The 277,739-nt window shown below is 44.1% G+C and overlaps 2 protein-coding genes across 4 annotated transcripts; one reads left to right on the forward strand and one right to left on the reverse strand.

Moving 5' to 3' along the window:
• Window positions 1-37,017: 37,017 nt before the first annotated feature.
• PRKAB1 (protein kinase AMP-activated non-catalytic subunit beta 1) lies at window positions 37,018-58,242 on the forward strand. The gene is made up of 7 exons (XM_044289094.1): window positions 37,018-37,276; window positions 45,015-45,181; window positions 47,309-47,402; window positions 52,823-52,937; window positions 54,570-54,703; window positions 57,120-57,188; window positions 57,264-58,242. The coding sequence occupies exons 1-7, from the start codon at window positions 37,133-37,135 to the stop codon at window positions 57,339-57,341; spliced, it is 801 nt and encodes a 266-aa protein (XP_044145029.1). The 5' UTR covers window positions 37,018-37,132; the 3' UTR covers window positions 57,342-58,242.
• Window positions 58,243-69,662: 11,420 nt separating this feature from the next.
• Window positions 69,663-223,061, reverse strand: CIT (citron rho-interacting serine/threonine kinase). Of its 3 annotated transcripts, none has more exons than XM_044275410.1 (48): window positions 222,877-223,061; window positions 211,072-211,169; window positions 207,520-207,667; window positions 198,781-198,956; window positions 196,062-196,163; window positions 193,019-193,161; window positions 186,701-186,794; window positions 186,421-186,624; window positions 186,170-186,323; window positions 171,273-171,456; window positions 168,863-168,971; window positions 167,967-168,110; window positions 152,628-152,747; window positions 151,842-152,012; window positions 151,384-151,437; window positions 149,916-149,969; window positions 147,641-147,781; window positions 139,612-139,737; window positions 139,415-139,510; window positions 136,047-136,163; window positions 135,544-135,653; window positions 135,276-135,450; window positions 133,191-133,388; window positions 133,059-133,112; window positions 126,365-126,562; window positions 124,246-124,439; window positions 117,371-117,506; window positions 113,579-113,683; window positions 112,902-113,042; window positions 112,716-112,823; window positions 112,462-112,624; window positions 111,516-111,680; window positions 111,235-111,372; window positions 110,931-111,111; window positions 108,350-108,441; window positions 106,547-106,651; window positions 105,714-105,883; window positions 84,299-84,379; window positions 83,716-83,851; window positions 79,462-79,601; window positions 76,892-76,984; window positions 76,695-76,803; window positions 72,758-72,886; window positions 72,587-72,667; window positions 72,326-72,404; window positions 72,067-72,246; window positions 71,657-71,957; window positions 69,663-70,931 (listed from the first exon to the last, which is right to left on the reverse strand). In XM_044275410.1, exons 1-48 carry the CDS (start codon window positions 222,953-222,955, stop codon window positions 70,908-70,910), a joined length of 6,300 nt encoding a protein of 2,099 aa, XP_044131345.1. In that variant the 5' UTR covers window positions 222,956-223,061; the 3' UTR covers window positions 69,663-70,907. The 3 variants fall into 3 exon arrangements, with proteins under 3 accessions (XP_044131345.1, XP_044131343.1, XP_044131346.1); XM_044275408.1 differs by having other exon boundaries at window positions 151,384-151,440; XM_044275411.1 differs by lacking the exon at window positions 222,877-223,061 and adding an exon at window positions 222,793-222,840 and having other exon boundaries at window positions 151,384-151,440.
• Window positions 223,062-277,739: the final 54,678 nt, after the last annotated feature.

Genomic DNA, 277,739 nt, shown 5'->3' on the forward strand with positions numbered 1-277,739 from the left:
TGTAGGACACCCATGCCAAATCTGTTAATACGCGATATGTAAAAGACATTATGTCATATGGAAAGCTGGTGACATACCCAAGAAGAAATGAGACACTACGGTACCAGCACACGCTGATGGTTACAGTACAGTAATACAGTACCAGCCAGGGGCATACATAGAAATCATTGGGCCCCATAGCAAGAATCTTAATTGGGCCCCTATACCCCATCCATAGCCCCTCTCACTACCCTTTCCTGGCCCCTCCCATTGCTCCATGAATTGTGCTTGCTGCCATATAGTGTGCCATTAGGGCCAGACTAGGATTACAAAACAGCTCCGGCACACAAACCCCAACAGCTCACATATGATATTGCATAAAAATAATGGTACACAATGCACACTGTGGAGGTGTATTTTGCCTTACTTCGCCATGGTCCTATGTAAACCATTAAAACAAGAAAGGAAATAAAAATGCCTAATGACATGGTCAGGGACATACAATACTCTCCCCAACAGCAACACATACCATAATAAAGCTCAAAATACCGCTGATCAGCATCTGATACCAGTGTGCAGCAAAAAATACCTCCCCAACTTCACCGTATAAATACAACATTGCAGAACAAAAAATCTCACCAACAGTGCCAAATAAATGCCGCCAAGAAGTACAAAATACCCAGCCTTATTGTCCCCTAACAACCCCTCTCCCACTGGCAGCATTGTTCCCATTTAAATTACCTCTGTTTGGGACTTGCAAGACAGGCGCAGTGAGACTGGAGTTGGAGGGAGAATGGAGTGGATAAGAGGAAGTGTGATAGTCACATGTTGACAGCGGTCAGCGAGTAAGAGATACAATAGATGCACTGTGTACATATATATAATATATACAGCAAGTACTGATATGTGAGCTACAAGGTATAATAAATATGGTGGACACAGGTATGTAGTATATACAGCAGTGTACTGATATGTGAGGTACGAGGTATAATAGATAAGGTGGACACAGGTATATAATACATATACAGCAGTGTACAGATATGAGGTACGAGGTATAATAGATACGGTGGACACAGGTATGTAGTATATACAGCAGTGTACTGATATGTGAGGTACGAGGTATAATAGATGCAGTGTGTACAGCTATGTTAGGTACGAGGTATAATAGATATGGTGGACACAGGTATGTAGTATATACAGCAGTGTACTGATATGTGAGGTACGAGGTATAATAGATATGGTGGACACAGGTATGTAGTATATACAGCAGTGTACTGATATGTGAGGTACAAGGTATAATAGATAAGGTGGACACAGGTATGTAGTAAATACAGCAGTGTACTGATATGTGAGGTACAAGGTATAATAGATATGGTGGACATAGGTATGTAGTATATACAGCAGTGTACTGATATGTGAGGTACGAGGTATGATAGATATGGTGGACACAGGTATGTAGTATATACAGCAGTGTACTGATATGTGAGTTACAAGGTATAATAGATATGTATATGGTTATGATTAGTGTCTAAGTCAGATAGACCTGCTCATAGAATATCTCAGTGGTCTCAAGATTTATATAGTATGTACTGAGGTTGCCTTATTATATTTAAATTAAGATTTAACTTTTAATTTATATCTATTTAAAAGATGTTTGAGACTTTGTGGAATAAAGTAAATTCCTGCGCTTTATAGGGAGGGTGGCATAGGTGCTGAATAATTAGAGTGTATTCCTATTGGAATGCCTGCAGGGGATATAGTACATAGAGGGAATGGGTCTGAGTGGACCAGTAACTTTCCCTATATATTAACCCTACTTGGCCTGGTCTAATGAGTGGAGGGACCTCACTGACTGTAGTCGGGGCACTCGTCCTTAAAAGGACGACCCCCAGCCTCCGGAACCTCGGACCTACACTTAAAGTCCCTATGCTCTTACCTCCCTGATGATAGGCATGCTCTGTGTCCTCCTCCGACGCGTTTCACCAGGTAAGGGCCTGGCTCTTCAGGGAGAAGTGAGGATTGTTTGGGCGCCTGGAGCAGTGGCTGTGCGCCTGTTAGGATCAAGCGGCAGTGGCAACCTAATGAATCGTTTCTGTCTCTTTATGTGTGCCTAGCTCCACCTGTAGTTCGACTGACCAATCCGTCAGCATGTGGGATGTGCACTCAAACTTTTCCCCCCTCCCCTAGTTACCTGTCAGATCCAGGCGGAGAAGTGTTCAGCCAGATGCCGCTTTCTTACTTGAGCGGTCTCGCTACTCTCCGCCGCTACAACATGTTCGAATGGAGTAAAGATCTAGCTCTCTTTACACGTAAATTACTCTGGCACAAACATTTTCGCCTTCAGGATCGTAAGAAACTAGAAGAGCTCAATATGAACCCCAGAGAGTTGGAAGCCACTCGTATCCTTGTAGAACTTATGGAAGAAGGTGAGAAAGATAGGGCAGAGGGTCCATTTACTGAGCTAAAACTAAAAAGTACCCAGATGCCACCACCATTACCAGACTCGAGTGTGTCCATTTTTCACAAATTAGTGTCAAGAGACCTGGAATCAATAAACATTAGCAGGGGGTCATCGAATATGAGCAAGGAAGAAGACCAAACTCTAATTAGTCTGGAAAAAGACAGAAACATAATAATTAAGCCAGCAGATAAGGGGGGAAATCTAGTTATAATGGACCAAGATAAATACAAAAATATGTGCCTTGACATTCTGAAGGATAGGAACACATATGTAATATTACCACAAGATCCAGGACCCCTCTTTCTCTCAGAACTCAGGGAAATTCTGAACCGGGGACTGAGAGAAAAAATTATTGACCAGACAGAACTAGACTTTCTTCTTCCTAAATATCCGATTACAGCAACCTTCTACTCCACACCTAAAATTCACAAGGGCACTACACCCCTAAAAGGACGTCCGATAGTGTCAGGGGTAGGAAGTCTAGGGCAAAATATAGGTGTCTATGTAGACAAAATTTTAAAACCATTTGTGGAGACACTTCCATCATATATACGGGACACTTCTGATCTCCTGCTGAGACTGAGTGGTGTCTGTATAGACGACGAGACTATGCTTGTATCTATAGACGTTGAAGCGTTATACAGCTCTATCAAGCACAACCTAGGCCTCAAGGCAGTGGAGAGTTATCTATCTATGAGAGACAAAAGACTATCCGGTCATAACCAATTCGTACTTGAACTATTGAACTTCAGCCTCACTAAGAACTGTTTTGTCTTTGACAATCGCCACTACCACCAGCTCAGGGGGACGGCGATGGGAAGTTCCTGTGCGCCGTCCTATGCAAATTTGCTCCTGGGCTGGTGGGAAGCCAATGTGATAGGTTCAGATCAGATGGAAATGTGGCAAGACAGGATAGTTCTGTGGCTGAGGTTCATAGATGATGTCTTTGTTCTATGGAGAGGGACTGTAGACTCCTTTACGGATTTCATGGAGGTAATCAATGATAATACGTTGGGTCTAAGATTCACTTCTGAATTTAGTCGTGACTCTTTACCATTCTTAGATGTACTTATAGAACGAGGCCCAAGTAACAACATTGTTACCTCGGTGTATCGTAAAAAGACAGCTACCAACAGTTTACTCCGCTGGGAGAGCTCTCATCCCTATGCCCTACGTAAGGGCATACCCAAAGGGCAGTACCTGAGACTCCGGCGCAATTGTTCCACTATGAGAAATTTTAAGAGTGCAGCAAAGGATCTCAGGTACAGATTCAGAGAGAGGGGATACCCAGACGGAGTACGCAGGGTAGCTTATGAGGGAGCATGCTCAGAAAATCGAGACATGCTCCTCATACCAAAGAGAAAGAGGCTGGAACCTATCATATCAGCAAACAACACTCGCATCATTGGGACCTTTGATGATGCTCATCAGGAGGTCAGAAAGGTACTCTCCAAATATTGGGATATCCTCAGAACGGACCCAGATTTGGAGGATATGATAGGACCGTACCCCATGATCACCTATAGGAAGGGAAGAAGTCTCAAAGACAGATTGGTTAACAGCCATTACCAGCCTCCCACCAATCCTGGTAATTGGCTGTCAAAGAGACCTACTGGTACCTATAAATGCGGTAGGTGCGTAGCGTGTAGCCAGGTATCCAAGACCAAGACCTTTACATGTTCATATACCGGTATAAACTACGTCATTCGTGATTATGTGAACTGCTTAACAATGGGAATAGTATACCTGGCACAATGCTCCTGCCCCCTTGACTATATAGGGAAAACAAAAAGAGAATTCAGACGACGTATCAGAGACCATTTTAATGACATTCAAAACAATAAAGACACATCAGTGGCACGGCATGTTAACCTTTGCCATGGCGGCAACACCGCCTGTCTCAAATTCATAGGCATCCAACAGGTGCCTAGACCCAGGAGGGGAGGTGACTGGGATAAAATGATTCTGAGGGCTGAAACTCGTTGGATCTATAAAATGAAATCAGTAACACCAAACGGTCTTAACGAATACCTGTCTTATAAACCCTTCCTGTAAAATCCGCACTATAGGCTACTATGTAAATGGGAGCGTGGAGTGCGTGTGTGCCTGCATGCACGCATGTACGTATGCATATAGGGGTTTACATGTATGTATGTTTGCATGTGGAGGCCTCTTTATATGCATGCGCTCACAATTACATATATGTATGCATGCACAATACAAAAAATGGACCCGACATATCACCATATCAGTTCCTACCAGGACTACCAAAAATAGTAAAATAGTGAACCATACCAATAATAAAGTATAGAAGGATCTCTATTAGAATATCCTATGTATATTTTTTACAATAATCATGTAGTATGATTTGCAATGCCAGATGCATTCAGCCTGGCTATTCCGTTGAATGTAGATATAAAAAATGTTTTTAAACATCGATACTAGTTAGGGGTGACATAAGATGCAAATATACATCTACTAACTCCTCTTTTTGAATCTTATCTAGTATTAGATGATATTAGAGCCACTGCGGACCAGAACCTTACTATGCAGAGAGCCTGCCGGGGACGCGGTGTGAGATCCCCTTGACAACTAGCCACTCCCCAGTACCATGTCACTTCTGGTTTAGCGGCGGAGAGTAGCGAGACCGCTCAAGTAAGAAAGCGGCATCTGGCTGAACACTTCTCCGCCTGGATCTGACAGGTAACTAGGGGAGGGGGGAAAAGTTTGAGTGCACATCCCACATGCTGACGGATTGGTCAGTCGAACTACAGGTGGAGCTAGGCACACATAAAGAGACAGAAACGATTCATTAGGTTGCCACTGCCGCTTGATCCTAACAGGCGCACAGCCACTGCTCCAGGCGCCCAAACAATCCTCACTTCTCCCTGAAGAGCCAGGCCCTTACCTGGTGAAACGCGTCGGAGGAGGACACAGAGCATGCCTATCATCAGGGAGGTAAGAGCATAGGGACTTTAAGTGTAGGTCCGAGGTTCCGGAGGCTGGGGGTCGTCCTTTTAAGGACGAGTGCCCCGACTACAGTCAGTGAGGTCCCTCCACTCATTAGACCAGGCCAAGTCCACTCAGACCCATTCCCTCTATGTACTATATCCCCTGCAGGCATTCCAATAGGAATACACTCTAATTATTCAGCACCTATGCCACCCTCCCTATAAAGCGCAGGAATTTACTTTATTCCACAAAGTCTCAAACATCTTTTAAATAGATATAAATTAAAAGTTAAATCTTAATTTAAATATAATAAGGCAACCTCAGTACATACTATATAAGTATAATAGATATGGTGGACACAGGTATGTAGTATACACAGCAGTGTACTGATATGTAAGGTCTGAGGTATAATAGATAAGGTGGACACAGGTAAGTAGTATATACAGCAGTGTACTGATATGTGAAGTATGAGGTAGAATAGATGCAGTGTGCATATATAGATATGTAGTATATACAGGGAGTGCAGAATTATTAGGCAAGTTGTATTTTTGAGGATTAATTTTATTACTGAACAACAACCATGTTCTCAATGAACCCAAAAAACTAATTAATATCAAAGCTGAATATTTTTGGAAGTAGTTTTTAGTTTGTTTTTAGTTTTAGCTATTTTAGGGGGATATCTGTGTGTGCAGGTGACTATTACTGTACATAATTATTAGGCAACTTAACAAAAAACAAATATATACCCATTTCAATTTTTTTTTTTTACCAGTGAAACCAATATAACATCTCAACATTCACAAATATACATTTCTGACATTCAAAAACAAAACAAAAACAAATCAGTGACCAATATAGCCACCTTTCTTTGCAAGGACACTCAAAAGCCTGCCATCCATGGATTCTGTCAGTGTTTTGATCTGTTCACCATCAACATTGCGTGCAGCAGCAACCACAGCCTCCCAGACACTGTTCAGAGAGGTGTACTGTTTTCCCTCCTTGTAAATCTCACATTTGATGATGGACCACAGGTTCTCAATGGGGTTCACATCAGGTGAACAAGGAGGCCATGTCATTAGATTTTCTTCTTTTATACCCTTTCTTGCCAGCCACGTTGTGGAGTACTTGGACGCGTGTGATGGAGCATTGTCCTGCATGAAAATCATGTTTTTCTTACCTTGCAGACTTCTTCCTGTACCACTGCTTGAAGAAGGTGTCTTCCAGAAACTGGCAGTAGGACTGGGAGTTGAGCTTGACTCCATCCTCAACCCAAAAAGGCCCCACAAGCTCATCTTTGATGATACCAGCCCAAACCAGTACTCCACCTCCACCTTGCTGACGTCTGAGTCGGACTGGAGCTCTCTGCCCTTTACCAATCCAGCCATCTGGCCCATCAAGACTCACTCTCATTTCATCAGTCCATAAAACCTTAGAAAAATCAGTCTTGAGATATTTCTTGGCCCAGTCTTGACGTTTCAGCTTGTGTGTCTTGTTCAGTGGTGGGCGTCTTTCAGCCTTTCTTACCTTGGCCATGTCTCTGAGTATTGCACACCTTGTGCTTTTGGGCACTCCAGTGATGTTGCAGCTCTGAAATATGGCCAAACTGGTGGCAAGTGGCATCTTGGCAGCTGCACGCTTGACTTTTCTCAGTTCATGGGCAGTTATTTTGCACCTTGGTTTTTCCACACACTTCTTGCGACCCTGTTGACTATTTTGAATGAAACGCTTGATTGTTCGATGATCACGCTTCAGAAGCTTTGCAATTTTAAGAGTGCCGCATCCCTCTGCAAGATATCTCACTATTTTTGACTTTTCTGAGCCTGTCAAGTCCTTCTTTTGACCCATTTTGCCAAAGGAAAGGAAGTTGCCTAATAATTATGCACACCTGATATAGGGTGTTGATGTCATTAGACCACACCCCTTCTCATTACAGAGATGCACATCACCTAATATGCTTAATTGGTAGTAGGCTTTCGAGCCTATACAGCTTGGAGTAAGACAACATGCATAAAGAGGATGATGTGGTCAAAATACTCATTTGCCTAATAATTCTGCACGTAGTGTACAGCAGTGTACTGATATGTGAGGTACAAGGTATAATAGATATGGTGGACACAGGTATGTAGTATATACAGCAGTATACTGATATGTGAGGTACAAGGTATAATAGATGCAGTGTGTACAGCTATGTGAGGTACAAGGTATAATAGATATGGTGGACACAGGTATGTAGTATATACAGCAGTGTACTGATATGTGAAGTATGAGGTAGAATAGATGCAGTGTGCATATATAGGTATGTAGTATATACAGCAGTGTACTGATATGTGAGGTACGAGGTATAATAGATAAGGTGGACACAGGTATGTAGTATATACAGCAGTATACTGATATGTGAGGTACGAGGTATAATAGATGCAGTGTGTACAGCTATGTTAGGTACAAGGTATAATAGATATGGTGGACACAGGTATGTAGTATATACAGCAGTGTACTGATATGTGAGGTACGAAGTATAATAGATACGGTGGACACAGGTAAGTAGTATATACAGCAGTGTACTGATATGTGAAGTATGAGGTAGAATAGATGCAGTGTGCATATATAGATATGTAGTATATACAGCAGTGTACTGATATATGAGGTACGAGGTATAATAGATATGGTGGACACAGGTATGTAGTATATACAGCAGTATACTGATATGTGAGGTACAAGGTATAATAGATGCAGTGTGTACAGCTATGTGAGGTACAAGGTATAATAGATATGGTGGACACAGGTATGTAGTATATACAGCAGTGTACTGACGGTTTTTCTTTGCATCTGGATGAACTTTGCAGGATACTAGGCAGACCTGGATGGATGATAGATGAATGTGATTTTTCAGCCTTACACGCTACAGTAAGTTATTGTGTATAAGGCATCTTAGAAGCAAATATGTAACTACCAGGGATAACAGACATGGCAACTACTGACTCTCAGCAAGGAGGTTCATATCTACAAAAGTGCTATTTATGATAACTGTGGAAAAAGGAAGGCATAATGAAAAGAATAAATCTGAAATCCAGTCATCCAAATGTTTGCCCCATCTCCCAATAAAAGGCTTTCCAAGATATATGGGTGCAAAACAATTTCTACATTTTGTCCACAGTCAGAATGCTGTTCATCACTAACTACATTTTAGATCCTGCTAAGGATGCTAGGCTGTACTGTATGTGGTCATGTTTATTGCAATTTTTCTGGACTTTTCTAAATCAGTCATTGTCAGTGCAACTGGATATGACACATATGAAACATAGAAAACTGGTGTAACTGTATTAACAAATCTCCCTTAAAGGGGTTTACCAAGTTTTAAAGCAATCATCGAGATAGGGGATAAATCGGTAGGGGTGTGACCACCACCGATTCCAGAGAATAGGAGTCCCGTTCCCCCATCTTTATGGAGACAGCAGGTTGAGCATGTGCCCTGCCATTCCGTTCAGTCTTGATAGGACTGCTAGAGATAGCTGACACCACTCTTTAAGGATCGTTCCTCTCAGTTTGAAGTGTGCAGTATGTTTGCTATATTCACAGGGAATGATTCTGACAGATGGATCCATAAACCCCTATTGGACTGTCCGATGTCCTTTTGGCATCCACTGGGTTGCTACATGGTATTCTACATGGTATTTTTTCATTATATAGGAAATCACAGTGCCCAATAATTAGTAACATGATTGCATTCAGACATTGTTTTAAACAGGGTCAAAATCTAGTTTTTTTAAAATCCACTGCACCTTGTTTGTTTGCCAAGGCTTAGTGAGAAAATGGCATGGCTTAGAGGGAAAGGGCATCGTCTGTCATAAAGTAAGCCAAAAAAAGGTGATATAAAGTTAGCCATGCACCAAATTTATCCTCCCACATAAGCCACTCTGAAAAATTTGGTGTGTCTTTAGATTTTTTTTTATAATGGTGGCCTTTGGACGAATTATCCAACTTTTGCAACTTTACATTCAGCGTATATCTTAGGTAAGCATTAGTAAACCTTACAGTAGTAAATACAGATTGTATATAAAACAGAAAGTACCTCTATATAATGGGAAAAAAATATTTAAAAAGCTTTACACTATGATTGTTTAATTTATGATTTTTTTGCTGCCATACAAGACCGTAAATGAACAGCATCTCCTTGTGTAGAGTCGAAAGGATCACAGCTCAAATATGTCCAGTATCTTAAGACTGTAGTCTCAACCCCCTGAGCCAAGTATGCACTTGTGGAAGTCACATTGTGTCATCAACTGGCTATAAAGCCACAAGCACATCGAAGAGGCATGAGTTTAATATTACACTAATCCATTCATGTGTAAGCACTGAAACAGAGCAGCTCAAAGTAACAGTTATATCTACAATTATATCTACAATAACTCTCAATATCCAGCAGGTATTGTGACCATAGGAAAAGCAGAAATCGTTAAAGGGAATACCAAATTTATATAAGCTAGTCTTAGCTTATATAAATTTGGTAACTGCAGTGAAAACCATATATTATAACGTTAATACAGTTTTCAACCCCTTTCCATAAGTTTTAAAGGTAGCGCCTGATCAGGAGCTGAGTAGGTGCCAAAGCTGGCGGATGCCTTCTGTTTTACACAGCAGACAGCCGACACCAATGTCTGTGATCAGAGACAACTGCTGCTCCAGATGACTGAATCCCACCCCCCATACCACGACAAGATTGTGGGAGCCATTCGATTGCAATGACAGCTGGGAGACTTCTGAAGGCTCCTAGGCCTGCCATAGCAAAATTCCTGTTAATCCCTCAATAGAACTATAGCAAAGGTGCGGGATGAGTAGGTCTAAATATAAAAAAGAAACAATAAAAAATCACTCCCATTCCTCATTTTACATATACAAATAAAGATCACTGGTATTGTGACACCTGAAAATGCCTGAACAATTGCAATATGTTTCAAAATTTTTATTGGAAGAAAATGATAATCCAATAAATTGCTGGACTGTAGCAATAAGAAAGCCTCACGCAGGAGGCGATAGAAAGTACAGACTCGTGTCAGTACAGTCAAAACAGAGAACCAGATCTATTCCATAGTGAGCAAAGGTTAAAGAGTAACAGTCACGTACAAGTGCAGGAGCCTTAGGAGGGCTAAGGGTATTGAAAAAGTAATACTCTAGGGACTGAATTCTCTAGGTTGATATTACAGGGTAACATAGTAAGTACTATGTGAAGAAAAGGAGGAAGACATCCATGGCTGCCATATTTTCAATCATAAATCGACGGTATCACCCTGGATTGCTGCAATCTTATATTATCTATATTGTGTGTAACTTCTGATATTAAAATGTTAGTTGTTCACCACTAGGCCGCAATAAGAAATGGGGCTAATTTAAAGGGAGCATGTCTTAGGCCTAGCAGACAAACAGAAGGGAGTTTATGGAAAGTAATTTCTAATATGTTAGAGATAATTGTACATAGTTGAGTCCAAAATGTACTAACTTGGGGACATGCAAACCAGGTGTGGTACATTGACCCTATTGCATCACATCCTTTAAAACAAAGTCTATCAGGGACTAGATATGTTCTATCTATGTCACTTGACAACTGCCTCTACTAATGGTATTGCAGCAGTTATGCCATTTAGAGATAAGCAGTGAAGAATGAATGTCCTCCTACGAATTGGTCATGTAGGATGATTTGCAATACATAGGTGGATTGCTCGGCCAATTATATATACAAGAAATCAACCCCACTAGTTCAAAGGAGAAAAATAGAAATCTTGAAAAGGATGTAGAGGTAATTCTGAACTATTACAATATAAAAGTATGTATCCATTGTGGGGTTTCGCTCTGGTAGATAGGCTAAGCGGGCGCAGTACAGAGGCAAAATACAAGTTCTTAACTCAAAACGTCAGTGTTTATTCACACTTGAGGCAATTGCACAAAACAGCATGTAACTTTGCAGTCTTGGTGTCAATTCACACACAACATCCAAAGCGAACGCTCCGTACAGTATTAGAATGTATTGGCTCTGATGAGCCGAAGTTATTACTTTGCGAAGTCTCTTCGCATAATAACTTCAGAAATTGATTTATACTGTAAAAATAACATTTCCCAAACGCGGGTTCGGTTCCAAGGTACCACTGCAATGATTCTACATTCTGTTTAACATCTTCATTAGATACGATATACAAATGAGCCTACTAGTAATAAAACCAGAAGTAATCCAAAAAGTAAGTTCTAGAAACAAATTATATATAAACCGCAAGGAAACCGCATGCAATATATGGTAACTGTAAGAAAGAAAAAAAAGGAACGCTAATAGTAAATACATTAATATATTGCGTCTAAGTTACCCCCATCCCTCTGCTATACATAATGAGGGGAATAATGGGCAATTATTTAGAGGCATGTTAAACTGAGATTTTTACAGTTGTGCAAAGAACAGCAAAACGTGGACGAGATGATCCACTCCACTTTTCCGTGTTATCCCCAAGACACAAACAAACAGTATTTTAGGGTACGATTAACACGAGGAAGTTAGCCACTGAAGAAGGAGCACGTTTAAAGCTCCCAAATGCGTATGGTTGGAAATACCCTTATGTATAAGTACCCGCATATGGATCTATAAAGTAGTAACTAATGGAGTGCTCCAGGATCCTTTTGGTTACTATTTGAATAACAGAGAAAGAAAGAATACAGCCAGCCTGTCCGTCCATACCAAACCATCTGACACGTGGGACGCCAACCAGACCTTCTGTTGGACTCTAATCCACTGAACACGTGGGATGCCCACTGAACACGTGGGACGCCGACTAGACCTTCTGTTGGACTCTAATCCACTGAACACGTGGGATGCCCACTGAACACGTGGGATGCCAACCAGATTCTCCACACCACACGAAAGTTAGCGCAATGAGATGATACTCACGACTTAGAAGGAGACACGGAGGTAAGACATACGGGTGCCTTGTAACACGTGGGACACCACAACTCACACTTGGCCCTGCTTCCTAACAGTGCCGTGCAACACGTGGGACGCTATACCCGATACCCAGCTTCACTCCTCAACAGTGAGTAATAAACCTATATATCTCGCCACTGTGTAGTACAATAGCATGAAGGTCTATGTATTCACTATTGATTCACTAACCAATATTGGTCTATAGAAAAAATAGAGATCCAGCGATTAGAGACTCTAAATTTGGATGAATAACAAATGACTTTTACAAATGTGCACATGAAGCATTCAAATCAAATGAACTAATTTTGTCCATAGACTCACTATTCCGGGATAAACTTGGATATATCATGGTATCCAATTGTACTGCTGAAGCACACTTAACATTGTTATTTTGTTGGTCTCTTTAGGATATAGTATCAGGTGCTTATTCTGTATATTATGTAATACAACCTTGATTGATGGCGTTCACTTAGTAGTGGTATACCGCCGACAGGTCTTGTCACAATCGATTTATGTGGGGTGTGACGCACATATTCACTCCACATCTGTGAACTTGTCCATAACGGCGATTTTTCACTGCTAAGAGAGACTTTTGACCATTTTATTGTTTCACTATATTTTTATATTTTTATTGCACATAAAGGGGAAGATTTTATAACTAAAGAGTATATTCAGAGTGATCCCAGATGCAGAGTGCCGATCATTCAAAGTAGATAAGTTTTAACGGTTGATGATTGGGGGGGTCATAACGATCAGTGCACCATTTCCACATCAGAGAACGGGAGAGCCACCTTGACCCGTACAAGCATTCACACGGGTTAGGGACACCAAAGTGAGGAACCAGGGGGGCAGGTAATACTTCTAGTCAGAACAAGCAGAGGTCAGGACAGGCAGCCAAGGTTAAAAACAGGGAACAGCCAGAGGTCAGTACACAGGTGGACAAACAATTATAGCTCTTTTACAGCAAGCCAGCAGAACATAGCAGATCCAAGCATATATAAGAGAGCTAATGAGCTCATTAGTCACAGCTGGACAGTAGCGTGGAAACTTAAGTGAGATACACTGAATACTAGTCACAATTCACACACAAGCAGCAGACACCCATGCGCAAGGGACGGCAGCAGCATGAGCCACCATTGTAACAGTACCACCCCACTTACGGCCTCTCTTCTTTGAACTGGATACTTTCAGACACTTCTTCAGGAGAAGAAGAAACTCTTCAGTTCTCTCCCAAGGACTGTAGACCTCAGCTGATAGAAGAGATAGCATGAGCAGGACATCAGGAGTACCAGTTGCAACTGACTGGAACAGCAACTTTCTACATATGGACAGAGATCTGTACTAATGAAGACTTAGGCTCACACACAACCTAAAAAAACGAATTTAATAGATAAATCAAGTCTTTATTTAGGCAGCAATAGTAAAGCAGTTCTGCAGTAGAACAGTTCTTTCCTTAAGACATCAGTTACAGTTCTCAGCATGCATGGACAGGCAGATGTTACACAAGTGCACTTTCCTCAGATCTTACAGGCTACATAGCTGCAAACATAGTTAGTAGACCAACTCGCTCAATCTTGCACAAGCATCCAGGAATGGGGTTTAACACTTCTCTGTCCACAATACAATCATGGGATGGACCCCAAAGTGAGACTATGATATTCACATTTTACTGGTTGCTGTAGTTACAATGTATGGTTCTGCAGTGGCCAGGTTTGGGTGGCCGCAACGATATACTTCCCCTGGACACCGTCGAGGTGTCACCAATTGCTGATGCTCTCAGGAAGGGATGATAAGGATTAGTGCACCCCAAAGCGAAATAAGTCCAGAGAGTCAGGATCTGCAGTTAACTAGTGTGCTTCTTTACTGGAGGATCACAAGTACAAAACAATACAGACAAGGCATAGGGCTGGCTTCTCCAGGCTCTTCCTGGGCAGAAGGTTTCATGCTGAGGAAAGGCATGAGCTAGCTGTCCCTCTCTCTCTCTTAGAAAACGGGTGCCCTGGCAAAAGGCTAGTTGCCCATGGTCTGTGGCTCAATCGACCCTCTGTCTCCCTGGTCAATGGTTTGATAACCCAGGGTCTGTGGGTCATCATCCCCATCTCAGTGTCTTCTTCTGGTCACTCAGGCGGACTGGTAGAGTCTCTCCTACTAAACATTGATCCCTATCTGCAGACAACCAGGGAATCTAACTGCTCTCCTTATATACAGTTTCTAGCTGAACTAGAACCTTCTAGTGTGGTAGAGTGAAGAATCACAGCCTAAACAGAAACAATGTTACAATTTCTGTCTATCATAGACTTGTATAACGCCTCAGTGCGAGTCTATGGGAATGAATAAGTAGTTTTCCAGACATAAACAACAATGCTAAACCTGACAGTCAGAGATTCAGTGGGTCTTTTTTTCCCTCCAAAACGTTGCATAAGGAGAAAGTCATAAAATCTCTCAGTATTATCTGGCTTTGCTTTAACCCTTTCCAAAATATAGTGCATCTATAATGTAATAACAGTGCAAATAGAAACATAGAAACATAGAATGTGTCAGCAGATAAGAACCATTTGGCCCATCTAGTCTGCCCAATATACTGAATACTATGGATAGCCCCTGGCCCTATCTTATATGAAGGATGGCCTTATGCCTATCCCATGCATGCCTAAACTCCTTCACTGTATTTGCAGCTACCACTTCTGCAGGAAGGCTATTCCATGCATCCACTACTCTCTCAGTAAAGTAATACTTCCTGATATTACTTTTAAACCTTTGCCCCTCTAATTTAAAACTATGTCCTCTTATAGAAGTTTTTCTTCTTTTTAATATTATCTCCTCTTTTACCGAGTTGATTCCCTTTATGTATTTAAAAGTTTCTATCATATCCCCTCTGTCTCGTCTTTCTTCCAAGCTATACATGTTACGGTCCTTTAATCTTTCCTGGTAAGTTTTATCCTGCAATCCATGTACTAGTTTAGTAGCTTTTCTCTGAACTCTCTGAACTCTCTCTCTGACCCCTAAATCCCTTTCCTCAGATACAGAGGTTAGGACTGTATCACAAATTTTATATTTTGCTCTTGGGTTTTTACACCCCAGGTGCATTATCTTGCACTTATCAACACTAAATTTTAGTTGCCAGATTTTTGACCATTCCTCTAGTTTTCCTAAGTCCTTTTCCATTTGGTGTATTCCTCCAGGAACATCAACCCTGTTACAAATATTTGTGTCATCAGCAAAAAGACACACCTTACCATCGAGGCCTTCTGCAATTTCACTGATAAAGATATTACTAAGATATTAAATTAACAGGATATATTACAATAAACAAACATACAGACGCAGCAGAGTTAACAGTCACAGTCATAACGAGTCAATTAGATGTGACAACTCATGCATTGGCATTGGGTGGTATAACAAGAACAGATGCAGCAGAGTTAAGAGTCAGTGAGATCGTGCTAACTAGATGTGATAACTCAGCAAGTGTGACTGTTAACTTTGCTGCATCCGTAAATGCAGATCAACAATGTGAAACAGTATAAGTGCACATAACAGTATAAATCACAGTTAACTCTTCAAAGTGCACACATTATAAGAGGCCTTTTTTATAGGCACACATTATAGGGGGTATTTTTCACACTGGCACACATTATAAGGGGGCATTTTTTTGCACTAGCAAGCAATATAAAGGGGAATTTTGTGCACTGGCAAGCATTATAAGAAATAATTTTTTTTGCACTGGCACACATTATAAGAGGGCATTTTTTGTAGTTGCCGTAATTTTTTTTAAAAATGATAAATTCTTTATTTAAGTTTCGCAGTTTTATGAATAAACAAACAAATCAATTGTGGGACGCAGCCCAACAAGTGTCAGAGACACAAATCAAATAAAACATAAGGGGAATAGTCCTCAAAGGATTATCATGTTAGTATGTTCCTGGTTAGGTAGGTCTATGTTGTGGATGCAAGGTAATGAAGTCACAGCATAGTTCCCAACATGTGAATCAGGACAGGTGGATGGGTATGGGATGGAGACAAAGAGAAAAATGGGAGGGGGGGAGGGGAAGGGAAGAAGAAGGAGAAAAAAAAGGGGGGTTATTACAATAATAATAACATTAGTTTCTTTAGGTTTTGAGAGGTAGTTACTGTCTCCCTTTCATTGTGATGATAGCAATAGCCTGTATTCTTGGGAGCTATGGAAGTTAATTCAGTTTTTCCAAGTTTTAATGAACTTTTTTTCTGTGTTTCTCAGTGACGCGGTTAGATCCTCCATCCTCATGGTCTCCTGTACTTTGTTAATCCTCATTGTGCTTGTGGGGGCAGAAACTTTATAAGGGGGCATTTTTTGCATTGGTGCACATTATAAGGGTGCATTTTTTGCACTGGTGCACATTATAAGGGGGCATTTATTGCACTGGCATACATTATAAGGGTACATTTTATGCACTGGCACACACCATAAGGAGGTATTTTTTGTACTGCCATTGTTAAAGGGTGCATTTTTTGCACTGGCACACATTGTAAGGAGGTATTTTTTGTACTGGCGTACATTATAAGGGAGTATTTATTTTTAATAGCACACATTATAAGGGGGCATTTTTCTACTGTCACACATTATAAGGAGAATTATTACTACTGGGGGCATTATAGTAAGATTTATTAGTACTGGGGGACTAGGGGAAGCATGATTATTAGTATGGGCACAATGAAGGCATTATTACTATTGGGGTACTGTGAACACAAAGTGCACTCTTCCGGCGAATTATTAATACTGGTGCGACTTTTGGGAGCACTATTACTGTGGGAGGCACCCTGGCACAGTAACATCTTAGCACAGTTATTTTAGGGCCCTGTATACCAATAATTATTGAAGGGGCACTATCTCTGTGGTACTAGTATTTTCAGGGGGACTGACTGTTTCTACAGTAAAGTACTGGGGTTCCAGCGGGTACAGTACTGGAGGTAGCAGGATGGGGTGTTCAGAAGGTGGGAGGATGATGGAAAAGTAGAAAACTAAGATGTCTGTTTGTCAAACTCTGCAGAGACAACAGATGGCTGAAAGAACTCACATAAATAAAATAAAAAAGACACTATTTTTACACTATTTAGGCATAGAAAACCTATACATATGTGGTATTGTTGTAATCTTACTGACCCAGAGAATGAAGGGCACAGGTCAGTTTTGACGCAAAGGGAACACTGTGGGAACAAAACCGGTATAACGGTGGAGGAAATGCGTTTTTTTATTTCTAATTCCCCATTTGTAATTTTCTTCTTGCTTCCCACTACATTGTATGCCATATTAAATGGTGGCATTAGAAAGTACAACTTTCTGCAAAAAATAAGCCCTCATACAGCTATGTAAACAGAAAAATAAAAAAGTTATGGCTCAAGGAAGATAGGGAAGAAAAATAAAAAAGCAAAAAATGTAAAAAAAACCTCTGGTATCCTAAGCGTTAAAAACAGTGCCCTCAGTATATATTAAGGCCCCAACAGTGACCCCAGTATAAATAATGCCTGTCTGTAGTGCCCTTAGTATATATATATTGGCTCCCATAGTGCCCCAGTATATACAGTATTAGGATCCCATTAGTACCCTTTGTGTATTTTATGGTCCCCTTAGTGCCCCCTGTATATTTTATAGCCCCTTTAGTGCCATCCTGTAAATTTTATGCTCCCCCCCTTTGTGCCCCCCTATATATTTTATTGCCCTCTTTTTGACGGCAATGTGAATACCGCCAGACTGCAATGGCTCTTATCACATGGTCGTGTGAATGTATCCTAACTGATTTTGAATTTTTGTTCTCAATATTCAAAACCTATAGCTCAGACAGTTCAATAATTCTTGCCATCACTTACAAACCCGAAAGGTTCAGATTAGGTTCTCTAAGTATCCTCCACCTTTTGAGTTGTGCATTTGTTATCTCTGATTATTTCCACTGTTACAGCATCAAAATCACTTTGCAAGAAATTTTAACCAGGTGTTATAATTTTCGGTGGTTTCGCCCACTTCTTGTATGGTTCAAACTTTTATCTTTCATATGGACTGTTTTACTTTGATCCAAAGTACTCTATCAGTCTATTAATGGTTGTCTTATAGTCAAAATCTTACCTTTTTTTCTTCCAGGGTTGAAAAAATCTCCTGGTCCTGCTATATACAGCAGTAGTACTTATTTCTGGGAAGATCCAGTGACACGACCTACCGCTGACCCTGTTATGCCTGGGGTCAGAAGGTCGCAGCGGGTGGCTACTCACTTGGTTTCAAGAGATCGCTCAATGATCTAGTGGTGGGAATGGATTCAGGTCCAGGTTTTCCTGCTTAGGTTTGCGATTCTTTTTGTCCTATGTAAGAATCTGTAGCTTTTCCTTTTAGCTGTTCTCTGTCAGCCACTCCCAGCTACTATATATTCTGCCTTTCTGCTCCCCTTGTTGCCAGATATAGACCTTCTTTCCAGGTCTTCTATTCTGACCTCTGGTGGAGTTGGAGTTGCTGTGGAGGTGGAACTGGAGCTGTTAGATCTCCGGTTCACTCCTGTTGTTTTCTCCCTTCTGGAATTGTTTGTGTTGTTTGTCCTTTCCCTGTTGTTACTCTAGGTGTCAGTAGTGAGGTCTAGTGCTCCCACCGCCCTATTCACTACCTAGGACTTATTTCAGGGTAAGCCATGGACAAGGCACGTGATCGGCGTATGGGTTATCAGCCCGTCTAGGGATGTCAGATCAGCCAGGTGCCAGTGCTAGGTGAGTTAGGGGTCACCACTCCTCCCTCTCCCTAGTGAAAGGGTACCCTTCTTCCTTCCTCTCTGTGCCACACGTCTATTACCTGCTATACCAGATGTGAGATCCAGTGACTAATCCTTTTTTCCATATTTCCATTTTCCTCAGTGCTTTGCCAGACTAATATGGATCCCAAAAACATTAAAGGGTCCAGTAGCTGGCATATCAAGAAATCTCATCATCCTCATCCTCAGGAAATATCTAGTGTATGGACACAGGTTACAGGGCACAGACCTCAGGCTGTTGCTTTATTCTTGCTAGCAGGTGACACAGGGACTATTCACACACAGAACAATCTGCTGCACAGAAACATGATTTTAGGTGCTGGCAGAACCACATGATCACCCGATGAGCGACCGTTAGTTTTTTCATCTAGTGATTGCCGACACTTTTTACATAGGCAGATTATCGCGAGTGAGCATTTATAAAAATGCTCATCCTAGATAATCTGCCAGATCATTGGTCCATGTAAAAGGACCTTAAGGCTTTGTAGTACACAGGTACTCCAGGTTCACATGGCACTGCTATGTGCATGAACCCTACAAATTTCCTAGTATACAGTTATCAAACTAATGATGATTGACAATAATAAATTGCCCGATAAAAACTGCTGTCACTGTAACTAAAAACAATGACATTTTAAAAACTTCTCTCAAGAACAAAATGGTAATGACCATGTAAAAAGAGTCATTTAAGAGTAACAATAAATGGTCCTATAATGATCTAGGTCAGGCATGCTCAACCTGCGGCCCTCCAGCTGTTGCTAAACTACAACTCCCAGCATGCCTGAACAGCCTACAGCTATCAGCCCACAGCAGGGCATTGTGGGAGTTGTAGTTTTACAACAGCTGGAGGGCCGCAGGTTGAGCATGACTGATCTAGGGTAAGACTCTGTCGACATATTTGTTTCATTATACTCAACACTCAAAAGGAAAATTTCTCAAAATATGTATCAAATGCAAAGATGTGATGTATTCAACAGATGCTTATGTCATCCATAGGCTCCTATGTTTAAATAAACACCATGATATATACTTCTCTTATATTGAAAAGTGTAGTCAACTCTGCTTTCACTACTGTAAAAATACAAAACAAAGGTATGTCAATGCATACTGCTCAAGGACACTTGCCATAAATCATATCAAGGTGAATACCAGGAACATGAACACAAAACACTACTCCCTACTGTTGTCCTCAAATCGAACTAACCCTGTAGCTATGCAGAGCTATCTAGAGACCTCACACCTTATTTCAGAGGAAATATGGAAGATCTGACATTTATTTCCCCTCATCATAATAGGGTTTAAAGGAGTTGTCAAGCTTTTTAATTTGCTATCCGCCACTTGGTTTTGGCTCTCTTCGCAGCACTCTGATCTCCGGATGAAAACTTTTGGCGCAGATAGAGGGTACATGCGTCACTGCAGCCAGTGACGTGTCCCCTAAGGGGCACGTTGCCCAATGACATACCGCTTTGGCTGCAGTGGCATATGAGCCCCCGATCTGTGCCAGAGGTTCTCATGTGGGGAATGGAGTACAGCAAAGAGAGTGGAGGACTGAAGGAGCCAGAACCAACCATAAATGCTTGTTTCCACAGATCTGGCAGAATTTAAAAACTTCTAAATAGCTGGACAATCCATTTAATGTATCCAGTTTCCATGTTTGGTGAATGAGCAATACGTGATCATGAAAAGCTTCTCTGTAGCAACTGTTTTTCAGCATCCTGTGTCACAAAGAATGTTATAATCTGCTGGATTATGTTATTTTATATGAACTTAAATGAACTCAGTACAATTAATGAATAACCAACAAAATGCTACACATACTTAGATAACATCGGTCCTGGTGGAAAATTACTGAAGTCAAAATGATGGGATATATGTTACAGCACAAGTCTGGACATACCCTTTTAACTGGTGTAATTTGTAGAAAATTGACTTCCATTGTGTGAAAGTATAAATTGGGAGGGAAGCTGAATTATTTAGTGGAGGAAACATTTTCAGATGTCACTTTGATATCCGCCATACTGAATTCAGGACAAGTTTCTGCAGTGGGAAGGGGTTATATGATAGATCAGTCCTGGCTAGACTCAGAAACAAGCTGGAATCGCCAGTTTTGACATATCTTTACCTGTGTAGGATTTAAGCGAGATCGAACTTTCCTAATGTGGTTTACTTAACGTGTTCTATGTGTCCACCATTCTGCTGAATACACATGGTATAACGTTTAATCCAAGTAATCCAAGAAATATAGTCAGAAGAACATACTGTACATCAATCACTGGCGTAACTATAGGGGTCGCAGTTGTGACCGGGCCCAGGGGGCCCCCTTGCCTTCCCTTTATAAGTGCAGCGCATCTTATAAAGGGAATACTAGCGAGCGCTTCCATAATGGAAGCGCTCACTAGTCTGCAGGAGGAGGGGGAGATAAGCGCTGTTAGCGCCGTACAGTACTTACCCCCCCTCCTGCTTGCTCTTCTCAGGGCCGGCATTGCTTTGTCCTGGCTGCCTGCAGCGTCAGGACGTACAGAGCGCACTCTGACCTTACGCTGCAGGAGGTCAGGTGACTGCAGCGTGGGCCCTGAGAAGAGAAGACAGCCAGGACAAGGAGAGTGGTGGCAGGAGAGGTAAGTTACTTTATTATTTTACAGTTTAATCTGAGGTCTGATATGGAAGTCTCACTGGGGGTCTGGAGAGGTCTAATGAGGGTCTGGAGGTCTGACTGGGGGTTTGAAGGTCTGACTGGGGGGTCTGGAGTGGTCTAATGGGGGTCTGGAGGTCTGACTGGGGGGTCTGGAGAGGTTTGACTGAGAGTGGCAACAGGAGAGGTAAGTTACTTTACTATTTTACAGTCTGATCTGAGGTCTGAAATGGAGGTCTAATGGGGGCTCTGTAGAGGTCTCACTGGGGGTCTGGAGAGGTTTAATGGGGGTCTGGAGTGGTCTGACTGGGGGGTCTGAAATCATCTGACTGGGGGGTCTGAAGAGGTCTGACTGGGGGTCTGGAGAGGTTTGACTGGGATTCTGGAGGTCTAATTGACGGTCTGGAGGTCTAGAGGGAGTCTGGAGGTCTAAAGGTCTGATATGGGGGTTTGGAGGTCTGAAATGGGGGTCTGGAGGTCTAATGGGGGTCTTATATGGGGGTCTAGAGGTCTAATAGGGTTCTTATCTGAGGTCTGATATTGGGTAGAGGTCTTACATGGAGGTCTAATGGGGATCTGATCTGAGGTCTAAAACTGGGGTCTTATATGGGGTCTGACATAGAGGTCTAAAAGGGGTTTGGTCTGAGAGGGGGGGATCTCATTTAGGGTTTTATATGGGGGTTTTATATGGGGGCCTCTCTTCAAATAGCTGATCGTCGGGGGTGCCGGGGGACCCCGGCTGATCTGATATTGATGACATATCCTGAGAATAGGTCATCAGTAATAAAAAGAGGACAACCCCTTTAACAGTAGGACTGGAGGGAAGCGGGGGGGGGGGGGGGGGGCATTTCAATATTTGCCTTGGGCAGCAGAAAAGCTAGGTGCACCAGTGCTGAGTGAAGAGGCCCAAGCTGAACTCTTGCACCAGGGTCCATTAACCTTTAGCTATGCCCCTGCCATCAATACAGTAAGAATGGCACCAATTACATATTTAACGACACTGAAAGAGCACCATCTAAGACATAACTTTTATAATTAAAAATTCAAATGCAAACTAGTACATAATACTATTCAGCCAGATAAATGCCACTGAAATATGGTGGAGTCGCTCAATGACAATAACTAATGGTAACCAATCACAGTACACACTTTAGATCTATTATGCCATGTTTATCTGTATAAGGCGCTCTGACTTTGGAACACTCTTTCAATGGGTGGCACCAAGTGCATGGCAGTTTTACTTCCTGTGATCCTGAGGAGCATGCACCGGGACCATACCATGATTGGCTGTTAGAGATAGGCGCATGTCGAGTGTGTTTAGCATGCCATAGCTACTAGATTTGCATCATCCTTATGAAGGTAGGACACTGTAAATCCTGATCAATATCAATTTAGATTTGTTTTAGGTAGTGGTAACCCGCTAGAGTAGCCTAACAGGGGTAATTAATCTGGGAGATGGGCAGTACCTTTTCTGAAAGTCCAACGACAGCAAAACTTTCGTGACCATGCTGCTAACGGACTACAGGAAATGAAAATTTCAGGTAAATACATTTTTGTTATCTTTTTATAGCATCTCTTGTTGAAGTGCTCTCAGCTATAATATGGGTAGGGTGTCTGTCATTATACAGCTCGTGGTGGGCACATATGCACTGTCCATTTAATTATCAATAACTAGTTGAACCACTATATTTTTACGCCTATCTGTCCATTTAAGACACTGTATACACAGCCAGCAGAAACACGTCTGGGCTACAACAGTATTCTTGATTCAATGCTTTTGTTTTAACTTTAGGGCCATCTAGGGCCTAATAGGGCTACTTAGTGGGATTGCCCTTGTCAGGGCAGGTGCTCTACATAGGGAGAATGCAGAAACTCACCTTACAGTATTGTTGTTGAATCTATAGCAGCCAATTCAAGAAACCATGTTAAGAAATGGATCATGATGCATGCTCCTCATCCACTCTGTAACCTATCTACAGTAAAGTTTGAAGGAATATCATCGCACCAGTGACTGAACCACCAAAGGTAGCAATGCTAATATGCCATGAAAGCAGCCATTTGAAGATACTGTGGATCATGGCAAATTCTCCTCATCCACTCCATAACCTATTGCAGGGGTGTGCTCCTGGTAGGCTACGGTAGCGGCGGCAGTATTGAGGCAATCACAGACAGTCTTTGTGATACACCATGACTTTATTCACACCAAAAGCATAACAGGCAATGTGCAGACCACACAGGGGCGTATCCACATAGAGCATAGAACAATAAGTCCTTCCATAGCAAACAAACTGCAGGTTTGGGTCACCTTGTTTCTGTACGAACCACACCGGTCCTGCAGGCTTCTAGGCTACCTGCCTTTGTTTCTCTCAGGCCGGAGACCCTTCGGCTAGTGGCACCAAAGGTTCCAGGGCTATCCTTAAGTTTGTGCTGCGCCCAGTCTCTCCTTGACCAGCACCGACTCTGTCTGTCAAAATCTCCAGCACAGCAAGACACACCCCACCCCCCATCTTCAGCAGGCTGGGTTCTTCAAAGGCCCAGCTCCACCAAAAACCTGGGCTGGCTGTGGGGAACAGGCACCCACCCTGCTCTTTACCTGTTCCCAGTAAGAACCTGCCCAGAAACGCTGCGCCAGCAGCATTCACCGCTGTAACTGCAATGATCCGATTCTTACTCCACCGAGGCCAGGACCTATGGTGATGCATATCGTTCATCCATTATTATCCCGGGGACTCTCCTACACTATCTACAAGATTTGAAAAATTTAAGTAAATCTGGTAACTATTGCACGATAAACACACACAGTGTGCGCCTATCTCAAGCAGCCAATCATGGTATGGTCCCGGTGCATGCTCCTCAGAATCACAGGCGGTAAAACTGCCATGCACTTGGTGCCACCCATTGAAAGAGTGCTCCAAAGTCAGACCGCCTTATACAGATGCACAGAATTATGGCTGTGATCGGTTGAGTGACCCCACCATATTTCAGTGCCGTTTATCTGGTTTGATTAGTATTATGTACTAGTTTGCAATTACATTTTTTGTGATCAAACTTTTTATTGAAAAATATGAAAAGACAATGACAATTCTAATATCAAAAGCAGGTATGGCAATATACAACCCTCCAGTCATTGACATATTGTCATGGAACCATGAACCAGACGTACAACAAGAGATAAATGGAAATAAGAAGGCTTTATTGAAAATCAAGCTGTAAGGCAAAAGTCCAAACGGATGGCTAAACCGAAGCAGGGTCTTGCGAAGCCAGAGGTCAGGAACCAGAAGGGTAGTCAGACGAAGCCAGGATCAGGAACCAGCAGGGTAGTCAGACGAAGCCAGGATCAGGAACCAGCAGGGCAGTCAGACGAAGCCTGGATCAGGAACCAGCAGGGTAGTCAGACGAAGCCAGGATCAGGAACCAGAAGCAGCAGCAGTCTTGGAAGCATGTGAACACAGGAGGACCAAGCAAGGAACTGAAGCCACAGACCTCCTATATATATGAGCTAGGCATCCAGCTCCTCCCAGTGGGAAGGAGAAGCCGCAGGGTGGGAGGCTACAAGAAACCCAGAAACCAAGATGGCCGCCAGCACATGTCAAACGAAGGAGAACAGCAAGAAGGTAAGACCATGACAGTACCTCCCCCTCAAGGGCCCCTCCTCCGCGGAGTAAAGAACGGTTTCTGAGGGAAGCGTGCATGGAAGGCTCGGAGCAAGGCAGGAGCATGGACATCTGCGGAGGGAACCCAGGAACGCTCCTCTGGACCATAACCACGCCAATGGACCAAAAACTGCACCCGACCGCGGACCAGGCGTGAGTCCAGGATATTGCTCACCTCATACTCCTCACGATTGCCCACTTGGACCGGACGAGGCCGAGGAACCGAGGAAGTGAAACGATTACACACCAGTGGCTTCAACAGGGAGACATGAAACACGTTGGAGATCCGCATGCCAGGGGGAAGCGCAAGGGCATAGGCTACCGGGTTTACCCTGCGAAGCACTCGGAAGGGACCAACAAAGCGAGGCGCCAGCTTGGGAGTGGGCACTCGAAGGTTGAGGTTGCGGGTGGACAACCATACGCGGTCTCTGACCTGGTAGGAAGGAGCGGGCGCTCGTCTGCGATCAGCCTGGAGTCTCTGGCGCTGCGCAGAGACCTCAAGGGACCTCTGGATCTGTACCCAAGAAGCACGTAGGACGGAAAGGTGATCCTCCACAGCCGGAATATCCTGGGGAGAGAATACCTCCGGTAACACGGCAGGTTGGAACCCATAATTGGCTATGAAGGGAGACGTCCCAGAGGAAGAGTTCACCGCCGTGTTCCTGGCAAACTCAGCCCAAGGCAGGAGGTCAACCCAATTGTCTTGGTGATCGGAGACATAGCAACGAAGGAATTGCTCCAAGGCCTGATTGGATCGTTCTGCGGCCCCATTGGACTGAGGGTGGTAGGCCGAGGAGAAAGAGAGATGAATCCCCAACTGGGAGCAAAAGGCGCGCCAGAACCTGGACACAAACTGACTCCCCCGATCCGACACAATCTCCTTGGGCAAACCGTGCAACCGGAAGACCTCCCTGGCAAAAATCGAGGCCAACTCTTGTGCAGAGGGTAACTTCTTGAGAGGAACACAGTGGCACATTTTGGAAAACCGATCCACAATCATGAGAATGACCGTATGGCCTCGGGATGCAGGGAGGTCCACAATGAAATCCATCCCCAGGTGTGACCATGGACGCTCCCCGGTGGCTATGGGTTGCAAAAGGCCCAACGGAAGGTGCCGAGGGGACTTACTCTGGGCACAAACGGAGCATGCCGCTACATATGCGGCGATGTCGGAACGTAGAGAAGGCCACCAGAACAGACGTGAAACAGCCCAGGACAGCTGATTCTTTCCAGGATGCCCCGCGGCCTTGGAGTTATGGTAGGTTCGCAACAACCGAGTGCGCAACTCCTCAGGCACAAAACATCTGCCGTTGGGTCTCCCAGAGGGAGCACCAGATTGAGCCGCCACAATCTGCTCACCCAGGGGAGAGGTCAGGCTGGTGCGAATGGCGGCCAGGATCTGATTCGGAGGTATGACCGAAGTCGGAATCGACTCCTCCCCGGACAGCTCGGAGTACTGCCGTGATAAGGCATCCGCTCTGATGTTCTTGGAACCGGGTAGGTAGGAGACCACGTAATTAAAACGTGACAAGAACAGAGCCCATCTGGCCTGACGTGGTGTCAATCTCTTGGCCTCAGAGAGGTAGGTCAGATTCTTGTGGTCCGTCAGGATGAGAACCGGAACCACCGAGCCCTCGAGCAAGTGCCTCCATTCTTTAAGGGCCTGCACGATGGCCAATAACTCCCTGTCACCAATCTGATAGTTGCACTCCGCGGAAGACAGTTTCCGGGAGTAAAACCCACAAGGAAGCAGAGGACCCTCTGGTGTTCTACGCTGAGACAGAAGGGCGCCTACTCCCGTCTCAGACGCGTCCACCTCGAGGACAAAAGGCAACCCAGGGTTGGGATGCGACAGAATCGGAGCCGACACAAAGGCGGACTTTAGAGCCTCAAAAGCTCGGATGGCCTCGAGCGGCCAGACCTGGGGATTACTGCCCCTCCTGGTCAGATCCGTGAGAGGCTTGGCTAGCATGGAAAAGTCCCTGATGAACTTCCGATAATAATTGGCGAAGCCCAAAAAGCGCTGCAGGGCACGAAGACCACTGGGCTGGGGCCACTGTAAGACAGCCGAAACCTTCTCAGGATCCATGGAGAACCCCTCAGCGGAAATGATGTAACCTAAGAAGGTTACCTGGGATCGGTGAAATTCGCATTTCTCAAGCTTACCGAACAGCTTGTTCTCTCGTAACCGTTGCAACACTCGTCTGACATCCAGAATGTGGGCCTCCATGGATTCAGAATATACCAAGATGTCATCCAAATAGACCACCACACACTGCTGCAACAGGTCACGGAAAACATCGTTGATGAATTCCTGGAAGACTGCGGGCGCATTGCACAACCCAAAGGGCATAACCAAGGATTCATAATGACCGGTCCTGGTGTTAAACGCGGTCTTCCACTCATCGCCCGCCTTGATCCTTACCAGGTTATATGCCGCCCTCAGGTCGAGTTTGGTAAAGACCGTGGCCCCTTTGAGGCGATCGAACAGCTCGGAAATCAAGGGTATCGGGTAAGCGTTCTTGATCGTGATGCGATTGAGACCCCTGTAATCGATGCAAGGCCTCAACTCACCGCCCTTCTTTTTCACAAAGAAAAATCCAGCCCCTGCCGGGGACGAGGATTTGCGAATGTGTCCGCGTGAAAGCGCCTCCCTCACGTACTCCTCCATGGCCTCATTCTCCGCTACCGACAGTGGATAGACTTTGCCACGAGGAGGAACGGCACCAGATTGTAACTCTATGGCACAATCGTATGGGCGGTGCGGAGGTAGGGCAACCGCACGCACCTTATCGAATACATCCCGGTACTCCTCGTATTCAGGAGGCAACAGAGAGTCCGAGGAAGTACACAGCAACTTGACAGGCCCATGGATGCAACTAGCCCCACACTGCGGTGACCACGAGAGGATCTCGGCCGATCTCCAATCGAAAGTCGGATTATGCCTCTGGAGCCAGGGGTACCCCAAGACCACCGAGTAGTGTGGAGACGAAATAACCTGGAGACAGACCGACTCTCTGTGAACGGCACCAATGGCCATCCCCACTGAAAGGGTCTCCTGAGTCACGTGTGGCGGCAGAAGGGGTCTGCCGTCTATCGCCTCAAGAGCCAGTGGGGAACCTCGAGGCTGCAGAGGAATGGAATTGGCGGCAGCGAACACACTATCAATGAACAAACCACCAGCACCAGAGTCCACCAACGCCTGGGTCGTCACCGAGCCCCCGACCCAGGAGAGGACAACAGTAATCAGTGGTTTGTCAACACGGGAAACCGGGGACGAGGAGACTCCACCCAAGATCTGCCCCCGACAGGATCTCAGGTGCGAGCGTTTCCCGGACGGTTCGGGCATGCCAACCGAAAATGCCCACCGAGACCACAGTACATGCATCGGCCCTCGCGTCTCCGGAGTACCCTCTCCCCCTCGGACAGGCGAGCAAACCCCAGCTGCATGGGTTCACCCCCAGACAAGTCATCCCCAGGAGGCGTGGGAGGAGAGGGAGGCACGGGTGGGACAGCAAACGTAGGCGCCAATCTGTTAGAAGACCTCCGCAGGCTCTCCTTAAAGGAAGGTCTCTCCCTGAGTCTGGTGTCAATCAAAATCAGGAAGGAAATAAGAGACTCGAGCTCCACTGGTAGGTCCTTAGCTGCAACCTCATCCTTCAAGGCATCCGAGAGACCATGAGAGAAAGCAGCGACCAGAGCCTCATTATTCCAGCCCACCTCTGCTGCCAGGGTACGAAACTCAATGGCGTATTCAGCTACGGATCGTGAACCCTGTCTGATGGACATAAGGAGCTTCGCAGCAGAGGCAGCACGAGCCGGCACATCGAATACCTTCCGAAGAGAAGCAACAAAACCGGAAAACTCGGCAACCACCGGATTGTTCTTCTCCCATAAAGGGCTGGCCCAGGCCAAGGCCTTGTCCGAGAGCAGCGAGATCAAGAAGCCCACCTTTGATCTCTCAGTGGGAAAGGCATGAGGCAGCAACTCGAAATAAATGCCCACCTGATTAAGGAAACCTCGGCACTGAGTTGGCTCTCCCCCAAAGCGCTGTGGAAGGGGGGCAGAACCGGTCATACCCCGAAACACCGCAGGCGCAGCAACAGGTGTCGGGGTAGACTCTGGCGCAACAACCGGAGCGGCAGTAGGAGCGGGCCCAGGAGCGACAACCGACCCATCGGCAACGGAAGCTAAATGAGCCGTGCGTTCAAGCAGGGTTTGCAACGCCACAGCGAACCGACCCAACAGGTGATCCTGCTGATCAAGTCTGGCAACCAGCGTAGGTAGCGAGGATGGCCCTGTACCGTCAGAATTCATGGCTTGGTCCTAATGTCATGGAACCATGAACCAGACGTACAACAAGAGATAAATGGAAATAAGAAGGCTTTATTGAAAATCAAGCTGTAAGGCAAAAGTCCAAACGGATGGCTAAACCGAAGCAGGGTCTTGCGAAGCCAGAGGTCAGGAACCAGAAGGGTAGTCAGACGAAGCCAGGATCAGGAACCAGCAGGGCAGTCAGACGAAGCCAGGATCAGGAACCAGCAGGGCAGTCAGACGAAGCCTGGATCAGGAACCAGCAGGGCAGTCAGACGAAGTCAGGATCAGGAACCAGAAGCAGCAGCAGTCTTGGAAGCATGTGAACACAGGAGGACCAAGCAAGGAACTGAAGCCACAGACCTCCTATATATATGAGCTAGGCATCCAGCTCCTCCCAGTGGGAAGGAGAAGCCGCAGGGTGGGGGGCTACAAGAAACCCAGAAACCAAGATGGCCGCCAGCACATGTCAAACGAAGGAGAACAGCAAGAAGGTAAGACCATGACACATATTCAGATTAATACTCTGCTGCTAGAGCTCACCAGCCCCAAGTCAAAAAGTGTCTAGTAATTATAAACGAGTAGCCATCTTTTTGTGCAAAGTGTAAGATGCTACTTAATTTAAATGATAAAAGCTATATTTTAGATGGGGCTCTTTAAGTAATGTAAAACATTTAACTAAATATTCGTGAAGACGCTGAAGAGCTGCATGTGATACTTCACAGCGCTGTAAGATTCACCAATTCAGGGCAGCCATATTGCATTTTTATTTCTGCATACACAAGGGAATTTTAATGACCCCAGAGATACAAGTCCAAAAGTGTTATGTCCGGCAACTAGGGATGAGCAAACTTGTGTTTCAAGTTCGGCGTGCAAGGTTCAGGTTATATAAGAATTCCGTTATGGATTCCGCTACCACAGACTGTAAGTTATGGTCTGTGGTAGCGGAATCCATAACGGAATTCTTAGATAACTTGAACCCGAAATTTGCACGGTAAACTTGAAAACACAAGTTTGTTCATCCCTACCGGCAACCTTGGGGGCCATTCTATCGGACCTCTACATCCAATCCAGTGCCGAGAGAATTGCACGTGCAGCCATCTGCATACAGCCACACGTGAAGGGAAGAGGTGCGCCCTCCTGTTGAAAGTAACATGGGAACTCACTGTCCTCATTGAACACAGATGGGAATATGGTGTCCTGTAACATCTGGAGGTACTTCTCACCATTAAAGAGGACCTTTCACTAGAATAAAAAATCTAAACTAACTATACAGACGTGTAGAGCGGCGCCCAGGGATCTCCCTGCACTTACTGTTATACCTGGGTGCCGCTCCGCTCTCCCGGTAAAAAAAAAAGCCTCTCAGGCTATGAGTTGAGCGCTGCGATTGGCCAGCGCTACAGCATGGGAGAATGAGACGCCGGCACGTTCCCCTGAGTGGAGCCTATGAAGATACCGGAGGCTATACCGGGAGAACGGAGCGGCGCCCAGGTATAACAGTAAGTGCAGGGGGGGTCCCTGGGCACCGCTCTACATGTCTGTATAGTTAGTTCAGATGTTTTATTCTAGTGAAAGGTCCTCTTTAAGTGATCCGTCAATTAATAAATGCCCTATGATCAAATTTCCCTAAATACCAGTATGGCAATATGCATTTTCCACTGGCCTTTATAACAGCCCATTTAAAAGTGCAGTAATGTAGTGGTTTTATTGTTGTTCGACGCTCTTTATGGGCCAGAATCAGGCCATAGAAAAGAACACTGGTGCTGATAATTGTATTTATCTATGAGGGATGCAGACTTGTCACGGCTGGCGGTGGGGGAAACCCCCAGCCGTGCGGTGCCAGGAGATGGTAGGGTTACCCCTTGGCCAGGACCACAGAGTTAGGGAGCAGGTCACCTCCTATTGCGTCCCTAACGCTGACCCTGTCTCCTATCTGTATGAGCCGTCCTTGGTGGTAGGAGGACTCATACGCCGGAACCTTAAAGTCCCTACGAGCCCTCAAGTCGGCCCTGTACTAGGGGACAGAGTGAGACGACCTGCTCCTCCTAGGCACGGGGGAGCAGGAGTCTCAACGGCCAAGCAACACAGGGGAATACAATAACAGACTTATGGCAGTGACAGGCAAATGGGACCAACACATCACTCACCTGCCACAGACAACAAACCCTGGATCCCATGTGCAGGTGCTGCAGTTCAGACACCAACAAACACAGCACACACCAGACATCCCACAGGAACCCAGGACCACAAGCTGCACTAACATAAAACCCCACACACACCTAAATAACACCGTGAAACATAGAAATTCCCAACAGAGGTTTATGACCAGAAGGATGGTCCCCACCAGGCAGATGGAGGAGACAGGAGGCTGCTCCAGCCAGCATGGCTGAGAGCAACCTACTGAACCCAGCCAGGGACTGAGGATTTATAGGCCAAGTGGCCACACCCCACGGTCAGACTCACCCAGTGACTCACAGACACACTGGGAAGGGAATTAACCCTTCCAACACCACAGAAGGGAAGGGAAGACAGCAACTTAAAGGAACAGTGTCCACACACAACAAACACACTGTGCCCACCAATAAAAGGCACACCTAAAGGAGAGGTTGCCAGGTGCAACCGCATGCCTACCGCAGCAAGCTGCCTAACACCGCTCAGGCAGCGCTGCTGCCACAGATCCAATGTTGCCAGCGGCAACCACACCTAGACCGCAGGCAACTGCATGCGGCCACAAGAAGTCACGACCATGACCAAAGGTCGTGACAAGACTATTTCCCAAAGGTGCTTTTGAAGCAAACAAGGATCAGACAGATTGGAAAGTAACTATATTGCAGACGGCGTAATTATCTGTTCTTCTTCAAGTATAGCTCTGTATTGGAGTGGGTCCTTCTCACAGAATATGAAGCACTCCAATGAAAACATCTCACACTGTCCGACTATGAAACTCAAAGGGATGAAAATCTTCTGGTAAGGAAAATGGGAAATCAAGCTCATTTATATATTTATATATTCACAGTTCAATATTTTTACAGCAGTATTATATTAGAATACACAGTTTTCTTCCAGCAGGATTGCTGGAAGGAAAATCAGTACATTGTAAGGGCTCTTTCACACAATCGTATGGCCACGATGCCTGTGTTGCAGACCCCAAACAGCGGATCCACAAAACATGGGCACTGAACTCTGTGCTACGGTGCAGACCCATTGACCTGAATTGACTTGAATGGGTCCACGTTCCGCAAGTTACGGGTCCTTGATCTGCAAGATACGGCAAAAGATAGGACATGTCCTATCTTTTGTAGAGTGGAGGCACGGAACGGTAGCCCACAGAAACACTTGGAAGCCCTTCCATGTCTGTGCCTCCGCACCGCAAAAGATAGGACATGTGCTATCTTTTGCCATATCCTGCGTATCGCAGACCCATTCAAGTCAATGGGTCCGCACCGCAGCATGGGGTTCACACGGCCTGCGTATTGCAGACCGCTATTTGCAGTCGCTATTACAGGCATTATGACCATATGTGCATCTGAATGGGGCCTAAGACATAGTTACTGTGCTTGTACAGCTTCATACAGTAACAGCAATGCAGAGATTTGTAAAACTATCTAATGTATTAAAAAGTCAATATTTGTTACTGGAACTTAAAAAACAATAAATGTAGCAGACTATCTTCACACCACCTTTTCAGATATATACCACCCCCCCCCCCCCTCCAAAAAAAAAAAAAAAAGTGGGCAGCACAGTGGCTCAGTGGTTAGCACTGTTGTCTTACAGTGCTGTGGTCCTAGGTTCAAATCTGACTGAGGACAACATCTGCATGGACTTTGTAAGTTCTCCCAGTGTTTGTGTGGGTTTCCTCTTACACTCCAAAGACATACCGATAGGGAACCTGGATTGCGAGCTCCATTGGAGACGGCAGACAATGTCTGTAAAGCGCTGTGGAATATGTCAGCACTATACAAGTGAGTAAAATAAACAAAAATACATTCAACCGTAAACCAACTATAGATAGTTACAAAAATTTTTTTTTTTTTTTTATTAAAGCTTAAAGGGGTTGTATAATTTTAGAAATTGGGGGCATATTGCTAGGATATGCCCCCAATGTCTGATAGGTGCAGGTCGCACCTCTGGGACCCGCAGCTATACTTAGAATGGAGCCGGCAAAGACATGTGCTATCTTTTGCCATATCCTGCGTATCGCAGACCCATTCAAGTCAATGGGTCCGCACCGCAGCATGGGGTTCACACGGCCTGCGTATTGCAGACCGCTATTTGCAGTCGCTATTACAGGCATTATGACCATATGTGCATCTGAATGGGGCCTAAGACATAGTTACTGTGCTTGTACAGCTTCATACAGTAACAGCAATGCAGAGATTTGTAAAACTATCTAATGTATTAAAAAGTCAATATTTGTTACTGGAACTTAAAAAACAATAAATGTAGCAGACTATCTTCACACCACCTTTTCAGATATATACCACCCCCCCCCCCCCTCCAAAAAAAAAAAAAAAAGTGGGCAGCACAGTGGCTCAGTGGTTAGCACTGTTGTCTTACAGTGCTGTGGTCCTAGGTTCAAATCTGACTGAGGACAACATCTGCATGGACTTTGTAAGTTCTCCCAGTGTTTGTGTGGGTTTCCTCTTACACTCCAAAGACATACCGATAGGGAACCTGGATTGCGAGCTCCATTGGAGACGGCAGACAATGTCTGTAAAGCGCTGTGGAATATGTCAGCACTATACAAGTGAGTAAAATAAACAAAAATACATTCAACCGTAAACCAACTATAGATAGTTACAAAAATTTTTTTTTTTTTTATTAAAGCTTAAAGGGGTTGTATAATTTTAGAAATTGGGGGCATATTGCTAGGATATGCCCCCAATGTCTGATAGGTGCAGGTCGCACCTCTGGGACCCGCAGCTATACTTAGAATGGAGCCGGCAAAGTCTTGGAGGGCACACTGTGCATGCGCGGCCTCCCTCTATTCATTCCTATGGGAGTGCCGAAAATAGTGCCGAGTGCTCGCTTGGCTATTTCCATCAGCCCCATAGAAGTGACTAGAGCGATGGCCGCCCTTGCGTCGTACGCCTCCCATTCATTATAATGGGCTATTTTCAGGCCTCCCATAAGAATGAATGGAGGGCGACCACACATGCGCGGTGCACCCACTGGGACTTTGCCGGCTCCATTCTATGTATAGGTGCAGGTTCCGCACCTAGCAGACATTGGGGGTATATCCTAGCGATATGTCCCCAGTGTTTCAGATGGGACAACTTTAAACCATATGCTATTGTCTATACAAAAAAGGTATGACTTACATTTGGTGCAGACATTTATGCCAAAATAGCATAAACTGGAATCTGCTGCATCAATTGGATACTTTACAAATTTGTCTGAATGCATTTTGTTAGGCAAAATAATATTTTCCAAAGTAAAGGATTGCGCAAGGGGCCTTATATGAAGAAAAAAGTGTACAAAACGTAACGAAAGTCTGTACAGCTACAGCCAGGGGTGTATCTATCAGAAGGCAAACAAGGCATTTGCCTAGGGCGGCACTTGCCAATGGGACGGCAAAATGCCTTGTTTGCTTAGTGATAGTTACACAATATGCTAAATATTTTTATTGCTCCTTGTCCGATCCGATCCTTCACTATGCGAGCGGTATCACCGGCGCCGCATAGTGAAGGAGTTGAAAGACTTACTTCCTCCTACTCCTGACTTCCTCCCGACCTCCCCTGCCTTTTGCATCCGTGCGTTGCCGTCCAAGTTACAGTAATTCACAAAAAATCTATTACTTAGTTGTTTTATGGGGTAAGGGGGTTGGGACCCGTTGAGTGGTTAGAGGGGGGAGAAGGGGTGTGTCAAATTTATATTAGGGGGGTGCCCGAGTTTAGTCTTGCCTAGGGCAGCACAAAACCAAGATACACCACTGGCTACAGCTATAATTCTTACATCCGTTTTCCCCCCTGATAGAAATGAAACCAATGAGTTTGAATCCTTGGGAATATATCAAAACTAGCGCATAGGAAAAATAGAGTTGTACACAGATATCAATCAGACTGCTTCTCTGTTTGATTGTCATTAAAGGGTTTCTCCAGAATTGTAGTGTCCGTGCCGATGGCAGTAATTTTTTTCTACTGGCAATTGTCGGTATTTTTCTACAAGGACTGTTGCTAATGAGCGTTTCCATCTTGAAGCGCTCATTAGTGCAGCCTTTACCCCCCCCCCCTTGTGTTAAAAAAATAAAAAATAAAGAGTAATGGGGCATTACTATTACTGGGGGGACTAATGGGGGCATTACTATTACTGGGGGGACTAATGGGGGCATTACTATTACTGGGGGGACTAATGGGGCATTACTATTACTGGAGGCACTAATGGGAGCATTATTACTCCTGGACGGCACTAATAGGGGCATTAATATTACTGGGGGACACTAATGAAGGCATTAATATTATTGGGAGCCACAGTATGACAGTATGGGGTGTGGCTTAACTTGGCCGGCATTTTTTTGTTGGGAAAGTTGGCAACCCTAAGTGACGCCTATTATTAGCACATAAAAATGTGATGACATATGTGAGCCAAGACAGAAGTAAAATACATGGAGCGACATAAAAAATTATATCCACAAAACCATGTACCTGGTTAGTTTTTTTGGAAAACGAATTTGATAGAAAATGTCTAGAGATGAGCGAATTTCAGGTTATGAAATTCGTTCACAGTTCGTTTACTGGCAATTCTATGACGGAATGCGTTATTTATTCTGTCAAAATAGAGGTCTATGGCCTGCATAACGGATCTGTCCGGCTTCCGTTCTGCAGGAGAGGACGGATCCGTTTTGCAGCCCATAGACTTCTAATATGACCGGATGAATAACGGAATGCCTCTAAAGGCATTCCGTCATAGAACTGCGTTATGGTCTGCGGAATCCATAACGCAATTCAACTTTTACCAGTAAACGAAGCGTGAACGAATTTCAAAACATGAAATTTGCTCATCTCTAAAAATGTCATAAAAACTGCTAATGTGAGAATAAAAAATGTTGATGGAATTATCCCTTTGAAGAAATCTCCAAGCTGCATATTGAAATCCTTGGACGCCATCTGGTGGTCCGGAGGTTAAACAGCTATTTTGCCCCCCCTGCTGAGCATATACAGTACTAGGATTCAGTAATAATGTGCATACAAGGGCAGGTCCTGCTCCGTCCTGTAGACTGCAAGTAACCAGTGACGTCACCGTTCTAAAATAAGGGTCTGCCCTAGAGACCGCGACCTGTAGAGCACTCTCAGATCCTGTTATCGGGCGGCAGAGAGGCGTGAACCGCACTGCGTTCCACCGCCGCTACCGGAAGCAGGAGGCGGAAGCCGGGAGCTCCATAAACAAAGTCCTCAACGCTTCGTAGTTTGTCCTGCTGCGAACATGGGGAACACCAGCAGCGAGCGACCTGGACCCCTAAAGGGGCGAAGGGACAGCGGTGGGGGCGCCACCAAGGGAGACGACAGAGCCAAGATACTAATGGACAGCCCTGAGGACGCCGACATGTACCCGGCTGAGGAGAGCAAGGTGAAGAAGGTTGTGGGGGTTGCAGGGCAGCAGTAGGGCCCGTGCTGACAGCTGGTGATGGGCACAGACAGCTGGCAGTGAGGGGGCAATGTCCCTGCCAGGAGCTGATGTGCAGGACTAATCTCACCCCCTCCTTCACTGCTGGTATGGCTGGCACAGGTGGGCAGGGCACCCGGCTTGATTTTCCTAGTACCCTGCATTTCCTTAGGGTACTTTCACACTAGCGTATTTCTTTTCTGGCACTGAGTTCCGTCCTAGGGGCTCAATACTGGAAAATAACTGATCAGTTTTATCCTAACGCATTCTGAATGGAGAGTAATCCGTTCAGGATGTCTTCAGTTCAGTCTTTTTGACTGTTCAGGCAAAAGATAATACCGTAGCATGCTATGGTTTTATCTCCGGCCCAAAAAACGGAAGACTTGCCTGAATGCAAGACGAATCCGTTCTTGCAATGCATTTGTGAGACGGGTCTGCATCCAGATCCGTCTCACAAATGCTTTCAGTCACAACCAAAAAGGCGGATCCGGAGGCCAGTTCCGACGACAGAACTGCCTGCCGGCTCACACTGCCGCAAGTGTGAAAGTAGCCTAAGGCCTCTTTCACACTTGCGTTGTCCGGATCCGGCGTGTACTCCACTTGCCGGAATTACACGCCGGATCCGGAAAAACGCAAGTGTACTGAAAGCATTTGAAGACGGATCCGTCTTCAAAATGCTTTCAGTGTTACTATGGCACCCAGGACGCTATTAAAGTCCTGGTTGCCATAGTAGGAGCGGGGAGCGGTATACTTACAGTCCGCGCGGCTCCTGGGGCGCTCCAGAGTGACGTCAGAGCGCCCCATGCGCATGAATGACGTGCCATGCGATCACGTGATCCATGCGCTTGGGGCGCCCTGACGTCACTCTGGAGCGCCCCGGGAGCCGCACGTACGGTAAGTATGCTGCTCCCCGCTCCCCACTACACTTTACCATGGCTGCACAGGACTTTAGCGTCCCGGCAGCCATGGTAACCATTCTAAAAAAGCTAAACGTTGGATCCGGCAATGCGCCGAAACAACGTTTAGCTTAAGGCCGGATCCGGATCAATGCCTTTCAATGGGCATTAATTCCGGATCCGGCCTTGCGGCAAGTCTTCAGGATTTTTGGCCGGAGCAAAAAGCGCAGCATGCTGCAGTATTTTCTCCGGCCAAAAAACGTTCCGGTCCTGAACTGGAGACATCCTGATGCATCCTGAACGGATTTCTCTCCATTCAGAATGCATTAGGATAATCCTGATCAGGATTCTTCCGGCATAGAGCCCCAATGACGGAACTCTATGCCGGAAGACAATAACGCAGGTGTGAAAGAGCCCTAAGCTGTCAACAGACAACAAACCCAAAGTAGGCGCCAACACGAAAACTGGTAAGGGGTGGGATACCTGCCTCACGGTGGGAAATCTGCAGCGGGTTGTACGCGGGAATTCCGCAGCGTATAATGATGTTACTGGATCGGAACATGCCCATATGGATTTTCCATCTCTAGCAGCGGATTTTACCGCCAAATCATACATAATACGCCTCAAAATATGTCTCTTGTGGACGTGGGTGAACTCGCAGCAGATCTGGCTGAATCCACTGGTTCTTCTAGGATGACAGCGGGACTAACACCACTTTTGGGCTCTTTCTTATTAGTGAGTTTTCCGTCCGGATGCGATGCGTGTGGTGAACACAGAGCATCCGGACTGGATCCTGACCCATACATTTCAATGGCCTGTGCATCCTCTCTGCGTTCAGGAAAATCTCAGCATGTTCTTTATTGTGCGTTTTTCACTCAGCCCTGGCTCCATAGAAGTGAATAGGACTTGTGTGAAAAAACAGATAGCATCCAGATGCAATGTGGTTTTCACTGATGGTGGCCGGGAGATGCTGAGTGTTTTTCTTTACATGTGTGAAAACCCCCCACATACAATCCGGACAAAAAAAATGCAAACACTCTGACACAATCCGTATAGCTCACGTGAAAGAGGCCTTAGTCTTTGCATTGTGAGGGTCCATTCACACGTCTGTAGTGTATTGCGGATCCGCAATACCCCCGGCCGGCACCCCCATAGAACTGCCTATTCTTGTCTGCAATTGCGGGCAAGAATAGGACTTGTTCTATTTTATTTTTATTTTATTTTTTCGTAGCCGTGGACCGGAAGATCGGGGGCGCGCTTTGGAAATGCGGAAGCGGACAGCACACTGTGTGCTGTCTGCATCCATTCCTGCCCCATAGAGAATGAATGGGTCTGCACCTGTTCCACAATTTGCGGAACAGATGCGGACCCATTCTACGGACGTGTGAATGGACCCTAAAAGTTGAACGCTGTGGGTATAACCCGCATACTGTGGATTCAGATCCCGCAGTGCCAGTTTACCTGCAATGTGCGCCGGAGCTCAGCCCCCGTCCCCATTATAGTCAATGGGGACGGATCGGCGGTCTGGCGGAAGGACTGATCCGACAGGGAGACCAGCCTGCCGGTTCTGTCCTGCTGCAAGTGTGAAAGTAGCCTTAATAACAAACCCCGGTGACCGACAACGCGCTAGGATTACTAGGCGTTAATAATTATGGCCCTTCTTCTCCTGAAGAATTTTCCATGTTCTGGAATATGAAACCTACACCAGCATAGATTATTTATTTATTTATTTTTTAAATATGCTGGGGTTTTCAAGTTTTATTTGTAAAAGCGGCAGAGAAGGGGAAACTTTCAAGACGTCACTTGCAAGTTTTTTTGTACACAAAATCCCACGTCTCGCACAAACTTGAAGTAGCGGTCCCTGGGCAGTAAGCACCGGTAAGCACCACATGTAGGTTACTCAATAGGGTTGTGACTGAACCTTTCCTCTACTGAATAGGTTTCAGTATCCAGTCTAACGCCTCAGATCTGGTGCAGCAGTATACTGAATTCTTTCCATCCCATCATTTGTACCAGTGTGGTACGAGAGGCCGGAGACCGGGTACTGGATCTTCTCACTTTTTATGTTGGCGATGTTTGCACTTTGGATGGTGCAAGACCGTTCGGCTCCTGCGATAAAACCTCATGTCCAGGATATTCTGCTAAATCAATAAGCCTTTGTTAAGGGGAAAAAATGAACTTTGAAGTATATGTTCACCTTTGAACAGCATTTATAGTACAGAATTAAAGGGAGAGCATTTCTGACCATGTAGTACTGCTGACAGTGGTAGTTAGGGGCTGGGGAGAGCAGGACAAACATACCTTTGGGGAGTTTTTATTATCAGGAGTACCAAACTTTTATTCTGCCAGATTCTGCTCCTGCAAGTGTTCTGGAGGCGGAGCTTCCCTGTGACTACTTCTCTAGGCTGTGCCCCACCACTCTGAGTGACAGCTTGTCTATAGCTGCATTCACAATTCTGCATGAAATCTCCCGAGCATTCCTTGTTTCCAGTGGCAACCAGCAAAATTGTGGTATTCGTTTTAAAATATAAATATGGGCACCAAATGTAACAATGGCATAGTCTGTATTATACTTGCCGCAAGCCTCCCGACAGTCCCGAATATCAGCCACTGTACTGCAGTCCTAATTGCAACTGTATCTGCTTCCTGTAGATATAGGTTAGTGCAATGGTGAGGCTTCCCGCTCCACCATCCAACCTGTAACTCCTGCATGATGTAGTGAGAGTGCACTTAGTGATCTGCCCGGTTACTTGTGGGCTAGGTGAGTATTCATTTTGGAGACACTTAGAGGTATATTGTCTGTGGTGTGACACTGAAGAGATGCACTGTATGTCGAGGGCATCATACTGTGTGGGAAGGCACTGTGTACTTGGGAGTCAACTTTACTGTGTAGGGTGTCACTGAGGGCCCATCACTGCTGAGTGAGGACTAAGGAGGCATCATGTCTTGTGAGAACAGTAAACGGGCATCATCCTGTGTGGCAAGACACTAAGGACTATAAACTGTGAAAGCACTTTATAAGGAGGCATCATAGGGGGCATCATTACTGTGAGTTGGCTCATGATTGCTCTTTGTAGGGCGCAAATGGGAATAGTCGTGTATAGAAACATAGAATGTGTCGGCAGATAAGAACCATTTGGCCCATCTAGTCTGCCCAATATATCTGAATACTATGGATAGCCCCTGGCCCTATCTTATATGAAGGATGGCCTTATGCCTATCCCATGCATGCCTAAACTCCTTCACTGTATTTGCAGCTACCACTTCTGCAGGAAGGCTATTCCATGCATCCACTACTCTCTCAGTAAAGTAATACTTCCTGATATTACTTTTAAACCTTTGCCCCTCTAATTTAAAACTATGTCCTCTTATAGAAGTTTTTCTTCTTTTTAATATTATCTCCTCTTTTACCTAGTTGATTCCCTTTATGTATTTAAAAGTTTCTATCATATCCCCTCTATATACATGTTAAGGTTCTTAAAATCTTTCCTGGTAAGTTTTATCCTGCAATCCATGTACTAGTTTAGTAGCTCTTCTCTGAACTCTCTCCAAAGTATCAATATCCTTCTGGAGATATGGTCTCCAGTACTGAGCACAATACTCCAAATGAGGTCTCACTAGTGCTCTGTAGAGCGGCATGAGCACCTCCCTCTTTCTACTGGTAATGCCTCTCCCTATACACCCAAGCATTCTGCTAGCATTTCCTGCTGCTCTGTGACATTGTCTGCCTACCTTTTTAAGTCTTTGGAAATAATGACCCCTAAATCCCTTTCCTCAGATACTGAGGTTAGGACTGTATCACTGATTTTATATTCTACTCTTGGGTTTTTATGCCCCAGGTGCATTATCTTGCTCTTATCAACATAAAATTTTAGTTGCCAGATTTTTGACCATTCCTCTAGTTTTCCTAAGTCCTTTTCCATTTGGTGTATCCCTCCAGGAACATCAACCCTGTTACAAATCTTTGTGTCATCAGCAAAAAGACACACCTTACCATTGAGGCCTTCTGCAATTTCGCTGATAAAGATATTAAACAATATGGGTCCCAGAACAGATCCCTGAGGTATCACACTGGTAACAAGACCATGGTCTGAATATACTCCATTGACTACAACCCTCTGTTGTCTGTCCCTCAGCCACTGCCTAATCCATTCAACAATATGGGAGTCTAAACCCAAAGACCTCAATTTATTGATAAGCCTTCTATGTGGGACAGTATCAAAAGCCTTACTGAAGTCTAGATAAGCTATGTCTACTGCACCTCCGCCATCTATTATTTTAGTCGCCCAATCAAAAAAATCAATAAGATTAGTTTGACATGATCTCCCTGAAGTAAACCCATGCTGTTTTTCATCTTAGAATCCATGGGATTTTAGATGTTCCACAATACTCTCCTTAAGTATGGTTTCCATTAATTTCCCCACTATTGATGTCAGGCTTACTGGCCTATAGTTGCCCGATTCCTCCCTACTACCTTTCTTGTGAATGGGCACAACATTTGCTAATTTCCAATCTTCTGGGACGACTCCTGTTACCAGTGATTGGTTAAATAAATCTGTTAATGGTTTTGCTAGTTCACCGCTGAGCTCTTATAATAGCTTGGGGTGTATCCTATCAGGCCCCTGTGACTTATTTGTATTAATTTTAGACAGTTGACTTAGAACCTCTTCCTCTGTAAAGACACATGCGTCAAAAGATTCATTAGTCTTCCTTCCTAACTGAGGTCCTTTTCCTTCATTTTCCTTTGTAAAAACTGAACAGAAGTATTCATTGAGGCAGTCAGCTAGTTCTTTATCTTCTTCCATATACCTTCCTTTTGTTTTTAATTTGGTAATTCCTTGTTTTAGTTTCCTTTTTTCATTTATGTATCTGAAGAATGCCTTATCGCCTTTTTTCACTGACTGAGCTAATTTCTCTTCTGCCTGTGCTTTAGAAGCTCTTATAACTTGTTTGGCCTCTCTCTGCCTAATCTTATAAATTTGCCTGTCATCTTCGTTTTTTTTTTTTTTTTTTTATAATTCCTAAATGCTATCTTTTAGTTTTTAATGATTTTGGCCACTTCTGCTGAGTACCACAGTGGTCTCTTCCTTTTTTTGCTTTTACTGACAAGCCTAATGCAATTTTCTGTTGCCTTCAATAGTGCCACTTTTAAGTAGTCCCATTTCTCCTGGACTCCAATGAAACTGTTCCAGTCTGATAGGGACTCGTATACCACTAATCTAATTTTAGAAAAGTCTGTTTTTCTAAAATCTAAAACTTTTGTTTTTGTGCGGTGTGACTCAGTCACTGTACTTATAGTAAACCACACTGACTTGTGATCACTAGATCCCAAGCTTTCCCCTACAGTAATATCAGATACCAAATTCCCATTTGTGAATACTAAATCTAAAATGTCCTCCTTCCGGGTTGGCTCCTCCACTACTTGCTGTAGAGATAATCCCAGTAGGGAATTTAGAATATCTGTACTCCTGGCAATTTTGGTTTTCCAGTTTACATCAGGAAGATTGAAGTCTCCCATAATTATAGCTACAATGACATTGAAAGGGGAAGTTATTTCCTCAACTAGTAGCTTATCTAATTCTTTGACTTGGCTAGGTGGTCTATATATCACACCTACACGAGTTACCTTATGATTATCAAGCTGCAAGGTAACCCAAACTGACTCTGTATGGATATGGATTGGGCAAGGCTAGAGATGTTACCTTGTTAATTTGGCTTTGTGCCTGCACTGCCACCCCCAGTCCTCTCACTTGTAGCTCTCTTCCAGGAAAAAAAAAAAATGTTTTGAATGTTTGGGAAAACCACTTTAACGTGCTTACACCCCATGTTTATATTCACCCACACACCACTATATACAGTTCATAAAGTTGTGGCCCTAGATTTTAATTAATGATAATTGTTGGGATAACATTAAACGACTTAATTTTTTTATTTCTTATTAAAGTGTGAGAGCCTGGTAAAATAATAAAAACGTACCTTCCCTATCTGTGCCCGCTCCAATCCCGCACCTTCCCCAGCCGGTGACCAGTAATAATAGCTGGGCTGTGTACAGTTAGAATAATTTACAGATGCATAAAGCCTCAGCAGTCAGCACACAAATGAATACAAAATACAAGGTGTCGGACCCCCACCAATCAGTTGCTGTTCACCTATCCAGAGCAAAGGTCATCAGTTAAAAAGTCTCTGAAAACCCCTTTAACATCCCCTTCTTAACCTAACAAATACATAGGCCTCCTCTTAGCACATAACAAATCACTAAAGCGCCATAACAAAAAGTTATAGATAAGTAAAACAATAGCGACCACCACCGCAACGCCAATGTACATTCTACTCTGTATATCGTCTTACGGGAAATATAAAACGTGTGGTACCTAAAATAAATGCCTCCTAATCAGCCAATGGGTAATCAGATTCACAGGTGATCGTCGCTCACCATCCTGTACGCGCGCATCCAGAAAGGACAAATTAGGAGTGGTCAGGGGAAACAGAACAGGTATTCAAGGAAATAATAATCCATAAAGGGAAATGTATTGTTAGCTGCATCAGTGATGTGTATACTGCTGCAGCTAATCGCTGTCCTCAGTGGTACACATGGTGAGATCGCTGAGGCCAGTGGTTGGCTGCAGAGGTATACGGTACGTCACCTCTGCAGCCAAATGATACTTCACTGGCAGCAGCGCCGGAAAGATGACAAAGTGGTTGAGCAGGGAAGGAACCTTGTTCCTGGCACTTTAGTCAAATAAAAAACCCTTTAATTACAGAACTATTTGTGATCTGATCTTCTCTTCTAACCCTTGTTCTTGCAGGCACCGCTGGAAAAGGATGAATTCCTAGCGTGGCAGCATGATTTAGAAGTAAATGATAAAGCTCCAACTCAGGCGCGGCCAACTGTATTTCGCTGGACTGGTGGAGGGAAAGAAATTTACCTATCTGGTTCATTTAATAACTGGGGGAAAATTCCTCTCATCAGAAGGTACGTTGCACGGTTATGCTGTGAGCATCACTATTTACCTGGAAAAAAAGAAATCTGCTTTTATTATATAATATAAATGCAGAATATCTAAGAATTCTGTTGGCGATGTATGGAGACTTTTGAATCCCTTTTTTCTTGGAGGACCTGAACACATCATAAAACAAAACTTTTTTTTTTATGCTCATGTTGGTGAAAAACTTTATTAAAGTACATTTAGTGTCCTTTTTTTTTTTTTTTGACAGATTGGGCTTTGTTTTTTTTAATCATTTTTACAATTTTTTTATTTATTACTTATACATGTGTATTTAGGTGTTTTCTTTGGGCTGAAGACTGTCTGTGCACCCTTGTTCCTTCTGCTTACTTCCCCTCCTTCTCTTTGACAGGGCAAGGTTCCTGCTTAGTTGCCTGGCCATGTCAATCATAAAGGAGAGGGAGAGGCTGGCAGTGGAAACAGGAGGAGAAAGGGTGCACAGAGTGGCTTCAGCCCGCTTTCTGTGCACCTCATTGGCATGTGGGTTAGGCTACTTTCACTTTTTTCTTTTCCGGCGCTGAGTTCTGTCCTAGGGGCTCAAATCCGGAAAATAACTGATCAGTTTTATCCCCATGCATTCTGAATGGAGAGTAATCTGTTCAGGATGTCTTCAGTTCAGTCTTTTTGACTGATCAGGCTTTTCAGAAAACTGTAGCATGTTGTATTTTTACCTCTGGCCAAAAATCCCGAACACTTTGACTGAACGCCGGAGCCGGCCTTTTTCCCATTGACTTGCATTAACACCGGATCCGGCTTTTGCATGTTAAACCTGAAAAAATGTGGGAAAAAAAAGTCCATAAATGGCGGATCCGTTTTCTCCAGTAGATTTTTTTTTTCATTGTGATCAAAATCCTGATCAGGATTCAAATGTAATCCGTTTTAACACGTTTTTCTGGATCCGGCGGGCAGTTCCGGTGACGGAATTGAACGCCGGATTCAAACAACGCTAGTATGAAAGTAGCCTTAGAAGTACATCAGAATGAACAGATCGTTGAGTGAAAAGGTATCCTTACATTCAGCTGAGCTAGCCCTACAAGGCATTGTGCCTAGTTTAAGGCCCCTTTCACACGGGCGAGAATTCCACGCGGGTGCAATGCGTGAGGTGAACGCATTGCACCCGCACTGAATCTGGACCCATTCACTTCAATGGGGCTGTGCAGATAAGCAGTGATTTTCCCACATCACTTGTGTGTTGTGTGAAAATCGCAGCATGTTCTATATTCTGCGCTTTTCACGCAACGCAGGCCCCATAGAAATGAATGGGGATGCGTGAAAATCGCAAGCAAGTGCGGATGCGGTGCTATTTTCACGCATGGTTGCTAGGAAATGATAGGGATGAGCAACCCCGGACCCCATTAAAGTCTAATCACTGTATTATTTTCCCTTATAACATGGTTATAAAGGAAAATAATAGCATTCTTAATACAGAATGCTTGCTAAAATGTTGATTGAGGGGTTAAAAAATAAAAAAAATTAACTCTCCTCATCCACTTGTTCGCGCAGCCACTATAGTTTTCTTTCTTCTTCTTTCAGGACCTGCAAAAGGACCTTTGACTAATCGCACTGACGTGAGCGTGGTGATGGCAGCGCAGGTCCTTCTGAATGAAGATTGAAGATCCTTCAATCTTCATTCAGCAGGACCTGCGCTGACGTCACCACGCTCACCACGTGGTGAGTGCGATTAGTCATCAAAGGTCCTTTTGCAGGTCCTGAAAGAAGAAAAGACTATGCCAGCTGCGCGAACAAGTGGATGAGGTGAGTTATGTTGTTGTAAGGGAAAATGTTAAAATCTACAGAACACCAAACCCGAACTTCAGTGAAGAAGTCTGGGTTCGGGGCTGGGTACCACATTCGTTTTTTTTCTCGCGCGCGTGCAAAACACTGAGCGGAACGCAATCGCAGTCAAACCTACTCGCACGATTTTCCCTGAACGCACCTGCATTGCATCCGGCCCTCACCCTCAACGCCCGTGTGAAAGAGTCCTAATAGTGAATTTTCTCGGTCACAGACTGCCTTTTAACAGTGGCGTGGTTGTACGATGTCTAGAATGTTTTCCACTATCGTTGTACTTTACACTGGATTCTCTTATGTTACAGCCACAACAACTTTGTTGCAATACTGGACCTGCCAGAAGGTGATCACCAGTACAAGTTTTTTGTGGACGGCCAGTGGACACATGACCCTGCGGAGGTAATTGTGCTGCTTGCAGAATTCAGCAGTGCTTTTTATCAAAGCTGTTAACAGAAACATGTTGGATGTTGCAGCCAGTATACACCCGGTCATGTCAGTGTACGCTACTGACCTTTTACGCTGCCACTGGAAAGAGTAGCCCGCCATCTCTACACATAAACCCGTTATTGGAAGGGAGAGATAAGTGGCAGCCATGCACCTCTGCCATATCTCACGGGAAAAGAACAGGATTTTATGGTTGAAATCTTAGCTGTCTGTATTTAGTTTCCCCTGACAGGTGATCCAGGTGCCTTTTGCCATGGTGCTGCAGTTTGGCTGTTCGCCGCATACCTTTTTAAAGGTGAACACACATTATTTATTTTTTATTTTTTTTATTTTATTTTTTTTGCCAAATCGCAGCACATTGTCTGCCTGTGTGTATACTATCTTATGAGCATTTCATTTTCATTAATAACTTAATCGAAAGAAGCCAGTGGGCATTACTATACCCAGGTAAACCATTAGAGTTATCGATGTTCCCTCATTTTTAACTCTTCGTGACAGTGTTCTGTATGTCTGTTTCATTGCTTATTCATCAATAACCTTATTCGTCAACAACCTTATTTTCTAAAAAGCCTGACTGGCCGTGATGTGTCACATGGCTACATACCGTTGGCTGAGCAATATCGTGGGAATTTGAGGGCCTCTCATTGGGTGCAGGACCACCAGTTGGTTGGTCTTAAAGGTGTTGCATTATAACTACTTATCTCATATTGACAGGGCAGGAGATAAGTACCTGATCAGCAGGAGTCAATCCGCTGGGGCCCCGTCCAGTCACTAGAATGGGGGGCCAGTGTTCCCTTGTCTGAATGGAGCTGTGGAAACACGTGCGCGCCACAGCTTTGTCTGGGGCTGCCAGAGATGGCATAGTACAAGCACTCAGCTATCTCCCCCATAAAGTTGAATGGAGTGGCGCACGTGTGCCCTGTTCTGGGGGCAACAGCAGTCGGAACCCCCACCCGTCAGACACTTATCTCCTCTCTTGTGGAAGAAACATTGTAATGGAACAATTCCTTTAAAGGGAAACCCAAACCAAAACTAAAGTGTTTTCCCTGTGTCTATTTCTCACTTGTTCTCTCCTTTTTTTTTTTTTTTTTTTTTTTTGCTGCTGGTTTCTTAGCTTCTTAGCAAGAGGGAAACTCCTGTCACTCTTACTGCTGATGAGGGAATTTAGCTTTCCATTTGTGTCAGAATTCAGGCCGAAAATGCGTGCAAAAAAAGTGCAACTTTATTTGGTTTGACACCACTATCTCCACTGTTGAAAAGTGGGTATAGTATGGTTTGGTATGTTAATTAGGTGCACGCCAGATTTATAAACTGCAACTTCTTACAAACTCGCAAAGATAGGTATACTCCAGTTGGGGGTGTTAAAATGACAAACAAAATAAAACCTAAAATAACACTTTGTCAAACAAAAGAGTCACTAGGCACTCCACCATCCACACACTGCGATTTCATAGTAATGCACTGGTATCTGTCAAAATAGACTGCTGTGCGTATAGAGATTGTGCTCTGTAGCTCCAGGTAGCGGAAAACCCAGTAATGTAATCAGAAGAAGAGAGCGCATAGTATGGCACTCCCTGGATACAGCCTCCTACTTGTCACCTTAGAGTCCTGGTTATTCCTGCCCATCTGATTGACAGTTCTCTCCTAGAGAGAAAGGGAGAAAACTCGGTAGAAGACAATCATCAGCAGATGGGCAGGAGATTATGAATAACCAGGACTCTTCTACGGGCAGATTTGACTCTTTTCAAGGCCTGGTCTCCAGTGATTATGATGCTGGTTCTCGGCAACCACTTGCTATTAGCTCATGAGTGACACATCGCTGACACCAGCATTTCTGTCATTATTTTATACGGCCCTCAGTGAGGTCAGCATAAAGTTGATGACGGGTTCCCTTTAAAACCATCGGGCCCTATTGGTTCAGTACTGGAAATTAAAGAGGCTTCACTCTGCAGAAAAATTGCATGTCTCCTGCTAAACTCTGACTTCATACAGTAAAGACCCCAAATAATACACTCCACTACTTCCTCTTCGTAACACTGCCTTTCATCTCTGCAGTGAAGTCCTCGCTCTATACATTTGAATGGAAAAATCATTCTTTTAAAAATGACACCCCTTTCCCCCAATAACAATTGCACTGTGGTCTCATACCTCGGTAATGGATTCCCAGCAAGCAAGTCCTATACATTTGGGTTTCTCAGCCGCTGATCGGCCTCTTCAATATAATATTTCCTAGACTTTATTAGCAGGCTTGATAATCAAGTCCTGCCGACTTTATAACCATTTCAATTCAAAAACTGACAAATTGTATTCATCCTTTTTATAGTTTATCTCTTTTGTGTCGGCCTTCACCTGTCTTGAAAAAAAAATATCTGTGACATTACCAGATGTAACGGGAACAGGGACCGATGACTTTATATCACCTCTGACTGTGTGCACATCATTCTCCAGACCCAATAAACTCCCAAGGTCGTGTGGGGCCAAGGATTCAGTTGCCGTAAAATTCTGAACACGCTGTGCATACTTATGTACCTACAGTTTAAGATTTGTACAAGAGCTGTACCTTATGGTCAGTTTTTACCTCTTTGTCTCATTAATGCCCCTGATGTGGATTTTGTTAGGGTACTTTCACACTAGCGTTTTTCTTTTCCGGTATTGAGTTCCGTCACAGGGGCTCAATACTGGGGAAAAAACATGATCGGTTTTATCCTAATGCATTCTGAATGGAGAGCAATCCGTTCAGGATGCATCAGTTCAGTCCCTCTCACGTTTTTTGGCCGGAGAAAATACCGCAGCATGCTGCAGTTTTCTCTCCGGCCAAAAATACTGAGCACTTTCCATTGAAATTGCCGGATCCGTTCTTCCGGTCTGCGCATGCGCAGATCTTGAAATCTGTGGAAAAAAAATACCGGATCCGTTTTTCCGGATGACACCGGAGAGACTGATCCGGTATTTCAGTGCATTTATCAGACAGATCCGGATCCGTCTGACAAATGCCATCTGTTTTGCGTCCAGGTTTCCAGATCCGGCAGGCAGTTCAGTCAACGGAACTGCCTGCCGGAATCCTCTGCTGCAAGTGTGGAAGTAGCCTTAGATGATTGAAAACTGAGGTTATTGAAGCAGCATATAGTAGGGCAATCAAATTAAAAAAGGATCTTATTTTTGCTGCAAGAAATAATAGACAGGACAGATGATTTTCTTGAGCCTTTCAGTTTAGCCCCATGGAAGAGGATCTTAAAGAGGACCTTTCATCAGAAAATGGTGTGTTGAATTCTTATACGACCTTATGGGGCTGCTCTCGCTGATGTCCAGACTCTCAACCCCCCCCCTCCCGTTCGCCCGCTACGCTCTCCGTTAGTTTTGTCGCCTCATATGCAAATGAAGCGACGAAGTTATAGTAGGCGTTGTTCTCTAAGTTCTGGTGGGCACGGTTATGCTCTCCCTGGCAGCGAGTGCATCCAATCGCAGCGCCCCGCTCTTAACCAGGGAGAAGGAGCTCAAGTTCTTGCGAGATTCGCGAGAACTGGAGCTTCTAGACATCCGGACTGAGCGCCTTCTTGGAGTCCCCAGAGCGATGCTCTGCAGCGCAAATTATGGCAACACGGCCTCAAGAAAATCTGACTTTAAAATGATAAGCTAAGAAACTACGAAGGGTAATTTATCTAGGAGAATATAGTGGGAAGGATAATCGCACTGCAGAGACCTCATGTAAGGGATAGCCCTGCCATGAGAGACAACACATGTGGCCACAGGATGTCCTGCACATATGTCTGAACTGTTAGTGTCCATCGTATCACTACTAGAAATGACCAACTGTCGTATGCAATGGCTCCTTAGATCATCACACCAGCAGTTGGGGCAGTGTGTCGCTCCACAGCAAAGTCAGGTTTGAAGCACTCAAGGCCTCCATACTCAAACCCAACCACCTTCGGATCCCAAACAGAACCTGGATTTGTCACTAAAAACAATGATTCCAGTCCATAGCAGTCCAGATATTTTGTTCACAACACCACTGCAAACAGTGGCTGGCTGTAAGTGGTAGGACACATAATGAGAGCCATTACACCAAATTTCCCTCTGCTAAGCGCCTGGAAATGGTCTGGGTAAAGATGAGTGTGTAATGAAGGTACCACCCATGTCTGAATGGTGGACAACTAAACTGGAGAAGCTGCTCACGCTTGTTAGGCTACATTCACACTAGCGTTAATATTTTCCGGTATTGAGATCCATGATAGGGTCTCCATACCGGAAAAAAACGCTTCAGTTTTGTCCCCATTCATTGTCAATGGGGACAAAATGTAACTGGACAAAATGGAGTGCTCCAAAATGCGCTCTGTTCCGTTCTCATACCGGAGAGCAGCATGCTGCGGTTTTCTTTTCGTCCTAGGATGCGGAGCAAGACAGATCCGTCATGACCCACAATGCAAGTCAAAGGGGACAAATCCGTTTTCTCTGACACAATAGAAAACGGATCTGTCTTGGCCATGTTAAAGATAATACAACCGGATCCGTTCATAACTGATGTAGATGGTTGTATTATCAGTAACGGAAGCGTTTTTGCTGAACCCTGCCGGATCAAAAATGCTAGTGTGAAAGTAGCCTAAGTGGATCAAACAATCCTCTCTACTTGTCTCTCTGAGCTATCCAGAGGCTGTTCACTGTGTGTGTTCCCTCACTTAACCACTGCCCCTAACAGCTAGGTCAGTACTGCATAAGTGGTGGACAATTTGTCAAAACGACCATCCTACTTCTCTGTCCAATGATGCGCTTCCTCTCAAAATCCGTCAACTGTACAAAATGCCTGTTAGTGCGTCATAGAGGCATGTCTACCAGGCAATAATCTCTCATCAAGAGGTACACTACCCAAAAGTAACCTCTGGGAATCTTTTTTTTTTTTTTTTTTTTTTTTTTATAGGGTAGCCGAAGAAACATTTTTATACTCTCTCGTGGCAACACCCAGTGTGTATTCAGACCATTCCTGTAATCTACCTGAGACAGCACGCCAAGCAATTGCTATCTGGGTTCCTTTCTTCTTTTTTTGTCAATTAGTGTACATAAAGAAGTGCTTAGTGTGATCAGATAGTTGTGTTTCTTTCTACTGGAGTTCTGCTTTAATTGTGTAATATAATAGGTAATCTTGCTGACAGCCTCTTCAAATTGTAAAAACAAAGCACATACCTATGTGGATACGTGATAAATGTTTTTATGGGACAACCCCTTTAAATGCCATTTTTGGGCGTTTGCTTCAAGATGTCACTTTACACAGTTTTGTTTAATAAGGAGGGTTTTCTGGAGTAAATAGGACACTGTTTGGGTAGGATGTTTCCCTTTGGCCACACTATAACGCCCTAAGTATAGTTTGTTCTTTCTCTGTCTAGCCAGTAGTAACTAGTCAGCTTGGCACAATCAACAATGTCATTACTGTGAAGAAAACTGATTTTGAAGTCTTTGATGCCTTAATGGTGGATTCTCAGAAAGGCTCTGATGGGTCAGGTAGGTCTTTTTATTCACTATAAACCCTTTCACTTGTCCTTTCCGAATAAAGCACTGAGCACCTTTTTAGAAGTTATGTAACATGCTTTTAGCTTTTTTTTTTTTTTTTTTTTTTTCCGTATATAAAACATAAAATGTTCCAGGTCAGTGATTTGTGTGTGTGACTGAAAAGATTACACCCAAGCAGCAAGAACCAGCAGACCCCCTCAAACCTCCTGACAGTGCTGGTCATACTAGATGTATAAGCCAGAACTGTCTAATGGTAAGACCGCAGATGTCTTCTGGATGTTCACTTAGGCCCCTTTCACACGGGCGAGTTTTCCGTACGGGTGCGATGCGTGCGGTGAACGTATTGCACCCGCACTGAATCCTGACCCATTCATTTCTATGGGGCTGTGCACATGAGCGGTGATTTTCACGCATCACTTGTGCGTTGAGTGAAAATCGCAGCATGCTCTATATTGTCCGATTTTCACGCGACGCAGGCCCCATAGAAGTGAATGGGAAGCGTTAAAATCGCATAGCATCCGCAAGCAAGTACGGATGCGGTGCGATTTTCACGCACTGTTGCTAGGAGACGATCGGGATGGAGACCCGATCATTATTATTTTCCCTTACATGGTTATAAGGTAAAATAATAGCATTCTGAATACAGAATGCATAGTAAAACAGCGCTAGAGGGGTTAAAAAATAATAATAATTTAACTCTCCTTAGTCCACTTGATCGCGAAGCCGTCATCTCCTTGTGTCTCCTCTGCTGAACAGGACCTGGGGTGAGCTGCTGCATTAAATAGAGGTTAAGGACCTTTGATGACGTCACTCCGGTCATCACATGGTCTTTTGCCATGGTGAATCACCATGGTAAAAGATCATGTGACGTACCATGTGATGACCGGAGTGATGTCATCAAAGGTCCTTAACCTCTATTTAATGCAGCAGCTCACCCCAGGTCCTGTTCAGCAGAGGAGACACAAGGTGATGCCGGCTTCGCGATCAAGTGGACTAAGGTGAGTTAATTTTTATTTTTTTACCCCTCTAGCGCTGTTTTACTATGCATTCTGTATTCAGAATGCTTGTATTATTTTCCCTTATAACCATGTTATAAGGGAAAATAATACAATCTTCAGAACATCAATCCCAAGCCCGAACTTCTGTGAAGACGTTCGGGTTTGGGTACCAAACATGCGCGATTTTTCTCACGCGAGTGCAACGCATGACAATGTTTTGCACTCGCGCGGAAAAATCGCGCATTTTCCCGCAACGCACCCGCCTCTTATCCGGGCAAAAAAACTGACGCCCGTGTGAAAGAGGCCTTACTGTGCAGTCTCTCGGGCTACTTGCAGTGAATGCTCCTAACCCCCTACCCTCTGCTCTTGAGTGACAGCTGTAGCATCCATCCAAAAGACCTCTAGAACTGTCGCTCAAGGGCAGAGGGGAGGGATTCACGAGAGTTCAGTGTAAAGGGCCAAGGAGACTTCACAGTAAGGGAACACCCATAGGACACGTGTGATCGTGGTGTGAGGTGGATTAGAATTCCTTTTTCTCATAGCTATTATGACTTCACCTTCTCCTGCTCTACTACTGTCGGCAGTTTGACCCCCTTTAACATGACTTATTTTTCTGTTTGCTCAGAGTTGTCCAGCTCGCCGCCTGGTCCATACCAACAAGATTCATATAACTGTAAGCTAGAAGAACGTTTCAAGTCTCCTCCCATTTTACCACCTCATCTACTGCAAGTTATCCTTAACAAAGACACTGGCATTTCTGTAAGCAAACATTCCTTACGTTTTATTGGTATGGTGCTAGGATGCTTTCTATAAAAAAAAAAAAAAAAAAAAAAAAAAAAATTAGTATTAATGATCATATGAGCAGATGAGGCTCTGTTTTTGCTCATGGCAGATTAATGCAATTTTTAATTTGTAACCATTATTCTTTTTCCAGAATTCAGTTTGCCTAAGGCTACGTTCACATCACCGTTCAGCCTTTCCGTTCTCCTGCTCCATTTAGGGGCAGGAGAACGGTAAGGACGGATAAGCACATAACTGACGCCAAACTGAGTCATACGGAGCCCTTAGGACCCCATAGACTATAATGGGGTCCGTTCTGTTTCCGCTCAGAAGATGATTTTTAAGCGGAGACAAAATGCTGTTGTTAAGCTATCTCTACATGCTGTTAACGGCTCAGGCAAGATGGCAGTCCCCATAGAAAATTTAAATATCTAAAATCAAACAAAAATCTAGAATAAAGATGCCTAGAGTACAAATGTTCAGAGGCTGTACAGTCATCATTTACCAGCAGGATGAGGATATGTGCCAGCAGATCTCGCAGATTTAGGGTAGGTTCCCACAGAGTTTTTTTTTTCCTGCATGTTTTTCAGCTCTAGCCAGAACTGAATTCAAAAGGAATCAGAAATTTAAAGGAAGGACTTCTTCCTGCTGGATCCACTTCTGTCTTTTGCTGAAGAACCTGAAGGAAAACCTATCTCTAGAAACACTCAGTGTGAACTCACCCCAAGGCTCTGTGGAGGAGCCATATATTCAGAACCAAGAATGATGACTAGACCTTGTCTCCGATGCGAAATATACAGATGATGCACAGTCTTAAAGGATAACTGTCATGTTTTCATCAAAAAATCAATTTTAGCATATGTCACTGCTGCAGTAGCATTATGCATAAAGCAATCTTTAGTTTCTTCACATACCACTGTTTTCCTAGAGTTTTCCGTTAGTTACGGCTGTTTAAACATTTACAATATGAGGACCTTCTAAAGATTGCTCCTCTGCCAGTTGTCTGAGGCCAAAACTGCTGTCCCTCACTTCCCATACACACTTGCTGTAGCCAGCAGCTCCCTGCCAGCCAATCAGATTGGATTCCTGAGAGACATGCCTCCTCACTCTGAAGCCTAATGCAGGCATGCAGTGTGAAGGACCGCCCCTCTGTCTTCTGTTTATACTAAAAGGAAGACAGACAAGCCCTAGCAACGGTCTTTTAAGGGAGCAGTGGAAAGGGACAGAGGACATTAATAAAAGCTGTTATTATAAGGTAATTACTTTTGACAATCATTGACAGACTAACTAAGGTATACATGCCTAGCTCTAATAAACTATCAAAAAAATAAATAAATGAGTTACCTTTTTAATACAGCTGTGTGCATGAGCCCTAAACGGTACAGATTTACACGTTCATGCAGATCTTCCAGCCTAATATGCTACCTTATGTGATGGTTATGAGTCCACTGTATTCTTTTAGCTCTTTTGTTCCATTTTGGCTGCTAGGACTATGAACCTGTAGGCTAGCCTATTAGGCTGACAAATCCACTTTGAAGAAGTTTTACATGTTCAGGGGCTTTTCACGCAGGCCCATACCTGCACATGGCCAGACCTGCATACTTGGGCTACTTCCATACTGGCGTTTTTGCTTTCCGTTTGTGAGATCCTTCAGGGCTCTCGCAAGCGGTCCAAAACGGATCAGTTTTGCCCTAATGCATTCTGAATGGAAAAAGGATCAGCTCAGAATGCATCAGTTTGCCTCCGTTCGACTTTGGAGGTGGACACCGCGTTTTGGTGTCCGTCTGACAAACCTGAGCCAACCTGGCACAATATAAAACGGATCCGTCCTCCATTGACTTTGTGGTGTTCAAGATGGGTCCATCTTGGATATGTTAAAGATGATACAAACTGATCCGTTCTGAACGGATACATGCGGTTGTATTTTCTGATCCGCACCAAACGCGAGTGTGAAAATAGCCTTACTTGTTCTTCGCCCCCTCTTCAGCGCTCAGGTCTCCATGTGTCAAAATCCAGCTTGATGGCAGCAGGCAATCATTGGCCGCACTCCTTTGCGTCTTGTCAGTGGGTCACATGATGTAAGGGGGGGCGCGTTACCGCTGTGACCACTATTTGGTTGACAGGCTGTCAAACCCAATGTTCACACGAGGGGATTAGAGCACTGCAATGGGGGAGCAAAGGAGCCAGAACCCAGCAGCATGGAGCAGGTAAATGTGCTTCCCTCCACATATCTGTCCACATGGGAGGTTTGCCTGAAAAGCCCCCAAAGATGGAAAAAGTCTGCTAAAAGTAGGCTAGAAATACGAAATACTTAGATTTAGCTCGGCATAAGAAATACTTTAGATTTAGTGGTTTACAATGCTGAATTTAACTGAATATTTCTGCTGTTTTCCAGTGTGATCCAGCTTTGCTCCCAGAACCAAACCATGTTATGTTAAATCACCTATATGCCCTCTCCATCAAGGTAAAAGCATTAACCTCAGTGTACTGAAGATACATGTAAAGGACTATATTACATCTTTGTGTATTTTTCTTTTAGGATGGCGTGATGGTATTAAGTGCTACTCACCGTTACAAGAAGAAATATGTCACCACGTTGCTGTACAAGCCAATATGAGCTGTATCCATGGACTGTTCTCACTTCTATTTACGCCTTTTCCAACTTTTTTTTACATATTAAATGCATTAAATATTTGCAAACTGAGAAGTAGCTATCAGTATTGTGTTGAGCATCTACTGGTCCGCAGTCTAGGTCTACTAGTGACCGTGCAGCCTTTGCTGTAGTAAACCTTTTATTGCACTCGATTGCTGTAGGATTTCACATACCGGTACTCCATATTTTTCAGCACATTGCCAGCCTTATGTGTGCCCTGTTGGGCTGTTCATGGGACAGATTCTGTAGTTTCCCCCCCATATAAAAATATATCTAAGGTTGGAGATGTTTGGTCACCAGTACTAGCAGACAGACTTGCCTTTTTCCTCTGTGAAGTGAGGACAATTGTGAATACAATTACTAACACTGTAAATAATTAAAGACTGGCATGTAGGGATTTTACCTGATAGAGACACTGCAGATCACCTAGATCTGTGATGGCTAACCTCCAGCTGTGGTAAAACTACAACTCCCAAGGTGCCACTTTGCTTGGCTGTTCTCAGAACTCCATAGAAATGTATGGAGCATGCTGGGAGTCATAGTTTCACCACAGCTGGAGTGCTGGAGGTTAGCCATTACTGACCTAGATCTTAGTCAATCAAAAATATATATTAAAAATGTTGGGTTTTATCTAATGTTTGTCAGTGGTCACATATTGCACAAGATTAAAGCCCGTTCCCATAGGATACACTAAAGAACATGTCCAACCCATGCATGTATAACTAGGACTGTGTGCCACAGATATACAATGCACAGGATAGAAGTGTGGTCCTACTTCATATAGTTGTTTTAATGTACAGTGTATTTATCTATATTTAGGATTTTCCTTTTAAAATGTGCATAAACATATAAAACATACAGATGGTTTTGTATTTTAATGTGTGGTATGTAATGTATGTATGTACACAACATATATTACACTGACTAGGCCCAAATATTTTTTTATGTGGTCATATAACCAGCCCTTGTGACTTATGTTTTATGCCAAAAGGGTAACTAAATTTTTGTTGAAAAAAAAAATAAAGGAAGGGACAGAAGTGATGCTCGGAGCACTCTGCCTCTTGTCAGCTCTGCACACCTTACTGAGTATGTGGCATTTCAGGTCCATAGAAAGAATATTGGATCTGTACTCCACACGATCGAAAAGCCAAGCGGAAGGGGCACAGGATTCTGAGATGCACTTCTTCTTTTGCGCTTTTTCAATAAAGGTTTAGTTACCCATTAACACTCCCTCTGACATGCATATTTTTTACAAAACCTAAAGAGCATTTGCACACCATAAAAAGGAGAGAGATAAAAACGCTATACGTATGTAAATTCATTTTACAATAATTCTTCCAGCTAACAGCGGCAGCAGGAGATGGGATCGCGCACGAGTACAGAGCGCACCGCACATGCGCAAGGCTTTGGCAATCGCGGCTGAACTGCAGGCTGTCACTCTCGGGCAAGAGGGGGCTTGGTTTCCTTGACTTGAAGCAAGGAGGCCGATGCCCCCTTGACTTCAAGCTGACTGGCACTATAGTGCTGATGGAGAATAAAACTGCGTTTTTTGAGCTCATGCAGCATCGGACTACAGGATGAAACATAAGATTATTATCAGACTGCGGGCTACTATGAGGTACTGCTGGCAGGTGTAGATGTATTTTTGAGGTGACAGGTTCCCTTTAACTTATTGACTTTGTCCAATGTTGCTGTAATAGCCAAAAACAAAAATCCTTTTTCTTGCTTGTATGGGTGACCCAAAACCATGGGTATAGCTACTGCCACTAGGATCCTAAACTTCTCCTACCCGCTGTACCCCCTTCCTGCAGACACTGAAGTAATCAGTCTTAGCTTATAGGGTTTCTGTCATGAGAAATTACGTTATGTAGCTGACTGACATTAGCACATCGCTAATGTCAGCAGTACATAACAGTGGGCTTTATAACTCCCTGCCGCCACTCTCTTAAAATAAATACTTTTTAAAATGCTAATGAGCCTCTAGAATCTGTTAGGGCAATGCTTCAGCACCTAGAGGCTCGGTCTACGCACCCTTTGGCGCGCCCAGGTCCAGTTGATTGACTTTCGAGTTCTCATCGTCCCGTAAATCCCACGCCTGCGCCGTCTCGTTTAGTATTCGGCGCAGTGAGTGTTCGCCGAAGGAAGGAAGCCGGCAGCAGGAGTGCGTCCTTCACTCACTGAGCCTGCGCCAAATACTAAACTGGACGGCGCAGGATTAACGGGACACTGAGGAGAACTTGAAAGTCAATCAACTGGACCTGGGCGTGTCAAAGAGTGTGTAGACTGAGCCTCTAGGTGCTGAAGCAACGCCCTAATAGCACCTAGAGGCTCATTAGCATCTTTTAAAAGTCTTTAAGAGAACGGCGGCAGGCAGGGAGTTATAAAGCCCACTGTTATGTACTGCTGACATTAGCCCATTGCTAATGTCAGTCAGCTCCAGAACGTTATTTCTCATGACAGAAACCCTTTACAGTCTGAAGGAGTCAGACCTCTCTCGTCCCATTAGTTGGCTCAACTTGAATGGGTCCGTGGTCCATCCGCACCGTAAAAAATAGAACATGTTCTATTATTTTTATTTTTGCAGTGCGGAGACACCAGTAGTTCTTCTGTTCCGCACCGAATCTCTCGGATTGCTGGCCCATTCAATGCAGGCCGCAATACAGCAGCAGCCGTGTGCATGAGGCCTTAGTATGTTATATATATTTATTTATTTATTTTCCTTTAGGTGGTAAACGGGGAAAACTGCTTCCCTGGTGTACCTAGTTGTCAGAGTAAATGATATTGTCCACCCTACCCCCAAGAAGGCAATGGGGGAACAGCTATGGCACTCCTCTATTAAAGAGAAACTGTCACCTGGATTTTGTGTATAGAGCTGAGGACATGGGCTGCTAGCACATCCGCAATACCCAGTCGCCATAGCTCTCTGTGCTTTTATTGTGTCAAAAAAACAATTTTTGACAATATTGTGAAGGAGCCCAGCACTGCCCCGCATCCTCCGAATCTCCTCCTTGCTCCCTAACGTCACAAAGCTAGAGCGCCGTAATCTCGTGATGCGCGAGCTAGCGCATGTGCAGTTTGTTCCCTGAGGCTGATGCCAGCACAGGGAAGGAACACTATGCCGACACTGCGCATGCGCTAGCTCGCGCATCGCGAGATTATAGCGCTCTAGCTTTGTGATGTCGGGGAGCAAGGAGGAGATTCGGATTATGCTGTGCTGGGCTCCTGAAACGTTAGTAGCCTCATTTACAAATATATAAAATCTTTTTTTTTTACACAATAAAAGCACAGAGGGCTCTGGGGACTGGATATTGTGGATGTGCTAGCGGCAATCTAGCAGCCAATGTCCTCAGCTCTATACCCAAAATCCAGGTGACAGGTTTTCTTTAACTGACAGCCATGGGGTCACCCTTTATTTGCAAATGCTTCGCCTCCCACCAACATACAGCTGCAACAGAGTACTGTGACTGAAGTGGCAACCGTACTAGTCCCATAGGAGAGCTGAAGTGATAAGGATGAAAATGGGGTAGATATTTTGAGATTTGGTAAGTATCCTCCCTTGTCTCCAAGAGGTTCTGCAGCAATGTCTTGATTTTCCCTTTTATTTGAAGAGATGTCACTTAATTTTATTAATCCTAGGGTATCTTCTTGGACAGTCACTCTAAGCCACTTTCCCCATTGTGAGAGGTTTCTGGGGGGGGGGGGGGTTTAGCTCTTTTGGTAGAGGTTGCAGCTGCATATTTGCGGTCTGACCTAGCCAGCACCGCGGAGAACGATTATACCTTACCCCGCCACCAGTGATCTCCTTCACGTCTGGGCTGTCTGGTTGTCTTTCCAGATTCTTTCAATAATCAAGTCTGCTGCCTACTAAGTCTCCGATGTTGGCTCCAGAATCCACCATCATGTTGAGCTCCAGCTCTCAACTGGCTTTTTGCATTACTTGAGGCTGTGTTTTTTCTGGTCTACTAGGTCCCATTCTGCATCTGGGCTTCCTCACACTGTCTACCAATACCCACAGAAATTGGTCTGCCTCCCCTTCTCATTCCCTTGACAGGCTTTCCTGTCTGAGCTAAGAGGTTCTGCAATAGCCCTCCTCTCCTAGACATGAGACCCCTTCAATGGGCATCTCCATTGATCTGCAAAGTCCCTGAACCATTCCATTCTTCTACCTCGGAGTATGGGCAAAGCACTGAAGTGCTGGCTCTCCCCCTTACATACTGCAGGGAAAATACTCCCATTTCGCTGGACAGTGATCCCAATTGGGATGGTGTCATCCACTCTTGGTTGGTTGCTGACAGAAACAAGCCTCCTGATCAATGTCTTGGAGCTTCAGGTGATCTATCTGTCCAAATTTCACTGGATTTTGTTCCTTCCGGTGCATACCATCTGGATTTGAGCCATCAGGTGGAACCCGTAGTGATGGTGCAGTCGGCCTAGATCCTGAAATGGGCAGTGGAATTGACATCCTCCAGACTCAACCACAAGCTTTTTGGCATAGATGTCAGTCCTCTTCAGATCTTTCCCTCTTCTGTCCAGTATCCTGCCGAGAATCCTGATAGCTTTGTATTTGACCCACCCACCAAACATGGTACACTATCATCCATCTCCTGGCTGACATTCTTACAGAAGCATTTAGAGTTGCCACATGATTAATGTAAATCATACATAGTCTAGTACATGCCAATGTCTTTCTAACAAAGCTAGAACCAGCCCTGTACCTCATATGGATCCAGAGATCTCCCCATTCATTGCTCTATTTATTTCAAGCTGGCATGTCCTTTTGCTGCTGCTAGTGGCAGTTAGGATAGACCTTGGGGTAGAAAACCGCAGTCGGCGTTGTTGCCGTTAGATTTAATTGGATAGCTATAATAAACTTTTAATTACATGCAATTACAAAACTCTTCGGATCCAGGTGCCAGTTTGAAAACTGTAGAATATTATTCTTGGGACAACTCCTTTAACGATACGGTTGTTGAATCCACTATATTCTATAGTCCCAGGGATTCACTGACTGTGTGGGAAGGACAGTGCTGAAGACAGAAAAAAAAAAAAAACACCCTCTAACATAGGACCTGGAAGTCCTTCTTCCACTAGTGAGAGGAATGTCAACTCCCTCCTCTTTCTTTCTCCCTCTCTATTATCCTATCATTTCTGCAGCATGGCTTGGACTTACCCCACTTGGCTCCACCCTATCACCCCCCCCCCCCCCCCCCCCACCATGGCAGCTTAAACACTTCCCATTATGAACTTTTTTTTTTTTTTTTATAATTTCTTACTCCCTGCACCTTTACAGCATTCACTGATCATTAAGGCTGAGTTCACACGGGCGCAATGCAGTAGGTGTACGTATTGCACCTGCACTGAATCCTGACCCATTCATTTCAATGGGTCTGTGTACATGAGCGTTGTTTTTCACGCATCACTTCTGCAATGCTTGAAAATTGCAGCATGTTCTATATTCTGCGTTTTTCACGCAGCCCTGGCTCCATAGAAGTGAATGGGGCTGCGTGAATAACGCATTGCATCCGCAAGCAAGTGCGATGCGTTTTTCACTGATGGTTGCTAGGAGATGTTGTTTGTAACCCTTCAGTTTTTTATCACGCGCGTGAAAAACGCATCAAAACGCACTGCACCCACGCGGAAAAAAACTGAACAACTAAACGCAATCGCAGACAAAACTGACTGAACTTGCTTGCAAAATAGTGCGAGTTTCACTGAACACACCCTGAACGCATCCTGAGCCAATCCGTCACGCCCGTGTGAACCCAGCCTTAATGACATTCCCTTTATTCTGTGGGTCAGTATGCTTACAGTGTTGCCTAATTTACAGTGAAACTTTTGTTTCAATACTTAAAATAAAAAAATGTTTTTCTTTGCAACACCATATTCTGACATCCCTAACTTTTTGTATGTCTATCGAGCTGTGCAAGGGCTAATTTTTTGTGGTCCAACGTGCAGTTTTTAATGCTAATGTTTTTGGGGTATGTATGACTTTTTGATCATTTTAGTAGTTTAGAGTGAGTCAAAAGTCGCAGAACACACTTTTTTATTTCAGAAACTAAAGGGAAAATAATACCCTAGCAAGTAATGGCTGAGGGGGCCTATCTTTTAGGCTATGTCTGGAACATGGCCACCATCTTGAATCAAGGGCAAATTTTTCCAATAGGATGGAGGTCATGTAGCATATCAAGGAAGACTAGAATTTTCTCAGAAATCGTTTGCCGCAATCCGATGTACAATATCTCGTGTGGTTCAAAAGTTATCAAAACAGAAAGTTTAAAGTTCTGGGTTCAGCAACTGAATATGTAAAATAGCTGTGCATCCCACGGAACGTTCCCGTATGTTGTTGCAACTTTGTGTTGATAACTTTTGAACCACAAGACATTGCAAATCTGATTGTGGAAATGAATTTCTGGTCTTCTTTGATATGCTAAATGACCCCCTTCCCATTGGAAAAATGTGTCCTTGATCCAATATGGCGGCTTTCAAGATGGCAGCCATGTTTCAGTCAGCCTAAAATATACACCCCTCATCCACTACTTGCTGGGGTAATTAGATATTTTATTCATGTATATGCAAGTGCTGGAGTGTAGTGTGCCTCTCACCCTAGGAAGCTTTACAAGTAGAGGCAACCAGTCCTGCACACCTTGTAGGACAGGTTGCTTGTGGCCATTTTTAATTATTCCTGAAGAATCCCTTCAAATTTGGACTCTAACTCCCCTTTCAAACCTTCAGTCACATGACGCTGACTATACGAGGTACAATGATATGGAATGACATTCCATCTACCGATCATGTGACCTCCAGTGGTTGTCCCTTAGACTGAGCATGCTAGGCTTAGCAAGTGATTTATTGAGACTGGCACTTTGAGTGTGTCGCTCAAGTGTGCCTGCACTGCTGAAACTTGCCAATTACTCAAACTCCACACACTGCATCTAAGGGGTAGGGCAATCAATGAGGGTGGTCACATGATCCCTCTATCATCAAGACCTTGTCAGGCTTCTTTGACTATGACATAGTTCTGTCTTACAGATTCTTTATTCAAGGCAGTCCCTGTAAGAGCCTGGTTGCCACTATTGCCTAATGGATCAGACTGGCCACTGGTGAGACCAAGGGCAGGATGTCCTTATTTTGGGTCACAACTCATTCAACTATGGCGGCTGGTGGGTCATCAGGCATCTTTTGTTAAGGTGTGCAAGGCAATGAGGTCTTCGCGCTACATCTTCTCCAGATTGTGCCTACTTTCACATCCTCAGATGCTACTCTGAATCACAAGGTACTGCAGGCCATAGTACATTAAGCATCAGCAGGGTGAACTTTTTTTTATTTTTTTGTACCACTTTAAAATATGCTATGTGCTGTGTTTTATTTATTTTTTTGGTATGCTATTCATCAGTAAAATCTCTTTCTTGCTGAGTTAATTGGGGGGACACCACTCCCACCCAGTACTAGGTTTTCTGTTTCCTTTTTATGCAGCAGTATTTTTATTTTATTTTTTTACGCGGACGGATTGTTTTTGTTGGATTCTCCTACTGTTTGCATACAAACTGATTAGCTTATTGTCCGCCTCCTACTTGAAGCAGCTTTACCCAAGGTTCTGTGCTCCTCAAACTCAGCGAGAAAGAAATTTTACAACACAACACAATTTTTTTTAATTTTTAGCATGTCTCCCTTAAAGGTGTTAGCCAGTTTCCAATATTGATGACCTATCCTCAGGATTGGTCATCAATATCAGATCAGACTCCCAGCACCCCCGCTGATCAGCTGTTAGAAGTGAGCGCTGTATTCTCTTTACTGTTTACCTGCTTGCCATTACATGACTTGCATCATCCCTCTATATGCAGATCACACATAACAGCGATCTGAGTTTCTTGCACACAGATAAAATGCCTCTCACCACAATTTCCAATAAAAATGAAAGGAGATACAGTACAGACCAAAAGTTTGGACACACCCTCTCATTCAAAGAGTATACTTTATTTTCATGACTATGAAAATTGTAGATTCACACTGAAGGCATCAAAACTATGAATTAACACATGTGGAATTATATACATAACAAAAAAGTGTGAAACAACTGAAAATATGTCATATTCTAGGTTCTTCAAAGTAGCCACCTTTTGCTTTGATTACTGCTTTGCACACTCTTGGCATTCTCTTGATGAGCTTCAAGGTGTAGTCACCTGAAATGGTTTTCACTTCACCGGTGTGCCCTGTCAGGTTTAATAAGTGGGATTTCTTGCCTTATAAATGGGGTTGGGACCATCAGTTGCGTTGTGGAGAAGTCAGGTGGATACACAGCTGATAGTCCTACTGAATAGACTGTTAGCTGCTTTTTTCTTGCCATAATACAAATTCTAAGTAAAGAAAAACTAGTGGTCATCATTACTTTTAGAAATGAAGGTCAGTCAGTCCGAAAAATTGGCAAAACTTTGAAAGTGTCCCCAAGTGCAGTCACAAAAACCATCAAGCGCTACAAAGAAACTGGCTCACATATGGACCGCCCCAGGAAAGAAAGACCAAGAGTCACCTCTGCTGCAGAGAATAAGTTCATCCGAGTCACCAGCCTCAGAAATCGCAGGTTAACAGCAGCTCAGATTAGAGACCAGGTCAATGCCACACAGAGTTCGAGCAGCAGACACATCTCTAGAACAACTGTTAAGAGGAGACTGTGAATCAGGTCTTCATGGTAGAATATCTGCTAGGAAACCACTAAGGACAGACAACAAGCAGAAGAGACTTGTTTGGGCTAAAGAACACAAGGAATGGACATTAGACCAGTGGAAATCTGTGCTTTGGTCTGATGAGTCCAAATTTGAGATCTTTGGTTCCAACCACTGTGTCTTTGTGCGACGCAGAAAAGGTGAACGGATGGACTCTACATACCTGGTTCCCACCGTGAAGCATGGAGGAGGAGGTGTGATGGTGCTTTGCTGGTGACACTGTTGGGGATTTATTCAAAATTGAAGGCATACTGAACCAGCATGGCTACCACAGCATCTTGCAGCGGCATGCTATTCCATCCGGTTTGCGTTTAGTTGGACCATCATTTATTTTTCAACAGGACAATGACCCCAAACACACCTCCAGGCTGTGTAAGGGCTATTTGACCATAAGGGAGAGTGATGGGGTGCTGTGGTAGATGACCTAGACTCCACAGTCACCGGACCTGAACCCAATCGAGATGATTTGGGGTGAGCTGGACCGCAGAGTGAAGGCAAAAGGGCCAACAAGTGCTAAGCATCTCTGGGAACTCCTTCAAGACTGCTGGAAGACCATTTGAGGTGACTACCTTTTGAAGCTCATCAAGAGAATGCCAAGAGTGTGCAAAGCAGTAATCAAAGCAAAAGGTGGCTACTTTGAAGAACCTAGAATATATGACATATTTTCAGTTGTTTCACACTTGTTTGTTATGTATATAATTCCACATGTGTCAATTCATAGTTTTGATGCCTTCAGTGTGAATCTACAATTTTCATATTCAAAGAAAACTCTTTGAATGAGAAGGTGTGTCCAAACTTTTGGTCTGTACTGTATGTCACCAAAAATTGTATCTGTCAGTTAAAACCAGATTAGATTTTTTTCTAATTTGTTATTTTCTGGCTGTAGATTTTTTTTAGGCCCCATTCACACTAACATATTTTTGGTCTGCATTTTTTGAGGTTTGGATGTGGACTTCATATTAATGGGGCCACAAAAAAACATGTGCTGTCTGCATCCACGTCAATGCCACAGTCCCGCAAAAAAGTCCTATTCTTGTCCGTTTTGCAGGCAATAGACATTGTTACAATGGGTCAGAACAAAAACCTGGATGCAACATGGATGTCATCAGTATTTTTTGTGGCTCTGCAAACTAAAAAAATACATTGAACATGATTATGGAGGGCAGCCATCTTGCTTGAGCTGTTCTTAACAGCATTTAGAAAGCATTAAGAAAATTGCTTTATGGCAGCCCCATGGTCCATAGACACAATGGTCAGGAGGGGACCCTATTGACTTCTGTGGGAGAGTTTTCTGGGCATGACCTGTGCAGAAGTCATTGTACAAGGAAAGAATATATACGTTTTTACAATCATCTATTGTGGATCCTGTCGTATCTATACACAGAGATGATATCATTGCAGGCAGGATTAGAATGACAGATAAGCAGTTAACTGCAGTAAAGTGATCTGTACAGACCAAGAAGTGGCACCTATTATTAGGCTTAGTGGCCAGTGGGAAAACTGCAGGGTTTTATGTTTTTTGTTTAAATATAGATATTGACATGGAAAATTGAAAATAATCAAAATTTTTTTTTTTATGTTAGGAACATAAAAACGTGATTTTAACAATAGGTTATTTTCTGATGACACATTCCCTTTAAGGACTCCTTTTCACATCTTAGTTGGGAAGTGGTTAACCACATTTCCTCTTTTACTATTCTCTATCATTTCAGTGTTCTACTGATAAAAATTAATCTCCCTGATTGTTATCATGGTGATAGAGCTTCATGTCTATGGCTATCATGCAAACCTCCTCTTCCTTGCAAATTATTTTTTTTTTTTTTACAACTGAATATATGATACTGTAGATATGGTTTGTAAGGCATATAACTCTTGACTGCTTATGTATCACAGCATCTCTGAAAATTAGTGATGTACACGTATCTGCTGTAACATTGAAACCAGGTGACCTGTGACAGTCTCACCTGTTAGAGTGCCTTCAAACACTGCAGATTTTGTTGCAGAATCTTCTGCAACTGAACATCAGTTCCATACACCTGAATCAGTTCCATTCATGGTTGCAGAAATCCATGTGCTCGCTGCTCCACTGAAATGAATGGAACTGATTTTCAGTAGCACAAAATCTGCAGCATGTGAAAGCACCATTAGGGTGCCTTACAGTTCTGGAATGTATTGGATAACACAGACAGCATTATGTGAAACTTGCTTGTCTGAAAGGGGTCTAAGGATGCCTTCACACGCGGCAGATTTTGTGGCTGAAGATTCAGCAACTGAAAATCGGTTCTATTCATTTGAATAGGGTGGCAAGTACATGGATTTCTGCAAGCCTCATTAAGATTTTCAGTTGCAGAATTTTCTGCCACAAAATCTGCCTTGTAAAGGCACCCTTAGACCCCCTTTCAGACAAGCAAGTTCCACATAATGCTGTCTGTGTTATCCAATACATTCCAGAACTGTAAGGGTTACATCGCATCATAAATCAATATTATGCTATGTGACGCCGGCAGTGCTGGAAGTTCAGGACGGGAGCTGCAACATACTCACACTGCGAGTCCGCAGCCTGGAACTTGCTTGTCTGAAGTAAAGGGGCCTTAAGGGGTGGAATATACTAGGCAGCAAGTGGGCAGCCAGTTCTTAAAGTTGAAAAAAGCCACCTGTAAGTATCAAGAGATTTTGAAAAGAAATTGTGATGGCTACATATCTGGGTTAGAACATCTTCAAAAATGGCAAGTCTTGTGGAGTGGCATGCAGTAGTACCAACATAAAGTTGTCTAAGGACGGTCAACTGATGAACTATCAACAGGTTTATTAGCACCTAAGCCTCAAAAATACGTGATGAGTGTTATACTGACCCCTGTCCACCGACAAGAGCACCTACAATGGGCATGTGAGCATTTGACCTAAACCATGAAAAAAAAAAATGGAAGATGGTGGCCTGGGCTAGATAAATCAATTATTTTTTCACATCATTAGTTATGTACTACCTACCTAAAAATGGTTGCAGACAAAATATACCTCTTTTTGGCAATGGTATTCCCTAATGGCAGTGGTGTCTTTCAGTCAGATGATTCGCACTGCCACACTTCAAGAGTTCAGGCATGGTGTGAGGAACATAAACCGTTCATGGTGTTGACCTGACAAATTCCCCACAGATCAATCCCATCTAGTTTTTACAACACATCCCACAGAGACAAGTTCATTCTATGTAGGCCCCACCTCGCAACTTACAAGTCTTAAAGAGTTGTCTGGCTCTGGTGTCAACCACTGGTTTCTTCCATAAGTGGCTTAGCCCGGTAACTGAACAGGTGATTGGGGACTTTTATGTTAAGAGGTACAGGTTAGGACCTCTAGGGTTGTCAGCTCCAAGGCTGCAAAAGCTCTTCAAAGGATCTGCTGCCAACACCTTAGTGCCAGACAGGATACTTTCAGAGGTTATGTGGAATCCATGCCTCCGTCGATCAGTGTTATTTGGCAGCAAGACAGGGACCTACACGATATTATGCAGGATCATTTCATATATACCATAAAATTAGATTACTACTTTGTGCCTTTGAAACATTGGAAATTAATTGACCACCTTTTTAATTTTGACCAATTCAAATTTTTTACAAAATATAAAACCCATGCAGGAAATCTTTCGCCAGCCTAGAATACTTTTCTCCCAGGCCAATATAAATTGAAGTTAGTGCATTTATTGTTAGTTTTTTTTTTTTTTGCTGAGCAAAGAGCAGCAAAGCATAATAAAAATCAGGCATTCCACACCTCACAATCACCCCTTGCGTTCATACATCAATGGACAGGAGTGTTGTGCTCTCCACACATTTCACAAAAGGCAAAATTCAAAAATGGACAGTTTACCTTAAAAAAGTAGAAACATATTCAATTTTATGAATATAAACTTTGTGGTAAAGTATGTACAATCCTCATGTATAGTTAGGGAAGCATTGGAAGGGACAGACATCTGCAGTAAATTTTGACTGGGCATAGTCAATCAGCATTACCCAATTACACATATCGATCGTGACATTTACGTAAGTCAAGAGGCTTCCAGAGTGACAGATCTTTCATGCAGTTATGCATCATAGAGAGACAAATATATAGTTACATATATATATGTACATATTCAAAGTCCAGCTTACCACATATACACATGTTATCAGAAGTGGGCAGATTACAAACTTTCTCAATTGAAAAATGAGAATCCAATATAAGATCTTTATCATTGACACCTATAAAAGATTTAGCACCTTTTCAGACATATTACCCCTGGCACAACAATGTGATGGTTTTGTAAAGCAAAAGTTTTTGACTTTAAGTGAGGTAGCAAAAGCATTAGGAAGTAAGCAGAACAGAATCACGCAGTAACTGGTGAATAAATACGTGGTTGTATAGTGTGAAAGCATTGGCTTTGCCGTGCCTTTACCTGTGATGCTAGAATTAATGCAAAGCTCTATCAAAAATACTTAGCATCATGTAAATCAGAAAGTAGATATACTCTAACATGTTCAATATACAACATTCAATTTTCATTAGCAAATGTAATCAAAGCCTCTAGATTGGCCGTTTGTTCTAGAGAGGCAAAATTGACCTAGTACTGTAACAGAAAGAAGAATGTAGCCTAGACTATGGAGGAAGAAACATGGCTTGAAGTATGAGAGGCAGAGCTGCAGTTGGTTAGTGATCTTCACATAGCACAAAATAGTTGTGGAACTTGTCTGCTACAAACAATCAGAATAGAAAAGCATATGCCTGTTCAAACCAGACATAAAGACATTCCCCCGTGTTTCATTTATCTGATGCTGGAGAGCCCTTACACCGAAGACTGGTCCCAAACCTAAAGCAAAAGTAAAAACAGATTAGAGATCAGTACAGTTTAGTAGGGACATTTAAAAAGCACATCCTGTAATGATGAGCACAAACACAAGCTCCAGCAGGGAAATAATTCTAGCCAAAGGGCTCAGAATGGGTTAAACAAAATAGGGATACCGCACGGGTCTCCTGTTCTGATGCTTACCAGGTTTTTGCTGGTCTCTGCACTTTACATTCACAATCTAAGTTCCCTATCAGTAGGTCTCTGGAGTGTGGGAGGAAACCGGAGTAACTGGAGGAAACCCACGCAAACACGGGGAGAACATACAAACTCCTTGCAGATGTTGTCCTTGGTCGGATCCAAACCTAGGACCCCAGCGCTGCAAGGCACCAGTGCTGACCACTGAGCTTGCCCGCATAGCTTCTTTTATTTTATCCACTCTGAGCCCTCTGTCAAAAATTGTTCTCTGTTGGACAACTCCTTTAATAAATGTTTTAAAATCGATAACATAATAAAAACTTATGAACTATTGTACAAAGAGCCCAACAATTGTTTCCTACGCAACCAGACAGGTTGGCTTTCCATTCTGGCGTTTTGCCAGTCTTAGACTGTATGTGGTGATTTACGGAAGAGTTACGTATTTAATTATTAAATATGTGAAACCCGACAAGAAATGTCCTCTATTTCCATCTATGTACATTATATAAAGTATATGAATAATCAGGACAGAGCTATGTACTTTATTATACCTTATTGACTTGAGAAAGTGGCGTTCTTACACCTCCTGCAGGTACACGACCTCTGCTGCCATCTTCAAATAATCTTCCAGGTGACCTTTCCCTTCTGGTGCTTAATAACCTTCCAGGAGACTTTTCTCTTTCCAATGGCCGCCCAGGTGACTTATCCCGGCGCATCTCTGTCCTTCCTTCACGATACCGATGTGGTGTACTGGGTTCACGTACCAGACCTTGACCTTCTCCTGGTACTGGACTGGACGCTATTCTCTTTGTTATGTGATCATTGTAAGAAGGAGGGCCTCTCTTGTTGGGACTGCCACACAAAAGAAAAAGCTGTAACTATCCCTCAATGACCCTTTATAATGTGTATGCTCATAATATACCCTCATTCTATATAGCTGTCCAAAGCAAATGAACCTCACCTTCGTGTAGTGGATGGGGCACGATGGAGATCGTTAGCGTTATCTTTCACCAGATTGCCCTTACAACAGATCACTCGGAGCTTGTCCTGGTAAACTGATGCCAGATAAATGGCTCCAGAAGAGATGGCTGGCCCCAAATAACGTGGGTTTGGAATATCCAGATGAGCCCTGGCTGGAGCACTGCAATATTATGCTGTGTTGAGTTTACAATTCTACATAATTATTATAAAAAGTATACTGGTTAAAGAAGAGGCCTTACCCAAGAGCAGCACGCCCCTGAATCTCAATGACTTCCAAGGAGTTAAAATGAGTCACAAACAAGTAAGGTTCTCGGTATGCTAAAAGAAAACAAAATAGAAAACCCAATGCTGTAAAATGTACGGGCCTTTTATGTAGACACCCGACCATCTTAAAATAAGAATCCTATCCAAGTAACAATTCCTAGTAAAACTAGGCAATGCTTTGATCTTTATCAGCCTATAATATAAAAAGGCTATGAACACGCTATCAATAAACCTACCAAAAGCAAGAGGCAACCGGCTCCATTTTAGATCATCCGTTCGACTCCGTCTTCCATATGAATCAACAAACACACCAAACTCTAAAAAGAAAACACACAGTGTTTACTGCACTCTACAGTACCAACAGCATAATAAATCTAAAAGAAAAATTATTTAAAGCAGACTGTTACCATGGAAACAGAGGAGATACTCCTCCCTCTGTCCTGTGCTGTTCACCTGCATTATAGCAATGGGGAAACTGTTGGATGAAGACGCAAACACAGCAGAGGCCAAGGAATGGTCATTTTTATCCAGGAATTCTAAAAAAAAAAAAAAAAAAAAAATACATATTAATGGTCTTGCGAGTTTGCCCATCTATTCAGTTCATAGAAACATAGAATGTGTCGGCAGATAAGAACCATTTGGCCCATCTAGTCTGCCCAATATATCTGAATCCTATGAATAGTCCCTGGCCCTATCTTATATGAAGGATAGCCTTATGCCTATCCCATGCATGCTTAAACTCCTTCACTGTATTTGCCGCTACCACTTCTACAGGAAGGCTATTCCATGCATCCACTACTCTCTCAGTAAAGTAATACTTCCTTATATTACTTTTAAACCTTTGCCCCTCTAATTTAAAACTGTGTCCTCTTGTGGTAGTTTTTCTTCTTTTAAATATGCTCTCCTCCTTTACCGAGTTGATTCCCTTTATGTATTTAAAAGTTTCTATCATATCCCCTCGGTCTCTTCTTTCTTCCAAGCTATACATATTAAGGTCTTTTAACCTTTCCTGGTAAGTTTTATCCTGCAATCCATGGACCAGTTTAGTAGCTCTTCTCTGAACTCTCTCTAGAGTATCTATATCCTTCTGGAGATATGGCCTCCAGTACTGCGCACAATACTCCAAGTGAGGTCTCACCAGTGTTCTGTACAGCGGCATAAGCACTTCACTCTTTCTACTGCTTATACCTCTCCCTATACATCCAAGCATTCTGCTGGCATTTCGTGCTGCTTTATTACATTGTCTTCCCACCTTTAAGTCTTCTGAAATAATTACTCCTAAATCCCTTTCCTCAGATACTGAGGTCAGGACTGTGTCAAATATTCTATATTCTGCCCTTGGGTTTTTACGCCCCAGGTGCATTATCTTGCACTTATCCACATTAAATTTCAGTTGCCAGAGTTCTGACCATTCTTCTAGTTTTCCTAAATCCTTTTCCATTTGGCGTTTCCCTCCAGGAACATCAACCCTGTTACATATCTTTGTGTCATCAGCAAAAAGACAAACCTTACCATCGAGGCCTTTTGCAATATCACTTATGAAGATATTAAACAAAATTGGTCCCAGTACAGATCCCTGTGGAATCCCACTGGTAACATGACCTTGTTTTGAATGTTCTCCATTGACTACAACCCTCTGTTGTCTGTCACTCAGCCACTGCCTAATCCACTCAACAATATGGGAGTCCATGCTCAATGACTGCAGTTTATTGATAAGTCTTCTATGTGGGACAGTGTCAAAAGCCTTACTAAAATCTAGATATTGCGATGTCTACTGCACCTCCACCGTCTATTATTTTAGTCACCCAGTCAAAAAAATCTATAAGATTTGTTTGACATGATCTCCCTGAAGTAAACCCATGCTGTTTTTCATCTTGCAATCCATGGGATTTTAGATGTTCCACAATCCTATCCTTTAATAGGGTTTCCATTAATTTGCCTACTATTGATGTCAGACTCACTGGTCTATAGTTCATCTAGTAGTCCTGGGGTTATCCTATGATTAATGTAAAAAGCATACATTATATCAGAGATCAGCAACCTGCGGCACTCCTGCTGTGGTGAAACTACAACTCCCAGCATGCACAATAGCTTGGCTGTTCTTGGTACACCCACAGATGTGAATGGTGCATGCTGGGAGCTGTAGTTTTACGACAGCTGGAGTGACGGAGGTTGCTGACCAGTGCATTATACAGTTCATGACAACCTCTTTCTAACAAAGCTAGAACCAGCCCTGTACCTCACATGGATCCAAATCTCCCACAAAAATCTTTATTCTCTGGCCCATTAAAAAGGTACATGATATACACTATAGTGAAGGTAATCATCTTATCGGTGACTGTAGTTGTGAGTTATAGCCTCCCTCCTGATCCTCAGCTATGTTATGTGACCAACTCTCTGATCTCCAACTGACACAGAACAGGAAGTCAGTTTCTTTATTCATTCCTATGAGACTGACATTGAGGATCCCATAGGAATACATAGAGAAATTGGCTTTCTGTCAACATATAAGATGCTATGTTATTTGAGAGATTACCTTCACTACAATGTACATCATGTACCAAAACCAAAAAACATTACTCTGTCCTCCTTCTCCTTGACCTGTCCTCCTCCTTTGACACTGTCGACCACTCCCTTCTGTTGCAAACTCTCTCATCTCTTGGCATCACTGACCGGGCCCTCTCCTGGATCACATCATACCTCACAGATCGGACATTTAGCGTCTCCCACTCTCACAGCACCTCCTCGTCTCATTCCCTCTCTGTTGGTGTCCTGCAAGGCTCTGTCCTAGGACCCCTGCTCTTCTCTATCTAGACTTTTGGCCTGGGACAGCTCATAGAGTCTCATGGCTTTCAGTATCCCTCTTATGCTGACGACACACAAATCTACCTCTCTAGTCCAGACATCACCACCTTATTATCCAAAATCCCACAATGTCTATCTTTTATATCATCCTTCTTCTCCTCTTGCTTTATAAAACTTAACATGGATAAAACAGATCCATGGCTGTACACTCTCCCCGGTCAACCAAGTCTGCTGCCATGGAGTGACCTTGGATTCTGCCCTCTCCTTCCAACTGCACATCCAAGCCCTTTCCACCACCTGCCGCCTCCAACTCAAAAACATCTCCCGCATCCGCGCTTTCCTCAACTTTGAATCTGCAAAAATGCTTGTACATGCCCTCATTATCTCCCGCTAGACTACTGCAACATTCTCCTCTATGGCCTTCCATCTTCCACTCTCGCACCGCTCCAATCTATCCTTAACTCTGCTGCCCGACTAATCCACCTCTCACCCTGTTACTCCTCTGCCTGTCCCCTCTGCCAATCCCTTTACTAGGTCCCCATTGCCCAGCGAATTCACTTCAAAGTACTAACAAATACATACAAGGCCGTCCACAACCTGTCCCCTCCCTACATCTCTGATTTACTTTCCCGATACATCCCCACAAGCAATCTCCGATCCTCACAAGACCTCCTTCTCTCCTCTCCTATCATCACCTCTTCCCACAATCACCTTCTAGATTTCTCCCGTGCATCCCCCATACTCTGGAACTCTCTACCCCAACATATCAGACTCTCACCTACAGTGGAATCCTTCAAAAGAAACCTGAAAACCCACCTCTTCAGACAAGACTGCAAGCTACAGTAACCCTGCTGCCTCTATACCGCCATGACCAGCTTCACCCTCACCTACTGTGTCCTTCTCCCATACCATGTAGATTGTAAGCCCTCACAGGCAGGGCCCTCTTTCCTTCTGTACCTGTAACTCGTCTTGTTTATGCTTAGTGCAACTGTCTGTGTTATGTATGTATACCCCTTCTCATATGTACAGCGCCATGGAATGAATGGCGCTTTAATAATAAATAATAATAATGTACCTTTCTAATGGGCCAAAGAATAAAGATTTTTGTGGGAGTGGTTCTTTAATCACACGCTAATAAAAAAAAAAGTATTTAGATCCAGGTGCTGGCCCCTTTTCATCTTTTTAGCTGTCAGTTCCTAAGCTCTTCTTCTGTCATCCAAGATGGCCATTCTGCTCTTAGACTACCTAATGCATTTGATAGCCCAAGACACTTCTTGCTGCCCTTAGACTGGCCACCACTGCTCGGTGCTGACCAATCCAAGAGCAGGGCTGGACAAGTATGAAGTATCTTGGGTTACCGATGCACAGTGTGCATCCGATAGTCTGAGAAGTGGTCATCTTGGATTAAGAAAAAAAGTCCAGATTGGCGGATCAGCAGCTAAAAAGATGAAAATGAGGGCACCGTGAAATTTGTTTTGAACCACAGAGTCACTTTAATTTTCTTTGCATCTGGGAATTAGTCACCATGTAATTTCTCACCCTCCAGAGTATATTGCTTCATCTCAATCTCATAAAATTTGTTGGTTCCAATGATGATGCTGTAGCCAGTAAAATAGATGCAGCTGCAGGGCTCTGATGTCTCAATTTCCTGAAGAAAAACATAATTTTAAATATTAGGCTGGAATTTAACCAATAATCAAAATTTAGGGAGAGAACATCATAAAATTCACACATACCTTTCTAATGCAAAATTTGCTGAGGCTTTCGTTATATCGCAATATCACAACTTTATTCAGCATTGCAGCACAAATGCATAATCCATTCTCAATCTAGAAAACAGCAGAGGATCATTAAATAAATAAAAAATCTCAGGCATAGGGCCCATTCACACGACCGTATGAATGAGCCCGCATCTGTTCCGCAGTTCCCATTAATTTCAATGGGGCTGCAAAAGATGCGGACAGCACACAGTGTGCTGTCCACATACGTAGTTCCATTCCGTGGCCCCGTAAAAAATGTAAAGCATGTCCTATTCTTGTCCGCAATTGCGAACAAGAATAGGTATTTTCTATCCGCATCCAAACATCTTTTGCAGACTGGATGGGGAGCTATTCATTTCAATGGGGCCACAAAAAATGCAGACTGCACAACGTATGCTCATTCCACAGTCCCACAAAAATAAAAAACTGGACGTCCTATTATTGTCCATTTTGCGGACAACAATGGGCATTGTTACAAAAAATTATACAACACAAAGTATGATTTCTTGCTAATGTACCCTAATAAAGGGGTTTTCCAGGTTACACAGACTGATGACCTAACCTTAGGGTGCTTCCAGACATCCCAGCTATCATGCATTTTAAGTGCGAAAAAACCACACCAAAAAAATAAAACTTGGTAAAAAAAAAAAAAAAAAAAAAAAGGTAAACTTACAGAAACCAATCTGAAATACAGGGTAAATTAGAATACACAAGCACTGACTCCATATATGGACATACAGCGCGGGACACAGGAAGAGGCTGCATCGCATCGCTGACATGGAGGTAAGTAGAATTTTTTTTTTTGTTTTGTTTTTTAATACCTGACTGTTAATGCAATGGGGGGGGGGGGGGGCACTTGATACTGGCACATAGGGGAAGGGGGGTTGGCACCTGATACTGGCACATGGGAGGGAAGGAGAGAGGCACCTGATACTGGCACATGGGGGGGAGGGGGGTTGGCACTATGATACTGGCATGGCACATGGGGCGGAAGGAGAGAGGCAACTGATACTGGCACATTGGGGGGGGGGGGTTTGGCACTATGATACTGGCACATGGGGGGTGGGAAGGAGAGAGGCACTTGATACTGGCACATGGGGGGGGGGAGATGGCATTATGATACTGGGACATGTGGGGGGGGGGGGAGATGGCATTATGATACTGGGACATGTGGGGGGGGGGGGGAGGCACTTGATAATGGCTCATCTATGGGGACACTTACTGGCACATTTTTGGGGGGCATTATGGGGGACACTAGGCCGGCAGCCTATCAGAGGCCGGACACTGAGGGCATTTACTGGGGCACTATATATGGGGCATTTTATACTGGTACATTATGGGGGGCACTAGCAGGAAGGGGGGAGAGGAGCACTATGGGGGAATTTACTGGGGGTACTATATACTGGCACATTATGGGGGCACTATGGGGACATTACAAGGGGGTATTTTTTGCACTGTCACATTATAAGGAAAATTATTACTCCTGGGGGGGGGGGGAGGTATTATGGTGGGCTTTAGTACTCCTCCCCCATGGTATGACCCCCTAGTAGCAGCACCAGCCTCTCCCTGCTCTGCTATCCCTCTGCCCCTTCTCCAAATCCTTATTATGAAATCTTTCTCATTAGGATAAAGCACAACATCAGCTCCGCCGAGCCCCCGGCCAAAGTGTGGAAGTGGCGTCCGAGACCCCCAAGGGCCAAGCCAAGTAATTGTAAGTGTTCATGTGAAATATGTTCGTTATACACATATAGGATATACTGTGCCACACAATATACAGTATACCTCTACACTGTGCCACACAATATACCTCTACACTGTGGAGTCTGTTCTTTAAGCACCATTGTTTTGTGGCGGTGGAGAGAAAATAATCTGGAAATGCCCCTCCCGAGACCAGGCTCTGACTGCTAGGGGGGTCTGCTGAGCTAACGGATGCACCACCATAGCCCCCATATATGGCTAAAAAATTGCGGGTGACACCATTTTCTACCGCACCGGGTGACACCAGCGACACCATTTTCTACCGCACCGGGTGACACCAGCCCTAGCAACGCCACTGGTTCAGCTGACAGCTAACAAAGAAGATATCCAGATAATGATGACCAATCCTCAGCATAGGTCATCATTATCACATCAGCGGGGGTCCCAGCACCCCCCACCCCAATCAGCTGTTTCGGGGTGATGCAGCTCTGGTGAGCACACCCGGCTCCCGGACAGCGCCGTACAGTGTATAGTGCCAGTGCTTGGTACTGCAGCTCAGCCCCTTTCACTAGCCTGCAACTAGGCCATGTGATCGATGTACGGTGATGTCACATGGCCTAAGAAGAGGATACGGCACTCACAAAGTGCCAGCCTCTTCTAACAGGCTCCCAGGTGTCGGACCCCCACCAATCTGATATTGATGACCTATCCAGAGGAAAGGCTATCAATATAAATTACCAGATAACCCCTTTAAATGTATGGTCAGCTTTAGATAAAGTAATATCAGGGTTGTACAGCCATATGGAAACACATACAAAATCTGCTGTACTATACACAAGGTCACTTACCTTTCCAGCAGCAAATAGATGACAGCCTTTAACAGCCTCAAACACTGTGAGAGCTACCTCTGGCTGTGCTGGCAGATGGGCCTGGGCCAGGGACTGCTTCACTTTCTTCACATCAATTAAGCACAATGCACGTTCTTCTCCTAAAAAATGATATATAATGACGGCTTACATGAATAGGTTATCTGTACTTATAGCATGCAATAAGCATGGACCTAAAAGGGTTTTCCAAGACATTATAACTGATGACCTATCCTCTGGATAGGTCATCAGTATTTGATTGGTGGGGGTCTGACACCCGGGACCCTCGCCGATCAGCTGTTTTGAGAAGGCACCAGCGCTCCTGTGAGCAGCACGGCCTTCTCGCAGACTACCAAGCACTGCGCAGTATATTGTAAACCGGCTATGCTTGGTATAGCACTCGGCACAATTCACTTGCATGGGGCTGAGCTGCTCCTAGGCCACATTAACATGTCATCACGCGGCCTAGGAAAAGCTGGGAGAAGAGACCCCACCAATCTGTTACTGATGAGCTAAAAAGAAAAAGTAAAAAATAAAATAAAATCTCTGAAAACCCTTTTAACAATGAATAATTTCTCATCTCTAAGGATAGGTCTTCAATATTAAAAGCCCGGAGAACCCCTTTAAAGAGGTATTCCAGGACTGACTTGGTCCCTGCCTGCACTGCACTTCAGTCCCCACATGTAAACTTTCAGCATAGACGGGGTCAAGTGTGCCGCCACAGCCAATGACCCAGCCGTGATGTGCTGTTCGGGACAAGTCAACGCTTAAGCAGCGCAAGTGACTCCATCCATTCAGGAACAGAAACACACAAGCACAATGAAGACTGCTGGGGACCCACAGAGCCGGAAAAAAATCAGTTAGCATGCTTCCCTTCACAGGTTCGGTGGGGAGAAGGGGGTGCAAAAAACAAAACAAAAACACAAGTCAATCCTGGACAACATGAGAAACCGATAATGCATTTTAATACATGTGTGAAGATGTGAGGAAATAAAGTTTAAAAGACTGATGCCTGCAGTGATGCCATGTGTCATACACTGTACAATGTTGTCATTGTGTGGATACAAATCCTAATGACGTGAACATTCATGTGGCTGGTGAGTGGGAACCACATAAGGACAATAATGAAGCATCACGGCACAAAATAGAAGGCAATAGGCCAGGGGCATAATAAATAATAATATAATAATATTCTTTATTTATATAGCGCCAACATATTCTGCAGCGCTTTACAGTTCTGGGGTTCATATACAAACAGTCTTAAAAAACAGCAACAGACAAGTCAATAATTACAACAAGAGGAATGAGGACCCTGCTCGCAAGAGCTTACAATCTATGAGGAGATAGGGGTGATACAAAAGGTAGAAGTGCTTGTAATTTACAATGGTCTAGCCATCTTGGGAGAATAGGGGAGCAGATATAAAGCTGCATGAGCCGGTCAGCAGCTAATATATAAAGTGCTTCTGAGTGCGGTGGAGGAGTTTGATGGAGGATCGGGTTCAGGGAATGATAAATGGGCTATGTGGAGAGGAGTTAGACCAGGGGATGTGATAGACCACCCTAAAACAATGTGTTTTTAGGGAGCGACTAAAACTGTATGCTGTTATTTAGCCTGATTTCTTGGGGTAGGGCATTCCAGAGAACGGGTGCAGCTCAGTAGAAATCTTAGAGCCGGGAGTGAGAGGTTCGGATTATTGTGGAAGTCAGTCATTGGCTGAAAGGAGAGCATGAGTAGGGTGGTAGACAGAGATGAGGGGGAGTGCAGCACTGTGGAGAGCTTTATAGGTGAGGACGAGCAGTTCAAATTGGATGCTATAGTGTACGGGTAGCCAGTGCAATGACTGTCACAGGGCGGAGGCATCAGAGTAGCGGTTGGACAGATAGGTGACCCTGGCTGCTGCATTAAGAATAGATTGGGGAGGGGAACATCTGGTGAAGGAGAGGCCAAGTAATAGTGAGTTGCAGTAATCGAGGCGGGAATGGATCAGGGCTACAATGAGAGTTTTTGTTGTTTCCATAGTAAGAAAGGGGTGGATTCTAGAGATGTTTTTAATGTGCAGGCGACATGAGCGGGAGAGAGATTGAATATAGAGGGTGAAAAAGATCAGTGTCAAGAGTCACCCCGAGACAGCGGGCGTGCTGCCTAGGAGTGATGATGGTATCGCACACAGAGGGAGATAACAGGTTTGGGTAGGTTAGTAGATGGAGAGAACAGAATAAGTTCAGTTTTTGAAAGATTTCGTTTCATATAGAGAGAGGACATAATGTTAGAGACGGCAGAGAGACAGTCACTGGTGTTCTGTAATACAGCAGGGGAGATGTCAGGGGATGAAGTATATAGTTGTGTGGAAACCAAATCTGCTAATGGTCTGTCCAATTGGGGCTGTGTACAGAGAGAAGAGGAGAGGGCCTAGGACTGAACCCTGAAAAACTCCAACAGCAAGAGGGAGAGGTGAAGAAGCAGAGCCAATGAATTATACACTGAAAGAGCGACCAGAGAAATAGGAAGAAAACCAGGAGAGGGCAGTGTCCTTTAGGCCGATGGATTGGAGCATGGTGGTCTACAGTGTCAAAAGCTGAAGAGAGGTCAAGGAGAATGAGCAGAGAATAGTCACCGTTGCATTTTGCTGTCAGGAGGTAATTTGTCATTTTGGTGAATGTAGGGTGCGGAAACCAGATTGTAGTGGATCAAGGAGAGAGTGATAAGAGAGATAGCCGATGAGGCGAGAGTAGACCAGACGCTCCAGGAGTTTAGAGATGAAGGCCCCATAGCACAAATGGGAATCCAGTTTATTATGACTACTTCTATCAGCAAATTGAGAAAAGCACACCGTGATGCCACAGTACAGGCATAATGTACAAAACAATGTTAAAATACAGGAATAAGGTACACGGTGAATTCCCAGTAGAGGTATAGTGCACACTGTGGTGTCACAATACAGAGATATTCTACTCAGTGATGATACAATGCAGGAATAATACAATGATACGGTACACACATAGGGCACAGGGAAAACACAGAAAAAGGTCACTATGTACCTGTTTACTCACAGCATAGTAACAAACATATAACAATGAAACATGTAGATATAATATAGTTAAAATAGCCTAGGCTACTAAACTCCCGTTCCAGGTCTATTAAAACGTAACATTTATTTCATTTATTAAAGATAATATGAATCGGGAGAAAAAAAGGAAAACTTTAAAATTATAGGTGCTGTTTGGACTCAAGCGGCAGAGATTAAGGGTTACTTCACCCATATATCCTGCCTCATTCTTGTGTGTCCATCTTTCTTTTGTTTACTGTTAACAGCAGTCGTTTATATATCTAGATAGATCGCATATATGAGGACTACCTGTCAAATCACTATTGAATATTTGCTTTATATATCATTTGTCGCGACTCTCCACCGCTTATAAGTCAAAGTGCGGTGAGTCTGCAGTCACTCCCCACTGAGACACTTAGTCCAAAATATAGCTCCCCCAACATGTTTCACCACTAGATGTGGCTTCTTCAGGGGAATGGACGCACAAGAATGAGGCAGGATATATGGGTGAAGTAACCCTTAATCTCTGCCGCTTGAGTCCAAACAGCACCTATAATTTTATAATTTTAAAGTTTTCCTTTTTTCTCCCGATTCATATAATCTTTAATAAATGAAATAAATGTTACGTTTTAATAGACCTGAAATGGGAGTTTAGTAGCCTAGGCTATTTGAACTATATTATTTAGAATATCCCGGGTCCCAAGGGTCCTTGAAACACAAATGTAGATATAATGCACACATGAGGTACAACAGAGGAATAATATAGTGTTGCCACAACAAAGGAAAGATGCATGGCGAGGAGATAATGCACACAGCCCAGGTAAGAATGGGGGTCATTCAATTATTCAAGACTCTACATATCCTACATTACTAACTGTACCACATGTTTGAGTGGATATGGGCCTTAATTGCTAGGCCCCATAGCAGCTACTTTGTCTGCTATCCTGGTAGTTATGCCCAAGCATTAGGCCTAGATCCCTTATATCTTCTAAATCTTGACCTCTTTTAGCTTCACACAAGATTAACACACTAAAAAACGTAATGGCTTGAGAATGCAGTCTTAGACTTTTGATGGTAAAGGGCAGAATTTGAAAACTTAGATTTTTAAGAACACCACAATAAAAACACCATTGTTGAATGTGCAGCTTGACACACGTAACGCGCGCGTGGAAGAAAGTCGTCACGTTACCTGCTATAAGTAGGAGTTTCTCCAGCTCTTTCACAATATGAACCTGAAACACGGCCCCGACACCAGGAATGTGAGTGAGAGAATTCTTTAACACATTCAGAGCATAGAGGCCTTCCTCGGCACCGACCAGAACAATCTGCAGTCAGACACAAAGATATTTTGTATGAGCTCTTTTTGGAATAATCTAGTAAATAACTAAAGCAGAAAGTACAGATAATGCACCATAGAATTAGGATGTGTCAGTTGCAGAGAGAGCAGAGCCTCTAAGAGTAACGACAACGCCCCGTTGCTCCTAGAGGCTCATTTGCATATATTAAAAGATCATTTTTCTCAGCAATGCGGGCACATATGGACACGGGACCAAGCTGCCAAGTGTACATGTAACAGGTCGGCCTGTTTCACAGGTACAAATCTGCTTTAATTACAAGCAATTGCAAAAGTATCCAGATCCAGGTGCAGGTTTGAAAACTGTAGAATAGTTTTCGTGGGACAACCCCTTTAAGATGAGAGTTTAATCAGTATGGGTATACTCCTTCCATATTAGATGTAGAAGGTATTAGCACTATTCCACACCGATACCTACCTGCTCTGTCAGAGGTATAGTGCAGTTTATGTCCAACCGGTCTTCTCCTTCCAGCTTCAAAAGGGAATTTCCAAGCAACTTCTGTGATAGTGAAGGAAAAAATGGCTTAACCCCACAGAATACTAGAATATATACAAGCATATATATCATTCAGGAATAGGATTTTAAAGAAAAAAAAACTTCCATGCTACATTTTACCACTAGGGTCGGACACAAAGTGACAGGGACACATAAGGAGAGTGATTAACGTAGCAGCTAGTGTAACAAGAGGCAACAAACACAACAGACTTGTATCAAGACCATCTGTGTGATAATTACCTTTTCTACAAAACATGTCACCTCCACAATACCCATCCTGATGTCATGAAAAGAGCAACACACAGTTATATACTAAACTTGTACAAGGGGGCAGCAATTAGAAGCAATCACAGAAATCTAGGCTGAAGAGATGTGGCACCCAGTAGGAATACCTGTGGCTGTACACACACTCGTCTTTACGCCGCCATTCTAGTAGCAATCATGTGATTTGCGGGACGTAAGACCGTGCATGATCTAAAGTGTAGGCTTGTAAATATCAAAGTCTTTGAATTGAAGGGCTTGTCTAGGATAAGAAAATTAGGGGTTCTGCTTCCCCCCTTAAACAGCGCCACTCATATCTATAGGGTGTGTGTGGTAATGCAGCTTAGACCCATTTACTTGAATGGGGCGGGGCAACAATACTAGACAAAGCTCAAGGTGGTTCTTCTGGGGAAGAACAGCCATTTTTAGTAAAGCTGAGTAAAAACCTTTGCTAGAAACATAGGGGCACATTTATTTAGACCAGCGTGTCCCCCACTGCTCTCAGTAATGTCCCCCACTGACCCCAGTCTTTATTCACGGGCCCCAGCACTGTTACTGTACTTCATGCCGAGCCCTGTCAGAGCGCTCATCTCCCCTGCATTACATGCACTCCAGAATATACCGCTGCCCTACTAGGCTCTGCCGGTCCCCTACGCACTGTTTATATCTCTGTTTATTTTTGTCTAACTTCCTGCCGCTCTGCACTGTGGGTCCCAGCGCAGCGTGGCATCACGTGCTTTCAGCCGACTCTCATCTCCGCCGTGACTCCGCCCCCTCATTGTTATTCCGCCTCCTGCCGCACATTACCACGTCCTCTATGCATCTGCCCCCCTTGAATCATATTCCGCATAGTTCCCATGCCTCCTTCATTGTGAACAACACGCCCTGCCCGGTGACGTAACTGGACCGGAGGGGCGTGGCTTAGCGCAATTTGTTGCCGCCGAGGTACCGTCCCTTCTAGCGCTCTGCATAATGCCTGCGGCTGATGGTTACATCACCGGGCTCCCTGCAAAGCGGCTTCGCTCTGTAGAAGTGCTTGCTGTGTAATGTGTTCATAAGGTACAGCCATTGGTTATAATAGTGACAGACCACAGGAAATACTTACATGTAATAATAAGAAATTAGTATATTAAAGGGGTTTTCCAGGCTCCTGATATTGATGACCTCAGGATAGGTAATTAATATATGATCAGTGATGGTCTGACACTCCGCACCCCCACAATAAGCTGTTCCCAGCAGCCTCCGGCACTTGAACTAGCACTTTGAATGAAATAGGAAGCGCAGCTCCATTCAGAGTGCAGTGGCCATGCCAGGTTACGGCAACTCAACTCCCATTAACTTCAATGGTAACTGAGATGCAGTAATCCAACATGACTATTACACTGAATAGAGCTGTGCTTCCTTTTCCATTCAAAGTGCTGCAGGGAACTGCAGATCTATTGGGGTGCGGAGTGTCAGACCATCACCGATCGGATATTTATGGCCTATCATGATGACAGGTCATCCATAGCAGGAGCCTGGAAAACCCCTTTAAAGGATAACTGTCATATTTTTTTATTTTATATAATTGGATTTGTTTCATTACTTTTACATTAGTGCCCTAGTTTATACTTTTGGCTAGGTATTAAATTACCAAGTAATTCCTGCATGTTCGGTCCTTCCTCTGGCATTTTAGCTTTGCCGTTAAAAGAGCATTGCTAGGTGTCCTCCGTCTCCCAGCTTTTTCATACAGAAGTCGGAGGACGTAGAAGTGGGCAGTCCCGCACCCTGCGTGCTCGCTCCCGTCTGAACCCAGAAGAAACTACCTGCATAGAGAGCTGTAAAAAACGTTCTACTAGGCATTACACCAGGTACCCAGCCATAAGTGTAAAAAAAAGGAAACATACATAAACATAAACCCCTGCACTGACGTTCAGCAGCGCGGCTCCGATCCCCTCAGTGAGTGTTGAGGAGATCGGGCCGTGCTGCTGTGTTTTTGAGCCCCGATCTCCCCTTTAGGATGGCCGTGCCGGAGAAAATTGTTATTTCAGACAGGAAGGCAGTCCATCCCCCCACCCCTCCTCTAACCTGCAATTGAACAGGATGGCCGAGCGGTTTAGTAGATTGTCAGCTGTAACATACAGCTGACAATCTACTGTAACGGCCAACATCAGTGGATGTCTGCCGTTTAAACCCTACCTTGCGGCGGTCAGTAGGGACCGCTGTATGGAAGGGGTTAACAGTGAGGAAGCTCCCCCGTCCCCCCTCCCAGCGCTGTGGCAGCGTCCGGATTCCTCATAACAGAGGGAGGGAGATATTTTTATGTGTCCAGGCTGAAATAATGCGTAGCAATACAGCCACTTGCTAAAATGTATGGGGTCTCAGGATGAAGAGGGCGTGTTGAAGTGTGGACAACTCTGATTGGTTGAGTTGAGGCAGCGCGTTCCCGAGATTAGCACAATGCATTCTGGGTAGTGAGGGAAGATGGGCTTAGCCTCAGGGTGAGGGCATCGTAGGCCATCTTGAGAGGAGAGGCAGAATTAAGTTTGGTATGGACCAAGAACGGTTGGTATGGATGGAATCTTCTTAAATATGGGGTATGTAAGAAAAAAATGAGTGATTATGGATTATCACCTCAGTAGTAACTACATATGCGAAAATTTAATTTTGAGTTAAAATATGACAGTTATCCTTAAAACGAACATTCTCACACATTAGCAATCCTACTAGTGTCTTTGCAGCTAATATGAACATCTAACATATTACACACAAACACTGAGCTAATTGACAATGACAGCAGAGAACATAATGAAGATAATTCCTTTCATACATGAAAGAAAAACCAACAGAATTTTTACTAATTTCCACTACATAAACTGTTGACTACATTTGGAAATGCTTTGCTTTCTTTATCTTATACTGATCTGAATTTGGCATAGCCTGGCAAAAAAAAAAAAAAAAAAAAAAAAAGAATTCTGGCAATTTTCGGGGTTTCTTTTTTACGGCATCCAACTGTGCAGTAAAAAAATACTAACTTTATTCTGCAGGTTATTACAATTATGGTCATACTAAATTTATACAGCTTTTTTTTTTTTTTTTTTTAAAGGGAACCTGTCATCGGGATTTTGGGTATAGAGCTGAGGACATGGGCTGCTAGATGGCCGCTAGTACATCCGCAATACCCAGTCCCCATAGCTCTGTGTGCTTTTATTGTGTAAAAAAAACCGATTTGATACATATGCAAATTACCCTGAGATGTGTCCTGTATGTGAGATGAGTCAGGGACAAGACTCATCTCAGGTTAATTAGCATATGTATCAAATCGTTTTTTTAACCAAATAAAAGCACACAGAGCTACGGGGACTGGGTATTGCGGATGTGCTAGCGGCCATATAGCAGCCCAAGTCCTCAGCTCTATACACAAAATCCCAGTGACAGGTTCCCTTTAAACCATCTTTTTATTTAGTTTTTTTTGTACAATGATATAAAGCAGTATTGTTATAGATCATATAATACAACATTAAAACATATCATAACCTATGTATTCCCCCCTATCCCTTCCATATCTCAGATGCAGCGAATTTACAGTGAGAAGACCTATCAGTAATGCAAAAAGAGATATAAGACGTGTAAGTAAGTCCGTGGGTTCTGCCTATTTATTCAAATAAAATAAATAAAATAGAATATTTTAGTTTGCTGTTACTTGAGTCATTTCTTGTCTTGTTTTGTGTGTATGTTATACCATGGGTCTGATGGTCCCAATTTGGAATACCATTCTGTATAGAGGAATGGGCAGATAGTTGCTACTATTTCTGATTCAGTGAAGAAGGTCTCCACTTTTTAAAGAAGGAAGTTGTTAGAGTCCACCTGCTGTACTCTGTCTCAATGCGTTCTAGCGTCAGACATTTTGTCATCTGTTGAATAATCTCCTTCAGTGGTGGAGCATTTGGCTTGAGCCAATAAGGAGACATCTTTTAGCTACCAATATAGCCACATGGTATGCTGCTGCAAATTTATTTTTACCTTTACATGCATGAAACAAAAGAGTCTCTGGGTTCATTGGGAGTTTTATGTGGCCTTTTGTTTCCATCAGGGATAGGAAGGACTGCCAGAAAGTTTGATAGATATGTAAATTAACCTGAGTTGAGTTCTGTCCCTGACTCATCACATATACAGGACTCATCTCAGGTTAATTTGTATACATATCAAATAGTTTTTTTTTTACACAATAAAAGCACACAGAGCTATGGGGACTGGGTATTGGGATGTGCTAGCGGCCATCTAGCAACCCATGTCCTCAGCTTTATAAACGAAAATCCCGGTGACAGGTTCCCTTTAAACTCTTCAGGACACATGCCGTATCGGTATGGCATGTTGTCCTGGTACTTAAGGACACAAGACGTACCGGTACGTCATGTGTATTTCCGATCACCGCCGCCAGGCGGGCCGTGATCGGAACAAGGTGCCTGCTCAAATCATTGAGCAGGCACCTTGGCTAAATGTGCCGTGACCCCCCCGTGTCGGCGATCGCTGCAAACCGCAGGTCAATTCAGACCTGCGGTTTGCGGCTTTTACTTGCGGTTGCGGCGGGCGGTGCCATCGGGTCCCCATGCGGCTGTAGGGGGGACCCGATGAAATGGAAGGCAGCGCGATGCCTAAGGAAGGCATCGCGCTGCCTTCCGGTGACGAGCCTGTGAGATCCAGATCCCCTGGATCTCACAGGCAGGAAGCTGTATGAGTAATACAGTTAGGGCTGAAACGATTATTCGAATAACTCGATTAAATCGAGTCAAAAAATTCATCGATGCAGTTTCCCTGCATCGAGTAATCGTTTACATCACGTGATCACGGAGCGGGAGTGAAATTAAGCGTCTCACTCACCGCTTCCGTGTCCTCCGGAGGCCAGAGAGGCACTGAGGCAGGACTGAGCCGGCCGGCCGGCACAGCGGAGGGAGGAGGGGGGAGGAGGAGGAGGAGGGAGGAGGGAGTCTCTCCCTCCCCACTGTGCGCGGCTGCTGCTGAACACCAATGAGGACAGAGTAGGAGGAGGAGGGGAGGGACTGTGGCCACTGCGCCACCAATGAATGTGCCGGCCATATCCCACAGGGTCCCCCTACTCCTCCCCATCATTGGTGGCAGTTTGCAGTTCCGATCGGAGCCCCAGCAGTGTAATGCTGGGGCTCCGATCGGTTACCATGGCAGCCAGGACGCTACTGAAGTCCTGGCTGCCATGGTATGTTAGTGAGCAGAGAGCAGCATTATACTCACGTGCGCTGTGGCCGCCGGTCGCTCCTTCTCATAGGTCTGTGCGACGCATTGCTAATGCTGTAAGCATTAGCAATCCGCCGCACAGACAGAAGAAGGAGCGACCGGCGCCACAGCGCACGTGAGTATAATGCTGCTCTCTGCTCACTAACATACCATGGCAGCCAGGACTTCAGTAGCGTGACTCCTGGCTGCCATGGTAACCGATCGGAGCCCCAGCATTACACTGCTGGGGCTCCGATCGGAACTGCAAACTGCCACCAATGATAGGGGGGGAGGAGGGGGACCCTGCGGCCACTGCCACCAATGATTAATACTGGGGAGGGAGGGGGGGGGGTTGCGTTACCAGAGGGGGCAGGCAGATCAGAGGCTGGGGGGAGGAGGCAGATCAGAGGCTGGGGGCAGGCAGATCAGAGGCTGGAGGCAGGCAGATCAGAGGCTGGGGGGAGGCAGATCAGAGGCTGGGGGGGAAGCAGATCAGAGGCTGGGGGGGAAGCAGATCAGAGGCTGGGGGGGAGGCAGATCAGAGGCTGGGGGGGAGGCAGATCAGAGGCTGGGGGGGAGGCAGATCAGAGGCTGGGGGGGAGGCAGATCAGAGGCTGGGGGGGAGGCAGATCAGAGGCTGGGGGGGAGGCAGATCAGAGGCTGGGGGGGAGGCAGATCAGAGGCTGGGGGGGAGGCAGATCAGAGGCTGGGGGGGAGGCAGATCAGAGGCTGGGGGGAGGCAGATCAGAGGCTGGGGGGGAGGCAGATCAGAGGCTGGGGGGAGGCAGATCAGAGGCTGGGAGGGAGGCAGATCAGAGGCTGGGGGGAGGCAGATCAGAGGCTGGGGGGAGGCAGATCAGAGGCTGGGAGGGAGGCAGATCAGAGGCTGGGGGGAGGCAGATCAGAGGCTGGGGGGAGGCAGATCAGAGGCTGGGGGGAGGCAGATCAGAGGCTGGGGGGAGGCAGATCAGAGGCTGGGGGGAGGCAGATCAGAGGCTGGGGGGAGGCAGATCAGAGGCTGGGGGCAGGCAGATCAGAGGCTGGGAGGAGGCAGATGGAGAGAGGGTGGTTAATGAAGGCTGCAGGCACCACCTTGGCATGTATAAAGTTATTGGTTTAGAGAGGGGTTAATGAAGGCACCTCCAAGGTGCTTTCATTAACCTCTTCAAACCAATAACTTTATACATGCCTAATGCCAAGGTGCTTCCATTAACCCCTCCAAACCCAATGGGCATGTATAAAGTTATTGGTTTGGAGGGGTTAATGGAAGCACCTTGGCATTAGGCATGTATAAAGTTATTAACCCCTTCAAACCAATAACTTTATACATACCTAATTACGTACGTTATTTTAAGTAGCTTTTTCTTATTAGATTACTCGATGAATCGAGAAATATAATCGATAGAATACTCGATTACAAAAATATTCGTTTACTGCAGCCCTATACACAGTGTATTACTCATACAGCCAATGCATTCCAATACAGAAGTATTGGAATGCATTGTAAAGGAATTAGACCCACAAAAGTTCAAGTCCCAAAGTGGGACAAAAAATAAAGTCCCCCCCCCCCCCAAAATAAACAAAACCGTCATTTTCGCCGCGTCCGTATCGTCCGGCTCTATAAACATATCACATGACCTAACCCCTCAGATGAACACCGTAAAAAAAAAAAAACTGTGCTAAATAAAAAAAATAATTTCACCTTACATCACAAAAAGTGTAATAGCAAGCGATCAAAATGTCATATGCACCCCAAAATAGTGCCAATCCAACCGTCATCTCATCACGCAAAAAATGAGACCCTACCTAAGATAATCGCCCCAAAACTGAAAAAACTATGGCTCTCAGAATATGGAGACACTAAAAACATGATTTTTTTTTTTTTGTTTAAAAAATTATATTATTGTGTAAAACTTACATGAATAAATAAAAAAAAGTATACATATTAGGTATCACAGCGTCCATAATAACTTGCTCTATAAAAATATCACATGACCTAAATCCTCAGGTGAATACCGTAAAAAAATATAAATAAAAACGGTGTAAAAAAAGCATTTTTTTTGTCACCTTACATCACAAAAAGTGAAATAGCAAGCGATCAAAAATTGACATGCACCCCAAAATAGTGCCAATAAAACAGTCATCTCACCCCGCAAAAATTATACTCTACCCAAGGTAATCGCCCAAAAACTGAAAAAATTATGGCTCTCAGACTATGGAAACACTAAAACATGATTTTTTTGGGTTTAAAAAAAGAAATCATTGTGTTAAACTTACATAAATAAATAAAAAGTATACATATTAGGTATCGCCGCATCCGTGACAACCTGGTCTATAAAAATACCACATGATTGAACCTGTCAGATGAATGTTGTAAATAACAAAAAATAAAAACGGTGCCAAAACAGCTATTTCTTGTTACCTTGCCTCACAAAAAGTGTAATATAGAGCAACCAAAAATCATATCGTCCACCTTATCCCGTAGTTTCTAAAATGGGGTCAATTTTTTGGAGTTTCTACTCTAGGGATCCATCAGGGGGGCTTCAAATGGGACATGGTGTCAAAAAAAACAGACCAGCAAAATCTGCCTTCCAAAAACCGTATGGCGTTCCTTTCCTTCTGCGCCCTGCCGCGTGCCCGTACAGCAGTTTACGACCACATATGGGGTGTTTCTGTAAACTACAGAATCAGGGCCATATATATTGAGTTTTGTTTGGCTGTTAACCCTTGCTTTGTTACCAGAATAAAATGGATTAAAATGTAAAATTTGCCAAAAAATTGAAATTCTGAAATTTAATCTCCATTTGCCAATAACTCTTGTGGAACACCTAAAGGGTTAACGACGTTTGTAAAATCAGTTTTGAATACTTTGAGGGGTGGTAGTTTCTTAGATGGGGTCACTTTTATGGAGTTTCTACTCTAGGGGTGCATCAGGGGGGCTTCAAATGGGACATGGTGTCAAAAAAAACAGTCCAGCAAAACCTGCCTTCCAAAAACCGTATGGCATTCCTTTCCTTCTGCTCCCTGCCGTGTGCCCGTACAGCGGCTTATGACCACATATGGGGTGTTTCTGTAAACTACAGAATCAGGGCCATAAATATTGAGTTTGGTTTGGCTGTTAATTCTTGCTTTGTAACTGGAAAAAAATTATTAAAATGGAAAATCTGCCAAAAAAGTTAAATTTTGAAATTGTATCTCTATTTTCCATTAATTCTTGTGGAACACCTAAAAAGTTAACAAAGTTTGTAAAATCAGTTTTGAATACCTTGAGGGGTGTAGTTTATAGAATAGGGTCATTTTTGGGTGGTTTCTATTATGTAACTATTTTTAGAGGTATTACTATGTATTATAGAAGTAGAGAAATTGAAACTTGGAAATTTGCAATTTTTTTTTACAAATTTTTGGTAAATTTGGTATTTTTTTTATAAAAAATAAAATAAAATTGTCTTCATTTTACCAGTGTCATGGAGTACAATATGTGACGAAAAAACAGTCTCAGAATGGGCTGGATAAGTCAAAGCGTTTTAAAGTTATCACCACTTAAAGTGACACTGGTCAGATTTGCAAAAAATGGCCTGGTCCTTAAGGTGAAATAAGGCTGTGTCCCAAAGGGGTTAAGCAATGCCTTGAACAAGGAAACATCTCACTTCCTGGAGCTCAATTCCCTCAGAGAGCCATATATTGTCGCCAGAATTTTTTTTGTTCTAGGAGAGCCCAGGAAAGGCCCAAAGGGATTAGGGGAAAACTCTGACAATAGATCTTTCGTTCTGGGGCGTATAAATGCCATCAGTTGATAGTATGCTAGGAAATGCTCTTTAGGCAATTGATATAGGTTTTGCATTTCCTGAAAAGTGTAAAATCTCCGCTCTGTTTGGTTCCAGATGTGTCTGACCGCATCTATACCCTTCTCTGGCCAAATCTGAAACTGTTTATTAATAGAGGTTGCCTGGAATTACGGGTGTTTCCAGATCGCCATTGTTTTAGATATGAGAAATGGGAGACCATAGAGTTTTCGGACTGCCTTCCATGCAGCTATTGTGTTACGTGATAACACGCTATGTTTTATCTGGGCAGGTAAGGCTGCATATTTAGTATGTAGAATAGCATTTACTCTCCAGGGTTTAGCCATCTCCCCCTCAATGGCCAATACAGAGTAGTGATACAGCTGTAAATTTATAAATTAAAACCTGGTTCAAAACAGAAAATGTGCTTTGTGTCGCCAAATTCTATGACCCATAACTTTTTTATTTTCCAGTCGGTGCAACTGTATGTAGATTTTAGAGGAATTTTGGGTGAATACAAATAACGAGATTTTTGTATAACTTACCAGTAAAATCTCTTTCTCTCTCTTCATTGGGGGACACAGAGACCATGGGTATAGCTATGACCTCTAGGAGGCGTTGACACTAGATAAAGCTGTTAGCTCCTCCCCTGGCAGCTATACCCCCTCCAGCATGGAGAGAGCTGCAGTTTGTGAGAAGCAGTAGGAGAAGCAAGTAAACCAACAAAACAATGTGGAACAGCAACAATGTCAAGAACCGAACCAGGTTCTAACCAGCAACAGCAACAACTATGGCCGAACAACAATACTGGGTGGGTGCTGTGTCCCCCAATGAAAAGCAAGAAAGAGATTTTACTGGTAAGTTATAAAAAAAATCTCGTTTTCTCGCACATATTCATTGGGGGACACAGAGACCATGGGACGTCCGAGAGCAGTCCAACAGGGAGGGGAAAACCACAGACCCATGAAGCAAGCCCGTGTAGTCAACTAAGAACTGCCGCCTGCAGACCCGCGGCCAACGCAGCGACCATCGATGCATAAGTATGCACCTGGCAACCGCTTGCGAACATGTGCAAGGAGGATTGGAACCACCTTACATTACTCTGCAGCCAAAGCGCGATTTCTCCTAGCCCGAGAAAACGCCCATCACTTTTGGGGAATGAGCCGTGACACCTAAGGGTGGAACTCTGCTCCAAGCGTGGTAAGCTGTAGCACTACCAGACTGAATCCAACGTGCAATCACCCTTTGGGGGCCACCAATCTCCAGCGATGAGGGTCCGTACGCCAAAGGGACTGGAGGCTGCTAATAAGTAGAGCACTGACAACGTCGATAATGATTCCCAAGGCACCAGGGAACTTGGAAGGCTGCCCAAGACGGAAGCGCCAACACCTGACCCATCAAGGGAACAAGGGCTAACAAAGGTCCAACCCTTAAAGTAGAAGGGAGGGAGAAAAAACCCAAAGTGAGGGGGGCGTCTTAGCTTCAGAGAAGCCTCAGAAGGACCTGCAGGTCCCAGAATAGATACTGGAGATGCAGACCTCCTGTTCCGAATAATAGTGAGGAAGACATCTGTCGAAAAAATACAAATAAAAAAATCTTCAGGAGATCCCTGCAGAGCAGGGAGGTCTTGCCTCCTATTGACACTAGAAAAAAACTGAAGCTCTCTCTCCAGGCTGGAGGGGGTATAGTTGCCAGGGGAGGAGCTAACATCTTTATCTAGTGTCAACGCCTCCTAGAGGACATAGCTATACCCATGGTCTCTGTGTCCCCCAATGAATATGTGCGAGAAAGTTTTTTTTTTTGTCTGGTTTTCTTTTAATATGATAAATGGGAAAAAGGTTGTTTTTGAATTTTTATGTTTTCACAAACTTATTAAAAGGGGTTATCCGGATTACTCTGCGATCCCGCGCAGAAGCCACTTCTGGAATCACATGCCTTACTTTGGACACGTGATCCTAGCCTGTCATTAGAACCTGCAGCACATACGCAAGTCTGAATCTCTGACTAGCGTTGTGGCAAGATATTCGGACTCACTTGTGCGCTGCGGGTTCTAACCCCAGGCTGGGATCACATGCCCAATGTACGGCAAGTAATCCCGGAAGTGGCTGCTGTGCGGTATCGTAGCGCAACCCGGACAACCCCTTTAAAGTTATTTTTTAAAGGCAGAAACGGGGGCGTGGCCTGACTGCCGATGTAGGAAGACGCATGGCGTAGAGCTCCTGGAAAAGAATCCTGATTTTCATGTCTGCTCACCTCCTGCCTAACTCCAGAGACAGCCGACTGCACACTGAAGCCTCCCTGGATGCTGGGGTATATCCTGGTGCTATCATGACCCGGCAGAAGCAGAGGGAAAAGGAGGGTAAAGACGGCGGCACGGACACTCCGTCCAAACAAGATGGCGCCGCGCAAGCTGCGAAGCTCACTGATGTGGCGGTAAAGCTGGGGAGGTTCGCCCGCACCCCGGCCGCCGCGGCTACTGATCCGGAGCCTGAGACTGCAGTGTCTGATGAGGTGAGGGGAGCGGAGCCTCAGCAGGCAATTACTTACGCCTCGATTGTAAAGCAGAGAGAGGGCCCAGCATTACTACCGGAGACGGAGCCTGTCCCTGAACCTACCATTGCGGACGTTTATAAAATGGTAGCGCAGTGCAGCGCAGCTCTCACATCCCTGAATACTAATATGGGAGGCCTCAAGGAGGAAGTTTTATTAATCCGCCAGGATATGCGGCAATTTAAGGAGAGAGTGGGAGAACTCGAGGGTCGCGTCAGCGATATGGAGGATCAGTTGCCACCTGTAAAGAGAGACTTGCAGCGAGTTATTCATAATGTGTCATTGCTGATAGCCAAGTCTGATGATATGGAAAATCGTCTGAGGCGCAATAATGTGCGCTTTATTGGGATACCGGAACGCACCGAAGGTTCGGATCCAGTTTCGTATATGGAAAAGTGGTTGGTGGACACTGTTGGCAAAGAAAAGCTATCCCCACTGTTTGCAATAGAGCGGGCCCACAGGGTGCCGTTTCGGCCTCCACCTCCGGGGGCGCCTCCAAGACCTCTCCTGATTAAAGTTCTCCATTACAGAGACCGTGATGCCATTCTTAGAGCTGCCAGAGATACTCCTGACATCCAGATTGCTGGTAGTAGAATCCTGATGTTTCCGGATTTTTCTGCAGAAATTCAGAAAAGGAGGGCGAAATTTTTGGACGTAAAGAGGCGTCTGAGGCTTTTACAATGGCCTTACTCCATGTTATACCCGGCTAAACTTCGGGTTGTGGCTCATGGGTCCACGCACATGTTTGAGGATCCGGCTGAAGCGTGTCAATGGCTGGACAGTCATGAGAAGGATCGGCGTGGCAACAATACCTGAGGACTTGGTGATATTATTGATAGAACTTTTTCTTTTATAATGTTTACTTACTGATGGTTTTTATTGCCAGCTATACATGTATAGCGCTCTGTTGTTTCCGTATATGATAGGGCGGCTATATATACTGCCTTAAAATCGGTTGTTTCTTTTCTATTCTGCTTAGGTATTTATAGGGCAGGGTAGGAGGTTGAGTGGTTTGTTCTTATAGTTATCCAGGCTGCTGCGCCACTAAGTGATAGGGTACTACGCTTCAGTGTTCTTGTGCATATACCACTAATTGCGGCAGTTAGGTTCACTTTGTGTGTGTATGGTGTACCCCTATACATCAGATTTATGACTTACAATAGGTTTACGAATGTTGGGGGGGAGGGTGGGAATCTGGGAGCAGGCTCTATTTTTGCATTTACCTCAGGGGGGAGGTTTGTATGGATCTATCGACACTGGTTCTTGTATCTGATTCTATATGTTCGTGATGTCTTCTGTTAACATAGTAGCCTGGAATGTGCGGGGCATGTCACAAGCCTCTAAGCGTGCAGCAATATTTCATGCCCTGAGAGATGTACAACCAGCTATTGTTTGTTTGTCTGAGACCCATTTAAATGTGGATAAGACGCACTTGGCGCACAGAGCGTGGGTAGGTTATGAATACCATTCTACTCACTCCACACATGCTAGGGGGGTTACCATCCTGGTTCATAGATCTATACCATTTACTGTGTATGACTCATGTATTGATGATGGTGGGAGGTTTGTGTGTCTGAGTTGTAGTATTTTTCATTTCAGGATTGTTTTGGCGGCGGTGTATGTTCCCCCCCCATATTCAGCTGAAGTTATGAAACTAATTATCTCCTTCAAGTCTAGGTTCCCATCCATTCCGCTGCTGGCCATGGGGGATTTTAATATGTATCTTAATGGCTCCTTGGATAAGTTCCATAATGGGCTGGGAACATGCCCCGCTGCTTCTACTTCTCTGGCGCGTTTGTTGTCAGAGGTGGATCTATGTGATATATGGAGAACTTTGTATCCTACGCAACGTCAATTTTCTTGTTATTCCACCACACATGGTTCCTTGTCCAGAATAGACTTGGCTATTGGATCCTTATCTTTAGTGGCCCTGACAAAGAAGATTTTGTATCTACCTCGTAGCATATCTGACCATTCTCCACTATTGCTGACTCTGGAAGTAGGTCCCCAGACACATGTTATTAGACCTATTTGGCGCCTGAACCCGTTCTGGTTGTCAATAGTGGATACTGGTACTGTGATATCCGGGGCTTTGGCTGATTTTTTGTCTATTAATGTGGGCTCGACGTCTCTGGATGTGGTGTGGGATGCTATGAAGGCATATGTGAGGGGGCTTTACATTAAACATATCAGCATTAAAAAATCTAAAAGTCGTGCTCTGGACAAGGAACTCTCAGATCGGGTTACGCATTTAGAGGCTGATTATGTTGCACAGCCCACGGTTGCTGGGGAGCTGCGATGGAAGGAAGCCCAGAATCTTCTGAAGGAGCATATACAGGCTAGAGCGGAGGATAAACGGTTGTTTACGACCCAAAGGTATTTCGCTGAAGGTGAAAGTGCAGGTCATTTGTTAGCTGTGATTTCTAGGGCTCAGCAGGGTCCTTCTTCCATCACTTCACTTAGGGGAGGGAATGGACAAATGGTGGTGGGGAATGAGAACATTCTGGAAGAATTCTATGTACATTTTAAGGAGGTTTATAGGTCCAGGCTGGTCGCCACTGATTCTTGTAGGTCTGGATATTTGGAGGGAATTGACATGCCTGTCCTGTCTGAGGAGAATAGGGCGATCCTTGAGGAGGATATTACGTTAGAGGAATTGGGAGAGGCACTAAAGTCCTTGCCTAATGAGAAAGCACCGGGTGGGGATGGTCTCCCTGGGGAATTCTATAAAAAACATGGAGAACTGCTACTTCCGCACCTGCTTGCAGTATTTAAGCATGCTTTTGGTAGAGGTATTTTGCCTTCCTCCATGAGAGAGGCTATAGTTGTAGTAATACCCAAACCGGGTAAGGATCCAGCTTTGGTAGATTCGTATAGGCCCATTTCTCTCCTGACAGTTGATGTCAAACTCCTGGCAAAAATTCTAGCTAACCGATTGAATAGAGTTATTCACACCATTATTCATGATGATCAGTCCGGTTTTATGCCTGGTAAGTCTACGGCTTTAAATCTTAGGAGGCTATTCCTGAACCTCCAGTTAGAGGGTAGGGATGTGTCGGATAACAGGGCCGCGGTGGTCTCTCTGGATGCTGCCAAGGCTTTTGACAGTGTTGAGTGGGACTACTTGTGGGCGGTCATGGCTAAAATGGGCTTCGGGTTGGATTTTATGAAGTGGGTTAAACTTTTGTACTGTGAACCCAGGGCTAGAGTGCGAGTTAACGGGCATTTATCGTCAACTATTGCTTTGGAGAGGGGGACAAGACAGGGCTGTCCGCTGTCTCCGTTATTGTTTGCGATAGCCATTGAACCCTTAGCATGTATCCTGCGTTCTACTTCTTCTGTTGGTGGGTTATTGCGGGGCTCAATGGAGGAGCGGGTATCGTTATATGCGGATGATACATTGATATATGTGAACGATCTGGAAAAGTATATGGATGCAGTAATATCTGTGGTGTCTCAGTTTGGCGACCAGTCTGGATTACTAGTAAACTGGGATAAGTCAGTTATTCTTCCAGTATCCTCTCAAGTACCGTCACGTTCTGCTGTCTTCTCCGGTCTTAAGGTGGTGCAATCCTTTAAGTATCTTGGGGTAATAGTGTCCATGAACCCTGCAGATTATATTACTAGTAACCTCCTACCCTTGTTGGAGAAATTCAAACATAAGATCACAGTGTGGCATAAACTGCCTCTGTCGATGATAGGAAGGGGAAATTTGTTGAAAATGATCCTTATGCCGCAATTGCTTTATGTCCTGCACAACTCCCCTGTTTGGATTCCCGTGCATTACTTTCACAAAATTTTACGACTGTTTCGTTTTTTTCTGTGGAAAAGTAATAGGGGGAGGATAAAGTATGAGACGTTACAGAGGAACAAAGATGCAGGGGGACTTGCTCTGCCCAACCCTTTACTCTATTTTCTATCGGCCCAACTGCAGCATTTTAAGGGGTGGGGAGTGGGGGGTAGCCCAGGTATGAGGAGTGGACGATTGATGGAGTGGGCATCGAATAGATCTCCCCCATTGACGGCCATTGAAGGTAGGGTAAAGGAAGATGTGGGGCGTATCCCAATACTAGTGCTCATGAGGAAAGTCTGGTGTAAGACCAAACATATCTTGGGATTAGAGGGATATGTCAATATCTCGCCTATTTGGAGGAACCCAGCACTGCCAGAGTTGGAAGGTCTAACTGGGTTCTCTGGGTGGAATAACAAGGGAGTATGGAATTTGGGTCATATCTTCTCAGGTGGGGTATTGAAGCAATATCAACAGTTGTGCTCGGAGTTTGGGCTTCCTTCCTCGCAGTTCTATAGATATCTTCAGCTCAGGCATGCACTAGACGCTCAGGCTAAAGTGGCCCCAATAGTGTTCACATCCACTCATGCGCTAAACACGGTGGTGGCTGCTGGTTCGGTGAAAGGGGCAATCTCCGTGATGTATCAAGCCTTGCTAGAAGATTTTCTTAAGGGATATCCGTTAAAATGTAGGCAGCAATGGGAGAAAGATTTGGGTGGGCTTACAGATGCGCAATGGTCAGAGATAGTGGCGCTTACTCCTGATCTATCTCTTAGTGAGGCGGCACGTCTCTCCCAGCTGTATCTAGTGCACAGGGTATATAGGACTCCGGTATTTCTGCATAAAGTGGGTTGCAGGGATAGTCCCAATTGTCCGAAATGTGGCAGCGTCGGAGCTGATCTTCTGCATATGTTATGGTCATGCCCTTCATTGACCTCTTATTGGAGAGCAATACTACATCTTATTAACAAGGTACATAGTACTAAATTTAAAATGGATCCAAGAATATGTATTCTGGGTATACTGCCAGAGGACAATTTGCAGTCTACAGTAGCTACGGGAATAGAAAGGATGCTCTATCAGGCGAGGAAGACTGTTGCAGCAAAATGGATACAGGGGATACCCCCGGCAGTACCGGAGTATGTTGCTAGAATGAATGTGGTAGTGCGTCTTGAGAGGGGTGTGTACCAGAAAAGAAAATGCTTGTCTAAATTTGAGGCTATTTGGGGTAGCTGGATAGATAGATCGGGATGCTGTAGTCCTTGGCTAGCATTGACGAGGAGTGCTTTGATTGCCCGGTAAGGCTGATCTGGGGAAGTGACTGTGTACATCCTGGTGTTTGGTGGACTGTGTGGTGTATGACTGTTGGCGTCTGCTGTGTGATATGTGAATGTGGACTGAGTGCTATGTCTGTGTGGGAGTCTACTTACTTGGGGCTCATAGCCTGTATTGTTTTTTGAGTCCAATCGAACTGGTGCCGATAGAATGAGGAGACGTAGAATCTGGAGGTAGTTATGCTCTTATTGCAATGATGGCCTGCTCTTGGAATGTTTGGGAGGGGTGGGGGGGGGGGGCTGTTTATAAGGATGTTTGTTGAGGGAGAAAACAATTAGATGAATAAAGATCTGGATCTAATGTGTATATTCCTACGATGTCATATGGTCATAGGAAGTATATTATGTAAAATGTGCATATGTAATATTTTGTACTCTTGTCTTTTGTACATGCTGTCTTTTGATGACCGAATATTTGATTTGATTTGACTGTCATTTGATGATGAAAACGGGAAAAAGATTTGATAATAAAAGATTATCTGATTTAAAAAAAAAGGCAGAAACATTTTTTAGGTCACACCCAGTAAGACTTAAATATGCAACTTTAATGGTTGGAAATAAATTAAAAATTCTGAAACATACTCAGCATTTGAGCTCAAGTCACCAATTTCTTCTCATGCTTATTACCCATTTGCACTGAGCAGCTATCACTGAACTGCTGCATGACTTCAATTTGTGTCAGCCAGGTGCCCGAATAATTGTCTAGTGAGCAGCAGGCCCAATATGTGTACCTAGCTAATGTACATTGAAGCCATGCACCAATCCTAAGCTTTCAGCTCAGTTATATACTGTATCTATGACAAGAAGAATGAGACGCATTGAGTGCTCCCTTTAATAACATCTAAGTGAATCTTTGTTTACAACTATGTTATCATGTCCTCTTAGTGTTCTCTTAACTATAAGTGCTGGCAAGATGACTACATCAGTGTTAACCCCTTATCAGCTTTATGGGGTTTTACACCGCTCAGTGACCACACATTATTGTATCTTTTCCCTGCCTGTACCACGATGCTGCCTATTGCGTCACCATGTTTATGAGTGTGGATATTGTGACCACTCTCATTTGGTAACTTCCAGAGAACTGCTATTGGGTGACTATCTTTAACCGCCTAGTGATTTCCATACTTACCTGGGATCCTTAACAGTCCAGTCCCTTAGCTCTGCAATGTGGATGGGCCTGCAGCTGGTGACGTGTGATCCTCCAATTGGGGTCTATTTCTTAGCAGGGCCTTACGGCTGGATATAATGGGCGTCCCTCACGTGTAGAAACAGTCGTGTTAGGCTAGGTCTACACCACGACGATTTGTCGCGCGACATTTTGTTGCACTAATGTCGCCCGACAAATTTTATAATGGCAGTCTATGGTGTCGCACTGCATCCTATCGAGATGGATTTTTCTGCGACTGTTGCGTCGCAGTTGCAGCATGTCGCATGTTGCAGTGCGACACCATAGACTGCCATTATAAAAATTGTCGCGCGAAAATAGTGCAACAAAATGTCGCGCAAAAAATGTTGCGCCCTATCTGTCGCACGACAAATGTCGTCGTGTAGACCTAGCCTTAATGTTACTGCAGCAGTTACTGTTGCTAAAAAAAATACCCCTGATGACGCACGCTTGTGACTGTATGTTCAGAGCCATGTAGGATGTATTTTAGTACAAGGTTAGATGTGGACATTACACTGTCTTCCCCCACAACTGCCTGGTAATTAAACAGGGGCTAAAATACCACTCTTCCCACACTAACCCCACTGATAACCTGTTTCTTGGCCAAAGTTTGTTTCTGGTCAGTGAATATTACTTCTGTGGAAGCTCCGCCGTACTGACCTCCCTAGCACTGATAGGAATGCTTTATGATGCATTGTAACCCTTAGGCCTCTTTCACACAGGGCATCGCGTGTGAGGGCCAGATAGGATGCGGGTGCGTCGCGGGAAAATCGTGCGATTTTGCCTGCGAGTGGGGTGAGTTTTGTATGCGATTGCGTTCTTCAGTTTTTTTTCCACACGAGAAAAACTGAATGTGGTACCCAGACCCAAACCTGGACTTCTTCACTGAAGTTCAGGTTAGGTGTTCTGTAGATTTTTATATTTTCCCTTATAACATGGTTATAAGGGAAAATAATAGCATTCTTAATTCAGAATGCTAAGTAAATTAGGGATGGAGGGGTTAAAAATAAAAATCAATAATTAAACTCACCTCATCCACTTGTTCGCGCTGCCCGGCTCGTCTTCCTTCTTCTTCTTTGATGACCTGGGAGGAAGAGGACCTTTGGTCACATGGTCCATCACCATGGTGATGGACCATGTGATGAGCGCAGTGACGTCACCAAAAGTCCTTTTCCTCCCAGGTAATCAAAAAAGAAGAAAGACGACGAGCCGGGCAGCGCGAACAAGTGGATGAGGTGAGTTTAATTATTTATTTTTTAACCCCTCCATCACCAAATTTACTTAGCATTCTGTTTTAAGAATGATATTATTTTCACTTATAACCATGTTATAAGGGAAAATAATAATGATCGGGTCCCGATCGTCACTAGAAACCATGCGTGAAAATCGCACCGCATCCGCACTTGCTTGCGATTTTCACGCAGCCCCATTATCTTCTATGGGGCCTGCGTTGAGTGAAAAACGCACAATATAGAACATGCTGCGATTTTTACGCAACGCACAAGTGATGCGTGAAATTCACCGCTCATGTGCACAGCTCCATAGAAATGAATGGGTCCGGATACAGTGTGGGTGCAATGCGTTCACCTTATGCATTGCACCCGCGCCGAAAACTTGCCCGTGTGAAAGGGGACTTGGAGTCCTGACAGCATTATGTCAGTATTATACAATACATTCCAGAACGGTAAGGGTTACATAGCATCATAAATCAGTGCTAGGGAGGTCAGTACAGGAGCTTCCGCAGACATGCTGCAAGTTCAACGCGTTGAACTCGCTTGTGTAAAACCAGCCTAAGGTCTCATGCACACAAACGTTTTTTTTTTCCGTTTACATTCAGTTTTTTGCGTTCCATATACGGTCCATATACGGAACAATTTATTTCAATGGATACGCAAAAAAGACGTAAGGTACTCCGTATGTCTTCCGTTTCCGTATTTCCGTTCAAAGATAGAACATGTCCTATTATTGTCCGTATAACGGACAAGGATAGTACTCTTCTATCAGGGGCCAGCTGTTCTGTAAAAAACGGAATGCACACGGACGTCATCCGTAAATTTTGCGGATCCGTTTTCTGCAGACCACAAAATACTGTAAAAGCCATGCGGTCATGTGTGTATATATATATATATATATATATATATATATATATATCTATTACATGTGTGTGTGTGTGTGTGTGTGTGTGTGTCAGAAATTATACTTTTGCCTCCATTTTGAGTATTTTAAAGAGGTATGCCTAAATGTACTGTTATAGAAAATGTGTTAAATTCAGCAGTCCGTAGAGTTATAAAGCCCCTTATCTGCCCTCAGTTTAGCTGTAATTCTCTTTTTAGGTGCACCATTGAGTAGTGGAGGCAGACTGGCTGCTAAGTCCATGTTGCCTCATTGGCTGTAATCTCCCCAACTTGCTCACTGTCTAATAGGACGGTTAAGAAAAAATATTTTTTTTTAATTAACGGTGCTTGTTTTAAATACAGCTGACCCCTTTCATTATATTTCAAGATAGGCAGATGGGAATTGAACTCAATAGAGTTTAATGAAACTCAGTAGAGTTCAATGTCCCCCAATGAAACTGCGGACAAATTGTCACTATCCATGGATTTTCACAGTAACGTTCAATATGTCCAAAGTTAGATCCCACATGAATGAGAGGTGGCAGCGGACCGTGTCTGTTTTTTTTATTTTTATTCCTGACCATGGTTAAGCTGCCATTACTCAGCAGGGGTCCGGGGCATCAGGAGGCGAAGGAATTTCTCAACCGTTACTGGGGTATCCTGAAAATAGTGACAATTTGTCCGCAGTTTCATACTTGCCTCTAGTGAGTTCAATTCCCATCTGTCTATCTTGAAATATAATGAGAGGGGTCAGCTGTATTTTAAACAAGCGCCTTTAATAAAATTTAGTTATTTTTTTCTTAACCGTCCTATTAGGCAGAGAGCACGTTTAATTTAAAGAGACGGAAAACACATTAGTATGAATTCCTCTGCGAGTAGGCTGTAATCTCCCCAACTACAATATTTGTCAGTATTTTGTATAATCTCTTTAAAGTCGGGGCAGATCCATAGCTAGGTTTCATCTGGTTGATGAAATGACAGAAATACGGCTTATAAACATGACATGAAAGCCAACAGGTAACATCAAAGAGGTTATAGCAATAAACAAACATCAAAAAGCAGGGTTACAGATTTTAAGAAACCACCGTTTGTTTTTTTCATTCGCTACTTACAGCATCAGCTTCTGCTTTCTCTCTGGACACTCTCCCACCAGCAACCACGGACTCCATGGCATTGACCCAGCGCTGCTTATCTGGAAAACTAGGTGCTAACAAGTAAAGAGTGCGTCCTGGCCAGCAAGTAGTGTGTGGGTGAGACTCCACCTTCATCACGTACGGCACATCTATCACAGAACAATTGTTAAACTCTGTGGGCTGGAATATGACTAGATATTACATAGCAACATGCTATTTATTCTACAAAAGGATATCCAATTCATTCAAGGCTAGAGACATTTCTTGAAATACAGTACTACCCTTATGCCAGTTTCACATGAGCATATTCAGTACAGAAAACACGCTCCATGTGAGAGCAGTATTTCCTGCTGCTCCTGTGACACGAACTCACTACATTATAATGATTTACAATGCAAGTGTTCCCTCCTGGTAATCGCTTGCCAGCTAGCGGAGGAGACCTCTGCCATTACATGCAGTGATCTCCTCCACCGCATGGGGAGGAGCAATTGCTATGCCATTACTCGTTCCCATGCTGTCTAGTGGTTTGCTGGCGAAAGATCGCTATCAGACAACATCATCTGCTGCCGGCAAGCACTGATTTTAAAGCATGCTTAAAAATCTGAATTGCCCAATGAACAAGCATTTGCTCATTCATCAGGCAATTGGGGGCAGTATTACACTACACAATGATCGCTAACAAGCGTTCATGTGAACCCTCATTAGCGAGCATCGGCCGCAAAATTGGCGAGTGTAATACAGCCCTTAGAAACCTAGAGCTAATAAAATAAGCAAACAGAACAGTTGTCTGCAGTTAGATTTTGGTTTCTCACCCGACTTTGCAGTATTTACAAGTTCTGTGGATCCCACAGCTCCATGAACCGTTACATCACCATCAGGAAGACAAAGTTCAAATTCATCCATAGGTCGCTGGCCCCCTGTGGACAACAAGCCAAGGGTTCATGTAAATTAGAAAGCTAAAAAACGTAAAAATATCAGTAGTGAATGTAAAGTAGGACACAAAACTAAAGCCTGTATTACACTGCCCGATTTTGGGGCAGATAATCACTAACGAGTGTTCATATGAATGCTCGTTAGCGATCATCTTGCAGTGTAATACTGCTGCAGATTGCCTAATGAACGTGCAAAACACTCAATCATCGGGGAATTCTAATTGTGGCGAAACCAACCTCGCCACTGGGTTTTGGAGGGGCCGGGTTGCAAGCCTCTTGCCCCAAGATTATGGCCCATACTAACTTTGAAGGAGAAGACAGGCCGGCCGCACAGCTTAAATCTGTGGAACTGTTTTGGGCAGGAAAGCCATGCTTGCAGCCGGCCAAATGTGACTTCCATGGAATTCGGGAACCCCTGCTCGGATCTGGGTGATTTTTGGATATGTTGTTCACCCAGATCAGAGCTATCCATGGATGTATACATTATGGGGATATGTGGGGTTTTGAGGTCTGTGACAGACCATCTGTCTTTGGAATTTTATTGTATGTTATGTGAGGGTACCCAGATAGCTAATTTTAGTGTATTCGTGTAGTCTGAGTGCCATTCACCTAATAATATGCACTCAGACTTGAGCTATCTGGGGATATGTTAAATGTCTGTGTTTACTTTAAGGGTGTGACATTGTATGTTTAAATGGTGATTTCTGTCCTGTTGTCCCCACATGTGTATTGGCGATTTCCTTTTGTCCTGAGAGATAATTTAATTGCTCCTCGGGTGTCTCCAGGGCAGAGAGGAGGAAACCATGATGCATTGTGGGGATGTATTGGGTCTGTGTATCCTGAATTGCTGCATACCTATGTCACAGTCTTCTATCTGGTCCCCTAGGGGAGTGTCCACCAGATGGGGACCTGCATAAATACGGGCAGGTAGCCCTCAATAAAGAGTTCCTGTTTTACCCTTTACCATGTTGAGGCTGGTGTCTGGGTAACTGATCGACATTGGGGGATTGCTATAGGCTGAAGATTCCCTATACTCCCCTGGCATAACTACTAGCTCTTGTAAGAGCTGTTCCTGCTCTCTGGATGTAGGAGAGGTTCACCCACTGGAGCCTGGAGCCTTGTCGTAGGTCCAGGGTGGGTAGGAGACGGTGAGACCTCAACCAAGCTTCGGCGGTTCGTGGGGTCTGCAGCGCTTACGGTGTCAAGTGGAGTGCTTGGAGTCCTCGGGAAGCACTAGGAGCATCAGTCGCCGGAGGTACCCAGTCGGGGTGCCAGGAGATCCGTTACACTAATCTTTTGACATGTTAAAAAATTATCGTTTGCTGGTGGCAGATCGTGATTAGACACCACGATCTGCCGTCTGCAAACGATAATTTTGCTAATTACTAGACAGAATGTGGCAAGTGATGGCATTAGCAATCATTCCTCCCCATGCTGCGGAGGAGATCGCTGCATGTAATAGCAGCGGTCTCCTCCACTAGCAAGCAGATGATTGCCGGGAGGGAATGCTTCCCTCCTGACAATCGTCTGCCACATTGGGCTGTATAATACAGCCTTAAGTTATCCAGTTGTATGCCAAGTACAAAGACACAGCCACTTGGCATAACAAAATTAGTGACTTACATTGTGTAAGGTCAAAAGTTCAGTGCTCTTCTAGAAAGAAAAGGGGGAAAGCAAGAATACCTTCTTTTACATCATTATCGTAGATTTGTATCTTCGATCCCTCCAGCACAATGTATTTTCTGTCCCAGCCTTGTTGCCCACGTTTGTTGTTTCTAAACAGGATGTAAATGCACAGCAAAAAAGATAAAAAATAATAGCTTTCTCAAACATAAGAAACTGCACATACACATAATATTCAATATATCACTGAGCAGAAAATCAGAATAAAACCAAACCATTGTATCTCAGTAAATAAATGGCAATAGGAAAATCAGTGCAAAAGGTATAACCGACCTGTGACAGTATACCAAACAGACTAGACGTTCATACAGAAATCTGTACCTATATTATATCAGTATTAGAACCATGAGAGGGCTACTTAAAAGGGTTGTGCCAAGTTAACGAGAACAGGGGTCCTATTCCCTCTTTTCTGATGGAGCAGCAGGTCATGCACGAAACCATTCATTCTTTATGGGAGTGCCGGAGATAGCAGAGTACTGTAGTTGGCTATTTATGGAGCTCCAATAAAAGATCAATGGAATGGCAGTGCACATGCACGACCTGCCACTCTATCAGAACAGACGGGACCCTCATACTGGTGATCGGTGGGGGACCCCAGTGATCAGCTAGTTGTCCCCTATCCGGTGGATAAGGGATAACTTATAAACTTGGCACAACCCCTTTAAAGTTCTCCATCAACATTTATCTTCATGAATATCTTGTTAATATGGCGGTAAGAGATATAAAAAAACAATAAAATAAAAAAAAACAATCATCCATGCAGCATTCATTTCAGCTTACCATAGCCCTTATGCCTCATTCACACGTCAGTGTTTTGGCCAGTGATTTCCATAAGTGACTTTGAGCCAAAACCAGGTGTTGCTCTAAACAGGTGCAGATCTTTCCATTATGATGTCTGTGGAGGCTCCAATCCTGGTATTGGCTCACAATCACTTATGGAAATATCTGACTAAACAATGACGTGTGAATGAGGCATTAAAGGGGTTGGCCTATCTTGGAGTTTCAATGGGACTTAGCAGTAGTCCTAGTTGGCTGGGCTTACATAAATAGCCGTCTTCGAAAGTCCAAACACCATAGCAGAAAGAGGTATGGGAGTGGAAACGGTGATGTAGGACAACCCCTTTCATAGCATTTTCACATTGCACTAAGCCTCAACTCCTCCTGAGACACGAAAAACAGGTGGGCTCCTAAGGGTGCCTTCGCACGTGGAAAAACCTGACAGGAGATACGCAGGTGAGGAGTTTTACAAAAGTGTAGATTTTGTTGTGGCTTTCTGTGTGGATTACATCCCCTATTGATATGAATGGAGACAATGAATATGAATTTAGAAAATCCACACAGAACACAGGGCCGGGATTGCCACTCTTCAATCCCATAGGATAACACGAGAGAAGTCTTTTTGTGGCCTATTTTCAGGCATATTTTCCTGCCATGTGTGAAGGCATCTAATGAGGCTGTGAACCTGCTGGAGCCCACGCTACTGGTACTATAAAAATGTGTGGTGTAAAACAATTAATTAATGGGATAATTCCACCATAAACACATAATAGATGCAGGGAGAGGACGCTGCCAGCTAGGACTTACAGTCTACAAAAGAAAGGGGGAAGGAGACAGTTTTGAGGTTGAAAGTTTGGATGATGGGGGAAAGTCTGATGTCCCGGTATACCGAATTCCAGAGTAAGGGAGATGCATGGAAAAAATCTTAGACATGATAGTGTGAGGAGCAAACAAGAGGAGAGCAGAGAAGGACGTCTTGTGATTATCAGACATTGTGGGGATGAATCAGGACATTAGGTTAGAGATATAAGGATGTGATGGACAGCTTTGTTTTATTGTTAGTATTTTGAACTGAACTTGCTGGGCAATAGGCAGCCAGAGTGGTCACAGACGTGGATGTTGCAGTACTTTAGGTGGGAGATATGAGGGCATACATATGCATTTTAGATGACTCAGGATTGAGGAATGAACAAATATTAAAACGGTTTGTGAGTTAAAGGGGGCAGTAAGTGGTAAGGGCTTGTATGTGCAATTTGGAGGGCAGGGAGGGATCAATGGTTCCACTGAGGCAGTGGACTCGAGAGACTGGTGAAAGTGTAGTGTCCTTAACTGTGATTGATATGTCTGGTTGGGGTGAGGGGGGAGTCTGAGTGACATGGGGGAAAGATGATGAAGTTAACTTCCTCCATGTTGAGTTTCAGAAAGCAGGAGAAGGAGGCTATAACTGACAGACACACTAGAACTCTAGATAACAGAGAGGTGACGTTTGGGTCACAGAGGTAAATTTGAGGGTCATCTGCATACAGGCGATACTGAAAGCCGTGATAACTCTATGAGCTGTCCTAGACCTAAGCTGTGTTTGGTTGGGTAGTTATGAGGAGAACCTGGAGAGGAGGTTGTGAATGTCTGCAGCTCTATCCATTCAGTGCCATGGGAATTACAAAAACTGCTAAGCACAATATAATAACCACAGCACATTAGATGAATCCCCCAGTGAATAATAGCATATATTTCCTGAAGTAGATTGACAAAAACAGTTTTTGTTTTTTCAAATATATTACAATCAGCATATGAAGTGACATACCTTGGGATCTTCATCCAGCCTTCCAGGCGAACAGAGCCAGTTGTCTCCTTCATTTGCATCCCTGGGGAATTCATCTTCTCTCTACAGAAGGCTTCGGTGAAGTGTGTAGCATATTCTGCGGGGAGGCCACATGTAGCTGGGAGGCAGGAGGAACACTTTGGGTGACACATGACCTGACACTCTTATAGAAAAACAAATAGAAATGCATGTTAACAATTCTGACCGTAAAGTGACAAGTGTGTCTACAAGCCCTTAACAATGTTGCATGTGTTATGGTCAGATGAAATCCAAAAAATGTTCTTACCTAAACACTTAGCTCCTTGGCGCCCAAAGTGCACTGTGTCCAGGCATACAGAACACTTAGCCGCTCGCATAGTAAGACCAACGTTGAATCGGTGAGGAATATTATGATGCATTCGTTCTTTAAGGCGACGACCAAACTCTGCAGAAACCAAAATACTATATTATTAGTACAGTATACTACATTTCTTTCAGTCCAAAGCAAAGATAGTTCCAGCTGAGAAATAGGAGAATGAGCGGTCATCATGAGCAAGTGACGGGGACATTTACTACACACATTCTCACCTTCTGGAGCAGAGGATTCTTTTCTACGACTGGACTGAGGAGCGAGCAAGCTGACAGCATTTGGTTGATGCTCTGGAGACCTGACCAATGCTGACATTATTATCTGCTGCCTTGCTGTACCAGGTGTAGATGGAAGAGGATGATCAACCACTTTCAGATGTGCAGCTGCATTATAAGCAAAAATGGTGTACTAAAAATCCCATCCACAAATATGAAAATACATTAATTCGCAGAATATATACTTGTCACACATATGTAGACACCGTGACCAACAGGTAAACCTCTATAGCTATTAGGGACGCTGATATACACTATTACAGTAATTAAAGGGGTCTTCTAGGCAGCGCCCAGGAAAACTAGTAAGTGACGTTAGATCCCTGCACTATGCCCTACGTATCCTGATACTTAGTTTATAATGTCTGGACCCATGAAAGGTCCTCTTTAAAAATGGAAAGAGCTGGGGGCTGTACAAAATAGAGAAAATAATCTAAGTCTTCAGTGTCCCGCCACTGCAGTCCCTGCTGGCACTTCACTGCCGGCGTGATGTTCATCTGCTGCCGCCAATCACTGGACTCAGCAATCATGTGCCATTCATGCATACGTGACCGCTAAGGTCAGAGACTGGCTGCAGTGGTCATAAAAACTATGATGTTTTCTGCCATTGCTGCAGGACCAGCAGAAGCTGGGCGTTTAAAAGGTAAGGTTTGTAGCAATTTTTGAAAAATCTTGGAAAACCCCTTTAAAAAGTAACTGATGTTTCAAAACTAGAACTTCTGACAAGCCACAGTGACACACTAGATTTTTTTTTAAATTGACAGTTACACTTTAAATTCATTTTCTATTTTCAAAAACGAAAAAAAAGCTTCCACTATCTGCTGTGTTGACTTTCACTAAACACCGTGGAAGCCACAAATCTTTCTAATCCATGAGGATTGACCAGTCTTACCTTCTTCCCTGGCAGATCGCAGTTCTATCCTTGTTTTTTGAAGCACTTCCTCAAGTTCCGCTGACCGCGCCTTCTCTTTCTCCAGTGCTACCTTTAACTCATTGTACTGCAAAGGAATTTGTGATGCCTGATTTGGGTCATCCCTGCGCCTGCCAAACAGACCCTGCAACACAGCCCAAAACAGGCAACTATTTTTGTTAAAACTCTGCAAAAAATAAAAAATGCTTCATATATGAGAATATTTTATTTCTCACCTTTTTCTTCTTAGATGGCTGATCCATTTTTGCTTGCAAGAAGTCAATGAGTTTAGTTTGTTGGGAAATGGTCCCCTCCATTTTAACTTTTTCATGAGAGTAGAGAGCCTAAGAGATTAAATACCACATGTCTCCTTCCTGTACTGACCAATCAGATACCTTCAAGCTGGGCCAGAAGACACTTACCTGCATGTTCTCCAGCTGATATTCTAAGTCACTTCTCTCTGTTTTCAGCAAATCTGCTCGATCTAATGCCTCCTGAAGTCCTTGAGTCAGGCGAAAGATGTGATTCTTTTGAAGGTCCATTTGCTGCTGAAGTTTAGCTTGCTGCTCCCATAAAACAGAACATTTTAGTAGTCTGAAAACATAATTACGTCCTCACAGGGGCCATATAATTATATTACAGCATAATACATACACAAACCATTAGTGTTGAGAAGATGTAAAGTACATAGAGCCGGATGGACTATCAATGCAAGCCCTGGGAAGCGTACGCTGTGTATGCGTTCTGCACAGTGTAAATATTCTCTTTAAGTGAACCCGTCAGCAGTTTCATTCCCTAACCACAGGCAGCAAGAAAACATCAACTGGCTCCCTCATTATGAAGTAAAGCTTTACTCTAAAAGGCTGTACCCAAGTGCAAAGAAACTGGAGGGGAGCCATCCGGCAGACACCTCCTCATGCTTGGCTCCTTTGAAAACTGAAATGCTGCAGCATTTCATAGTAAAATATTGTTCTCTGTAATGCGATTGCCTGTCTCTGTTTTAGGCGGTCCATGGTTAGGGTATGAAACTGCTGACAGTTTCAATTTATTACAGAAATTTTAGAAAAAGGTTTGAAAGCAACAAATAGAGGCCTCCTACCTCTTCTAGGAGTCGCTGCTTCAGTTCACGCTCAGTCTCAAGTTTCTGCTGCAAGCTGCGTGCATTCATCTCGAGCATTGCATGCTTCTTCTCCAGATCATTAAGCTGTGTGATTGATGAGATAGCTATTATTAGGCTTTTATTCTCTCAGCCTTCAGAAATGCCTTTATATTGAAATGCTGTGTACACCTGATATTATATGACTAATATTGGAATGGAATTGTGTAATAGAATACATTGAACGGTTTGGAAAAACAATGCATTATGAAATTGTAGATAATATTTACACGATTGCCAATATGCCCAGATTGTTGAACATGTAAGGGACTTTTTGTTACAGCTACTAGATTTCCTCTTGGTTCTGAACACTGGGCCAAAAAGTGGCCCCCTTCTTATGTGGCCATTTAAAAAAAAACTGTATAGGGTGAGGGATGTGGTAAAGTCCCTGGGTCCACTAATGTCCCTTATACAGGAATTTGGGGATAGGTCCGGTCTTCGTATTAACTGGGACAAGTCCATCCTGCTTCTGCTGGACCTGGTCCCTGATAGTCTCTCCCCTGAGACCACCTGTCTGCAGGTCGCTCACAGCTTCAAGTATCTGGGGATTGTGGTTTCGTCAAATATCGACATTACGTGAAAAATAATGTGGAACCACTTCTAGACAGCATATTTGAAAAGATCAGTGCGTGGTGTAAACTCCCAACGTCTGAAACTGGCAGAAGTAACATCCTTAAAATGATAATTATGCCAAAACTTATGTATGTCTTACATAACTCCCCCTGTTTAGATCCCAAAACTGATATTTTTTTTTTAGAATACAAAAGTTATCTAGAAGCCTGATTTGGCGCAAAAAAAGGGCCAGGATTAGGTTGATACTTTACAAAGAGGGAAGGATTCTGGGGGTCTTTCTATTCCTAATCCATGGATATGTTTTATTTCCTCCAAGCATTTGAGGGGTTGGGGGATGGCCCCAGGGGGGCAGTACAGCTGCGCTCATAATATAGGAAGTGAATCTCCCATATCCCTTTTAGAAAATAGTGGTCTCTCTGGTACATTGGCGAGACAACCCTACACCCAATTTGATATGTAGGGTATGGCATAAGTGTAGGGACCTGCTGTCTGTGCGGGGCTTTACCCGGGTCACTAAAAAAAAATGGAGAAATCCCTAGTTACCAGAACTGCTTCGCTTAGAGGGGTTTTCCCTATGTGAGCGGAAGGGCGTGATGTTCTTGTATCAGCTATACAGTGAAGGTGTACTTAAATCCTTCGAAAAATTTAGGAATGAGTTTGCCCTTCCTCACACAGCTTTCTTTCAATTTTTGCAGCTAAGGCATGCAGTCCAGGTACAGGCAAAATATATGTTGCTTAAGTGTACTTCAGTCCCATTGCTGCAACAAATCATCACGTGTGCCTCCTCAAGTGGACTGATATCGTCTATATACAGGAATTCATTTACAAAATCTGTGAAACAGGACTCCTTGGTGGTCGAACAAAAATGGGAGGAAGAGGTTGGGAATATATCAGACGATACATGAAAAGACGTTTTGGCACTAACGCCTCAGCTATCAGTATGTGAAGGCCAACGTTTGTCCCAACTATTTCTTGTTCATCGTGTATACCGGACTCCATCCTTTTTGTTCAAGATCGGGGTTAGGAGAGACACTTCCTGCCCTAGATGTGGGAAGAGTCCGGCATCCCTGATGCACATGTTCTGGGAATGTTCAGAACTTCTGAGTTTTTGGACAGACGTGTTAACCTGTATTAAAGACGCTTATCATATTATGGTTCTGCCTGGCCCAAGGACGTGTGTGATGGGAATATTGGACATTACAAACAGGAATTTGCACCTGGGAGTGCAGAGTCTGCTCTTCCAGGCCAGGAAATTAATAGCTAAATACTGGCTTAGACCACAACCACCCTCTAAGGTGGAATTCTTGAATAGAATGGATGAAAACCTCCACCTGGAAAAAGGAGTATATACTAAGAGGCAATGTCTGGCTAGGTTTAATAAGATCTGGGATAAGTGGGAATCCTACAGGAATGGTAGGGCATAGTTGGCATATGTCCGCCTTGGAGGCGTTGGGAGGAGTAACTTTGAAGATAAATGTGGATGATGAGGTTACATGAGCAACTGATTGGGAAATGGAGTGTCAATCATGGGCGGTGACCAGGGATGAAGGAGTTGTGACAATTTCATTGCGGGAAAGGCAGGAGATAAGGTCATATCTAAGGGGTAGGTTCTGGTCCCTGTTGTGCTCAGACACGGGACAAATATGCTTGATATATGGTTCCCGTCTCATCGCTGGGTGGGGTGGGGGCAGTTTACTGTATGTTGAGACACATCTGAAAGGGTATATTTTTTCTTCTTTAATATACACTGTTGTAACTTGGATATTAGATGTGCTTAAAGCATTGCTTAATGTCTGACCATCAGATATGCATGTATATAGATACCCCTTTCTTTTATGTAAATTTTTTGTTCCCTTTTGTATTTTATAAACCCGTTAATAAAAATTACATGATTTAAAAATAAAAATAAACTGTATAGGATTGGCATTCTGGTCCCCCACATATAAATCTATTGCTGACGTGGAGATCCTAGCTATCAAGAATTCAAGCCCAAAAGAAGAGCGGTTTGATTTTGGACCTCTGTCAAATACATTTTTTTTATTTTGGGACTGGGACTTAAAGGGGTTGTGCAGCAATTTATATTGATGACCTATCCTCAGGATAGGTCATCAATATCTGATCAGCGGTGGTCTGACTTCATCAATCAGCTGTTTGAAAAGGTGGCGGCGCTCTATGCAAACACAGCTTCCTGTTTATTACACTACACGTCGTCTCGGAAGTGCAGGTCATCAATATAAATTATACTACGCCGCCACTCCACAGGAGACAACACGTAGAGTAAAGACCCCCTTGTCAAACAGCTGATCGACAGGGGTGCCAGGTGTCTGACCCCTATCCACAAGACATGGGATAACTAAAAGATCAATGACGGTCTGAATGCTGGGACCTTCACTGATCACAGAGGCCCCGTATCCCAAAATGGATGGAGAAGCTGCCATACTTGGCTATCTCCGACATACCCATGGAGTGTCACAGCTAGGAATGAGCAAATCGACTTCAGATGAAACATCCGAAGTCGATTCGCAAAATACTTTGTTAGAATACTGTACGGAAAGAGCGCTCCATACAGTATTAAAATGTATTTCCTCCTATGAGCTGAAGTTATTACTTTGCGATGTCTCGCGAGACTTTCGGTAATAACTTCAGAAATGAATTTCTACTGTATAAAACCTTTTACCGAACTAGGGTTCGGTTCCAAAGTACTGCTGTAACTTCGGCTCATAGGAGCCAATACATTCTAATACTGTACGGAGCGCTGTTTCATCCGATGTCGATTCGCTCATCCCTAGTCACAGCACATGCTTGACCTGTTGTTCCATTCATTTCAGGGTAAAGGGCCCCTATTCTCATGATCGTGTGGGTCCCAAGCAGTCAGACCCTCACCAATCTTATGGTTGTATCCTATGCTGTGGATAGGGGATAACTTTGTATAACTGGAATACACTTTAGTACAGCATAATAACATCATTTGGATGTTTCCCTTAAAATTCTGCTAAAGCTGTATATATGGTTATTTCAGTCTATTAACATAGTCTAAAGATGTTTCCCCAGTTTTGTCAGTGGCAGAGTGATGATGAAAACAGGGCTATGACAAACTCAAATGCTAAACTAATTGTCACAATCATGAATTGATGTCAAACCACCTTAAAATATTACACTAACCTTATCAGAGAGACTTTCTGTTTTGAGTTTTTGATCCTTGAGCGCTTGTTGAAGAGCCAAAATGTCTGCCTTATGTTCTTTTACTGCCTGTTCCACCATTTGTCGAGATTCTGTACTCCGTTGATCAGCTCGAGCTCTGGAAATACAAGTAAGCAGTGCTACAAATAAATAACCCTAAATCTCACTGCTTGCCGCTAGACGTTCTGAAAATGAAAACTAAATCTGGTGACACATTCAGAGTTATAACTGAATTCAGTGCTTCACTTTCAATTGAAAACTGGTATTCTTTAAAAGGAACCTGTCATGTGGATATTTGATTATAATCTAACTAATTATATACAATCATTAACTACTAAAAAGTGCCTTTGATGTATTCACTTACTGGTGTGACAGATGGTTACCTGATAATATACACACAAAGATGCCACATGCTAATGATCTGATTTGAGTCCAGCGTGATGTCATTGAGTCCAGCATTTTTTTAATTAACAGCTATAGCCACTCCCCTGCCCACCTGCTGCTGATTCATATGGAAAATAACTGTCATTCAGCAGCAGGTGGGCAGGAAGAGTCAGGAGCTCTTGAATATTCAGGACTCGTCATTTTGAGCTGGAGCTTTTCAATACAAGATGTTGGCAGATTGACTGTGTCAATTAAAGAAAATGACCCAGTATTTTGCTAAGAGAATCAGTCACTTATTTATGTTGCCCTTAGTTAGGACACCATAAAACTGGTGACAGGTTCCCTTTAAGTTTGGACATGGAGCCATAGATTAGATATCAGGACATTTGCCCACACAGCCGATTCTGTCAAATGTCCAATTTCCCCACAGACTAGGACATGTCTCACCAACCCTTTAGGCCAGGGTGATATCACTTTATTCTGGCACAGCAGAGAACTGACTGATCTCAAAATCCACTTGCATAATTACATACACTACTTGCAGTGTTTTCCCATACTCGATAGAAAGATCTGCCCAATTGTTGTATCCGACCAAGACAACTTTAAACAAAGTTTATAGAGACTCTCCCAGGTTAACAGAATTGGGCCCTTTGTCTGGGATAGAGTAGAAAACCAACAAAGGATTTCATCTGCTTTTTTTTATTTATATTATTTTTTATTTCCACACCTGTGCAAAACTCCAGGTAGGAAGCAGGGGAGTATGGGTTTTTCCACAGGTACCACAGGCTGGTGTGTAAAAAAGGACAAAGAAAAATCTGTGAAAGCCTTTAGGATTGCTGGAGCTAATGCGCTGTTCAGAAGCCATTTATTTTCATGGGAACAGTCTAAAGCTTAATTTCTCATGTGAGGGCATGTTCGCGAGGCTGATATTCCACACGGATTTCAATGTGGATTTTGAATTGAATTGGGAACATGGTAGGTGATATGGTGCTGACTTTTCATTTCAGATATCCGAAAATAACGGGTAGTCAAATGTGGATTAGTCAAATTAAATCAGACTAAATTTGTGAGTGGATCTGTGTCATGTCCAGCTGCAAATCTGCGGCTGATTTTTCAGATGGAAAAATACACCATGGGAATATGGCATAAGGCCTCTTTCCGTTTATGGTCTGTTTTTTTGCGTTCTGTAGACAGACTGTTTACTGAACCATTTATTTCAATGGATCCGCAAAAAAAAAAAAAAAAACGGAAAACTAATCCGTATGCTTTCCGTTTCCATATTTCCGTTCAAAGATAGAACCTGTCCTATTATTGTCCGCATAACGTACAAGTATAGTACTGTTCTATCAGGGGCCAGCTGTTCCGTACCGCAAAAAAACTGAATGCACACGGATGTCATCCGTATTTTTTACGGATCCGTTTTTTGCGGACCGCAAAATACTGAAAAAGTCATACGGCCGTGTGCAAGAGGCCTAAGGGAAATGTTTGAAAGATAACTGCTAATTATGAGGATTTTCTGCAACATTCATGATCAGCTGGATGCAGGTGACCTGCTTAGAAGACCACATGGTCCATCTAGTATGCCCTTATATTATTTACTTTTTATTTTTAACTTAGGTTAAATAGCGGTTTATCGAAGGTATGCTTAACTTCACTTTCTGCCGATTCCCCAACCACATCTGATATTTGTTGACTCTTTTAGTAATATAATAATTTTTGATATTGCTTCTGCCCCCCGCCCCCAACTAATTTCAGGTTGTGCCCCCTTGTACTTATTTTAGATTCTTATCAAACACTTCCTTCCTGAACTTGATTTAAACATTTATAGTATTTAAAAGGGATGTCACCAGTTTCACGCTGTCCTATCTGAGGCATTGATGACTGCTGAAAAGTGTTCTCCAGAGAACAGAAATTGTCATCTCATTATTAGGCCTCTTTCACACGGTAAGTATTTGGTCAATATTTTGCATCAGTATTTGTAAGACAAAACCAGAAGTGGAACCTACAGAGAAAACGTATAATAGAAATATTTGTGCCTCTTCTACATTTTGGACCCACTCCTGGTGTTGGCTCACAAATACTGATGCAAAAATACTGAACAAATACTGAACATGTGAAAGAGGCCTTAGGCTTAGTGGCAGGAATTTGTTTTAGATAATTTGATAAAGAAAATTGATAAAGAATTTAAAAATAAAAGTTTAAAAGGGTAATTGCCATGTGAGCCTTCCATGGACAAGATGGGAATAACCCGAGTAAGCATTGAGCACTAAGTTACGGAAACATTTGTTCCAGCAGTGAATAGGAGCTACGAGCTTGGCAGTCGCTCGCTATGCTAAGCGGTTTGCACAGCTCCCATTCACTGCTATGCGAGTTAAAGAAAAAGGAGCGCAGCCTGCTTGACTCTACCTACCTCTGGCCAATACTTACTCAGGTATTCCTATCTTGATCATGAAAGGCTACCTACCTGGGAAATAATCCTTTAACAAAAAAGTTTTCTGATTTTCTGAAGACACATCTCCTTTAACCCTGAAGAGTATTAAATTATAACTACATTATTTGTATTATTATGTAACAAGAACCCAGAAGCAAAAGACAATAAAAGGATTGATGTAATAGTTACCAAATGAAAAACTGTGTAAATAAATAGGAAATTATTGGAAAACATGGGTTAAAAAAAAAGGTTACATTTGTTAAACACAAAAAGGGGTAATGAAATGTTAAGATTGAGGGATGGAAAAATGTGGTTTTCTTAAAAATATTTACAAAGGGAGAAAGATACAATGAGTTAATTGGTAGTGTTGCGGGAACTTGTGTTTTCAAGTTCGGAGTACAAGGTTCAGGTTAGGCTACTTTCACACTAGCGTTTTGGCTTTCCATTTCTGAGATCCGTTCAGGGCTCTCACAAGCGGTCCAAAACGGATCAGTTTTTCCCTAATGCATTCTGAATGGAAAAGGATCCGCTCAGAATGCATCACTTTGCCTCCGTTCAGTCTCCATTCCCCCCTGGAGGCAGATACCAAAACGCCTGATGAAGCGGAACCAAACGGATCCGTCCTGGCACACAATGTAAGTCAATGGGGACAGATCCATTTTCTCTTGACAGAATCTGGCACAATAGAAAACGGATCCGTCCTCTATTGACTTTCAAAGGTGTTCATGATGGATCCGTCATGGCTATAGAAGACATAATACAACCGGATCCGTTCATGATGGATGCGTGCGGTGGTATTATTGTAACGGAAGCATTTTTGCAGATCCATGACGGATCCACAAAAAAGGCTAGTGTGAAAGTAGCCTTATCTAAGAATTCTGTAATCGATTCGGCTACCACGGATAATAAGTTATGGTCCGTGGTAGTGGAATCAATAATGGAATTCTTAGATAACCCAAACCTTGTACGCCAAACTTGAAAACACAAGTTCGCTCATCCCTATTAATTAGTAATACGCAATATGCACTATGACACTCGTGCTTCTAACTCAGGAGGAAGCGCAATGGCTTCTTAAAAGAAGTGCCATGCCCTGCCCTGTGACAGGTCTGAGAAGATCTGACAGACTTGCTACACGTGAGTCTATCTGTCAGATTGTTCTGTTTCTCTTTGTTGTGGTTTCGGGCAGGGTCCCACCTCCTCACAGGTTCTGCTCATTAGCTATTTAGTGGTGCTATTTATACCCGCCTCTCACTATAGTTCTTGCGGTTTATATTTGCTTCTGGAGTTCTCAGCTGGTGTTTGGTGATCTGTCCCCGTCCGTCTTATGCTAAGTCCTACTCCTTCCCTTTTGTTGTTTGATCTGGCTAGTCCACTTTGCGCTAGGAACCGGTTGTCTTATCTCCAGTTCCCTAGCTGAGGGTTTTCTTCAGTTTCAGCTAGGCTTAGGTTCCAGCACATGAGCACTTCCACCCTAAGGATTTGCTCATGTTGTCAGCAGTCAGGGAAAGGCTCAGGGTTTGTCAGGTGGTGACCTTTCCCTGTTCCCTAGCTTTGGGGCCCAGCCTGGTGTGTTGTTGCTTTTGTTGTATTTGGTTTGTTTCCCTTCCCTCACCTACCGTGACAAGAAGATGTCTTCGTCCAGATGGCAGGTGCCTGGAAGTTTTCCAGGATTTAAGATTAGCAATACATAACGCAGTGACCAATGTGCCTGGTCTTCCAAAAGCAATATATTTCAATACTTTTCCGCTCACATAGCCGGATGAGGGTTTTGTATGTTTGCAAAACAAGCTATATTTTAATGGCACCATTTACCATATCATGTATTGAAAAATGGTGCAAAAAATATTTGCAGGGTGAAATTCATTAAAAATAAAACCAGCAATTCCACGATTGTTTATTGGGATTTGTTTTTACGGCTTTCACTGTGTGCAAGTCAGTACAATAACAACTATACCAAATTTCTATAGGTTCGCTTAGAAAAACATTGAGAAAAAATTGCTGTGTGTTGTCATAACTTTTTTGTACTTTCTTTTACAGCTGAGATGTGTAATACCTTGCTTTTTGGGAGGTAAATTTTATTTTGATTGAAACCATTTTGGGGAACATATGACTTTTTGTACAAGGCGACAAAAAAACGTGTTTCAGACATTTAGATTTTTTTCTTCTGTTTTGAAATTCACCACACAGGATAATACTCTTTTTTTTTTTTACTTTGAATTTTAGAAGTTCAGTATTTGCACTGAGGGTCAATAAACACGTGAGTGATTTTTTTCATTCAGGGTCTTCGTTGTTTTCACCTTATGACCCAGACAACCCCTTTAATATCGGGAGAAGAGAGAGATCCTCTAAAAGTCTATGCTTTTCATGAAAAACAAACCGGCAATGTAACATTCACGTACATTTTTATGGGGCCAATGAATACCAAAAGGGTGTAAAAAATAAATCCAAAATATATACAGTACATCAATTATAACAATTCTATAAGACAGGCAGATATTTCTTTATTAATGAGTGGCAAGTGCTATTTAGCAAGTTTTTTGTATTCAAAAGACGTTAGATTACACATCCGTCATGGATCTGCAAAAACTGATCCGTTACAATAATACAACCGCATGCATCCGTCATGAACGGATCCGGTTGTATTATCTGTAACAAGTCAATGGGAGACAGATCCGTTTTCTATTGTGTCAGAGAAAACTGATCCGTCCCCGTTGACTTACATTGTGTGCCAGGACGGATGCATTTGGCTCAGTTTCGTCAAGCGGACATGGTCTCTCAGAATGGACTGCTTGTGAGAGACCATGACGAATCTCAAAACGGAAAGCCAAAATGCGAGCGTGAAAGTAGCCAAAGATTTCTGATAAGACGATGGATGTGGTGGCAACTAACAATAATCTTTCAGTCGGGCAGATTTGTCCAATCCATGAAAAATTAATGATTTATTGCTCGCCGTTCGATAGCTGCATACTTTTACGTGACAATTTCTCAAACTTTAACAATTATATGAAAATTCAAATACTACTCACTCTGTCTAAAGGCCGCTAGGAGACAAACGTACTGTGAATAGTTTTATCTGGTTTGGACAAATGGGAAAAATGGTAGAGATTGGATTCGCTTGGATCGGATCAGATTTTAATTAGAATCGCCTACCTGTAACAACTGATGCCATTTTTAAAATATCCTTTTGTACATTTAGTAGATAATGATGGTAATGCAAAAATGGTAGGGTAAAGTATAACAGCCGTATGGTATGCATGGAAAGGCTTGCTCCAGGCAAGGTAGTGCTGGTATGATATGATAATGCAAATCTGGTGCCGATTTTGTTCGAGAAAAAGGAAAAAAAGAATAGTACCTATTCAGCCCAGAGCCTGTAAGATGCTGTCTCTCCGCTTGGCGCCAACTGCGGTACAGAGCAGGAGACACTGAACGTTACGATCCAGTAATAACCTCACAGTATTCATTATCTTCCTTGCTTTACAGTGTGAATACAGATCATGTTCACTCCCTCCAGTTGTGACTGTAACAGTCTCATATTTCTGACATGCCCATAGATCATCAAAAGGCGGCCACCGGCAAGGATCACTAGTCTAGCCATATACAGATGTATAGACATACAGATATCTGTATAGTCTACACATATACAGATAAAAAAAAAAAATCCACTTATTTAGACGGGTGAAAGCAGTGACTACGCCAAGCATGCATGAACCCGCGTACACCCCTACACAAAAGACCAGAACATGCGACAATGTGTATAAAGTACCGTTCAGAAAAATATGATACAGTCTCTTTGGCTAAAGGCTAATTACAATATACATACCTTTATGTTAATATGTACCAAAGGAGCTTTTACCTAGAATAGAATATGACAGACTGGTGCTGCTTCTCAGGAATGGTGCAAACAAGGATCAGCACATTTTCAATGAGCATGTTAAGATGTAAGTAAAGGTTTAGGCGAATGTCAAGGAATAAAAAAAAAAAAAAGGTGCATCTATGTAAAGCAAATCTAAAACACATAGAAGATAAATCTCAGAATCTTTACCTTCCCTGCTTCTCAGTATCCAGAAGTCTCTGCACTTCTCGGAGTCTACACTCAAACTGCGACTTCTCGTCTTCGAGTGAACTCCTCCAGCTTTCCCACTGACGCTCCTTTTCTAGCAGCTCATCATTCAGTGCCTCTAAATCCATTACCTGCTCCTCCAGCATTGTGCACGTAGTCTTAAGAGCTTCCATTGTCTGCAATTATTAGATCACAGCTTTTTAAATCATATTCATAAATTCTGGCATATAAATAAGTATACTGTACTCATAGGACACTCAAGAGTTTCCCAAGACTTGTGTCAGTCAGGGTCTTTGGATCTTTTTTCAATACCCCTTACGGCCTGTGTGTACAGTGTAGAAAACATAAAATAAAAGGTTGACTTAAAGGGGATGTCTACCTATTAAGGAATTCTGGGTAATCAGGGTGAATCTACTGTTCAGTATCAGCATCTCTCGGCCAGAGTGGAGAAAGTGTTACAAACAGCAGCATCTCTGGCTCTGAAGTATTACACAGACAACTCAATGATTTGAAGTGTAACGCTTAAAGGGGCTGTCTCACTTCAGTAGGTGGCATTTATCATGTTGAGAAAGTTAATACAAGGCACTCACTAATGTATTGCGATTTTCCATATTGCTTACTTTGCTGGCTGGATTAATTTTTCAAATCACATTTTACACTGCTCGTTTCCATGGTTACAGACCACCCTGCAATCCATCAACGGTAGTCGTGCTTGCACACTATAGGAAAAAGCATCAGCCTCTCTCGTGGTCGGGACCATGGGAGCGCACATAGGCTAGTGCTTTTTCCTATAGTGTGCAAGCACGGCCACCACTGATGGATTGCAGGGTGGTCTGTAACCATGGAAACAAGCAGTGTATAATGTGATGGAAAAATGAATCCAGCCAGCAAAGGAAGCAATGGGGGTAATAACAATATACTGTATTAGTAAGTGGCTTGTATTAACTTACTCTACATGATAACTGCCACTTGCTGAGGTGAGACAGCCCCTTTAATTTCCCCTGTGGTGGCACGGTCAGGAAACTGAACACTTGCTGCCAAAGTTGCCCCACAGTATACATGCAGATGATCCGGCAGGGAGCACTTAGTGATTGTTGTTAAGACGAATGGATTAATATCGCATGTAATACATATATAAGAATATGTAATTTACCAATACTGGAGCGCAGTAGCGCAGGAGGAGCTGAGCAGATTGATGTATAGTTTTATGGAAAAAGAGTGGCAACGTGTCATTTATTTATACCTCTGCTGTTTTCATGCTTAGGAGTCATGTGGGTGGACTTTTCTGTCATTGACAGCTAACTCTGCACAACTAAGTATTTGGAGAAGGCTGTCAATCACCAACAGAATAAAAAATAAATGATACGTTTTACTGAATGTAAAGATATTTCCAGTTCTATTAAAAGGCATCTGTCAGCAGATTTGTACCTATGAGACTGGCTGACCTGTTACATGTGCGCTTGGCAGCTGAAGACATCTGTGTTGGTCCCATGTTCATATGTGCCCGCATTTCTGAGAAACATGAAGTTGTAATAAATGCAAATGAGCCTCTACGAGCAACGGGGGCGTTGCCATTACACCTAGAGGCTCTGCTCCCTCTGCAACCGCCGCACCCTCTGCACATTGATTGACAGCACCAGGCAGTGAGAACATCATCACACGTGGTCCTGTCAATTAAAATACACAGGGCACAGCAGTTGCAAAAAAAGCAAAGCCTCTAGGAGTAATGACAACGCCCCCATTGCTCCTAGAGACTCATTTGCATATGTTAAAAATATAATTTTTCTTAGCCATGCAGACACATATGAACATGGGACCAACACAGATGCCTTCAGCTGCCAAGTGCACATGTAACAGGTCAGCCAGTTTCATAGGTATAAATCTGGTGACAGATGCCCATTAAGATGGAGAAAGCCAAATACATGACAGAATTCACATCTTATATATATATATCATATAATATCTGATGATTAGGTAACAATGTAGGACACTTTGCCATGATAAAAATAAATAAAAATTCTGAAAGTCCTCATATAGGGCATGTGAAGTACATATGTGCTACTGTATTTTCCATGCACGGAAGGAATTACAAAAAGCCTACCTGTTTTTGGCTAGTAAGCTGCATCTCCCGCTCAGTAATTTCTCTCCTTAAATGGTCCACCTCACTCCGAACTTGTACTATTTCTTCTGCAGCTCCAGAGACCTCATTCAGCTGTTTGGTTAGATAAAAGTTTTGATTGTTCAAATCTGCATTTTCTTCACTCATACGGTTGAGTTGATCTTCTAGGTCTGTAAGAACCTGGAGACAAAGTGTATTCAGACTGTTGGTTAAGCATTAAGTATTTTTTTAGCCCTGCTGTAAAAAACACAACAGAAACAACTTATGGAAATGTACCCTTCTCCCACAACTAACTAATTCAGCACATGTTAAGGGTCCATTCACACGTCCGTTGTTTCTTTCCTGATCTGTTCCGTTTTTTGCGGAACACATCTGGACCAGTTCTGTACCCATTCATTTTCAATGGATCCTGAAAAAAATCTGACAGCTCAATGTCAGATTTTTTTTCAGGACCCATTGAAAATGAATGGGTATAGAACTGGTCCAGATCTGTTCCGCAAAAAACGGAACAGATCAGGAAAGAAACAACTGATGTGTGAATAGACCCTTAATGCTGCAACTCTTTATTTCAACCCCCTGGAGTTATATATATATATACATATATATATATATGTTAGGGCTGCACGATATATCGAAAAAATAATCGAATCGTGATAATCGCCAAATGCGATATGGCGATTTGGCCGACCCGAAAATGCCGCTTGCACATGCCGATTATATATGAAGGGGCCCCGCGTACATAACTGGCTTTGTGTGTAAAGTATTTTACTCCTGTGTGAAACAAGCTCTCTCCGACTCCTATTGCTAAAATGGCCAGCCTCTGTACTCACTTTCACGATGAATGCACTGCAGCGAACGGCAGCGAGCAGGCCGGCCGGCGTGTGACCGACGTCACTTAGTAACGCTCCTGCTTCCTGGCCGGCCAGCTCGCTGCAGTGCATTCATAGTGACAGTAAGTACAGAGGCTGGCCATTTTATCAATAGGAGAGAGCTTGTTTCACACAGTAGTAAAATACTTTACACACAAAGCCAGTTATGTGCGCAGTTTAGGACACATGAGGGGACACATAGGGCCATGAGGGGGACCAGCATAAGATGCTATATGTGTGTCTTATGCTGGCCCCCTCATGGCCCTATGTGTCATAGCACACATCCCCTATAACAGTGCCATCCACAAGTCCCCCATAAGTGTCCTCCACAGATCCCCCATAACAGCGCGTCATCCACAGATCCCCCACATAACAGCGCGTCATCCACAGATCCCCCACATAACAGCGTGTCATCCACAGATCCCCCACATAACAGCGTGTCATCCACAGATCCCCCACATAACAGCATCATCCACAGATCCCCCACATAACAGCGTCATCCACAGATCCCCCACATAACAGCGTCATCCACAGATCCCCCACATAACAGCGTCATCCACAGATCCCCCACATAACAGCGTCATCCACAGATCCCCCACATAACAGCGTCATCCACAGATCCCCCACATAACAGCGTCATCCACAGATCCCCCACATAACAGCGTCCTCCACAGATCCCCCACATAACAGCGTCCTCCACAGATCCCCCACATAACAGCGTCCTCCACAGATCCCCCACATAACAGCGTCATCCACAGATCCCCCACATAACAGCGTCCTCCTCAGATCCCCCACATAACATCGTCATCCACAGATCCCCCACATAACATCGTCATCCACAGATCCACCACATAACAGCGTCCTCCACAGATCCCCCACATAACAGCGTCCTTCACAGATCCCCCACATAACAGCGTCCTCCACAGATCCCCCACATAACAGCGTCATCCACAGATCCCCCACATAACAGCATCCTCCACAGATCCCCCACATAACAGCATCCTCCACAGATCCCCCACATAACAGCGTCCTCCACAGATCCCCCACATAACAGCGTCCTCCACAGATCCACCACATAACAGCGTCCTCCACAGATCCACCACATATCAGTGCCATCCACACATCCCCCATAACAGTGCCATCCACAGATCCCCCATAACTATGTCATACCCAGCCGCGTCAGTGGCTCATATAGGAAAATCCAAGCAAATAGACCTCTAGCACAATTCCCTTAAAATATTGCATCGCATATCGTTATCGCAATTTTTAGGGCCCTAATCGCAATCGCACAAAATTCCAAAATCGTGCAGCCCTACTATATATACACACACACACACAATTACCGACATTAAAAACACAAAATGCACCCAGATAGAAATGTCAGATTACTACAAGACACGGCATGCAGTTATGTCTCAGGCAAATATGAAAAGGACTACAGGACTGGTCTGATTAGACACTATGGGGGAGATTCATCAAACAAGTGTAACGTAGAACAGCCAAAGTGGCTGTGAAAAATGAAAGTGGAATCGGACTGGTTGCTATGGGCAACTAAGCCAGTTCTACGTTACACCAGTTTGATAAATCTCCCCCTAGGTCTTGCCCCAAGAGGGAGTAAAAGGTTTCAGTGTTAAGTAAATTTGTGTGTGAAGTAAGCCTAAGCGGTTTCTTGAAGGTTGACTTTGGCATGGATTCTGAGTCAAAAACTGCCAAAAATCCACGACTGCATGTACTGCAGCGTGAATTCCCATTACAAACAAAGGGAGGGAAATTTTCACTTGGCAGTTTTAGGTGCAGAATCTGCACCAAATTAAGCTGTCAAAAAGTTCTGTGTGAAAGTTTCACAAAATGCTTTAAAAAAACAAAACCTATGGGGGTCATTTATTATACTGAGCTCTTCCTGCTCTCGTATGCTGTTGGCGGGGATGGGCCAGCAGGTCCGTCTCATTTTCCACTTTCTAGGCCTCCTCATAACTTCGGTGGATGCACCCCGAAATATCAATCTGCTCAGCTCCTGCTCTAACATGCTGATGGAAATGTACACTGCCATAGTGACGGGTTTCCTTTAAAATGTTGCAAAAATTAAAACCAAAAATACAAAAGCCATCACAGCAGGTCTCTGATGGATTCAGTGTGAAGTAAAGAGCCTACTAGTCTGCAAATGCACCAAGACTGAAAGCTGTGACCCCCACAGGTGTCCATAACCTTTAAATGATAGGAAAACTGAAACGTGAGTGCTTTTAATGTATGGCCACAAATTCAAGGAATTCTCCACCGTGTAATTACATGCGGATGGTCTGCATTTACAGTAGCAGCAAAAAGGAAGCGATTTTATCCACATGCTGGAGAAAAAAACTGCAGCATAAAAAGACTTGCGCTGCAGGTTTTCAGATCCATAGCATGTCAGTTTACGCTGTGGGTTCTACCCTTGCAATGCCAAGGTTAAAAGCAGCGGAAGAGTGACTGTGATTCCAACAGCAATGCTCCCACAAAAATCAGTCCATTTCAGCCAGAAAAATGACAATCGGTACTTCTAGCTTTTCTAAGAAATTCAGAATACAGTAAGTGTCACATACGTTTCTGGAAAACAGAGTGGTTGTGTGCTAAATCTTTCCCAAATGAATAGCTGCTCAAAAGATATTTGAAAAGCCATTAAGTCACTAAGAAACCTGTTACGCTACTTTCACACTAGCATTTTGGGCGGATCCGTCATAGATCTGCAAAAACGGATCAGTTACAATAATACAACCGCATGCATCCACCATGAACGGATCCATTTGTATTATCTGTAACAAAGCCAATACGGATCCGTCAATGGGAGACGGATCCGTTTTCTATTGTGCCAGATTGTGTCAGAGAAAACGGATTCGTTCTGGCACATAATGTAAGTCAATGGGGACGGATCCATTTTCGTCAAGCGGACAGCAAAACATTTCAAGCAGCGTTTTGGTGTCCGCCTCCAGAGCGGAATGGAGACTGATCGGAGGCAAACTGATGCATTCTGAGCGGATCCTTTTCCATTCCATGCTTCACGGTGGGAACCAGGCATGTAGAGTCCATCCGTTCACCTTTTCTGCGTCGCACTAAGACACGGTGGTTGGAACCAAAGATCTCAAATTTGGACTCATCAGACCAAAGCACAGATTTCCACTGGTCTAATGTCCATTCCTTGTGTTCTTTAGCCCAAACAAGTCTCTTCTGCTTGTTGCCTGTCCTTAGCAGTGGTTTCCTAGCAGATATTCTACCATGAAGGCCTGATTCACACAGTCTCCTCTTAACAGTTGTTCTAGAGATGTGTCTGCTGCTAGAACTCTGTGTGGCATTGACCTGGTCTCTAATCTGAGCTGCTGTTAACCTGCGATTTCTGAGGCTGGTGACTCGGATGAACTTATCCTCCGCAGCAGAGGTGACTCTTGGTCTTCCTTTCCTGGGGCGGTCCGCATGTGAGCCAGTTTCTTTGTAGCGCTTGATGGTTTTTGTGACTGCACTTGGGGACACTTTCAAAGTTTTTCCCAAGTTTTCCCAAGTAATGATGGCCACTCGTTTTTCTTTACTTAGCTGCTTTTTTCTTGCCATAATACAAATTCTAACAGTCTATTCAGTAGGACTATCAGCTGTGTATCTACCTGACTTCTCCACAACACAACTGATAGTCCCAACCCCATTTATAAGGCAAGAAATCCTACTTATTAAACCTGACAGGGCACACCTGTGAAGTGAAAACCATTTCAGGTGACTACCTCTTGAAGCTCATCAAGAGAATGCCAAGAGTGTGCAAAGCAGTAATCAAAGCAAAAGGTGGCTACTTTGAAGAACCTAGAATATGACATATTTTCAGTTGTTTCACACTTTTTTGTTATGTATATAATTCCACATGTGTTAATTCATAGTGTTGATGCCTTCAGTGTGAATCTACAATTTTCATAGTCATGAAAATAAAGAAAACTCTTTGAATGAGAAGGTGTGTCCAAACTTTTGGTCTGTACTGTACATAACAAAAAAGTGTGAAACAATTGAAAATATGTCATATTCTAGGTTCTTCAAAGTAGCCACCTTTTGCTTTGATTACTGCTTTGCACACTCTTGGCATTCTCTTGATGAGCTTCAAGAGGTTCACCTGAAATGGTTTTCACTTCACAGGTGTGCCCTGTCAGGCTTAATAAGTGGGATTTCTTGCCTTATAAATGGGGTTGAGACCATCAGTTGCGTTGTGGAGAAGTCAGGTGGATACACAGCTGATAGTCCTACTGAATAGACTGTTAGAATTTGTATTATGGCAAGAAAAAAGCAGCTAAGTAAAGAAAAACGAGTGGCCATCATTACTTTAAGAAATAAAGGTCAGTCAGTCCGAAAAACTGGGAAAACTTTGAAAGTATCCCCAAGTGCAGTCACAAAAACCATCAAGCGCTACAAAGAAACTGGCTCACATGCGGACCGCCCCAGGAAAGGAAGACCAAGAGTCACCTCTGCTGCGGAGGATAAGTTCATCAGAGTCACCAGCCTCAGAAATCGCAGGTTAACAGCAGCTCAGATTAGAGACCAGGTCAATGCCACACAGAGTTCTAGCAGCAGACACATCTCTAAAACAACTGTTAAGAGGAGACTGTGTGAATCAGGCCTTCATGGTAGAATATCTGCTAGGAAACCACTGCTAAGGACAGGCAACAAGCAGAAGAGACTTGTTTGGGCTAAAGAACACAAGTAATGAACATTAGACCAGTGGAAATCTGTGCTTCGGTCTGAGGAGTCAAAATTTGAGATCTTTGGTTCCAACCACCGTGTCTTTGTGCGATGCAGAAAAGGTGAACGGATGGACTCTACATGCCTGGTTCCCACCGTGAAGCATGGAGGAGGAGGTGTGATGGTGTGGGGGTGCTTTGCTGGTGACACTGTTGGGGATTTATTCAAGATTGAAGGCATACTGAACCAGCATGGCTACCACAGCATCTTGCAGCGGCATGCTATTCCATCTGGTTTGCGTTTAGTTGGACCATCATTTATTTTTCAACAGGACAATGACCCCAAACACACCTCCAGGCTGTGTAAGGGCTATTTGACCATGAAGGAGAGTGATGGGGTGCTGTGCCAGATGACCTGGCCTCCACAGTCACCGGACCTGAACCCAATCGAGATGTTTGGGGTGAGCTGGACCGCAGAGTGAAGGCAAAAGGGCCAACAAGTGCTAAGCATCTCTGGGAACTCCTTCAAGACTGTTGGAAGACCATTTCAGGTGACTACCTCTTGAAGCTCATCAAGAGAATGCCAAGAGTGTGCAAAGCAGTAATCAAAGCAAAAGGTGGCTACTTTGAAGAACCTAGAATATGACATATTTTCAGTTGTTTCACACTTTTTTGTTATGTATATAATTCTACATGTGTTAATTCATAATTTTGATGCCTTCAGTGTGAATCTACAATTTTCATAGTCATGAAAATAAAGAAAACTCTTTGAACGAGAAGGTGTGTCCAAACTTTTGGTCTGTACTGTATATATACAGTACAGACAAAGGCTCCATAGAGAGAGCTGAAACGTTGCTGTCTTCACATGGGGGAATAAACACCATGTTTTTCACAGATTTTGTGTGCCGCCTTGGATTTTTTCTATACATATTTGAATTGGATCTAGTCCGTGGTCTGTTCTAAGGAATTGCACCTTTTTAGTGTGTGCTGCTCATCTACTTTTCATTATATATATATATATATATATATATATATAGTTGTACTGAGCCATGAACAATATTCACAGATATAAAAGCCCATTCTTGTCGCTATAAACTGTACACATTAATAGAACATATCACAACTCACTGTACAGCTATCCCGTAAGGTATCAAATTTGCGCTGGATCTCATCTCTGTGTGACTGAAAAGAAGAAAAAAAAATATTTAAAAAGTAAAAATTAAATCTTCCAATGAATGAAAACAACTGGGTTTTATGTACCCTTAACACTTGTATCTCCTCCTCGGCTTCTGCAGTGGTGTCCTCCAATTCAGTTTTCGCTTGGTGCAGCTGGCTTTCTAGAGCAGAACGTGCTGACTGTAAAGAGGTAATTTGGGATTCCCTTTCCTGTAAAGTCAGCTGCAGCTCTGTTAACTGCCTCTTCAGCTCAAGCTTCTGCTCCTCATGCTCCAGACCAATCTAGATTATAAAAACATAAGGGTCAACAATAGACTATTGAATGCTCTCTTTGCAAAATAATAGATTTCTCAACCTGTTTGTGAACAAGACCCATGGTGCCTAAATGTCCACATCAATATTTCATCTTTTCAAAGCAATACTTGTTTAACCCCTTCCCAATATTTGACATATATGTAAGTCATAATGGTGAAGTAGGTGAATGGCACAGCCTCAGAAGCTGAGCCTGCTCCATACATGGTGAGTAGTGTTATAAGATGACGCCCGCCTGCAACGACCTGGATAAGAAAGCTCCATTCGTGGCTGCTTAACCCCCTGACATGCCGCAGTCAAAAGTGAATGCTGCATCCGAATGGTTAGACAGAAGGAGGGGGCTCCCTCTGTCCTCCAATCACCCTTGCCCCTGGAAAATGAGGTAATAAAATGAGTTTTTTTTAACAATAAACTCATTATGATTTATTATCAAATAATGAAAAAAATTGAATCATTCGTATTGTCACGTCTCACGTCTAAAATATTAAAATATGTCACAATGAATGCTGTAGGAAAAAAAACCTCATTTTTATTTTTATAATACATTATATGTTGCATTACATATTACCAGAAAAGAGTAACTAAACTTTTGTAAAAACAAATAGTTTTTGGAATATAGTTTATTAATGTTTTCTATATTTTTCTTACGCTTTTCCCTCCCTTAAGTGCACCATTCCCTGTGCGCTTAAAATCTACTTCTCTGTACACCACTGACTTCTAAACGTTGTACAGAGTTTACATTTTTATCAATGGGGCCGCAGCGCAGTGAGTACGGGCAGGAACGCATATTGCAGCTTTTGCCTGTGCCCCTCTGAGGTTTACTAAATCCTGCCATAGCACATGGGTACCCTGTAACCATGTGCTATGCCAGGATGAGCCGAGCTCCGCTAAGATATAGAAAAGTGAGGAACCGCACTCTGTTCAAGGAGCATCACCGGTGCCGATCAAGGGCTGTTAGGCCGTATCCGACTATTTCTGACCGTTAGAAATGACAGACTATTTCTGACAGTCAGAAATAGTCTGTCATTTCTAAATATACCACGGGCAAATGGATGATGCCGAAAAATAAAATAAAAATATATTTGAATTGCAAAACTTTCTAACTGAGTGCCTCAATATTTTATTACCCGCTAAGCTAAGAGTCCTGCATGCCAGCTCTTAGATTAGCAAAGCAAGTTCAGGCAGGAGCCCGCCCCGTCCAGCTAATCCTGGCATAGCACATGATTACACAGAGTAGCCATGTACTATAGCAGGATTTAGTAAACCCCTGGGGATGTCCACAACATTCATGAACTAGGTGCTCCAACACCTTCTCACCAATAATTGATGAACACTGGGCAGTACAGTGGCTCAGTGCTTAGCATTGGTGCCTTGCAGTGCATGGAGTTTGCATGTTCTCCTTGTGTTTGCCTGGGTTGGAACATGATCCAGTCATAGAACTAGTCTGTAGCAAGGAAAATCAAACTCCTTATCAATATTCTGAAAAGCTATGAATGAACACAGGCTGCCCTGTACAGTACCATGTAGTCTGCATGTGTCGCTACAGAAAGAACCCATGTCTACCAATGAGATGACAAGGGAAATAACAGGGAATGTCATACTACTCAATTCCAATTACAGACATGTATTATGTCCATATACTTTAAGCAATGCACTAAACATTGGTAAAACAATGAATAAATGCTGTCATTTGATGAATATTGTCATAGGTTAAAACGATAACTCAGTTAAGGGCTCTTCGGGGGGGGGGGGGGGGGAAAGAAACCTCAAGTAGAAAGGTACATAGAACTTTTAAATATCAGCAAACAGTTTTCACTTTGCCCACAAGACACGATTGAACTGTGTATTTTTTTTTACCTCTCGTAACCTTGTCTCTAGTTCCAGGAGCCGCGTCTTATCAGTGTGATCCTGGTTATTAATTCGCTCCAACTGTTCTTCCAGCTTCTGGTTCTGGGCCTCTATTTTCCCCGCCTGAGTCTCTAGGTAAAATTTTTGCTGTCTAAGTTCAGATATCATCTCCTCCTGGGCTTTCCTAGTAGGACAAATTAACACGATATTTGGAAAATGCAACACATATCCAGAAAACAGGCCTTTGCCAACTACAAGCCTTTTACATCCGACTCACATATTCCTCTGAGTGAATAAGCTGCTATTTGCAGCTAGTTTATTGGCTTCCGTCAGTTCTGCTAATCTTTGTTCCAAAGACTTGATCTTTGACTCCAAAGCATTGATCATCTGGAAGATGCAAAGAATCATAAATTACCATTTAGACTTAGTTCAATGGTTTCTTGGAAACACCCATTTAAGGCCACTTTCACATTAGCGGCAGCCTTCTCCGGCAGGCTCTTCTGGCGGGTTAACAGCCTGCCGGATCCGTGTCGCCTCTCGGCATGTTTGCCGTGCTGCGGCAGGAACTCCGGCCCGCCTCCATTACAGTGAAAGGGGCCGGAGCGGAGTTCCGGCGGCACGTGTGCACTAGCAGCAACACGGATCCGGCAGGCTGTTCACCCGCCGGAACTGCCTGCCGGAAAAGGCTGACGCTAATTTGAAGGTAGCCTAACATATCGTTGCTCTTCCATACTAACTTTATTGTCATGAAAAATAAAAACATTTCTATATGTTACTTACGGCTTTCTGTTCACTTAACATTCTGTTCTTCTCACAGATCTCTTCTTCATTTTTGACACGAAGCTGCTGAAGAGTTTTATTTTCCTCCAAATCCTTCTTGATTTCTGTTTCAAGGCTCTATTGAGCGAGAAGAAAACAGATTTTATTACAGCTATAAATGTATGAATCAATGACTGTCAGGCGCTTTAAGGCTTTATTCAAATATAGGCGAGAAATATGTAGTTCTTAAAGAAGCGCTCCGGCAAATTACTTTTGGACGTATAACCCTAACTCAACAGCAATATCCCAGCATTGTAATTTATTTAATCACAGCTCAGTTGCATCCATACATTTTGAACCACTTTATTATCAGCACCAGAGTTATGTGCCCCCCAGTATGACCAGCAGTCCAGAGCTTGCTCTCCTATGCGGACAGGAGATGAGTCTCTTTTGCGTGGCTCACTTCCTGTGAACTGCAGGAATACATCATCGATCAAATCCCTCCTGAGTCCTGGACACTCTTTAGACACTACCAACCAAGCTCCACCTTCCTTGTTCCTCTGTATGTCCCCCCATGCATGGATTAATTTCTGCCTCATCTAAGAGACCAATGGTGAGTGATATAATAAGGGAGTTCATGCAATGATGCTTACACTGCCTGTCTGTACTATCGGTGTGTGCGATGTGCAGAATGCCCAGCATATTTTTATGAGATGTAGCTTCACACTGTTCTCCCCTGCATCCTGCTGGTTAGAGATGACAGGGAGAAACCTACCACAAGCAGGAGGCAAGGGAAAGCAGGCTGAAGATGTATTACACAGGATTCACTGAGACTGTGCAGTCTGAAGTGCTATGCCACTGATCTATCACTTAATGCCCTAACATAGCACTAAGAGCAGGGCAAATGGAGTGTGATGAGACTTTGTCCCCTATGTCTCTGAAGAGCGAGATATATCATGGAAAATGTAGGTTGCTATAGGGGAATCACATGAGAGGGGAAAAAAGCATCAGGATGGCAGACAATTCAGAAATGGCCCATCAACTAAAACAGCTATACTCAAAGTATACACAAAAACCTCTACATTATTCTTTAATAATAGCCTATGCTGCACTAAATAGGCAAAAAAAAAATAAAAAAAATGCTGGGGTGCTTCTATTACCCCTTATCGACCACCAATATGCCTTTTTACAGCGGTCACTATGGGACCTTTTTATGGCAGCCCAATCAAAGCGCTGCAAGGGTCTCCTGTGCATCAGACAACAGGAGCTCGACTTTCGCATGAAAGCTCCTACTGAACAGCCGAATCAGCAGAAGCACTGATCCTGGCCATTTAATCCCTTCATTGGGCGGAGGCTTCTTCTGTCAGGCATCGCGGGGTGCCGATGTCTCAACATGACAGCCAGGCCTGTCCTCAGACTTTACAGTGTATTATAGAAGCGATTGGAGACTTGCAAGTTAAAGTCCCCTTGAGGGACTAATAAATAGCAAAAATAAAATTGAAATGAAATGTTAAAGAAAACTTGCTGAACTTGAAATAAACAGTGATCAAAAATGTACTCCAAAATGATACATATGAAAACTACAAGTTTTCTGGCAAACTTTACAAAGTAAAAACACAATGTTGGTATTGATGTTTTCCCATCCTCTCATAAAGAGTTAATAAAAGTTAATCAATATGGGGGATTCAGCCCGCACAACCCCTAGCAGGTGCAGATTGCTATGGCGAAATACAGATACAAACGCAAAAACACAAATGCAATCGCACTCTGCAACCAGCACTCTGCCCTGCCTTTATGCTGGATGTTGAATAAGGCATTGGTGTACATTTTGGCCAAAGCGTAATAAGCCACTCACCACGTCAAGATCGCCTTAATGAGTGGTCCCTAACACTAGTTCCTACCTTTTATGGGCCATGACAGCCACATAAAGTCCAGGGAGCGCAGGTACAGCATGCACGCCAAGCACAATCTGCTTTTAACCCCGTCCGGTGCCATTACAGCTTTCATCGGATCCAGGGATGCAAGTACCAACATGCATGCTGAGCCCACTATATACTTCTCCTGGAGCCTAATGGCTACTGGTAGGTGCTATATAAGCAGACTCAGTTTTATACTGACTTTAAAACCAGCCTCCAGGGCATACTAGCTGGTCAGGTGTGCATGACTGCTTAGAGATCGCCACGCCTCCAATATATACTACAAAGAAAAAATATGGGGGATTCAGCCCGCACAACCCCTAGAAGGTGCAGATTGCTATGGCGAAATACAGATACAAACGCAAAAACACAAAATGCAATCGCACTCTGCAACCAGCACTCTGCCCTGCCTCTATGCTGGATGTAGAATGAGGCATTGGTGTACATTTTGGCCAAAGCGTAATAGGCCACTCACCACGTCAAGGTCGCCTTAATGAGTGGTCCCTAACACTAGTTCCTACCTTTTATGGGCCATGACAGCCAAACAAAGTCCAGGGAGCGCAGGTACAGCATGCACGCCTGGCCCGTAAAAGGTAGGAACTAGTGGCTTATTACGCTTTGGCCAAAATGTACACCAATGCCTTATTCAACATCCAGCATAAAGGCAGTGCGCGATTGCATTTTGTGTTTTTAAAAGTTAACCAATGCATTGTGTACCCCAAAATGGTGCTACAGTAAAAACTCCAACTTGTCCCACAAAAACAAGCCCTCATACTGCTACACAGACGGAAAAATTAAAATGCTATAGCTGTTAGAATACAACAATGACATTTTTTATTTATTTTTTACTGCTCGGCCATGAAGAGCCAAAACAGACGGGTCACTAAAGGGTTAATGAAGCACTCCCACAAAGAGTTTTTATTCTCTGGGCCGTTAGAAAGCTACCCGATGTAAATAACAGTGAAGGTACCGGTGTGGGGGTAGTGAGTTATCCTCTACCTTTTGGTCCTCTATTGTGTCATTTGACTGACACCCTGACTCTCCAGCTGACACAGAATTTACCTTACAATTTGCATCATGTACATTTCTAATGGGCCAGAGAATAAAAATGTTTGTGGGAATGCCTCTTTAACCATAGAAAAAAGAAACACACATTGATAACTGCATAGAGAACTTATAGATCAATCTAGTCTGTTTATAAGCAGCATCTCATACTTTTTAAAGTACAGTGTTTGGGGGGGGAATTATTTTGTGTATGTTTTTCTTTTTCGCTTCTGAAAAGGGAGTTATGAGATCTCCTTTTTTCTTTTATTAATTGTATCATCTATGGATGAGAATTCTTAGAATTTTTCATAATTTCCCATGTTTATGGCAGCACTAAATGATTTGTCTGCTTCTATACAGATGAAAATAATTAAATAATGTCAGGACTGAATTAGGGGGAACATTTTTACGATAAAGCAATTTATTTACTCGGACTTTCTCCACATAGGCTTGCTCATTTTGCTTCAGATGAACATCCAAGTGTTGGGCTCCCATGTGAGCCTCTCGATATTTTTCTTCCAGCTCCTATGTAAGAACACACAAATTTAAACATAAGATTGAACAAACGGGGTCTAGACTACTAGACAAGAACAAGACATCTATACACCATCCCAAAGACAATATACCATTATTTTATCAGCCATCTGTTGAATTTGCTGAGATTTGGTCTGAATGTCTTCCTTCAACCTGTTTTCTCTGTGCTCCACATTCTCCAGTCTCCTAACCTGGTTCTCCAAGGAATGACGTCTCTCCTAAAATCCAAACACAATTCCAAGCAGTTCTTTCACACAAGACAAAGCTCTTAAGAATTCTTACTCTTTTTTATTGAAAAAAATGATCATCCAACTAGCAAACACAAGATAAAAATGCAATGTGAAATATTATTAATTTAATGGGTAGTCCCTAATCAGAATTATTATTCTTTCCAATTATCTAAGAGTGGAATAATTTATCAAGACTGGCGTTCCTATAAGCCAAGTCTTGATTCATGTGCGCTGGAGTGAGGTGCACCTAATTAAAAGGCAGATGCTTCTTAATAAATTAAGCACATCTCTGGCCCTCGGAGCACCAGAAACTCGAAGCTGCACCAGTTTCTGACGTAAGCTGAAGTAAATCCGGCAGGCCGCAAGAAGCCACTTCTCGCCCGCCTAGCGCTGTCCCTTTTCTTAAGTGGCGAAAAGCTCAGAGTCCCCAATTATGGTGCAAATGTGCCATGCACCATGTTTAGCAGCTTTTTCATGCAACAATAGTTGCATAATAGCTTTAGGAAAAATGCCCCTCAAAGAGTTATCAAGTGCACTGTGTCCAAAGAATAGGTGGTCAATGTGTGATTGGTGGGACTTAACCCCAGGTCCCAGGCTCTCTCATCTATGCAAGAGTATCTGGTAAAGAAGCACACCCGTCCTAAAAAATTTTAGTAGATACTTGCATTGTCGATGTAAAAACAATTCTGGATCATCTTTTCTTACAAACTCTGTAATTTGGCATTCCTTTTATTCCACCTCCATTATATCTGATAGAAAGTTATGAATAAATTTACAACTGGGCATTATCATCTTCTTTGTCAAAAGGATGTGTCCGTACATAGTCTAATTGGAAAATGTCAGACTATGTAGCGTCACACGCCCAAGTTCTAAGAAAAAATCCTCCAAAAACTTCTCTCATAAAGAATACAATTACTTCTAAAAACAGACGTGTCAGGAGAGGTGCCATATTCTCTTTAAAAGTACTGCAGTACCAAACACAGCTACACTTACATGGACAACACTGTGTGAAGAAGCCAACTTTTCAGTGGTGAAAAACCCCTTAAACCTCCTCACAGTCACATTAAAATTAGAAAATCCCTCCCAAAAATGTCACCTTTTTATTGTAGATTTTTAATATCTGTCTGAAGTAAATCTTGTTGGCGCACAACTCAGGGGACACAATTGCATTGTTAAGCCCTTAAAGGCATACCGGTAATTAATTGTAGCCTCAAGGACCAGTAACATGTTCCCCCCTTTGTGTTCCAGCAGTCATACATTTTTACTTTCCTTCATTTATATTTTTTTTTGCGGGATAAGTAGGAGGTTTTTTATGAACCATTTTGGGGGTATATAGAGTGTATTAAATATCTTTGATTACTACATTTTAGGGGTCAGTTCAATGATGATAATCCCACATTTCAAAAAAAAAAAATTTTTCCTATTTTTCCTTTACTCATGCCCTTTACTCCAGACTGAAGGACAGGGGACAGATGCTCATATCTCTGGATTGGCAGCAGCTTTGTATTGTTTGAAAGCTGCCATTCCAAACAATACCAGAATGACAGCATTATCTTCAGTATATGGGAAGATATCACTGCTAGAAATTGGGATGCAGTGAAAGCAGATGAAAGTGAAAGTAAAAGTAAAAACGAGATTTTTGTATAACTTACCAGTAAAATCTCTTTCTCGCTCTTTCCTTGGGGGACACAGAAGACCTTGGGTATAGCTCATCTCCCTAGGAGGCGTGACACTAAGTAAGAACTGTTAGCCCCTCCTCCACAGCTATACCCTCAGCCTGGAGAGAGAGACTGTCAGTTGCGTGTCCAAGTAGTGAAAACAAGGCAAAGTCCAAAAGTGGAACCAACAAGCCAACTACCCAACGGGTAAAACAAACCCGGAAACCGTGCAGAGAAGAACAAAGAATGGGTGGGTGCTGTGTCCCCCAAGGAAAGAGCGAGAAAGAGATTTTACTGGTAAGTTATACAAAAATCTCGTTTTCTCGCCCAGTTTCCTTGGGGGACACAGAAGACCTTGGGACGTTCAATAGCAGTCCAAGAGGGGAGGGACCACAGCACCAAGGCGAAGCACCCGAAGGCATCAAGAAACCGCCGCCTGCAGACCAGGCGGCCCAAGGCAGCAGACGCTGAAGCCCGAGTACGCACCCTGTAGAACCTGGTAAGGTGTGCAAGGAAGAAGTGACCGCCTTGCACAAATGCATGGCCGAAGCCTAATGCCTCTGACCCAGGAGGAACCGACAGCTCTGGTGAAATGAACGGTGATACCAAAAGCAGAACCCTGCCCTTGGTGCGGCAACCACAGCAATAGCCACTCTGAGAAAGAGGAGGAAAGCCACCCTGGATGCCGTCAACCCTTCGCGCGGACCTCCTGGAACCCAAGAGGCCGAACGTAGACAAGAGTCGGAGATCTCCAAGTAAAAAACTGCAAGGTCCAAACAACGTCCAAACCGGTGAAGTGTCCGTTCCCGGGGGTGGGAAGGGGAGGACGACTGCCTCGACGAAATGAAAGACAAACACCACCTTCAGAAGGAAGGAAGAGACGGAATGGAGAACAGCCCTGTCCTGGGGAAAGACAAAAGGCTCGGAACAAGAAGGGCCGCCACTCAGGCACCCGCCAGAGACACGATGGCTACAGAAACACAACCGCACAGGACAGAAGGAGTAGAGAGAACCACTGTAACGGCTCCAAGCGAAAGATTGGAGCGCCAAGAGCCCAGTATGTAGGTCCCAGGGCGGTACCGGAGGGCAGCACAAAGGAACCCAAGAGCCGCTCCACGGAAGAAGGTCCAGACAGGCCCAGAGGGCCGGGGAACGCTGAAAGAAGAAGGGCAGCGCTGACACCTGATACTTCAAGCGACAGAGTCCCAGTCCCAGTTCCAGGCCGGACTGGAGAAAAACAGAACCATGGAGAGAGAAAGGAAGAGCGGGGGAACGCCCAGCTTCCCACAGAACCCCAGGTAAAAACCTAAGTCCTCCAACAGATCCTGGACGAAACACGGCCAGGAGCGAACACTAGCGAGCCCACTAGAGTCGCCTGGGCAAGAGGGTGAAAACCCAATGATCAGGCGCAGACCAGTAACACGGGTAGAACGGTCGGTAGAACTGGTCCCGCCGGCCCCCGAGCAAGTTGTCCCGGATCCACCCTGAGTGGGGGAGCAGAAGGACAAACGGACAGGAACCGAAGGGTCCGTCCAGCAACCGCCAGATGCCAGGACAAGACAGGCTAAAACCCAAGCCGATGCAGTCACCACAGGAAGACGGACTACAGTCCCGGTGTGGGAGATCTGAAGACAATCTTGGCAAAAGGCAGTCCTCCCAAGCTACCGAGAAGGTAAGTCCATAGCAGAAACATTGCCTAGAATTGAAAACAAAAAAACAAAAATGCAATCTGCACCCAGCGGGAGGACAGAACGCCGTAGACCCGGTAACTAGGTACACAGCTAGTACAACCAGTGTGGACAAGGGGGACTCAAAGGGAACACCAGTACCATCCACATGAACAACCACGCTCTCCCCCGAGGGAAGGGCAGTGAAGGAACAGCCTCTGAAGCGCGGCCGGAACAGAAGCCACATCGGAGTGATCTGTACCGAGTGGGAGCCAAACCGACCGGCGAGAAAAGGCGGTCGAGACAGAGGCCGGCATAGGAGTGGGCAACAGAGAAGCCATAGAACAGCTCAAAAGCAGCACACCGCTACACTGAGACACCCGGTCCACCGCCTTGAATACCCTGAAGAACTCAAGGCGGAGGTCCTCCGGACCTGGGTAGGCGAGCACCCAAGAGAAGTTGGGTGACCTTCCCAAGAAGAGCAGCCCGAACCTGGTAGCAGATCAGACTGAAGCACCGAGGGCGCCAACCGGAAAGAATCATACCACACTGCACCCGAAGAGGAGGAAAAGGTACTAGGCGAGGGGACCGTAGTCCTGCCAGAGCCAACATAAAATGTGAAGGGCGCTGCAGACAGCACTCTCGACCATGTGACCACTAGCGCAGGGAAACAATGCCGCGGAAGGACGAATGGGTACGTATCTAGGAACCACGAACACTCCCCGGGCGGAAGGGCCAACGAAATGAGTGAGTACCACCCAGCTCGGTGCAGTAGCGAGCAGCAGAGCCCGTCTACTTAAATATAAGGTATTCATCTGTTGCTTATTGGACAACACCTTAGGCTCACACAGGTGGACAGAATGATCTCCTTAGAGAATAGTGCAAGGCTTGCTGCAAACACCGTCTCCCAAGAGAAAAAGTATGTCGCAGGGGGAAAGGAGGCATACGTACGAGTAGCCCCGTAAGCAGTGAGAAGGCTAACCCACCAACGCACAAGAACGTCCGCTCACTGCAAAAATATCACTCAGCGAAGAAGGCCAGCCACAGAGTCCCACAGTATCTACGGAAGTGCAACTGAAAAGGAGTTATGCACAAGACTAGTAAGGTATGCGATAGAACGCAAACTGACCTCCTCGAAAGGGGGGGACATGTACCTGGCAAACTGCAGTCAGCAAGAGTGCAAGGGCCCGCCCCAAAAAGGGGGTGATGCCCAAGGTCGTAACTACGTCAGAGAAGTAGGGCATACCCTACTTCGCCCAGAAGGGCGCCATGCACATGGCCACACAGTATCCAGCAGGAACGCAGGAGGTCCACCTAGTGAAAGGGGGGTCATGCACAGGGCTATCCTAGCATTAAGTGAGTGTGCAACAATTCACCCAACACCGAAATTTTGTGAGAGTGCAACTACTCCACCAATGAAGGGGGAACATGAGCAAGTCCAGCACAGCACATACAAGGACAGCCTTGAATCCCGTGAGCGTGCAAAATTCCGCCCATGGAATGAGGGGTGGTCACGCACAAGGCCAGCACCGCATCCAATGGGAACACAAGCGTTCCACCCATGTTAGAAGGCCATGCTCAAGGCCAGCAATGTATCCGGTGAGAGTGTAGTATGCCGCCCAGAACACGAAGGGTGGGGGGGGGGGCCATGCACATGGCCAGCATCGCATTCAGGGAGAGTGCGAGCAGCCGGTGAAAATGTGCGTATGTCACCTAAAGGAGGCATGCCCATGGCCGGCAGCGAATCCAGTGAGAGTGCGTACACCGCCCACGGAAGAGGGGTCATGCATATGGCCGGCAGCGGATCCAGAGAGAGTGCAAGCACCCCGCCATGCATAGGGTTCATGCACCTGGCCAACAACGTACCGGCGAGAGAACAACCACCGACCGAGGGAGTGTATGTATGCCGCCACCAGGGATGGAGGCATGCCCAAGGCCGGCAGTGAATCCAATGAGAGTGCATCATACCGCCTATGGAAGGTGGTCATGCACATGGCTGGCAGTGAATCCAGTGAGAGTGCCGAATGCCGTCCACAGAAGGGAGTCATGCCTATGGCAGGCAGCGAATCCAGAGACAGTGCGGCGTTCCGCCTAAGGAAGGGGGTCGTGCACATGGCCAGCACCGAATCCGATGAGAGTGCAATATTCCGCCTAAGAAGGGGGTCATGCACATGATCGGCAACGAATCCAGTGAGAGTGTAGCGTTCCGCCTATGGAAGGGGTCACGCACATGGCCGGCAACGAATTGCCGTGTTCCACCTATGGAAGGTGGTCGTGCACATGGCCGGCACCGTATCCGGAGAAACTGCAGTAGGCCGCCAATGAAAGGGCGATCATGCACAAGGCCAACCCGCAGTTAAGGAGAGTGCAGTATCCCGCCAGGAGGGGGGTCCTGCACATGGCAGGCACCCTACAGAAAAGGCCGCATGCACTGACCAGCGCCGTAGCGCGGAGAGGGCAAAAAAACCGCCTAGAAGGGGAAATGACCCTGGTAGCGCCGCAGCCGGGGAGCGCGACACCATGCCACCTATGGAAGGGGGGCATGTATACAGGCAGCACTCTGAGATGAGGCTGCAGTGTCCTGCGCAGCCCACAAGTCATATTAATAAATAATTTAATTTCTTTTTTTTTTTTTTTTTTTTTTTTTATTTATTTATTTATTATAACCCAGCCTCACTGAGGCAGAAAGCCACACAGGCCCATCGGAAGCCGGCCTGTACCCAAGGGGTTAACAGGGATCCGGCCTGGGGGCGGCACTGCGATCCTCTGGGGGCGGGGGAACCTCCAGGCGGGAAGATTCGCGCCCGGAGAAGTTCCAGCCCCCTCCAACAGAGGCCCGAATTTTGCGGCCTAGCAGGCCGTGAATCCGGGGTCTAAATTTTTAGCGGCGCCCGGCTGACCGGGGCCGCACAGTATTTAAAGTACCGGCCGGGCCTACGGAGCGGCACATACCGGCCGCGGGTGCCCACCCCGCGGGCCGGAAGAGCTGGGGACCCGGATAGAGTGGGATCGCTGCCGCGAAGTGTCGCCCAGGAGGGGAACAACATTTTGCGGCGCCCGGCCGACCGGAATGTTCCGACGGTCGGCCGGGGGCTGTTGAGGCATAGCGCTCATTTGTAGGCCGCGGTGCCCACCCGCTGTCGGAAGCGATGACCCGGCAGCCATTTCACCCCTGGAGCGGGCCCTTGGCCTAGAACAGCGCTCCATATGGCCGGCAGCCACAACCACCTTGCCCTTGGACCGGTGCCCGTGATGGGTCAGGGGCAGCAAGGCGCGGGCCCTCTGGCCCTGAAGCAGTGGCCGGTAAGAGGGAGGGGGACCCTGAGACCGGGTCTGTGAGGGTGGGAGGCCTGCATAACCCCTACGTCAGGGGCAGCTAGGTGCGAACCTCTGCAGCTCCCCAGGCATTCTTCTTGTCAGGGAGAAGGGTGCCAATGTCCTATGGAGGGGAGGAGAGGGAGCAGAATGTCGCCCTGTGGCAGCCAGGGGCCAGCCTAGGACTAGCAGGGACAAAAGGGTCCAGAGGCCCTGTCAGTATGGGGGTCAGGCACGCAGGAGACCGGGGTGGGGGGGGGGACGTAGGGCTGGAGAAGCCAATCTCTCACCACAGCCGTCTTCACCCTCGGTCCGTTCCAGCAGGGTCGCCCCTTCAGCTACTGGCACCGTAGTGGCAGGACGCTGGAAGAGGGACTTGGCGTGCGGGCGACCCTTGCGCTGGCGGGATGTAGGGGAGCTGGGCTGCCCTGATCCACCTTGCCTTCTGTGGGGGAGGCAGCAGTGCGGATGACCGGCACTGGCGCAGCTCGACCCCGGGAGAAACAGAGAGGTCTAGTGCGTCTCTGTTGTCCCTGATGTTCTGGAACAAAAAGAAAAGAAAAAAGTAAAAATCTAAAATTAAAACAAGGATAAAACAGCCCTGCAGAGCAGGGAGTGTCTTGCCTCCTTGGACACTAAGCTAAAAACTGACAGTCTCTCTCTCCAGGCTGAGGGTATAGCTGTGGAGGAGGGGCTAACAGTTCTTACTTAGTGTCACGCCTCCTAGGGAGATGAGCTATACCCAAGGTCTTCTGTGTCCCCCAAGGAAACTGGGCGAGAAAGTAGGTTTTACTGTGTTTATTTCCGACTCTAACAGCGATATCTTCTGCTGATGTTCTGCTAATGGTGTAATTTTGTCTTGTATGAAAGCCTGGAGCTTTTAAACACCAGGCCATATATCTAGCTACTACCAATCCAAAGATATGAGCAGCTAAAGTAGCCTCCCCCCCTTCCCCTTCTGCCAGTGTTGGGCTGAGACAGAACAGGTAAATACTTTTCCCACAGGTCAAGCTGACCTTAGGCAAAACTGTTAGGTAGTTAATGTTACTGCTAATGACTGCACATCTTTGAATGTCTGAAATGTGTACCTCTAATTAGCATGCAGAGGAGAACAAGTAGCAAGATATGACAAGTCAATCAAAGTCGTCTCTAGTAGCCGAATCAAGTTATATGCTTCAAGTTATCACTGTTGATCAGGTTTAAAAAATACAGAAAAGAGTAGGTGAAACAAATCTATGAACAAGTACCCACCTCAGCTTCAGCTAGTTTTTTCTTAATTCCATCATTTGAATCCTCTCGATTCTTAAGTTTTTCCAATTCTATCTCTGCTCGTTCTTTGGCCTGTCGAATGTTTTGGAGTAATTCAGTGGCTTCGGAACTGGCCTTTACTGCCTGGGGAGGACAGACAAAATATGCTTTGAAACAAACCACACATTTCATCCGACAACCAAAGCCAACTTGTATGTGCACAACTACACATATTCCCAAGCACTGGATATTTGGAAAAGAAGAAAAACTGATAAATGGAAGCAAGGGCACCTAAGACTATCTTACACATATGTCCTTTGTATGGAAATATGAAGTAATATCTGATCATAATTTACATATACAGTACAGACCAAAAGTTTGGACACACCTTCTCATTCAAAGAGTTTTCTTTATTTTTTTATTTTCATGACTATGAAAATTGTAGATTAACACTGAAGGCATCAAAACTATGAATTAACATGTGGAATTATATACATAACAAAAAAGTGTGAAAGAACAGAAAATATGTCATATTCTAGGTTCTTCAAAGTAGCCACCCTTTGCTTTGATTACTGCTTTGCACACTCTTGGCATTCTCTTGATGAGCTTCAAGGGGTAGTCACCTGAAATGGTTTTCACTTCACAGGTGTGCCCTGTCAGGTTTAATAAGTGGGATTTCTTGCCTTATAAATGGGGTTGGGACCATCATTTGCTTTGTGGAGAAGTCAGGTGGATACACAGCTGATAGTCCTACTGAATAGACTGTGAGAATTTGTATTATGGCAAGAAAAAAGCAGCTAAGTAAAGAAAAACGAGTGGCCATCATTACTTTAAGAAATGAAGGTCAGTCAGTCCAAAAAATTGGAAAACTTTGAAAGTGTCCCCAAGTGCAGTCACAAAAACCATCAAGCGCTACAAAGAAACTGGCTCACATGCGGACCGCCCCAGGAAATGAAGACCAAGAGTCACCTCTGCTGTGGAGAATAAGTTCATCCGAGTCACCAGCCTCAGAAATCGCAGGTTAACAGCAGCTCAGATTAGAGACCAGGTCAATGCCACACAGAGTGCTAGCAGCAGACACATCTCTAGAACAACTGTTAAGAGGAGACTGTGTGAATCAGGCCTTCATGGTAGAATATCTGCTAGGAAACCACTGCTAAGGACAGGCAACAAGCAGAAGAGACTTGTTTGGGCTAAAGAACACAAGTAATGGTCATTAGACCAATGGAAATCTGTGCTTCGGTCTGATGAGTCCAAATTTTAGATCTTTGGTTCCAACCACCGTGTCTTTGTGCGACGCAGAAAAGGTGAACGGATGGACTCTACATGCCTGGTTCTCACCGTGAAGCATGGAGGAGGAGATGTGATGGTGTGGGGGTGCTTTGCTGGTGACACTGTTGGGGATTTATTCAAAATTTAAGGCATACTGAACCAGCATGGCTACCACAGCATCTTGCAGCGGCATGCTATTCCACCCGGTTTGCGTTTAGTTGGACCATCATTTATTTTTCAACAAGACAATGACCCCAAACACACCTCCAGGCTGTGTAAGGGCTATTTGACCATGAAGGAGAGTGATGGGGTGCTGCGCCAGATGACCTGGCCTCCACCTGAACCCAATCGAGATGGTTTGGGGTTAGCTGGACCACAGAGTGAAGGCAAAAGGGCCAACAAGTGCTAAGCATCTCTGGGAACTCCTTCAAGACTGTTGGAAGACCATTTTAGGTGACTACCTCTTGAAGCTCATCAAGAGAATGCCAAGAGTGTGCAAAGCAGTAATCAAAGCAAAAGGTGGCTACTTTGAAGAACCTAGAACATGACATATTTTCAGTTGTTTCACACTTTTTTGTTATGTACGGTATATAATTCCACATGTGTTAATTCATAGTTTTGATGCCTTCAGTGTGAATCTACAATTTTCATAGTCATGAAAATAAAGAAAACTCTTTGAATGAGAAGGTGTGTCCAAACTTTTGGTCTGTACTGTATGTCTTACCTTAAAAAGTGTGCCAAAGTAGGCAATGTGTAGCCGTCACACCATAGAAAAGAGTAGCGGAAAATTGCAAAAGGGGACTTGCACAAAATTTACTACTTTTGTACGCCAGAAAACTGGCATAAGTAGGATAATAAATCCCCCATTCTATCTTTCTCTACCCACATGAAAAATAAAAAAGGTCAACGTTTCGAATACAACAAACCCTGTCAATCTGTAACCACACTAAGTATTGTAATGAATGGCAGCAAAAAGTAATTACTGCATATTAAACATGCCACTTACTTTAGTAAGTTTCTCCTGCAGCTCCTGAATTTTATTTTGTTGATCGGCATTGATCTGGTGATATAAAAGACAACAGTAAATTAGTAACTGAACTGTGGCAGAGAATGCTATTGACAGATTGAATGTAAGCAATGATGCTATACAGTAGAGCTATTCTTTTCATTCTTTATTCAAGCATTTCAGAAATAGCATATTTTCTTCTGAATAAACTGTGCAAGTTATTATTGTCATACCTAATTTATATATATATTTTTTTTTAAACTGATGTTCTCCAATATGCAATGACAATGCTGACACCATTTGAACAAATTATTTCATTGAAACATGAAAGGGCTATTCCCATTTCAATAAGTGATGGCATATTGACAGGTCGGATTCCCACTGATCCTGAGAATGCAGGGGCTGAAGAGCTAATTTAGTAATGCAGCCCCTTCAATACTTTTTCTCTGCCCGGCTGGGTGAATGGAGCTGTTTTGCAGTTCCTCTGCACGGCGGGTGGCCAGGCACCACTGTGTGGTTAAGACTATGAAAGGGATTAATCGGCGCTGCTGCACATTAATTCTCAGCGATATGCCACCACCGTATCCACAAAACAAGGAGATGAATCCAGCTTCCATTAAAAATACTAACCTTTATTTTTTAGCGAAGTAAAACCCAGACAAATAATACACTGTGAAACGCACAGCGTCTACGCTTTTCCGATCAGTAAAATGTGTTTCCTTTAACGGAAGCTGCATTCATCTCCATGTTTTGTAGATTCTGTCAATGCTGCATTCAAAGCACTTCCCTGCCTCCGTATGTTCTTGCAAGCAGGTGAGCGCTGCACCTAGTGTTTCTTTTTTGGATCCATAACCTTATGAGATTGGAAGAAAACCCTCTAAATGTCTCCATAGCTTCTTGAATTTGAAAGTGAGGAGAACTGCCCATCTTAAGATGTGGAGAACAACACAAGGCATATCTCACTAGACACGCTTTGTATATTTACTGTAGCAGAGTAGAGGCCGCTCTGATGCTGTCCCACATTGGACAGTGTCAAAGCTATATACAAGACTCTATCTCTGTAGAAAACAGCATGTAGACACCACCTCGGCAAACCCCTGCCCTACAGAGTGTGTAAAGGAACGTGGGCTGTATCTCAGAAACTGGTCTAAGGCCAGTGAGAAGGTACAAGGTGACTTGCTCAAAACAAGTTTAAAGAAAATTCTCTCATGTGTACCCTGGACCAAGGAGCCTAGAACACCAAGTAGATATACCTGAGGTGAGAGGACACTATCACGGGACTGTATACAGCTGAACAATATAGGCGAGTGCAGAGGTGATGAAGAATCGGTGGATCCACAGCAGAATGAAGAAAAATGAGTACACAAAGTGCCACCTTTTATATAAATTTTTTATGTAGAACAAAAAGTTTTGCTTTAAAATAGCTGTAGGATAAAACATGGATAAGAGGATATGACAGAACATTTACCTTCTCCAGTTTAGAATGCAACTCCCCAACTTCAGCTTTACCATGATCTTTCGCCTGCTTAGGTAAAATAAACTGTAATGATTATCATCATCCATAATTTACATGCTGCCTAGTTTACCCAATGTGTACAAAATTATATTAGCTCTCATAATATGATAATTATGAATTACAACTATGAAAAATATTACATTCCAGACAAACCACTAGAAGGTTCGTGGTAGCAGAACAGGAAATTCAAAGGACAATTGTGCTCTTTTTCCTATGACAACGATGTCTAGAAGCATTGGCGTAGCAAAAGGTTGAAAGAAAACAAGTAAGAAGCCATAGACTTATATTTTCCAACCGTGACATTAGTGATCAATGGTTGCAGTAAAAAATGAACATGACAAACATCGTGATGGTGAAAATGTAAATTCAATCAAAGAACTATTTAAAATGCAACAGCAAAGTTAACTTACCTTTTGAAGTTTCTGCTGACAGTCTGTAGCTTTGCGCCTAAATTCTTCTGCTGCCAATCGCGACTCTCTCAATTCAGTTTCATATAGGTCACTACGTCTTCGAGCAGATGAGAGGTCTTCTTCTAGCTGCTGCATCATCAACTTCATCTCTTCCAATTGGGCTTGAAACTCCTAAAGGGAGAGGCAATCACCAGTAAGGCCTCATGGACACGACCGTTGTTTCATCCAGTGTCCGTTGTTCCGTTTTTAGTTATTTTCTAATGCACCGTTTGTCATCCGTGTCCGTGATCCGTGGATCCAGTCCGTAAAAAAAATATAACCTGTCCTATTTTTTTTTTTCACGGAAAACGGTATGCAGACCCATTCAAGTCAATGGGTCCGTGAAAAAATGCGGAGGCACACAAGATTGGTGTCCGCGTCTGTTTTTTTCCTATCATTTGCATGGCAAACCTAGACTTTTTTTTTACTTTCCTTCATGTCTGGTGATCCTCCTAAAATAAAGGAAGACACACGGAAACAAAAACGGATCACGGAACAACGGAAACCTATTATGCGGAACGGAACACAACAACGGTTGTGTGCATGAGGCCTAAATGGTAAGAATTCCATGTCTTTTCACCAATTCTAAAGCAATGAATTGCTTTTTGAGGGCTACACACATTTACATTAGAACAACTAAAATTTGCAGGTTGAACTAAAGAAATTAAGAAGTTTTAGAAGTGTTCATACATTAGGATCCCTTCCCAGAAGACTTCCAAACTAATTAGCACAGAGGACAGAGTATACCTGCTCCTTAATATCCTGGAGCTTCCGGCTCTGTTCTCGGATATCGTGAAGAAGCTGCAGAGCCTTGTCATCCTCCTGGGAAACCTCCATCCGGGCCTGCTCTAGGCTGCGCTTTAAACTCTGCAATGTGGAACATTTTAAATGTATAAAATATTTGATTAGTGATGCTGAAACGCAAGAACAACAACGTTTAAACAGATCTCCTACCTAAATTAGGAGAAGAGCAGTTTTGGCAGTTGGAAACAGGCTACTGACTATCGACAAAAACCATCAAGACACAATTATAAAAGTTCTTTTTAGCCAGTCATGCTTCATCCACTCTCAATTTGATGTGCTCTCAACATAAGCCGCACAGCTATTAGTGGCAAATTCCTGTATTTTTGAAAATTGCTGAGGTCTCCTCAGATGCAGACAAGTAGTGCTGACAAGCCATATAAGTCACGGTAGATAAGATAAGGGAAAGAAACAGAACACGGCAAAGCAAACAAAAGACTAGGCCCCAAATGATGGGGAACAAAGGGGTCACCTCCTAGCAATCCCTAAAACACTTTCCCCTAAGCTGCTATGCCCATGTGCTTATCTCGATGGTAGATATGCACATGCCCACGTACCTAAAACTATAACACACTGAACCAAACCCTCAGCTGTAGGGAAGAGGGAAAGAGACAACCAGCTTCCAGAGCTCACACAAGGCAGAACTATAACCCGCAAAGGCTATAGGGAGAGTGAGGAATAAATAGCTTCACCAATCACCTAAAGAACAACACCTGGGAGGAGGTGGTATTCTGTTCACACTCACAACAAAACAAACTGTCAGATCGAGTCACGTGCAGGAACTCTGACAGATCTCCTCAGAACACCCACAGAGCAGGGAGTGACAGTACCCCCCCCCCCCCCAGGCCTAACTTTATACGGGTGTGCCCTGTGAAAGGCATTCACAAGGCGGCTAGCATTAACATCGGTAGCTGGAACCCACATTCTTTCCTCAGGACCAAATCCCCTCCAATGTACCAGGTACTGAAGGGAATCGCGAAGAATACGTGAGTTGAGAATTCTAGAGATCTGAAATTCCAGATTACCATCAACCAAAACAGGAGGAGGCAAAGGAGATGGTTCCACAGATTTCTTCAACAAGGACCTGTTAAACACATTATGGATCTTCCAGAACTGCCGAAGTTCCAGACGAAACGCCACTGGATTGACAATGGCCGAGATTTTGTAAGGGCCAATAAATCGTGGACCCAATTTCCAAGAGGGTACCTTCAGATTAATGTTTTTAGTGGACAACCACACCAAATCGCCCACACACAGACCCGGACCAGTCATACGTCTCTTGTCAGCCATCCGTTTATATCTTTTACCAATTTTTTTCAAATTAACTTGAATCTTCCGCCAGATAAATGACAAAGAGGAAGATAATCTCTCCTCCTCCCGTATCCCAGAAGATTCAGTTCCAGAAAAAGTACCAAACTGAGGGTAGAAACCATATGCGCCAATAAAATGGTGACTTATCAGTTGACTCCTGCCTACGGTTATTCAAGGCAAACTCAGCTAAAGACAAGAACAAGGACCACTCATCCCGATTCTCAGCGACAAAACACCTCAAATAGGTCTCCAGGTTTTGGTTAGTGCGCTCAGTTAGACCATTCGACTGAGGATGAAAAGCCAAAGAGAGAGACAACTAAATACCCAGACGAGAACAAAATGCCCTCCAAAACCTGGAAACAAATTGCATCCCCCTATCAGACACCACATCAGAGGGAATGGCATGTAATTTCACAATGTTATCAATAAAAACCTGAGCGAGAGTTGTCGCGTTGGGCAAACCTGATAACGGTACAAAGTGAGCCATCTTGCTGAAGCGGTCCACTACCACCAAAATCAGTTTTCCCAGAGGAACTCGGCAAATCAGTAATGAAGTCCATGGACAAATGTGTCCAAAGACGAGATGGGATGGACAAAGGAAGAAGAGATCCTGATAGCCGAGTGTGAGCCACCTTCTCGCGTGCACAGGACTTACAAACTGCTACATAACCCTCAACACTTTTATGCAACCCTGGCCACCAGAATCTCTGGGAAATAAAATCTGCAGTGGATCTACTTCCAGGATGTCCCGTAAGGACAGTATCATGATGTTCCTTGAACACCTAGTATCGCAGTTCAGAAGGAACAAAAAACTTGCCTGAAGGACAAGAATCAGGTGCCTCCTCTTGAGCCCCCAACACTCCCAAGCTACATGACAAAGCATCCACTTTGACGTTTTTAATCCCAGGGTGATACGTGACAATAAAATTTAACCTGGTAAAAAACAATGACCATCTAGCCTGCCTAGGATTTAAACGCTTTGCAGATTGCAGGTAAGCCAGATTCTTATGGTCAGTAAATACCGTAATCAGATTGGTAGCACCTTCTAGCCAATGACGCCACTCTTCATAGGCCAATTTGATGGCCAACAACTCTCTATTTCCAACATCATAATTTCTTTCGGCGGCCGAGAGTTTCTTGGAGAAAAAAAACACACGGGCGCCATTTGCTAGGAGAGGCACCCTGCGACAAGACTGCTCTGACTCCCACTTCTGACGAGTCAACCTCCACAATGAAGGCTTGAGACACATCAGGTTGCATCAGAATGGGAGCAGAAGAAAAACATTTCTTAATAGCAGAAAAAGCCTGCAATGCCTCATCCGACCAGACAGAGAAGTCAGTGCCCTTCCTAGTCATATCTGTCAAAGGTTTGACAATGGTGGAATAATTCAGGATGAATTTCTGTAGTAATTAGTAAATCCTAAAAACCGCATCAGGGCTTTCTGATTCTCCGGCCGGTCCCATTCCAGTACTGCACGGACCTTTTCGGGATCCATACGAAAACAGGAGGCAGAAAGCAAGTACCTCAAAAACGGCAGCTCCTGAACAGCAAACACATTTTTCCAACTTAGCATACAATTTATTCTCCCGAAGGATCAATAACACTTGTCTCAAATGATCCTGATGAGTCTTCATATCGGGTGAGTAAATTAGTATGTCATCGAGGTAAATAACAACGAACCTCCCCACCAAATGATGACAAATGTAATTGATAAAGCGCTGAAAAACTGCTGGAGCATTAGTTAAACCAAAGGGCATGACTAGGTTCTCTAAGTGACCCTCGGGGGTATTGAAGGCTGTTTTCCATTCATCTTCTTCCCTGATTCTGATCAGATTATAAGTTCCTCTTAAATCCAACTTAGAAAACACCTTGGTGCCAAGAATCTGATCAAATAGATCCGGAATCAAGGGAAGAGGATAAGGATCACGGACAGTAATGAGAGTCAGTTCCCGGAAATCTAGGCACGGTCTAAGAGATCCGTCCTTCTTTACGAAAAAGAAGTCAGGGGCCATAGGAGACTTAGATGGTCTAATATGTCCCTTTGTCAAACTCTCGGCAATATACTCCCGCATAACTACTCTTTCGAGTTGAGAAAGATTATATAACCGAGATTTTGGCAATTTTGCTCCGGGGATAAGATTGACTGGACAATCATACTCTCGGTGAAGGGGCAAGAGCTCCACCCTCCGAGAATACGTCTAAAAAATTGGAAAGAAAATGAGGCAACACCTTAGTGGACACCCCCGAAATAGAGAGGCACTAAGACAGCTGTTCATACAAAATTCACTCCAATTACTGATTTGTCTTGTTTGCCAGTGAATGGTAGGGTTATGTTTTATCAACCATGGTAAACCCAGAACCATTGGAGCAGGCAAACCTTTCATAACAAAACAAGAAATGAACTCAGCATGAGAATCACCCACCCTCAAATGAATATCCTGAACAATATGAGCTAGGCATCTTTGCGAGAGGGGGGCGGAATCTATAGCAAACACTGGTATCTCTTTGCTTAATGTGCTAGTTTTAAAACCATGACTCTGAAGAAATTGAAAATCAATAAGATTAACCCCTGCGCCACTGTCAACAAATACCTTTAATTCAAAATTTCTAGAGTCTAGCGCCACCATAGCAGGCAGGAGGAATCGGGTACTGCAGGTAGGATATGAATATGCCTGCTCTGACTCCCCATTTACACTACCAAGAGTAAGGGAGCTTTTTTTTTTTTTTATTTGAAGGAATCCCCTATTTGGTTTTTATTACCACTTCGAGGTTTAATAAAAGGGCATACAGTCTATTCAGCTTCCTGAAATTCCTATTACCACAGCAAGAAGTAACCTGACCCAATTGCATAGGCTCCTCTCCAATCCCTAATTCAAGTGTCATAGTACCCCGAGGGACAGGAGGGACTGATTCCCCACCAGACAGCACCCCCTGCCCGAGGGGAACCTTGCACCTCTCCCTAAGACGCCTACCAATCCGTACAGCCAAAGACATGGCCGCCTCCAAAGAATCATGTTTTTCATTAAATGCAAGGGCATCTTTTAATCTCTCAGATAGCCCCTGACAGAACTGACTACGGAGTGCAGAATCATTCCACTCCGAGTCAGTCGCCCATCTTCTAAATTCAGCATAATACGACTCAGCAGTACGTTCTCCCTGGCACAAGCTGCGCATCATAAATCAGGCCCAGGGCTCCGAAAAATTCATCCACCGACCAGAGGGACTGTGAACCGGTCGTCAGAGAAAAAAAACAAGAATGAGCATCACCTTTTAGCAGAGAAATAATAATCCATACTCTACGGTTTCCGTCTCCAGATGAAATCGGACGCAGACGAAAATACAATTTACAGGACTCCTTGAACCGAACAAAGTTATCACTTCAGGAAGAGCGACCCTTAGGTTCCAGGCAGACCTGGTTTCCCCCGGCGGCGCCAAACGCCAAAGTACTCTGACATCCTGCAACCGAATTGTGGAGGTCAGCTACCTGACCTCCACAATCCCTGCAGGAACAATCCATGCATGCGATCAACCAAAGCATCAATAGTTTCCATTTTGCAAACAGCAAGAAGAAAAAAATAATGATGGTAGGACGGGTTATAATGTCACGGTAGGCAAGATAAGAGAAGGAAACAGAACATGGCAAAGCAAACAAAACAACTGACTGGGCCCCAAATGCTAGGGAACAAAGGGGTCACCTCCTAGCAATCCCTAAAACACTTTCCCTAAGCTGCTATGCCCAAGTGCTTATCTCGATGGTAGATATGCACATGCCCACGTACCTAAAACTATAACACACTGAACCAAACCCTCAGTTGTAGAGAAGAGGGAAAGAGACAACCAGCTCCTTCAACAACCGAAGGAGCTAGCGTCACCCTAGAGGCCTACTAAAAACAGACACAAAAGGGAAAAGGACTTCTCTAGAGATGTGTTGGAGCAGATGATCCACCAAACTTCCAGAGCTCACACAAGGCAGAACTATAACCAGCAAAAGCTATAGGGAGAGACAGAAATAAATAGCCTCACCAATTACCTAAATAACAACACCTGGGAGGAGGTGGGAATTCTGTTCACACCCAAAACAAAAACGGTCAGATCGAGTCACAAGCAGCAACTTTGATCTTCTCAGAACACCCACAGGGCAGGGTGTGACAATATATGCCTTTGCCAAGGTTTTTACATGCAGGACTAGGGCATCAAACTGGATCTTTGTAGTAATGCTAATTAGCGATCATCTGGCAGTCTAATACTGCCTCCGATTACCCTATTAACGGGCAATTCAGATCTTTAAGCATGCTGAAAGATCTGGATTTGCCGGCGGCTGTCCTGCATAGGGACGAGCGATGGCATAGCGATCGCTCCTCCCCATGCTGCAGAGGATGTTGCTGTATGTAATAGCAGTGGTCTCCTCCGCTAGCTATCTGGCTATTGTCGGGATGGAGCGATTTAACAGTCAACACAGAGATAAAAATCTTATATAGATAAGTTTACAATATTTTGTATTCAATTTTCAGTGGCTATGAATATAGAGTTAAAAAACACCCTTTATGACAGAAGTGTCCCTTTTATTGGAAAAGGAACATGACCCCAGCTGTATCACTGCATACTTGCCACGTGTCATGGAAATGAGACCTGCAATCTGCAGCTATATATTGTGGCACCTGATGAGACCCTGGCAGTCAAGAAAATCTAACAAAAATATACGAACAGCAATTCGCAATCGTACACCATTAGGTGTTACATTTTATTCACAAGTATAAATGTATACAGATACAGTCCAAGTGAGTTGAAAGAGAGTATATAAATGTAGTCACTTCAAAGCAAACCTGACGTGTTGGCCATGTCAGGACCTTTCTTAATGTGACACAATCAGTACTTGTGGCGCCAGCCTGGTCCACAGTGGCACTCTCATGCCATATTAACCTGAACGGTATCAGGACACATTTATACATGTGAGTAAAATTTAACACCTAAAAGCATACAGCTGTGAAGTGCCGCTGATTTGAATGCTGCAAAACACATTTACTTTTGTATATATGTCACAAATATCCTTTTCAAGGCTACAAAAGTAGCTAAGAAAGTCCAGTGACACTCCATGTGATGCCACAGAACTAGTCTATGACTGTGCATGGACATAAGGTATACATCAGGACTTTAAATGCTTACTTCAATAAGATGTATGGAAACATCTGTCATGTCTCCAGTTCCAGGAACCTCCAGGATCATTTCCATACATGCAGGGGTGCACCACCAATGAGGCGAGGTGAGGCGATCGCCTAAGGCTGCACCAGCTAGGGGCAAGAGGGGGTAGCGGAAGGGCCGTGGGCAAGGAGCGCTTTCATTGTGGAAACGCTCATCTCTACATATTCAACTGCATTGCTGTACTCAGGACAGCAATACAGTTGAATTATGTGATGTCTACGGGAGCAATTTCTGCGTGGCCCACCGTTTCCTCTAATAGGCTTTAGTCCAAGTTCCTGTATCAGAGGCCGATGTCATTATTATCACGCTGCCTGAGCCGGGCTGCATAGAGCTCAGGGCACAGACTAGAAAAGGTCTGTTTTTTGCACTGCATCGCTGACAGCAGAATGGAAGTAGGTATTTGAGATTATTGGTGGTTTTTTTGTACTGACACACGTTACAAGGGAGCATTTTTGTACTGGCACTTCTGGTGGCGAAATGAGGGACATTATTACTATTGTGTGCATATAGTAAACTCTGGTAGATAATTATTACTATTGGTTGGACTATTTGGAGGATAGTTACATTGGGAGGCACCCTGACACAGTATCAGCTTAGCATAATTATTTTTAGAGACCGCTATGTTTACGGCACTATAAGTTTCAGGTACTTGCTGAGCATCATTTTTTTAGGGCACTGTGTGGCAATAATTATTGAAAGGGAACTATCTGTGTGGTACCAGTATTTTCAGGGGGATTATCTGTTTCTGCAGTACAATATTGGGAAGCACAATGGGCACAGTATAAGAGGTGGCAGGATGGGGTGTTCAGAAGGTGGGGAGGAGGCAAAAGTAGCAAATTAAGATGTCTGTTTGTCAAACTCTGCAGAGACCAGAGATTGCTGAAAGAAATCATCATGGTGGTCTGGTCTAAATGGAGAAGATAAAGAAATAACGTCTACATCAGAGGAGATATAACTGGATGTAAGAGATATGTGGTGCTGTATTACCCTGTATGTTTTGTAGCTCTGTATGTAACGTTTTCCAAGTATGTCTTTAACAGTAGGGCTGGAGTGGTTAGGTTAAGAAATTGGCATTGGGGGGGCAGCGCCATTTCAGTTTTATCCTCAGGCAGCAGGAAGACTAGGTGTGCCCCTGCATACATGTTTGAGAGTCTTCCACTTTATATTTAGTGCTCCTTTAAAGCACATATCTACAGCCCTTGGCCCAATATTTTTCTGAAAAGCTGTCATTAGAGCATTCTAGATGACGTGACATCTGCAAATACACATGTGAAGTGCAAGTGATGTGACTTGTAAAAGAGAACAAGAAGCGGCAAGACTATGCCAACAGGTAAAACAGTACTGTAATGCACTATATAAACTCGCCATGTCACCTATCCTACTTCTATTTACAGCAAATCTCTAATATATAGCTATTAGGTGAATCACTCTATCACAAGTGGGAGCAATGCAGGAATAAAAATCATATTCCCTGTGGCTGCTCCCTCCAGCGCTGTGAACAGAATACAGACGTCACTTATATCCCCTGCATTCTGCTGAAGGAAAGAGGAGAGGATGTATTAGAGAATACATGCAGATAAACCTTTATCTGTCAGGTCTCCAATGGTATCTTTTTTATGCGAGGGTAGTATAGAAGAGGAGGGAGGGGGGGGGGGGTGGATGCAGAATTAGGGCATATAAAGTTCTGTATTCTTAGTCAATATTCTCATGTAAAAAGCTGTTTAATTGCTGCCAGTGCTCATAGAGAATGCAAGTCCTGCTTCTCTACAAAGAGTAATTGACAGCTATTCCTGTATACAAATCCATATAGAAAAATCTGTCAGCACTCTGTGGGCAGGGAGAAGCAGAACTCACAGCCCTTCTCTATAAGCCCCAGTTGCACTTGCCGCTTTTAACATATATGGCCTATAAGCATCTTCACGATTAAAGGGGTTCTCTGGGAATCAAGAAAATGAAAGTACCTAAACATTACTTTATTAAACATATATTGCCAAATACCTTTCATTAGCTATATTTGTTTGTTTTGTCTAGGGAGCAATCATCAGAGAAATAAAATGGCCGCCGTCGTATTAGAACACACGGAACCTGTCCTAATCACACAGCAAGACAAGTTACTTCACAACACTGAACTCCATTCCTACAGAGATGCATCTGAAAATCATATTAAACCTTATTCAGAATCATAATTCCTGACTACAGATTACCACAGATTTTGTGTGTACTAATAGGACGCCAGCCATTTTATTTCACCTAATGATTGCTCTCTAGTGAAAACAAGTCAATATAACTTATGAAAGGTATTTGGGAATATATTTATGATAAAGTAATATTTAGGAATTTTCATTTTCTTAATTCTCGGAGAACCCTTATAAGGTTCCCTCCGTAAGGAGAGATAATACCTTCTAAATCCTGACTTGGTCCTCTCACCCAGTTAAAGTGGTTATCCAATTTCAGAAACTTTACCCCCATGTGCTGGGCCCCTCACAGGTAATATACTTACCCGGCTCCCCGCACCGCTGCTTCTCCCTGCACACCGATGAAAACATCCGGTGTCGGGGGGAGCAGCCAATTGCAGACGGGGACGAGCCTCCCTAGCGTCACCCGCGATGCTAGGGAGTATCGTCCCGGTCTCCCATTGGCTGCTCATGACTCTTTATCATGACTAACAGCTCACTCCACTTTCACATATGGCTAAAGTCAGTTTTAGCCAAGTCAGATTTATGATCGCCCCTTTAAGACTGTAATCAATGTGGTTTGACGGTAGCAGTTTATCCGTCAGTAAGCAGCTTTACAAAAGTCGCACGTTTTTATGAAAAAGTCGCATGTTCTATTAAAAAGTCTCATAAGATAAGCATGGTCCTCACTGGAGTGAAATTGCGACTTTTTAAATAGTCCCAAAAGTAAATCTGTCTAGAGATTAATTTACATAAGAAAACACGCCCACTTTCAGAAAACTGGCGAGCATAGTGCAGAGCAGAAAAAAATCGCAAATTTGTGCGCAGTTTTAGTGTTTGGGACTTTTTTTGGGACTTTCATTCCATTATTCTGACCTGAGCTAATGATAAATCTGGCCCTTTAAGTGGGTACCAATTTACCAAAAATCTGAGGTTAGAACAGAGATAAGCGAAACCGCGCACACTACATAAAATATACCAGATAGACAATACCCTGGGAGTGGGACAACCTCCCTTCCGTTGTACGGGTATGTCCACACCAAACAGAAACGCTGCCATTCTGAGGCAAATTCTCAGCATTTGACCGTACCAGCAATGTGGCTGCACACTATAGAAAAAAGTGTAAGCCTCTCTGTGGCTGGGACCATGGGAGTGCACATAGGCCAGTGATGGCTAACCTCCGGCACTCCAGCTGTGGTGAAACTACATCTCCCAGCATGCTCCATTCATTTCAATGGAGTTCTGAAAACAGCTAAGCAAGTGTGCATCTTGGGAATTGTAGTTTTACCACAGCTGCAGTGCCGGATGTTAGCCATCAGAGACATAGGCCAATGCTTTTTTCTATAGTGTGCAAGCAAGGCCTGCACTGCTGGATTGCAGGGTGGTCTGTAACCATGGAAACAAGCAGTGTAGATGTGATGGAAAAATGAATCCAGCCAGCAAAGGAGGCAATACGGACAATACCAATACATTAGTGAGTGGCCTATATTAACTTTTTTTACATGATAAATGTTATTTGCTGAAGAGAGACAACCCTTTTAAAGATTTGATTACTGTAAATCTAACCAAAACGTATATAATTATTTTGTTAATGCTATGGTAACACATACTACTGTGATGTGCTAACGGTCATAACTTTATCTGCACATAATGGGCTAGTAATACCTATGAGGCACCATAGCATCGTCTAGATGGTGTATCTCACAAACCCCCAAAGAAACACCTCCGTGTATAATAGAAGGAACAGTGAGGCTGTAGGATCCATTCATTTCATTATGGGGCAAAGGAGGAGATGAGTCTGAGGGGTGAAATTGGAAGAAGGAGCGATCAGATGTCCAAAGTGCTGAGCTTTGAGGAGAATGGCTCCACAAAAGTATAGGGCATGAGGATTTAAAGGGCATGTAAGAGGGTTAGACATGTCTGTGGTATATACCACAGCCTGTTGTGTGGTTTGTATACCCTGTGTTCCACTGTTCACTATGTTTGATATGTAACAGAGGTTGGTTTTAAGTTATGCATCCATCTATGTAGAATGAATATTGTTATATGTGACTGAGTGCACTGGGCATGCTCAGACAGCCTATGTCAGACATTGTAGAAAGGGCGGAGCTTGGTGCTGACAGGATGTAGGGCTGTGAGGAACTGTTAGGCTACATTCACACAAACGTATTTTGTTTCCGTGTCCGGTACGTACACCAGCCTGTCTCCCATTAACTCTGCAGAGACTATGCAAATGCCATTATACTGATTGACAGGGGTAGGAGCTACAGATTTTCTGGGAAAAAACTAAAAGGGGCCCCATGTAGTAGGTGGGTCCAAATTGACAAAAGGCGGGGCAACACAAGCAGGCGGGGCCAGCAATATTATAGTGCAGCACAGAATACCACCCCAGCAGAACCAAATATACAGTGCAGCACAATATACTGCCTCAGGAGAAGCAAATACCAGAATTCAGCACATCATACTGCCTCCCTCACCACAGTATTCAGCTGTATCACCATCCCGAGGACAGGCGTACAGTTGAGTCCGGGAGGACTTAGTGCTGAGAGCATCAGATCATTATGTACCTGGAAAGCGGCCATGAGGAAGGCTTGGGCAGCCCCCTGGGCATTAGCCCACCGGAAAATTTCCCCTATAGCTAGTCCGCCCCTGAACAGACCAATATTGTCTGGATTAAAACATAAAAGCTGATCACTTGATGCCAACACAGCATTCTGTTATTCCCTGCCCCATCGAGCACCTGGCAGGAGGCAGTCTGATTTTGAATGGGGCACATCACTTGTGATATCTTTTCCCTTTAACAGCGGGTAACATGTGATGTATTCAGCTTCTACCATAAGGTCTGCCTTCTAAATAAGTATGGTATCTATATGTGAATGTTATCAGTTACTATCCCTTGGATAAAGTATGTTACCAACATTATCTATATGTACTCAGCTATTATCTACTCCCTGAGGAACCTAGGAAGGGGGGAAACGCGTCGGGGTGTTATTTCCAACTAATTATTATCAAGGGGTACTTTTTCCTCTATCTTTTCTATCAATCCTCTACCCCAGGGGAGTTTCTACCTTGTAGGGCCTCCTAGGGTTAGACAGGGTAGGTACGAGGACAGGAAAATTCCACCATCAGGGATTGTCCCTGGGCTGAGGCCTAGTTAGGGCTTGTACAGGGAGTTTTTTTCTTTTCTCTCCCTGGCACTTATATCATTGCCTCCTATTTCTGCCATTACTATTGCCCTTATCTAAGCTATCTATACACTTCATAATTTTGACTACCTAGTGGATGCCACATGTTCAGTGGTAGTCGGGCTATATCCCTGCCAATGAATATATAATCTCATCCGCCTTGGTATATAGGGCGATTTTTATTATATCTTTATTAAAAGTTATTTTTATGTTTATGTACTTTTTCTAAAAGGACACCAAAATCATCCCTATTGCCATCTAATAATGGAATTATTAAAATATAGGTTTTTATTTGGGAAGAATTTAAAAGAGTTTAAAACGGTCAGTTTAATACAAACCAAGCATATGATTTATGCTGCTCTATCTGTGATAGAGGTAAACAAGCTCAGCTTGTGTGACATATAGGGTTCATATGATTTTGGAACAGAATTTCTACATAAAAAGCAAATGACAGTCCTCATTACCCCGCCCCAACAAAGTGATTGACAGCTCTCTTTGTATGAGTGTGCGTACACAGAGTGCTGTGAGTGGGCAGGGTAAGCAGGACTCTCACTGTCTCTCCTATGAGTCCCACCAACCCCCCCACCCGACCCAAGTTGCCAGCTTGAAATAAGTCTAACAGAGCAATTGTAGCAATGAATGTGGAGATCTCTGGATCCATGTGAGGTTCAGGACTGGTTCTAGGTTTGTTACACATGGTCATGTACTATACGATGTCTATACGATGTCTGATTTTCATTTTGTAAATTAACCACGGGATAACCCCTCTAAATTTCAGCAACTTTCTAATGCACTTTAGGCTTCAATTCCTCACCATTCCCAAGACCTATGTTACTATGAAGCAGTGTAGATTTGCAATGGAAATTTATCTTCAATTTCCCTTGAAGATCACACTCACTTTTTTTGCATACATTTCTTACACAAGTTTGCAAACATTTTACAGCAAATGACAGAAAATATATCTATAGTCCCATCTGTAAACTGTGCCAGCAAGAAGAAATCTTCTAAAGCCATCTTCAGGAACTGAAACAATGAATTAGAAAGTTGCTAAACTTTATAGTACCGAAAAAGTATGCTTCTTTACAAAAAAAAAAACCTGTAAAACCCCTATAAGATGTAATCGGCCCTCAATCAGCTGTTCTCAAGAGCAGACAGCGAACTTAAAGTGGCCCTGGGAAAACTAAAAGTGGCCCCATGTTGTAGGCGGGGCCAAATTGACAGAAGACAGAGCAACACAAGCAGGTGGGGACAGCAAAACATTAGTGAAGCAACAAAATACTGCCCAGCAGAGCCAAATAACACATTACTGCACAAAATACTGCCGTCCTGAGGAAGGCCATACAGTTGAGATCAGGAGGGGTGCTGTGGCTACCTGATGCTTCTAGCAATCTCTGCAATTTCCAAAGAAATGACTGGAGAGGTCGCACACATGCCCAACCAGCTGCTCCGTTCATTTCAGGGGCTGCAGGGGGTACAGGACCTCCATTCTTGTGATTGGTGGGGGTACCAGCGGTAGCACCTCCAGCAATTTAAATATAACCGGAATACCTCTTTAAAGAGGACCTTTCACCACTCCTGACATGCCTATTTTAATAGCTTACATGTATTCCCCACATACTAACAATTCTGGAGCATCTAGCCTCTATTATTTGCACTATAAGTCCTGAATGAATTGATATTAGCCTTCAGTAAGGGTACAGAGGGGCGGTAACCAGTTAGGGGGGTGTACCTGCACAGACTGAAAATGGCAGCACTGATTGTTCCCTCCCCTCTGTACCCTTACTGCAGACTGCTAGCAATTCATTCATAACTTCTAGTAGAAATAACAGAGGAATGGCACAGCATACAGCCATAAGAATAACTGCTCCAGAATTGTTATTACATGGAGTAGATGGAGCTATTACACAGACATGTCAGGAGCGGTGAAAGGTCCTCTTGAATTCTAAAATGATGCTTTGTGTAGTTTTTCCACAGACTGCAGCAGGGAGAGCAGACAGCTAGATTTTCACCATGGGACACAAGCTGTAATACTGAATGTGGAGAAAAGTCCAATACCTCCTGCTTTAATATCAGCATCTCCTATTATGTCCTCTATTACAACTTAAGCTGGGAGGAAGAAAAAAAAGACATCCTATGTGTTCCTAAGATGACACAAACCTGTCTGACTGAAGGCAACTGACTACAGAAGGAGCCCTCCCTCCACTTCACTGTTTGCAATAAGTAATAAGGGTTTTCCAATATTTTTTTAATAATTGGCAGACAGCATGGCAGAGACTAAACCTTTGGGAGATTTTACCTGTTTTTGCCAACAGTTGCGCTAAAATGTTTGCCTACTTGTGACAAATTTACGCAAAATGAATATTTTTCTGTCAAATTTGACACAAAAACTGGCTGTGGTCTCCAAGGAAACGTATTAAAGGGAACATTGGAATTACTGTGCAATCTGTGCTATAGAGCAGGGGGAGCTGAGCAGATTGATGCAGTTTTATAGGAAAATATTCAGTATAACATGTGACTTATTGATTGAAATGCCCGCTCCTCTTATGATTAGGAGTCCAGTGGGTGGTCCTAATTCACAAATCACTGCTTTTACAATATGAATGTGCATAAAGTGATACCCATCAATCAAGGAATTGGAGCTGTCTGCCAATTGTTTCAAAGGACCATTCCTGCGCCAGCGCTCCAGTCCCCTTTGGGCCTTAAGCAGTCACATGCTGTTCATCTTTCACATGACTGCGGCAGCCAGTCACTGGCCTCAGTAGTCTCATGCCATTCATGCACACAGTACCCCTGAGGTCAGTAATATGCTGCTGTGGTCATGTGAACAATGAGCAGCACTCCTGCAGCCCACCAGATCTACTATCATTTACCCCCAGAAACTGGCTTAAGCAATGGTTCAAATCTACTCCAGCTCAAAGTTGGTGCTCATTTGAAAGTCTAATATACGTATTTAGAGGCGTGTGCCTCTTAATAAATTTGGTGCATTTTTCACCAACAGACTTTAAACTAAGACTGGCGTCTGTAACACCAATCTTAGAATATCTCCCCCGGTGTCTTGTCATGACCCAAGCAAGTGTGACAGATGACGACCAGTGGCAGATAATATTTGGAAAGTTGATCTGCCATGTCAGATTTTTTATTTATTTTTCTATCATTGATGAGTGTTATCTTTAAAAATCACTCATGCTGAACAACAGATCTGCAACTCATCAATGAAAGAGCAGAGTAGGGCCACAAAACATGGCAGAGCTCAATCTGTGATTTGTCATTTTAACATAAGTTGTTGCTGAACAACAAGTCTTTCAGAAAACTACCCCCTGGAATCCCTGCAAAACAGCAAGTTGGACGATCAATGTATACAATCTTCCAACAGAATGGACATTATTCCTAAGGGAGTGTAGGATTTGATGCTCACGCTGCATTCTGTGATGTAGGTTGCCAGGTCTTGCTCCAGTAGAGATCTCTGCGATTCAGATGCTTTTAATTCAACTTCTTTTTGGCTGAGTACAGCCTCCACCTCAGACACACGACGATGTAGTCGAGTCATTTCTTGCTCCATCTGTAACATACATAAAATGCAAACGATTTATATAGTTCACGGTATTGAAATCCATAAAAAAGGAAAATGCTGCAACTAGTGAACATTAGAAGTCACAGCGCGCTCACTTCTTCTAACGGTGGGCTCACAAAGTCATCCACAGGCTGGCTGCTCACATTTACACACAGTCCGATGAAAATGCCCACAGCACACAGCAGTCCAGTAAGATAGTCATTTTTTTTTTTTTTTTTCACCTGCTTATGTCCCTTCAGTATTATCCCAAATCCAGCTCTGATGAGAAGACGGTTTGCCTCGTCTTCATCATATATATTGTAAATAAACCATATAAGTCCTTCAGAAAGTGTCCAGTACAGGGGATAATCACATTTCAGCCATTTTCTTTGCCCAAGATCATAGGTTGCACACAAAGGGTAACACAAAACGATTTCTACACGTATAGAAGGAAGGTCTATCTTTCTGAAAACATCTCATAAGTATTAGATGTCATATCCGAGGATGAAGTCAGCTGTCCTCGTCTCCCACATAAGACGCTTCTTTCCTACTCTTGGCTTAAGGTGGGAGATCCAGTGTAGTCAGTTGAGACTTGCAAAGCTAAACGGACTGTTAATCTGTAAGAACATCTTTAAGACAAACGCTTGTTGCTCAAGTGCTCTCTGACCCAAAAGATAAAACCAATCTCTTGATCCCCAGCAGGAACGCATTGGCTGTAAATTTCTGCTGCAAACAGGGAGGCCAAGTGTTGAGTTAAGTACCTTGTGGCATTTGTCCTGTGTTTCCTGCAGCTCTTTGCTCTTGTGAAATAACTTCTTCTCCATGGAGCTTGTCTTGGCTGGAGAGTAGTCCAAGCCAGACACAATGGACCTAAAAAAAAAAAAAAAAAATATGATCAAAATGTGGCAAAAAAAGACAACACAAAATAATGTTTCATATCTAATGCTATCCACAAACCGAATATCTAAATGAATGTCAACTCTTTGGCAAGAATAGCTTCCAACCAGTCTTATCATCTAACACCATATCCTAAATCCATTAAGCAACGCATTTCCTGCTAACATAAGCACGATCATTCCCTTACCAACTACCACTCCTACACCTCCGGTAATCGTCTGCAGCACATAGAAATGACAAAACGCAATCACTGCCGGCATCATCCTCCATGAATTACTCATGTCTTGGGGTGCACAAATCATGGTCATCAGGACATCAGAGAAGCACATGAGCCTTCAGATGAAACTAGAATAATTTATACCATCTTCCTCCTACCTAGTACATCAAGTGCAGAGAAGAAAAAAAACAACCATACCCAGCAGTATGCATGAGGTGAGAAGTTTGTCAACCCCCAAGCCCGAATCTTTGCTATGAATCGAATACCCATACATAAATGACATCAATGTTCATAGATTTTAAAGTGCTTCCTGTTACAGGACTACTGAGACACTCCCACCTGGGTCTCACAGAACAAGAAGTAATGAATCACCAAATCAATGTCCTCTTTCTTGGAATAAGGGAATTTATTACCTAATCAAAGCATGAAAAAAAGGGCCTGTTCATCACTTTACTGGTATTAAATCCGGTGCCCACTAGAGGAAGCTGGACGTGCAAGGGGCATTTCTATTTTTTTCAATATCATACAGATTGGGTAGCTTTGGGGGTAAAAAACGGATGTGACTTATGTAGCGAAGTAAGATCATGTTTGCTAAATATATGACCACTTGTCCATTGCTGGGCTTATGCTTCTAGCTACATCTGAAATTAGGATTTCTAGCTGCCATGGCCTAGTAGAGAAAAGTCTTTAAACCTGGGTTATCATGTATGAAAATCATAATAATCATACAAAATGATTAAATTCCTCAAATTCTGGTCTGGAAAAGTCTTCTACAGCATCGGCCTACCCCAAAATATTAAACTCAATATTAATAGTTCAGTCTTGGGTAATTTTTTATGATTTCATAATAAAGCCCAAACCATTGCTCTTAATAAGTATACAAGACAAACAGCAGAGGTAACAAATGAGTCCAAACGACAACTGTGAATAATCACAGTACAAATACTTGGGAGCAATTCCCAACGTTGGAACAGATCAGGCCAAGGCAACTCCACAAAATCCAATTCTATGAACCTAAGGGTCTGTGCATATCGCTGTAGATATATTTCCTCTTCTTCCTTAACATTTCCATATTATTCCTGCTGTTTCCTGGCTATGGAGATGGATCAGCCAGTATATTTTTGTCTGCCCTTGAAACGGCACAATATATTTTGTGACAAAATATCATTCCATACCATTATACAAGTACATTCGCTTCGCACAGGCTTCAGATATTGGGTCAGGGAGGAAAAATCTTTGCCATCCATCTCCTTGACTCCTCTCAAAATAGAAGAGTAACTTAGACTGAAGCTCAGGCATACATGAACAGTGATTGCATAACGGTGGTGGCCAGGTTATTAAAGTCCTGCTACTAATGTAGATGTGCCACCACACTTGCACTGCTGCAGGAACTATGCAGATACATTGCTTGTGTGGAATATCAAACACTCTTCAGAAAAAGCCTGTTGTTCTTTCATCCTCAAAAGGTGTCTGACAACCATCAGGAGTACCAAGAATAAAAGCATATCTACTACTACCTCTCCGTTTCCTCCCGACATGTTTACCGGGGTCACACTTTGAAACAGGGGATCCACCCTTTCTATATAAAGTTTGACGACAGCATTCATATTTTACTAATGAAAAAAAAAAATGGAGACATTAAGTACTTTAAGGCTGGTCCTTAAAACCTGCAGAAATGACGGTGATGAGGCAGTCTTCTCGAAAGGGAGCAGGTCACAAGCCATAACTGATTTGGAGGCTACATGATAGGTTCATTATACAGATCTTGGCATGCTGATTGTATAGGGTATAATCAAGTATTATTTTTAGAAGGTTTCAAACCGAACTCGATGCAGCTATGCTAAGTAAGGTAGCTGTTTAATACCGACTTCTCAGCTGTTTCAGCAAAGCCATCTCATGCACATCAGCACCGTTACACCAGAAAAGGGAAGAAACCATTGAGATGGATACGTATTAATGTCAGCAGGAGTAGTGTGATGCAGATAGCATACAAACAGCACTGCAGGTCACAGAAACCTGCATTCTTCAGCCAAGTCAGGACCGTCACACATACTTACTCAGATTTGGTGAATGCGCCAAGAACCTTGATGTATGAAAACCCCACAAACGGAAGCCCTTCGCCCGAGAAACCTGCAGCGCTCAAGTGGCACGAAGAGGGCAAAGCGCGTAAATTCTTCTCCGGCTCGTCAAAATTTGAGGTGTCATCGTCAGACTTTAAGGTAGGAACAAACGGAGGAGGAGCTGGTCAGAATGAGAGAAATGAGGATTACAATCCAGGAACCTGCTTCATTAGCTGCACCAGCACTGCAGCCTGTGCTCTCTCAGGAACTGGCAGACTGAGTCACTGCTATGAAATCTATTACAGCAACAGCATATTAACCCCTCCAAGCAAGAACGACCCCTTTCCAAGATTACTAGAGTTCCGGGATCTCTTCACCTGCTAGAACAAGCAGCCATCAACCGTCGTCAGTGCAACCCCCTTAAAAAAAACAAAAAACGGAGCCCAGCGCGTTTGCCCATTACATTCAACCATCATGCTGATGTGATGACGATATCTGTTCAAAGAGGCAAGCTAAAATATTCAGAGGGATACAGAGGCTGGCAGATCACTCAGACCTTTCTATTTTACAGAAACGCAAGGGAAGCTGGAATGGTGAAGGGGCATTATTCATATAGAAATGTGCTGGCCTTCTCTACAGTCCATCAGGCAGCTACTGAGATAGCAGCAGCCTTAGGAGGCATTGTGATATTGAAGATCCTCCCGGTTCTAATACTGTTACCATGGATCCAGAATAAATCTCCTCTGGGCCAATAGGATATGCGAAAGGAAAAAAATATCCCAATCCACATAGATTGTCATCGGGCTTTTACCAGTGTATTCCAAAGCAAGCAGTAAAAAAAACAAAAACATATGTGCAATTAGTGTGGCACCGTTCATATGAGCGACACAATCATTCAGCTGTACAGATTGTCAGCATGCTTCCAAGAGCACAGACTGCAGAATCTGGCTAAATAATGCAATTAGGGGGGAATTATTTAATACTACACAACAGATATTTGATGGTGGTCCACACGGCGGCTCGGGACACTGCCGGCAACATACAGCCTCGTTTGCGGATTTGCTCTTTGGAGGGTCACACAGGCCGTGGAATGTAGCAGCAGCTCATTTTTGCACAGTGAGCAGGGACAATGAGGATGAGGAGCAGCACAGGCAGCCGAGCAGGGCCATTTACATTACAATGAGGCCACCGCTTGCAAAACACTCTCCACCACTGCCTTCTACACTAATTTGACACCCACTGGAACGCAAGCCTAAAATTAGCTCTGTAAGGATCAAGAGGAAAGAAAACAGTAAATACTTGTATGCACTGACACTGTGTGTGTGTGTGTGTGTGTGTGTAAATCCTGCGTCCAATGAGGAAACGCAAAGCCACACAATTATATATTTATTTCCACCTCCGCACTGAAGAAGGCCTTGATATATTCAGGTGTCAAATTAAATCAGCAGCATGTGACAAACCAGCGCAAGCGCATCAATACAACACGGCAGCAGTATTACAAGTGTGTCAGACTGAAACTTCTACATAACTTCTAATATCTTCTAGTCATTTAAAATACTTCATTCATACAACATGTACCTATAGAAAGCATCATCATGCAAGAGCAGGGATACACCAGTAAAATAAGATTTTTCATTAAAAACAAGCTCTACTTTTTGTGCCTATACATATTATGGCCATTTATTAGACTATACAAATACTTCTAAATGCAGACAAATTCCAATCCAGTCACCGCTTCCACAGGTCACTGATAGCACCCAGATCCACAAGGTGCAGCACAGAAGCATGGTGGAGGTGAGTATTGGGTGAGGTGAGCAGTACCCACTGTGGGGGCACTATAGGGTAAAGGCACTACCACATGCAGTGAAAGGAAGTATTAAGGGGACGCGACTACATTTTAGAGAAACTGTGGGCAAGGTAGCTGGTGGCACTGTGGTAGCACATTACCCGAGGAGAGGACAGTAAAGGTTCTTTTACATGGAACATTTGGTACGTTCCCAATAATTGCTTGAGCATGAGCAGAGGTGAGGGCTACATTTACATGCAGCATTCACCTCCTCTGTATGGGGACAAGCCATCAGTACAGCTTGTCCCCAGCATAATCTGCTGCACAGAAACAATGATTTTAGGTGCCGGGTGAAAGACATGATCACCCAGTGAATGATCATTTGCTCATTCATCGGGTGATCAAACGGCATCTTTTACACAGCCAGATTATCGGTAGGTGTAAAAGGTGTGAAATGCAATGCAATCTACAGGCAGCATGTTATAGAGCAAGAAGAGCTGAGCAGATTGATGTACAATTGGTCCCTGAAGAAACAATGGCTTCAGGATAGAATATTTTCAAAATAAAATGATCTTTCCTAGGCAATCGTAAGTTGAAACTAGACTCAACATACAATGCCTTAGACTTGGATCTAACCAATCAACATGACCATTTCACTGGTAAAACCCCTGTATTGGTTGTTTATTAGCGCATCTACAGTACAGTGCGGTACTACATGTCTTGTACTGCCCACTGTCCATGTCAGAATCAGCTCCTCTTTTGGATGTCATGGAAGCATGGCTCCACTTTATTTTCTGGTACACTGGGTGCAATACAGGACCCTGAAGAAGAAGCTTCTGTCCTCATCATAGAAAGTGATTTGCAACTTCCAGCATCTATTCCTGACTGTTATATGTAAGGACTTGCATTATTTCTTACTTATCTGCATTTTTTCTCATCTTGGGATGACATTTTGTGGCTTTGGAACCAATTATCAGTTTTCAATAGAGTTATGGACTCAAGTTACAATGCTTTCAACCTACAATGGCCATCCTGGAACTAATTAATATTGTAACTTCAGGGACTACTATAGTTTTATGGGAAAAGATTCAGTAAAACGTCTAATCTACATATTTAAATCTCTGCAATTTTTTTATACGGGGAGGTGTGATCAATGTTATCAGTGTAAGTATGTATACACACTTACACAGAGAATGCTATCACTGATAACACATCCCCGTGTACAACTATCGGTGACTTACCGCTATCTCTGTATAAACACTAAAGGCTGTATTACACTGTTAGATAATCTGCCAAAATCATCCATAGCAAGAGTTCATAGTAACGTTCATTAACGATGATTTGTCAGTATAATACTGCCACCGATTACCCGATGAACGAGCAAATGCTTGTTTATTGGGCAATTCAGATTTTTAAACTGGCTTAAAAATCATTGTTTGCCGGTGACAGATCTGCTGCCAGCAAACAACTAGTCAGTATGGGGCCGAGCAATGGCATTTGCAATTGCTCCTCCCCATACTATGGAGGAGAGCGCTGCATGTAATAGCGAGCAGGCGACTGCTAGGAAGGAACTCTTTCCTTCCGACAATCGCCTGCATGATTGCACAGTCTGTATTACACCAGCAGATATTCTTGCCAGATCATCGCTAACGAAAGTTCATAGTAACATTACCCAATGAACGAGCAAACAGGCAATCTAGATTTTTTTTTACTGGCTTAAAAATCATTGCTGACAGCAGACCTGCCACCGGCAAACAAACAACTAGTCAGGATGGGGACCAGCGATGTTATTAGTGATCGCTCCTCCCCATACTATGGAGGAGATCGCTGCATGTAATAGCGAGCAGGCCATTGCCAGGAAGGAAAACTTCCTTCCCGACAATCGCCTACATGATCGCACAGTCTAATAAAGCCTTTACACATAGAATGCTATCAATCACTGATAACACTTCCCACACGAACAATAAAGTCAGAAATAGCAGAGCTTGTTTTTTTCTTTGTTTTTTTGTCATAACTTTTCATTGAGTAAAATAGAATATTCCAAAAATGTCAGCAACCCATATAGAATTCACATTTCAAATACAATTGCAATACGTTGGGACTAAAAAAAAAAAAAAGGGGGGGGGTTCACAAGAAGGGTAAGTGGAGGGAATAATGCAAATTCCATATAACGTCACATGGCAACACCCGGGACCCCCGCTGATCAGCTGTTAGAAGAGGCCAACGCTCCACGAGCGCTGCATCCTCTTCATAGGCCGTGTGAGGTCACAGTACATCGGTCATAGCTTAGTTGCAACTCAGCCCCATTCAAGTCAATAGGGCTGAGCTGCAATATGAAGCACATCCTCTATACAATGTACAGCACTGTGCTTGGAAAGCTGCAAAGAGCTCCGGTGAGGATGGCAGCTCACTGAAACAGCTGATCGGTAGGGGTGCTGGGGCTCAAACCCCCTGCCGATGTGGTAATGATGACCTCTCCTGATCAATTCCTGGATAACGTCTTTAAGTTACACAAGTAATAATGGGGATCTGCTGTAGGTACTGTAAATAATAAGTGACTACAAAAAGGAGATTTTTGTATAACTTACCAGTAAAATCTATTTCTCTTCATTGGGGCACACAGGAACCGTGGGTATAGCTATGACCTCTAGGAGGCGTTGACACTAGTAAAAGCTGTTAGCTCCTTCCCTGGCAGCTATACCCCCTCCAGCCTGGAGAGAGAGCTTCAGTTTGTGAGAAGCAGTAGGAGAAGCAAGCCAACCAAAGAGAAAAACACGTGGAAAACCAACCATGTCAAAGGACCCAACGGAGCCCAAACCAGCAACGGCTACAACTGTGGCCGGACAACAATAATGGGTGGGTGCTGTGTCCCCCAATGAAGAGCGAGAAAGAGATTTTACTGGTAAGTTATACAAAAATCTCCTTTTCTCGCCCATATTCATTGGGGGACACAGGAACCGTGGGACGTTCAAGAGCAGTCCACGGGGAGGGAAAAACCACAGACCCATGGAAGCAAGCGTCCCCGCTGGTAGCTAAGAAACTGCCGCCTGCAAGACCTTGCAGGCTAAGCAGCGGCCGCCGATGCATAAGAATGCACCTGGAAAAAACTGGACTGGTAGCCTCGTTACACAACTGCGCAGTTGAGGCACGATGCCCCAGAGCCCAAGAAGCGTCCACCGCTCAGTGGAGCGAGCCATGACACCTAAGGGTGGAACCCTGCTCCGGGCGCAGTATACGTCAGCACTTGCAGAACGAACCCAATGTGCAATCGCCCTTTGGAGGCCGCCAACCCCTAGCGAGGCCCCTCTGGAGCGAAATGGTGGTTTGTACGCCGAGAGGGACTGGAGGCTGCTAACAAGGAGTAGAACTCTGACAACGTCCAATAATGTAACTCCCTTCCGTAGGGTGCGAAGGAAAGGGACAGGGAAGGAAGGACAATTACTTCAATGATATGGAAGTCAGAGACCACCTTCGGGAGAAGAAGGAATGGGCTGGAGAACTGCCGTATCCCTGAGAAGAACCAGGAAGGGGATCTTGCAAGAGAGCACCCCCAACCAAGACACCGCCTGATGGATGTGATAGCCACAAGAAAAACTACCGGAGTAAGAACTCCCGCAAGGGCCCAAGAGGAGAAGACTGGAAGGCTGAGAGAACTACATACAGATCCCAAGGCTGTAAGGACGGTACAGAGGAACCATATGAGCCGCTCCCTGAAGGAAAGTTCCCATGGGCACCAGGGAACCCAGAGTAGGCGGGAAGCTGCCCCAGGACAGAAGCGCCAACACCTGACCCATCAAGGAATTAAGGGCTAAACCAAGGTCCAACCCTGAATATAGAAGGATAGGACCGTGGGGAGAGAAAAAACAGGAAGAGAGGGGATGTCCCGGCGTTCACAGAAGCCAAGGAAGGACCTTCAGGTCCCACAATAGACCCTGGGCGATGCAGGCTTCCTGGCCGGAATCACAGTGCGGAAGACATCCGCCGAAAACCCTCTCCATGTCAGAACGGAGGTTTCAATAGCCACGCCGACATTGAAATGCAGATGTAAGGCCGGACCCAGTGAAAGAAGAGCGTCTCTGAGTGGCAGTGACGTCTCCAGGAAGGAAAACGAGGTCAGCATACCACACGCTACGGTGTCAACTCGGAGCGACTAGGATTTGTTGGAATGTCCTCCATCTGGATCCTCCGTAGAACCCTGGGAAGGAGGAGAAGAAACACGTAAGGAGGGAGAACTCCCACCAAGGAGAATCAGGGCGTCCCGTCGCACGCTTCAGGAACTCTGGCTTTAGAGAAAAAAGGTGGGAAGCTTTCGTGTAGATACCGTTAGCTCACCCGGACCAATGGAAGAGTCCCCGTAGAAGGAGGAATGTGGAGGGCGCCACAGCCCACCAGTCTGGACCGGATCGAGCCTGGAAAGGAAGTTCACCAAGCTAATACCCTGTGCAAATGCAGATGAGGGAAGGTAGCAACGGAGGAACTACCAAGACATGCGGGACGGCTATGAACCCTGAGCCAGAGGGGGAAAAGACAGGAGAAGAATAGGCTAGGTTTGAGCCCATTCCCCGTCTGAGACCGGCACTGTACCAAAGTAGCCAGGACTAAGTGGCAGTGTTAAAAGTAGGACTAAGTGTAGTGGTAAGCAACACCGCTCCCACAGTAGTAGCCCACGCTTGCCCAGTCAGCGCAAAACCGAGGGGGAGGTCTGAGACTATCCGTAGAAGCCACGTACCACACTGCCCCAGTGAAGTAGAGCTAACCTCAAAACTCTACCCGGAAGGGCGCTGAACAGGCGCAACTGTCAAGCTAGCTCCAGGGTAGGACCCCTACCTGAGGGGGATGTCCCACTGGAGTGACCACGAACTCAAGCATTAACGAAAATCTGCACCTGTGGAGTAGAACAAGCTGTAGGAGCTAAACCTCAGTGCCAGCATAACCACTTTCCCAGAGAAGGGGAATTGGAGGATAGAGAATACAGAGTAAGTGAAACACTCGACTCGCTGGAACGTACCCACCATATATGTGCAATGGAGTATGTACTCCACCGAAGGAAGGGTTAATGCATACCATGTACTACAGGCCACCTTAGACGCAATCTTAAGAGATTGCGTCGGACTCATGTCAGGGTCTGAATCAGTGATTCTCTTCCCCCCCCCGTACGGACCCTCCCCAGTGAGGGAGGGTGTGTCTGAGCGTGACCCAGGGAGGAAGGGTGGGGTTGCGAGGAAAAAGATTCACTGTGTTCCGCTCGCGCATAGGTGTACTCCTCAGAATCTCGCCCCTGGCAGGAGAGGACTGCGCGGCGGGGACTTATAAACCAAACCACCCAGGGGGTGGGATGGGAACTTGAAGAGGTCTGTCTACCGGATTGCACAGGCGGTGCAGTATCCATCAAGCGACTCCGGATGTGGAAGCATAGGTAGAGAATTATCCCCCAAACGACCCGGGAGGGTGGATTGGGAACGTCAGAGGGCCTTAACTGAATGGCGCCGGCGAAGAAACATCAACCAAACAACCCCAGAGGGTGGACTGGGAATGTCAGAGATCCCTTATTGAATGCGCAGGTGGGGAATTATCAACCCAACGACCCGGGAGGGTGGATTGGGAATATCAGAGGTCCTTTAGTGAATGTGCTGGTAGAGAAATATCAACCAAACGACCCGGAGGGCGGATTGGGAAGTCAGAGGTCCTCTATTCAGTTGCGCAGGTGGAGAATATCAACCAAACGACCCAGAGGGTAGATTGGGAATTCCAGAGGTTCTCCCCTGTATTGCGGAGGTGAGAATCATCAACGGCCCCAGTGGACGGATTGGAATCCTTCAGAGGTCCATCACTAATTGCGCAGGAGGAATTATCAACCAAAACGACCCGGAGGGTGGATTGGAAACATCAGCTGTCCTCCACGGGAGTTGCAGAGGACGGCTCGGAGGGCGGATTGGGAACTATGAGAGGTGCTCCTTATCCGAGATAGGACACGGGCCCAGTGTGGTACTGCACAGACAGGGCGGTCTTGCGGTAATGAGGGGCGGGGAGGGGGCCGTATGGACGCACATCCCTTCTGTTCTTTATATATATTTTTTTTAAACAAGATGACAGCCTCAAGCACAAGAGGCAGGGAAGGGTTAAATTCCTCCACGAGGAACATTGCACTGGGAGTGCCACACCCCCTTAGAACTCTATCCCTCCCCAGATGCCGGCCACAGCCGGCCAGGAAGGGTTAAGGTCATCTTCATGACCAGGGACGGCGCTAGCAAGTCTCTGGGGAAGGAAGGGCACAAAAGTTTTCACGCCGGAGCGCACCCCCCATCCAGGGGGACGAAGTGCGGCCCAGCAAGCCACAAGGGCAATCCAAAGAACCCTGCGCAAGCCGATTATCTCATCGGCCGGGCCACAGAGGGACCAAGTACCGCGAAAGCACTAGCGGAAGGGGGAAATTGCACAGGTGACCTCCAGGTCCCTGAGCCTGCCCAGCAACGGACTGGGGCTCCACCCCGCGGGCCGGGCAGACACCGGCGTGTCCTGCCAAAAAAACATGGCGGCTGGAACACCATGCGGTTGCACGGCCGAGTCGATTCTGGTGCCGCTTAACCCCCTTCTGAAGCGGCGCACTCGGCGTCCGATCCGGATTTCTGGTCATGTAGTAAGTGCCGTATACAAAGTAGTGAGTAAAACATGGCGGCCGGAACACCATGCGGTTGCACGGCCGAGTCGATTCTGGTGCCGTTTCCGGAGCGGATGCTGAGCGTCCAGTGTACTCACCTCGCTTCCTCCTCTTTACGTCCCTGTCGCCATTTTCACCCTTCCTCTGGTCCAGCAGGGTCACCCCTTCAGCCACTGGCACCGTAGTGGTAGGAAGCTGGAATTAAGGGACTTCGACGGGTGACCACTTGGCTGGCAGGATGCAGGGAGTGAGGCTGCCCTGGTCCCACTTGTCTTCTGTGGGGGAGGCAGCAGTGCGGGTGACCGGCACTGGCGTAACTCGACCCCGGGAGAACAGGGAGGCGAGGCGTCCACTGTTTTCCCATTTGAAAAAGAAGGAAAAAATTTAACTAAAATAAAAAAATCTTCAGGAGATCCCTGCAGAGCAGGGAGGTCTTGCCTCCTATTGACACTAGAAAAACTGAAGCTCTCTCTCCAGGCTGGAGGGGGTATAGCTGCCAGGGGAGGAGCTAACAGCTTTTACTAGTGTCAAGCCTCCTAGAGGACATAGCTATACCCACGGTTCCTGTGTCCCCCAATGAATATGGGCGAGAATTGATGATTCATACATTAAAAACATAATGCCAACACTTGACAGTATGTTGATACTAAGATTGAGAATGTGCCCCAGTCACACATGAGCTGTCCTGTACAGCCTCCCATAGTTTCAGAAAGTTATGATAAGTCCTCACTGGCTAACCTCTTGAGCCTGCATAGCTGATCAACTCTTTGCAGCCATTGTTCTAGTCATCTTAATGGGATTAGGATCCTAGCATTGCGCACTAAGGCCTCATGCACACGACAGTATTTTTTTGCGGTCCGCAAAAAGGGGTTCCGTTGTTCCGTGATCCGTGTCCGTTTTTGTTTCTGTGTGTCTTCCTTTATTTTTGGAGGATCACCAGACATGAAGGAAAGTAAAATCTAAGTCAAGTTTGCCTTACAAATGATAGGAAAAAAACGGATGCGGACACACGGACGCGGATGACAATCTTGTGTGCCGTGTTTTTTCATGGACCAATTGACTTGAATGGGTCCGCGAACCGTTGTCCGTGAAAAAAATAGGACAGGTCATTTTTTTTTTTGACGGACTGGAAACACGGATCACGGACACGGATGACAAACTGTGCATTATCCGAGTTTTCAACTGACCCATTGAAAGTCAATGGGTTTGCAGAAAATCACGGAAAACTGAACAACGGACACGGAACACAATAACAGCCGTGTGCATGAGGCCTAAGTGTGTGGGAAGGTCAGATTTGGAGGGGTTCCACGTGGAATGTGAACCTTCTAATACATACCTCAGCTGCTGTAGAACTATATAATACACACCTCAGCTGCTGCAAAACTTCCTAATACATACCTCAGCTGCTGCAGAACCTCATAATACATACCTCTGCTGCTGCAGAACCTCAATACACAGCTCAGCTGCTGCAGAACTTCCTAATACACACATCAGCTGCTGCAGAACCTCATAATACACAGCTCAGCTGCTGCAGTACTTTATAATACACACCTCAGCTGCTGGAGAACCTCCTAATACAAACCTCAGCTGCTGCAGAACCTCCTAATACATACATCAGCTGCTGCAGAACTTCATAATACCCCAGCTGCTGCAGAACCTCCTAATACACATGTCAGCTGCTACAGAACCTCATAATACACAGCTCAGCTACTGCAGAATATCCTAATACACACCTCAGCTGCTGCGGAACCTCATAATACACACCTCAGCTGCTACAGAACCTCATAATACACACCTCAGCTGCTGCAGAACCTCATAATACACACCTCAGCTGCTACAGAACCTCATAATACACACATCAGCTGCTGCAGAAACTCCTAATACACACAGCTGCTGCAGAACCTCATAATACATACCTCAACTGCTGCAGAACCTCATAATACATACCTCAGCTGCTGCAGAACCTCCTAATACACACCTCACCTGCTACAGAACCTCATAATACACAGCTCAGCTGCTATAGAACCTGGTAATACACACCTCATCTGCTGCAGAACCTCCAAATACACACCTCATCTGCTGCAGAACCTCCAAATACACACCTCAGCTGCTGCAGAACCTCCAAATACACACCTCAGCTGCTGCAGAACCTCATAATACACAGCTCAACTGCTGCAGAACTTCATAATACACACCTCAGGTGCTGCAGAACCTCCTAATACCAGGGGTGTGGAAATTTAAAAAAAAACTACTTGTCGAAGGACTAAAGCGGGGTCTCAATCTACTTGTCCCTCATGACAATCTACTTGTCCTGATACAAAAAGTAATTTTAAATCAAAACCATATTTAAGTGAATCCCTTTAATGTACATGCCATACTGGGCCAGTGAATCCCTTTAATGTACATGCCATACTGGGTCAGTGCATCCCTTTAATGTACATGCCATACTGGGCCATTCATGGAGGGCGAGTGGCTGAAAGTTGGAACCTGGCAGCACTCCTATTGACACTTCAATGCCAGGGAGAAGAAGCAGAGCAGCAGCCTGACAGCAGAGCATAGCTGACCCAGAGCAGTCACCACACACACTACCTGCTGGGCTATCTATCACGGCACGGGCTGCCACCTTGACAGGAGCTCCTACTACAGCCGCTGACTAACGTGTGCCTCCGCTGGGAGCTGACTTCCGGCCCGTGGCGCCCAACTTCCGGCCTGCACAGGAGCGCTGATAACTAGTGATGGGAAGTTCGGATCTTTTAGGTGAATCGGTTCATTTGAATCAGCTCATTCAAATGAACCGATTCATGAATCGGATCTTCGGTTCACTTGCTGAGTCACTGACTGCAGAGCTGACTCGCAAGTGAACCGAAGACTCTAGGTGCCGATGCGCATGCGCAGATGCTATACAGTCAATTCACAATCACTTGCTGCTGCTGCTGCTGCAGGAAGAGTGATTTATTATAGGGATAGTGAAGGGAAGCTGAGGCTGACGCTGGACAGGAGGACTCAGGACAGGAGTCAGAAGCTGTCACTGTGGTGGTGTGCAATGTGCATTGTTACCCACAGTGACAACAGTCTGACACTGATATTAGTACAATGAACCAAGTGAAGTGATGTGAACCCACCCTTAGCTATATAGCTACTTAACTGAATGAGATGCCTTTAACATATATCTCCTGACAAGCCAATTTGATCCTAAAGGGTTAATTTAATTCAACCTGTAATCTAAACTCTTGTGTCATCTGTCACTTCATCCCTTCCCTTAATCTTATCACTGCTGCAATAAAAGCAGCCACAGCCTCAGTGTAAACTGTTCTACCCTCTGACTCACGGCTCTTTTAACTCAAAGAATCGAATGAGTCGCTTGCCCTGCCCCCTCAGCTCTGGTAGGTTATTGGTTGGTGGGCGGGGAGGGGAGGGGCTGGCAGAAGCAAGCTTCCACTCTAAGATCATATTACGCTCCTCCCCGTCCCTCCCTCAGGCTCCCTGCTGCCAGTGTCTCTGCATTGTCTGTGTGACTGAGCTGAGCCGTTTCAAACGGATCGGATCAGTCAGCCCTGCTACTTGCCCGCAGGGCTAAGCTGCCTGCACAAACTACCTGCCCGGCGCCCGGAACTGCATGTCCCGGGCGTCGGGCGATAGGAATTCCACACCCCTGTAATACACATGTCAGCTGCTGCAGAACATCCTAATACACACCTCAGCTGCTGCGGAAGCTCATAATACACACCTCAGCTGCTGCAAAACCTCCTAATACATACCTCAGCTAATACAGAACCTCATAATACATACCTCAGCTTCTGCAGAACTTCATAATACACACCACAGCTGGATAGATCAGCTGCTGCAGTACCTCATAATACATACCTCAGCTGCTGCAGATCATCAGCATCTGATCGGCGGGGTTCTGACACTCGGGACCCCCGCCAATCGGCTGTTTGAGAAGGCAGAGGCTCTGGCAGTAGCGCCGTGGCCTTCTCGCTGTTTACCGCAGGCCCAGTGAAGTCACGACTAGTATCACTGGCCTGGGCGGGGCTAAGGTCCGTTCACTGAGGAAGCCATGGTGATACGCATGGCGACACTGTGGACTAATCTTTCCCTTTAGGCGCATATCTGGAGGACATGCTTTTCAAATAGTCTTGCACTTTGATTCTTTTTCATTATGTTGAATGTACACTTTTGTTATCTGCACTTTATTTCTGAGCGATTTTCTGGACAGAATCTTCCTTTTCACACCTGTGTGCACAAAGAAGAGTCTCTCGTCCTTTCAGAATTGGATATATTTCTGCTAGTTAACATTTTATTTGTATTTCTAGCATTTTTTTTTATGTAGAAAAAAAATATTTGGTCAAGTTTTCTATGTCCTTAAATGCTCAATTCTAACCCGTGGTGTCTCCACTTGGATATGTGTGCTTGATTACCTGGTAGTTATTGAAACAGCATAGCCCATAGAGCTCAGCCGTGGCCTCACCACGCTGGAAGGGGCTCAGGGAACCCCTGTTTTGTAGACAGGTGAGGGTCCTGTGTCTATCAGACATTTATGTCATATCCTGTGGAGATGGCATAAATGTCTGAGATGAGAATACCCCTTTAAGATGTTTGACTCGGTGACAGATTCCCTTTAATTACCTAATCGATGACAAGGATGTTTACCCATATCTTCACAAAGCAACGCTACCTAGGAAACTGCACATTCTGTGACATGGCTAACATAAAAGAGTCAGGCTTCTGCACAACCGCATGCCAGCTAAATACACTTCTGATACATTCACCACCAGTGTTTTGGTCCTAAACGAATAGACCCTTTTTAGCAAAACTTGCATGCTTAATGGCCGCAACTTTTTTTTATGCTTTTGATACCAAATAAATTTTTGCACCTTGTTTTTGCATCTTATGATAGGGATATTTTTTCACACCTGATTTAGTTCTTTATTCTTTAGACTTGCAAACTCACACCAAAGCATGTAATATGTATATTCTCAATGAAACAGGTCAACTGGGTTGGGTGCACGGTGAGGTGTGCAATTGTTATGTTTGATTTATTTGTTTTTACGCATAATTTTAATGTAATATGTTCCCCAAGAGGTCATATAAGACACCAGAGGAATATACACACCACAATTGTCTTCTGTTTTGCAGTTTTAAGTCCTTTACCCTAAGTTCACACCTGAGCGTTTTACAGCACGTTCAAACGCGCTGTAAAACGCTCAACACATGAAAACCAATGCTTCCCTATGGGACTGGTTCTCACCTGGGGGTTTTACAGCGCGTACGATCGCGCTGTAAAACGCCCGACGCATAATCAAGTACTTGAGCTTCTTTGGGGCGTTTTGACGCGCGTTTGTGGCCATAGGACACTGCAGTCAATGACACAAAATTACAAAAACGCGCATAAAAACGCGCGACAAAAAATTTTGTCGCGCGTTTGAGAAACGCTCAGGTGTGAAAGCAGGGTTACAGCAGAAAACAGTGGCCTTCGTTACTGGCAAAGCTGCCATGGGACACTCAGCGATCACATGATAGAAGGGTCCAAAAGATTGGACCCTTGTATGTCATTACCGCTGCCTTTATACACTACATAATAGGCAGGGCTGGGAAATTACTCAAATTCAGTTAATTCACTATTTGCCCACTGGACAGGAGGCCCCAGAATCCCGGTGGGAAATCAAAAGAACCGGAGGTGACTGGGAGAAGGTGGTGTGTAGCCATGTGGACAATCAGGACTTGGACCTTGGATCATACCCCAGGGATTGCTTCCCAACTGGACCTCTGCTCTCTTGAGTAGTGAGCTGAGCTGGCACTGCCAGCCGTAAGAAAGAAAAAAAATCCCCATAGCCTAGCCAAATTCATAAACTGCGGGCACTATGTTTTTTTATGTTTGCAGCAGCAATTTTATGTAATCGCAATTTACAAAGAAATGCACCAAAGGAAAGAAACTTGATGTGCATGATATGGGCGCAGACTGTGCCGATTATAATCTAAACCGGTATGATTTTTATACATCAGCATTAGACACTCTTAGGCCAGTTTCATCCGAGCATGTTCAGTCTGCGAAACATGGGAACTCCCATAAAAATGAATGGAGGGTGGCGACACATGTGTGGCTGCCCTTCTTTCACTTTGGAGGTCCTGTTCTGGAGATAGGTGCGGGTCCCGTTTCTGGAACCCGTCCTGTCTGACATTGGTGGCATATCCTAGAGATATGCTATCAATTGTCTGAGGTCAGACAACCCCTTTAAGTTGTGTCCAACATTTGCACCAAAATTGTAGCTCATATGGTCACATAAATAGTATCCCTTTCCTGCTAGGCTGCGCCCCATTGTTGGATGAGACGTTTTTAATGCAAAATTAAAGACTGTATTCTGCCACATTTAGCATAGTAAATCTTACCCAATGTTCATGTCATAGTCACTAAAAACACGCATTTATTTTACATTACTTTTGTACACTCACTATTCCGTATATTGTCCCAGTCAATAATTGCAAAAAATGGATGACAGCACAAGTCCTCATATTTCAATCTCTCCCTTTGTCCACACAATAAACTTTGGATAAGATCAAGAAAATTTCTGCTGATTTTTGGTTCATCTGGAAACTTTAGGAAACGCTGTGAAAGAAATTAAATCACAAGACAATTAATTAAGAGGCAATGCATAAAAACACCTGATAAATACTTTTGGGAAAAATTAGAAACATTTAGTAACCTGAAAGTTCATGATATTGTTGAACGTTTTTGTGGCTGTCCCCTCTGTAAATGGAGATTTTCCATAAAGCATTTCATAGGCAATGATGCCCAAAGACCACCAGTCACATTCAGGGCCATAGGCAGTTTTTCCATCCCCATTCATCACCATAAGTACTTCTGGTGCCATATAATCAGGTGTCCCAATAGGCAGCTGTGAACTCATCTGAAATGCAAATGTGTTACATATAAGTAAAATATGAATATCAGATAGCTACAGCTCATAGAACCAATGCACTTACCACTTTATTTGAGGTCAGTCTTGCTGCTGATCCAAAATCTACTAGTTTAACATGTCCAGTGCGATCAATGAGAATATTCTCTGGTTTAATATCCCTATGGAATAAGACAATATATGCAGTATTCAATTATCAAAATCCAAGAAGACCATGATATTCATTTAAAACAGATCATTTTAAATACTATCTACACCGGAACAATCACTGCACCATTTAGGCCTCTTTCACACGGGCGTCATATTTTTGGCCCGGATAAGAGGCGGGTGTGTTGCGGGAACACGCGCGTTTTTTCCCGCGTGAGTGCAAAACATTGTAATGCGTTTTGCACTCGCGTGAGAAAAATCACGCATGCTTGGTACCCAAACCTGAACTTCTTCACAGAAGTTCGGGCTTGGGATTGATGTTCTGAAGATTGTATTATTTTCCCTTATAACATGGTTATAAGGGAAAATAATAGCATTCTGAATACAGAATGCATAGTATAATAGGGCTGGAGGGGTTAAAAAATAAAATAAAAAATTAACTCACCTTCTCCTCTTGATCGAGTAGTTCCCGGTCTCTTCTTTACTAGCTGTGGGCTAAATGACCTGTGGTGACGTCAGATCACATGCTCCAATCACATGGTCCATCACCGTGGTGATGGAGCATGTGATCTGATGTCACCACAGGTCCTTTAGCCCAAAGCTCATCATTAAAGAAGAGACCGGGAACTACGCGATCAAGAGGAGAAGGTGAGTTAATTTTTTTTTAACCCCTCCAGCCCCATTATACTATGCATTTATGTTATAAGGGAAAATAATACAGTGAATAGACTGTCACCTAGAAACCATGCGTGAAAATCGCACCGCATCCGCACTTGCTTGCGGATGCTTGCGATTTTCACGCAACCCCATTCATTTCTATGGGGCCTGCGTTACGTGAAAAACGCAGAATATAGAACAAGCTGCGATTTTCACGCAACGCATAAGTGATGCGTGAAAATCACCGCTCATGTGAACAGCCCCGTAGAAATGAATGGGTCCGGATTCAGTGCGGGTGCAATGCGTTCAACTCACGCATCGCACCCGCGCGGAATACTCGCCCGTGTGAAAGGGACCTTACTCTTGGCTCTGGCAGCAGCCACATGGTTGGCCAGTTATAATCAGTTGCCCCCCACATGTCTGCAAAAATCCAAGTGGTTACAACAGGAGCCAAAGCAACATGGTGCTTTCCTGCGAGTTTCAAAGGGGCTGAGCGCGATACCAAGCACAGCCGCTATACAATGCATGGAGCTATGCTTAGTAAGCATGGAGAGGGCCATGGCACTCACAGGAGCGCCAGTGCCTTTCTTAAACAGCTGATCGTCAGGGATCTTGGGTATCGGACCCCCACCAATCAGATACTGATAACCTCTCCTGAAAATAGGTCGTTAGTATCAAATTCCTGGAAAATCTCTAACAATATATGTGGCATGAGTGCAATGTGATTTACACCTTATGTGTAAAAGTACACCAGGGGGTTGCCTTTTTGCAAAAGTTGCACGTAAATAAGCCCATAATCCAGGTGTAATCTCACTTTTAGCTCTTAAAAAGACCACTGTGAAAAGTGGTGAAGAACAGCAAATGTTGTAAAATTGACCAAATGTCGCAGAAAATGTCACAGATACCATGACTTGTAACTATTTTAGACCACAAAACTGACGTATCCGATTTGATAAATGACCCCTTGTCTTTATTTAGCCTTTTATTCTAGTACAGTGCCTTGCAAAATTATTCACCCCCCCCCCCCCCTTGACTTTTTTCATATTTTTGGTGCCTCACAACCTGGAATTAACATGGATTGTTTGAGGATTTGCATCATGTAATTTACAGAACATGCCCACAACTTTGAAGATGTATTTTTTTTTTTTTTTTTTATTGTGAAGCAAACAACAAATAGGACAAAATAACAGAAAAAGTCAATGTGCATAACTATACACCCCCCTAACATCAATACTTTGTAGAGCTACGTTTTGTGGTAATCACAGCTCCAAGTCACTTTGGATAAGTCTCTTTGAGCTTGCCACATCTTACCACTGGGATTTTAGCCCATTCCTCCTTGCAAAACTGCTCCAGCTTCTTCAAGTTGGATGGTTTGCGCTAATGAACAGCAATCTAAGTCTGACCACAGATTTTCTATTGGATTGAGATCTGGGCTTTGACTAGGCCATTCCAATACATTTACATGTTTCTCCTTAAACCACTCAAGTGTTGCTTTAGCAGTGTGTTTGGGGTCATTGTCCTGCTGGAAGGTGAACCTCCATCCTTACCTCAAATCACACACAGTGGTACAGGTTGTACTCAAGAATTTCCCTGTATTTTGCACCATCCATCTCTCCCTCAACTCTGACCAGTTTCCCAGTCCCGGCTGCTGAAAAACATCCCCACAGCATGATGCTGCCACCACCATGTCTCACTGTGGGGATGGTGTTCTTTGGGTGATGTGATGTGTTGGGTTTGCGCCAGAGAGGGTTTTCTTTGATGGCTGAAAAGTTCCATTTTAGTCTCATCAGACCAGAGCACCTTCCTCCATACATTTTGGGGGTCTCCCACATGCCTTTTCGCAAACTCACAACGTGCCTTTTTTGTTTTTAGCTGAAAGTAATGGCTTTCTTCTGGCCACTCTGCCATAAAGTCCAATTCTATGGAGCGTACGGCTTATTGTCGCCCTATGTACAGATACTCCAGTCTCTGCTGTGGAACTCTGAAGCTCCTCCAGGGTTACTTTAGGTCTCTGTGCTGCCTCTCTGATTAATGCCCTCCTTGCCCAGTCCGTGAGATTTGGTGGGCGGCCGTCTCTTGGCAGGTTTGCTGTTGTGCCATGTTCTATCCATTTGGTTATGATAGATTTGATGGTGCTCCTGGGAATCATCAATAATTTGGATATTTTTTTAGAACCTAACCCTGACTTGTACTTCTCAACAACATTATCCCTTACTTGTTTGGAGAGTTCCTTGGTCTTCATTGCAGTGTTTGGTTAGTGATGCCTCTTGCTTAGGTGTTGCAGCCTTTGGGGCCTTCCAGAAAAGGTGTGTATATGTAATGACAGATCATGTGACACTTAGATTGCACACAGGTGGACATCATTTCACTAATTATGTGACTTCTGAAGGCAAGTGGTTGCACCAGAGATTTTAATGGGCTTCCTAACAAAGGGGGTGAATACATACGCACATGCCAATTTTCTGTTTTATATTTCTAAACAATAGTTTTATTTATACATTTTTCTCATTTCACTTCACCAACTTAGACTATTGTGTTCTGATCCAACACATAGAATTCAAATTAACAAAACATTAAAGTTAAGGCTGTAATGTAACAAAATACGAAGAAAGTCAAGGGGGTGAATACTTTTGCAAGGCACTGTATTTCTTCTATTAAACATGCCACCATCATAGCCATCCTCAAGAAGCCTTCCCTTGACCTCTTTGCCAGCAACCGCTCCATGTGGCTACTCCCATTTGCATCAAAACTCCTATGGTAACATGCTCCTCTTGAACTTTTTTCATTAAAATTATGCCAACAACTACAATCTATAAAAACAAATGATTATGTTAGCCGAAAGAGGATAGACCATTAAAGAAGCCAGCCGCTTTTAATATTTTCGTTCGATAGTCGAATAAAAGATTTTTTGTTCAAAGAAAGATCGTTCATGAACTAAAGATCTTTCTTTGAAAGAATGCTCCCAGAAAGATCTTTCGTCCATCGCCTGATTTCATTAAACGTGTAAGGGTAGCTTGTACAATTGTATTGGCCAATATGGACAAAAGGGTGGATGGCTGTGTTTGTGAAATGAACATTCACCAGATGATTGTTTGTTTAACTGGTGTTCAACCATCAACCAACTTTTATTTAATGTGTATGGCCAGCTTACATCCCCATCTCCCATCTAGATTACTTCTTCCTCCTCCTCTGTGATCTCCCACCTAACACCCTTATGCCCCTCCAATCTATACTCACTCTTATACCGCCTGGCCTCTTCTCTTTGCCAATCCCTTCACTGGCTGCCCATTGCCTAACCTGTTCAGTTTAAAAAACTAACAATGACATACAAGGCTGTCCACAAACTGTCCCCTCCTTACATTTCTGACTTAATTTCCCGATACATCCAGACAAGACTTCCTTCTTTGCTCTCCTTCTGACAGCTCCTCACACAATCATCTTCAAGATTTCTTCCGTTCATTCCCCATAAGCAGCCTGAAAACCACAACCTACAATAAACCTGTTGCAAAGGCACAACCATGCACCCTCATCTACCGTCTCCTCCTCCTTTCCTTGGAGCTTGTGAGCCCTCATGTCAGGGTCCTACCCCACTGTATCAGCCTGACACAAAGTCAGTCCATGTTTATTGTAGTTGTGTAGTGTTACCTTTACTTTATATTATGCATATACAACTTTTTCACATGTACAGCACCATGGGTTAATGGCACCTTAAAATATAAAATGGGAAAGAATACACATCTTGAATACACTGGTGAATGGGGCCTTACATGAATGCAGTTCTGTGAAGTCACATCTACTGGTCATATGGCTTTTGTGCAGCTCAGTCCCATCCAAGGGAATGGGACTGAGTTGCAATACCACACAGATGCACTATACAATGTACTGCGCTGTGATTGGCATACTAAGAAAAGGCCTCAGTACTGCAGCCCCTTCTAAAAGCTGAGTGGAGGTACCGGGAAATTAACACATACCAATAAGATATCCTGAGGATAGGTCTTCAATATTCAAAGGGGTTGTCCAGGCTACAGATTTTGATGATCTATCCTCAGGATAGGTCATCAACATCAGATTGGCAGAGGTCTGACACCTGGCACCCCCGCCAATTAGCCGTGCACGCTGTCTCCCTTGTAGCAGAGGTGCAGTGTAATTATAGCTTCCTCTATCTTTCCCTTGAATGGGACAAACAGCTGTAATTCCACTGACATGAGTGCCGCAGCACCTTCATAAAGGTGACTGGCGAGGGTGCCAGGAGTAAGACCCCGCAATCTATTATTGATGACTTATCCTGAGGATGCAGCCCAATTCCTATGGCTATGAGACCTGGGAATCTCTTCACACTTTACTAGGTGTTCCTACCCATATCAGAGGCACTTACAAATACTCTATATCTGTACAGATAAGAATCTGTACTGTGACAAGAAAAAGATTATTTTCTGCTAATAACAGGGCACTTACTACCTGGAAACCTAGACAGCCTGTTCATATAAAAACAAAGATAAGAGTGGACACAGTTCTAACACTCAATGCTTCCCATCAAGGACCTATCTAAGGTCCGGAGGCAGTGCTCCCCTCGGTCCTTGACACCTTAGGTACTTCTCATACAAACCTTATGTATAGAGACCTTGGCATGCAATCAATTCTAGATTTATAGCAAATCTGTTTAATAAAACGAAATCTAGGCTTTTGCGACTGCATTAGACCATACACACCTGAAAGCACAAATAACTGTGTTTTTGTATTCTAATTAAGAACTTTCTATTAACACATCTGCAGTCATTGAATACAAAGACAGCAACATGAAAACAATATTCACAATTGGTAACCATGGAAAACAGATTAAAAAGAAAACATACCAATTTAGTAATAAGTGTAATGCAACAGCAGGAAGTGCGATAACACAAAAAAAAAACATTACTCACCTGCTTAGTCCTTCACCGCTCCAGCGCCAACACTCCAGTAGTCCTCGCTGGTTTTATTTTCCAGAATCAGTGATGTCACATACAGCCAATCACTAACCTCGGTGGTCTCGTGCCATACAGGCCAGCATCACCGCTGAGGTCAGTGACTGGCTGTAGTGATCATGGGGATGTGACACAGCGTCACTGCAGGAAAATAAGGAGCAGCGGAGACCACCAGAGCATAAACATTAGAGTAAGTTAGATAAGTAGGAGATTTAACCGTTTTTGTTTCTATTTTATAATGTTTCCTGCTCCCGGACAACCCCTTTAAAAGGATATCTGTAGGCAGGTTTGATCCTTGCGCTTATTGTCTTTGTATACAGGCATTAAACCCTGTATTAAGAAAAAAAAGTAAAGGCCAGAACTTCCACAGAATCTCCTGATCCTGGAGAAAGCAATGTCTTGAGCAGATTGCCCTCTCTAAGGCAGGCAGCAATAGGAAATTGATATACGGTAACGTGCGCCGTTGAATCGCCACACTATTTAACTATTGACCATCATCATTTTAGCTCAGTTCCTGCAGATTGTTGGAGATGTTGGATGGAGAAGGGGGCCATTCTGCATGTATAGCTGCATAGCTATTGGCCATCATAATATAAAATGTCCTCCCTCCCTATACTCACCTGTGTACATATCCCAGCTGGTGAACACTGTGAATTGCAAGAACTATTTCTGCCAGATAAAACTGGGCCATGCTTTCATCAAACTGCTCATCATAGCGATTCAGTAGAGAGAGCAAGTCTCCTCCTGGCTGGTACTGCATAACCTGCAAAATTGACGTTAGTTTTTAAACTGATATACAAGATTAGGTTCACTGAAAAGAAAATCCAAACATAGGGACTGTGTCCCAAAGAGCAAAACTAACAAGACCTGTTTACATGAAGCAAGGCTGTTTCTATGACTTCCATTGGCGCTCGGGCCTATTGTACTGCATTTCCCGCTAAGGATAGTTTCACACTGGTATTACAGATATCTAGCAGGGAAAAGTCTGCAGGAGCTCTCTGGATACGACATTGCCAGCCGCTGCCTAAATTGCCCCATTAACTATAATGGGGAGCGGCAGAGACCCAGCTGCAACCCAGAAAATATGCAGAGAATCAGCCAGACAAATACTACTGGCCTACCAAACAGCCTACCGGATCTCTGTAACATAGTGTGAAACTAGCCTAGAAGACATAGGTCACATCCTACTAATGCTTAATAAAGGTCTTTAGCTGCAGTACCCCTTTAAGCAAACTGTATGTAGCAATTTTGTTCTGTTTCGTAAAGTGAGATTCCTGTTTTTAGTTATTGTTTAAGCAGAATATATAACTTTCTAAAATACATGAATTAACAATACTGCATCCACATTATCATAGATAAGTCCTAAGTAATGCCTCTATGGGCTAAACATGGTGTCAGTCAAGCTATTCCTTATATGTGACCCACTTCACAATCAGCAATGTCACTATATGCCATACAGGACCCAGGGCATGCCTTATGTCATATAACCCTGTTGATAACTAAGGTTACTTTTACACTAGCGTTTTTGCTGGATCCGACAGGGTTCAGCAAAAATGCTCCCGTTACTGATAATACAACCCTCTGCATCCGTTATGAACTGATCCGGTTGTTTTATCTTTAACATTGCCAAGACGGATCCGTCATGAACTCTATTGAAAGTCAATAGAGGATGGATCCGTTTTCTATTGTGTCAGAGAAAACGGATCTATCCCTATTGACTTGCAATGTGGGTCATGACGGATCAGTCTTTGTCAAGGACGTTCCCACGACCAGTGGCAGGAGATTGGTGAGACTGGCAACACGTGGTTTGATCTGACATGTTTTGCGCTTGGATCAAATGACGTCTGTGTTGTTTCTGGTGCTTGCCACACCTTCTTTCCCCAGGTGTGGCTATTAGGGTTATTTAACCTGCTCTATTTATTGTTGCTTCTCTCACAATGCTGTGCGGTTTATAGCTTCTGTTTGGACTTTTGGATAGATTGTGGTTGGATCTCAGCCGAGTTCCTGGTGCTTCCATTGCTCCTTTGAAGTTAAGTCTTTCCTTTCCCTTTTGTATTTTGTTTGGATTCTGTGTGTTGCATTTCCCTATTGTTTCTATTAAGCCAGAAGGAGACTCCTGTTCATCCTTCCTTTTGGAGGAACAGGTAGTCTCGTCCCTGCCATTAGTACCAAGGTCCTATAGGGCTAGATAGGACTCTAGGTATTCCTGCGTATGAACTCCCCTACCTTTGGGGTCTGTTCATACTGGTAGTCAGTCAGGATTTTGGTTAGGGTTTTCACTAGCTGTCCATTTTCCTTCCCTAGTTCTCAGGCCTGATTCCCTGTTCCCCCCTTCCCTCCTATGCTCGGTGTGGTGGTTCCCTCCCACACCGAAGCGTGACAGTCTCCCTCTGCATCCCAGGATGGAAAGCAAACCGCAGCATGCAGTTTGCTCTCTGGTATGAGAACGGAACAGAATGCATTTTGGAGCACTCCATTCTGTCCAGTTACATTTGTGCCCATTGACAATGAATGTCAACCCTATGACGGATCTCAATACCAGAAAATATTAACGCTAGTGTGAAAGTAGCCTTAAAGAGGACCTTTCATGGGTCCAGATATAAAATAAGTAGCACGTTATGTAGGGCATAAAGCAGGGATCTAACAGTGCTTACTAATTTTCCTGGGCGCCGCTCCGTTCGTCCACTGTGCCCCTGTTGAATTCTCCCGCCTGGTATGCTAATTAATAGCATCGGAATAGGGAGGAGGAGACGCCAGGGTTTCTCAATGGGCGTCTCCTTCTCTCTGGCTGTAGCGCGGTCCAATCACAAAGGAGAGCGTCACAGCCAGGGAGAAGGAGACGCCTATTGAGAAACCCTGGCGTCTCCTCCTCCCTTTTCCGATACTATTAATACCAGATACCAGATGGGAGAATTTAACAGGGGCACAGCGGGCGAATAGAGCGGAACCCAGGAATAATAGTAAGCGCTATTAGATCCCTGCTTTATGCCTTACATAACGTGCTACTTATTTTATAATGTCTGGTCCCTTGAAAGGTCCTCTTTAAAGGGAATCTGTCACCAGTTTTATGATGCCCTATCTGAGGGTATGATAAACTGGAGACAGAGACAAACCATGGGATTTGTACCTATAACACTGGCTGACCTGTTACACGAGCACTTGGCAGCTGAAGGCATCCGTGTTGGTCCCATGTTCATATGTGCCCACATTGCTGAGAATAATGATGTTTCAATGTATGCAAATGAGTCTCTAGGAGTAACGGGGGAGTTGCCTTTACACCTGGAGGCTCAGCTCTCTCTGCAACTGTTGCATCCTCTCCACTTTGATTGACAGGGCCAGGCAATATAAATGTGATCATGCCTGGCCTTGACTTTTCAATCAAAGTGGAGAGGACGTGGCAGTTGTAGAGAGAGCAGGGCCTCTAGGTGTAATGGCAAACCCCCCGTTGCTCCTAGAGTCTAATTTGCATATATTAAAACATTTTTTTTAGCAATGCGGGTATATATGAACATGGGGCCAACACAGATGCCTTCAGCTGCCAAGCACATATGTAACAGGTCATAGGTACAAATCTGCTGACAGATGTCCTTTAAAGGGTTAAATACTGTTTCCCTTTGTCATCTGTAGCCATGATGTTTTGTAATCATTTGTTGTATTACTTACCAAGTAAAGGTGCTCCCTATCTTGGAAGGCATACTGTAGCGTGGGTATCCAAGGACTGTTATGATTACTTAATATATTTCGTTCTTCTTCAAAAAAGGAAACCTATAAAACAGACAAACATCAGCATACATATATATAGTTTTCCTTATTATAATACAATTTTTTATCTAGGCATAAATGTCTTTACCAGTCTAATTACTATTGAAGGTGTTTCCCTTACATATGTATGCTGGGGCTACCGAGAGACATGAAGATTGCAATTTTGCAATAGGTCATCACATGTGCTGTTCATCCATGGAATTGCAGTGTGACAAACAACCTGTCACAACTGCCACACGATTATCGCAAAATTTCCAACACTGTTGGATTTTTGGTTGCAGGTTGCAAGTGGCATGTGACTATCATTTTAGACTATAATGCAAGTCGTGTGTGATTATGACATTCTCTGTGCCCTTTCTACAATTTGGCAGTTTTTTTGTCTGCTTTTACAGTCTAAAACATTTCTGCGACAGTAACCTGCACAGTCACACAACTGTTGTTGAACTTGTTGTCATACAACGTCACCATGTAACCCCAGCTTTATTGCGGATCCAAACCTGTGAACAAGCCCTTAATCCAGAAATGCCCAACCTGTGGCCCTCCAGCTGTTGGAAAACTACAACTTCCACCATGCTCGTCTGTAGGCTAATAGCTCTAAGCTGTCTGTGCATGCTGGGAGTTGTAGTTTTGCAACAGCTGGAGGACCACAGGTTGGGCATCCCTGCCTTAAACCATTCTGAAAAGACACCTGTAACATGTCCACAGTTGTTCAGATAACTATAGCCAGGCCTGGAGAAATCCTAGGATATGGCCTCATGTTGCGGCCAAACTATAAACACCCACAGCAACCAATCACTGCACAAGTTTACCACAAACTCCTGCGGCCATTGGTTGCTGCGGGTGAGCATGACTTGGCCACATAAATAAAAGTAAAAACCCGGATAATGAAACTCCAGTTGGGCGGGGGCTTGGTTGGAGATGTACTCTAAATAAAGTTCTTATGCTTGGGAGGTTATTTCCTAAGAGGATAAAACGTTCTGAAAACGATGAATAAAATGCAACTTCAAACAGGCTGATGCATATGAAACACCATGTGTGTGCACAGATATTGAAAAAACCTGCCAATCAAAAGGGACCCACAGCAATAGTTAAATCCAAACAAAGTTCGGTGAACCCCACCGTCCTCACAGTAAGTAGGTATTACGTCCTGCTGTTACGGGCCCAAACAGAAGCCACACCAAACGAAGGTAGAGGATGCTGGCTTGTCACATGATGTGTCGGCAGGAAGTGCTCGGACTATACTATATTTTATATATTTTTCCCCAGTTGACTAGGCGGGTCAATTTAGTTATTGTAGCACCACTGCACGATTTAGGCTGGGTGAGCCTCAATATCTATATTCTTTCTATATGACTTGGCCACATGTCGACAGCCGCACCGCAGGGCCATAGATACCCTTAGGCTAGGGCTACACCTAGACTTTTTGCAGCATTTTTGATTGATTTTAACTAGTGACAGGCTGACTACAACTGACTATGCTATTTTGTGCAGTGTAGCTGTTACATGACATTTAAAAATCAATCGAGGAACATTGACAACGATTGACAATGGTGTCGCTGTGCAACAAGTGACCAGCTATTCCTGACAGTTATATGTAAGGACTTGTTTTATCAGTCTTAGTTATCTGCTTATTTTTGTTAAATGTTCATTTTCTCTTATCTTGGATGAAATTTTGGGGCTTTTGAATGATTACTCAATTTACAATGGTTTCAACATACAATGGTCGTCCTGGAACCAATTAATATTGTAACTTGAGGGGCCACTGTACCATTACAGGGGTTGTCAAGCTTTTACTCCCACAACCAGCAACCTTGCCAGCTGTTCAGGTGTAGCAGTGTCACTGGAAGTGGGTGCTAGAACTACAGCTTTCTGTCGGCTCTAGCACTGTTCTAATTGGAGCAGTGCTGTAGTAATGAGCTTCCTCCACTACACAGCTGAGGGTGCTGCATAGTTTCGGTGCCAAAGTCAAACAATGGAGCTACACATGAACGGCGAGGGTGCAGAATGCTGGACCCCAGCCGATCAGACAGCAATAGCCTATTGTAAGGCTAGGCGATCACTTAATGCAAAATCATGTACATGATCAGCCTTAGGTCCCATTCACACGACCATATTGTTGGTCCGCATTTTAGTCGGAGCGGTTGTGGACCCATTCATTTCAACAGGTCCGCAAAAAATAGGAACAGCACACCGTGTGCCATTTGCATTCGCAAGTCCGTTCCACAGCCGCAAAAAAGATAGAACATGTCCTATTCTTGTCCGTTTCGCAGACAAGAATAGGCAATGTTAGAATGGGTCCTCAAGGAGTTGCACATGCTGAGCTCACTCCATACATGGCAGATGTCGGAGGTATAATACAAGCGATTAGAAGACTGTATGTTTAAGTCTCCTAAGGGAGCTAAATGTTAATCTGTAAAAAGTAACAAAACATAAAAACATTGAATTCTAATCACCCCCCTATCTCAATTTCACATAGAAAAATAAACATAACAGGTATCACCACATCCCAAAATTCCCAAACAACCATTAAAAAGTAAAATATCAAAAGTCAAGTTCATAATACAACCCAAGCGAAGGCCCCAAATTACAGCCATTTTTAGAGATAAGAACTGCTAAGAACCTGTTCTTGTGCAAGAAGTGCTTTCTTCTTCATCACTTTCATAGCAAATATGTCCCCAGTAAGCTTCTCCTTCACAACATGAACATCTGCAAAGTGACCTCGCCCAATTACATTCTTCACTTCAAAATCCTTAAAGTTGGGATGGAGCTCTCGTAACTCTGCAACAGTTTCAGAATCTGAGGGAAAACATAGAGTTATCTATCTAGCTATATACACCGTATTTATGTATAATATATACACACATACCCCTAATATATATATGTGTATGTATATACGTGTATAATATACAAATTTATATATTTTTTAATAAAATTTTTAACACACACATTAAAGGGGTTCTGCACTTTCATTTAACTGATGATCTATCCTCTGGCTAGATCATCAGCTTCTGATCGTCCGGGGTCTGACACCCGGGACCCCCGCCGATCAGCTGTTTGAGAAGGCAGCAGCGCTCCGGCAGAGCCGCGGCCTTCTCACTGTATACCGCCAGGCCGCCCGCCCACTGACGTCACGGCTAGTATCAACTAGCATAGGCGGGGCTAAGCTCCGTTCACTTGAACAGAAGCCCTTTAAATAAATAAATATATATATATATATATATATATATATATATACACACACACACACACACACACACACACACACAGTACAGCCCAAAAGTTTGGACACACCTTCTCATTCAAAGAGTTTTCTTTATTTTCATGACTATGAAAATTGTAGATTCACACTGAAGGCATCAAAACTATGAATTAACACATGTGGAATTATATACATTAGGGATCGACCGATTATCGGATTTACCGATATTATCGGCCGATAATCAGGATTTTGAACGTTATCGGTATCGGCATTTATTTTGCCGATATTCCGATAGCGTATGGGGAACACAGATCGCGCTGCTGACAGCGCTCTCCGTGTTCCCCTTAGCAGCACAGGGGAGAAGGAAGCAGTGTCTCCTCCCCCTGTGCTGCTGCTGCCGCTGCCGCCAATGTAAGGACAGGGGACAGGAGGAGGGGAGGAGCTATGGCCACTGCGCCACCAATGAAGCTTAATCTATCATTTATTCATATACAGGAGGCGGGAGCTACAGAACCACATAGCCGGCTCCCGACCTCTATGAGCGGTAGCTGCGATCTGCGGTAGTTAACCCCTCAGGTGCCGCGGATCGCAGCTACTGCTCATAGAGGTCGGGAGCCGGCTATGTGATTCTGCAGCTTCCGCCTCCTGTATATGAATAAATGAGAGAGGGGTTGTCCAAGTTATATTTATTGATGACCTGTTTGAAGAGGAGACTTGCACGGTGTCAGCGCTGCCTCCTCTTCACTGTTTACCTTCTAGCCGTTGCATCTGCAGTGGTGAGCAGGTGTAATTACACCCAAGCCTTCCTATTGAAATGAATGGGAAGGCTTGGGTGTAATTACACCTGCTCACCACTGCAGATGCAACGGCTAGAAGGTAAACAGTGAAGAGGAGGCAGCGCTGACTCCCTGCTAGTCTCCTCTTCAAACAGCTGATCGGAGGGGGTGCCAGGTGTCCCCGCCGATCTGATATTGATTGACAACCCCTTTAATCTTCATTGTGTGCACAAAGCACAGAGCAGCAGGGACAGTGTGAGCTCCTATTCACCCTGATAGATCTCTATCAGGGTGAATAGGACATGGGTTCTAGTCCCTAAGGGGGCTAAAAGTTAGTAAAAAATAAAACCAAAATATAAAGTATAAATGAAAAAGAAAGATTTAAAAAAAAAAAAAACTACACTAACAATAAACATTAATTTTCAGCAGATTTGTGGGAAATTATTTTTTTCCCCTCAAAAATAAAAATTCCCAGAATATCGGTATAAATTATCGGCTATCGGCCTGAAAGTTCACAAATTATCGGTATCGGCCCTAAAAAAAAAATCAATATCGGTCGATCCCTAATATACATAACAAAAAAGTGTGAAACAACTGAAAATATGTCATATTCTAGGTTCTTCAAAGTAGCCACCTTTTGCTTTGATTACTGCTTTGCACACTCTTGGCATTCTCTTGATGAGCTTCAAGAGGTAGTCACCTGAGGGGCGTGGTCTGGCTGCCGAGGAGCGCGGATGTAGTGCGCTTCAGCTCTGGAGATAGCACTACAAACCAGCGACTTACATAGCGACTTACTCCACTGTGAACCACCCAAAAGTGGAGGAACCAGACACGGAACCTTATCTGAGCATGACGGGACGAAAAAAGAGAATAATGAAGCACCCGCAACTGACAAAATTTTACTTCACGAGAGAAGCTGGAAGATCTCAAGATGGCGCTGGGGACAGAAATGCCATGATATGTGAGCACACGGAAGGCCCGCAATCAGCTACAAGCCCAGACTCCAAGAAGGGGTCGGAGGTACGGGCTTCCCCGAGAAACGCGTCAGATGAGGATAATTTAGATGCCGGCCAGGAGGAAGTTAGTGATGCCGGGAGAGAGCTGACCGCGGGACCCGCAGACCCTCCACAGACTCCGAAAGGTACCCGATCGTCCGAGGAAGATGTTGCAAATGCAGGTACTCTGGGAGCACAAGGGGGCCCACAGGACACAGGTGAAGCAGAGATTCTGGCGTTGCCAGTTAACAATATGGCCCTGACTGACACTGTTATGAGAGACATGCTCTTAATCCAGAGGCGCTCTCTTCTATATGACATGCGCTCCTTAGTGGTTCCATTGCGGAGGGAGGTGGAGGACATTGGGGACAGAACAGACCATTTAGAGCGCAAATTTGGAGAGTTTGCGGGCTCTCATAATGATCTCACTGACGCCCATTATGCGTTAGAAGCAGAAGTTGACGCAATTAAAAACAAGATGGCGGATTTGGAGGATCGCAGCAGACGCAACAACATTAAGCTGCGAGGCATTCCAGAGGCTGTTGGGGCCAAATATATCCCTTCTTATGTGAAAGCGTTGATAAAAAGTGCTTTGCCTGGAGGAAAATATCCCAAGAGATGTTCTCGCTAGGGTTCATTTATACTCCACTAAGGAGCAACTGATGTCCTTTGCCAGACAAAATGGTGGGCTGCCCGCCCCATACCACAAAGTATCACTATATGCGGATCTGTCAGCTGCTACACTTAGGCTCCGAAGGGCCCTGCTCCCTATTACATCTGCCTTGCAATCAGCCAAGATACAATACAGATGGGGGTTCCCGGTACGCCTTATGATACACCATTTGGGGGACTTGGATGTAATAAAATCCGTAGAAGAAGGTAGGAAAGTGCTGCAAAGCTGGGACATTCCAATTGAACCACAGAAGGAACATCGTCGGGCCCCTCCTGACAAAAGGATTGGGACGTCACCCGCTGAGCAGAAGAGGATGGTTCACCGGGGGTAACCAAGGCTTTTATTGCCTACATGCTAGGTTTGAGTGTCTATCGATATGAGTCACAAACCTAGGCTTCAGACGGGACTTTAATTCCCCAAGTTTTTCAGGTGTTGGAGTGCCTGCTAGTTCTTACGAATACACCTTTACGTATTCATGCTTTTCATTCTATGTTATTATGTTTTACCACTGGTATTTGATGCAAAATTAATGAATGGTGCCACAAATATGCCTGTACAATATTCCACCACCTTCGTAGTATGGTTGCAGACGCGCTGGCTGGGAGGCGTCCTGCACCTTCTTTATTGGTTAATGTGCGACTTTTTTGCTTTACGTTTCAAGTTGCTTTATTATGGTAATCGCATTTGCTAGTCTTAATGTGAATGGGTTAAACAGTCCTATGCGCAGATCCTGGGAGCACAGGAAAACCATATACTAACCAAGGATGCCCACAGGGTACAGAATGCACAATTCCCTCATATTTTCCAAGCTCACTCTGACTCTAAAACCAGAGGGGTTTTGATAGCCATAAAAAATACGCTGGTGTTCACTTTGATTAAAAATATTAGCGACCCCACAGGAAGATATTTGATATTAGTTTGCACTTTAAATAATGTAACCTTCACTCTGGTATCCATATATGCACCCAACACAGGACAAAAACGTTTCTTCCATAGGGTACTGAAACTGATCAATAAGAAAAGGAGAGGTCAACTAATAATGTTTGGCGACTTTAACATCACTGCAGACCCTGAAATAGACACTTCCTCATATTCCGGGAGGAATGTCCCATCTCTAGCGGAGAATCTGTGGAAGGCTGAAGTATATGATGTCTGGCGAATCCAACATCCGTCAGATAAAGATTTTACTTTCCACTCAGGGGTTCACAATGTTTACTCGCGCATTGATATGTTTCTTACTGACAGGATAGCACTGTCAAAGGCGGTGGTTACGGAGATCAAGCAGGTTAAATGGTCTGACAATGCTGCAATTACCATGACGTTGGCAGAGGACAATAACTGCTCCCCAAGGTATCTTTGGAGGAGTAATCCTATCCTACTATCTTGTCCACAGCATGGCCAGCGCATTGAACCAGACCTGAAAAAATTATTTCACCTTAATAAAATAGACTCCACTAACCCCGAAGTCTTATGGAATGCCCATAAAGCGTTCATCAGAGGGTCATTTATACAACAGGGTGCGGTGCGGAAGAGGAAACTGGAGGAGGCCACATCGCAATTACTCACCAAACTAAAGCAAATGGAGGACAAAAATAAATTGAGTCCCTCATCCTCAACAGCAGAGGCACTAAAACAAATAGGACAGGATTTAAGGAATCACATGTTACAGTCATATGAGAAAGGGCTTCGTAAAAATAAAAGCTCGTTATTACTCCCAAGGGAATATAGCAGGCAAACTTTTGGCAGCTTGTCTTAAAGAGGACCTTTCACCAGAATAAAACGTCTAAACTAACTATACAGGCATGTAGAGCGGCGCCCAGGGACCCCCCTGCAATTACTGTTATACCTGGGCGCCGCTCCGTTCTCGCCTCCGGTATCTTTACAGTGAGGCTCCACCCAGGGGAACCTGCCGGCGCCTCCTTCTCCCATGCTGCAGCGCTGGCCAATCACAGCACTCAGCTCATAGCCTGAGAGGCTTTTTTCTCTCTCAGGCTATGAGCTGAGCGCTGTGATTGGCCAGCGCTACAGCATGGGAGAATGAGCCGATGGCAGGTTCCCCTGGGTGGAGCCTAACTGTGAAGATACCGGAGGCAATAACGGGAGAACGGAGTGGCGCCCAGGTATAACAGTAAGTGCAGGGGGGTCCCTGGGCGCCGCTCTACATGCCTGTATAGTTACTTTAGAAGTTTTATTCTGGTGAAAGGTCCTCTTTAAAGCAAAACGGGTAAAGAGCAGAATTCCATATCTCTTACATCCTAAGACACAAACCAAAATGTACTCTCCGTCGGACATAGCAGAGGGTTTCCAGTCCTATTATCATGACCTGTATAACCTTAAAGAAAAAATACCAACTCCCCCAAACCTGTCTGAGTTGATGTATAAATACCTCAGCTCTCTAAACCTGCCTACTCTAACAAGTGTACAACTCCGAACCCTCAATGCCCAAATAACAACCGAGGACCCGTATCTTTGTTGAATCAGGACGTAAAAATATACACTAAACTTTTAGCTCTTCGGTTAGCTACAATACTTCCATCCATAATCCATACGGATCAAACTGGTTTTGTTCCATCCCACCAATCTTATTTTAATACTAGGAGAATGCTGGGCATTTTTCATCAGACCAAACAAAGGAATAGCCTCCTGTTGGTCCTGGCCCTGGAAGCCGAAAAGGCGTTCGACAGGATCAGATGGTCGTTAGCCTTTTCGGTGCTTTCTATTATGGGATTTAGTGGTCCTATCATGCTTGCAATAGAGGCTCTTTATAGTAACCCTACAGCCAGCATATATGTTAATGGTGCTTTGTCAGAGGCGTTTGATTTGACGAATGGCACCAGGCAGGGTTGCCCACTGTCCCCATTAATTTTTATAATAGCCATGGAACCACTGGCTCAAGCAATTAGGCTGGATCCCCAAATCTCTGGAGTTAAAATTGGGAGTCAGGAACATAAAATTTCACTATACGCAGATGATGTTCTCCTGTCACTGACAAGACCAGAGATATCACTGCAAGCGGTTATGAACCAGATTAAAACTTATGGTGATTTGTCGTACTACCATCTTAACTCCTCCAAGACACAGGCACTCCCAATCCATATCCCGGAAACCTTAACTATGTCTTTTCGTGAAAACTGGGATTTTGACTGGTGCAGGGATAGCATAAAATACTTGGGCACTAATATGACCCCCTCCCTGTCAAAGCTATATACACTCAATTACGAATCTCTGCTTCTGGAGATTGGTAAAGATCTGGAAAACTTTCACAAACATGAAACGTCATGGTTAGGCAGAATTGCAGCTTTTAAGATGTTTATCCTCCCCCGTTTCCTCTATATGTATCGCACTATCCCAATCATGTTGCCGAGCAGTTTCTTCAATAAGGTGCAGAATATGATGTCTAAATATATTTGGAAGAACAAAAAACCGACAGTAGCTAGAAGCATCACCCAGAGGACTCGCAGAATGGGGGGTCTTGCAGTACCGGATATGAAACTGTATTACTTAGCCTCTTTGGTTTCTATGCTTAGAAATTGGAAGCAGGAAAGGGTGGAGATTCCATGGGTACAGATGGAAAAAACACAGGCAGCGCCTTTTACTTTGACAGACCTACTACACTTACCCTTTTGGGATATCCCAATTCCAAGCAATCTTACTCCAGTAATACGGGCGTCCATAGCAGCCTGGAAACATTTTCATAGCATTGCTAGTGGGGGGGGGGGAACACGCCAACATTGACCTCTTTACCCTTTTCTATGGTTAGAGCTTTGCTCCCTCATACAGATTTATCTACATGGCACTTAGAAGCTACAAGTAAAGTGGAGATGTTGCATGAGAGTCACCAGCCTCAGAAATCGCAGGTTAACAGCAGCTCAGATTAGAGACCAGGTCAATGCCACACAGAGTTCTAGCAGCAGACACATCTCTAGAACAACTGTTGAGAGGAGACTGTGTGAATCAGGCCTTCATGGTAGAATATCTGCTAGGAAACCACTGCTAAGGACAGGCAACAAGCAGAAGAGACTTGTTTGGGCTAAAGAACACAAGGAATGGACATTAGACCAGTGGAAATCTGTGCTTTGGTCTGATGAGTCCAAATTTGAGATCTTTGATTCCAACCAGAATGTCTTTGTGCGACACAGAAAAGGTGAACGGATGGACTCTACATGCCTGGTTCCCACCGTGAAGCATGGAGGAGGAGGTGTGATGGTGTGGGGGTGCTTTGCTGGTGACTCTGTTGGGGATTTATTCAAAATTGAAGGCATACTGAACCAGCATGGCTACCACAGCATCTTGCAGCGGCATGCTATTCCATCCGGTTTGCGTTTAGTTGGACCATCATTTATTTTTCAACAGGACAATGACCCCAAACACACCTCCAGGCTGTGTAAGGGCTATTTGACCATGAAGGAGAGTGATGGGGTGCTGCGCCAGATGACCTGGCCTCCACAGTCACCGGACCTGATCCCAATCGAGATGGTTTGGGGTGAGCTGGACCGCAGAGTGAAGGCAAAAGGGCCAACAAGTGCTAAGCATCTCTGGGAACTCCTTCAAGACTGTTGGAAGACCATTTCAGGTGGTAACTACCTCTTGAAGCTCTTTAAGAGAATGCCAAGTGTGTGCAAAGCAGTAATCAAAGCAAAAGGTGGCTACTTTGAAGAACCTAGAATATGACATATTTTCAGATGTTTCACACTTGTTATGTATATAACTCCACATGTGTTAATACATAGTTTTGATGCCTTCAGTGTGAATCTACAATTTTCATAGTCATGAAAATAAAGAAAACTCTTTGAATGAGAAGGTGTGTCCAAACTTTTGGTCTGTACTGTGTATATATATATATATATATATATATACACACAAAAAATGAAGCAGCACTCAAAAATGGTGACCCAGTTTATTCCCAAGGCAACGTTTAAGCCCACACAATGAGGCCTTTGTCAAGTGTTTTTGCACCCAGCTTCTGTTTTGGTCTGACTGTGCTGCTGCTTCTTTTGTTGTTATATATATACACATACATAAACATACAAACACACATATATATATATATATATATAATTGTGTATATTATACATACATCATATTTTTCTGACTATAAGATGCAATTTTTCCGCAAAGCAAGTGAAAATGGCAGTGCGTCCTATGTTGCTAAATGCAGCAGCCAAGGAAACAGCCGAGTGGACTGTGCTACACCTTCCTATCTGGAACAGCTCTAATTGGATGCTATGGGCAACACAGCCATTTTCCAGTTAAAGGTGTTGTCTCACATTAGCAAGTGGAATTTATCATGTAGAGAAGATTAATATAAGCCACTTACTAATGTATTGTGATTGTCCATATTGCTTCCTTTGCTGGCTGGATTCATTTTTCTATCACATTATACATTGCTCTTTTCCATGGTTTCAGACTATAGGAAAAAGGGTCAGCCTCTCTGGTGGCCGGGACCATGGGAGCTCACATAGGCTAGTTCTTTTTCCTATATTGTGCAAGCACGACCACCGATGCTGCATTGCAGGGTGGTCTGTAACCATGGAAACGAGCCGTGTGTAATGTGATGGAAAAATGAATCCAGCCAAAAGGAAGCAATATGGATAATAACAGTATATTAGTTAGTTCTCTACATGATAAATGCAACTTACTGAAGTGAAACAACCCCTTTAAAGCAGCTTTGAATGAGACCACTGCGTTTAAAAAAACAAACAAAAACTAAACTTACATTTTTTGACAAAGTTCGACACATGTTTGATCTTCATCAATGCTGGACTGTTGCATTCTTCAAAGAGGACGAATAAGGAATCCAGAAGTCCTTCCCTGGTTAGAGCAGACAGTTGTTGTTGCAAGGGGAACTGACATGCTGATTTCCCCTACGAACAAATATAACTTGATAAAGAATTAAAGCATTAACAACAGGACTATGCAGTATAACAGAAAAGTTATAGGATGAGCTAGATATTGGTTGTAAAGAAGTAATTAATACTGCCTGACCCTACAGCTCTGATAAGGCTGCATTCACACATGCCGTTTTGTTTTTTTAAGGCTCTGTTCACATCGGTGTTTAGGGGTTTCCATTAAAGGAGTTAAAGGGGTTGTCGGCTTTATTTATATTGATAACCTATCCTCAGGAAAGGTCATCAATATCAGATCAGCTGTTTGAAGAGAAGGCTGCGCTGCCTTCTCTTCATTGCTTACCGACATTCTATTGCAACGGTGAGGACTTCAATGGGGCAGCTCCTTCCTATTCAAGTGAAGGTGGAATTACACTGCTCAATGCTGAAGTTGCAAAGGCGAGCCGGTAAACAATGAATAGAAGGCAGCGCTCGTATGAGCCCTGCAGTCTCTTTAAACAGGATAGGTCATCAATACAAATAAAAAAACGGACAAATAAATAAAAAGCTACTTTCACATCAGCGTTTTTTATTCAGGTTTTGAGATCCGGCACAGAATCTCAAAACCTGAATAAAATGCTTCTGTTTCACTTAATACATTCGGATGCATCCTTTTCGCCTGGATCCGGATGTATTAAATAGAAACTGAACAAACAGTATTAAAATTGTTTATTTTGTTACCAAAAACACAGGATCCGGCACCACTGACTTTCATTGATTTTCATGCCGGATCCAGTAAAAAAAAAAAAAATGAACAAACCAGAATGGAATGCATTCTGATCTGGATTGTTCTGTTTTGCCCCCACTGACAATGAACGGGGACAGAACTGAAGGATTTTGCTCCGATTTTTAGATCCTCTGCCGGATCGCAAAACCGGAATGCAAAAAGCATATGTAAAAGTAGCCTAAGGCATGGCAATTTGAAGGGAGTATGTCACTAGGGGTGGGCGGTATAGGCGATATAGGCGATATGCGAGAGGCTGGGGAAGGGGGGCAGATCAGAGGCTGGGGAAGGGGGGCAGATCAGAGGCTGGGGAAAAGATCAGAGGCTGGGGAAAAGATCAGAGGCTGGGGAAGGGGGGCAGATCAGAGGCTGGGGAGAAGATCAGAGGCTGGGGAAGGGGGGCAGATCAGAGGCTGGGGAGAAGATCAGAGGCTGGGGAGAAAATCAGAGGCTGGGGAGAAGATCAGAGGCTGGGGGGCAGATCAGAGGCTGGGGGGCAGATCAGAGGCTGGGGGGCAGATCAGAGGCTGGGGGGCAGATCAGAGGCTGGGGGGCAGATCAGAGGCTGGGGGGCAGATCAGAGGCTGGGGGGCAGATCAGAGGCTGGGGGGCAGATCAGAGGCTGGGGGGCAGATCAGAGGCTGGGGAAGGGGGGCAGATCAGAGGCTGGGGAAGGGGGGCAGATCAGAGGCTGGGGAAGGGGGGCAGATCAGAGGCTGGGGAAGGGGGGCAGATCAGAGGCTGGGGAAGGGGGGCAGATCAGAGGCTGGGGAAGGGGGGCAGATCAGAGGCTGCCGCCATGGTCAGCTCCCTGCTGTTGTGTGCACTATGCACAGGGCAGCAGGGAGAGTGTAAAGTCCTATTCACCCTAATAGAGCTCTATTAGGGTGAATATGACAAGGGTTCTAGCCCTTAAGGAGGCCAATAGTTAATAAATAAAAAGTAAAAAATAAATAAAATTTAAACACCCCCCCCCCAATATAGAAAACAATATATCGCAATATATATCGCATATCGCACATGCTTAAAATTATATCGCAATATAGATTTTAGGCCATATCGCCCACCCCTATATGTCACTATATAATTTTCACTAAGCGTTGTATCACACAGCTAGATTTAGCAGACGGTTGTCGAGAAGGGTCCGACTCCCCCACGGATTGGCTGTTTGAAGAGAACGCAGCGTTTGGTATACATTTCAAATCGCAGGTAGGCAAACTGTAAGGGTATTTCCAGGACTTATAAACTGATGACCTACCCTTAGTATAGGTAATCAGTATCTGATCGTGGGGGGGTCGAACTTCCAGGTTTTGTGCAGCTCAGTCCATTCAAACAGCTGATCTGCAGGGGTGCTGGGAGTGGAACCCCTACTGATCAAATACTGATGAGCTATCCTGAGGATAGAATAGCTAACACCTGGAAAACAATCTTACAGTACAAATGATGATGTAAGAGTGATATCACTCAGTATCTCCCGCTGTATGTCCTTCATCGTCTGAAGGTGCAGAGTCCTAACTATTTTGATCTCAATATATTGTGTTGCACTGGGTATAGAACTTTCAATACCCAATCAATACTTGTTCCCCCGGATCAATATAATACCGGGATTTGCTTTTTCTCCAAGCTAGGCTGCGCTACTGCCCAGCTTAGTATCTTTTCTCATTAAAGAACATGGAGCATGCCATGCTATCTTCTCATCAGCAGCACAGTGGAGAAGGAAGGGATTCCCTCCGCACTGACGCGGCCGCCACTGCCTCCAATTAAAACATTAAGGGGAGGATGCGCTGACGCTGCAATTGTGCCACCAATGAAAATAATTAACCCCTAAATGCATTCACCAACGTTGATCACGGCTAGGGGGTTAAATGACAGGGTTCGGCAGGATTGTCGTTCCCCCTCATGATACAGCCGGCACCCACCACGTATGGAGAGGGCTCACCAAAGCAGCCCACTGCCTACAATTGCATTTAGGGGTTCATTAATTTCATTGGTGGAGCAGTAGCAAGCGGCTACAGGGCCCCACCCCCTCCTCAGTATTTTCATTGTTGGAGCAGTGGCAGCTTCCGATTGGAGCCCCAGAACGGAAATCGCAGGGCTCCAATCAGTTATTATGGCAACCGGGATGCTAACTGAAGCCTTCAATGGTAAGCTCCCTGCTGCTGTGTGCACAAAGCACAGCGCAACAGGAAGAGTGTAAAATCCTATTGACCCTGAATCTCTTTTAGGTTGAATAGGACAAGGGATGAAAAGCTTACCAGGTTCTAGCCCCCTAAGGGGGCTAATAGTTATTAAATAAAAAAAAATAATAATAATAATAATAATAATAATAAAAAAATAAACCACACCCCTTTCCAAATTTTACATATAAAAATATATAAACAATAAAAAAACTATAATATTAGGTATCGCCACGTCCTAAAAAGTCCTAACTATTAAAATATCTCCTAGCTCTAAAAAAAAGAATTTAGTGTTTTTCTTTCATGTGGTATCGAGTATCGCAATACTTTTTTATGGTATTGAAAATGAACCAAAAATGTTGGCATCTTGACAACCCTACTCAATATTAGTAAATTAGTTGGAATAATTTTTGTTGAATCATCAATGCAGCTTCGTGAGTAAACCCCAATACAGCCTCCACCATTGTAGGAGAAGGCACTACCTGGAAAAAGTGATGGAGCCGTGTAGCTCTGCTGGTGAGAGGCTCTGAAGATAAACCGTCTGTTCCACCGCGGATTCCAACTTTGAATTTCAACATTTCTGGAACAACAAATCATATTAAAAATGTTACATTTATTATTTTAGATTTTTCGCAGGGAGGAGAAATAGTGGATGAGTGATGGCACAATCAGAAAGGCTGGATTTGATTTAAATCATAGTTTTCTACATAAAGACAAATTCTTGCTGGTATAACTTATAATATGCAAGTAGATGAAGATTTTTAGAATAACAACTTTTCATATTACAAACCGGATTCCAAAAAAGTTGGGACACTAAACAAATTGTGAATAAAAACTGAATGCAATGATGTGGAGATGGCAAATGTCAATATTTTATTTGTAATAGAACGTAGATGACAGATCAAACGTTCAATCCGAGTAAATGTATCATTTTAAAGGAAAAATACGTTGATTCAAATTTTCACGGTGTCAACAAATCCCAAAAAAGTTGGGACAAGTAGCAATAAGAGGTTGGAAAAAGTAAATTTGAGCATAACGAAGAGCTGGAAGACCAATTAACACTAATTAGGTCAATTGGCAACATGATTGGGTATAAAAAGAGCTTCTCAGAGTGGCAGTGTCTCTCAGAAGCCAAGATGGGTAGAGGATCACCAATTCCCACAATGTTGCGCAGAAAGATAGTGGAGCAATATCAGAAAGGTGTTACCCAGCGAAAAATTGCAAAGACTTTGCATCTATCATCATCAACTGTGCATAACAGCATCCGAAGATTCAGAGAATCTGGAACAATCTCTGTGCGTAAGGGTCAAGGCCATAAAACCATACTGGATGCCCGTGATCTCCGGGCCCTTAAACGACACTGCACCACAAACAGGAATGCTACTGTAAATGAAATCACAGAATGGGCTCAGGAATACTTCCAGAAACCATTGTCAGTGAACACAATCCACCGTGCCATCCGCCGTTGCCAGCTGAAACTCTACAGTGCAAAGAAGAAGCCATTTCTAAGCAAGATCCACAAGCTCAGGCGTTTTCACTGGGCCAGGGATCATTTAAAATGGAGTGTGGCAAAATGGAAGACTGTTCTGTGGTCAGACGAGTCACGATTCAAAGTTCTTTTTGGAAATCTAGGACAACATGTCATCCGGACCAAAGAGGACAAGGACGACCCAAGTTGTTATCAACGCTCAGTTCAGAAGCCTGCATCTCTGATGGTATGGGGTTGCACGAGTGCGTGGGCAGCTTGCATGTCTGGAAAGGCACCATCAATGCAGAAAAATATATTCAGGTTCTAGAACAACATAGGCTCCCATCCAGACGTCATCTCTTTCAGGGAAGACCCTGCATTTTTCAACAAGATAATGTTAGACCACATTCTGCATCAATCACAACATCATGGCTGCGTAGGAGAAGGATCTGGGTACTGAAATGGCCAGTCTGCAGTCCAGATCTTTCACCTATAGAGAACATTTGGCGCATCATAAAGAGGAAGGTGCAACAAAGAAGGCCCAAGACGATTGAACAGAGGCCTGTATTAGACAAGAATGGGAGAGCATTCCTATTTCTAAACTTGAGAAACTGGTCTCCTCGGTGCCCAGACGTCTGTTGAGTGTTGTAAGAAGAAGAGGAGATGCCACACAGTGGTGAAAATGGCTTTGTCCCAACTTTTTGGGGATTTGTTGACACCATGAAATTCTGATTCAACATATTTTTCCCTTAAAATGGTACATTTTCTCAGTTTAAACTTTTGTTCCGCGATTTATGTTCTATTCTGAATAAAATATTAGAAGTTGGCACCTCCACATCATTGCATTCAGTTTTTATTCACGATTTGTATAGTGTCCCAACTTTTTTGGAATCCGGTTTGTAGTTTGATTAGGTTGATTCTGTATTCATAGGTTTGTAGAAGTTAGGATTAGGTTATTTTTCTCAACTCTGTTCATTTTTTCTGTGAAGAAGAGGCATGTGATCTCTGCTGAGTCAAATTCAGTTTTGAGAACTGCAAAAGCAAACCAAGCATCTGTGATATCTTGTAGGCAGAGAAACTGCCCAATAATCTTACAAAAACCTCTGGAAGAGCATGACATTGTGAATGGATTAATGGAATTTATTTACCCCCAAAAAACATATACAGCCTTATTCTACACAATTAGAAAACTAATATTTATTTAATCCCTTCCCGACCGCAATCCGTATATATACGCGATAGCTGCAGATACCCCGTGCAGCTACCACGTAGATAAACGTTCTGGCGGCTCTTTAATCCAAGCGCTGCAAAGCGCTTGGATTTAAGCTTCTGCCCCTGCCCTGCTGCTGTCACGGACAGCATACAGTGCAGTAATGCCGGCAAGGGACCAATCAGAGGGGCCCCTTGCCGGCAATCGATCCGATTGGTTAGTCTGTGCAGACTAATCGGATTGAGGCAGTGAAAAAATGACGGTTTCAGGCTCTGATCTGCACTCTCAGATCAGAGCCTGAAATCACAGTGTCCTCGTGCCTCCCCCCCCCCCCGATCTGTGCAGCCCCCCCCGATCTGTGCAGCCCCCCCTGATCTGTGCCCCACCTTGTGTCCACAGTGCCCTGATGTCCGCACCTCCTTGAGTCCGCCCCTCCCCGTCCCATACATTCCTCCTGCTGCCCACCTCCCTCAATGCTGGCCGTGACACCCTCCCCCCCCCTTCCAGCGCTGCCCGCCGCTCGATCCCCCTGCTGTGTTTGATGGCGGCGGCTCCATTCCTGAGCCGCCGCCATCATCAGAGTGTCAGCTCTATGCTGACACTCTGCTGTAACCCCATAGATGCTGTGGCAGCGGCATCCATGGGGTTAATAGAGGGAGGGGGCTCCCTCTCTCCACCATCGGGGCTGCCGCGCTGCGATGGCAGCCCTGATGGTTGCAAAGCGTCCGCTGTTGCCACCTACAGGGCATCTGATTGTATTACACTTTGCAATGCAAGAGCATTGCAAAGTATAGTACAGCTATCAGCCCCACTGGATCTTCAAGATCCAAGAGGGACTTGATAAAAAATAAATTAAAAAAAAGTGAAAAAATAAAAGTATAAATAAAAAATAAAAATGTAAAATTAAAAAAATAAAATTGCCTTTTCCTATAAAAAAAAATAAAAAACTACACATATTAGGTATCACCGCGTCCGTAACGACCGTCTCTATAAAGATATCACGATAGACCCGTCCGATAAACACCATAAAAAAATGTAAAAAAAAAGCTATTTTTGTCACCTTACATCACAAAAAGTGCAACAGCAAGCGATCAAAAAGGCGTATGCCCCCCAAAATAGTACCAATAAAACAGTCACCTCATCCCTCAAAAAATGATACCCTATTTAAGACAATCGCCCAAAAAATAAAAAAGCTATGGCTCTCAGACTATGGAGACACTAAAACATAATTTTTTTGGTTTCAGAAATGCTATTATTGTGTAAAACTTAAATAAATAAGAAAAAGTATACATATTAGGTATTGCCACGTCCGTAACGATCTGCTCTATAAAACTGTCACATGACCTAACCCCTCAAATAAACGCTGTAAAAATAAATAAATAAAAACTGTTTCAAAACAGCCAAATTTTTGGTCACCTTGCCCCATAAAGTGTAATAATGAATGATCAAAAAATCCTATGCACCCAGAAATGGTACCAATAAAAACTTCAACTCGATCGGCAGAAAAATAAAAACATATGGCGTTCAGAAAATGGACACACAAAAACATAATTTCTTTTTCAAAATTGCTTTATTATGTAAAACTAAAACAAACAAAGAAAGTATCATTGCGTTCGTAACAACCTGCTCTATAAAAAATAGCACATGATCTACCCTGTCAGATGAATCAGTTACCTTACCTCACAAAAAAACTTAATATAGAGCAATTAAAAATCATATGTGCCCCAAAATAGTACCAATAAAACTGGCACCTCATCCCCTAGTTTCCAAAATAGGGTCACTTTTTGGGAGTTTCTACTGTATGGGTGCATCAGGGGGGCTTTAAATGGGAGATGACATTTAAAACCACTTAGGCAAAATCTGCCTTCCAAAAACCATATGGCGTACTTTTCCTTCTGCGCCCTGCCGCGCACCCTTACATCAGTTTACGACCACATGTGGGGTGTTTATGTAAACCGCAGAATCTGGGTAATAAATGTTGAGTTTTGTTTGGCTCAATGTGTTACAGAAAAAAAATGTAATAAAATGGAAAATCTGCCCAAAAAATTTAATTTTGAAATGTCATCTCCATTTTCCTTTAATTCTTGTGGAACACCTAAAGGGTTAACAAAGTTTGTAAAATCTGTTTTGAGTAACTTGAGGGGTGTAGTTTCTACAATGGGGTCATTTATGGGCGGTTTCCACTATGTAAGCCTCACAAAGTGACTTCAGACCTGAACTAGTCCTTAAAAAGTGGGATTTGGAAAGTTCCTTAAATATTTTAAGAATTGCTTCTAAACTTCTAAGCCTTCTAATGTCCTAAAAAAATAAAATGAGATTTCCAAAATGATGCCAACGTAAAGTAGACATATGGGAAATGTTAAGTAATAAATATTTTATTAGGTATGACTTTCTGTTTTAGAAGCAGAGAAATTGAAATTTTGAAAATTGTGACATTTTCATTTTTTGTTTGAAATTTGGGATTTTTTCATAAATAAAGGTGAAATATATTGACTCAAATTTATGACCATCATGAAGTACAATGTGTCACGAGAAAACAATCTCAGAATTGCTTGGATAAATAAAAGTATTCCAAAGCTATTACCACATAAAGTGACGCATGTCAGATTTGTAAATTTTGACCTGGACACTGGGGCATCAATGACCCTTGGTCATGAAAGGGTTAATGATGGAATAACCTTTGGATGGTAATATATTTTCCTCAAAAATCATTTTATATTTAAAAAAATCTGATTTAAATAAAAAGAAAATCCGTTTTTTTTTTGTTTGTTTTTTAAATCATAGATTTTTATCCACCCTGCAATCAGATTATGTGCTTCCACTGACATTAAGGGCTCTTTCACACTTGCGTTGTTTTCTTCCGGCATAGAGTTCCGTCGTTGGTGGTCTATGCCGGAAGAATCCTGATCAGTTTTATCCTAATGCATTCTGAATGGAGAGAAATCCATTCAGGATGCATCAGGATGTCTTCAGTTCCGGAACGGAACGTTTTTTGGCCGGAGAAAATACCGCAGCATGCTGCGCTTTTTGCTCCGGACAAAAATCCTGAACACTTGCCGCAAGGCCGGATCCGGAATTAATGCCCATTGAAAGGCATTGATCCGGATCCGGCCTTAAGCTAAACGTTGTTTCGGCGCATTGCCGGATCCGATGTTTAGCTTTTTCTGAATGGTTACCATGGCTGCCGGGACGCTAAAGTCCTGGCAGCCATGGTAAAGTGTAGTGGGGAGCAGTATACTTACCGTCCGTGCGGCTCCCGGGGCGCTCCAGAGTGACGTCAGGGCGCCCCACGCGCATGGATGACGTGATCGCATGGCACGTCATCCATGCGCATGGGGCGCTCTGACGTCATTCTGGAGCGCCCCGGGAGCCGCACGGACTGTAAGTATACTGCTCCCCCGCTCCCCACTACTACTATGGCAACCAGGACTTTAATAGCGTCCTGGCTGCCATAGTAACACTGAAAGCATATTGAAGACGGATCAGTCTTCAAATGCTTTCAGTACACTTGCGTTTTTCCGGATCCGGCGTGTAATTCCAGCAAGTGGAGTACACGCCGGATCCGGACAACGCAAGTGTGAAAGAGGCCTAATGCAAATGAGTCCCCAAAAAATCAGTTGAATACCATTTCCAGGTGCTGAAATTTGCAGCAGTATTTGTCCAGCCAAATCTTAGCACTACAGACAGAAACAGGCCGGATCCATGCTGGGTCCCATTATAGTCAATGTAGCAAGGCTGTGACCCAGCAGTTTCGGGCTACGACGGATGTGATGAACTCCGGCAGCCTGTTCCTAGTGTGAAACTAGTCTAAGGCTGAATGCACGCAGCCGTGGTAACCCGGCCTGGCATCCTGCTGACAGCAGGAGTGCACGGCATCATTGGTTGCTATGACGCCGTGCGCTTCATGCCGCCGCTGCACTACAGTAATACACTGGTATGATCTTACCAGTGTATTACTGTAGTGCAGCGGCAGCATGAAGCGCACGGCGTCATAGCAACCATTGACGCCGAGCGCTCCTGCTGTCAGCAGGATGCCAGGCCGGGATACCAAGGACCACTCGCAATCAGCTTATAACATTAACCCCTTAACAGTCACTTTAACAGTCAATTTAGCTGTATGAAACCTTGAATTTGGAGGGCCAAGTTGTTGAGTTTTTTTTTTTTTGTTTGCTTGGTTAATTTTTTAGGAACCATTTTGGGGTTCATATACTGTATTAAATAACTTTTTTTACGGAGTTCACTGGGTGGTATAAATAACATACGCGGTAACTATATTCTGTGGGTCGATATGATTATGATGTTGCCAAATTTATATTTTTTTCTCTTATCCTGCAGTCTGTCAACCAACCCTCTGCCCCCCTCCTCCAGGCTGGCTGAGATCACAATCTATGCTTTAAAACATGACCAGGATCACAGCATGATCTTCTCTACCTCAGGACATATAGCTGTTAGAAATCTGGTCAGGAGTGAAAGCAGCTGAAACCTGCTTTCGCTTTCAGCTGCTATCACTCCCAAGTTCCCAGCCCGACTGGTAACAGCTATTTCTTTACTACCAGTGACATACCGGGGATCCAATGGGGATGCTAAACGGAAGCCTGTTTTACACACTGGCAGCGGTAAAGAATGCCTATTAGTGCCGGTAAAGTCACCGGGATCACTGCTAGGCAGAAGCCTCCTCCTAGCATACTGAAAAAAAGCTGGGTACGTCACCGGCAGTAGACAAACAGCCCTTGCTCCATATATAGAAATGCTCCACTCATACAGGCTAAATGTTTGAAGTGGAGCTTATGTCCGGGTTCAGCTCTAAACCCAGACAACCCCTTTAACTATGGAACTACAGCTGCAGTCCAAATCCTTGCACTCAGTTTAATGCAATCTTGTAGACTGCAGCTGTCAATCAATAGTTAAAATCGATCACACTACAAAAAGTTGCAGTGTAGTTGAGGCCCAGGGGTTATCCCGGAAAATATATTTATGACTTATCTTCAGGATAAGTCATCAGTATCAGCTGTTAGAAGAGGCCTTATGCGTTGCAGCCTGTTCCTAAGCCAGTGACATCACTGTACATCTGTCACATAGCCTAGTTGCAGCTCAGCCCCATTCAAGTCAATGGAGCTGAGCTGCAATACCAAGAACTGCCACTATAGGATGTACGGCACTGTCCTTGGAAAGCTGCCCGAAGTCTGCATCGCTTACCATAGCTTCAGTGAGTGCAGCGGCTCCCTGAAACAGCTGATCGGCGAGGATGTCGGGACTTGGACTCCCACTGATATGATCATGATGTTCTATCCTGAGGATAAGTCATCATTATCTTTACAGAATAACCCCTTTAAGGCCCCATTCACACGTCCGCAATTGCAGACCCATTCATTTCTATGGGGCCGCACTTCCAGGTCCGCATTTCCGTTCCCGAAAAAAATAGAACATGTCCTATTGTCCGCAATTGCGGACAAGAATAGGCATAGTCTATTAGTGCTGGCGATGTTCGGTCCGCAAAATACGAATCGCACATTGCCGTGTCTGTGTTTTGCAGATCTGCAAAACACACTACGGACGTGTGAATGAAGCCTAAAGCTTAGACATTCAAACAAAGCCAATCTCTATCTGCTACCCACACCAAGATATGATGGGTTAAAGCAGCTCTGCTTGGGCTAAACTATTAAAGGCATATTTCAATTACATTAATGGGGTTGTCTCATCTCAGACAATGGAGGCATATCGCTAGGATATGCCCCCATTGTCTGATAGGTGCGGGTCCCACCACAGGGACTCGTACCTATATCGATAATGGAGCCCCGAAAGTGCCGAAGGGCGCACTGCGCATGCACGACCGCCCTCTATTCATTTTCTATGGGGCCACCGAAAATAGCCAAGCACTGGCTCAGCTATTTCCGTCGGGCCTATAGAAAGGAATGGGAGCGGTGGCTGGTCATGTGCGGTGCGCTCCCATTCACTTCTATGGGGAGCGCGCTTGGTAGTGGCCGGACCAGAGTCCTTCAGGCACCACTTTGCGGGGCTCCGTTCCCGATATAGGTGGGACTAACACCTATAAGACAATGGGGTCATAACCTAGCTATATGCCCCCATGGTCTGAGATGAGACAACCCCTTTAAGTTATGCCCTATCCACGCGACGAAAGGGTGAGTGCTGCTGAAAGTGTATGCTCTCCACAGGTAAGCGGAGTCATTTTAGGTACAGGTCCGAAGAACCCCTTTAAAGGGGCCGTCCCGCCTTTAGTGACTGGCATTAGAGGTCACATGACCTATGACCTCCACAGCTGCAGCAGTGAGATATTGAAAAGATGAGCACCACTACTTTCACTGGCCGTGTGTGGTCAGACCGATCTACACCGGCGGTCTGCTGTCCCATACTGCCATGGTGCTGAATGGGACATTAGACCCATGCTTGGGGTGGAACTCAGAGCATCACAGATTAATATGATGCAGGGAGTTTGGGGCAGATCTACGAAACGCAGCTATCACACGACTGCACATGGGTGTGTGAAAGTAGCGCAATCATTTTCTTGTTCATGTTATACTGTCCCCCGATCTGTGCCAATTTAAAAAGAAAATTCTGAAAACCCCTGACTGTCAAACAGCCCCCCAAATTTTATAAGGATACCCGTGTTCTAGCTGACAGGGTAGGTTCACGCGACAGATATCGACAGCATCAAAAACAGCCACGCTGCGGTTTTCTGCCATGGAATTAAACCGCGAAAAAGGCTCTGGCTGCAGCTTACCAAACTGTAAGCGCGGTTTGAAAAACCGCACAGGAAAAGTCCTGTCAAGAATGACCGCGCAGTGTCCTAATGAAAATAATGAGAGGCAGTTTCACATGGTTTTCGGCTTTGAATGCACGCTGAAATCTATGCCAATAAACGTTGTGTGAACCTACCCCCACATCACAATTAACGGAGACATTATTGCACATTCACCATTTTATTGAAAACAAAACAGACTCTCAAACTCCACCACTGGGGGCGCTACTGAACACCAAGCAGCTCTGTCCAGCTTCTAATGACTCCCAGAATGCTCCATTCACTTTTATAGGAGTTAGACCAACAGCCGAGCATGCCTGCATGCTGGGAGTTGTAGTTTCACAGCAGCTGGAGTGCCGAAGGTTGCTGATCCCTGTTCTAATCACTGTTAGACAATGTCTCCCACCCCATGCACGAAGCTGTTGTGGAGCTGGAGAGCTCCTTCAGTGACAGACCGCTACATCCTAGGTGCACGAAGGAACGTTATCGGAGGTCCTTCCTCCCAGCAGCGGTTAGGATTTATAACCACCAGTAGTGAATTTCTTAACGCTGGGTTCAGACCTGAGCGTTCTGAAACGAGCGCTCTGTATGCGCGATTGTACGGGCATTTACAATCGCGCATACAGAGACTGGCGTTCACACATTGTCGCGCGTTCCCGAATTTCTATGTGCGGGAACGCGCGACAAACGCCCCCAAAAAAGCTCAAGCACTTGTTTGAGCGTCGGGCGTTTTACAGCGCGATCGTACGCGCTGTAAAACGCCCAGGTGAGAACCATTCCCATAGGGAATCATTGGTTCTTGCCTGTTGTGCGTTTTACAGCGCGTAGGAACGCGCTGTAAAACGCTCAGGTGTGAACCCAGCGTAAAGGTAACCTGTCACCAGTTTTATGGTGTCCTAACTAAGGGCAACATAAATAAGTGACTGATTCTCTTAGGGCTCTTTCACACTTGCGTTGTTCTTTTCCGGCGTAGAGTTCCGTCGCCGGGGCGCTATGCCGGAAGAATCCTGATCAGGATTATCCCCATGCATTCTGAATGGAGAGAAATCCGTTCAGGATGCATCAGGATGTCTTCAGTTCCGGACCGGAACGTTTTTTGGCCGGAGAAAATACCGCAGCATGCTGCGCTTTTTGTTTCGGACAAAAATCCTGAACACTTGCCGCAAGGCCGGATCCGGAATTAATGCCCATTGAAAGGCATTAATCCGGATCCGGCCTTAAGCTAAACGTCGTTTCGGCGTATTACCGGATCCGACGTTTAGCTTTTTCTGAATGGTTACCATGGCTGCCAGGACGCTAAAGTCCTGTTTGCCATGGTAAAGTGTAGTGGGGAGCGGGGGAGCAGTATACGTACCGTCCATGCGTAAGTATACCGCTCCCCACTACTACTATGGCAACCAGGACTTTAATAGCGTCCTGGCTGCCATAGTAACACTGAACGCATTTTGAAGACTGATCAGTCTTTAAATGCTTTCAGTTCACTTGCGGTGTTACGGATCCGGCGGGCACTTCCGGCAAATGGAGTACACGACGGATCCGGACAACGCAAGTGTGAAAGAGCCCTAAGGGCAACATAAATAAGTGACTGATTCTCTTAGCAAAATGCTGGCTCACTTTCTTAAATTGACCCAGTCAATCTGCCAACATCTTGTATTGAAAAGCTCGAGCTGATCATGACGAGTCATGAATATTCATGAGCTCCTGACTCTCCCCGCCCACCTGCTCCTGATTGACAGTTATTTTCCATATGAATCAGCAGCAGGTGGGCAGGGGAGTGGCTATAGCTCTGAATAAAAAAAAAACGCTGGACCCATTAGCATGCGGCATCTTTGTGTGTATATTATGAGGTAACCATCTGTCACACCAGTAAGTGAATACATCTAAGGCACTTTTTAGTAGTTAATGATTGTATATAGTTAGTTAGATTATAATCAAATATCCACATGACAGGTTCCTTTTAAGTAAATTCTGTATTATGTTTTTCTTGTATTTTACTCTTTAATTTCTAATTACTCTTATTTTTGCTCTTGTTGTGAATGTGATTGCTGCTGTTATGCCAAAATGTCCCCACTGAGGGACAAAAAAAAGGGATTTTCTTCTTCTTAGGGTCCATTCACACATACGTATGGGTTTTGTGGGTCCGCACATCACCGGCACTATAATAGAAAATGCCTAATCTTAATTGCGGACAAGAAAAGGACATGTTCTATTTTTTTCGGGAACGGAAATGCAAACCCAGAAGTGCAGAGCCGCATTGCCGGATCCAGGCAGCACATCGTGCGGCCCCATAGAAATGAATGGGTCCGCAATTATTCCGTTCTGCAAAATGCGGAACAGAATTGCGGACGTGTGAATCGAGCCTCAATGTGTCGTAAACCGCAGATATTATTTGCGGAGGATTCCTCAGGAGTCACATCTTGGATTTGTTACCGACCTGACACTGATTTTTACGCTAAAGGCTGCACATTTCTTACCCACAATTCTGCGATAGGAAAACCTGCAGCGTAAACCCCAGTGCGAACAGACGCTTAGGCTAGAAGACACTCAAGCACTTTATGTCTTACATCTGATCTCATCAGACGTCACAAAGGTGATGATAATCGGCTGACACAGGGGGAGCCCTCCTTGTCCCCTGTCATACCCGTTCACCTGCGTACAGCCAGCTGACAGGCAACTATCACCCCCTCCCTTACACTGGGCAGTGAGCGCAGAGCCCCCAAAACAACTGCTAGCAAATACCGCAAGGGGCATTCACAACAATAACTCACCGGACTGCGCTCCTTACCGCCATTCAATTCAAACAAAATATGAGCCGTGTGACGTCACTTCCGGGGGCGGCCCTGACAGCTTACCTTCCTTCAGCTGGTTGTACGCGAGAGCTTCATATTTATATGACTCGCTTATTGTAGTTCTCCTTCTTCCCGGATACATACAATGCCGCTTCTTAAAACTGGAATTTATGTCTCCTGATAAGGCGAGCTGCCATGTTTTCCCATAAGCAAGATGTCTCCTCTCACTTCCAGTTTCTAGCGCCCTCTGGTGGCAGATCGGCGTAGTGTCCAACTGTCGTTATTTTCTCATCCCAGGGCGAGCCGTAGATTGCTGTATTTGCGGTGGGCTGAGGGGACGTGTGCAATACGGAAAATGACCTCCAGACAGTTACACAGCAGGGGGCGTCCACATAGTGTAACTGGGATGTTTAGACCAATATTTCCTTCCTTCTTTATTGTTTTTGAGATATGAATATTTTTTTCTTTCCTGTTTTGTTAAAAAAAAGGAAGCAAAACCAAATTCAAATATTCTTGTAATGTGACATGTTCTCCCCCATGTGGTTTCTTTTCCAGCATTAGATGATCTCTCCATACTACAATCTACTTATTTTCTATAGTCTTTTTATGTGACTGTCCAAAAGTTGAAATGACCCACTTACTACTAAGGGCTCGTGCTCATGAACCTATGATCACCACCCACACCTTGCGGTGTTGGTGGTAATTCACACCATGTGGCAATTCTGCCTCAAAGAGTCCTTGAGCATAGCTGCACCAACCTGTTTTCACACCAAACAGGTAGCAAGCCTTCATCCAGACACAAGGCTCCCAGATCCCAACACAGAGACCTCGCTTCGAAGCCCAGCTGCCTTTTTAAGGACAGCCAGGTGCTTCCAAAAGCAGGACTGGCACTTAAAGTCCGGTATTTGACCTCACCTGGCTGTAAATCAGCCCAGCAAAACATGCTGGGAGGAAATACCTGTTTTTCCCAGACAAAACCTCTCACTGTGTCACTATATATATATATATATATATATATATCGCACTAACTACAATTTCTTATTTTTGAACAAAAAAAAGAAAAAATTGGAGAAAAATCAACAACAAAAAAAGCGCAAACAATAATCCCCAGGTGCTGATCAGGCAGGTATGCACTGAAGAGGTCACAGCTTGCATGCAGAAAAAGTGGTGCAGAGCTGGAAAATTGTAAAAAATAAAAAGACCAAAAAAAGGACACGGACCATATGGCGTCCATAAAAATGGACAAGGGGGGGGGGGGCGGAGGGGAGTTTAGGGATCTGGAACAGCTGCAAATGAAAAAAAAAAAAGTGCAGTAATTCCAGATGTTCTTTTTCTTTTCTTCTTTTCTTTTCTTCTTTGAGTAGGAAAGGGTTAAAAGTGCAGTGGTGGTGCACCACAAGTCCCAGCAAGCCAACAGCAGTACGGAAAAGGACAGAACCTCTCCGCATGCAGTCACCAGCTAGAATGGCTGCATGCAGGGAAGTTCCGCCCCTTCCTGTGCAGCTGTAGCGCTGCCATTGGCTGGAGCGTTGTTACAGCCAATCGCAGCGCTGGAAGGGGACCCCAAATACCAGTGTCCCCTGCCTCACCTCGGAGGAGGCCAGTGCTGACCAGTTCAGCACAAATCACCTGTCATGAGGGTGTCAAGAGCCACGTCTGACTCCGTTATACCCGGGGTCAGGAAGTCGCAGCGGGTGGCTGCGCGCTCTATGTCTAAAGATCACGTTGTTTCTTAATGATAGTTTTCTGTGTTTGCCTTAGGCCTCATGCACACGACCGTTGTGTGCATCCGTGGCCGTTGTGCCGTTTTCCGTTTTTTTTCACGGACCCATTGACTTTCAATGGGTCCGTGGAAAAATCGGAAAATGCACCGTTTGGCAGCCGCATCCGTGAGCCGTGTTTCCTGGCCGTGAAAAAAATATGACCTGTCCTATTTTTTTCACGGCCAACGGTTCACGGGCCCATTCAAGTCAATGGGTCCGTGAAAGAACACGGATGCACACAAGATTGGCATCCGTATCCGTGATCCGTGGCCGTAGGTTGCTTTCATACAGACGGATCTGAAGATCCGTCTGCATAAAAGCTTTTTCTGATCTAAGTTTTCACTTCGTGAAAACTCATTTCCGACAGTATATTCTAACACAGAAGCGTTCCCATGGTGATGGGGACGCTTCTAGTTAGAATACACTGCAAACTTTGTACAAGACTGCCCCCTGCTGCCTGGCAGCACCCGATCTCTTACAGGGGGATATGATAGTACAATTAACCCCATCATATCCCCCTGTAAGAGATCAGGGCTGCCAGGCAGCAGGGGGCAGACCCCCCCCCTCCCCAGTTTGAATATCATTGTGCGGCCCCCCCCCCCTGTTGTTAACTCGTTGGTGGCCAGTGTGCGCACCCCCCTCCCTCCTTCCCTCTATTGTTTTAATACATTGGGGCCAGTGTGCGCGCGCCCCCCCAACCCCCCCTCCCTCCCTCTATTGTTTTAATACATTGGGGCCAGTGTGCGCGCGCCCCCCCAACCCCCCCTCCCTCCCTCCCTCTATTGTTTTAATACATTGGGGCCAGTGTGCGCGCGCCCCCCCAACCCCCCCCCCCTCCCTCCCTCTATTGTAATCATCATCGGTGGCAGCGGAGTGGAAGATTTTCATACTTACCTGGCTGCTGGCTGCTGCGATGTCTGCGTCCGGCCGGGAGCTCCTCCTACTGGTAAGTGACAGCAATGCGCTGCACAGACCTGTCACTTACCAGTAGGAGGAGCTCCCGGCCGGACACAGAGATCGCAGCAGCCAGCAGCCAGGTAAGTATGAAAATCTTCTACTCCGCTGCCACCGATGATGATTACAATAGAGGGAGGGAGGGGGGGGGGGGGGTTGGGGGGGTGCGCACACTGGCCCCAATGTATTAAAACAATAGAGGGAGGGAGGGGGGGTTGGGGGGGCGCGCCGCACACTGGCCCCAATGTATTAAAACAATAGAGGGAGGGAGGGAGGGGGGTGCGCACACTGGCCACCAACGAGTTAACAACAGGGGAGGGGGGGCCCACTGGCCACCAATGAGTTAAAAACAGGGGGGGGGGGTCTGCCCCCTGCTGCCTGGCAGCACCTGCCAGGCAGCAGGGGACAGTCATGTACACAGTTTTTTTGTATATTCTAACCTGAAGCGTCTCCATCACCATGGGAACGCCTCTGTGTTAGAATATACTGTCGGAAATGAGTTTCACGATGTAGCTCATATCCGACAGTATATTCTAACATAGAGGCGTTCCCATGGTGATGGGGACGCTACAAGTTAAAATATACCATCGGATTGGAGAAAACTCCAATCCGATGGTATAACAGAACTCCAGACTTTACATTGAAAGTCAATGGGGACGGATCCGTTTGAAATGGCACCATATTGTGTCAACATCAAACGGATCCGTCCCCATTGACTTGCATTGTAATTCAGGACGGATCCGTTTGGCTCCGCACGGCCAGGCGGACACCAAAATGACTTTTTTTTCATGTCCGTGGATCCTCCAAAAATCAAGGAAGACCCACGGACAGAAAAACGGTCACGGATCACGGACCAACGGAACCCCGTTTTGCGGACCGTGAAAAAAAACGTCCGTGTGCATGAGGCCTTACTATCCTTTTTGGCTCACTCAGGGATCCGTAGCGTCTCCTCCTCAGCTGTTTCTTGTCTGTCACTCCCAACCTCCTTATATTCCCCTCTCACACTTCTCTAGTTGCCAGATATAGAGCTTCCTGCCTGGACTTCTATACTGACCCACTGGAGCTGTGAATCCTGGTTGTTGTTCCAGAGTGTTACCCTCCGGATCCCTGTTGGGCTTTTTGTTCTCTTCTGTTGTCTGCCACCTGGGATTATATGTTTAGTCTGTATTGTCTGTCTTCCCCTTGGTGTTTTCCTTTAGAGCTAGTGGTGCGGACTAGTGTTCCCACCGCCCTACTCACTATCTAGGGCTCATCTTAGGGAAAGCCAGGGTTTTAGGCACGTGATCGGCGTACGGGTGAGAAACCCGTCTAGGGACATCAGGGCAGTCAGGTGCCAGCCTCAAGGTGAGATAGGGGTCACCACCTTTCCCTCTCCCTTGGACAGGGCCTTCCTCTTTCCCTCCCTCTGTGTCATGTATGTGATAGGCACGCCGGTCGAGATATCACCTCCCCCCCCCCACCCCACCCCGATGCTTCTTACATCTTCCGGCGCTGCGATGTGCCGGCCTTCAATGACCGGCCAATCACAGTGCTTGGAGCTGCAGGGGGGTGGTGCAGCACCATGGTGCCCTTACCAGACATGGCTGCCTGCCAGTAAGAGCAGCCATGGTTCCCTGATTCCGCCCCGATCGTTCCCCAGAGCCCTGCGGACGTTGCGCCGTACATGTACAGTGCTGGTCCTTAAGGGGTTAAAGGAGTATTCTAGTAAAAGCATTTATCACATATCTATCTCCATTGAACGTCTGTGGTACTGTTAGAAGCAGTCAAACGCAGAGTACAGTTGTCAACTGTTGCAAATTTGTTGAGACTGTCCCTGATTTTCAGAGACAGTCCTGACAAATTTGGGCTGCCCCGGGCCAAAAATAGGTGGGGCTAACAATAACCCGTCCCGATTATAGTTGAGGCGTTCCCAGGAGGAGGAGTTTAGATGCCCTGAATTGGCCAACTTAAAGGCTATGTACACCTTTTGGAGGTAATTTTTTTTAATGATTGCATTTTAATAATTTTTGCCTAAAATCCTTTTTTTTTTATTATTGGCCTTTGTTAAAAATATTGAGCTGTTCTGTCACAAAGGGTTAACTGTTTTTCTAACTGTGTAACTGGTACTTTAAGGCCTCCTGCACACGACAGTATTTTTTAACGGCCCGCAAAACGTGGTTCCGTTGTTCCGTGATCCATGCCCGTTTTTTCTTCCGTTGTGCTTCCGTCTGTCCGTGTTCCCGTTTTTTTTGCGGACCGTCAGAAAACTTGGCCTGGTGAAAAAAAAGTAATTTTAATAACTCCACCCAGGATACTAGAATAAATCAAGGGCACCTGAGTATACATTTGTGGCCATTTTCTGTAGTCTTTCCAGAGTACAGAGGTTATTTTGGCTGCTTCTCTTTGCTGTTTCACCATGTCTGATTCAGAGGAAGAGGTCTTAGTGCATTGGCTCGTTTCTCGGCAATGGGGTCCGCGCCCTCCTTTGTTGACTGAGGAACCGAGTAGAAGGCGACGATTTTGGGTCCATCCGATAGTTTCCCAACGGTACCGGAAAGGACACTTTCATACCCTCTACGAAGATCTGCGCCTGCATCCTGCGAAGTTCTATTCCTTCTGTCGGATGTCAGTGGGTACCTTTGATCGCTTGCTGTCGTCTCTACGTACTGTCCTTACCTTCATGGACAGCAATATGAGGCGCAGCATTACTCCTGAGGTAAGCAGTATAGTACTTTTAAAGTTAAAACAGTAATGTGCACTGCTTCAGTCAGGAGGAACATGTGCTAGAAAATGGCTGCTGTTAGACATATGCTAATGTTTGCAGAACTAACGTTTCTTTCCCTTTTTTTTTTTTTTTTCTTTCATTTGTTTGTGGTTGTTTTTTTATCCCGTTAATCCCTGGCACCTAACATCCTAATATTGTTTTTTTGGGTTTGCTTTTGTGCAAGTTTCAAACTTGTGTTTAGCTATCGGCCTCCAGACAATCCATGAAGCCTTTGCACTCGCCAGTAGTTTGTTTAAAATGTTGTTTGATTCAGTCAGCCATGTTACAGCAAGCTGTAACCTGCCTGTCTGAGTGATTAATTTCCTATCTTTCTTGAATTACTGGCGAGTGTATTTTTATTTATTTTATGTAAAGAATTAGGTCCCTCAGTCAGGATCTCTATCTGCGTGCCCCACCCTGATCGACGTCTATATACCGGTCTGTACCCTATTTCGTAGGATTGTGCTGCTGCGAACCCCTGAGATTTCCAGCTAACGTCTTCATCATGCCTAATGTTCACAATATTTCGAACCTGCACAACACTCTCCGCATTTATAAAGGGCTAAACACAGTTTATGTAACTTAGTTGTGGTAGTACTGCCCACACCCCAATAGCTGTTAGTGTTTAGCTCATATACACCTTTTTTTTTCTGTTTAATCAACCAAGGACATAGGGCAGTGATGGCGAGACGTTATCAGACTGAGTTTGCAATGTTCTAGCCAGATCCATAGCATTTTTTTTCAAATTTTCTACAAAGCAATTTTGCATGAATACTGTACTACAATATAGTTTTACGTCATTGCAGTTTTGCATTTTACTATAATTTCAGGCTTCCAATCAGTGCTGCCAGTAGTAAGCATAGTGTGCCCTGTTCTGATGAATGCTTTGTAAACTCAAGGGTGTATATTTGTAAACCATAGTCTTTTCAATGGGTGTGGGTGCCCACACAGTGAGCCTTGAGTGCCGCCTCTGGCACCCGTCCCATAGGTTCACCACCACTAGACATAGGGTGTTTACAATCATGGTGTGTATACAACATTATACTTGAATCTTGAATCTGTTGTTCCCTTATATTCGCAGTTTACTGGGTTTTTTTTTTTCTCAACAGATTCCTTGCAACTGGGAACTCATTTGCATCACTGCATTTTGAGTTTCTTTTAGGAACCCCGACGATCTCGAGTATTGTACGACACACTTGCCATGTCATGTGGCAGCAACTCCGAGAGACGGTGATGCCGCAGCCCAAGGTGGACGATTGGGTTTGGATCGCTGAGGGCTTCCAAAATTCAGCGCAGTTTCCAAACTGCATCGGGGCAATGGATGGCAAGCACATCCGTGTGAAGAAGCCGCCACACTCAGGGAGCCGTTTCTTCAATTATAAACAATATTTTTCGGTAGTGCTGATGGCTGTTGCTGACAGTAACTACCGGTTTATAATGGTTGATATCGGGGCCTATGGAAGCACTGCAGATGCTCGCATCTTTAGTGCTTCTAGAATGGGTGAGCGGCTTCGTGCCAACCAGCTTGCCCTGCCGGAGTCCAGAAGACTGCCCGGATATGCAGGTCCGCCGGCGCCTTTTGTCATCGTGGCGGATGAAGGGTTTGCCTTGACTCCACATGTTATGCGGCCCTTTCCAAAGTGTGGTTTGGATGTCAGGAGGCGTATATTCAACTACCGGTTGACTCGTGCCCGTCGGTATGTTGAGTGCGCTTTCGGGATACTCTCTAGCAAGTGGAGGGTGTTTTTGTCATCCAGATGGCTCTGGAGAATGCTACCCTGGTGATTAAATCATGTGTTGTTCTACACAACTTCACCAGGATTCACGAGGCTTCCTCTTCCGTCTTCAGATTTGGGTTTAGAAAGGACCCTGCATAGACGACCTGGGACTGCAGGCATTGCAGTTCGGGAACTATATGCAGACTACTTTTACAGCCCAGAGGGGTCCTTGCCGTGGCAGAGGGACGCTATTCGTGGCAGTTTTTGAAATCTTCTGGGCTCTTTAGCTTTTTTTTTTATTTTGTAGATAAAATAAAAACAATTATTGTGGTAGTTGAGTGTAGGGACTCGCAAGATAATGAGGACCCTTGACGTGGGCTTGCGGGCTGAGATTTTTTGGACCTCACACATTTAAATCTGCATATAAAGTAATATAATTGATGTTTTGGTCTAAATTTAAATAGACTTTAACATCTTTTATATTTGTTTTTTCTTGTCCAAATTTTTTTCGAATACCTCATCATGACCGTATCCCAAAATAAAGATGTTGCTCATCCAAATAAAGTGTTGCTTTGTGAGGAAAAGTGTGTGGTGTTTCTTTTTTATTTAGAAAATTGTAAAGGAAATGTTTTCTGTAGTGTGCCAAATAAAAAACACTTTTTGGTCCAAACAACATTTATGTTGAAGATTGAGATCAACGTAATAAAATGGAAGCCAATGGTTCCAAAATTTTTTGAAAAAACATATAAAGTGCTCATAACAAAAAGATTAAACATGTTTACAAATTCATAAGGTCCTGAGTGAATGATGCCGGAGTAAACGTGGACCGTGGCCTTACATTGGCCTGTTGAGGTCCCACAGATGTGAAACTGCCCGGGTAAAGGGGCTGACCCACTTGTTGCATTGGGCCCTGGGTTAGTCCATACTGGTGGTATGATGGCCCTTGGGATGTTTGGGGCGCAAATTCAAAGGGTCCGGGCCTTTGCTGCTGTCCGGCATTCTCAAGGTTGACTTTCATCGCATTTAGCTTCCCCAGAATGTCACCATGGTTCGGTAGCGCAAACATTTTTATAACGACCGCTAATGAAGCAAGGCACTCATGATGCTCCAAAGGAGTGACGTGCTTCATTAGCGGTCCTAAGCCCCGTAATATTTTCTCCTCAACTCCATCACTCCTCCTCTGGGCAAGAAAATCGATAACCCGGGCATCAATAACTTCCCGACTCTCTTGCCCAGAGGTAGAGGGAGGGACTTGGCGGCGGCGACGACGTATGGGCTGGGGCTGGACAATCTGGGGTGGACTGGTCAGTGGTAGGGGGGCCTCGGCCAGTGTGGAGTCCTCCGGGTCCTCAGCCGGCGTTGGAGCAGGACTTGCTTGGGGTGAAAAATACCGCAGGGGTTTCACTGCCCGACGTATCGGAATCTTGGGACGGATCCAGACTGTCCACAGTACTGTATTTGACACAAAAAAAAACATTAGATCATTTGATTTCAACATTACAAAAGTACATAGATTATATTAGTCGAAAACAACCGTGCAAATACAATATATATACGGAGTGGCAGCATACATCAGAGATTTGATTTTACACAACGAATAACTGCTTCAATGTGAAATGTGGAAATCAAATTTGAATTGCATTTGGAATCTATTGATGGGATAAGTCTTGTAAAGGCCTATTGTTTCAGAAATGGGAAAACATTGTTTGCTCTTTGGAGCTGTCCAGCCTCTGAAGAGGATTCCTCATTCAAGGACCAAAACCAGTGCTGAAATTCAGGCCAACTCATCTGTATGTGCCCCGCTACCACCATCCAAAGATACAAGATGTAATTTGAACCTAGTAGAACATCATTTACAGAGAAACAACATGTACCAGGCCACACTTGACCATGGTGAGAGTAGTAGTTTTAATCCTGCTGCTCAAGCGTAGTTGCAACCTCAGTTTTACACTTTTGCCTAGGATGTGGTTATTGTCATTTTATAGGAGCAATGTAAGGAAACCATGTTGTGTTTGGTGCAATACCATTTCAGCAATATAAATGACAATGCCAATACCTAAAGGGTACCCATTTCCAAAACAACCAAAAGTTAGATAATAGGTCGCTATGGTACAAATCTCATGTCGCCCTAAAATATTTTACCAAAAAACCCTAGTCCGGGCTCCCATTTAAACGGGAGGCTTTTGCAAAGCTTTTTAAAACATTGGTGTGTGACTAGGAGCCGACAAACACGATGATCTACTGTATGAGGAAATAATGCGTGCAGTGCGCAAGTGTCATCTCTATTCTCTTTTCTTGTTCCAATTGGAAACATCTATGTTCCAGGAGGGACAATAAATTGCTTCTACACGAACAAAACAGAGAAGGGAGGCGCCATCTGCACACTTCACGTGTCGTCTCATCATTCAGCTCATAAGCGGTGGGCCCTGGTTTGACTCCACCACTAAACTGATGTAGGCAACCAACACCAGGCATGTACAAACTGTTGCCCTCCAGCTGATGCCCAACTACAACTCCAAGCAGGACTGATTAGCTTACAGCTATTCTATCATGCTGGGAGTTTCAGTTGTTAAAGAGCTGGATGTAGTCAGTTATGACATGGCTGCCCTACAGAAAGTATAGGTCTTCAATAGAACAACACAACTGTATCCATTAGTTTCTGGAACACTTTAGCTTGCCAAAAATCAAACGTAAGTGTGAAAATATAAAACATTTTGAAATAAACATAAAAAATACTTACGGCCTCAATTCCATTACTGGCCGCAGAAACTGCAACTGGGCCGTATAAATATAGGCCCGTTTCCTCGAGGTTCGCTCCCCACTGCGGCAACTCGCCCAGCGGGTTTTGGTTTGTTAAACTGTTTAGAAATGACATAGAAGACAATTGTGAGGTAAATTAATAAAGGGCAAAAATAGACATCTCATTAAAAAAACATGTACAGGCCTTTAGGCAAAAGGAGGCTGGACCACCCAAAAAACACTATTGTCACCTCAGGGAATTTAAAACTACATCTTAGGGCCACACAGAGGGCAAGGACAGCACAACTACATTGCTAACACTTACCTAATTCAGCCCGGCCTCGGCTATCAGCTTTGGCCCATTCACTTCTGCGCATTCTCCGTGCCACTTGCTCCCACGAAGCATCCTTTTTTAATCGGTCACTATAGGAATTTTGCCGGGTATCCCATAGCTCGGGCCTCTCCTGGACGAGGGTTATTAGTTTTTCTACATTCCATCGCGGCATGGTGGATGAAATTAACCTGCTGCAATGGCTGCCTCACCACACACAAGCTGTTTACCACAGATGGCTAGAAATTAGCATATCCTGTCACCTAAAACTTCCTGTATATTTTTTTTTTCAATTTTATTGCCACAAGTTTGGCCAGACAATTTGCCCATGCCATAAGATGAAATAAAACGGGCGCGGACGCGGATGTCAAACGGGTGTGCAACCGCGTTTTTCGCGGCCCCATTCACTTGAATGGGGCCGCGACCCGTTAGCCGTGAAAAAAATAGGACAGGTTATATTTTTTGACGGGCAGGAAACACGGGTCACGGGCGCGGGTGACAATAGCGGTGCAGTAGCCGAGTTTTCAACGGACCCATTGAAAGTCAATGGGACCGCAGAAAAAAACGTTACACGGGCCAACGGCCACGGGTGCACACAACGGTCGTGTGCATGAGGCCTAACTTTGTGCAGGTCATCTAATAAACCTTATTTCTAAACTACTGAGAGGTTATAAACACTTATTTAAAGGGAGTCTGTCACCACCATGTGACCATATACAGCGCTTACATGGCTCTGTAGCACACCTATATATGAATATAATGGTACCTTTGTTATTTTTTTTAGGCTACATGCACATGGCAGTGTTTTTTTGCGGCCTCCGTTCCGTTATTTTTGCGGATCGGATGGTTTCCCATTTATTTCTATGGATCCGTTAAAAATGCGGTGGACTCATCCATTTCTTGTACACGTCCGCTGTGCGTGTTTCATGTCCACCAAAAAAAATATGGCATGTCCTATTCTTGTCCGCAAAAAAACTGTTTGCGGACCCATAGAAGTCAATGGGTCTGCAAAAAATGCAGATGACCAACGGAAGCCATCCGTATGTCATCCGCATCCGTTTTAGTTTTGCGGATGGTTGCTTGGAAACCATGGCACTTGTACAGGTAGTTTAAGAAACTGGTTTTGGCCAGATCCTTGCCAGACACTATATCCTGGAGAGTTTTTGGGCAAATGCTCCTTCCATAATGACATGGTGGAATGTGGAGAAACTCATTACTCTGGCCCATGAACGCCCAATGGCGTAGGACCAATATCTACCATGGCAAGGTGAAAAAAGATGCGTCATGGGAGAAAGTCACCCGAAGAATGAAGCGTGGTGAATGGGACCGAGCAGACAAAAAAGGTCGTGCCGATTTAGGTTAGTGGAAGCTATGTGGTTTTGTGTCCCTGGCCTTCTTTTCCTGCCCTGTGTTCTCCCTATTTTCATGTTCAATAGTCCCATATGGTAATATAAGTGTCCGTTTTGTGCACATACTTCTGTTTATCCCTGGGCCTGATAGTATTTCATTCTGTGTATAGAGATGACATGTTTAATGCAAGTCTGGGCATTAGCGACAGCACACAGTACTGATCTAGACACAGCGTGCGGCCGTTAATAGTTACACATGTGAACCTGTTAGAATTCATAAGGAGACAAATGTTCCCTTTCCAAACAGATTATTATATTGGGAAAGGCCTATTCACAATGTTCACCTTCTTCAGCCATGTGGTACATATGAGTATCCCTTGGGCCATATCAGTACCACAATGTATTGTCCAATATAGCCCTTGTGTGTATTTTCATATGCATTGAATGTTCCTGTACGCTGCTGTTTGCCACACCTGTTCAGACTTTTAGCAAACTACAATGTTTTTCTGCTGTGGCGTTTGGCCTGTTCAGGTGACAGTGTATGTGGCAACCATAGTAATCCCTGCTAAACGATGTCCAAAACCATTACATGTATACACAGACATAACTCTGGGACATGCCTGGGACATGTAGTGCCAGTGGGCGGCATATGGATATTTTTGACTGATATATAGGCTGCATGCAGCCTGTTATTGATTTTGCCCCTATAGTACTATGTCCTTTTTCTTAGCTCCTTTTGAGCATGTATGTTCTATGTAAGTTTTCCCAGTTTGGCCTCATCATTTGATGTTAAGTGAAGTGTTTGTTAGATTTTTTTGGCAAAAATCTACTTATCCAATGTTTTTATTATGGATGTTTTCACAGTCAAACAAACAAAAACGTTGTGACCAATACCGGCGGGAACTGACTGAGAAGGGCCCGTAGTGGAGAAGGGGGGTCTAGGAAACGGCCCTATTTGTACACAGATCAATTGCGTTTCCTTACACCAGTCATGGAATTAAGGGCGTAGGTGTTGTTACTACTATTCCACAAACATGTTTTCCAAACTGTTGGTCATGTCCACTATTTGTATATTTCAGGGATGGCCAACTTTTAGTTTCCCAACATCTGTAGGGCCACAACTACCAGCATGACTGCACTGGCTACAGCTATCGGTCTACAGGAGGTCGTTGTGGTAGTTGTAGTTTTCCAACAGCTGGAGGTACGCCGTTTGACCATCTCTGGTCTCTTTAAAGATCTTTCATTCCGAGGGATTTCTTAAAGATATGATGTTTTTTCCTACCCATCTGTTTTTCTTTGATTGGTTCTAACTAGAATGGCTAGTTTTTGGGTGTTGTGACTTGGATTTTTTTTTGGGGGGGGGGGGGGGGATTTTTACTTTGGCTTATAACCCACTTGTTTAATAATATAGTATATCATTTTATCATTTTGGGAAAAAGTATTGCAAGCAATGTTATAGGGCCTATCCCTATATATAGTTTTGCTCTGGTATGTTCGGAATTTGTGGTCAGTATAACATATGTAAAGAACATGGGAACATAAAAGATAGACACACACAATCAATAATGCATTATTACTTTAATAATTGCAATACTTCATACCTGGAAAATTAGAAACATGAGATATTAGAAGGTTATTGGCCCTAAAAAGCTAACGGATTTCATGATTTATGAGTACGTACACTTTGAAAAGCTTGAGGAGACAATTTACTCTGAATGTATTTAGCTTTTAATGGCCAAAAACCTCAGCCCACAAGCCCACGTCAAGGGTCCTCATGATCGTGTGAGTCCCTACACTCAACTACAACATACAATCAAGAAACTCTCTAGAAAATAAAAAAACTAACAAGCCCATCCCCCACATGTGGCCAAGAATATACCCAAAGGGGAGATGTTGAGGGCACGTAGAATTTGCTCATCTTTCGATCTATTTGAGAAGGAGGCATCTGACATTTCAACCAGGTTGCAGATCAGGGGATATTCGAGAGAAAATATTCGAAAAGCCAAGGAATATGCAACTTCGGTGAACAGAGAGTCACTTATATTTACTCGAGCTAAGAATGCGAACAAAAAGAAAAGAAAAAATCAAGGAAAAAATAATAACACGCAGGTCCGCAGTCAGAATTCGAGCAATCCTGCGACTTTTGTCACTAATTTTAGTGTAGAGTACCCCCTTATCTGCAACATTTTATGTAGACATTTCCCGGTTATAGGTTTTGATGAGGGTTGGGGGGACATCGCGGAGGCAGGTATTAGATTCATCGCAAAAAAAGCACCAACTGTAGGACAAAAAGTCAGTCCTAGTTTATATATGGAAAACGCAGGGTGTGAACCAGTCTGGCTGAGTACTAAAGGAAACTTCAAATGTGGAAGCAAAAAATGTATATGTTGCACACACGTCAGTGAGTAAAGATATTGCATCTACATCGAATAACAGCATACATAAAATGCGGCAATATATCAATTGCAATACTGAGTATGTAATCTATGTCATCACATGCCGTGCTTGTATGCTGCAATATGTGGGATGTACAATCAACCAGCTCAAAGTAAGAATTCGGAAGCATCTGAGCGACATCCCACATATCGCAACACGCAATGTTTCAGCAGCCACATCACACTTTGCGGTAGTACATAAGGGCGATACCTCTGCGTTTTGTGTGCAAGGAATTGAGAGAGTCACGGCTCCAGTTAGAGGAGGAGACCGTAGGCAAAAATTGTACAGTCGTGAAACATACTGGATGTTTAATTTAGGAACATGTATACCTAGAGGATTAAATAGGAAACATGACCTAACTTTACAATATAAATGAAGTATTTTCTGTCTTTTCTGAAACTGTGGATCACTTCCCACCTGATTGGGGTGTTTCCCTTAGTAATTTTACAGGTCAGGAACACCTGATGCTGTTCTGGAGCATGGAGGCTGACCAATCAGATGGGAAGGGTTGTTCCTCACTGTGTATAAAAAGGAGATTTTAAGTTTGTTTAGTTGTCTTGATGAAGGGCTAAGATATAACAGCCCGAAACGCGTCACAGCATACTACTCTGCTTTTGATGTCTGGTTTTAAAGAAGTGGAATAAAGAAGCCTTTTATTGTGAAGAGCTGGAATTCGTTTTCTTTTTTCATTATGTATTAATATATCGCAGTATAGGGATTATAATTAACCCCCCCCCCCCCCAAAAAAAAAAAGACTTTAGTGCAGAAGCCCTTTAAAAAAAAGGAAGACGGATCCGCTATTTGCGGACCACAAAAAACCACTGCCGTGTGCATGTAGCTTTAGACTTGCAAAAGCAGGAAAAGTTACATTTAATTCATATGCAAATGAGCACTCACAAGTGCCCAGGGGCGGCGTTCAGTGTGTAGGAGCCCAGGCTGCTCTGCCTTCTTTCAGCGTTACTCCTTCCCAGCCTCTTCTTTGACCACCCTCCTATTCCCTTTCGTCAGGCCGGCGCATGCACTAGTAGAATCGATGCTGTGCCCACAATGGGCATAGCAGTGTGCATCCCCTGGCCCGGCGAGACAGTGCGCAGGTGCGGGATCTCGGCCAGACCTAGGGATGACACAAGGGAATAGAAAGGCTTGCAAAGGAAGAGGCTGGGGAGGAGTAACGCTGAAAGAAGGCAGATCAGCCTGGGCTCCTACACACTGAACCCCACCCCTGGGGGTAATTATTATTTTTTTTTTTGCATTGTACTCATTTTAAGGCAAAAATTAAAATGGTCTTTATTAAAAACTAGCAGAAGTACTCGGCTTTGCACAGGTATATTTTATCTATTTCATTTAATGTTTCTGGGTGTCGTTAAAAGATATCGACAGTATCCCCCTTAACAGTGACCTCTACAGTACCCTGCCCCCTTAACAGTGAGCTCCACAGCCCCTCTCACCTTAACACTGACCCCCCCACAGTGCCCTGCCTCCTTAAAATAGGACCTCTATAGCAGCCCATCCCCTTAACTTTGACCTTCACAGCAGCCCACCCTTTTAACAGTGAGTTTCACAGCACCCCACTCCCTTGACATTGACCTCCTCAGGGGCCCGCCCCCTTAACAGTGACCTATACAGCACCCCGCCCCTTAACACTGACCTCCATAGGGGACTGTCCCCTTAACAGAGACCTCCACAGCACCTGTCCCTTTAACAGTGACTGCCACAGTACCCCGCTCCCTTAACAGTGACCTCACAGTACCCTGCTGACTTAACAGTGACCTCCACAACAGCTACCCCTTTAATAGTGGCCCCTGCCCCCTTAAAAGTGACCGCCACAGTGCCCGACACTTTAACAGTGACCTCCACAGCGGCCTGCCCCCTTAACAGTAACACCCACAGAGGGAACGCCCCTTTAATAGTCACCTCCACAGCAGCTGCCCCTTTAATAGTGGCCCCTGCCTTCTTACCAGTGACCTCCACAGTGACTTGCCCCTTTAAGGCTAGGGCGACATGACGGCGTGTTGCGCAACATTTTGTAGTACCAATGTTGCGCAACAATTTTTATAATGATAGGCTATGGTGTTGCATTGTGACATGCGACATGCTGTGACTGCGACACGACAGTAGTAAAAAATCCATCCAAGATGGATGCATGTAGCAGTGTAGTTGTGCCCTATGTGTGGTGTGACTTATTGTCGTCGTGTGGCCCTAGCCTAAAGCTGACCTACAGCAGTAAAGAAAAATGGCTGGGTTGTTATGAAAACCTGGAGTAAAACTGTGTGTATGTGGAGACTAAAGGCCTGCAAGATTCTATTGGCTGATAAGGGACAAGTGACCGTGTGTATGGCAGTTGGGATATGAGTGAAAGACTTGCAGGCTTCTATTGGTTAATGCAGGTTATTTTTTTGAGAGCTGAGACCCGGACACCTGATGTACCTATGTGCCAAATTTGGTGAAGATCGGTTCAGTCGTTTGGTCGCGCATAAAGAACAGACAGACAGACGTCGGGACAGACAGAAACTCATTTTTATAATATAAGAGATATGGAACCCTTTTTTTGTACAGAGCTGAGATGCTCTACTAGCAGCCTGTGGATTTTCTCTCTAGTTGGTCAGTTGGGGAGCTGACGGTCTCCTTATCTTTGCTCTCTGACATGATAAACGCTAATCATAGTTCAGTTCTTATCTTACTGATAAGAATGTGCTTAAATAAGTGTTTATGACCTCTGAGCACAAAGTGAGAGTATCAGTTACACAATTAGAAAAACTGTTAACCCTTTGTGACAGAATGGCTCAATATTTTTAATAAAGGCCAATTGAAAATATAATTTTTAGCCAAAAATGAGTAAAACACAACCATAAACAAATATTCCCACCAGAAATGTCGGTTCCCTCAGACAAAACACATCTCCAATAGAAGTTTAACATGCATGTGTACATTATTACCAATCTAGGCAAGATTATGTACCATGGGTGCCATTTATCAAAGACCAGCATTTTATATCAGTCTGATATTTTCTGCACTGCTGGATGATGCACTTAATTTATGACAACACGCAAGCCTTTTCATAAACTAGGCAGATCTTCCAGCAGTCCATGCGCCTAGACTGAATTTTTCTCCAGCTCGTAGTGAATGTGACAGAGCCCACACTCCCCTTTTTCAGAAATTGGAGAGGGTGGCACACAGATGCCACATGTGACAGGCGCAGCACTTTGAAGTGCCTTTTGCGCTGTGGCATCAGAAGAATTTTGATGTCTCTGAATTTTAGTCTAACCAGACTGTCTATTACTCTGTAATTCCTCTAGCGCTGTTCTATGGAAACAGTGGGTTTAAAGAGCACACCAAATGCTTCAAATAACTTCTTCATTAACTTCAGCTTTTCTTCATATATAACACTGCCGCCTCCGCAGCAGATAGTCCATGTACAAAACACGTGTTGAAAAGATATCACAAAATGGCGGTATGCATAAGATGGTGGTTCAACTGTTCAGTCTTATCATTCAACATAAAATGGTGGATATATCTCTCTCTTGAGTATCTGTACTCTCACTTTAAGTTATTTAAGCACTTTATGATCTCTCTGAGAGGTATATCTGAGGTCTAACTAATAGTTCTGCTTGCTCAACTTGGTTTGCAGTATGCAATTGCTTATGATCTGGTATGAGCAGTTCACATTTTGTATGCAATTTGTATGGAATCTGGTTTATATGCTTGAAATTTGTTTGTATAGTATCTGTAGTTCACAATTGATGGAACTATTTTGGCCTCTTGTTCCCATAAAAACACAGCTCTCAGTGGAGTGAATGTCTCTTCAGCTCCTGTCTCTAGTGAATAATGATTCCAGCAGCTCTTGCTAGGGGAATTCCCCAGACAGGCTGTGTGTGAGGCTGGCTGTGATTGGTGAAAACTCTTGCTGTGTGAGAAGCTGGCTGTGATTGGTCTAGACTTCTGCCCAGCAACAACAGATTAACACTATACTTTCTGTTGTTTCTGCTGTGTCACTGAGCTTACCTTTCATAGCAAAATGAATCTTAAAGGCATATTATCTTTTTCTGCTTCTGTGAACACAAAATATATAACAGTTATATGACATTCAAAACATGATGTCACAGTAAATAACTCTGCTTTTGTCCCCAACACACAAACATAGGAACTGTATTAAGGTTATTGGCAGGTCTAGCTGTATACACATATAGAAACATACAGGGAGCGCAGAATTATTAGGCAAATGAGTATTTTGACCACATCATCCTCTTTATGCATGTTGTCTTACTCCAAGCTGTATAGGCTCGAAAGCCTACTACCAATTAAGCATATTAGGTGATGTGCATCTCTGTAATGAGAAGGGGTGTGGTCTAATGACATCAACACCCTATATCAGGTGTACATAATTATTAGGCAACTTCCTTTCCTTTGGCGAAATGGGTCAAAAGAAGGACTTGACAGGCTCAGAAAAGTCAAAAATAGTGAGATATCTTGCAGAGGGATGCAGCACTCTTAAAATTGCAAAGCTTCTGAAGCGTGATCATCGAACAATCAAGCGTTTCATTGAAAATAGTCAACAGGGTTGCAAGAAGCGTGTGGAAAAACCAAGGCGCAAAATAACTGCCCATGAACTGAGAAAAGTCAAGCGTGCAGCTGCCAAGATGCCACTTGCCACCAGTTTGGCCATATTTCAGAGCTGCAACATCACTGGAGTGCCCAAAAGCACAAGGTGTGCAATACTCAGAGACATGGCCAAGGTAAGAAAGGCTGAAAGATGACCACCACTGAACAAGACACACAAGCTGAAACGTCAAGACTGGGCCAAGAAATATCTCAAGACTGATTTTTCTAAGGTTTTATGGACTGATGAAATGAGAGTGAGTCTTGATGGGCCAGATGGATGGGCCCGTGGCTGGATTGGTAAAGGGCAGAGAGCTCCAGTCCGACTCAGATGCCAGCAAGGTGGAGGTGGAGTACTGGTTTGGGCTGGTATTATCAAAGATGAGCTTGTGGGGCCTTTTCGGGTTGAGGATGGAGTCAAGCTCAACTCCCAGTCCTACTGCCAGTTTCTGGAAGACACCTTCTTCAAGCAGTGGTACAGGAAGAAGTCTGCATCCTTCAAGAAAAACATGATTTTCATGCAGGACAATGCTCCATCACACGCGTCCAAGTACTCCACAGCGTGGCTGGCAAGAAAGGGTATAAAAGAAGAAAATCTAATGACATGGCCTCCTTGTTCACCTGATCTGAACCCCATTGGGAACCTGTGGTCCATCATCAAATGTGAGATTTACAAGGAGGGAAAACAGTACACCTCTCTGAACAGTGTCTGGGAGGCTGTGGTTGCTGCTGCACGCAATGTTGATGGTGAACAGATCAAAACACTGACAGAATCCATGGATGGCAGGCTTTTGAGTGTCCTTGCAAAGAAAGGTGGCTACATTGGTCACTGATTTTTTTTTTTTTTTTGAATGTCAGAAATGTATATTTGTGAATGTTGAGATGTTATATTGGTTTCACTGGTAAAAATAAATAATTGAAATGGGTATATATTAGTTTTTTGTTAATTTGCCTAATAATTATGCACAGTAATAGTCACCTGCACACACAGATATCCCCCTAAAATAGCTAAAACTAAAAACAAACTAAAAACTACTTCCAAAAATATTCAGCTTTGATATTAATGAGTTGTTTGGGTTCATTGAGAACATGGTTGTTGTTCAATAATAAAATTTATCCTCAAAAATACAACTTGCCTAATAATTCTGCACTCCCTGTAGAAACATAGAATGTGTCGGCAGATAAGAACTATTTGGCCCATCTAGTCTGCCCAATATACTGAATACTATAAATAGCCCCTGGCCCTATCTTATATGAAGGATGGCCTTATGCCTATACCATGCATGCTTAAACTCCTTCACTGTATTTGCAGCTACAGTACCACTTCTGCAGGAAGGCTATTCCATGTATCCACTACTCTCTCAGTAAAGTAATACTTCCTGATATTACTTTTAAACCTTTGCCCCTCTAATTTAACTATGTCCTCTTGTAGCAGTTTTTCTTTTTTTAAATATTCTCTCCTCTTTTACCTTGTTGATTTCCTTTATGTATTTAAAAGTTTCTATCATATCCCCTCTGTCTCATCTTTCTTCCAAGCTATACATGTTAAGGTCCTTTAATCTTTCCTGGTAAGTTTTATCCTGCAATCCATGTACTAGTTAGGTAGCTCTTCTCTGAACTCTCTCCAAAGTATCAATATCCTTCTGGAGATATGGTCTCCAGTACTGCGCACAATACTCCAAATGAGGTCTCACTAGTAAGAACCTCCCTATTTCTACTGTTAATGCCTCTCCCTATACACCCAAGCATTCTGCTAGCATTTCCTGCTGCTCTGTGACATTGTCTGCCTACCTTTAAGTCTTCTGAAATAATGACCCCTAAATCCCTTTCCTCAGATACTGAGGTTAGGACTGTATCACAGATTTTATATTCTGCTCTTGGGTTTTTACGCCCCAGGTGCATTATCTTGCACTTATCAACATTACATTTTAGTTGCCAGATTTTTGACCATTCCTCTAGTTTTCCTAGATCCTGTTCCATTTGGTGTATCCCTCCAGGAACATCAACCCTGTTACAAATCTTTGTGTCATCAGCAAAAAGACACACCTTACCATCGAAGGCCTTCTGCAATTTCGCCGATAAAGATATTAAACAATATGGGTCCCAGAACAGATCCCTGAGGTACCTCACTGGTAACAAGACTATGGTCTGAATATACTCCATTGACTACAACCCTCTGTTGTCTGTCCCTCAGCCACTGCCTAATCCATTCAACAATATAGGAGTCCAAGCACAAAGACTGCAATTTATTAATAAGCCTTCTATGTAGGACAGGATCAAAAGCCTTACTAAAGTCTAGATAAGCTATGTCTACTGCACCTCCGCCATCTATTATTTTAGTCACCCAATCAAAAAAATTAATAAGATTAGTTTGAGATGATCTCTCTGAAGTAAACCCATGCTGTTTTTCATCTTTCAAGCCATGGGATTTTAGATGTTCCACAATCCTCTCCTTAAGTATGGTTTCCATTCATTTCCCCACTATTGATGTCAGGCTTACTGGCCTATAGTTGCCCGATTCCTCCTTACTACCTTCCTTGTGAATGGGCACAACATTTGCTAATTTCCAATCTTTTGGGACGACTCCTGTTACCAGTGATTGGTTAAATAAATCTGTTAATGGTTTTGCTAGTTCACCGCTAAGCTCTTTTAATAGCTTTGGGTGTATCCCATCAGGCTCCTGTGACTTATTTGTATTAATTTTAGACAGCTGACTTAGAATCTCTTCCTCTGTAAAGACACATGCATCAAAAGATTCATTAGTCTTCCTTCCTAACTGAGGTCCTTTTCCTATAATAAGCTATACTAGAAACCTAGGGCAGGTCCTAGCTAGCCAGCTACACCACATGTGCCTAAATTTAGTCAGTGGCATTCAAAAAGTCACAGACAGCAGACTTGTGACATTTTTACACCAGTTTCAGGCATATGGTGTCTTAATAAATGACCCCCATGTGTATGGAAGTACAGTATAGAATCTTATGGAAAGTCTCAAGGGTGCTGTCAACTAAGTCTCACTATAAGACAAAGACCAGGGCCACCATCAGAGCAGTACTAGCAGTACTGCAGTTTGGGGCCTGGACGGTCCCACTAGTGTCAGCCTCATTAGTATTCACTTTAGTAAATACTAATCAAGCTTTAGTTTTGTGTTGGGGTAGGGGCCCTCACCCAACAATTTATGAAAAAATTATTTTACAGATCTCTGGTGGAAATTGGACCCCGGGCCTTCTGACCCTCCACTGCCTGACATGACCTGTGCTTGTTATCCATGTTGCTTGTACAGTGGCCTCCCTGACCTCGGACTCATTCCCATATTCAGGCTCGGACTGGCTCACAGGGAATGGGTAGACTATCCAGTTTATTATTATGGACGCATCGGATGGTTAAGATGGCCTCTAGGAATCGAGGCAGGACAGCCAGTATCCTCTCTTCCCTGGGACCCACTTTTTGAAGTTGTTGCAGAGACCCCATAATCAATCATCTTGTAGCGCCTTGTCGCTGTCTACCTTCATGTACTCAGGTAATATTTGCATGTCGCGGTGCAGTGGGTCCCAGAATGAATTTTACTGGTGGGCCCTAGGCATCCCAGTCCGACACTGCCTGTATTGCATATACTTTGCCAGCTCTGTCCTCGGCCTGTCTCTGACTATAATTCTGCCTGGCCCCTTAGTGCCCTGCACCAGTATCTCTGACCCTTGTGGTTCAGCTGTTAACCACACAGAGTCTACTCAAGGAGGTAGCGGCCTGGTGGCTCCCCTGCAGAGAAGTCCAGATCCCTGTATAGGGGTTAAAGGTCAAATACCCCACACACTGCTGTAACACCTATTTCTTTGGAACAAGCAACTTTATGCACTGGAGAAAATTATTCTGATTCTTTCTTCCGCGTGGCATGATCTCACATGGTGGCTGGATCAAATAATCTTCAATCAGGCAAATCACTGGCTCTCCATCCTTAGAAACTACTCACTATGGATGTATCCACCTTGGGTTGGGGTGCCGACATAGACAATCTATCGGTCCAAATGGATTGGAATCCATTGAAAAATGGGCAGAGTTCTATCTTGGATATTGCAGTAGTTAATATTCTCGGTGAGAAGGCAGATCTCCTCAGCCATTGTCAGCTGCAGCCAGGCGAATAGCGCCTCAATTCACTAATCTTCCAACAGATTGTTCACAGAAAGGGATGTCCAGATCTGGATACATTGACAACAGAATGCCAAATTAAATTACTTTAAAGGGGTTGTCCGGGTTCAGAGCTGAACCCGGACATACCCTTATTTTCACCCCGGCAGCCCTCCTGAGCCTGGCATCGGAGCATCTCATGCTCCGATGCGCTCCCGTGCCCTGCGCTAGATCGCGCAGGGCACAGGCTCTTGTGTTTACAATAACACACTGCCGGGCGGTAACTTCCGCCCAGCAGTGTGTTCGGTGACGTCACCGGCTCTGAGGGGCGGGCTTTAGCTCTGCCCTAGCCGTTTTACTGGCTAGGGCAGAGCCAAATCCCGCCCATCAGTGCCGGTGACGTCACCGGGGTTCCTGTCAGCCCCATAGAGAGCCCCGGTACATCACCGGAACTCAGAAAAATGCCTTTGCCCTGCGCGATTTAGCGCAGGGCAAAGGAGAGCATCGGAGCATGAACTGCTCCGATGCTCATGTCAGGGGGGCTGCCTGGGTGAAAATGGAGGGCTGTCCAGGTTCAGCTCTGAACCTGGACAACCCCTTTAATTTAAGTAAATTTAGGGGTCAGATGGTGTTTAAACATACACAGTATTTTCAGTAAAAAATAGTTGCTTGCTTGGACCAAGCATCCAAAAATTAAGCCTTAATACACACAAGTGTTAACATCATAAGAAGCAGGCTTGTTCTGTACAAGCATCAAAAAAATTATGAGTTAGAGACGGCAGAATGTATGCCTTTATTTATACACACACTTGTTAATAGAAGAAACGGTGGCTTGTTCTGAAAGTGAACAAGCCTGGGAAAATTGTCCCTTTTATTAAGGAAGTAGCAGCAGTACAGTGTGGATAAGGGTAAGTTATGTAGGGGTAATAACTGGCGGCAATAGTAGCGCCAGCAGTAGCAGCATGGCAAGGAACTGACAAGCCAGTAGATGGGTATCTGGCTGTTTTGGGGTATTAGTTGCAGCAGTAGTGGTGTCTGTGTAGGGGTAATGGAAATGGCAGTAGGGGGATTAACAGTGAGAAGTAGCAGTTCCAGCGGTGGTAGCGGCAGCAGCCATATGGTACTTACCATGGTGGTAGTGACATGATGGGGCAGGCGATCAATGGCCACTTAAACAATGGCAAATCTATTCATCAACCTCATCCGGAGGTGTCTGAAACTCCTCACAGATCCATGACTCATTCATGTGATGTTTTGTACACTGGTGGAGGACAACCTTGTCCATTTGGGTATCTCGATGCCACCTGCCACGCTGAAAACCCTCTCTGAGATGAAACTGAATGCTGGACAAGACAGTACAGAGAGAGAAAACTGGACCAGTTCTGGCCATTGTACTAATCTGCCTGTCCAGAAGTCCATGAGATCCGGAAACACAGTATGCAGTGTCGAATATCTTCTATATAAAGAGAATCATCATATAAAAGAGAGGATCAAATAAAAAATATATAAAAATTATATGATCCTTTAGGCGGACATAATCGCCTCTAAGTTCTTTTATCGAGTATCTTAATTTGATTTGTGCAAGCAGTGAAACAACGGGACAATTGTCTATGCAAAAATATAGATGTAATTTATTATACACAACAGGGGCGTACATAGAAATCATGGGGCCCCATAGCAAAACTCAGAATTGGGCCCCTCCCCAATAAAAAGTTTAATTATTAAAGCTGATTAGTGATGGTGTGGGGTACATTAAGAGCTAAATAAAAGGTTAGGTTATGGTCACATCACGTTTTTGCCATCCGTTTTTACTTATATGTTGGGGGGGATAAAAAAGTGCTGCACCCTATGCTTTTCTATCCTGCAGAGTCCAGTAGAAAAACCGTATAGGTTAACATATAAATTTTTCTTTCAAACTCTATGATGAAGGATGCCACTGTATGTATATATGAAAAAGATGGAAAAAACGGGACATGAACTCGGCCTTACCCTTTAAGTTTTATTAATTTTATGATAGGTGTAAATCGGAGGAGAGCCTATAGGGTTAATTACTGCAGCAGAACTGTCCACATTGGTCAATGTGACCCCTGGGACAGATCTTCTGCAGGTCCACAGCATTAGATCTCTGTCTCACAGCCAGGGGCGGATTAAGTGCATGATAGGCCCGGGGCTGTCTACCCAACTTGGGCCCCCCCCCCCCCCTCCATTTTAGTTTATTTTTATTTATTTTTTGTATGAAGAGGCTGCGGTGCCTTATGAGCGCCACAGTCTCTTCTTAGGCCATATGACATCTTCAGACAAAAAAAAAATACCCCAAATTGGGTCCTAAACTGAAAAATTTGGTCGTCAAATTTTAAATACATATAATTGTAATAAAAAAGACATGGAGGAGAATACAGCACCACATACCTCTTACATCCAGTGACATCTCCTGTCATGTAGACCTTTTATTTCCTTTTCTCCTCCATTTGACCCAGACCACCATGGCAAATTCTTTTAGCCGCATCTCGTCTCTACAGTTTGTAACACAGACACGTTAGATTTCTCAAATTTTCCATCAACCTCCTCATCCTGGTGTCCCCACAGTGTCATCCTGCCACCCCAAATACTGTGCCCGTTGTGCTCCCCAATGCCCCAGGAACTATACTGCTGAAAAAATAGTGACCCTGATAGATATAATTGGGGTAATTTATCAAACTGGTGTAAAGTAGAACTCGATTTCCAAAAGAGCTGTCAAATATGAAAGGTGGAATCTGATTGGCTGCTATGGGCAACTAAGCCAGTTCTGCATTACACCAGTTTGATAAATTACCCCAAATGTCCCTATAATGTCCACAGCAGCTATAATGTCCCCTAGAGACCCCCAGTAATAATACCACCCTCTATTGTGCTCCAGACAATAATCCCTGTATAGTGTCCCCAGAAATAATAGAATTGCCCCTATAGTGCCTCCCCAATAGCAACACCCCATATAGTAATTTCCACCACACTGCCCCCACATAGTAATCCCCCCATAGTAATTTGCCCCCACACAGTAATTTCCCCCAAACTGCCCCCATATAGTAGTTTGCCCCCACACAGTAATTTGCCCCCACACAGTAATTTGCCCCACACTGCCCCCATATAGTAGTTTGCCCCCACACAGTAATTTGCCCCACACTGCCCCCACATAGTAATTTGCCCCACACTGCCCCCACATAGTAATTTGCCCCACACTGCCCCCACATAGTAATTTCCTCCAAACTGCCCCCATATAGTAGTTTGCCCCCACACAGTAATTTGCCCCACACTGCCCCCATATAGTAGTTTGCCCCCACACAGTAATTTGCCCCACACTGCCCCCACATAGTAATTTGCCCCACACTGCCCCCACATAGTAATTTGCCCCACACTGCCCCCACACAGTAATTTCCCCCAAACTGCCCCCATATAGTAGTTTGCCCCCACACAGTAATTTGCCCCACACTGCCCCCATATAGTAGTTTGCCCCCACACAGTAATTTGCCCCACACTGCCCCCACATAGTAATTTGCCCCACACTGCCCCCACATAGTAATTTGCCCCACACTGCCCCCACATAGTAATTTCCTCCAAACTGCCCCCATATAGTAGTTTGCCCCCACACAGTAATTTGCCCCACACTGCCCCCATATAGTAGTTTGCCCCCACACAGTAATTTGCCCCACACTGCCCCCACATAGTAATTTGCCCCACACTGCCCCCACATAGTAATTTGCCCCACACTGCCCCCACACAGTAATTTCCCCCAAACTGCCCCCATATAGTAGTTTGCCCCCACACAGTAATTTCCTCCACACTGCCCCCATATAGTAGTTTGCCCCCACACAGTAATTTGCCCCACACTGCCCCACATAGTAATTTGCCCCACACTGCCCCCACATAGTAATTTGCCCCACACTGCCCCCACATAGTAATTTCCACCACACTGCCCCACATAGTAATTTCCACCACACTGCCCCCACATAGTATTTTGCCCCCACATAGCAATTTTCCCACATAGCAATTACCCCACACTGTCCCCACATAGAAATTACCCCACACAGAAATTACCCCACACAGAAATTACCCCACACTGTCCCCACATTGCAATTTCCCCCACACAATAGTTTCCCCCACATAGTAATTTGCCCCCACACTGCCCCATATAGTAATTTGTCCCCAGATAGCAATTTCCCCACACTGCCCCCACATAGCAATTTGCCCCCACTCTGTCCCATCTAGTAATTTGCCCCCACACTGCCCCATCTAGTAATTTGCCCCCACACTGCCCCATCTAGTAATTTGCCCCCACATAGTAGTCCCTCTCATAATAATTTGCCCCCACATAGTAATTTGTTCCCACATAGTATTCCCTCCCATAATAATTTGCCCCCACACAATAGTTTTCCCCACACTGCCCCCACATAGTAATTTTCCCCCACATAGTAAATTGCCCTCACATAGAAATTACCCCACACTGTCCCCACATAGAAATTACCCCACACTGTCCCCACATAGAAATTACCCCACACTGTCCCCACATAGAAATTACCCCACACTGTCCCCACATAGAAATTACCCCACACTGTCCCCACATAGAAATTACCCCACACTGTCCCCACATAGCAATTACCCCACACTGTCCCCACATGGCAATTTCCCCCACACTGCCCCACACAATAGTTTCCCCCACATAGTAATTTGCCCCCACATAGTCCCCACATAGCAATTACCCCCACACAATAGTTTCCCCCACACTACCCCCAGATAGAAATTTGCCCCCACATAGTAGTCCTTCCCATAATAATTTGCCCCCACACAGCAAATTGCCCCCACACAATAGTTACCCCCACACTGCCCATCTAGTAATTTGCCCCCACATAGTAGTCCCTCCCATAATAATTTGCCCCCACATAGTATTCCCTCATAATAATTTGCCCCCACACTGCCCCATCTAGTAATTTGCCCCCACATAGTATTCCCTCCCATAATAATTTGGCCCCATACAGCCCCCACATTCCCCCCCATGTAATCGATTTATCTTCCCTAATAGGTCCTCCTGTGTCCCCCCCAAGTAGGCAAATTAAATAAAAAAATAAAAAATGAACAAAAAATGAAAAAATAAATACTCACCTATGTCCAGGGCCAGGCGCTTGCTCGCAGAGGAAGGCGGGCGGGATGAGTCAGGCGCGTCACAGTGCTGCATCCCGGCACAGGCGCGCGATGACGTCATCACGCACGCCTGCGCCGGGATTTCACTACCGCATAGGCCTCAGGCCTACAAGGCCTGAGGCCTATGCGGTGAATGCCGGAGATCGGCGACGGGACAGGGAGCTATGCGCTCCTGTGCCCCGCCGCAGTATGTGGGCGTTCGGGTCAGCGTTGGGCCCCCCAGCGGTGCTGGGCCCGGGGCTGCCGACCCGAACGTCCCTATTGTAATCCGCCACTGCTCACAGCTCAACTTCTCCCTTTGTTATTAACAGGGAGCAGAGCTGAGCAATTTTAGTCATGTCCCATCCTTCACTCAGAGGTAGTCTATCTGGAGCCTCCAGCACATGCCACAGGTCCCATGTGAAAGAATATATATATGCACTACAGTGAGCAGAGCTGAGGCTGACCCTAACAGCTCTATGTACAGTCACACTGCTGCAGCAAACAGCCCGTCCTCCTGTCAGCTCCTCTCACCTCAGCTCTATCATGCAGAGCGCTTCTGCTGCTGCTTCCTTCTGCCCTCTCACACATCCTAGGAATAGTAAAGGCAGTGCTGGGGGTTAACAAGCAAAGAGAAGGGCAGGAAGACCCAGAGGAGGGTCAGCATGTGGGACATCACTGCTGATAAAAGTAAATGCAGGGCTGGTACTTTACCGTGGTGCTAGCTGTGGGAGCAAACGTCCAGCAAACATCACAGAGGGGCGGGCACATCAGGCAGTGAGCGGCTTCCTGATTGGAGGAATCGGCTGCTCACTCTCCCTCCTTCCAGCCTGCTGTTGTCAGCGCAGCACTAGCGCTGTGCATAATGCCAAATCAAAATCAAAATATGTAATGGCACTGGGGCGTTTGGGCCGAGGGCTGCCGACCCAAACGCCCCATTGCCAGTATTTATCTCTCTACTGTTAACTAATGCAGCGTGTATTCAGGTCGGAAAGGGGGCGGAGCCATGCAGCCTGGCCGGGCCCCCTAACCTCACGGGCCCCATAGCCAGTGCGTGGTCTGCCTATATTGACGATACGCCACTGATACACAATAAAAACAAAGAATATAAAATCAATACGATTGCAAAGACAAACAATGAAGCTGTAAAATAATACCCAAAATATGCCACACGGTGGTGCTAACACACCACTACACCACTAGCACAGTACAACTTACATTTACCTAACTTTTAACAAACAGACCAATCATTTATATACCAGGAGAAACTTAGGATCTCTGTTTACCAAACAGGCTATAACAATAAAACACAGATTATACAGTAGGAATAATTGTTATCCCTTGACTCTGTTTCCCTATGACCAATCAAAAATATATGATATTAATATGATAAAATATCCAGCTCGGCAATCAGACTATGGAAAATAATTTTCCAAGTGTTTAGTCCTCTTTTCAAAGAATGTCAGATCTTCCATTAGCAATATGCATCTTTGCTAAGAGAATAATGAGCATTATGCAGGTGCCTAACACTATATATTCCCACAGTATGGGGACTTTTGGGTATATACTGAGAGAAATATCTTATTAATATCACAAACAATAAGTACAGTATACGTTGCCGGGTCAGAGGTAGACAGAGTTTCAGATGGGACCAGTTCTCAAGAACCTTCCTAGTAGTTAATAAATAATCCAAGTTTCTTTTGGTATATTTTTCTTGTAGTCAGTTTCCTTTGTGAGTTTTTCTTTTTGGTGAGTGAGTTTGTCCCTAACACTCTGCACTTGAGTAATTATTCTCCACCTTATTTAAGAATCATCCGCTTCTGGATTAGGGATTTCCAATCAGGTAAGGTGGGTGTATTGGTATGCTAATAACACAATGATGTCATATTAACCCTTGAAATGGTATTAAAAAAATTGTTAAATAATATAATATTGTCCACTGCCTCCAGATGGCACTGTTGTAACATCAGACTTTTAAGTGAAAATTTAGATAAGGTGGCTTTATTTTATTAGATACCTTTTAACCTTTCTCAACGTAAATCAAAGAGGAGGGATATTTCTTTGACACTCTGAAGTAATCATTCCCAGACTTAGTGAAACTAATTTGATGGTTCCCATACCATCTTATTTATGGACAGATAAGAAATACATTGGGCCTTACAATCTCACTGTGGGTTTGTTTATCTAACGGTCCAAACTATTGAGTAACAATGCCTGGAATAACATTATCTCTTCTGAGAAACTTCTATTAGTAGAAAACCTCAGTGTTTTCTATACCTTCTAAGACTATATCCACCCAGTGAGAAACACACGGCATAAAGTATGCCTTAATACTTGGTTATACTATACATCAATATTGCATATTACACACGAACTATTGATATGTTCATACAAAAAAACTAAATAAATGCACACATGAACATATATTATACTTATGAATATATGAATAGACATCACACACCAGATGTGTCTTAAGAATATAAATTCTTATCTTGTCATGGCTTAGCCATGAATCAAACATTGTTCCCTTTAGACAGACATGTCTGGAGAAGCCAGTATACTCCCCATAGATAAACCCATATCTTTTAGAAATAACTTTTAAAATACAATTTCTTTTATATTCACCATAACTCTTATATAAACTGAACTTGCCATGAACATATTTTGGCCTCTTCAGCCACATAACAGAACTTTGGTTCAAGTTGATTTCCTCTTAAAGGCAATGAGCATTCATTTTGGCTATAATATCATTAGATAATACTGTACACTCATGAAAATGCACAACAGCAGCGGAGAAAGGCCACAGTCCAGGAAGGTCTGAACTTGATTGTTTAGGCAGTATGTGTCCGTTTGCATATCAAATTGAAGGTTCCCTCCTGGAAGTTGGGTCCTAGGTTTATTGGGCCTTACAAAATCCTGTCTGTCATCAATCCTGTTGCATACCGTCTTGATCTTCCTCAGACTTGGAAGATCCATAATGTTTTTCATAAGTCCTTATTGAAACCTTATGTTCAACCCATTGTACCCTCGCCTTTGCCTCCTCCTCCGATTATGGTTGATGGGAATCTTGAATTTCAGGTCTCTGGGATTGTGGATTCTCGTCTTGTCCGCGGTTCTCTTCAGTACCTTGTTCACTGGGAGGGGTATGGTCCTGAGGAGAGGATGTGGGTCCCAGTGACGGACATTAAAGCCTCTCGTCTCATCAGGGCTTTCCATAGGTCCCATCCTGAGAAGGTGGGTTCTGAGTGTCCGGAGTCCACTCGTAGAGGGAGGGGTACTGTCACAACCAGACAGCTGAGAAGCTCTGACAGAGGCCTTTCAGAACCTCCTCTTTGAGTTTCTGTGTTGTGGTATTCAGCTTCTCCTCTCCTTAGCCTCTCTCAGCTGTCATGTGTTGGACTAATTGCTTCCCTTTAAATTCTTCCCCAGAAGGCTTTTCTGGGCGGCTTATATTTCTTCCTGGAGTATGTGTGCATGCCCATCTGGTTCTCCTCTCCTCTACTAAGTTAAGTGTTGAACTGTTATCTGTTATTTTCTGTTTGCTGGATCCCAGGTGACCCTGACTCCCTCCGTGTCTGGTGTAGGGAGCCGGTGGTCGTGTCCCCTCACTATTGTAGAGTGCTCAGGGGTTATATAGTCAAGGTACGTGGATATGCATACCTCCACCATTCGGATCTATGCATAGGCTAAGCAGCCAGGGAAAGTGCCAGGTCTTCTACAGGGGTCTCCCTTTTGTTCCTTAGCTGTTGGATCCAGCGAGTCATTTATGCATGTCGTTTTGCCTTGTTACCTGTACACCTTCCGTGACATTATAAGCCGCCAAAACCGTCTTAAGCATGGATCCGGTTTCACATTTGGCTGAACGCTTCCAGGGTCTTTCATTGGAGGTAGCTGACCTCCGTAAGACTTTTTCTCAGCTTCAAGTGACCGGTTCAGCTTGTGTTCATGGAGCTTGTTCTGAGCCTAAGATCTCGCTCCCGGATACGTTCTCCGGGGGTAGTGAGAATTTTGTGCGTTTTAGAGAGGCTTGCAAACTCCATTTTCGCCTTCTTCCCCTTTCCTCTGGAGATGAGGAACGGAGGGTGGGGATCATTATATCGCTGCTCAGAGGTAATGCTCAGTCCTGGGCCTTTTCGCTGCCGGAGGGGGCACGGCCTCTCCGTTCAGTGGATGAATTCTTTTTAGCCCTGGGTCAGATATATGATGATCCGGATCGTATTGCTCTGGCGGAGTCTAGACTACGTCTCTTATGCCAGGGTAAACAATCTGCAGAAATATACTGCTCAGAATTTCGGAGATGGGCAGCTGATACTGGTTGGAATGATGCTGCACTCCGAAGTCAATTTTGCCATGGTCTTTCAGAGGGATTGAAAGATGCATTTGCCTTTCATGAAAGGCCTATTTCTTTGGACTCTGCTATGTCTCAGGCCGTTCGTATTGACAGGCGTCTTAGAGAGAGAGGAGAGATCTCTCCTTCATGTCATACTCGGTCCCAGGACTGTGCAGCGGTCCCATTCTGTGCGCAGGGGTCTCAGTCGCTGTCAGCCCCTTCTGAGCAGGAGCCCATGCAGCTGGGGTTGATTGCTTCTGACAATAGAAGATTCAGCCCGCATGGGACGGTTTGTTTTTGTTGTGGAGGTATTAATCATTTGGCAAATATTTGTCCCTCTAGGAGATTCAGGCAGTTCTCTGGGTATAATAAAGAAACAAAGAGGAAAAAATCTTTGAAAAATGTTCCGTCTGTTACTATTGGCAGGGTTGAGGCGGAAATTGAAGGTTTTCCGTTTGCTTGTAGTTCCCGTTTTGTCCTGCCGGCTAGGGTGGCGCTAGAGAGCAAGAACATTTTTTGTGAGATTTTTGTGGATAGTGGAGCAGCGGTCAATCTCATTGATAATCAATTTGCGATAACTCATGGTTTCCAGGTGTGCGCTTTGAGAAAGGATATCCCTGTTTTTGCTATCGATTCCGCTCCACTTTCTCAGAAATCATTAAAGGGCATAGTTCACAATATCCGTTTGATTGTGAGTGATGCTCATGTTGAGGATGTGTCATGTTTCGTCCTTAGCGGTTTGCCCACCCCTCTGGTGTTGGGGCTGCCCTGGCTCACTAAGCATAACCCCACCATTGATTGGCAAGCGAAGCAAATAAATGGTTGGAGTGACTTTTGCAGAGAGAATTGCCTCATGACATCTGTTTCTGAGGTTGCTACTAAGACTATACCATCTTTTCTCTCTGAATTTTCGGATGTCTTCTCTGAGAGTGGAGTTCAGGATTTGCCCCCGCACAGGGAGTACGATTGCCCTATTAATCTCATCCCAGATGCCAAGCTGCCTAAATCTCGTTTATACAATCTTTCCCAACCTGAGAGGATCGCTATGCGTGCTTATATCTCTGAGAGTCTGAGAAAGGGACACATACGACCCTCGAAGTCACCTGTTGCCGCTGGTTTTTTCTTTGTTAAGAAAAAAGATGGTTCTTTAAGACCTTGTCTGGATTTCAGGGAGCTGAACAATATCACAATTCGTGACCCTTATCCGCTTCCTCTGATCCCGGACCTATTTAACCAGGTTGTTGGGGCTAAAGTCTTTTCCAAATTAGATTTAAGAGGGGCATACAACCTGGTCAGGGTCAGAGAAGGGGACGAATGGAAGACCTTGGCCTTCAATACCCCTGAGGGCCATTTTGAAAACTTGGTTATGCCTTTTGGTTTGATGAATGCCCCAGCCGTTTTTCAGCATTTCGTGAACAGCATTTTTTATCATTTGATGGGAAAATTTGTATTGGTGTATTTGGATGACATTTTGATTTTTTCTCCCGATTTCAAAACTCATAAGGAACATTTACGTCAGGTCTTGCTCATTCTGCGGGAGAATAAATTATATGCGAAACTGGAAAAATGTGTGTTTGCGGTTCCAGAAATTCAATTTCTGGGGTTTCTTCTCTCCGCTTCTGGTTTTCGCATGGACCCCGAGAAGGTCCGCGCTGTGCTTGAGTGGGAGCTTCCTGAGAATCAAAAGGCGCTGATGCGTTTTTTGGGCTTTGCCAATTATTACAGGAAGTTCATTTTGAATTATTCTTCTATTGTTAAACCACTCACTGATATGACCAGAAAGGGGGTAGATTTTTCTTCTTGGTCAGTAGAGGCGCGTAAGGCTTTTTCTGATATCAAGGAGAGTTTTGCTTCCGCTCCCATCTTGGTGCAACCTGATGTTTCTTTACCCTTCATAGTTGAGGTTGATGCTTCTGAGGTGGGTGTGGGGGCGGTCTTGTCTCAGGGTTCCTCTCCTGCCAATTGGCGACCGTGTGCCTTTTTCTCAAGAAAACTCTCCTCCGCAGAGAGAAATTACGATGTGGGAGATAGGGAATTGTTGGCCATCAAGTTGGCTTTTGAGGAATGGCGCCATTGGCTAGAGGGAGCCAGACACCCTATTACCGTATTTACTGACCATAAAAATCTGGCCTACTTGGAGTCAGCCAAGCGTCTGAACCCGAGACAGGCCAGATGGTCGTTGTTCTTTTCTAGGTTTAATTTTGTTGTCACGTTCCGCCCTGGAGTTAAGAATGTGAAGGCAGATGCCCTGTCACGTTGTTTTCCGGGAGGCGGGAATTTTGAAGACCCGGGTCCCATTTTGGCTGAAGGTGTGGTGGTCTCTGCTCTTTTTCCTGAATTGGAGGCAGAGGTGCAGGCAGCCCAGTCAGAGGCTCCTGATCTTTGTCCTCCTGGGAGGTTGTTTGTGCCTCTCGCTTTAAGACACAAGATTTTTAAAGAACACCACGATACGGTCCTTGCTGGGCACCCGGGGGTAAGAGCCACACTGGATCTCATCGCTCGGAGATTCTGGTGGCCTGCGCTTCGTAAGTCGGTTGAGGGTTTTGTGGCAGCCTGCGAGACTTGCGCTCGTGCCAAAGTCCCTCATTCACGGCCATCAGGTCCTCTCCTTCCCTTACCCATTCCTTCCCGTCCTTGGACACATCTGTCCATGGACTTCATAACGGACCTGCCTCGTTCCTCGGGGAAGACTGTGATTCTGGTGGTGGTGGACCGTTTTAGCAAAATGGTGCATTTCATCCCTTTTCCTGGTTTGCCCAATGCTAAGACGCTGGCGCAGGCATTTGTTGATCACATTGTCAAATTGCACGGTATTCCTTCAGACATAGTCTCTGATAGGGGCACTCAGTTTGTTTCCAGATTCTGGAAGGCTTTCTGTTCTCGCTTGGGGGTTCGGTTGTCATTCTCTTCTGCTTTCCACCCGCAGTCGAATGGTCAGACAGAGCGCGTCAATCAGAATCTGGAGACATATCTGCGTTGTTTTGTGGCGGAGAATCAAGAGGATTGGTGTTCTTTTTTGTCCCTTGCTGAGTTTGCTTTAAATAACCGTCGTCAGGAGTCCTCTGATAAGTCACCATTTTTTGGTGCATATGGGTTTCATCCACAGTTTGGGACTTTCTCGGGAGAGGGGTCTTCTGGTTTACCTGATGAGGACAGATTCTCCTCGTCTTTGTCATCTATTTGGCAAAAGATTCAAGATAATCTAAAGAGCATGAGTGAGAGATATAAGCGTGTGGCTGATAAGAGACGTGTGCTTGGTCCGGACCTGAATGTTGGTGATCTGGTGTGGTTGTCTACCAAGAATATCAAATTGAAGGTTCCCTCCTGGAAGTTGGGTCCTAGGTTTATTGGGCCTTACAAAATCCTGTCTGTCATCAATCCTGTTGCATACCGTCTTGATCTTCCTCAGACTTGGAAGATCCATAATGTTTTTCATAAGTCCTTATTGAAACCTTATGTTCAACCCATTGTACCCTCGCCTTTGCCTCCTCCTCCGATTATGGTTGATGGGAATTGTGGATTCTCGTCTTGTCCGCGGTTCTCTTCAGTACCTTGTTCACTGGGAGGGGTATGGTCCTGAGGAGAGGATGTGGGTCCCAGTGACGGACATTAAAGCCTCTCGTCTCATCAGGGCTTTCCATAGGTCCCATCCTGAGAAGGTGGGTTCTGAGTGTCCGGAGTCCACTCGTAGAGGGAGGGGTACTGTCACAACCAGACAGCTGAGAAGCTCTGACAGAGGCCTTTCAGAACCTCCTCTTTGAGTTTCTGTGTTGTGGTATTCAGCTCCTCCTCTCCTTAGCCTCTCTCAGCTGTCATGTGTTGGACTAATTGCTTCCCTTTAAATTCTTCCCCAGAAGGCTTTTCTGGGCGGCTTATATTTCTTCCTGGAGTATGTGTGCATGCCCATCTGGTTCTCCTCTCCTCTACTAAGTTAAGTGTTGAACTGTTATCTGTTATTTTCTGTTTGCTGGATCCCAGGTGACCCTGACTCCCTCCGTGTCTGGTGTAGGGAGCCGGTGGTCGTGTCCCCTCACTATTGTAGGGTGCTCAGGGGTTATATAGTCAAGGTACGTGGATATGCATACCTCCACCATTCGGATCTATGCATAGGCTAAGCAGCCAGGGAAAGTGCCAGGTCTTCTACAGGGGTCTCCCTTTTGTTCCTTAGCTGTTGGATCCAGCGAGTCATTTATGCATGTTGTTTTGCCTTGTTACCTGTACACCTTCCGTGACATCATGAGATTGAACTATCTGCTGCTACTGCTGCTGCTTCTTCTGCTGCTTGTGGTAGCAGAGATGGGTGACTTGGCAGGAAGCAGAGATTGGCCCCAAGATCAGACATGTGGACGGCAGGCATCTGATCACCGACAGCTGCTGCAAGCTGCATACACAGTATAGCCTGGTAATAAAGCAATTTTGCCTCCCTTGCGGCATCAGGAAAACATTCCTCCATTTTGCTTTGATATTGAGGGTCTAAAAGCATGGCTATCCAGTAATGATCAGATTTCTTGATGCTAAATGCCTGTCAATGCTTGATTTTTTTTTTTTATGACTGATGTAAAAGATTAAAATCAGACATCATACAGTACATGAGAATCTCTTTCTATTAGCTAGAACCAGCCTTGTACCTCACATGGAACCAGCAACTCATTGCTCCAATTGTTTTGAAAGATTGTCTTCAGCCTGGCAGTTCAGGGTATGTCCTTTCTACTGTAGCTCTTTCTTTGTAACTGCCACAGCTTCTAATAGAAGACATGCCTGCCCTGCTTTTGTTGGGAATGTCAGGATGTCCATGGAGGAGGTGGATAAGCACCTAGTCTGGGAATCAGACCAACAAAAACGTGGAGGTGTCAATAGGAACTATTTGATCCAATGTCCCTGCAAGCAGTATATTGGGAGGACAAAACGATCCCTTAAAGTCAAAATAAGCGAACATTTGCGAAATATTAAAAATGGTTACATGAAGCATGCACTATCAAGGCATTTTAAAGAATTTCATGATAAAAACCTGAAAAGTATGTCCTTTAAGGCGTTACAAAAAATTGACCAACATTGGCGTGGTGGCAAGCACATAGAAAGAATGTCCAGAGCCGAATCAAGACTCATCTTTGATTTTGGCAGCCTCATTCCAATGGGTTTGAACGCTGAATTAGAGATTTTTTGGCTTTTTGTGAACTTGGGCTGCATGTCTAGCATCCGATGGAGAGTCTCATGTCAAGGCTGTTTACCAGCACTGAGACTCCCCCTCTGGGCCAGACATGTACCCCTTTTACCATTATTATCACAGGCCAAATCTCTTGAATGTCAAATTTACAACCAATTCCCTTTATCTTTTCTAATGATATATTTTTGTGCTCCATTATGATTTTACATGATTTTATATTACATATTTTATCATCATTGAAGTTTATGTATGAATTTTATATATGGATTCCAACATTTTTAATGGTTTTTACAGTTATTTATGAATTTTTATCTAAAGCAATATGATACAACATTCATCTTTTCTGGGTGGTGATTATTCATTATAAGGTATAATATTTTCAAAAAAACGCACAAAGAAATAAAAAACGCAGCCGAAAAAAACGCATAAAATCACACCTATAGGAACAAAGCTGAATCCTGGATTACTGATTCCACACCATCAATTTGGACAGACCTGGGCCAGTCCAAAATGGGAGAGTAGCTGCCACTGAGGAAGGGGTAAGAGGTCCCCGAAACGCATCTGGCATGAACCAGCGTACTGCTCCCTTTGGACAAGAAAGAGGCCTCTACACGAATATCTGCAGAAAATTTGAAAAATATCTCTTCGGTCAATTTCCGAAAGATTGGAGCGCTCCGAATCTCGTAACAGTTTCTTTCATTCGAAATCTCGGCAACAAGTCCCGCGATACTTCCTGAGGTGAATCACACGCTACAGCTTTGGAAGAGACTACGTGACATGCTGACGTCCGTACGAACAAGTTAGAGACAACTAACACAGTAGCGCTTGTTCAATAGAACATTTCCTTCAATATCCAGGTCTGGAAGGCCGCAATTTTGAATACATTGCCTCGACCAAGGAGAAGGTAAGACCCTATACAGGGTTACATTGACCTACCATTTGCAATCAGATAGGACTCTTATTTCCCACAGAGAATTGTGTGTTGGGGAACAGACTATACTTTTTCCAAGGAATATAGAACCATTTGTCTGCGTTGATTCACACCACTGACCCCCAGCCATATTTTCATGAATTTGCACATCTTCAGGTGACATATTGCAATTTTTTATTGGGATTTTACTGTGTATTGTATTCTATTGTCTATTGTTTTAAATATTAAATGTATGTGATCACTTTATATTGTATTAAGCATTGATTTTATCCACACAGTCCATAATTTTCTCTTTATTGTCAATAGGAACTAGCCTCATTGCTGCAGTGTGCCGTGAAAGACATGTACTATCCCTGTCTGTAACAGCTGCTCCAGATGTCCATGGTGGTGTGCACCTTGCCAGACAGCGACAATTCCATGGCCCATGTTCTCCTCCACATGACAATACAAGGCAGGAATGGCTTTTTTTGGAGAAATAATGACAGCTAGGTATCTTCCATTGAGGCTGAGCACATACCATCAGTTCTCTAAAGGCAGCGGAATCCACTGTGTGATACGGCAGCACTGCCAGAAACTTGGCCAGTTGAGAGTTAATCTTGCACACTATCGTATTGCTAGGCGTGTAGAGTTGTTTCCTGACGACACATTACCTTATTGATGGCTGACTATGGAGCAGAGGAGGAGGAGTCTCAGATGGAGAAGCAGTAACTAATGATGACGATGACAAGGACACTACACTACATGTGGATGCAGCCTAGCTGCCGTAAAATAGTCGTTAAATAAGGATTTTAACAAGCCCAAAAAAAAATGTGTTTTGTAGTGACAGAAGCCCTTTAAGTATGGTTTCCATTAATTTCCCCACTATTGATGTCAGGCTTACTGGCCTATAGTTGACCGATTCCTCCCTACTACCTTTCTTGTGAATGGGCACATTTGCTAATTTCCAATCTTTTGGGACGACTCCTGTTACCAGTGATTGGTTAAATAAATGGTTTTGCTAGTTCACCACTAAGCTCTTTTAATAGCTTTGGGTGTAACCCATTAGGCCCCTGTGACTTATTTGTATTCATTTTAGACAGCTGACTTAGAACCTCTTCCTCTGTAAAACCACATGCATCAAAAGATTCATTAGTCTTCCTTCCTAACTGAGGTCCTTTTCCTTCATTTTCCTTTGTCAAAACTGAACAGAAGTATTCAATCAGGCAGTCAGCTAGTTCTTTATCTTCTTCCATATACCTTTCTTCTTTTGTTTTTAATTTGGTAATTCCTTGTTTTAGTTTCCTTTTTTCATTTATGTATCTGAAGAATGTCTTATCGCCTTTTTTCACTGACTGAGCTAATTTCTCTTCTGCCTGTGCTTTACAAGCTCTTATAACTTGCTTGGCCTCTCTCTGCCTAATCTTATACATTTTCCTGTCATCCTCATTTTCTTTTTTTTTTATAATTACTAAATGCTATCTTTTTGTTTTTAATGATTTTGGCCACTTCTGCTGAGTACCACAGTGGTATCTTCCTTTTTTTTGCTTTTACTGACAAGCCTAATGCAATTTTCTGTTGCCTTCAATAGTGCCACTTTTAAGTAGTCCCATTTCTCCTGGACTCCAATGAAACTGTTCTAGTCTGATAGGGACTCGTATACCACTAATCTAATTTTAGAAAAGTCAGTTTTTCTAAAATCAAAAACTTTTGGTTTTGTGTGGTGTGACTCAGTCACTGTACTTATAGTAAACCACACTGACTTGTGATCACTAGATCCCAAGCTTTCCCCTACAGTAATATCAGATACCAAATCCCCATTTGTGAATACTAAATCTAAAATGGCCTCCTTCCCGGTTGGCTCCTCCACTACTTGCTGTAGAGATAATCCCAGTAGGGAATTTGGAATATCTGTACTCCTGGCAAAACTAGCTATTTTGGTTTTCCAGTTTACATCAGGAAGATTAAAGTCTCCCATAATGATAACTTCCCCTTTCAATGTCATTTTAGCTATTCCCTCAACTATTAGATCATCTAATTCTTTGACTATATATCACACCTACACGAGTTACCTTATGATTATCAAGCTGCAACGTAACCCAAACTGACTTTAAATTGGTCTTGCTAACTTGTATTAAATTAGATTTTATGCTATCTTTCACATACAGGGCCACCCTTCCCCCTTTCTTGCTTTCTCTGTCTTTCCTATATAGAGAGAACCCTGGTATTGTTATATCCCAGTCATTACTCCCATTGAACCATGTCTCAGTAACAGCCACTAAATCTATATTCTCAGATACCATTATAGACTCAAGTTCATTGATCTTATTCCCTAAACTGCGAGCATTTGTAGACAAGACTCTGAGCTTGTCATTTCTTAACCTATGTGCTACTGGCATCTTCTGGCATTGTCAGACTGCTGGATTATCACTCTTTTGCCACCCTTTCCTAGTTTAAATGCTCCTTAGCAAATACTTTGAACTGTTCACTGAGGACATTTGTTCCCTTGAGAGAAAGATGCAAACCATCTTTCTTGTACAGTTCTTTTCCATTCCAACAAGAACTAACATGAGACACAAAGCCAAACCCTTGGTTCAGGCACCATTCACCAAGCCATACATTATATTCCTTAATGCGCATCTTCCTGTCATGATGAAGGTTATGCATAGGCAAAACTGCAGAGAATGAAACAGTCGATGCAACCTCGTGTATTTCATTACCAAGTGTATGAAAAGCTTCCTTCACCTTTGAAACCTCATTGCAAGCCAGATCATTGTCCCAAGATGGACAATAACATCCACCTCCCTTTCCTGCTTTGCTTACCTAACAATATTAAGGATACGTCATCTGTCCCTGCTAGCGGTAGCACCAGAGAGACATCTCACAAAACCATTTTCTTCAAACATTACACCTCTTATGATAGAATCGCCCACCAACAGCTACTTACTATCAGTCCTTACCGTCTCCTTTTTGGCTGCAGTCTTGCATACTTTAGGCATAGGAGATGATTGTTCCTCACCCACTGTGCCTGAGCCATCCTCCATGTTGCTCTTGCGCTCTGAAAGTGCTGCAAATGAATTATGGAGAGCCACAGACTGTGGGACATGTCTTCTATCCACAACTCTAAGTCTACCAGAACCTGCAGTAACCCATCTTCCATTTCTAGGGGGCCTCTGTGGCAGTGGCATTGCAACGTTCCCAGCCTGAGTTTGTTTAACAGTTAATTTACAAAGCTCAGATTTAAAAAATGCAATTTCCTGCTGCATTATGGAGAGCTGTCTACAGATGCAAATCTTCGAAGAGTGGAACCTGAAATAAAAGCACAACAATGCCTGCACAGAACCAGGTCTGCCATTTTAAAGAGGGGAAAGATTTTGAACAAACAAATCTTACTTTTTTAGATTGTATCCACCTCCAGATTACCTCCTGAATATCTCAGATGCACTTAGTAATGCTGCACTTTGAGAATGCTGCAAGCTATAATTAGGCAAGCTAATACTATTGCACTTGTAGCCGTGGTAAAGCTACAAAAAAAATGACTTTTCTAAAATTAGATCGATTTTTAAGGAAACAAAGCCACAGACAAAGGTAAGAGCCCTATATAGGTAATAGTCGTTAAATAAGGATTTTAACAAGCCCCCCCCCCCCAAAAAAAATTGTGTTTTGGGGGTGACAGAAGCCCTTTAAGGAGAGGATTGTGGAACATCTAAATCCCCATGGATTGAAAGATGAAAAACAGCATGGGTTTACTTGAGGGAGATCATGTCAAAATAATCTTATAGTTTTTTTTAATTGGGTGACTAAAATAATAGATGGCAGAGGTGCAGTAGACATCACTTATCTAGACTTTAGTAAGGCTTTTGATACTGTCCCACATAGAAGGCTTATCAATAAATTGCAGTCTTTGAACTTGGACTCCCATATTGTTGAATGGATTAGGCAGTGGCTGAGGGACAGACAACAGGGGGTTGGAGTCAATGGAGTATATTCAGACTAAGGTCTGGTTACCAGTGAGGTACCTCAGGGATCTGTTCTGGGACCCATATTGTTTAATATCTTTATCAGCGAAATTGCAGAAGGCATCAATGGTAAGGTGTGTCTTTTTGCTGATGATACAAAGATTTGTAACAGGGTTGATGTTCCTGGAGGAATACACCAAATGGAAAAAGGACTTTGGAAAACTAGAGGAATGGTCAAAAATCTGGCAACTAAAATTTAATGTTGATAAGTGCAAGATAATGCACCTGGGGCGTAAAAACCCAAGAGCAGAATATAAAATCAGTGATACAGTCCTAACCTCAGTATCTGAGGAAAGGGATTTAGGGATCATTATTTCAGAAGACTTAAAGGTAGGCAGACAATATCATAGAGCAGCAGGAAATGCTAGCAGAATGCTTGGGTGTATAGGGAGAGGAATTACCAGTAGAAAGAGGGAGGTGCTCATGCCGCTCTACAGAGCACTAGTGAGACCTCATTTGGAGTATTGTGCGCAGTACTGGAGACCATATCTCCAGAAGGATATTGATACTTTGGAGAGAGTTCAGAGAAGAGCTACTAAACTGGTACATGGATTGCAGGATAAAACTTACCAGGAAAGATTAAAGGACCTTAACATGTATAGCTTGGAAGAAAGACGAGACAGAGGGGATATGATAGAAACTTTTAAATACATAAAGGGAATCAACAAGGTAAAAGAGGAGAGACTATTTAAAAGAGGAAAAACTGCTACAAGAGGACATTGTTTTAAATTAGAGGGGAAAAGGTTTAAAAGTAATATCAGGAAGTATTACTTTACTGAGAGAGTAGTGGATGCATGGAATAGCCTTCCTGCAGAAGTGGTAGCTGCAAATACAGTGAAGGAGTTTAAGCATGCATGGGATAGGCATAAGGCCATCCTTCATATAAGATAGGGCCAGGGTCTATTCATAGTATTCAGTATATTGGGCAGACTAGATGGGCCAAATGGTTCTTATCTGCCGACACATTCTATGTTTCTATGTTACCACTTGTACCACTACTACCACCACTACCAACACAGCTATGCATGGGGTCCATCACCTCCCTCTGAACCTCCTCTTCATGGCAGTCCAAACTATTCTCACACAAATCATCAAGAAGGATACCATCTTGACTCTCTTCCATAGTACATGGGTGTTAAAGGCCGGCGGGTGCGCTTTGCTGCGAGCAGCACCACCGCCATTGATGTCAGAATTATACCTTAGTCGGTGGGCACTCTCCCCAGCAAGAAGCACCACCAGCATCCTATTTCCATGGTATCTGACCGGGCCTCTGAATGCAGGAATGCCAGCTAATGAGATGTAATGCTGGCTTGTCCAGCACAGTGACGTCACAGGTCACATGCCAAAGGACACATCACGTGATCAGAACTGCGGCTTATTTGATGCAGACAAGTGCTGGCCACAGTGCCCGTGATTGGTTGCTGCGCCACTACCTCCCCCGCCTGGGTCGCTTGTAGAATCTCAGGAAGAAACAGCAGCCTTAGAAAAGGTACTTCTAGTCAATTCCTTCATTGTAAACAACAGGTGTAGCTCAACGCGTTTTGGGGTCATCCAGAACCCTTTCCTCAGGAGCAGTAGTAAGCTACTCCTGAGGAAGGGGTTCTGGATTACCCCGAAACGCATTGAGCTACACCTGTTGTTTACAATGAAGGAATTGACTAGAAGTACCTTTTCTAAGGCTGCTGTTTCTTCCTGAGATTCTACAAGCGACCCAGGCGGGGGAGGTAGTTCTGTAGGTGTCTTGAGCATTATCCTGCAGAACCCCTCCCTAGTGAAGTGAGTAGATTTGTATTTTTAATTTCTATCTCACTTTTCACTGTTTTTCATGTCTAGCTCTCATTATGATAATCAGTGCGGACTGAATGTCTGCTGTTTTCCTGACACCCTAAAGGAACCCTTCTCATGGTTATATACCTATGACTTTATTACTTTCTCTAATATGGGGCAATCCAGCTCCTACCAAGAATCTGTAGCATCCACCTGATACAATTTAACAGATTGGCGCCAACCACTGGTTCACCATTTTAGGTATATGTGTATTTGTATATACTGAATATATACTGTACCTTTCTATTTCTCTTACAAGGCATCGTGTCAGACTTTGCAACGCTGCTGTAACTGAACACTGTCTTGCAGTAATACAATGCGTCATACTAATGGCGAAGAGCTCTTTGGATTTATCTTCAAAGAACGGCATTATTTAGATAAACTGAAATGATTTTTCTCCAACATCAAGGCCAAAATAAAGTGAACTATTCTTCAAACAGTCATGTTACCTATGTGGCCATGTGACCAATGAACTTAACTTCACATGGCATAGGCAAAGCTAGGCCGCGGTACTACTGCGAGCGTATTTGCCTTCTCAAACTGTTGATCGGCGACCCCCACCGATCAGATACCGATGACCTATCCAAGGATAGGTAGCAAAGTAAAAATAAACTCTCAGAAAACCCCTTTAACCCCATAGGGACCCATTATGTACTGGCACCACGGCTAAATGTGCGGGGGGTTCCCGTCAGGGCCGGCGCTTCCATAGAGGCAAGGGGGGCAATTGCCCCCGGGCCCCCAAGTCCCTAGGGGCCCCCCCGCGCCGGCCCGCAACTAACTTTAGGCAGGGACGGCGTCGGCGCTTCCATAGAGGGGGGGGGGCTCTCTCTCCCCCCTGTGCTGCTGCTGTCGCCTCCGCCAATAAGAAGAGACATGGGAGGAGGAGGGGAGGGGCTGTGGCCACTGCGCCACCAATGATGAAAACTGACCTGTAATACAAATACAGGAGTCGGGTGCCGGAATCAAATAGCCGGCACCCGACTTCTATGACAGGGAGCGGCACCTTAGGGGTTAACTGCCGCTGATCGCAGCCCCCTATCATAGAGGTCGGGTGCCGGCTATTTCACTCCGGCACCCACTTCCTGCATTTGTATTAACATTGGTGGCGCAGTGCGCCCCCCCCCCCAGTATAATAAACATTGAGTGGGGCCCCCCCAGTATAATAAACATTGAGTGGGCCCCCCCCCAGTATAATATACATTGAGTGCGGCCACCCCCCCCCCATTATAATAAACATTGAGTGAGGCCCCCCCCCCCCAGTATAATAAACATTGGTGGCACAGTGGGCAGTGCCAATGAGGGTTAAAAAAATAAATAAAAAATTAACTCACCTCCACCAATTGATCGCGCAGCTGCCGGTCTCCTGTTCTTGCTTCAGGACCTGTGGTGACGTCACTGAGCTAATCACATGGTCCATTACCATGGTGATGGATCATATGATGTACCATGTGATGACCACAGTGATGTCACCACAGGTCCTTTGACAGGTCCTAAAGAAAGAACAGGAGACCAGCAGCTGCGCGATCAATTGGTGGAGGTGAGTTAATTTTTTGTTTATTTTTTTAACCCTCATTGGCACTGCCCACTGTGCCACCAATGTATATTATACTGGGGGGGGGGGCACTCAATGTTTATTATACTGGGGGGGCACTCAATGTTTATTATACTGGGGGGGCACTGAATGTTTATTATACTGGGGGGGCACTCAATGTTTATTATACTGGGGGGGCACTCAATGTTTATTATACTGGGGGGGCACTCAATGTTTATTATACTGGGGGGCACTCAATGTTTAGTATACTGGGGGGCACTCAATGTTTATTATACTGGGGGGGCACTCAATGTATATTATACTAGGGGGGGCACTCAATGTTTATTATACTGGGGGGGGCACTGAATGTTTATTATACTGGGGGGGCACTGAATGTTGATTATACTGGGGGGCCGCACTCAATGTTTATTATACTGGGGGGCACTCAATGTTTATTATACTGGGGGGGCACTCAATGTTTATTATACTGGGGGGGCACTCAATGTTTATTATACTGGGGGGGCACTCAATGTTTATTATACTGGGGGGGCACACTCAATGTTTATTATACTGGGGGGGCGCACTCAATGTTTATTATACTGTTGGGGGCGCACTCAATGTTTATTATACTGGGGGGGCGCACTCAATGTTTATTATACTGGGGGGGCACTCAATGTTCATTATACTGGGGGGGGCGCACTCAATGTTTATTATACTGGGGGGGGGCGCACTCAATGTTTATTATACTGGGGGGGGCGCACTCAATGTTTATTATACTGGGGGGGCACTCAATGTTTATTATACTGGGGGGGCACCCAATGTTTATTATACTGGGGGGGGCACTCAATGTTTATTATACTGGGGGGGTGCACTGTGAAAGAGGCCTAACAGTGAATAGGACAAGGGTTACAGCCCCTAAGGGGGCTAATAGTACTGGCACATGATAGGGGGGCGCCTATGGCTACTGGCACATGTTAATGGGGGGCTGAGGCTACTGGCACATGATTAAGGGGCATCTATGAGGGCACATTTCACTGGCACATTATTGGGGGACATCTATGGGGGGACTTCTTACAATATACAGTATACCACTACACTGTGCCCCACAATATACAGTATACCACTACACTGTGCCACACAATATACAGTATACCTCCACACTGTGCCACACAATATACAGTATACCTCTACACTGTGCCCCACAATATACAGTATACCTCTACACTGTGCCACACAATATACAGTATACCTCTACACTGTGCCCCAAAATATACAGTTCCTTCTGTAAAAATCATCAAGTGTCATGGGGGGGGCCCCCTTATTGTTTTTCGCCCCAGGGCCCCATTTCACCTAGAACCGGCCCTGGTTCCCGTGACCCCCCCGTGTCGGCGATCAGACCTGCAGTTTGCAGCTTTTCATTTCTTGGTAGGGTTTATTTGATTAAAATGATGAGCTTTAGTAAACTCCTGTATCCCATGCAGACCTTGCCACTCCTCCTGAAGCATACTGATATCCAAATGATAACAAGGGCATTTTGCGCCTTTATCTGGCAGAATAAGAAAAGTAGGATATCTATTCGGACGCTTACAAGACATAAATCAAGAGGGGGATTGGCGTTCCCAGACATTCGGAAGTATAATCTTGCTAGCTTGATGAGGCATGGTCTGGATTGGATTCAGGACACATCCTACTATTCGATCCTTCATGTGGAAAGGGAATTGGTAAAGCCATGGAAACTGAATGCTCTATTACACACTAAGTTCTCTCGACTGCCCTCATCAGTGAAGCGGAGCGTTCTCCTTAGAGACACTATAGCAACATGGAGGGCAGTTAGGAAAACTTTCGGCCTGTCATGTGAGGTCTCTAACAGAATGGTCTTGTGGGGTCATCCCGAGTTTGAATCGGCCATGAATGATAAACAACTGGTTCAGTGGGCGCAGAAGGGGATCCTAAAGATCAGTCACTTATGGAAAAAGGAAGAAAGGAGGCTATATGAGTTCCAGGAAGTACAGACAATGTATGGAATCTCTCCTAACCATTTTCTAGCATATTATCAGATAAAAGCTTTTCTACAAAGAAGGGTGAGAGATTTATCTAAGGTATTTCTACCTGGCCCCTTTGATACCTTGATAGGTAGTGAAGGGAGCCGTAAGGATTTGTCCTTCATTTATAGCTGTTTGTGAGATGAGGAGTCAAGGAGGGGGGATGCGGCTTTATTCAAGAGCTGGCTTAAGGACTTCCCGAATATGAACCTGCCCGAACAGTTATTGGAAGGATGGGACAAGATACGGAAAATAATTAGCAGTGAAATATGGAGGGAATCTTACTTTAAAATACTGCATAGAGCCATATATGGTTTCCACTTGCCAAGGGGGGCAGCCAATATCTTACCAGATAGAATAACGCAATGCCCTAAATGTAACACTCCAAACACTGATCTCACACATGGGCTGTGGGCGTGTGTAAAAGTCCAGGTTTACTGGAAATCTATTATTGATAAGATTAACAACAAGTACAAAGTGAAGATTCCTTTGGACCCAGAAATAATCATATTTCACGTAGGGAGAGCTGAGGTACAACCTCGTCTAAACGACTCAATGCATGTGATACTACTGGCAGCCAAGCGGAGTATACTAGCTCGCTGGCTACGTCCAGAGCTACCTAGTATTGATGAGGCATTTCGCTTATCCACGCATTGTTTGAAGCTAGAATGTATTGAGGCCGAAATTTGTAAGTCAAAGTCGACAGTGCCCTTCTTCAAAAAGTGGAGACCGTATATGGAACAGTTCTTCACCAAGGAAGAAATTCGAGATATTGTTGTACCGTTTACCCAAACGGAGTGGTTCTTAAAATTGGGAACTTCAGATCCATGGTACCAGATACTAAATGAAAAAGCAAGACAGGGAACTAGAGAGAGGGATGGCGAATCATGACGATAGGTTCATCATATGCTGAAGTCGAGATGAGAGGGGGGAGGGGGGGGGAGGGGAAAAAGTTGTATGGGGATTATGTTTTGAACAAAAAAAAAAATGTATGCTGATGTACTCTGGAGTATTGTGTAACTTGTCAATGCTGTCTTCTTCAAATAAAGAAAAGTTTTAAAAAAATAAATAAATTATATTATTGTGTAAAACTTACATAAATAAAAAAAAGTATACATTTTAGGTATCGCCGCATCCGTATCGACCGTCTCAATCAAAATATCACATGACCTAACCCCTCAGATGAACACCGTAAAAAAATTAAAATAAAAACTGTGCTAAATAAACCATTTTTTGTCACCTTACATCCCAAAAAGTGTAATAGCAAGCGATTAAAAAGTCACACGCACCCCAAAATAGTGCCAATAAAACCGTCATCTCATCCCACAAAAATCATACCCTACCCAAGGTAATCGCCCGAAAACTGAAAAAATGTATGGCTCTCAGACTATGGAAACACTAAAACATATATTTTTTTTTGCTTCAAAAAAGAAATCATTGTGTAAAACTTAAATAAATTTAAAAAAAGTATACATATTAGGTATCGAAGCATCCGTGACAACCTGGCCTATAAAAATATCACATGATCTAACCTGTCAGATGAATGTTGTAAATAACAAAAAATTAAAACGGTGCCAAAACAGCTATTTCTTGTTATCTTGCCTCACAAAAAGTGTAATATAGAGCAACCAAAAATCATATGTACCCTAAACTAGTACCAACAATACTGCCACCCTATCCCGTAGTTTCTAAAATGGTGCGTCAGGGGGGCTTCAAATGGGACATGGGGTCAAAAAAAAAAAGTCCAGCAAAATCTGCCTTCCAAAAACCGTATGGCATTCCTTTCCTTCTGCGCCCTGCCGTGTGCCCGTACAGCTGTTTACGACCACATATGGGGTGTTCCTGTACACTACAGAATTAGGGACATAAATATTGAGTTTTGTTTGGCTGTTAACCCTTGCTTTGTAAAAGTAAAAATGGAAAATCTGCCAAAAAAGTGAAATTTTGAAATTGTATCTCTATTTTCCATTAATTCTTGTGGAACACTTAAAGGGTTAACAAAGTTTGTAAAATTAGTTTTGAATACCTTGAGGGTGTAGTTTCTAGAATGGGGTCATTTTTGGGTGGTTTCTATTATGTAAGCCTCGCAAAGTGACTTCTCAGACCTGAACTGGTCCCTAAAAAGATTTGCTTCTAAACTTCTAAGCCTTGTAACAAAAATAAAATATAATTCCCAAAATGATCCAAACATGAAATAGACATATGGGGAATGTAAAGAAATAATTATTTTTGCAGGTATGTATTATAGAAGTAGAGAAATTGAAACTTGGAAATTTGCAATTTTAATTTTTTTTTTATAAATTTGGTATTTTTTTATTAAAAAAATGATTTGTTTGTTACTTCATTTTACCAGTGTCATGAAGTACAATATGTGATGAAAAAACAGTCTCAGAATGGCCTGGATAAGTCAAAGCGTTTTAAAGTTATCAGCACTTAACCACTTCAGCCCCGCTAGGTGAAACCCCCTTCATGACCAGAGCACTTTTTACACTTCGGCACTACACTCCTTTCACCGTTTATCGCTCGGTCATGCAACTTACCACCCAAATGAATTTTACCTCCTTTTCTTCTCACTAATGGAGCTTTCATTTGGTGGTTTTTTATTGCTGCTGACATTTTTACTTTTTTTGTTATTAATCAAAATGTAACGATTTTTTTGCAAAAAAATGACATTTTTCACTTTCAGCTGTAAAATTTTGCAAAAAAAAACGACATCCATATATAAATTTTTCACCAAATTTATTGTTCTACATGTCTTTGATAAAAAAAAAAATGTTTGGGCAAAAAAAAAAATGGTTTGGGTAAAAGTTATAGCGTTTACAAACTATGGTACAAAAATGTGAATTTCCGCTTTTTGAAACAGCTCTGATTTTCTGAGCACCTGTCATGTTTCCTGAGGTTCTACAATGCCCAAACAGTAGAAAACCCCCACAAATGACCCCATTTCGGAAAGTAGACACCCTAAGGTATTCGCTGATGGGCATAGTGAGTTCATAGAACTTTTTATTTTTTGTCACAAGTTAGCGGAAAATGATGATGATTTATTTTATTTTTATTTTTTCTTACAAAGTCTCATATTCCACTAACTTGCGACAAAAAATAAAAAATTCTAGGAACTCGCCATGCCCCTCACGGAATTTTGGAAAGAAGACACCCCAAGGTATTCCGTGAGGGGCATGGCGAGTTCCTAGAATTTTTTATTTTTTGTCGTAAGTTAGTGGAATATGAGACTTTGTAAGGAAAAAAGAGAAAAAAAAAAAAATCATCATTTTCCGCTAACTTGTGATAAAAAATTCTAGGAACTCGCCATGCCCCTCACGGAATACCTTGGGGTGTCTTCTTTCCAAAATGGGGTCACTTGTGGCGTAGTTATACTGCCCTGGCAATTTAGGGGCCCAAATGTGTGAGAAGTACCTTGCAATCAAAATGTGTAAAAAATGGCCTGCAAAATCTGAAAGGTGCACTTTGGAATATGTGCCCCTTTGCCCACCTTGGCAGCAAAAAAGTGTGACACATCTGGTATCGCCGTACTCAGGAGAAGTTGGGGAATGTGTTTTGGGGTGTCATTTTACATATACCCATGCTGGATGAGAGAAATATCTTGGCAAAAGACAACTTTTCCCATTTTTTTATACAAAGTTGGCATTTGACCAAGATATTTTTCTCACCCAGCATGGGTATATGTAAAATGACACCCCAAAACACATTCCCCAACTTCTCCTGAGTACGGCGATACCAGATGTGTCACACTTTTTTGCTGCCAAGGTGGGCAAAGGAGCACATATTCCAAAGTGCACCTTTTGGATTTCACCGGTCATTTTTTACACATTTTGATTGCAAAGTTCTTCTCACACATTTGGGCCCCTAAATTGCCAGGGCAGTATAACTACACCACAAGTGACCCCATTTTGGAAAGAAGACACCCCAAGGTATTCCGTGAGGGGCATGGCGAGTTCCTAGAATTATTTTTTTTTTGTCGCAAGTTAGTGGAATATGAGACTTTGTAAGGAAAAAAGAAAAAAAAAGAAAAATCATCATTTTCCGCTAACTTGTGACAAAAAATAAAAAATTCTAGGAACTCGCCGTGCCCCTCACGGAATACCTTGGGGTGTCTTCTTTCCAAAATGGGGTCACTTGTGGGGTAGTTATACTGCCCTGGCAATTTAGGGGCCCAAATGTGTAAGAAGTACCTTGCAATCAAAATCTGTAAAAAATGGCCTGTGAAATCCGAAAGGTGCACTTTGGAATGTGTGCCCCTTTGCCCACCTAGGCTGCAAAAAAGTGTCACACATGTGGTATCGCCGTACTCAGGAGAAGTTGGGGAATGTGTTTTGGGGGCCATTTTACATATAACCATGCTGGGTGAGAGAAATATCTTGGCAAAAGACAACTTTTCCTATTTTTTTATACAAAGTTGGCATTTGACCAAGATATTTCTCTCACCCAGCATGGGTATATGTAAAATGACACCCCAAAACACATTGCCCAACTTCTCCTGAGTACGGCGATACCAGATGTGTGACACTTTTTTGCAGCCTAGATGCGCAAAGGGGCCCAAATTCCTTTTAGGAGGGCATTTTTAGACATTTGGATCCCAGACTTCTTCTCACACTTTCGGGCCCCTAAAAAGCCAGGGCAGTATAAATACCCCACATGTGACCCCACTTTGGAAAGAAGACACCCCAAGGAATGACAGGGGGGTGATCAATGACAGGGGGGTAATCACCCATATAGACTCCCGGATCACCCCCCTGTCATTGATCACCCCCCTGGTAAGGCTCCATTCAGACGTCCGTATAATTTTTACGGATCCATGGATCGGATCCGCAAAACACATGCGGACGTCTGAATGGAGCCTTACAGGGGGGTTATCAATGACAGGGGGTGATCAGGGTGATCACCCCCCTGTCACTGATCACCCCCCCTGTAAGGCTCCATTCAGACATCCGCATGATTTTTTACGGATCCATGGATACATGGATCGGATCCACAAAAAACATGCAGACGTCTGAATGGAGCCTTACAGGGGGGTTATCAATGACAGGGGGTGATCAGGGTGATCAGGGTGATCACCCCCCTGTCACTGATCACCCCCCCTGTAAGGCTCCATTCAGACATCCGCATGATTTTTTACGGATCCATGGATACATGGATCGGATCCACAAAAAACATGCGGACGTCTGAATGGAGCCTTACAGGGGGGTTATCAATGACAGGGGGTGATCAGGGTGATCACCCCCCTGTCACTGATCACCCCCCCTGTAAGGCTCCATTCAGACATCCGCATGATTTTTTACAGATTCATGGATACATGGATCGGATCCACAAAAAACATGCGGACGTCTGAATGGAGCCTTACAGGGGGGTTATCAATGACAGGGGGTGATCAGGGTGATCACCCCCCTGTCACTGATCACCCCCCCTGTAAGGCTCCATTCAGACATCCGCATGATTTTTTACGGATCCATGGATACATGGATCGGATCCACAAAAAACATGCGGACGTCTGAATGGAGCCTTACAGGGGTGTTATCAATGACAGGGGGTGATCAGGGTGATCACCCCCCTGTCACTGATCACCCCCCCCTGTAAGGCTCCATTCAGACATCCGCATGATTTTTTACGGATCCATGGATACATGGATCGGATCCACAAAAAACATGCGGACGTCTGAATGGAGCCTTACAGGGGGGTTATCAATGACAGGGGGTGATCAGGGTGATCACCCCCCTGTCACTGATCACCCCCCCTGTAAGGCTCCATTCAGACATCCGCATGATTTTTTACGGATCCATGGATACATGGATCGGATCCACAAAAAACATGCGGACGTCTGAATGGAGCCTTACAGGGGGGTTATCAATGACAGGGGGTGATCAGGGTGATCACCCCCCTGTCACTGATCACCCCCCCTGTAAGGCTCCATTCAGACATCCGCATGATTTTTTACGGATCCATGGATCGGATCCACAAAAAACATGCGGACGTCTGAATGGAGCCTTACAGGGGGGTTATCAATGACAGGGGGTGATCACCCCCCTGTCACTGATCACCCCCCCTGTAAGGCTCCATTCAGACGTCCGCATGTGTTTTGCGGATCCGATCCATGTATCCATGGATCCGTAAAAATCATGCGGACGTCTGAATGGAGCCTTACAGGGGGGTCATCAATGACAGGGGGTGATCAGGGAGTGTATATGGGTGATCACCCCCCTGTAAGGCTCCATTCAGACGTCCGCATGTGTTTTGCGGATCCGATCCATGTATCCGTGGATCCGTAAAAATCATACGGACGTCTGAACGGAGCCTGACAGGGGGGTGATCAATGACAGGGCGGTGATCAATGACAGGGGGGTGATCAGGGAGTTTATATGGGGTGATCATGGGTGATCAGGGGTTTATAAGGGGTTAATAAGTGACGGGGGTGTAGTGTAGTGTAGTGTGGTGTTTGGTGCGACTGTACTGACCTACCTGAGTCCTCTGGTGGTCGATCCTAACAAAAGGGACCACCAGAGGACCAGGTAGGAGGTATATTAGACGCTGTTATGAAAACAGCGTCTAATATACCTGTTAGGGGTTAAAAAATTCGGATCTCCAGCCTGCCAGCGAACGATCGCCGCTGGCATGCTGGAGATCCACTCGCTTACCTTCCGTTCCTGTGAGCGCGCGCGCCTGTGTGCGCGCGTTCACAGGAAATCTCGCGTCTCGCGAGATGACGCATATATGCGTGACTGTGCGCCAGCCTGCCACCTCCGGAACGCACATGTGCGTTAGGCGGTCCGGAGGTGGTTAAAGTGACACTGGTCAGATTTGCAAAAAATGGCCTGGTCCTTAAGGTGAAATAGGGCCGAGTCCTTAAGGGGTTAAAGGACATCTGTCAGCAGATTTGTACCTATGACACTGGCTGACCTGTTAGATGTGCACTTGGCAGCTGAAGACATCTGTGTTGGTCCCATGTTCATATGTACCTGCATGGCTGAGAAAGATTAAGTTTTAATAAATGCAAATGAGCCTGTAGGAGCAACATGGGTGTTGCCATTACTCCTGGAAGCTCAGCTCTCTCTGCAACTGCAGTGCCCTCTAGGTGTAACAACAACTCCCCCATGGCTCCTAGAAGCTTATTTGCACATAGTAGAAATTCAAAACTTCAGCAGTGCGGACACATATGAGCATGGGACCAACACAGATGCCTTCAGCTGCCAAGTGC

Source organism: Bufo gargarizans, chromosome 1, assembly GCF_014858855.1.
Source record: "Bufo gargarizans isolate SCDJY-AF-19 chromosome 1, ASM1485885v1, whole genome shotgun sequence".
Classification (NCBI taxonomy): domain Eukaryota; kingdom Metazoa; phylum Chordata; class Amphibia; order Anura; family Bufonidae; genus Bufo; species Bufo gargarizans.

Coding starts and splice junctions, on each gene's coding strand:
- PRKAB1 (XM_044289094.1), top strand. CDS start 37,133: ATGGGGAACACCAGCAGCGAGCGACCTGGACCCCTAAAGGGGCGAAGG. Junction 45,182..47,308: donor AAAATTCCTCTCATCAGAAG/GTACGTTGCACG, acceptor CTTATGTTACAG/CCACAACAACTTTGTTGCAA. Junction 52,938..54,569: donor GAAAGGCTCTGATGGGTCAG/GTAGGTCTTTTT, acceptor CTGTTTGCTCAG/AGTTGTCCAGCTCGCCGCCT.
- CIT (XM_044275408.1), bottom strand. CDS start 222,955: ATGTATCCGGGAAGAAGGAGAACTACAATAAGCGAGTCATATAAATAT. Junction 152,013..152,627: donor TCCAGGATATTAAGGAGCAG/GTATACTCTGTC, acceptor CTCTCCCTTTAG/GAGTTTCAAGCCCAATTGGA. Junction 76,985..79,461: donor ATCTATTTGCTGCTGGAAAG/GTAAGTGACCTT, acceptor GCTGTTTTCTAG/ATTGAGAATGGATTATGCAT.